At 41.0% G+C, this 245,041-nt stretch overlaps 10 protein-coding genes and 2 long non-coding RNA genes across 43 annotated transcripts; 7 read left to right on the top strand and 5 right to left on the bottom strand.

Moving 5' to 3' along the window:
• The first annotated feature begins 10,279 nt into the window (after positions 1-10,279).
• Positions 10,280-29,573, top strand: lcorl (ligand dependent nuclear receptor corepressor-like). Of its 5 annotated transcripts, none has more exons than XM_054779780.1 (8): positions 10,280-10,393; positions 10,955-11,020; positions 12,439-12,527; positions 12,718-12,844; positions 15,027-15,251; positions 16,568-16,649; positions 22,735-27,335; positions 28,257-29,573. In XM_054779780.1, exons 1-8 carry the CDS (start codon positions 10,300-10,302, stop codon positions 28,265-28,267), a joined length of 5,295 nt encoding a protein of 1,764 aa, XP_054635755.1. In that variant the 5' UTR covers positions 10,280-10,299; the 3' UTR covers positions 28,268-29,573. The 5 variants fall into 5 exon arrangements, with proteins under 5 accessions (XP_054635755.1, XP_054635756.1, XP_054635752.1 ...); XM_054779781.1 differs by having other exon boundaries at positions 28,253-29,572; XM_054779777.1 differs by lacking the exon at positions 28,257-29,573 and having other exon boundaries at positions 22,735-28,242.
• Positions 29,574-29,914: 341 nt separating this feature from the next.
• ncapg (non-SMC condensin I complex, subunit G) lies at positions 29,915-57,228 on the bottom strand. 5 transcript variants are annotated; one of them, XM_054779053.1, is made up of 24 exons: positions 56,365-57,228; positions 54,252-54,349; positions 41,928-42,044; positions 41,617-41,844; positions 41,053-41,281; positions 40,658-40,803; positions 40,494-40,578; positions 40,207-40,399; positions 39,981-40,130; positions 39,452-39,592; positions 39,259-39,382; positions 38,751-38,840; positions 38,169-38,345; positions 34,947-35,057; positions 34,489-34,608; positions 34,207-34,413; positions 33,953-34,134; positions 33,716-33,881; positions 33,412-33,438; positions 31,982-32,149; positions 31,264-31,387; positions 31,108-31,155; positions 30,937-31,006; positions 29,915-30,143 (listed from the first exon to the last, which is right to left on the bottom strand). In XM_054779053.1, the coding sequence occupies exons 3-24, from the start codon at positions 42,033-42,035 to the stop codon at positions 30,017-30,019; spliced, it is 3,021 nt and encodes a 1,006-aa protein (XP_054635028.1). In that variant the 5' UTR covers positions 42,036-42,044; positions 54,252-54,349; positions 56,365-57,228; the 3' UTR covers positions 29,915-30,016. The 5 variants fall into 5 exon arrangements, with proteins under 5 accessions (XP_054635028.1, XP_054635030.1, XP_054635031.1 ...); XM_054779055.1 differs by lacking the exons at positions 54,252-54,349; positions 56,365-57,228 and adding an exon at positions 43,975-44,006; XM_054779056.1 differs by lacking the exons at positions 54,252-54,349; positions 56,365-57,228 and adding an exon at positions 42,317-42,377 and having other exon boundaries at positions 40,207-40,396.
• fam184b (family with sequence similarity 184 member B) lies at positions 44,110-72,086 on the top strand. Of its 6 annotated transcripts, none has more exons than XR_008570675.1 (18): positions 44,110-44,699; positions 53,088-53,276; positions 54,906-55,550; positions 56,421-56,556; positions 60,611-60,759; positions 61,034-61,579; positions 63,764-63,871; positions 64,285-64,583; positions 64,784-64,928; positions 65,892-66,231; positions 66,455-66,585; positions 66,680-66,795; positions 67,765-68,172; positions 68,257-68,371; positions 68,892-68,999; positions 69,604-69,959; positions 71,287-71,564; positions 71,652-72,086. XR_008570675.1 is itself a non-coding variant. In XM_054779047.1 (18 exons), the coding sequence occupies exons 1-18, from the start codon at positions 44,550-44,552 to the stop codon at positions 71,357-71,359; spliced, it is 3,927 nt and encodes a 1,308-aa protein (XP_054635022.1). In that variant the 5' UTR covers positions 44,110-44,549; the 3' UTR covers positions 71,360-72,086. The 6 variants fall into 6 exon arrangements, 5 of the variants coding, with proteins under 5 accessions (XP_054635022.1, XP_054635024.1, XP_054635023.1 ...); XM_054779047.1 differs by having other exon boundaries at positions 65,892-66,011; positions 66,099-66,231; positions 71,287-72,086; XM_054779049.1 differs by having other exon boundaries at positions 65,892-66,011; positions 66,099-66,231; positions 67,795-68,172; positions 71,287-72,086.
• LOC129182662 (uncharacterized) lies at positions 59,994-63,306 on the bottom strand. Its single transcript, XR_008570676.1, has 3 exons — positions 63,146-63,306; positions 61,013-61,165; positions 59,994-60,684 (listed from the first exon to the last, which is right to left on the bottom strand). It is a non-coding gene; the product is annotated as an uncharacterized LOC129182662 (long non-coding RNA).
• A 1,215-nt stretch (positions 72,087-73,301) lies between the features above and the next one.
• On the bottom strand, positions 73,302-85,677 carry haspin (histone H3 associated protein kinase). Its single transcript, XM_054779051.1, has 15 exons — positions 85,229-85,677; positions 84,131-84,265; positions 83,467-83,607; positions 80,557-82,234; positions 79,366-79,495; positions 79,239-79,291; positions 78,110-78,295; positions 77,677-77,762; positions 77,492-77,554; positions 76,174-76,265; positions 75,169-75,248; positions 74,935-75,023; positions 74,083-74,225; positions 73,885-73,987; positions 73,302-73,803 (listed from the first exon to the last, which is right to left on the bottom strand). The coding sequence occupies exons 1-15, from the start codon at positions 85,405-85,407 to the stop codon at positions 73,602-73,604; spliced, it is 3,360 nt and encodes a 1,119-aa protein (XP_054635026.1). The 5' UTR covers positions 85,408-85,677; the 3' UTR covers positions 73,302-73,601.
• Positions 85,678-89,995: 4,318 nt separating this feature from the next.
• Positions 89,996-153,682, top strand: apbb2b (amyloid beta (A4) precursor protein-binding, family B, member 2b). Of its 4 annotated transcripts, XM_054778839.1 has the most exons (18): positions 89,996-90,138; positions 112,901-112,980; positions 114,132-114,199; positions 116,340-117,294; positions 128,691-128,938; positions 129,498-129,623; positions 131,577-131,648; positions 131,945-131,995; positions 134,495-134,580; positions 134,864-134,924; positions 135,930-136,076; positions 138,528-138,655; positions 146,543-146,657; positions 147,858-147,945; positions 148,960-149,040; positions 149,146-149,261; positions 149,496-149,675; positions 150,613-153,682. In XM_054778839.1, the coding sequence occupies exons 4-18, from the start codon at positions 116,361-116,363 to the stop codon at positions 150,781-150,783; spliced, it is 2,604 nt and encodes an 867-aa protein (XP_054634814.1). In that variant the 5' UTR covers positions 89,996-90,138; positions 112,901-112,980; positions 114,132-114,199; positions 116,340-116,360; the 3' UTR covers positions 150,784-153,682. The 4 variants fall into 4 exon arrangements, with proteins under 4 accessions (XP_054634814.1, XP_054634816.1, XP_054634817.1 ...); XM_054778841.1 differs by lacking the exon at positions 131,945-131,995; XM_054778842.1 differs by lacking the exons at positions 89,996-90,138; positions 112,901-112,980; positions 114,132-114,199; positions 116,340-117,294 and adding an exon at positions 121,641-121,847.
• Positions 153,683-154,749: 1,067 nt separating this feature from the next.
• Positions 154,750-167,353, bottom strand: LOC129182381 (putative methyltransferase NSUN7). Its single transcript, XM_054778416.1, has 13 exons — positions 167,290-167,353; positions 164,308-164,398; positions 163,689-163,892; positions 162,265-162,323; positions 160,606-160,742; positions 160,381-160,533; positions 160,126-160,309; positions 159,739-159,952; positions 159,532-159,675; positions 157,727-157,828; positions 157,463-157,580; positions 157,213-157,321; positions 154,750-155,464 (listed from the first exon to the last, which is right to left on the bottom strand). Exons 2-13 carry the CDS (start codon positions 164,396-164,398, stop codon positions 154,811-154,813), a joined length of 2,169 nt encoding a protein of 722 aa, XP_054634391.1. The 5' UTR covers positions 167,290-167,353; the 3' UTR covers positions 154,750-154,810.
• Positions 159,140-166,594, top strand: LOC129182385 (uncharacterized). Its single transcript, XR_008570635.1, has 3 exons — positions 159,140-159,682; positions 159,761-159,970; positions 164,395-166,594. It is a non-coding gene; the product is annotated as an uncharacterized LOC129182385 (long non-coding RNA).
• Positions 167,354-172,347: 4,994 nt separating the features above from the next.
• rbm47 (RNA binding motif protein 47) lies at positions 172,348-216,058 on the top strand. Of its 16 annotated transcripts, XM_054778418.1 has the most exons (10): positions 172,381-172,516; positions 174,658-174,771; positions 175,343-175,478; positions 191,830-191,954; positions 201,709-202,576; positions 202,667-202,994; positions 203,248-203,271; positions 203,629-203,838; positions 209,650-209,855; positions 212,435-216,058. In XM_054778418.1, the coding sequence occupies exons 5-10, from the start codon at positions 201,740-201,742 to the stop codon at positions 212,690-212,692; spliced, it is 1,863 nt and encodes a 620-aa protein (XP_054634393.1). In that variant the 5' UTR covers positions 172,381-172,516; positions 174,658-174,771; positions 175,343-175,478; positions 191,830-191,954; positions 201,709-201,739; the 3' UTR covers positions 212,693-216,058. The 16 variants fall into 16 exon arrangements, with proteins under 16 accessions (XP_054634392.1, XP_054634393.1, XP_054634397.1 ...); XM_054778417.1 differs by lacking the exon at positions 191,830-191,954 and having other exon boundaries at positions 172,348-172,516; XM_054778422.1 differs by lacking the exon at positions 191,830-191,954 and having other exon boundaries at positions 174,658-174,794; positions 175,339-175,478.
• Positions 216,059-217,571: 1,513 nt separating this feature from the next.
• LOC129182384 (E3 ubiquitin-protein ligase ZFP91-like) lies at positions 217,572-223,775 on the top strand. Its single transcript, XM_054778434.1, has 6 exons — positions 217,572-218,240; positions 218,350-218,397; positions 219,307-219,385; positions 220,091-220,205; positions 221,828-221,927; positions 222,013-223,775. The coding sequence occupies exons 1-6, from the start codon at positions 218,140-218,142 to the stop codon at positions 222,563-222,565; spliced, it is 996 nt and encodes a 331-aa protein (XP_054634409.1). The 5' UTR covers positions 217,572-218,139; the 3' UTR covers positions 222,566-223,775.
• Positions 223,776-225,481: 1,706 nt separating this feature from the next.
• LOC129183325 (E3 ubiquitin-protein ligase ZFP91-like) lies at positions 225,482-234,021 on the top strand. Its single transcript, XM_054780433.1, has 12 exons — positions 225,482-226,265; positions 226,483-226,523; positions 226,650-226,751; positions 226,908-226,947; positions 227,202-227,309; positions 227,381-227,479; positions 227,556-227,741; positions 227,826-227,876; positions 230,140-230,218; positions 232,082-232,196; positions 232,277-232,376; positions 232,449-234,021. Exons 1-12 carry the CDS (start codon positions 225,865-225,867, stop codon positions 233,341-233,343), a joined length of 2,217 nt encoding a protein of 738 aa, XP_054636408.1. The 5' UTR covers positions 225,482-225,864; the 3' UTR covers positions 233,344-234,021.
• On the bottom strand, positions 233,860-235,030 carry si:ch211-113e8.11 (uncharacterized). The gene is made up of 2 exons (XM_054780434.1): positions 234,795-235,030; positions 233,860-234,663 (listed from the first exon to the last, which is right to left on the bottom strand). The coding sequence occupies exons 1-2, from the start codon at positions 234,869-234,871 to the stop codon at positions 234,030-234,032; spliced, it is 711 nt and encodes a 236-aa protein (XP_054636409.1). The 5' UTR covers positions 234,872-235,030; the 3' UTR covers positions 233,860-234,029.
• Positions 235,031-245,041: the final 10,011 nt, after the last annotated feature.

Consider the following 245,041-nt stretch of genomic DNA (forward strand, 5'->3'; position numbering starts at 1 on the left):
CTCCTCATAGCATTCATAGAACAAGCACTTTGACAAAGGAGGCATGGAAAAACTCCCTCTCAGAGAGAACGCATGAACATAATCCAGGTCTTGCATAGTCAAGTTCCGACTAGAAAGGCTACAGTTGTCTCTCCTGTGGCATGTACACAATTTTCACATGCCCTGTGGAACAACGATACACCCCCTTACGTCACAGGTGCTTTACGGTCTTGTCACACGCAAGGTCACCCAGCATTACTGTAGGTTTAGTCAGTATTAATCTCTGCAGCATTGCTACCACATTTATCAACATTCTTTCACCATCTCGGTGCATTATCTGAAGACCATATTCCCTCAAGCGGCGCCATTAGCCTTCTTTCCCCGCAAGCTGCTGAGGGTTGCCAAGTCTTTATTGGATGCAGACTTCTATTAAAGGTGGCACCAATTATTTTATTTTTCCCCTCCATTTTATATGAATAAGTTCTCATGTTCTCAAGCCACCTTTTTTTTTTTTTTATCCCGTGCCATCTTTTAGGTGCCAAGGACAAGTGGAATGTTGGCACATAGAGCAATGACAAAGTGAGAGCAGAGTGAAGTCATGGTGGCACAATGTAGTAAATCCGCATTACACTTTTACGTCCACTAGAGAGGGTATGTTTATGTCTTTGTTAGCTGCAGGATTAAGCAAAAACACATTTGTTGATTGTTTGTTGTTTTTGAGATATGGGGCGAAGGGAAAATCATGACATTTTGGTGTGAATCCAGGGAAAAATTTGAAAATAGCAACAACTCTCGGCTTACTTTCTCAGTGACTAATGTATGCATCCTAATGAAAATTCTGGCATGTACGGGATGTGGGTACCCAAGAAGGTGGATAACATATTGACCTGAATATAAGATGCTATTTCTTCCCTGGAAAAGTAGAAAAAAAAAAAAAAAAGACAGGTTGTCTCATAATCGAGGTCTATATTCAGCTCTGCTATACACACTACTGGTCAAAAGTTTTGGAGGAAAAAGCTACATTTTGAAATGTTAAGATGGTCCGTCTTTCTTCCATTGTAAATTCCCTTTTTTCTTGCCATTTTTGGGGCAACAAATGACTTTCTCCAGTACAATGCTGTTCAACTGATGTTCATGAGGGTATAGTACCACAGTGGGTTCCAAACACTGGTTTTATGCAGACAGAGGAGGTAATAAGTACTCCAGAACGTACATGATAGCGATCTAATTTATTTTATTTATTATGTACTATATAAAACTTAGATAGGAACGACATCAAGCGTCGAATGAACTGGTACTGGTACTTGGCCACCCTGATGCACGTGAATGCCAGACAGACATGAGTGACTAATCTGTTAGGATTTTGACAGGTAAGGATCCCAGACGAAGAGCAACAAAACCATGCACTGTCTCCAAGGCCAAAAATGATGAGCATCAACAAACTGAGAAAGACGGTGCAGAACAGGATAGCAAAAAAGGAAAACCACACCGTAAGTGGTTCGTAGCTGATCAAAAAAATACTGAGACTACAAATAAAAATAGGAGCCAAAAGAAAAGTTCAACATGACAAAGACGGTGTCACGAAGCGATAGGAGGACGGGAGACAGGTCTACAAAATACAAAACCAGAGCAGGAGCAACAATAACCAACTAGGTAGAAGAAAAATGATGCTGAGGGAACTCTACTGTTTCCAGTGGCATGCCGATAAGGCAGTACAATGCCACATCCTCCTCCTGCAGCCAGGTGGCTAAATACCCCTGGCCAAGTGGCTACAGGTGCGCCTCGTGGCACCGCCCTCTTTGGAAATCACAGTATCTAAGGGGAACAAAAAAAAGGAAAAAAGGTCACCAGGGTAACACAGAGGCAACACAACAGAACCTAACACAATCATCTTATTCGGGCCGAGCAAGGGACTGAGCCAGGGACATACAGCAGCTTCATGTGCCACAAGTTGGAGGGTTGATTAGATTCAAAGATGAGGTCATTTTCGTCTTGTATTTGTATAAATCCAAATGGCAATTTGGGCGTTTTTAAAAAAGGAGTAAGTTTGACTCCTAACAACAACCTTGTATTGGCTACTGAGTGCACTTGACCTTGCATGTGTTTTCAGTTTGGCTATTTCCTCTCGCCTCCCACCCCCACTCTGTGCGCCCTCGTTTGGAATAACCCATGCCTTCTCTGCCTCCCGGCATGTTACATATGTGTGTATGTGTGTGTGTGTTTTGATTGTCAAGTGCATTATTGTGTGTAGAATTAACAATAATCCTCCATAGTCCTCCTGTATGCCTCATAAGCCCACCCCAGCTCCTTTTCACCATTAGTGTCCAGAACACAAGTCAGCCTGAACCCCCTTGGCTTACCTTCAGAAAGTCCAGATTCACAAAAGACAGAGAGCTTTGAGAGGGAGAGAGAAGGGGCTCAGTGGAAAGCAGCTTGATGCAGCTGACGTTATGAAAGACTTATTGAGATGGACAGCAGGTCGGTGTGTTCCACCACGGCAGAATGTTCATGCTCTCGTACAAATGTATATTTTTTTCTCACTTTGCTGTGTTTGTTTGTTCTTCTGCTCCAATTTTGCAACACGAGTAGCTTATTTAATAGAGAAAAGTGACTTAGTTGCAAAATGAATGTGCGTACTAATAGTGGCCCCAATTGTAACTAACTTGGTGCCTCAATTCATAGCAGATACATGCCTCACCTCTAATAAACACTGCAATGCTATGACATCTGATATCACAAGTGCACTGGTAGGCGTACCTTTTGCAGAATATTATTGACAAAAGTGCATTTACAGGAATAAATGCCTTATCTTTAATAAACACCTGGTGTATCGTGCAGCTGTGCGAATAAACATTACTGTATTTATACAGGACATATATAAATATGAAATATGTTTTTGAGGAGGTTGCCAAGATACTCGCATAGCATAGTGCGCAGTACTGGCATGTGACATTTGATTTCTAACATCACAAGTGGAAAAATAAGCAACTCTGCTGATATACATCGTTGCACCTGCAATTTTATTTAGGTGTTTTATTGTGTTTTTGTGGTTAATTGGGGGAAATGGAAGGGAAAAGCACAGTAAGGATGACAACAGTAGTTTTCCTGGTACCTAGGTAATTGGTGCCCAACCAATTATTTCTAACTGCCAGCCCGCAGGCCAGGGTCTTTTCTGCTTACATTCACCAGAAAAAATGCAAAATTCCACAAAGGTAAAAAAGAAAAATCAGTAAATTGCTCTTTTTATACAGACAATCTTTGGCTGTCTCCTCTGTTTAACACGACAGGATCATTTAAGTAAAGCATCTTCCTCCTCAAAACAATATGCGTTCAAAGGTGTAATACATTTACATCACAAAACCGTTTTCCACGAAAAAGTCAGACATCATAAGGAGGAGGGACAGAGAAGTGCTGAAGCTGGACCCACAGCTGTATATGTGAGTAGACTATACCTATATTCACTTTTTTTCCACGTTATTTTGGCTGATTTCCAAATGACACTGGACATCTACATCAGTTTTTTTAGGAACTCACATACAGCTAACATATATTGTAACTGGAAGCATAAAAACGTGGAGACGATCCACACTTGCACGTAGCCAACAATAATAATAATCACTGTAATCATTAAGGGTGCTCCAATCAATCGACCACCGATCAGTATCGTCTGATTTCCATGAAAAATCACGTGATCGGCATATGCCGATAAATGCCTTTCAACGCCGATCACAAAAGTCGATCACCTGTGGCTAGCACTATTGATCCCTTCGTCAAGTGTAGTGTCTTGCCCTAACTAGCGTCTTTGGCAGAGTCGTCCTCCCACTTTCCTTCAAAACAAATCGCAAATATGGCAAGAAGCCAAAGTTGTCTAACAACAATATCCGTGACAGGAAAACGATGGACCATATAGGGCGATTCAGACTCATTATTGTTGTTACAGCCCAAAGATATTTCCTTTTGTGATAATACCACTCTAGCCTGGCTCTCACTTTAACTCTCTCCGCGCATGTATACACTGTGGAACACATACGCGGGCGGCAGGGCGCAGTGAAATGAACAGAGAGAAAATAACGCTGATTGATTGTTAGATCTGGCTTTTTCGTGGAAAACTGTTTTGTGATGCTAATGTATTACTCTGTTAAATGCATACTGTTTTGAGAAGCAAAAGACTCCACTTAAGTGACCCCACCAATTAGCCAAAATTGCTTTCCTCAACACTGAAAAGAATTTGGCTCACGGGAGGAAGTGGGGGAGAAAATCACTCTTGATGCACTACACTGCTGATGGGGATGTCATACAAGTTAATTTTTAAAAATCCGAACTATCCCTATAATCCGTTCCAGAAGGTCAGACTCAAACCAAAACAGACTCTAACCAAAGCAAATTTTCTCACGGAAAATAATGTAAATGTAATTATTCGTTCCGGACACCAAAAAATGTTAACACAAAACACACTTTATAGAAAATAATTCGAATTTTATATGCAGAAAATGATTCAAAATGAAGTACAAATGACAAATGAACATGTAACATCACTACCTAGTTTTGTTGAAAAAAACCCACAAAACCATCAATTAAAAAAATAACACAAAATGACCACATTATTCTGCTGCAACCACAATTTGCAAAAATGTAAAAAAATATATCAAACTAAATATCAACATTCTATAACCAATAAACATGTACCTTGCCGTTTAATATAGAAAGTAGAAAGGTTGAGATCTTAGACTTCTCAATGCACTGACTGAGGTTTGAAGGGCTTATTTTGATTCACTGGATGTATGAATGATTAAACACACTGGTTCCACTTATTAGCACCAATAGCATACAAAATCCATCAAACGTGATCAACACCTTTTAAAAAACAGCCAGACCCCCTTCACGCTGTAATCCTTAGCTGTCATTTTACTGCCTTATTTTTAATGATGTATTATTTTAATAATCATTTTAAATTGATCTTTCTGCTTCTGATTAAACATGATCCCTTCTACTTTGTTCACATTACATTTAAATTAATTTTGGTTTTAGGCATAGAGGGGGTACATTGGCAAGGGGCAGGGAGTCCAAACTATATGAAAGCAGAATAAAACACATGGAAACAGCCACAGTCACTTTCAAAGTGAAAGTAGACACTAAAACCCTACTAATGCCACTAAATCCTGTTCAGATTAAATGTGTTGAGGTGTTTCTTTTATGCTATATGGAGACCTGGTTGTAATCATCTTAAACACCAGTGGAATGCACCTGTAAATTGAACTAAATTAAAAGCCCTCCTTGCAGGCATTAGCCAGCAGGCGTGTTAAAGGCCTGGGGGGACTGGTGAAAAGTGGTGACAAGCAGGGATTTGCCAGGCTTAATAATGGATGTGTTGCTCACTTGGTTGTTTATTTTGAGACGTTTAGTCCGTTTTAATAGCTGATGGTTAGAATCCAATAGAACCTCAAAGTTTGAGCAACGAAAAGGCCAAAATATGCCTCAAATGTTCAAAAAACGTAGAACTGTCATTTGTGACACACTTCATGCGAGACACACCCCACTGGACTTCACCAAATCCCATGAAACATATAAAGGATTAACTCCGCAAGTGTGTTTTGCTTTTCCTTTTTTTTTTTTCTGTGTTTTTGTGATGTCAGTGATGGCAAAAAAATGTGATGAAAACCATAGAACCAAAAACGTCATCACCTGTCTGTCCTGCCGTCTCAGTACATTCAAAATGGTGGTGATGACTACATGTTTTTTTTAAGTTTTAATATACAACGATTCACTTCTTTTTCTTGTGTAAGAGTGTCGCCCATGAACGCACGTATGTGCAGGACATCAGAAAGTCTTACGAGACTTCGTCAAATTCTGTGAACCTCGCACCTCAGTGAGCATATAAAGCACTTGTGTCAAACTCGTGCCGTGGAGGGCCGAGACGCTGCATGTTTTCTCTCCAACAGGTTTCTCCAGCAGGTGATTTAATTGATGAGCTCCTTCTCTCAAATTGAAGGTGTTGCTCATTAACATCACCTGCTTTAGTGACCGGCTGGAAAGAAAACCTGCATTGTCTTGGCCCTCCATGGCACGAGTTTGTCACCCCTGATATAAAGGATAAACTCACCAAGCGCTTTTATTTTTATTTGGCTCTTTGGTGTGCGTGTGTGTGTGCTTTTGCGATGACAGCAGAGAAGAGTAACAGTGATGGCAAAGAGGAAAAGTATGATGAAAACCATTGGACCACAAACTTGTTGTGAGAACCCCTTCGGTGGACTTACCATTAGGCAAACACAGGCAATTGCCTGGGGCCCCAAAATTTCCAGGGGCCCCCAAATGTCTCATAAAAACTGATTATTGATATATTTTTTTAAACTACTGTTTTAGTCTTAATTCACATGCTTAAAACTATACCAAAATGTGGAATCTTTCATCAGCATTTTGAGCGCAGCCCCTCCCTTCTCATGCAATGAACTATTCCATGTCACTGCACCTGTGCAGAGTGATACCGGAAGACGGGAGCGAAACAAACTTGTTGGCACGGAGTAACCCCAGTGGAGCAGGAAGAGGAGAAGGCGAGTGGAAAACAAATAGTTTTTATCAAAACTAAGACACCTAAGACTCACCAAGTATATATTGCGTGGGACTCTAACACATTATAGCTTCAAGCTTCTTTGTTTCTCTGGGTGATTAGTTGAATTCATTCCAGTGATGATGATGATGATGATGATGATGATGATGATTTAGGCAATAGTCTATCAAATGTATTAACAACGCCATTACTGAAATAAATGTTGCATTTTGTAAGTACTTTCAGTTAATTATCCATATAAGTATTACTATTTTGTATGTTGATTGTTAAGCGTTGATAACACTGTAAGGAAAGAAAAATGTCAAATAAAGGAGGAAAAGGTTTCTTTCATACTGCTGCTCAGGTTTTTATTGACATCTACATGTAGGTCATATTTCTGCCGTACAACGGATTTTTACACATTTATATATAACATATATGTATTCATTGTGTTCAGTAAATAACATTCATCCGTTTCATCAAAGTGTACGCACAGCGTATAACTTTATTTTATTCTCAGCTCAGAGCTAGTGTATACAGGTGCCATTAGTATTGAGTGGGATTCCAACCACAGTCCCCTGTGCCAAGTGCCGACATTGTTACCCACTGAGCCAAACAGCTGCTTAAAAAAAGGAACTTCTCGCATTATACATCAGTGCCAGGTAGTATATGTAAGTTCCTCATTGGCTGAAGTGCCACATTAATAGTCCCAGCTTGTAGTTGAACAATGCCAGCTCACTGTTTTCTTATCTACTTGACTTTGTCTATTTACGTCAGGGCTGTCCAGCTGTCCTTTGATATTTATTACTTTTTTAAAAAAACAAGGTTGTACATATATAGACAAATATTTGTGTTTTTATTAGTTTGTAGTATTAAACTTATTTAGCTTTATCTAGTTACATTATGCCTTTTTGTATTTCTGTATTTTTCCACTTTTGCCTTCTTGGTTCTGCTTGGACATTAACACAGCAGCAGCTGTTGAACTCCGATGGAAAAAACAGCCACACGTTACGTGCGAGTGACTCTGAGAACACTGAAGTAGTTTGGATTGCAAGGTTTATAGTGTGCGTAAAGCCCTTAATGTGTGGTTCCAATCCAGCCTCGTGCACTGCCACTTCCATACTACGTGTATTATCATTCACAGTAGCGATGCCATAGTTCACAGTCTGATTGGCCTCTGCCTGCCCTGTTCTCGCAAGAGAGCTTTTCTCCAAACAAGAAATATTGTCACACTTTATTTAATCTCACGAGATCTCGTGACATTAGATCTGGTGACACCCCTATTGTTAAGTTTTAATATAGCTCGGTTAACTTCTTTTTACACCTGAATGGCAGTTAAGAATGCTGAGCTACTATTTTCATGGACAGATGTCGAGCAAAACGAACGACTCTCAAGAGACCTCACGAGATTTTCAGCTCAGTGAGCATGTAAGGGATTTACTCCGTATCTGCGCTTTGTTTTTTTGATTTATAAGAGGAAAAGTGTGATGATAACTAAAAGACGACTAAATGCTGCTGTCCTGGCTGCTCTGTACAATATGATAAAAGGGATAGTAATAAGTACACATTTTATTATGTTTTGATATACTTCTTTTTACACTTGTGTGACAGTTAAGAATTGTCAAATATGACTTAAAACGTGTACAGTTAAAAAAAGACTTTGTGATGGTGACAGTTTGTTTGACCTTTAGGGTTCTTCGACTGTATTTATAGGGGTAGTTGGTCTGCCTTGACAAGCTAGTGAAAATGAGAGGAATTCAAATGTGCTGCTACTGTGCCCCCCACCTTTAAACTACATAACAAGATCCAGGTGTGCATATAACACACACACACACACACACACAAACACACACTGCTGATAGTCCCTGGTGGACTTGCAGTGAGTTATGGTGGCCAAGGTGTTAAATGTTCCTCTGGGCTCTAGCAGATGCAGTAGATGGACCACCACCTTGACGCTGTATAGCTGTTCTGTTTTGTCACTTTTAAGTATATGAGCACTTTCTGCTGATGTGAGCCCCCCCAACCCGTCTCTATTTTCGCTTACAACTATGTTCTACATGTTCTCCAATTGTCCATGAACATACTTTACCCTTACCCTTGATGTTGTCTACCTGGGTGGTGTTGGCCAAACATGTGTTCCAAGCCTGACTGAAACCTCAACCCTTCTCATTCAGATGTACAGGTACATAGGATGTAGGCTACCCGGGAAACTCCAAAGTCAATCATTTGTGATGCTTTTCCTTGCTCTATGGTTAACATCACACTTTTCCATCAATCAGAATAAACACAAAAAAGCCAATAAAAATGGATAGCAAGTCGAGAGTGAATTTTATTTGTATTTATTATTTTAAAGGTTTATGTTGAAAATTGTATTTTGAAAGGCGTTTTTTTTTTTAATGTGTTTATCTTTATTTTTCTCGAGCTGCTGCACCTCCCTGGAGGCCTTCTGGTGTCTCCCATGGACACTTTGTAAATGGTGATATACCGGTACTGTAGAAGATCTTTTGACAAGTGTTTTTGCAGCAGCTCGATAAAAACAGCAGAACGCTCCTGTCAAATAGAGGATCGTTGACTACTGTACACATATTGCTTCTTTTTTAATTTAGGACTTAATGTATGACTATATTAGCAGACATGAAGTTAGCTTTGTGAAAAACAATTTAGTTGAATAGCCCGGCACTATAATAAACTGCGGCTGTATTTAATGAATGAGTTAGTTTGATATTGTTGAAACAAGGTAAACTCAGGGGTGCTGGCTGATTATGGAAATGAAACCTCAGTACACTTGAAGTGCTGTGCTGCCTCCAGGTGGATGCATAAGTGGGGAAAAGTAGGCAGGCTAAATGAATACAAGTAGTTGTTCAACTACTATTTTTGTGATGCTACACTCCTGAACAAATGTTAAGACCGGGAGAAAATGATTTAATTATTAGTATTTTTCCACCCACAGTACAAACACATTCACTGGCTGTCATGCATTCACCTCCGTTCATCAATATAGTGAGATATTAGATGTACAATGATGTGCACATTATCTTTAAAATCAGTGCACATAGGAAACATCATGAATGTTTTTTTTTTTATCAACCGTGCGTATTATAAGACGCACACATCCGCTTCTACCGCTGCACGAAATGAAACCATCCAACCTACGTTTGCATGTTCGTTGAGAGGCCAAAAAGAGAAAGGACAGACATGACAGGGAAAGAAAGCTAAAAGAAGGCAGTCAAATTCTTACTTTTTTTTTTTTCAAAGAAAGGTTAGTTGTGAAATTTGTAAATGATGTGTATCGTTTATAGATGCGTTATATATGCAGAGTTGTAACATTGTAACCTGCTTTTCTTAATAAAGTAGTAAAATATGACTGACTGGTGTGTCTTTGTATTATTATACAGTAGCCTTAGCAGTTTTTTTAAGTAACCTGGAGGACGAAATTATAACTACTACTACTTTCACATTAATAGGCCTGCTTTTTTGATGTCCGTTACTGTGAGATCAAAATTTAAAACAATACAATTCACAAACCATAGAAGAACAACGTACGGATAGACTACAGGGCGTTTGGGTATGGGAGCTTCAGGAGGCATATGTAAAGGGGACACCATATTTCGTGCTGCTCCTGTCCGCATTCGTGTGGCAATGGCCTTTGGCCTTGACGACCTACAACAAATAGTTTGTGTCTGTCGCCTCCAAGTGGCTATATGAAATAATGCAGCAGAGAGAAGCCACCTACCTCCCCTGTAAACCATAGAGAGAGAGAGGGGGAAGGACGCAGAATGGCGGCCGTGCCGTGCTCCAAATGCACGGCAGAAAGAAAGGGCTTTCGGCGGGAACTTGACTCATGGCGATACAAGCTGATCCACTGCGTTGGTATGCTCCAAGCTGTATCTTCTAAATTCCTCCTTGGTGGTTTACTGCACTTGGATTTAAAGGTTTCTGTTATGTAGTCACTGGCTGGCTAGCTAGCTATAACAAGCTAGCTGCAACTCTATAGGTGAGCTGCATTGAAGTGACAGGCGAGGATGTACCAGCTGGCTACTTGACATGTTTTTGTTTTTGTCAAGCCAACAACACCCTTAAAATGGATTGTTTTCCACCTCAGAGTACATTATACATGTAGCATTAAGGTGCGCCATACGATATGTCATAAAGGGGTACTTCTGGTGTTAGCATTGTGTACATATTATTAGCAGTGTGCTAATAATAAGGTAGTTTGGGGGAGGGGATTATAGCGGAACTAAAGCAGCTAGTGTAATATGACAATACATTTCTGTTTTTGCCTTTTTTAATAATGTTTACAGCAGTTGAGATTTTGTGCAGATATGTTTTGCATGGAGTTGAAAACCACAGAAGCAGTTGTTCAGGCAATGTGCCTCAATGAAAACATAGTTCATATAAAGTGTTATTTGTGTTTTTTTTCTTATCTTGCAGGGTTTGAAAGCATCATAGAGGGAATTTGTGGCGCAATGTTGACAAGAGACCTCAAATTATTTGATGGTGCGTGACCATGAATATCACTTCTGCCTTATCCATCGATTAAATTCCAAGCCGCTTGGTCTCATTAGGGCAGTGGTTCTCGAACCCACACACACACACACACACACACACACACACAGGGGGACAGAAATGTTTTCGCACGCCACCACCTGCCCCTTTTGAAATATTATTGAGAATATGTACTGTGCAGACTGAACTCAAACTGAAACCAGCTAAATGCAAACAACATGGAGAGCAGTGAAGCTTACAAGTGCATTCAAGTTGCATGCTGAGTACTATAAATTCATTCATGTTGGCAGGTCTGCACTAATATTGAAAGTCCTCCCTGCCCCTCACACCCCGCATGATTTGAGAAGCACGGGTGAGCTGGCTTTGTCCCAGCTGACTTTGGGTGCTGTCAATCACAGGGCACATACACACATACAGTACAACCACTGACACCCAATTTAGAGTCTAACCTAATGTGGGAGATAGCCATAGTAAACCCATGCAAGCACAGGGAAAAGATGGAGATGTTTCAACATAAATTTAAACCTGGATATCCAGACTGTGGGACTGATGTGCTAGCCTTTAGGCCACCGTGCTGCCCTTCTGTAATTCCTGATTCATAGGGCTGCGGTTCAATTTGATTAGTGATTAACACTGCCTATTCTAACTGTATGATATTAAAATAATACAATTACAAATGTGTATGCCTATAGCACGAGTAGAATCCTTGTAATGCTGTAAATTAAGGAAACTGAAAATATTTTGAATCAGTACCGTAAAACGCTGTTATTAATCATAATTGACACATATAAAGTGAGAGTTATTTTGTATTTTATTATTGTATTGCATCCATCCATTAATTTTTTTTATGCCGCTTATCCTCACTAGGGTCGCGGGGGTATGCTGGAGTCTGTCCCAGCTGACTTTGGGAGAGGCGGGGTGCACCCTGGGCTGGTTGCCAGCCAATCGCAGGATTATTGTATTGAATTTAAATGACATTCTTACACCTCAACTCTGTAAGAGATACAATAAAAGCACCATTGGTTGCTATGCTCACAGACATCCTGCCTTTGTTATTGTGGGAGTAGTACAACATGTTCATCAACATGTTCATCTTTTCTTACGGCATGAAACTCGCGCTAGTGATCCCACGCCTACTATTAACATTGTGTGCCACTTTTTTTGCTGTCCACTTCTTTTTTTGAAAAAGGCAAAACACACTGATGGAGTTAAATCCTTAGGTTCTCACTGAGCTAAAATCTTGACGTATTGCGTGACGTTTTTGTTTAACTTTATATGTCCCCCCTCATGTCTCAGTTGGTTTACTAATTGTACAACCTTAGGGGCGTTCATTGAGTACACATACTGTTAAAGCAGCTTTTGGTCTTTTGTTACTTTCTGGTCAATTTGTTATTTGTATTACTTTTCAGACTGTGAACCCAAAGAAGTGGATGACTGGTCTCCAGAGACAAACTGCTCTCACTGCTCATTCTGCAACCTTCCCCTGGACAAAGTCAGTGTAAGAACTGGATTGGAGCTGTTGCTAATCACCATAAAGAGCCTGTGAATGAGCTAAATACTTCTCTCTCATACACTGTTACGCCAAATGGTTGAGCCTTAAAACTACAGTTAATAACTTACAAGATACAAATATATTTTTAATTGTTTTTTTCCACAATTCAGGAAGAAACTTTCTCTTTTTCCCCTAGGATCAAACACCCGCAACCGCGTCACCCCTGTCATCCCCCTCTGATTACTCTCCATGTCAAGCTACGACCATCTCTGAGAGCAGCCAAACAGCTCAAAGGTTCCTCCAGGCTGTGTTCCACAAGAAAGGTAAATCTGTAAGTCCCTACATGTGGAGGTGCCTGCGAAACAGTTCTCAGAATGGAAGAGATTATTTTCAAGCTTTGTTTAGGAAAAGAAAATACCAAGAATAAAGCTACAAACATTACAATTGCCTAAGGTGAGAGGTGGGATGGCATTGTCTTGCTTTGAAGATTATTATAAAGCTGCAGAACTGCGCTCCATAGTGTGTTGATGTGATCCTAACACTGAAGAAAAATGGCAAGAACTAGCGCAAACTCAAAAAAGCTATACTAATTTCACTTATTCTAGAGGACAAGTCTAGATTAACCTGCTAATTGGAGTGTTGCTTCCCTAAACATGTGGTATAAAAAAAATGGAGAGAAAATTTGAAAAATCAGCAAAAATATTACGCTGGGTTGCTCATGAAATGGATCGGCGGTTCAAGCAAAGGATGAACAGAGGGATTACTTCTTACTGCACCATTTCTACCCGCGGGGGGCCGAATACCTTAGTTGAATAACAGCTTACAGAAATTCATAGTTTAGAAAAACAAGAGTTTTACAGCTACATACAGCTAAGAACTGATTTTGAAAAACATTAAAAATACAGAGGAAGTGGTAGCATGTCTCAAGTTTTTGTTGATATTATTAATGAACACTGACCTTAACTGAAGCAAGTGAGGCTTGCAGTTCTTTGGATGTTGTTGTGAGGTCTTTTGTGACCTCTTGGATGAGTTATCACTGCGTTCTTGGCATAATTATGGTTGGCCGGCCACTCCTGGGAACAATTTTTCACACCACTGTATGTATATAAATGTACAGTATGTATGGTAGGGGTGGGAATCTCTGGCCACCTCACGATTTGATGCGATTACAATTCAGTGGTCTACAATGGTAAAACGATTATCGATGCATCTCTTTTGTTGTGATCAGTAGTTTCAGTTTTTTCATGCATCATTTTTTTCTATATATTTCTTTTTACTCATTGTATACTACCAAAACAAAGCATATTTGTAATGATCCATCCATCCATCCATCCATTTTCTATACCGCTTCTTCCTCTTTAGGGTCGCGGGATTTGTAATGATCCACAATTAAAATAAATATGAAACAGTTTAATTTAGTTCCATTATCTTTTAATAATTGGAAGGTTACATCTACCAACATATCTACCATTGCACAGAACCAGCAGGAAAACAAACTTCAGCCTATTCTGAGTAACCAACAAACAAAATCTGTCATTATTCACAAATAAATAATAGATCCTGAGCATAGAATCTCTGACAAAATAGTATTTTTGCTGTTTCGCAAAGTCAGAAACAGCTTTCATACAAAATATAGATTTCTGTACCAGGGGCTCTCATACAAGAATAATGCTTACAGACGTCAGTATATTATGAATAACCAAAAAACTAGGCTGTCCTTATTCACAATTGCAGTGTCAGTGAAAGAACGTTGTGGTGGAACGTTCTATCTAGGATCCAAAGTGCGCAACAAAGCACGAAAGCCCTTCTTCTCACCAATCGAATAAAAGTTGCGATTGACTTGGTGATTCGCTGCGCCTTTTCCGAGTTGGGTGGAAGATTAGTTATCACCTGCTCGATGGTTCTCCGGTTGCCAGCAACTTCAGCTGGCTGATTTTCCTCCTGGTTCGGGTGCAAACGTGCTATGTGGTTTCTCATATTTGTCGTGTTCCCAAAATATTTTACGCTTTTATGACAAAGCTTGCATATTGTTTGGCTCTCGTCCAGTTCATTTTTACCTTCAGCTATGTGAAAGCCAAAGTGCGTCCAGACGCTCATTTTAAATCTAGCTGGTGCATTTCGGAGTTTACGCTCAGTCATTTTGGTAGCGTTCTACGCTTAGATGCACCACCATAAACTGTCCATGCGGCACTTTGTTTTGCTCCTTTTTGTTCGGTCAGCATCGATTATTGACATTTATAAATCGATTAATAATCGTCAAAGTCCACATCGCGGTGCATCTAAGAATATGTTATTGTAAAGATCTTGTGCAGAAGTCACACAAGATACGGTACAGTATGTTGTAATTTCGCAGGATATGCCTGATGACAGTTTGTGTTTGGAGTTTTGTGCAAATGCATTGGCATATTTCAAAATTGCTGTTATTGATTGTAAAAATTTGAGAAATGTTACAGTACATTTAAAGTACAGATATTGAAGGCTATGCATTCCCATTGTCTTTGTTAGATGTGTCCCTGGGCTGTGATTCCAACATTCCTCAAATTGCAGAGGAGCTGATGAAAAAGATGATACACCAGTTCGCCATGGAGTATGCATCGAAGTGCCTACTCCACACCACACCCATGGATGTTGCAACAAGGACCTCCTCGCCTTTTTTCGAAACGCCAGATGCCCCGTTGGACCTGACTGTGAGCCGACCTCTGGGTGAAAAAGAAAGGGAATCTAATACTGGTGGGTGGGATATATACTGTAGCATGTATAACTTTTTTTTACTCAAATCAGGCTTGTGATTCCTTGTGTCATGTTCTGATTTGGAATTCTTTTCCTTATTACACAACCACTGCAGACCTGCCAACATGTACGCATTTTTTGTACACGGCATGCATTTTGACCCTTAAATACGCTTGTACGCTTTACTGCTGTCAGGTTTGCATTTTGTTGCGCTCCGCTTTCAGTTTCTTTGGTGAGTCTTTTTAAGCTGCGACAACGCTGACCATTAAAGCTGTGATTGGTTGACTTGTACTCTCTGCGACTCCAACCACACCACCGCGCGCCCTCATTTGATTTGTGAAGTTGGGGCGGAAGTACTCGTAAAATTTCTTTCAGGTTGGCAGTCTGCCACTGTTAGACCTCACTGCTCTGTATAAGCTATTCCTTCGCTGTTATTACTGCCAAAAATATATATTTTTGTGTTTTGTAGTATTTATTAATTGATTGATGGGCTAATTTGGAGGAATCAAGTCGTGGGAACAAATCAAGTTAAAAGGAAAAGTGCGCGTTTTTGGAATTTCACCCACAATCCTTATGTGACACATGAACACACGTCTTTCTTTTGTGTGTTCTAAAGATATTAAAATAGATAAAAAAGACCTCTCATTACTGCAAGTAATGGGAAACACATATTCTTCCTATAAAGCCTTCTGAAAAACACTGCATTTACATATGTGACGTGCGTATTAACCAAGCTACAGTGACATTGTTACTATTATTATTAAACTTGTCACGCCAATCAAACTATGTTGTTACTGGCACATTGACCCTTCGCCACACCACAAACCAGCAAACACACCTAGCCGGCAAACGACTAGCTTCACCACACACTCGCCCGCAGCGCCGTGCTCATAATGCCTCAGACCACTACCAAAAGCTACATATTGGATCTGCCGCCACTGGTGCTGTGATTTTATTTTTGAGTTTGGAAAAGTTACCGCTAGGTGTAGCATTTGTTTCAGTGTTGCTATGTGAAATCAATGCGCCCAGGAAGGAAGTTCTGGTAATGCTTAAAAGGACCAAAATGAGCTGTCTTATGTGTTTTCACATCCTTAGAATGCACAGAAAAAAGAAAGACGTGCTCATGTCTCACATCAGTATTTTTGATGATGGGCAAAATTTGAAAAACGTGCAGTTTGATTTGCCAGGTTCTTTGACTCTTTTTCAACGAGTGACACCCCAACAATGCCAGAAGAAGAGGCTTGGTTTCTACATTTAGTCTACCAGAGCCCAGTAATGCACAAATCTAATCACTTAAATAAATCTTCCTGCAACAGATGGTGTGCTTGACCTCTCCAAAAACAACGGTGCCGGTTCAACAACTTCAACATCATCAACATCTAACGCAAAAGCCTCAGGGTAAGAATCAGACTCTCTTTCTACTAAACTAGTGGCACTGTGATTTATGGTAGAAGGCTGGAGGAGAAAGCTGCACTATTATGGTTACATGAATATAAATGTACAGATTTAACATGGTAATGGTATTTTGTTTATCAAAACCAGCATGATTATTGTGGTTGTGTTCCATGGCCAAGTCAGAATGTTTAGGATCAGTATATTATTCAATAGTATGCATCTTTGTTTGGCTGTACCATGGGTCATCTCATTTTTAGTAGTTTATTTGATTTTGGTTCAGTGGGTTTGACTCTTTTATCTCTTGAGCGGTAACGTCACAGCATAGGCATCATATTTTAAGAAATGCCAAGAGCTCAGGATTAAAAGCTGACAACAACATTGCAGTCTTCTATATCTATGAATTTATTTTCTTTTTGACCCAGTGATAAATATGATTATTCAACCTACAGTATATGTACGTATATACAGCTGGCACTGAAGGATAACACAGAATTGCAGGGGTTGTTGCAAGTAACCATAGCCATTCACAAGACTGTCCCACCTGGACGTGAAACGGCTTTGTCTGTCACAACACTGTATGTGTGTAAGACACACACAACATTGTGTGTGAGCGTCCAGTCAGAGGCTGAATACAGGCATGCAATAACAGGCAGTGATGTTACCAACACAAGGCATAAAAGGAGTGGAACCCTCGCTCTACACCCAATTCTCCCCTATGCCCAAATCACACACCCTCCATCACCTCCATCCTGACCCTGCTGTTTGGTCCTCCCATCCCTAGGAGGCAGCTCAAGCGGAAGGAGTACACTGAGAGAAGCTTGGAGCTGTCTGAGGGGCTGCTGTCCAAGGCCTTGAAGGATATACGCTCAGGAAGGTTGCAAGAGCAGCGCGCTGCATTGCTTTATGGAATACCCCTTCACACCCTGAGGCACGGCCTGGAAGGCTGTTCTGAACAAAAGTTGGGTTTGGTGCACCAAGTTGGAACAGGAAGCAAAGATTTCAGGGAGGAAACAACATTGTACAACTTGATGTCATCCATGCTTGGTGGTGAAGCCCGTTTAGTTCTGCAGAAGGTTTCAGCATGGGCGGAGCAGGCCGAAATTGGAGGAGCTACAGAGGAGAATGGAGAGCTCACTTTTCCTCTGTCCTCTCTTACCTTTTATCAGCCAAGTGGTCTGCTTAAGACACTCCCCCACTCTTTTCTTCAGCTCAGGGATGCCCTCCAACCCCCTCCAAGCCCCACTCCCAGTCTGGACACCCCGACGCCCCTTCGTATCCCTCAGGTCCGATCCATGTCCAATCATAGTAGGTTAGCCCAAGCAGAGAATCACATTGCGACTGAAAACCTCCGTACCTCACCAACAGACAGTGCTGCCAATTTGTCAACCACTGCCAGACCTTCAGCTCTCTTCAAAATCAGACCTCCTTTCCTGGCACTTGGCTGTGCTGGAAGTGCCAACCAGTCACCTCATCGCCTGGTACATCGCAGCTCCTCATTGGATGATTTTGAGGAGGGGGCAGACCGCCGCGATAAAGACAAACAACCCAGAAAGAAACGTGGACGATACCGGCAGTATGACCACGAGCTGATGGAGGAAGCCATCACAATGGTGATGGCGGGCCGCATGAGCGTATCTAAGGCCCAGGGTGTTTACGGGGTACCCCACAGCACTCTAGAATACAAAGTAAAAGAGCGCACTGGAACACTGAAAAATCCACCCAAGAAGAAACCTGCCAACATATGCTTGTCCGTTTCCAACTTGTCTGGTTCTGGTACCACCACCGGTTCTGCTAACTCAGGGACTTTTTCCTCAACTGCTGCTGCAAAGAGGTTCTAGACAAAGAAACACCTCCAGAACGCCTCAACACTTGAACCCAACACCTCTTACAAGAGTAATGTTTTCTGGGGAAACTTGTTAAAACACAACACATGCCTTTATAAATGTATGGTTATACTATTCAGGTTTACTGTGAGTCTCTATCTGATAGTCATACTTTCTGCTGTGTTTGACCTATTTGGTCCTGGGCTTGAACCAGCAATGAGATGGAGCACTCGTCAAGAGGCAGGGACTGTTCAGGACAATCTAAGGATTTCATTATTTTATCATATTACAGTAAATACGATAGCCTAAACCAATTCTCAAAGGCCATTTTTGTCGTAGTTTTTATGAAATACTGGTGGAATAGATTACTGTTTTGATCATACTACTGGACATTTTTATCACCTGGAAATCTTGCACAGTTACTCCAAACTGCTCCTACTGAAATGCTGACTGGATGGTCTTCTTCGGTTAAGTAGTAGTAGTCCTGAAGCACCAACATGAGACAAGCTCTCCCAGGATCACATACGTGAAACACAGTGACAGTAAAAGTTAAAGATGACTCCAGTGTTGGCTAGCTGTTAGGAAACTAAGTTATTCAGGTTTGACTGAATTCTTAAAATCTCTTTGTTAATGAAGCATTGATGATTGTCATTTGCAGTTTCAATTCTTCTGACCAAGGCCATTGAAGTGACTTAGAGCCATTTTATCAATTAAATCACATTGTAATTATTGCTGTACACCTCTACAAACAGGAAGATTGTATATTGGTACCTGCTGTGATAACTACCTTCATGTGAGTTTATGTTGAAGAGATTAGCGTAAAAAAAGCCATGTTTGTCATTTAGTGTCTCCCACAGGACTGTAATCTATTTGTGGCGGTGGTGGGTTGGGGGGGGAGGGGTGACGTAATTGTTGAATTTGCATAATTGGCAATGATGCATTTGCAAAAAGTGAGTAAAAATATGAAACAAATATGTTTAGAACTACCGATGAACTATCCTCTATCACTTCTTTTTGTAGTTTTTTTCAACGTCAACAACAAAACAGAGAAGCCTGTGAGTGCTTTTAGGTGGGGGAGGGTCCCACAGCAGCACACGCTGCTCATTGAGAACAGCAATATGTGCTTTCATTTCAGAGTCGACAAAAGTCTCACTAAACTGGTGGCTTTTTTGAAAGAGTATCTAGAAGGGTCTGATTACTCGCTAAATACAGTGACAAAGTTGTGGTAGGCCACCACAAATAAATGAATGTATGGGAAACACTGTACTTTTTCTTTTTTTTTGTACAGGTCTCTATTGAGTGTACTGGGAATGCAACTGTGCAGCATGTTTGCAAATGTGCACTGATAAGCTTGGGTACTATGTTATTGTGTATGTGTATTGATCAAGATGTTTTATTACCACAGATATTTACCAATTTTGCTCCTGTAGCTGTATTACTGTGCAACCTCATATATGACTGCTGCTTTAAAAAAAATTACAGGACCATTTTCCTTGTACAAAGTTCTAGATAAAACCGTGCAGTTAAATTCAACGTAGATGATTTTGAGATGGCGTGTAAACTGAGGGCTTTGTAGTCTCAGTGGCATCAGTAATCTTAGTGGTTGATTATGGCAGCTGGAGACTTTGTTAGATTTTGGTGACAGTGGCTTTACTCTTTTGCCTCAGTCTGGGAAGCTGTTAGTTCGTCAAATATCTTCTCTATCTGGACTACGTAGTCTCCAAAAACCATATCTATAACAGTGCAAATACCAAAGCAGCAGTTCAGGGTTACCAACAACAGGCTGTTTCTATTTGTCTTGCTGTGATGATGTCAGCATGCCCTTCTCTCTTTCTAACCTCATTGCCACATATACCTCTGAACTTAATTTGCCTATAACCCAGTGTCAGGCCTTACGCCAAGGTCTCTGTATCAATGATTATATACTTGTTCTTTTGAGTTTCAAGGAACAAGCTGTACATTTTTTGCCGTCCGTGACACTTGGGCACATTGGCAGAGCTGCCTTTGTTTATTTTTATTTTTTTGGTAGGTTTGCATTCTTGTTCAGATTTGTATGTACTTACAGCTTAAAGGCCTGATCACATTGTTAGCCTCTGATACTGATTATGTCCATTCCTGAATGTCCTTGTTTGCGCAGTTCCACAGTGACTGTCTCTGAAGTTACAAGATGCCTCTCTTCTGTGATTTACATGCATACACCTGAAAAATAGAAACATTTTAATAGCATAAATTCACACATATTTACAAACTTACCAGCTGAATTGTTTTCTCCCCCAACACCGGCTGGTCAATCTTTTAATTATAACAAAATCTGCTATTTATGCATTAATGTAATTGCACTACGAGTTAAAAACCTATTTTGTGTGCTGCATACTGTATTAATTTGACTGTGTTTCATACAAAGTTTTACTAGTTGGGTTGTTGTACTAATTGATTTGTTATGGAGCACTTAAATGCAAAATGTAATGTGTTTTGCTATACCCGCATGAATGCTTTTAAATGTTAACACCACTATATTTCAGTTAATCCTAAAATGACACCTGTGAATGTTGTGCTTGTTTAATGTTGACTTAAATATTTAAGTACTGTACATTTGTTGTTTAAAAAAAAAAAAAAAAATCTACAACACTACAGAATGTAACATCCCTGCCCTGAATAGACCTCATCTGCATGTGCTCAGTTTTTGAAGAACTGAAGCTGCTACCATGTTGCTCAGTGTTTAGTTCTTTAGTAGTCACTGATGTGATTTACAAAGGTGGAAATTACGTAGACTGCTTTAAGACTAGCACTAGTTTGTGTATTTATGTGTATCCATGAGGAATATCTGGGGAAAATACTGGCAACGTAACAATGGCATTGCACCTCATACAGGTGCTGGACTGTATGACGACCAGCTCCACACTGACAATCTTTGGACACAACCTAAGATTTTGGAAACGTCATCACATTTCTAACGTGTTATTGTCCTTTTAAAAAGAGTGACTTTTGTTTTTTGTGGAGTCTGTCATGACCTGATTTAAAAACTGCTGAGTTGAACATTGGTTTATTGATCTGTAAAGATAGTTGGTGAAAGAGCTGTTATTTAAAGAAAAGACGTATGAGCATTTCTACAATCATTCCTGCTGCTTTGAGCAGAATGTTATTTTGCCTTCAGCAACTCAATAAATCTTGTAACATAAATTGCCTTGGAGTCTTGCCTTGTAGTTTTGGTGTGGACCCATTTGCAGATAATTGTTGAAGATCAACTTGCATTGGTTATCAACATTTTTATTATGAGCACAGTTGGGTAAACGTGGCAAATGCAGTTTTATGTTAGAATTTTTATGTCAGTACAATTTTTGCATCTGGATCAATCCATTATTAATATTATTCGGTCACCTTAGTCAGGGGGTTTCAAAGTGTGAAGCACCAAAAGATTTGAGAATAATAAAGACCACACTTAGCCCTTGTTTATAGTGGTTAATTGGTTCTGGACCCAACTTTGATATCAATTTCCGCAAAGTAGGATTCCTTCTTTATGAATTGAATATTTTTGTAGTTAGAGCATAGAAAACCTGTTTACGACCTTGTAAATACGGGGTTTTAACCTTATTAGAACCCTGTAGACATTAAATAACATCTATATGCCTTATTTGTATTTTACTTCATTTAGCTATTTTTATGCTTAATTTAGACAAAAAATATTTAACTAGGAAACAGGATGATTTATTCATAAATATATATTTTTTAAATCGTGATAGTGAAGCCGCCAAAATTTGAGCCATGATGTGGCGAGGGACGAATACATCTTTTTCAAGCCTGCTAAGCTAACTTCAATTATGTCAAAGGCAAAATGAATAGATTTTTAGTATGTACAGTAAGAGAGTGAACAGGTATGGGACGAGCAGCAAACTTCAATAAATATATATTCATGTAGTATGGGTGGCCCCAACAATATTTACTGTATGTTCTCTGAGGGAAGGCTCACAGTGCCACTTTGAAAACCCCTGGCCTAAGGAACACAGTATACAGTATGAAGGCAACAAATTTGTATTAGTTTTAACAAGGCCTAATTTTTATTTTTATTTTTTTGCATATAACTGGTATTTCAGAACTCTCTTATGGCTGATTTGAAAACATTAAAGTAGTTGTTTAATAGAAACCTTATATAATTGGTATTTATTCCGACTTTATTGATACTGTGTGCAATACTTTCTTTTGTATTCTAACTTGACTCAGCCAGGAGTTAAGCCTACTAACTCAAGATGTTTGTGTTTTCCCTTTAGCTACCTACTGCCTTCAGATGAAGAAGCATCGGAAGATACACAGCCGAGAAAGTGTCATCAGGAATCAGCACTGGCTGTTGTGCTTAGCTCTCTCTGCCCAGCACACCGTTCCTTACTGTACCAGATGCTGAAGTTGGCACACAAGGAAAGATTGCTCTCGTCCCCTGATCGTGTTCTAGCGGAAGCTCACTGCTGTCATGGCGGAGTAAAGAGCAGCGCATTCCACCTTTTGTCCGATTGTGGTCATCGAGGCTGCAGAAGCACAATGTTCCATCCCAGACACACAATGCCCAATCATGGCATTCCTAAATTCCCTTTAAAAGACTATCGAAGTGTGGCTCCTTCGGGTCCACACAACTGCCGTATGCAAAGGTGCAGAATGGACACCTACACTGTGGTTTGCCACAAGAGTCTGCACTGTATTTGCTGTCAAGGTCTGACTGTAGATCCCATTAACAACATTGTGTGTTCCTTTGATCCTTGCACTCCAGTCTGCTGTAAGCATCACAATTGCCCCCCTTGTGTATGTGTTCCAAACCACACCCATTTGACACAGCTGAAGAACACATCAGACATAGGAGGGGATGGAGATCCACCTTGTCCTGTCCTGAATAGAGAGCAGAGCCCTTTTCCTCCTCCGCTTTCTCCAATCCCTTTAGATATCGATATGATTACAGATGAAATGCCACCTTCCCTATGTCACCATACACTAGAAGAAGAGGCCCTAATTACAGATACAGCAATACCCGAGGAGATAGAGTGCAGGAAGAACCAAAGTGGAACTTTACTGAAAGATGTGTTCAATCGCTTCAGTGAGAAACTTGACACTATCAGACCTGCAGAGAAGGACCTAGCTCTGGTCTACCCAGCCATCCATGTGACAGAAAAGGAGCAGCTAGAATCCTCTTCCACCAGTCAAAACTTGCAAGATGCCCATCTAACTGAAATCATTACCACTGTTCTTCACACACGCAGCGGCAGTGACTATAACCTTACCGATCTGGTCAGTCGCCACCAAAGCCAAGAGCCTAGGTCGCCAAACACGCGCTTGCGGCGCCGTCAGGAAGTCCAGGCAGCTATGGCGACACCAGCTGACAGTACTATGACCCGAAGGCAAAGCTTGCAAATTAAACGAGAGCTTGCAGTGTATGACAGTAGGAGAACATACAATAGGAGAAAGGTCGTGCAAGCAAGGAGATCACAAATAAAAGACGGTAATGTTGCAGTAAATACAGCTAGCACTTTGTTGGACTCGAATGTCATTCAAGAAGAAACAGAAACTGAGTTGAATATAGATGATCCAAGAGTTCAGGAGGTACCACTGAATATTGTCTCTGCTCAAAGAGACTTAAATGGCATCAAAGATATGATACAAACGGGGGAAATATCCGCAGATGAAAAACACGCAACCTCAGCTGACCGACAGAACAAAATTTGCAACCAGTGCTCACAAGATGACAATGAGCAGTCACAGGTGATGACTTCGTGTAACAAGATTAGTGATGCCATGATTTTTGAAAATGCCTCATTTGCCCAAGGCGGTGCTACTAATAAATGTGACCATAGACCAGATAGAAGCCATAATCCTACTGAAGACAGTCCAGGTCAAAGATCCCCACCGAAAGAGTCTAGGAGATCAAAGAGAAACATAGTCCCTCCGCAACGATTCTCCTCTTACGTCACAGAACCCAGGAAAATGTTCTTTGTCGCATGTTTTTCTGAAAGCATCTTCAGCCAGAGAATAGACAATGCCAAGGTTTTCACATCAACCACCTCTGATGCCTTATTGAAAAATGTGCATGTTAAGGATGCTTCGATGAAGTCCTCAGAAAAGGACTCTCCCCTCTGCTCATGTGATCTCCCAGAGGCCTTGGAATTTATCAATAGCGAATGGCACAGTCCATGTCATGCAGAATCAAACGAGCAATCCCAAACTGTAGCACAAACATCTCCAAAAAGATCAGGCTCCAAAACTGCATCAAGAAGGCTCCAGTATCCAAATGTGGGTGTAACTACCAGGTCTGCAGCCTGCACTAAGACTCCTTGCAACACTCCAGTCCAGTACATAAGCCCAATTAAGTTAATGTTTGTAACACCGTTAAAAGACAAACAAGGCATCAAATATCGGCTTAAATCAGTAAGGTCTGGATCAAATGCACAAGCAGAGGAACCCTTTGACCCGTGCAAAGAGTCCTCCTGGGCCGGGACAACGGAGAAGAAGCAAAACACAACATTACATCAGTCATCTACCTCACCGGGTAAAACTGCATTCCCATTGACAAAGTCAGGTTCTACACCAGCCAAGTCCCCTTCCGCATCACTTAAGTCCGCTTCACCTCTCAAATCAGGCTCGGGAGCAGGCAAGTCTCTTTCTTCACCAAATGTGCCTCTTTCCTCATTACGTCGGTCTACATCTTCCCCACCAAAGTCAGCTTCCGCTCCACTAAAGTCAAATTCTAAGTCACCCTCCCCGTCACCCAAGTCTTCATCAGCATCTGGCAAACCTACTGCTTCACCTAAGTTGGTGTCTTCTTCCCCTAAATTATGCTCCAGGAGATTAGGTGAATGTACTTCACCTGAGAGCCAACGATCACCAGGTGACTTGCAGTCTTTCCATGAAACCACTTCCCCAAAAAGACGTCCGGGTCGGCCAAAGAAACTGGGGCCGCACCTGGAGCAAAAAGTAAAAAGACCAATCGGTCGACCGCGAAAGCAGAAGCCTGAAGACACAGCACCGGGGGCAAAAGGAGCAAAACTGCCTGATGTAGAGGAGAATGTCAACAAGAACCTCAAAATAACAGTAGTGTACGGCCGATCAAGAAGAAACAAACGAATGGTTTCAGAGAGCTTTGATAAACTTCAAACTGAATTCCAAGATGCCTGGCGAGCAGCAAGTCTGAAAAAACGATTGGGTGTGTTAACACGCAAGTCTGAGATCAATTTAGATAATTCCAAAATCGGTTCAGCAAATTTCGGCCCTATGAAAGACCCTAGCAGTTACTTTAAATGCCAGAAAAGCGCTAAAACCTTACCCTCAAGAAAACCTGGCAGACCTGCAAAAGTTAAGATCTCTGGAATCTCGGTCACTGTTACCACAGTTTCACCAAAACAACGAAAGATTTTGATTGAGCGATCTCCTGACAGACAAATTAACAAGAAAACACTCCTGCCAGAATTCCAAAGTGTCAAAGAGCCCAGGACAATTGGCAAGCACTTGCAAGCAGAGGAACAAAGAGAATCCCAGAGCGTAAGTTGGCCTAATCAGCCTGTAGCTGTCCGTCAGTCAAAGAGAGTGAGCAAGCCATCCATCTGTTTCTTGCACGCCGTTGCCACCTCCACAACTAGATCCTACAGTCACAGTAACGCTCTCTTACGCCGCTCTAAAAAACTTTTGCTCAACAAGGCCAGCCATAAAAGGAAACAAGAGGAGAAGCAGAGTAGAGTAGAACGTTCTGGAATGAAAAGGCAACACTGCGATCTGGAGAGGAAGAACATCTCTAAGGAACTTACCCGAGTGGCAGGTGTTTCTGTGGATTCAATCTTTGCTCCAAAGGAAGCATTCCGCTGGTGGCCGGCGTCGGCTGAGGAACAGGCTTTGAAGCAGGAGCTTGCCAGACGTATACGCCTTATCTCCGACACCTGGGTCTCGGACACTGTGGAGAACCATCAAGTAGACATTAAAGTCAAAGTAGACACAGATGAAAGCAAGTCGTCTGTGGTTCAAACACTGTTCAACTGCCCCCCAAATAAACCCAGATCCTGTAGTATGCCACAGCTCTGCTCCTGGTTCATGCAGACCACAGAAACACAGTCCTTGGCCATTGTCAAGAAGGCAAGCTCTCGCAATCCTTACGAAGTCATGCACTTCCCTCGCTTGCTTAACAAGCACGGCGTTCATCGCCAAAGTCCTCAGGCAGAACGGCTCCGCAGACATCTCAAGAAGTTTGCCAAGACTTTGCCAAAAAGCCCTGTCCAGCTTAAACAGGCTGAAAGAAGGTTGAAGAGAATGAGGGCGCCTCTGTTCATCCGAAACATTAAGCGACGACTTTTCATTACCAGGATGGTGAGCCAAGGACGCTCTAGCCAATACCAAGCCACACTACTTAGGGCAAGGACGCGATTCTTGACCCCACAACAAAGAAAGAGGTGGGCAAAAAAGCTGATAAACTTTCAAGAGCCTTCATGTAGGCTAAAACTGAAGGCATCAAACACAGCAGCAAAAGAAGTCCAATCTCAGCAAGACCCAAACATCTCCTCTAACGCCTGGAATGCTCAGTCACTGAAGGAATGTCGAGTGTTTTTGAGAAAAATCAACGAATCAGAGGACTGGGACTCTTGCCCCTTGACACTGGATGATAAGTCCGCCTCTGTGTACATAAACAAAGAGCTGCAACGAGTTGTTCAAGCTGTGAAAAGAAGAAAGACGAGCACCAATGGCAGAGGTGCGGAGCCCGTACCTGAAACGCCAACGGGGAGGCAGAAGGAAGGCACATGTCCTCACGATGTGTCTGCTGAAGCACCACAGCCACCACCTGCGAAAAGGGTGCGACAGTCGCGGTTGAAGGGCTTAAGTGGGCCAAGGTGGTGCGATTTTGTCTTTGGTAATTACCTTCCTTCATTCCTTTTACATTATTGACCCAAATATAAGACAACCTTTCTTCAAGTTTTGGAAATACAAAGAGAAAATTTATTTTTCCAATCATGTTTTCAGCAATTGGCAATTGTTTTCAGCATTGCAGTAAAGAAGAGTAGAATATTTCTTTGCAGGTCGACCATTGTTTGTAGTGGGGATCTACTGTATCTTGAAAACAGCATCATAACTCCTCTGTTGTTTGCTACATTTTTCTGTGTAGCCAAGTCACTGTTGTTTGTGTGAGTGACAAGCAGAAATGCTGACTCACTCGAGGAGTCGTTTGGCATCAACTGCATGTACTGTATTTTTAGACCTTGAATATAAGACCTGACATCTCTTTCAGGCTTTACAAGGGGGTGGGGGGGTGACCCAAAAACAGTACAGTCATCCTTCACTATATTGCGGTTTGAACATCGCTCCCTCGCGGTTTTAAAAAATATTGTAAATATTAGTAAAAAAATATAGAAAGATGATTAATATGTACTATTCTGGTCACTATGCATCATTAATGTTACAGTCTCTTATGTCCCTGCAGTGATCCTGTAGCCTGCACTTCAGTGTTGCCCAATGTAGTGTAAACAAACACTAAATGTAGTGTAAAGGTGAATATAGGGGTGTTATTTAATGTCTACAGGGCTCTAATAATGGTAAACCAGTATATACAGTATTTAGAATGTCAAACAGTTTTTTTATGCTCCTCCATTCCATTTATTAATAATGAATTCTATTTCAAAACCACTTATTGCCGTCGAGTCTTGAACCAATTAACCGCGATAAACGAGACACGACTATTATGTTGGAGTCACTACAGTACTCGATCAGCTGTAATCCTGTCCCACTTTGACACTAAATGCTGTACATCTAATTGTCTTTCCTCTTTGGCAGGAAGCTAGCTGGTGAGGCCTCCTTCCGTCCCTTCTGGACTGTATTTTTCTTTTTTTTTTTTTTGTCGTGCCTTTGGACACTGAGATGACCTCCATGTGGGCAGACCATTCCACTGCAGTTCAGTCTACCTTATGTAAGGAAAACTAGCTTGATGTTGCACTATTGTTATATGTACCGGATCCTTTTTAATGGCCTTTCCTTAAATAAAACTAGTCTAGTCTGAAGACAGAACTGCTTAAGGCCCAGGGAGACCTTTTCATCGAGACTGCCACTTCCCCTTAGAGTAATAATTGTCACAAGAGCTTAAACTTTTCACATATTTAAGTTTAGTTACCAACATTAGCACTACTGAAATGAAAATTCTTTAATTGTATGTTATTTTCACACAACCTGAGCCTATTTTGCTATGTACTTTGAGTGATGAAGGCCAACCACAATGTGCACATCTTAGCAACAACTGAAGCAGTTTTTCTTTACTCATGTTACATTGAAATTAGATTCTTGTCGTTTTCGCCCAAAGCATTTACAGCCTTGCACTATTTTGCTATTCAGATTCCTTTCCCAATATTTTTGCACACCCACTGTCCTTCTACTAACACCTACTGTAAATGGAGTCACTATGGAGTCATATGTGGTGCAATGGCTTAATTTAGTAATTTTATTGCTGACGGATAGTCTCAATAGCCATAGTGTGACTCCGAATAAGCATTGTACTACATTTACTTGATACTTAAAATGGGATGGGGAATAAACAAGTGTTGTATTTAGCAGAATAGTAGCCAGATATGCATGGATGGAGCTCAACTCCCTGTAGCTAATTTTGTGCTGTTCTTATTGAGACCACAAACTAGTTAACTGAACCAACAGCACCTCTGCTGATTGCAGTCCACTAGTGCACTTCATCTTGCAATTGCCCAGCCCGCAACTGTACAATATTTTTAGGTTCCAGAATAATCAGAAAATATTTTTACTATAGCATTAAATGTTTCTGTTGTAGCATTATGTCCTGTTTAAATGCAGTTGGGAGATTACCTTCATTTTAGCAACACAAGTTCCACTTTGAGACTAATGTGGGCGACTGTTGCTGTGTGATGGATGAGTCAACACTAATGTGTCTCTTGTATGTGTAAATGTGTAGTGTGTATGTATTTATGCCACTGTAAGGGTGGCGGCCAAATTTTGGGGACAAGTGAACTGCTTGATGAAGTTGGTGCTAAACTTCTGTTTTGTTTTTCATGTGTTTTTTTTTATACTGATGGATGTGTGATGGCGATGTTTGGACAAATAAAGATGTTTTTTCCCTAAATACCATGTGAGCAGCTTGATTTTAACAGCAGAAAATAAAATAAATGGTTCTCAGACATTTTACACCAAGTACCACGCCAACAATATTCAGCTTTGCAAGTATCACCGTTTTTAACCTTCACGGTTTTGTTTCAAAATGTGTCTTGTCCACGCAAGGAATTGGCTTGTGAGTTGAGTTCAACCATATTTCAGTAAAGAGAACTTGAAGTGAATCTTTGGTTAATTTGTACATACTGTTTTTTTGGGTTTTTTTTAAACTAGTGTTTATGACTATCACTCAGTGGAGTCTGCGTACCACAGGTGTACCAATATCAGTATGAGACGTGGAATAAGGCATCTAGATTTCTTGCATGCACCTTTATTTTTGTTCAACTTACCATATACAAGTAATCGTAGATATCTTACTGGAAAAAATGTATGACCTACTGTGCGTAAATGTATTTTGTACATATTTTTTTTCTAAGAAACATTGGCCTCCTGGTTGATGAGGGGATTGAGATCCAGTTTGGTCTTCTCCAGGGCTGCAGTCTTGGCTCTACGTGAAGGTCGCACCGCAGGGACCGAGTCAGGAACATTTTCTCCGTCGCTGTTTGGAATACGAAAAAATATACTACAATCCTTTAACTTTGACATAAATACAGAAATCCCTCGTTTACCGCGGATAAATGGTTCCAAACCCGACTGTAATGAGTGAATTTCCACAAAGTAGGATTCCTTCTTTATAAATTATAAATATTTTCATAGTCAAGAGCATAGAAAATCTGTTTACAACCTTCTAAACGCGTGTTTTAACATTATTAGATCCCTCTGGACATGAAATAGCACCTATAATCACCTTTATACTCCTATTAGCCAATATAGTAGATCTAATCAGAGAAAATGAGCCATTTAAGACAAATAAAACTGCTCCTGTGTGGCAATAAATGTGTTCCAGATGTATGAACAGGAAGTGACGTCAGGGATTCAGAGTTGCGTTTTAGTTGGATTACGGCTGCAACAGTAGCCCGTGTTATTGTGATTATGTTATTGTGCCTGTTGTGAGATAATTCAAACCTGCAATAAAAGCCTGTTCCAGGGATCAAGTGTGTTTCATCTACTAGTGACTAGAGCAGAATACTGCACATCACAATTTGAATGAGTCATGTCTTTTATTTGCATTTAGTTGTACTTCAAAATGCTTAATTTAGGAAGAAAAAAAAGATGTAAAATGTGCTGAAATATTCACTTTTTACAAAACAGGCCGTATTCAATCACAAAACAGCATAATGATTTATTAATAATACATTTTCTGAAAACCGTGATAGAGTGAAGCTGCAAAATTCGAACTGCAATGTGGCGAGGGACAACTGTAGTACAAAAACCAAACTGACAAGTTTTACCTCTCCTCTGATGACTCTGCTCTCTTGCTTGCTTTTCTGCCTCCTTTGGCTGCACAGACCTTCCTTTGACCTGCACACACATAATACTCAGCTTACCTCACAATGCTGAGTCAATACAAAAGGAAGTCTTTATAAATAAATAAACAAACAAAAAAAGCAAGCATGTAGTACCTCTTTTGTCTTTTTTGGCTGATTTAGATGGACATTCCATGGCAGTTTCTGTGGCAAGAACATTGTTATTTCTTGTGGTCGTGGTTTGTCGCAATGTAGAAATGCACTGCATGATACGCAGCTTCGCTCCTTTTATACGAGTGATTGTCTGCATACCATCAGCGTTGACGTCCAGCGGCTGCAGTGCAGTGGCGTTGAGGAGCTCAGCTTGCTGTTTGGAATCCACCAGGTAAGAAATCATCTTTTCCAGAGCTCGGAGGCAGACGCGGTCCTTCACCACCTGAGGGACAACATGAAGCATTAAACGTAAGTGGACATAAAAGACTACTAGTCGCCAGGTGCGGGATCTAAAAAAGCTAATTAGCACTGTGACAGAAAACATTGGCCAAATCTGTTGGCTGACTCACTCCACGCGATGGCAGTACGTAGTTATATTTGATATATCATAAGTGGTCACCATCTAGCAGCTTTATCTACCTCTGCATGTCCTTTAAAATACTGGCTGCACCACTCAGATGTTAGCGTGAAACTCGTGTGTTACACTTGCTGTAGTGTTGCTTACAATCAACTCATCAGCAGTATTAATGCTGGCCGAGCAATGTTCTTTGCTGCTATTACAACACTGGTTGTGTTGCTGCTGTGTTGTGCAATATACTTGTCAATAAATGACCATGTGGCCAAAGAGAGCAGTCTTCCTTTTCACTTTCTCATGCACTCCAAATCATTATTAAAGTTGAAAAAACGTGTTCTATAGTGGGTTTTCATATTTCTCTCTTCAATTATTACCTGCTTCCAATTAATCTAAGGTACCGTAAGTAAACATAATTACAGCATTTACAGTAGTTGTGTTTTTGTACGATGCAGGAGGACATACCTGGACAAGCTGCTGCATAAGTGACAGCAGATCTTTTTTGACCGTCTCGTCTCTGCTGAGCTCAAGGTGGTTGAGAGTCTTGGCGTAGAGACGCACCTCGGGGGCAGTGGGGTCCTTCAGCATCTCCCCGCATATGCGCACTGCCAAGTAGTCATGGACGCACACTTCCTGAAGCCACACAAACATTGCACGCGCGCGCACGCACACACACAGGTAAATTCTGTCATGGTCTCAGTGGACTTGCAATGATTTGCTTTTTCTTTGGCTTGTGTGTGAAGAAGTTCTACTAGTAGTGGCATGAGCAAACACGTGACGATGACCACAGAATAGGAAATTAAACTTACTAATATCCTGCAGGGTTCCTACAGATTTCTGAATTCCATACTTGTTCCAGACTCAGTAAATTGATGTATCATTAGAGCAGCAACAATTAATCAATGATTACCAGGTAATCAATTATCCAATTAATCAATAACTATTTTGGTCGATGAATCGTTTTGATTTAAAAATGTAAATATACTCCAATTTCAGTCTCTCAAATGTGAATATTTTTTAGTTTCCTTAGTCAGCCATGAAAGCAGACCTACAGTAATACCTCGCTTATCGCGGTTAAATGGTTCCAGACCACCGCTGACGTGAATTTCCGCGAAGTAGGATTCCTTCTTTATAAAAGCAATATTTTCATAGTTAAGAGCATAGAAAACCTGTTTACGAACTTCTAAACACGGTTTTTAACATTAGAGCACCATTATAGTCATGTTTACACTCGTATTACCCAATTCAGTAAATAAGTAGTAAATAAGCCATTTTAGACCTAAATAAAACTTATGCCACGAAATTCAAACCACAAAGTGGCGAGGGACGACTGTATTATCTTTGTGTTTTAGACAAAACAAGATATTCACACACACATCAGTTTTTCCTTTTGATATTTTGCGAACCCAAGCACTAACTGGTTGGGTTTGGTTCATATTGATTTGGTCCATCTAGGGCCTAACCGATTAATCTATTAATCGAAACAAGCTTGAGATTAATCGACTAAGAAAATCGTTAGTTGCAGGTAGCCCTCGTATCATGTAAATAAATTATGGAATTAATTGTTTGTTTTCATTATTCTGGATATGTACAGTATGACATTGTGTCACCATTTAATTTCCAAGGGATTATAGTTAGGTAAAGTAGCTCATACAAAAAGCTGGAGGAGGATAAGAGGAGTCTTGGAAACATGACTATTGTTCTATACTTGAGTTTCCATACTTTTTCCAGACCTGGAAATTTATCAAATCAAATTCCATACTTTTGCATACTTGCGTAGGAACCCCAATCCTGGCTGCTCAGTACAATATGTAATAAATGACAATATGTCAACAATTAAATACAAAGAATGGAATGTACACCACAAGGTAAGCTGTTAATGTAAAGAGACTCACCTCACTGGCACATGCAGTAATCGCCCTCTGCAGATTTTAATATTCAAACAGGACAGGGCTATTTAACTAAATTGTTCAGGGGGCCACACTTTGGAGGTTAACTTATTGTTATACTTGTATGATGGTTAATAATGTTAAAAGATTGTCTGTAAAGTAAATAGGTGATTTTATGATTTGGCCGTAGAACAGACAATTTTTATTTACTTCATTTACTACTGGAAAGTTTTAAAATAGGAACAAATGCGAGAAGGATGGAGTGTGCACGAATGTTGTACAGCTGCCTAAACTAGTGGGTGTTTCTTACCTCTGTGTTAGTTGAGGGCTTCATGAGTGCACTCGGACGGGTCAGTTCCACCAGCAGCTCAACCACGTTGTTCACATCCACCTCAGCGAGAGGAGAAGTGGCAGGAGCATTCAACAGAGTGTGTACAGTCGGAAGGAAACTCTCCTCGACAACTTCCTGGTGCGCCCTAAGACAGACAGTCTCATCAAATGTCAGCACATTTTTAAAGGTAAAAAACAAATAGTTATCATTGGGTACCTGCTCTCGCGGGAGTAGAGTTGGAAAAAGACACCCAGGCAGTGTCGGAGGCGGATGTCGTCTTCTGTGACTGGGTTGTACCACAGCAGAATCAAACGAGAGAGCATCTTGGCGCTGGACATGCGGCCAGTGTACATCAGTTTGGCCAGGCCCTCTGCTGCCTCTGTACGCAGTTCCGACACCTGCATGGCACATTTTGAGACATGTATTAGTATCCCTACCCTAACCATATTAACATCTTACATTACGCAGACCTCATTATCCAGTAACTCTGACAGCATCACCACGATGCTCTGAGCCGTGTCCTCAGCCACGTCTCCCTCCTCGTCTTCCTCCATCCTCTCTGCTGACTTCTGATCAGAACCAGGTTCCGAGAGCAACTGGAAGCCAAACAGCAGCAGCAGATCGACGATGGCTCGCAGGGCACTGATACGAATCTTGACGTCGTCGAGCTGTGCAATCTGAAAAAAATACACATGCATGTTTTCCAACTGACAACTCGTGGAGTTTTACAGACCTTTGCTTGTTAACATTACCTGCAGCAGAAGGACCATGTGGGTCTTGGCAAAGTCCTTGCAGTGCAGAGCACATGTACCTAGACAGACCACCGCCATACTACGGACAGTGGGGTGAGCACTGGCAATGCTGGGCAGGATCTGACAGGAAAAATATCGATTCATCTCACTTTGAATTAAGCTGACTGCAATGCATTGTTATGTTGACAGTGTGAGCTTTGTGGAAATATGTCCTTTTACCTTGCAGCACATTGTTACAAGCTGAAAGGACCACAAATGACTAAAATATCAGTTTGTCACAGAGACCCATTACATCAGAAGGACTGATTATGTTCTTCTCAAAATAACAAAACATGAATAATTCTGTACATGTACAACATACGTTTCAGGTGTCTAATAGCAGTTTGGATTGTGTTTGTATGAACTAGTTTGCTGGAAAACAGCTCAAAGATGAGGTTGTGGGTGCAGCAGCGTTATACCAGTGAGGACATCAATGCGCTTATTGTCGGACTGATTCTATTCTTGATGTTCATCTGCTTCAGCAGCTCAGCGCACATCATCAGACATCTCAGCAGCGTCTCTGGGTCGTTCTAAACAGACAACAAAAAACACTTTTGTTCTGCACTTAGCATAATTATTCTATTAGTGGCCTCTAGTGATGTCCCGATCCGATCTTCAGGATCGGGATCGGCTGCCAATCTGCTGTATTTTGAAGATCGGATAATATCGGCTTACGCCATGAGATCGGGCCAATCTAGTTGCCGTATCATGTTCGTAACTCTGAGTCACACTCCAACATAGCAGGTGCAGTAATGTAGGTGGTGCAGTAATGTTGGTCTCAAAGCCGGTTGCCACTTGACTCCCACCACCCACAAGAAAAAGAAAACGCAACACCACCATGCAGGCATGTTCGCAGTGTACCGTGGTGAAGTTAGCTTCACGTTGGACGTCGGATATTCGGCTCCGTATACGAAGAACTACCAAACAACTGAACAGTAGTCCCCCCTCACTGTGCCCGGACTGCTGTGCCATTGTGCGGGGAGCTCACACACAGTGGCGGAGATAAGAGGTGGCCAATGGTGGCCGTGGTCACCCCACTGGCCATCTAGACATTTCAGTATCAATTTATTGCCACCTCAATGTGAGTAAGGTATTTATAATACCTCACCTTGGCCACCCCAAAGAAAAAGTTCTGGCTCCGCCACTGCTCGCACAAGTCGTGCTGTTCTAACCGCTGGTTGTTTATACTAGGGACAGTCAATAAATTACTATTACGCTAAAGCGAGTTTGTTGAAGATCATATATTCTAAATCACACCACAAATTAATCTAGAACCATGTCAAATGATTAGTCCTATCCTAAAAGTATTTTTCCACTTTAATCCTTTATTGAATGGATCTTTTAATGGATTAGGGACCTGACTCAGAGAGATTTGTTACAAAAGCCAAACAATATTGTCGGTCATGCTGTGTAACAAAGTAAATTCAGCAATATTTTAGTTGCATTATTTTTAATGCTTTGAAGAGCTATTTTCATAAACATATTCAATTCCGCAAATTCATGTTTGTAACAAAAGCTTTTTTAAAAAAAAAAAAAAAAAAGATTGGACCGGCACGACTATTAAAAAAAATCAGATCAGATCGGGTGGATTGGGACATCCCTAGTGGCTTCTGCTGTTATAGATGCCATGAGCCCATTTCAAATAAAACAATATGGCTTATTACAATACTTACTTTGTTCTTTAGAATCTTTAGAAAGGCTCCCCTTAAACATTTAAATAATGCCTACACTTTTTCAAAACACACTTTTAGATAACATTTTTCAGACAAAATTAATCTTGGTTTTACATCACGTTTGTTTTCAATATCAGTGAAATTATGGCAAAAAGAGCTCAGACTTGGAAAGAAGTCGTTTAGCACCACTTGCTACTTTGCATGCAAAAGTTTTTTGCAGCTCATAAAGGTATTGGAATATATATAATAAGGTAGGCCTGGGCGATAAACCGAAAATTTACAGTTAACGAAATGTATTACAATAACCGACGTCATTTTGCCCATGTTGATGACTTCTGTTTTAATAAAAAAGAAAAGTCTGTTTTTGTCTGTTTTGACTGTGTGTGCTGGTAAGCTGTGTTCATTCCCCATCCAGCCTGAACAAGAGGGGAAACAGACAATGAGGGAACAGCTGATGGTTCAAAAGAAGCGTCTACAGTGCCAGCATTTCACTCACTGCGCGCTTGGAAATAGACTGCGAGTAGAAAAAATAAAAAAGGGAGCACACGTGCGACGTTTTTCAACCCTTTCATTCGCATTTTGCTCCTGAAATAAGTCTATACAAAGTGTATCAAATTATCTGTATATAAATCTACGAGTCTCCTACAACTTTTCTTGGTTCACATCCGCAACTTGCATTGACGCGCGATGACGGCTCAGCTGTACAAGCTGCACTCGCTGACGAAGCTAACTAGCTATGTTATCAGTTGGATACTGGAGCGCTGTGGGAAAGATGATTGCTCTCTGTGACGTGCTATAGTGCTTTCCCAATCATGCGCTAAAAGCACTTTTCTTCTGTTTGTATGCATCGTAACGCCGCTCTGGATGATACTAAAATGTAATAAATACTTGACTTTAAATATAGGGATTTTTAAAGCCTTTCAAAAACGAAAAACATGTACATCATGGCCAATTATTTGGCAATTCAAATAAAGAACATGAAAATAAAAACATTATACATCTCTATAGGAAACCATGATTAGTTTGCTGTTGGTAGCAGTTTTTAAGGATTCCATTCTTTATTTGATGTCACTAATAGATGGTCACATGGCTACAAGAACATGTGAAATTCTCTTTTCATTGTGTAAAGGATCATTATGATGATGGTTATCTATCTAGTTTCTAAAGCCAACATGGCACACACATACAGGCAAATAACATGACAATGGAATGTCTGGAATTGAATAGAATTGTTAGAAAAACGACAGTCACTATATTTATAAATGGCATTATTATTATTATTATTATTGTAGGAAAATATTACCTGACATGGTTGTGGTAGGTTGGACTGATATCAACGCCGTTCTTCTTGTGCAGTGTGATAAGTGGCCATGAGTAATGTAATTGCATGAGACGTGATGTCAGTCATGTGGCTTTATGTGTAGCTTAGTACGTGTGTGCAGGATGTAATATGCCAGGGTCGTATCGTATGTATGATACATTCATATTTGTGGACCACAGTCCCAGGGAGATTTATTTTGGGTTCCACAAAGATGATGTTGAGCAAAACAACACGAAATGCAAAGTTAGTATAACAACTATCGTAACTACCCAAAGCACATTATGTAAATGGAGCGTTGTTGGCGCTTTTTGGTGTTTTTTTCATAAGGCTTTATAGGCGGAATAGGTGCGTCACATTACGTGCATTATATTTCAATGAAAGTAATGTGTGCCAGTTGGTCAATAAATCAACGAAAAGCAGCTAATTTGCATTTCCTGCAATTATTTTCAGATGGCAAAAATATATAGCGGTCGGGGTTTTATCGTGCTTTTATTATTATCGAGGTAAAACTGCACAATTTATCGGGATATTGATTTGAGGTCATATCGCCCAGCCCTATAATAAGGTAAAAATCCATGCCCACTGTATGAGGAAATACGGTGCATGCACACATTGACAGAGGTGGGGCTTCTTGTGTCATGAAGTACCTTCTCAGTGCGGATCTCATTGTCGTCCGGCCGAGCACTCTCCTGGATGATCTTGTGCTCCTTCTCCAGCTCTGTGATGGACTCCTTCAGCTCGGCAGCACGGTTGAAATCCTGTCCTGCAATGAACTCCTCCAAGGCTTGTTTGGCCTCCAAGATCCGCACCTTCACCTCTGCTAGCTGAATGGAGGAGCGAGTGGATGGGGTTATTCGTTCAGCTGAAAGCACTCCGGCGGATTCTTGAAAGGAGCCAAACGACATGCATCAACAACAAAAACAACAACAGCCGTCTGGAGACTGCAGTCCCTGAAGAAGGGATCAAGGGAAGGGGGAGGTCACAGGTGCATGCAGTGAGCAAGACTTGAACATCTGAGCTGAGGATGCTTGTTGAGATTAAGATGCAAGGAACAAATATTAATCCTGAGACCGTCTTGCTGAGGCAAAACTAGGGAAATTTAAAAGAGGGAAGCTCAGCATACAAAGACAAATCCAACTTTAATCAGTCAGACATACTTTGCCTGGTAAAATATGAATAACCATCTGCTAGAATGAACAGCTGGAGGGAATTGCCATGATATTCCCCACCTGAACCTGCTGGCGACGGCTCGCATTCTCATCCAGTGGCTGACTCGCTTCCGTGATTGGCGCCCGCAGATCAGAGATGATTTCTGCTACCTGTGAGAATTAAAAACATGTGACAATCCCCATATTGCATGTTTATGACAGTGATAAGACTGTAAGACGCTGGGTGATAACTTAATATAAACAATGCACTTTACCAGTCAGCCATTTTGACATATACGTCATATCTCATATCAGTTTGTCATATCTGGCAAACTTCCGATTTAGCAACATAGCGACGAGCAAAAAAATCAAGTAACTTTTTCTGGTCTTACTGGACACTTTTGGAAACTTACATGAACAAACCTATGTTCTGTTGTTAAATAAGCAAACATGACATAATGACGGCATGGCCAATTATGCAAATTAAACAATAGTGTGTGCCCCCCTCGCCCCTCTAATGCTACAGATAGACTGCAGTCCATGGAAAACACTGGATTATGCAGGTATGAGAGAGAGAAATGGATCTCACAATCTGAATGCGTCTGTGATCGTCAGACATGAGTGTGAGGAGCTTCTCTGTGAGCAAGAAGACCAGCGAGGAGGGTGTCTGTGGCATGGCCAACATATCCTGCAGCACAGCCAAAACACGCTTCCTGCAATGACAGAAGCATATCAGACTGGAAACTATGAGGATCCCACTGAGGTGTCTTTCACTTTCTTACCTGCCACCCTCCTCGTTGGTATCCAGGCAGCTGATTAGATGGATGAGCTGTTGTGAGATGAACTTCTTGGTCATCACCAACTCCAGCTGGTTCAAGTCGGCCCTCTGCTCCTCCGACAGCACTGGTACCGTCTGCAAATACCTGTAAGCAGGTCAGAACAGTTACAGAACAGTAAAGGCTGCTACCCAGGCATGGCCTGGTTGCATTGGTACACCTTAGACTACATAAGTTGCATATTTCAAGTCAACATCAACATATAGTCACAGCAAATAGCAAGCAGAGGATAATGAAACATATTTTGTTTTATTTAGATTGTGGCGGTGAACCTAATGAAGTGTCCAGTCAGTGATTTTCAGTACCAAGTGCAAATTCACAACTATTACAAATCAGAACTTTTTGGAACTGTTTTGGTATTAATAATGGCCCACAGCTAACTTAAACATTAATTGTTACTTCTGTAATGGAAATACACAAGGAGATACACACTTCTTTTTGAGGCAGAAATTTAGATCTGATGTATTTCCCATACCCGTAGAGATAGTCTGGGTACGTAGCAGCGTCTGGTAACACTTGCTCCAACATTTCATCACCATCATCTCCTTTTCCCTTGATGAATTCGCACAGACCTCGCCAGTAAAGCACATTCTCACATGTCAGAGAGTCCATCGGGATCAGCTTCCTGTTTACACACAGATTCAACCTTTGTTTGAAGCCGAAAAAAAGGCAACATTTCAACTCTACAAGTGCAAGTGTACCTGTTGTCCAGCTGCATTCTGTTCTGCAGCAACTCATCAGCGGCCATGCCTTTGAATATGGCCTTCAGCATGTATAGAGCTGTTTGGGCACAATTCTCCACATCGAGCCTATGGAGAAGCTCCACCACATTTCCATCCAGACGGAGCAACCAGGCAGGCAGCAGACGGGCGCAAACCACCTCCTTCACGGCTTCTATGACACAGAGCCAGTTGAGCAAGATCATTTTAATTTTATACAGAACAGCAACAAAAAAGCTGCCCGTAAAAGAGCAAGGCATAAATTTTACCTGATGTGTCATGGAGTCCGTGCTCCAGCAGACTCACTCTCTGTGCAATGGTCAGAGCTTTAACATGAACTTTATCAGCCAGGACCTTTAAAACAAAAGACAAGTTAATATATGGTTCCATCAGAACAAATGTATCTAACACACAATACGGCACATGTGGCAACCTGGTAGGCTAACTTGCGGACGTTCTCTTTGACATCGCGGGTGCGTTTTAGTACTTTGGGCAGGGTGCGAGGCGACATGGCAATGCAGGAGAGGACGGCCCGTCTCACCTCAGCATTGGTGTCATTCTCCAGGATCAACATGAAGGCTGAAGAGAGGAGACAGAAGACAAGTGCAATATACCAAATATATTATCTACAATTTTACTATGTCAAAGTCAGTAATACTGTGAAAAAGACCATTGACAACAAAAGAAGACAACAACGCAAGATGGGTCCTAATACGTTTGCACAGTACTCGAAAACATAAACCTATCCCACAAATGGCCTCCTTTAACAATATTGTAACCCTTATTTTAGTAAAAAAGTAATAGATGACCCGATCTACCATTACACACCATTGATGGTGGGACAGTCAGGATCACTTGGCTGCTGCAGTCGGGTCATGGCCAAGGCGGCCTGTATGCGCACGTTTGGAAACTTGTCCGTGACACGCACAAGCATGGCTTGATGGATGCGATCGAAGAGGTCGTCGTCGATCTGAGCATTCTCAGCCATGCTGCCCAGCAGTTTGTTGATCAGTTGGCACACACGGAAGCGCACCGCATGACTGCTGGCCTTGTGAGACTGAACAGTTGTAAAGCAGACATGGCAGGGAAAGACAACAGAAAGAAGAAAAAGGGATAAATACGCAGATGAATAAAGTCAATTCTGGGATTCAGTGCTTGCAAGTTATTCATCTATCCATTGGTTGACTGTTCGGCAGTCAGAGGGCACATATAGACAAACCACAGTTCAAACTCACTCAGTTAGCGCAACGTGCACGTTTTGGAATGATTTTGGGAGAGAATCGGCATGGGGAGAACATGGAAACTCCACATAGATCATATTAACAGTTTGCTATGATTATTAGAAAGCAATTGTAAGAGTGTGTGCATACAATTAATGTATACTGTACATACCTCAAGCAGAAAGTTGAAAATGAAACTCAAGAAAGGATGATCCTCCTCTTCTTCTTCCTCCTCGCCTTTTTCTTCTTCTTCCTCAGCTTTAGAAGGAGCTTGGAAACTTGTGGCAAACCTCGCAGCGAATTCGATGACATTTTCCACCGTGGGTTCACGCTTGTAGACAATCATGGCATGTTTCAGGCAGCTGACAAAATCCTCGTGGAATGAAGTCTTGTCTTCGAGCTAATCAAGAGAAATAATGAACATGTATTGATAGAATAATTTAAAAGAAATAACCTGAATTCTAACATCTCTCTGGTACTCACCTTGTTGTAGCGGCTTTTCAGGCTAGCCACCAGCTTCGCCTTGTTGTTGTGGCTTTTCTGGGCGCGCTGAAAAGCCTCCTTGACGTCTATTTCGTTGTCTACAGCCATGTTTCCTCTCTATAAAGCCAAAACCAAACGTTAAATAACTGTGCGCTGTTTTCACTTAATGAGTTGTGTTGTCAGCAGCTCCGTTTCTTGTGTATAATTAGCTAAAATCCCCTCCAGCTTGTTAAAACCTTTGAGAATACAACGTAACGTGTAAATGTCCATTTAAAGCTCCAAAGAGACGTCTCGTAAAAGTTATATTTTTAAACAAACAACATTTTATATCGCGACGATAAACTTTAAAAAATAAGTTGTTCGTTTTTTAGTAGTACAACTACAACTACCTTTTCAACTTGTTTGCTAGCGCTGCAGAACACTACCGCCTGTTTTCAAATTCAACAACCGTTGCAGTCTCGCGAGAACCGGAAATAGACGAAATTTGCAATTCTCACAGTATACCCTCAGTTTAGTCTTGTAGGCGTAAATTAGGACCTTTAAAAACACAACAAAAACAGAGCGTTTAATACACTTTTTAGTATCTCATTAAAAATTCAAAATCTAATTTAACATTCTTAAAAAACAACCGTATGGTATCATCCACACAGCAGTTGTAATGCATTATGGTTATAATTTTATAATTTTATATTTATTTTCTTGTAACACAACTTATTTCAGTTTTACACTCTACTAAATCAATATTTTCTAATAGCGTTCTCCCCTCTCAGCAAAGCTCATAATGGACGATACCCCCAGTCACCGTGGCCCTGTTCTGTCTCAATCAATAATGAGCGCCTTCATTTTAGTTACATTCAAGTCCAGAAATGTATCATCACACCAGGAACACAAAGTATGTCAGGACATTACTATGGTCTGACTCTGAGCCACAGAGAAGTGTAGCACAGTGTCATCAGAAAATTGAACTAAGTAACTGTTGCCTTGTGTACTTCTGCATTTATCTGTGGATAGCTTGAATACTAAAGGTGAAAAGATACACCTTTGAACCCATGGACACTGCAGCTGGATTAGAAAAACAGCCGTTTATTTAAAAAAAAATTAAAAAGAGATGTTTGGAATAGGGATAATTTCCATATTTATATATTATGAGATTTGCTTGTTTTCAAGGGACATTTGAAAAATATAATGTAGAATATCACTAAGCTGCTCTGCAAAGAACAAAAGAGTGTGTGCCCACAGATGTGGTCAGCACGATATACTAATAACGATAACTAAAATCACCTTCTAGTTGTACCGCTTTTTCACTTTTCTTATTTCAGACTTTGCCACCTTATTGATTTCCTTCTTTTCCAATCCTGGCTCTTCCCTGTGAAAAAATACTCTGTTTCTTATTCAATACATTTTTCAATTATTTTTGTTTCTTGTTTGCACAATGGTGTGTTTGCTAGACCTGCAAGTGTCTGGGAAGTATCAAGTAGGTGAATGATCAGATTGAAATGAATGCTGATAAGTTAGTTCACAAAATAATTTCTGGTTTTGGGAATCTGCTGCAAAAAAAACTATCAAAGATCTTTAAATGACAGGAGGGCTCAGCTGTTTTTAAGGACCTACTGCAAAAACGCTAGTCAAAGCTCCCAACAACATGAATGCTGTGCTATTTTTAAGGACCTACTGTAAAAACACTAGTCAAACATCCTGTATATGGCAGAAGCAGTCTGCCATTTTAATGACCTACTACAGAAACTGTATAGTTAGAAATCCTCTGTATGACAGGAATGCTTTGCTGTTTTTAGGACTCTGCTGCAAAAACACCAGTCACTGTCAAGTTTGGAACTGAACTTGCTGGTTGGTATGGGCTGGGATCAATAAAGTATTTCTATCAATCTATGACATAATGCAGGTGTGCTTAATGAAGTGTCCATCCATCACCTTTAACCTCTCCAAAATCAGGTATCTGACTTTTTGTATAATTTCAGTAAAACCAAAGTGAGGTATAGTTTTGTCCAAAAAAAGCACTGAAATAAAAATGTGTCGTGTTTGTATTTACTGCATGCTGATGGAGAAAGACAAGATCCCCCTACACTCCTCCTCCTCTTTCTCCGGGTGATGGAGAGTGATACAGCAGCGCCGGTAGGGGCGGGGCTGCACTGCAGCAGTGCGCCTCGCTTGGTTCTGTCTCCGGTAATGTTCGGCGGGTTACACACGCCCCTCACCGCCCCTGCTTGGAGACAGGTGGTTGGCGTCCATGCCACCATCCTCCCTCGCCTAGTGTAACAAATACCTTCTGGCACCCAGGCAAGGCTCGCTCGCAGCGTCAGCGAGCGCGTCCCCGATGGACTTCCAGCGTATAACCTCCGCGATCACCGGCCGGAGGGCAGCTGGAGTAGGGGGCCGCAACCGGAACGCTCCAGTAGGGGAGCCCCGCCGATCTACTCCCCGAATGCTTTCCACCCAATCCCTCCAGCAGCCGTTCATGGGAGGGGGCCTACCGACGGAGGAATGAGATGCACGAGTGAAAAGTTGACACGATTTAGGCGGGGTTCTGCGTGTGACAGGCGGCATCATTTGTGATTATCCACCGGTGCTCGGAAGTTGTTCACTGGAGGGGAGGCGGGTGTCAAAATGGCTTCGGGTGCCGGGAAGGCTGTACAGACCCCGGGGCAGGGCTCCGCCGTCAATGGGAATGCGGCAGAGTACCAGAACGTCGAGCAGGAGCAGCACGACTTCCAGATGCACAACAAAATGTGCAAGAAGATTGCTCAGCTCACTAAGGTAGGTAGGACGTGACTGGATGACGCTGAAGGCAGAAACGCCTCTGGAACATTGCACTGAGGTGGAGCTGTCAACACCCTACCTACAATCTAGTATCGTGCACAGAAATTAATGCAGTGTAAATTACACCATAAATGACAAACAGCAGGGCAATCAATCAGAGCTTATGTAGTAGTGACATCCATTGATTCTGTTGCAATTAAAGTACCATTTAAAGGCATGTGTTTTGTATTTTACACTGAGCACATTCGTCGTCCTATAGACCAAATTATTCACCTAATATGAAGACTTTATAAGCACCAAACATAAATGTCTAGCTGTACACCCACCTGGACACTTCATTAGGTACATCTGTACTATCAAATGCAAGAGCTGTATTAAATATTCTATATTAAATATTCTGCTGTCACAAAGATAATAATGACAATATTTCATAGATCAAAGACAATACAGTATGTTCATAGATGCAAATCTCCCATTGGATCTCTTTAGATACGGTTGTTCAGTGACATTGTCCCGAGAGCTGCATTTTCAGAAAAGTAAGGACCGAGGGTTGGACTTCTCCATTCAGTATTATTGTTTTTATGTATATAATCTGAATTAAAAGCTCTGTCAAATCTTAAAATGTTAACTTCACCGCAGTCATAAAGTAATAAAGTCCTAAATTAAACCAATCAAACCTCTTTGTGACAGGAGCACTCAGCTGTTTGGACCTGCTGTACTGCAAAAACACATGTTAAATGAAAGGAATGCGCTGCTGTTTTTAGCAGTCTGCTGCAAAAATGTTAGTCGCTGCCAGGTTCTGAACAAAACTTGCGGGCCAGTCTGATGTCCTTCATGGGTTGGGTTTGGCCATGGGCCACCAGTTGGATAGCTCTTCTGTAGATGGCCCAGGCATACCTAATAAACTGTCCAGCGAGGGGTTAAACGAAACATCTTCTACTTCAGTGGAGTCTATTACTGTCTAGTTACACTGTGCAGGGTGCATCCTGTGCATGAAGGTCTTCTTGCATGCAGCAGCAGCAGTCATTGTCAGTGCGTGCACAGGGACTTATGTGTGCTCTTCACAATAGTGCTTAGAGAAGCAGGGCATGACCTACCGCTTGTTGAGTGTGTGTGGGTGTGTGTGTGTGTGTGTCTAGGAGCATTGGCTCAGCAGCGGCATATGCAGCTGAAGATGTCCTTGCATGTGCACAAATGATGACACAGAGGACTCAGCTCTTGTGTCTGTGCTCGTCGAGAGCTTTTGACTGTCGTGCCATATCTGTACCATCCTTTTGTTTCTGTTCTTTTATGATGACAGCATGTACATTATGTGGACTCCATTATTTGTACATAAGGCCATTACACATAGAGGAGTGTGTTCACTCATGCAGAAGAGCATCTGTGAGGTCAGGGTTAATTGATGTTGGCTCTAGTTCATCCCAGAAGGTGTTTATTGGGGTTGAGGTCAGGGTTCTCAAGTTTATCCACACCTAGCTCATTAAGCATGTATTTATGGACCTTGCTTTGTGTACTTGGGACAGAACATGTTCTTTCCCAAACTGTTCCCACAAAGTTGGAAACATAGAATTGTCACTCACAAGGTACTTTATACTGTACTTTTTATGCAAGGATAGGACACAGCTAATGAATGCACCCATGGAGAGTCCTCAAAATGTCTGTTTTTGATACTCTAAATCCTATAATAATCCTCTCACTGTCCTAAAACACACTTTAAACACACAATATACATGTACTTAGTAGGGATTCGACCCACACGGGACAATCCGCCCTTATGGACCACGGTTATTCAATACATTTTGCACTGTGTGCATGCATGCCTGTCCAGGCTGGCAAAAATCTCTCCTCATGACATAATGTCCAATTTCCCACACTGTTCATTTCAACTGAGAGGGACAGTCTGCCTAAAAGCGAACGAAAAGATGAGGCATTCGGTGACAGCCTATAGGACAAAGACAACGGCCGTGTGGCCTCACCCGTCTGTGTTAACGATGCGCAAAGGCGACTGGGACCCAACGGATTGCCTCAGCTACATGCCCGACAGGCAACCCGCCTCCTGGCACCGACGTTGAGGTGTGGTGCACCTATTTTTGAACACTTCACCTCAAGATGAGTGCATAAGAACACAGCTGCGTGCTGCCATTGTTCAGTAGAGACGAGAACGGTTTTGTACACAGCAACTATTATCTCTGCACTTCAGGTAAGGAACTTTACTAAAAAAAAAAAAAAATCAGCACTCTGTTCAAATGCCGATCCACGAACAGGTGGGGATCTACTATATCCTATACACTACTGTGTATTTGCTTATGGGCTCTAAAGGAACAGGAAATGGGGTCAGCGGTACTACTAGTAGTAACCTTTTATCTTTAATAATGCACTTGCGCTCCACCAGTTACAGATTCACACTTACCCTTGCCTTACATGCATCCCCTCCCCCCACCCACCTTCCCTGTTCATCCTCAGCCTGCTCTGGTGCTTCCCTGGTTGAATGGGTGCTGCTAAAGATAAACCCAGAGTGTTTATGTGGGGGAACAAGCCAACGGGAAGAAAGTGCAAGTTGAGAGCCAGCTGTTGTGAATGTACGCAGTAGCAGTTTCTTGTAAAAGTAGTTACTTTGGAAGATTAATATGAATAGATGCACATTTGAGTGTGTGTTCCTAGCATAACAACCTGATCGATAGATCAAATTTTGTCTGTGTGATATTCGGTACTTATTCAGCTTATGTTGTCACAGTGCAACCTGCTTAGTAATTAAGCTCACTTATTCATATGAGTGGAGGTGTGTGTGTGTGTTGGGTGGGGGGTTGGTTTGTGTGTGCAAGTGGGAGGTGAGCTGATGCAAGAGTCTTTTTGTGTAACCTATCTCCTTTTTTTTTTTGCACCAGCATTTCACTCAGCGGGGCTGCTTTACACTACACACAGAATATTAATTGAATGCTTTGCTGACTATGGAGTTGATGTGAGGAAGTACAATCTCTGCTGCCCTGTGAGGCTCCATGAATAACATTATCCACATCAGGATCAATATGGAACTATACTTGCAAAAGACGTCCTTTCACACTCGGACCACGCAAACCTCTTTGCCGTTCAAACATTTGTTGAACTTCTCATTTCTACACAATATTACCCGCATACTTGACTCTTGACTTTTTCACTACACTGCACCCACTTGGCACCAGATGGTTCTATTTGCCATTGATGATTTTCCACTGGCAAAAGCAGGTACTACCACGATATCATACAAGTGATGTAAACCACTGCTGGACTGCTGGGTGCAGTCTGATGCAAGGTGTTTGTGTTAACTGCAGCCAAAGCTCATTATCGATACACCATTCAAATGACTTCCATTAGGAATGGGCGGTAATCCATCATTGTGAAAATGTATGATAAAATGACTATCATCCAAAAATACTACAATGACATTATTATACCTCACAGAGGAGACATTGTATTCATGGTACTGTGCAGATCACATGTCACAAATGTATTTGTGTCAAAGTCTAATTTTGTGTGCTTGTAACAGTACATAAGATCTCAACGAGGGCCAAAAAACAAAACTGGTATCTCTTTCTTAAATTTGGATGCAATTTTTCCTGATAGATTCAACATCCTTAAAAAACTGTTCAAAAACATCACCGTTTCAAACATTTGAGCTGCCCTTCTTATTGGCACCTGATTGTCGTATGGCACAGTCACATATATAGCATCAAAATAATTGGAGGATGCCCGATGGGATACATGAAGGGCATCTGCGAGAAAATACTGTTACTTCAGCCAATTGATACATGAGAGGGCAGCCTCGTGACAGTCACTTTGACACACGAGGTTATCTTTGTTTCCCTTTTTTATCCATTCATTCACAACAAGGCTTATGTTCTTCACGGTCACATAGAAGCTGGAGCCTATCCCATTCATCCATCCATCTTCTACCTGCCTATCCCAAACAAAAATTTAGGGTGACAGGTTGGACTGATCACAGTGAATTACTGGGCTCACAGCTGTTTACAGTAACACCTACAGTACCGAGTACCTACATCAGTGACAGGCGGTGCATTTGGTATCTAGGCCTCCAGTGTGGACTTCATCAGACAGTTTTGGCAGACACCATGAGGGCCAGTATTGTTAGAAAAAAACAATAATAGTGTACAGTATATTGCTGTACATTGCCATTCACAACGCCAGCCTTAGTATCCACGGCACCATCCAGCCGTTTACAAAAACACACAAACTCTAACACTTTAGATAACTGCCAGGTCGCTACAATACCATTATTAATAAAGAGAGACACAAGAGAGGAGTTCTTTTCCTCAACCACTGCCAAAGTTGCGTGTCGCCTGGCCTGCCGGTCCCCGTCAGCTGCTTTAGGAGCCCCACAAACAGCACAAGCATTCATTAAATTAAGTTACTTTTAATTGATTAATACAAAATCATGCAACAAGAAACAAAGAAAGCTTTGCTGGCCCTGACTGCACACCACTGGTATACATACATTTTTGGACTGTGGGAGGTAGCCGGGGTACCCAGTGAGAACCCATACAAGCAACAGCCCTAACCTCCTATCCTCTCTCAAACAACCCAATAACTGTCCTGTCTCCAGCCTTTTCTCCTGCTGCATTTTCTTTCACTCATTGGTTTCACTTACAAAAAAAAGCACAGCACAAACTCTGCCCTCTCGCTCTCTCTCTGTCCCTTATGAGCCTGCCCTCAATACAGACCCCTTCATGCCTCTCGGCCCAAATCACAGTACACGAGCCAAAGTTCTTACGCTGTGATATGATTGGATATAAGTGTCCAGCCAACAGGAACGTGAGAAGGGAGCTTTGCCACATGTCATATCCGTCAGTAATATCACAGGCTAATAGCAATGCACTGTGTATCGATGGAGATTGATGTGTGTGCGTGCGTGCGTTCATATTGACACACATGAGGGAATGTACTGCAACATTGTGTGCCAGCTGTGTGCCTGCAGACAGAGAGGCGTCTGGGTAAAATATGAGCCCCCCCTGCACACACCCATACACACACACTCACCTCCGAGAGTGTGTGTGTGTGTGTGTGTGTGTGTGTGTGTGTGTAAGTGAGACGTCAGGGTCATCAGACGATGACACTGTAAAGTGAATATGAAACAGGTCATATTTCATGGGTTAGTCACAGTCTATATGGGGAAGAGCGAGATGGACAGAGACAGTTCATACACTCATGTGAATGGGCAAGAGGACCGCTCCATTTTATATGGAGGACAGCACTAGTACAGTATTAGTACTAGTACTAGTACTACTAAAATAATGCTGTAGGTTGCCTCAGACTTCTTTGCCGCTTTAACAGCTTTAAACTGAGTGTGTCTGTTGGAATTTACATCCATTCATCCAGAGGAACATTTATGAGGACAGAAGTCACAGATGTTGGACCTGAGAGAGGGTCTGCTAGCCCAAAGGTGTTTGATGTCTCAGGTTCTTCCTCACCAAATGAATTCAAGCATGCTTTTATGCACCATGGTTTGTGCACTGGGAAGAGAAAAGGTCCTTCCCTAAAGTTGGAAGAATACAAAGCGTCTTGTTAAGATAAAGAATTAAGATTTAGGGGGAAATAAGCTGTCTATCTCCTAGGTTCTCAAAGTGGGGTACACAGATTGCCGTAGGAGGTACGTGAGTAAAAATTAAAAACGCCTTGACTACATTAGCGCCGAACACTGGGATTTAAATCATGCGCTCAAACGCCTCATGTGAACAACCGCAGCAGACAGTAACAGTGCAGAAGAAAGGTGACAGCATTAAGTCGTTCATTGTTCTGTGTGCGCTAGATGAACAAATAAGTAAATCTGATGATGATATTGTCCATTAACAGTGTTTCATCTCGAAGATTTTTCAAGATCATTGATATTGTGTGCTAAATGAGAGCTGGTCGTCTTACATGGTGATGGGACTAATGAGTGTGTTTTCTGTGCTGTATGAGTTGCCTGGATGCACTGGCTATGTTAGAAAACCACAATATTGCACACGTAAGTACATTTGTGATTTCACGAATAATGTGTCTTCTTCGGGTGTTGCGGACATGTTGTTCGGCGGTCCTTGAACACCCCATGTGTGACGCAGATTGAGATTTATGTGTATGACTTTCTCTGACGCTGCACAGACAGACGTGTATTTTCTATTCTTCCTTTCACCTCGTTGTTCACCCTTGCTCACAACTGTTAATGCTGTGCAAAAATGCACAGAGGTGAGGTTTAATAATGTTAGCTCTGTGCTGCTGTACATTTTAGCTTGGTGCTCATTTGGCTCAGTAATAAGCCTCGTTTCTTTATTGATTTCTGTACGTCATCTGCCTTTGTTGTCATAATTATTTATAATGATTACATTTACGTGTAATATTAGTTGCATTGTTTGCATTGCAGACCAAAGCACAGCAAAAAGGCATAAAGATCACAGTTCACCACACCTTACAACAGCTTGTCAGCACTTGTTAGAAATAAATTCACCAAACAGAAGGCAAACTGCCAGATATCTTACCCCACTAAAACCCTCTCCATTTCAGTTAGTAGTCTATGCCTGCAGTTAAAAAATAAGACACATGATATTTGAATATAATGTCATACTATATAATATATTTAATAATATATCAAGGATGTTTCATTGTGTGTTTTATGTTTATTAAGGGTACAGGAGTATGGGGTACATGACTTCCAGTCAGATGTCTGAAGGGGTACACAACTATGAAAAGATTGGGAACTACTGGTCTAGCTCAACCCTGCGTTTATTAATGAGTTGATTCAGAGGGGTGTCCTAAGACTTGACTGTCCATATGATCAGATTTCATCATTTTAACTGCAAAAGCCAGAAAGTTAAGCATAACATACCAAAAGTCTTAGGCCACCGTTAGATACATTATGTATACTGTATAGCAATGCTACAATGAAAGTATATAGTATATATTCTAACTAGAGGGCCACTCAGTAGACCTCTGTTAAGGCCAAGCTGTTAACAAATGTAGGTAAAACAAAAAGGGCATAAGGTGCCAAATTTATGTTTTTGTTTCACAGTCAACAATAAAACTAGTGGTGGCTCAATACTATAGCTAATTGTCTCTGTCATTATGTGAAGTCGTCCACTGTCGATTAAAGTAAGCTGTTTGACTTTCAGTTTTTCTTGAATTGTATTTAGTTTCCCCCATAAGCAAAACAATGTAAACAGAATAAATTAGTTCCAGGGGTCCACGTAATGTTAATGAATACATATATGACCATTAAGACAGTTAATGAGTTAGTGTATCACATTTGTGAAATGATATAAACCAGGGGTGTCCAAAGTGCCCGCAGCACAGTCTAAAAATCAAATTTAACAGGGAAACTTAATAAAAAAAAACAACAGCAGCAGCAAAAAATGGGAAAATCAATCAAAAATCAAAATTAAATTGGGAGAAGTGTTGTCATCTAGCAAGGGAAAAAAAGCCATCATTTCACAAGAATAAAGTCATAGTATGAGGGAAAATGTCATTTTAGTAGCATGAAGTTGAAATATTCAAGAAAAAAAGTTGTATTGTCAAAAACAATGAATAAAGTGTAATTTTTGGAAACTTTGGTTGGGGGAAAATGTATAACATGTTAAAATATTAAGAGAAGAAAATATAAAAGAAAGTTGAAATATTTGGAAGATTATTTTTAAAAATCAACAGCAGAAATTTTACCACAGTAAAGTCAAAATAAGACAAAAAATAGTTTTCTAATGAGAAAAAAAGCTGAGAATAAAGTATGTGAATAAAGTATGAGAAAAATATCATTTTAGTAACAATGTTGAAATAAAGAAAAAATGCATTGTTTTAAAAGATAAAAAATATTCAGGGAATAAAGTTCTAATTACAAGAAGAAAATTTACAAGAGGAAAGACAAAATGAAAAAAAACACTAGAAATGTAAAAAACAGGCTGTAAATGTACGGGCATGAAGTTTTTTCTTGCACTACGTATACTGTAGCTTCTTAGCACATCTACCTTGCTTTACAAAATATCCAAGTGGCCCTTGCATCCTTTCATTTTTCAGTATGTGGCCCTCGCTGACACCTCTGATATAAACAAACAACATTCTGATTCTGGTGGACGGTTGCTTTCACTGAAGCCACTGCGATTCAGAAAGTGTAAATAAATTCCTGCATGTACACCCTTATCCAGATCCTCACCAAAAATGTATGGGCTCTTCCTTATCCCATGCACCACCTCACTAAAATTTGTTTGGTCTGTTTTGCATAATCCTGCTAACTGTATCTGCCCTACTCTTTTACCCCGTCGTAAGAGTCAATTTAGTAGTGTATAAACTTATCCTAGTCGCTACAATCCAATATGACATATTAAATTCAATAACTGCTAAACTGAATTGTCACCAACCGATGCTCTGCAGGTGATTTATTCCCTCAACATGAAGAATGAGGAGCAGGAGGCGGCCCTGCAGGCCTTGAACCACGCCCATGACGAGGAGCTACACCGCATCCTGATGGAGACATGTCACGAGGGGGAAGGGTCGGCGCTGAGGACACGACTCCTCCAGCTGCAGGAGTCTCTGGATGAGCAGCAGAGGGTTGGAGCGCAGGTATGAGTATGTGTGTCTAAGTCCTTGAGCATTTGTCTGTGTGTGTGTGTGTGTGCGTGTGTGTAATGAGCACACACCACTCCCATCATAATGAGTCAACCTCTTCCAAGGCTGTGCTGTATTTGCTGTAAATTTAATGTGAGCTGCAAATAAAATCCGTATCTAATGTGCGCCACAGTAATCAACCCAATGCAGCGGATGAAGCACTTAGCCCATTCTTCATGTGTGGTTTGCATAATGTGCCTCAATAAAACATACACATGAATCATATATAACTGCATTACTCTAGAATGAGCTGCAGTGAAATGGATGGAGAACATTTTTTACACATAAAAATCATAACCCGGGGGAAGAAAAGCCTATGCATTTCTGCAACGTAGTCTCACTTCATTAGGCACAACTGCACAGTCTAATAAAAGGATAACTACAGTAGAAAAACAAGTTCAAAGCTCATTAGAGGTCATTAGTACAAGTGTACCCAAAAGTTTATTCACAGTACCCATCACTTGACTATATATGAACTATATGTAGAATTACAATATAACCCTGTCTCATCTTGATGTGCTGGCAGGTGAGGTAGAAAAAATTAATAATGGTAAAATAAATATAAATACTTGCCTATTGAACTGTATTGTAAATGTATTTTCTCTATGATTTCAATAATTATTTTGAAGTAAAAAAATCGCTGAATTTGCGCATTTCCTGATCAAATACAGGGCAGAAACCGAAGATGAGGCTGCCGTGAGCGTTTCCTTTCCTTAGTGCGCAAGCTTAGCCTACCATTGTAGTGCACTCAGTCAGTGCACTGAGTTGGATCATGGCGCTTGCCAGTTTCTGTTTGTCATCATGTCGCCATTAATGTAATGTTGCAGAAACATTTATCACACACAAAGACTTTCTGTGTAATGTATTTCATGTAAGTGTGACATCATTATTCTTGGTAATAGGACAATAAAGTAAAGAGAAAGGTCATACGTGGAGGCGCCGCAGTACTCCACCTCATCCTGACGGGGCGGAGGCATGCGTGAGCTGAATAGTGTTTGTCACTGCCGTCCTTCCATAGAGAGGAAAAGCTGAAAAAGAAAGAAAGAAAAAGATGGAGGATTATATATCCAAGCTCACCAGAAGGTGAGCAGACTATTACAACTGGAGAAGGATGGGGCGGATGTATTTCATATACAGTGGAACGTTGGTTAGTGTCATTCATCCGTTCCAGAGGGTCCGACTCAAGCCGAAACATACCCTAACTGGATCAATTTTTCCCATAAGAAATAATGTAAATCCAATTAATCCACTCCAGCGAGGTCAACAGGGACACCATGTTTGTGTTTAGCCTCGGGTCTTGTTCACATCAGGAACACAGTTGGTTGTACGTAGTTTATTAATAATATGACAAGACTGTAAAATGTATGCAAACCAAGGCAAAATTTTGCCATACATTTTTTAGCTTATCCAAAAAGACCACCAATAATGTTCACTTAATTAAGAACATTTTAAAAATGGGGCTAAGAAGTGTTTGTTGTCCTTAATGAGCAACCTGTATGAACATTTAAAAAACTCTAAGTCAGTGCCTCACCAGCCATAAGCCTCATCACACATCACTGATCGTATCCCTGGCTGTGCCTCCAGGTACAAGCAGACTTTGAGTGCTTCCGCATGCAGTCAGAAGAGAGAGAGCGTGAAACTGAAGCTGAGCTGAGACGAGATTTTGAAGAGAGGCTCCAGGCTGCCGAGGAGGACCTCCAGGAGGCCAGGTCCCACATCAGCACCACTCAGGAGGAGAACCAGCGACTGAGCAAAGAACTGGAAGCGGCCGGGGAGAGCATCCAAGAGTTGAGTAATAAATGTGAGGTGCTGCAGAGATCTGCCAAGAAAGAAAGTGAAGAGGAGGAGGAGGAGGAGGAGGAGGAGGTGAGAAGAACGAAAAATGAGGTGTCCCAGAGGGTGAAGGGACTCTTGGAGGAAGTGAACATGCTGAAAGAGGAAAGGCATCAAAGGGAGGAGGAGAGCAGGAGAGCAGTGGAAGAAGAAAAGGAACAATGGGAGCAAAAGATGAAGCAGCTGGAAGAGGAGAAGGAGACCATGAGGAAGAAGATGGAGGCTGAATGGCGGGAGGAGCAGCGCAAGTGGGAAGAGAGGGAGGAAGAGGAGAAGAAAGGAATGCACAGCGCTTTAAGAGAAAGAGTAAAGAGGGCCGAGGCAGAAGTGGAGAGCCACCTGGAGAGGTTGGCGGAGAGCACACGGAACACTGTAAAACTGCAGGAGCGCATACAGGTACTGTTTCATCATACATTTACAGTATCTCACAAAAGTGAGTACACTTCTCACATTTCAGCAAGTCTTTTATTATAGTTTCTTAAGGGACTTATAGACATGTAGAAATGAAACTTGGACATACTATTTCGACAATACTGGCGTGTGTGTTGAGGCATTTTCAGTGGATAGTAAATACTGCGATATAAGCTGTACACTGACTACACCAAAGTTCATCCAATTTTCTATAGTATCGTCTCTTGAGAAGATATACTGTGATAAAAAATGATTGCAGATATGTGAGATGTGTACCCACTTCTGTGAAAAATGTCAAATGTAATAATAGTCAATTGAATTAGTTTACAGGTGTGGACTGAATGCAAAGTGAGGCCCGGAGGCTAGAAGCTCACCCCTGGATGACAGCATACTGTACTGGGCAAAATTGTAACAGTTTCTGAATCTGGAGTTGCACAGCTGCTGTCTAATAATGTTTACGTTACAGCCTCCTGTCTCTGATGTTCCCAGCTAATGACCATTGCTTGATGTCTCGGGCTGACAGAGAAAGGAGATCTTGCTTGTCTAACCACAGGCTGTGCTCGCTGAGTGCTGTTTCCACTGTCAGCTAAATGAGAAGTTTGCACAAGACAGAATCGCTGCACTACCACCCCCATAGCCGAGCGTTTAAACACCCTCCCAAAGCCAGTAGGCACACATCTGACATAATTCCTCATGGCAGCACCATTAAAGCCTTGCAGCTTGGCTTGAAAGCTAGAAATGTTCACTTGCTTGCTCTCGCGCTCTTTCACTCCGTCCTCATTATCCGTGTCAAACTTACTGTCGTCTTGTGTTTTTCTCTTCTGTGCCCACATGCCACCATCCCTACCCACACAGAACCTGGAGGAAGAGCTGGAACTGGATCGGAAGCGAGTGTCTGAGGCTGAGGGTGTGGCTAAACGGGCGGAGGAGGAGCTTGCTGTGGCCAAAGAGAGGCTACTGCTGCAAGAAGACGAGCTGCAGACAAGAGCAGGTAGTTGAACACCCCATAGTGTAGTATTTTTCAACTGTTTTAAATAAGACACAGACATCCCACAATAGTGTATTCGAAGTGTTTTGGCCAAAATTTTGCCTTGATGCTGTAATTTAGACCTTTTTTTTTTTTCAATTTAGCTTTAATGCTACGAGATGTATTTGTCCATGCCTGTCTCCAACAGAGTGTGTGGCCCCAACTTTCTTCTCTCAAAAGTGGCGCAAACAAGTGAGAGAGATGACAGATTTTTATCATGTTTGGTGGTCATAAACAGGCTCTCAGGACAACTGTTATAACAGCATTAAAAAGTAAATACTGGATAATTGGCAGCCATTAACATGAGGCTACCAATACATTTGTTTGTTCAGCAGACAGTGACAAACCACCAAAGTCATACTGTTTTATCTAATCTGACAAAAGCATGAGAATTATTCCACCATTGTGGCGCTAAGGGGATGATGTAGCTCCATTGGTCAAATTTAAGCTTGAGGTGGTTTGCTGACATTTAAGCATGAATGTCTTTAATATGCTTAAGATATGTGCCCCTCAATGTGTTTGTAAGAAGGAAGAAGAAGGGGATCACATGGTTGAGATAAGGCTACAGTTTGAACAACTGTTTTTAGTTCTACAGTATTCTCATGGTGGAAGATTTTGATACTTTTGTTATGTTTGTTTCTATCATCAACATAATGACACTTCTCCAGTGAAAGTATTTACTAATGCCAGTCGAGTAGTGATGTGCGGATCGATCCTGAAATATTGATACATGCTCTAATCAAATCAAACTTTACATTACTTTAATGTCTTGTATTCTTTATGCTATGAGTTGCATGTTGCTATGAGTTTTTTGCATGTTTGTCACACTTAAATGTTTCAGATCATGAAACAAATTTAAATATTAGTCAAAGACAACACAACTGAACACAAAGTGCAGTTTTTAAACGAAGCTTTTTATTATTAAGGGAGCAAAAAATCCAAACCTACATGGCCCTGTGTGGAAAAAGTGATTGCCCCCTAAACCTAATAACTGGTTGTGCCACCCTTAGCAGCAACAACTGCAATCAAGCGTTTGCGATAACTTGCAATGAGTCTCTTACAGCGCGGTGGAGGAATTTTGGCCCACTCATCTTTGCAGAATTGTTATCATTCAGCCACATTGGAGGGTTTTCCAGCATGAAGCTCCTTTTTAAGGTCATGCCACAGCATCTCAGGATTCAGGTCAGGACTTTGACTAGGCCATTCCAAAGTCTTTCTTCAGCTGTTCAGAGGTGGACTTGCTGGTGTGTTACGGATCACTGTCCTGCTGCAGAACCCATTATCCTTCAGGATTTTTTGGTAGAGAGCAGAATTCATGGTTCCATTTATCACAGCAAGTCTTCCAGGTCCCGAAGCAGGAAAACAGCCCCAGACCATCACACTATCACCGCCATATTTTACTGTTGGTATGATGATCTTTTCTGAAATGCGGGACACACACCTTCCAGAAAGTTAAACTTTTGTCTCACCAGACCACAGAGTATTTTCCCAAAGGTCTTGGGGATCATCAAGATGTTGTCGGGCAAAATTGAGACGAGCCTGAATGTTCTTTTTGTTAAGCAATGGTTTTTGTCTTGGAACTCTGCCATGCAGGCTGTTTTTGCCCGGTGTCTTTCTAGTTTCAAGCTTATTAGTCATATCAACAGTATAGGTATACAGTTGCTAGGAATGTATTTGGTGTGCTCACAGTTTGACAATACAATCACGACAATACAACTCGAGAAACAAAACTAAGGGGGGGTCAAAAACAGCACATAGAAGACAGGAATGACAGCGTACGAACATTGAAAAAGTGCATTGGTAAAAGTGCATGGTTGTACAGGGCTGCTGGAGTAACAGCGTGCAAAATAAGCAGAAGAGGTAGTAGGTCGGTAGTGGAGTCCAGTAAGTGTTAGCGCATATTCAAGTGGCAGATGGCTTGTGGGTAGGTGCTGTCTCTAGAACGTGTGCTTTTGCATGTGATGCCCCGGTACCTTCTACCTGATGGTAGGAGTGTGAATAGATGGTGTGCTGGGTGAGTGGGGTCGGAGGTGATGTTCTTGGCTTTCCTGGCAATTCTGGTGTTGTAGTGTGAGGCTAATGTGGGAAGATTGTGGCCAATGATTTTAGAGGCCCCGCGTACCACCCTCTCCAGCTGTTGCTTATCTTGGCTGGTGGTAGTGCCATACCAGACCAGGATGGAGACGGTGAGCACGCTTTCTATTGTGGCGCGGTAGAAATGGATCATGCCTGTTTGACTGACCCCAAATTTCCTCAGCTGTCGGAAGAAGTGTAATCTTTGGTGAGCTTTTGAAATGATGAGACTGGTGTTAAGGTTCCATGACAGGGACTGATGGATGGTGATGCCTAAAAAGCGAAAGGAGTCAACTCGCTCCACTACCTGATCATTAATGCAGATGTGGATGTGCTGGCCTGCCTTTTTCCTGAAGTCCACTATAAGTTCTTTGGTTTTTGATATGTTGAGTGTAAGATTGCTGACTGCACACCACTGTACTGTGTGTTTGACCTCGTCGTGTATGAGGACTATAACTGTGGTGTCGTCTGCGAATTTAATGAGTTTGACAGACGGAGAATTGGATATGCAGTTGTTGGTGTATAGGGAGAATAACAGAGGTGATAACACACAACCTTGTGGCACGCCGGTGTTCAGGACCTTGGTTGATGAAATGTTTTGGATTTTAACACACAGTGTTCTGTTAGACAGGAAGTTGAACAGCCAGTTACAGAGTGGGGGTTGACACCCATGGACAGGAGAGTATTATACAGTCTGATAGGCAGGATGGTGTTAAAGGCTGAGCTAAAATCAATGAATAGGACATGGGCATAGGTGGACTTACAGTCAAGGTGTTGCGGAATGAAGTGAGTACAGAGTGAAACAGCGTCATCAACTCCCCTGTTTGCCCTGTAGGCAAATTGGTGAGGGTCTAATGTGATGTGTGACAGGAGCCTGCAGACTAGACGTTGAAATACTTTCATGACAACGGAGGTGAGAGCAACAGGCCTAAAGTCGTTGAGACAGGTGATGTTTCTTATGGTAGAGTCATGAACACTGACCTTTACAGAGGCAAGTGAGGCCTGCAGTTCCTTGGATGTTGTTGTGAGGTCTTTTGTGACCTCTTCGATGAGTCGTCGCTGCACTCTCGGGATAACTTTGGTTGGCTGGCCACTCCTGGGAAGGTTCACCACTGTTCCATGTTTTTGCCGTTTGTGGATAATGGCTGTCACTGTGGTTCGATGGAGTCCCAAAGCTTTAGAAATGGCTTTATAACATTTTTCAGATTGATAGATCTCAATTAATCTTAGGGGGCAATCCATTTTCCACACAGGGCCATGTACAGTAGGTTTGGATTTTTTTTCTCCCTTAATAATTAAAAGTTTGATTTAAAAACTGCATTTTGTGTTCAGTTGTGTTGTCATTGACTATTATTAAAATTTTTTGATGATCTGAAACATTTAAGTGTGACAAACATGCAAACAAATCTCATAGCTCTTGTTTTGCCATCTGGGTTATGTCGTTGTGTGCCAATTTTGCACCATCTCTGGGTGAAAGAGGCTTTTGTTTCTTTTTTTCACAAAAATAATAAACAAGCTTCTGAAAACTGTAACTTTTTATGTGCTTTAGTTAAAACAGTCCAGTGGAAACGGACGCTCATTCTCCATCATTATTTGCGAGTGTGTGTCTTTGACTGATGCTGAGGAGGAGGAGCAGTGTAGTGGAAACGTGGTTAAAATTACTGGTAATAGGCCTAGGAGTGACGCCTGAGGTGCACCGTCAGATATAGCGCTGCAGTAAGAATCCATTATTGTCCCTCAAGGTAAAATCTGCACGGTACTATTGGGCTCTCTATTGGACTGTACCACCACAAGGGCCAGTATGTTTTGTCAAGGGTACAATAGCAGTACTTTTGAAGGTACCCCCTCAGTCAAAAAGACATCATTAAAGGTTTAATGAGACACTAAAACAACACTGTTAATCCGGACGGGGTGGCCGGGGTGCATGTGCGTGTGTGTGTTTCAGAGGAGCTGCTGAATGTGGGCTGCAAGGTGTGTGTGTGCGCTGATGTGGAGGAGCTCAAGAGCCAGCTGAGTCGTCTGCAGAGTAGAAACAGAGAGTTGGAGCTGCAGAGCAGCGGCAGGAACAATGACCACGCCCGACAGATGCGCCAGGTAACACACACACAATTTTCCATGTTAAATTGATTTCATGCTATAGTTTACTTCATTAAAATATTGAATATTGGATTTAGATACATAATTTTAAAAAATAGTATACTGATATTATTGGTAGTTACATGTTTTAATGAATATTTAAGTAATATTTGTCACCATATCATTTCAACAAAGTAAAATGGGAGCAGAACTATATTTTTTCTTGGATAAAGCTCTTGCATCGGATGTCAAGAAATATGCGCAGGTGTACCTAATGAAGCATCTTTTTCAGCACGCCGAGGCCCTGTCCACGTTGCGTTCAGAGATGGTGAGAGCTCAGACCGAAGAGCTTCGCCGCATCCAAAAGCACGCAGATGATGAGCGAGACAAACTGCAACGGGAGATGGACAAAGAGAGAGAGAACCTGCAGAAGGAACGAGAACAAGAAAAAAGTCACTTGGAAAAGGAGAGGAACCGACTGCGCCGAGAGAAAGATGAGGAGAAGGATGCACTGCTAAAAGAGGCAGAGGAGGTCAGAGAACATCTGAGGAGGGAAAAAGAGGAGGAGGTGGAGCTTCTACGAAAGGAACTCAACGTGGAGCGGGTCAGAGTCCGCTCCCAGTTGGACAAGCGCTTGGAGCAGGTGGAGGTGCAAAGAGCCGGCCTGCAGCAGAAGCTGGAGGAGGAAAAAAAGAGGTTGGTGGAGAAGGCAGACGAGGACAGGAAGCGGCTGAAGGAGCAGGTGCGCAAGGCCATCGAGGAGGTGATGAGGAGACATGCGGCTGAAGTGAACAACGTCCAAGAAGCTCTGAGCTCTGAGAAGAAGACCAACCAAGAGGTCAGACTTCCATTATTATCTCAGAATGAAAATCACAGAATGTTTTGTTTCGTTTTTAAGAGAAACTGCAAATAGACATTTTAAATGAATGAAATAGTTCCACTTGGGCAGTCAATGTCATTTCATTTCAAATTAAAAACAAAGAACGGCTTCTCCATGAGGAATACCTGAGTAGTTTATTTTCCCGCTTCTAGTTTTCTTTGTACAATAATCCCTCAATTTTGTTAACTGGTTCCAGACCCGACCGTGATAAATGAATGATTCCTTGAAGTAGGAGTTCTTGTTTATAATTGCAATGGTATCATAGTTAGAGCATACAAAACCAGTGTTATGACCTTACAGTTTTAACATTATAAGAGCCCTCTAGACATGAACACCCCTATAGCCACTTTTGCACTTGTATTACCCAATAGAATAGACATGAGTAAATGAGCCATTTAAGACATAAATAAGACTCCTGCTTGTGTGTGTTGCTGTACTGTAAATGTGTTGCCTAGGGAAGTTGAGTGGCGGGCAGACAGGAAGTGATGTTGAGGGTTCAGAGTTGAGTTTCAGCTTGGCATGGGTTATGGCCGCAACAGGAGCCTGTGTTTTTATTAAGGATTTTTATTAGGGACTATTGTGCCTGTTGCGAGAAAATTCTGTCATTCCGGTGATCACATCTGGTGCTTGTGTCTCACTGAACATTACAGAAACATTACTGAAACCTAGTGACCAGTGTAGAATACTACATACCATCAGTACATCTTTCAATGCATCTTCTGAATTCCCTATATTTGTATTTTAGGTCATTTAATCATTTTTATGCTTGAAAATGATACATTTTTGCCAAACATATGCAACAGTTGCGTTAATATGCAAAGTTTTTCCACTAATAATAGGTCGAGTTTAACCATGAAACAGCATGAGTTAATACATTTTTTAAAAAAACGTGATAGAGTGAAGCCGCGAATTTAAACCGTGAAGGGGCGAGGGATTACTGTATCTACATAAGGGATCGTCATTTTTTACTTTTCTACACCCCGAACCGCTGTAGACAAAAGGATACAAATTTGTCAAAACATGCACCCCTATGGTGTTGCCGGTTGTATTTTTTCTGACAAATTTGCCACATGGTGGCGTACTTTGACCCCATATGTCGGATTGACTTTAAATTTGTCACACCGTTCAATGCGTTCTACAAAACACCCTATGTGACGTTAGGGTGTTTAGGCGAATCACCACGAAATTTGGGACACACCGTTAAGGGACTGACAAGTACGTGTGAGTATTTGAGCGATATTGTTTGATTATGCATTATGCAGGGGCATGGGCAGGATTTAGCAACTAATTTCCCATAAGTCATTGACAGTTTGTCTGATGATAACACGTTGAGGACACTTACGTATATTACATGTACTGTATGCAAGCATGTCCTACAAAGCATTTTGAGCACAACCCATAGTACAGTTGGATCACAAGATGCCGAGAGACACTCGCGCAGTAACAAAAAATGTTTTTAATACAAAAAGCGCTCCACGCAGGAGGAAAACAATACACGTAACTGAAAACCTAGCGTGTACTAACCTTAGCGAGAGGTAACAAGAACCACTGCAGGAGAGGCACGCAGGGAAAATACAGTACAAAAGCACAAAAACGACCAGAGAGCACGGATGGCGGTCGGTGAGCAGGTGAGAGCAAGGAACAATATGGCGCTGAACAGCTACCTTCCACACCAGTTTAAGAAGGCGCCAGTAATTGCCACCAGGTGTGTGCTGCCAGCTCCGCCTCTGCAGAACAGCGTGCACTACAACACAGAGTAGACGGCCGGCAGCAGGGCGACCACACAGAGCATGACATATGTAACTATGGAGTACAAATTGTAAGTTAGAAAACTAGTTAGCTAGCTAGTTACATAGATTTGTTGATTTGATAAAAAAAAAAAAGAAAAGAAAAATACAGCCACTAATATAGTTTTAGATTTTTGTGGGCGATTAAAAATAATAAGCAATATCTTATGATTCAGCAATTGGTTGAAAGCTATGCAGTGAGGTAAATTATACAGTACAACAACAAGCCAAATATCCTTAATACTCTGTATGTATGTACAGTATGTTTGTGATGTCTAGTAGATGGTGGGGTCACTTTCCAGTGCTTAAAAATGACATTAAAATAGAAGAATTGATCGTGGATTGTTGTTGAAAGGTGTGTGCGCATCTTGAAGAGGAGAGAAGAAGAACCGGGGAGCTTCATGACATGCTGGAGAGGGAGAGAGACGAACACGGGGCGAAGATTAAAGATGCCAACAATGAGGTAAAGTTCACATTTACTGTGTGGTTTTTTTCTACTACTACTACTACTGTTACAGCGGAACCTCTAAAAATGGTCATAAAAACACTGAATAAGAGTAAGACTGTTTCGGGGGGAAAATATGCCTCCTAAACTGATGACATCACCTGCAAAACCTCAGTCCAGCCCCTTCCACATTGCATGTAGAAGCTTTTTCCACATTCTTTTAACCATGTTGTTGCTTTTTTGTATAAATGGCACCTACATGGATATTTTTATTCTTGTATGAATGTTATTTAAGAATGTTAAAACATTTCTTTAAATGTTTTTCTAATGGTTTCGCTCCACTGATTCATGTGTTTTTGCACTTCCTGTTTATTGCATTCAAGCCATTCCAAAAGTCACAAATGTTCCTCAAAGCCAGCTTTACGTTACAGATCTTTCGTCTGAAGACTGTCATCCAACAACAAGAAGAGAAAGACAAAGTCGCATCGGGGGCGGCGCCCCCATGTGGACCGCGGTGCTCACGCTTGCAGGACGATCTGCAGCACAGCCAAAGTCGTTTGACTGCGATGCAGGAGGAAGCGGAGAAGCAGCGGGAAAAACAGCAAAGAGAGATCGCCTCCCTCAAGTCAGACAAACACCGGCTAGAGGAGAAAGTTCTAGAACAGAGCCGACTGACCGCGGAGAGGAATATTTTAGAGCAGAGTCAGCGGAACACAGAGGACCGCATCAGGTAGCTGAACTGAACCAAGGCCCACCCCATATTGACTCCAATTGATTTGTATTTAATTAACTGTATTGCTTGCATTGTGCTAAGCAGCCAGATTCTTTCTTATGTCCGGCTCTATGGTTATCATCACAAAAAGTCAAGTACAAATGTATTTACTGTATAGCTTTCTTTGCCTTACTTGCTGTTTTGCCGTACGACTCCAGGGCCGAGTGTGAAGATCGCCTCAGAGCGGAGTTCCGCATCGAGATGAACGCTGCCGTGGCTGAGAGCGAGCAGAGATGGCAGAACCAGGAGCAGGATATGCATAGTCAGATTGCTGATCTGCAGAGTCAGCTGGATGAGATGCAGGTCAGCCATCCTCATTCACCTCCACACACCTTCTCTTTCACCACAACGCTGTGTCAAAGAAGGAGCCTGAAGCCGGCAGATGTGTTCTACCGTGAATTCTAATTGGGCTTGGAGTCTTTCTCATTTTGATCCAGCCTGCACACACTCTCACAGTGTTAATTCAGTCCACAATCACCTCCGCAGTAGTTACTTGTAGGTAGTATCTCCACAATTATTACTGCTGCAACTGATCAATTTCTTGTTAATCACTTTTACATTATACTGTACATGTATGACATGTCATTAATTTGAATACACTTTTTTCATGTTTAGTACATGTGACTATAAAACGTATATAGCAAAAAGAGAACCCCTTAACCTGGAATGAAGATATCTTGCTGCTATACTTGGACATTCAAATTACATTCGATTTTGTTTTGTTTCTCCAAAAGTGGTTTTATTTTCAAGTATGCAGTATCGCTATATCATAATAATATGTTTGACTATTTTGAATATATATTTTAAATATATATTTTCTTTCAATATCATGATGATTTTGTAGCGAAGTGACTGGAAAAAAAAAAGCGACTACTGCTTCATGGCGAGACATTTATTATTCCTAAAGGGCAACAGAAACAATATACGGTATTTCACTAAATCTCAACGGTTGTTGATGTGGATTTCTGTTCATATTAAAAGCAAAGCACACTGTGCTTTTAAGTGCATCTCAGGGTGATTTATTTATGAATGTAAATGCAATGCCTAATTATTTTAATTAGAGTTTCACATTATTTATAGTGGGATGGACTTACATTCCACAAATTATGATCAGTGGACTGGTGACACTCGAGCTCATCAGTATTATACACTCTTAGGAAGACTCAATATGTGAATATAAAACTCTATATTTTCTTACATTCTCACTTCCCAAAGATGTAAGCTCTGTGTCCCAATACTTTTGTCTATATTTTCTGGCTCCTGCAGACAGAGAAAAAGAAAGAGAGCCCCGAAAACGATTCCCGCGGTAACCCTGAGGTCGACAAGCTGAGGAAAGAGGTCCAGGAGACCAAGGAGCTCAACAAGAAGCTGAGGGAACGGCTGCAGGTACTCACACACGAACGAGGTCTTATCACTGTGACATACAATTCTTGCAATACTTGTAAGAAAATAACAAACATTTGTGCGTTGGAGGAACCTCAGAGTCAGTCATTAGTTGAGGAGCGACAGAGTCACGCCGTGCAACTGCAAGCCTTGGAGAGACAAGCCAAAGAGGATGTTCTGTCTGAGAGGAACCGACTACAGACCATGCACCACCTGGAGTTAGGTAACACATGCACACACACATATAGTGCATGAGCAATAACATGCTCCAGTATACACGAGCAAGCGCACACACCACCAGTAGACATAGCAGTGATTATATATTCAACAGTGAAGTTGAACAGTTCTTATTGCCATGGATACATTTCACCATGGCAACAAGCAGAAGGGTACCTGTAGTAGTCAGCTGAATGGTTCCTTCTGTGTGTGCACGTTTGTGACATAAGATAAGCAGCGAGCAGAGCTGACCCAGCAGCACACAGAGTGGAGCAGACAGATGACCCAGAGACATATGCAGCAGATTGAAGACCTTCAGGCACAGCTCCAGGCACACACGCAGATGATGGCGCTGCAACAGGTAAAAACACACATGGCTATTGTACTGTACGTGTGTATTTAAACAGCCATCCTTTTGTTTATTGACCTAAACATGTGTGTATGTGTGTGTTAAGGACCTGAAGCAGCAGAACCAGAACCAAGTGTTTGAGAGGCAGCTGGATGAGAGTCGCTGCGCCATGCTGGAGCTTCAGAGAGAGAATGCAACGCTCAAGAAGCAATTACAGGAGAAGTAAGAGTAAACATATGAAAAAAAACATCTTTCAGACCCCCATTTTATCCCATGCAAGGAATGATGAGATTTTACTGAAAAATTACTGAATAAAAAAAACAACTAAGCATAGCAAATAAGAACCTTGTTAATATTTACGAATGAGTTGAGCATACTGCCCTGCGATTGGCTGGCGACCAGTCCAGGGTGTACCCCGCCTCTCGCCCAAAGTCAGCTGGGATAGACCCGAGTGAGGACAAGCGGCATGGATGGATGGAGTTGAGCATACTTCCTCTCTTCATGCTGATGTAATACAGTTGTACAACATAGCAATAATAAGAACTTAACACTATTATCATTGGAGTTCATTGGAACTCACTAGATTATGCAGGTGTACCCAATGTTGCGGCCAGTGAGTGTATACCGTAAATGCTCACTTAAAGCCTATATTTAATTCACCACTGAGTCTCCAACAAGGTTAAATAAATGCGGTGGGCTCTAATTTGTAGCAGGTAAAAAAAAAAGCATTAAGAGCTGTGGCTGTAGGCAACTTCTTGATGTATTTTTTTGGTATTAACTCTACAAGATAGCACTTGCTACATTTGAAGTACAGTATCATGAGTAGTCAGCTTCCAGCAGCTTTGTCTACCTCTGCATGCGCTTTAAAATGTTGGTTGCGGTACTCAGCTTTTGTTGTGAAACACAAGCATGTTATACTGTTGCTGCTGTGTTGTACAGTGTACTTGTTCATAAATGACTATGTAGTTTTAAAAAATAGCTCATTTTTCCTTTCCACTTTCTCATGCACTCTAAATCATGATTAAGTTAAAAACTGAAGTTGTTGAGATAACTGCTTCCAATTAACACGGCGTTCATTTTATGGTCCCGGCAAATAAATGCCCTGGCTATGTAATTAGAGCATTTACAATGTACTGTATATATTTTTCCTTTTTTGATTGACACTCACTTTAATGCAGAATATATTTGCAGGGGTATTTCCATCCATCCTTCTTTTTACAGATCCATTCAAGCCAACCCCAAAGTCGAAGAGAAAGAAGAAGACAACTTGGAATTGCAAAAGACCAGAGACGCCCGCCTGGAAGAAGAAGCGCAGCGTCTGAAAGAGGAAGTGGAGAAGCTGAGGGTGGAAATGGAGAAGCTGGAGGAGTCACAGAAACTGTGGGAGGAAAGGAAAGAGGAGGATGATAAAGAGGAGGAAGGGGAGCAGGAGAAAAAGAAGAAACCACCACATGAGGGGGAGGGAGAGGAGGCTGAGAGCAGGAGGAAAGAGCTAGAGGAGATCAGGAAGGAGCACAAGAAAGAGATTCAGAATTTGGTGTGTGAATACAACAGTGCTCAGATGCACCTCCAGGCTCGTATCGTCGCTCTGGAGAACGAGTAAGCACAAACATACCTGTCCTGTACACGTCTGTGAGTACAAAACATGTTATGATATGTGAAAATACTGATTTACCTCAACAGGTTGCGTGAGCGGGAGGAGCGATGTAGGAGGCGAGAACCTCGATGTGATGACCTCCAGCTGGGGAAACTTCAGGAAAGATTGGCAGAAAGAGATCAGCTCATTAAACGATTAGTGGTGGGACAACACACACACACACACACACACACACAGGCACACACGCAATAAAAAAGAAACTATTTTACATCAAACTAATTATTAAAACACATACAGCCCATTAGATACACCTGCACATCCTATACTCCTATGCAAATAATCCTAAATAGTTCCCCGCTATTCACAGGGATTACATTCCAAGACTCCCCACGAATGTCGACTAGCAGGATAGCTTCACCCATCCACTAAATAAATACAATAACGTAGACTTGTTAAAGTTGCATGCACTGAGGATACGAGCAAACAAGGCTGTCTAGTTTGACCTCTTGTACTAGTGTATGCGTATGCTTGGTCAGGAGGAGATTGAATCCTAGATAAGTGGCATGGACATACCAAATAAAATGCTCTTTAAAGTTGGAACTGCTTGAGTCGAGACATATTTAAAAAAAATAAGAATCTTTTTGCCAAGTGAGGAAACACATCAACCTTCCAGATACATCAACAACAAGGTCCTTCTTCATCCTTCCCTCCCTCCTCCCAGGAAGAACGGCATCAGCTGCAGCTCCACCACCCTGTTGTTGGGGACAACAGCAGCCCCAGGCTCCGGGACAGCAAGCCCTGCCCCGGGAGCACCATGCCAACAATGAGGGTAAGTGTGTGTGTGTCTGTGTGTGTATGTGTGCGTGTGTGCGCTGTGTGTGCTCATGCAAATAATGAGTTCATTAAAGTGTTTGTTGGACTCAAGCCTAGTTTTCTTTTGGGAGCATGACGGAGTGAAGTAGCCAATCTGGACCCCTTAATAAAGCTGTGTCGCCTGTGAGTGTATGTGTGTACGTACTGCATAAACTTTACCGAGTAAACATCTTTATTATTAAGAAAGAGACAGCAAGTGAGTGTGAATCATAGATTCTGCAGATGTACCTAATGTTGTGGCCAGTGAGTGTGTCTGCACATGTGGTTCTATTTGTTGGGGGACTATCCATCCTCACTCGCGCTGCGGGGTATCCTGGAGCCTTTCCTTTTTTTTTTCAAGCAAGAGTAGTGGTACACCCTGGACATTCACATTCAATGACTACCCCAGAGCAGCTGTGTCTACGGATGTAGGTTACCACCAGTGTGTGACTGAGGTTTGAATGAATAATGGGTTCACTTCATTGTAAAGCGCTTTGGGTGCCTTGAAAAGCGCTATATAAAAATCGAATCCATTATTATTATTAAAAAATGTAATGATTGTTAATTATTTGTGACCACAGACGAAGCATACGGCGTCCCCTCCTCGTGGAAGCACCATCTCCTGCTCGGGTGCTTACGACCGCCTCCCTCCCTACTCATCGTCGTCTTCCACCCTGCCTCACCAGTCCACCACCCACGCTCACACCTCTCCCCACTACTCCACCTCGTCTCTTCCACACAAGCACACCTCCCTCTCCCTGAGCCGACATTCCTCCCCCTCCCTGCCCCGCTCCCCGAGATCCCGGACCTCCTGCGTCCCCCCCACGCCGGCACCCACCGCACCGCTGCCTGTCTGCCCCTCTCCACAGACAGGCATTCGCTACGTGTCGCCCTCCTGCCAGGAGCCATACGCGTATCTGCAGGCGCAATCTATCAGGTAGGATTTGAAAAGATTTAAAAATATGTTTTTGTGTGAAGCCATCTGACAGCATCAGTGGCTTTTTTCTTCTTCCGCTTCCTAATATAACATTTTGTGCTGACTATTAAATGGTGCATTATTTATAACCTCACTTTCTAGCAGTCGTCTCTGTTCCATGCCCACTTTATATAAAAGGACCTTTATTTAGTGACAGCTGCTCACTTTGAAAAATAGAGGCCCTTTATTCTCGTGCGCTAAATAAAGACACTAGAGAATGCAAAAAATAGGTCAAACATGTACTTGAGTGAGTACAGGGCGCAATCATCTCCACCTTTCTTCACTTAAAGAGCCCATTCTAACTACAACTGAGTAGAATATCATACAAAACGGAATGCATTGTAAGGGTTTGGTTAATGCAGCAGGTCTACCATTACTGTGGGGTGCGTTTTGGAATGATTCACCCTTTAATTGTAGTGCATACAGAGCTTGTGAAACTCATATTGTTTGAAAATTCAGCCTGACCTCGGAGGCTGAGCAGACTGTACAGTAATTCCTTGCCATTTTGTGCTTGTGCTATCTCTATATACATGTATCTCTATATATATAATATTATTATTCCAAAAATTGTATATATTTTATGCCTAAATTATGCATTTCCAAGCATAAAATTGGCTACATGAACTAAAATACAAATATTTAGTATTCTACACTGGTCACTGGGTGTCAGTAATGTTACTGTAATGTTCGGTGAGACGCGCAAGCACCACACTTGATCGCCAAAACAACAGGCTTTTATTGCAGGTTTCATTGATCTTACAACAGGCAGAGTAATTTCTAATGTGGGCTACTGTTGCGGCCATAACTCAAATCCAGCTAAAACTCAACTCAGAACCCCAGACGTCACTTCCTGTCCACCCCTCACTCAGTTCCCCTAGCACCAGAATACATTTGTAGCTGTCTGTCTTAAATGGCTTATTTCCTGTTATGTCAACTATATCGGGTATACGACTGTAAAGGTGACTATAGGGATGTTATTTAATGTCTTAACTTGTCTTTAACTTGCTTCTATTTTAAATGTCGCCCCCAGAGCAATTGAGTGAAATAACCGTGCTTTAGATTCTCACCGAGCTGAAGTGTCACATTACATTACAGACATTTTGAAGTGAAGCTTTGTCCAACTTCCACGGCATATTTTTTGCTGAAAAAGAACCGGTAGAATCCCATATTTTACCATTTCAGGGGCATTCAAAGTTCAATATTTGTTGTGTAGAAGTAAGCCTGATGTAAATCATTTCATCCCACTGACATTCCATTTGATTTTGTGTTTTTTGTGTGTGTTTTCCAGGGGGCCTTATGTGGAGCAGAGAGGGACTGAGGCGCTAAAACAGGAGTGGTTTACCAAATACTTCTCCTTCTGAGCACAACTCAACAGTTCATTGCTTCTGCGACGTGTGTGTGTGTGTGTGTGTGTGTGTGTGTGTGTGTGTGTGTGTGCTCTTCACAACACCCATCTGGGAACTCCACCGATTTTACACATGGACAAAGACGAATCAAAATGGATTGCGGGGATGGGAAGGAACAACACAATGCTGAAAGCAAAGAGACGCTCCAGTTGCATCGTTGGTATGTAGTACTTTGATACAATTTATATACTGTATGTATACTGGTTTTGCGGCATTGATTTTGAATCTGATACGGGGAGCATCGCAGGAGATACTACTAAATCGGTGGAGTACTCTCAGAACAGACCCATGGGCTCATCACCAGCAAGGCCATCTCCAACATTGCCTCAAAGCTCAACCAAAAAGTGCTTCTCAACAAAAAAAAAAAAAGAAAAAAAAATGCCTGACCTCTTCTGGGCCTCCTGGATCTTGTTTGTGTAGTTTGAAATGCCTCCATCTGTTTGTTTTTTTGTAAAGCAGTCTTCCTTTTTTAAAATTGGCTTCAATGTTATCACACGGTCATTGAAGGCAAATCTGTCCATGTTGCCATGCCTTCTACTATGGAGGCATTCCACGTATCCAATCAAGATCCGCATTAATACCACACACACATACGTCTCACCATACCAAAATGAAGCTTGTTTTGATGCAAAAATGTATGATAGTCTTAATGAACAAATTGAATAAATATTTTGTTTTTCTACTTGATGCTTCTTTATGTACTGCTCAGTCCAAAAGGAGCATGCCATCTATGAACGGTCCTTAATAAGCACTCTTAACACCCAGAAACCCGACATGTGCTACCGAAACAGGGGGCATGTTTGGAGTGCTTCTGTTGCACAACTAAACTGCAGGATATTTTTGTGGAAATGTGCTCTTTTTGCCTGTTCCTGGTGCCCCTTCCACCTGTTCCTCAGTACCTCATGGTTAGCAGCTTGGAGCACAGGTAGTGGAGCCACAGCACATTGGAATGAGGCTGGTAGCTGTTCCAGTCGTTACTGTGATGGACAAAAACATCAAATCATCATTAAAACGTCACATAATAAAATTAAGTGACTAGTTTGAGATGTTATCAATGACCGACCCATTCTCCTCTCTCAGTAACGTATATATATCAAATTGGTAATTTCCTTGGCTCCTCGTCCTTTGAGATGTCACAGGATACTGTGAGACCATCTGGAGAGGGCGAGATAAGCATACAGTTCAGTCATTTTAACTCACAATCCAACATATAATACAACTTAAAAGATGACACTCGAGGAACTCAACTGACCAATTTCCAGTCTGGAGAGAGAGTAGACAATGATGCGCACAAGCACCCCTTTTGTTTCCACAGAGTGGGCTGTTCTGTTCAGGAGGTAGCGACCAGTCTTCTCTGTCACAGGTTGACAGAGCCTCTAAAAGAATGCTTAACATATTTCCTTTACTGTACTTGCTGGAGAAAAATACACATATTGAGAAAGAGGTGTGTTTTCATGTTTTAAATATACAGTAATCCTTTGCCACGTCACGGTTCGAATTTCACAGCTTCATTCTACAGTTTTTCCAAAATATATTAATTGATAAATCATGTTTTGCGGCTCCGTTAGGGCAACTCTGTCTGGAGTTTGCATGTTCTCCCCGTGCGTGCGTGGGTTTCCTCCCACATTCCAATAAATATGCATATTTGGTTAATTGGAGACACTAAATTGTACGTATGTATGAATGTGAGTGTGAATGGTTTTATATATATACATATATATATATATATATATATATATACACACACACACACACAGTATACAGTATATGTGCCCTGCAATTAGCTGGCAACCAGTCCAGGGTGTACCCCGCCTCTCGCCCAAAGTCAGCTGGGATAGGCTCCAGCACACCCCCGCGACTCTCGTGAGGATAGGCGGCATAGAAAATGGATGGATGTTTCATGATTGGATACAGCCTATTATTAAATAAATATGCATACTGTATTAAAGCAAGTTATCTATTTTTTGCCCAAATTAAGCATTTTCAAGCATCAAATGGCTAAATGAACTAAAACACAAATATAAAAGGCATTCAAAGACAAATGCAGTATTTGACACTAGTCACGAAGTGGTCAGTAATGTTACTGTAATGTTTGAGGAGACACACAAGCACCAGACTTGACTGTCAAAACAACAGGCTTTTATTGCAGGTCTGATCTATCTCAAAACAGGCAAATGATCCCTAATTAAAACACGTGCTATCGAAACAGGGTGCATTTTTGGAGTGCTTCTGTTGCACAACTGAACTGCAGGATGTCTTTGTGGAAATGTGTCAGCTTCTTTTGCGTGATCTTGGTGCCCCTTCCACCTGTTCCACGGTACCTCATGGTTAGCAGCTTGGAGCACAGATAGTGGAGCCACAGCACATTGGAATGAGGCTGGTAGCTGTTCCAGTCGTTACTGTGATGGACAAAAACATCAAATCATCATTAAAATGTCACGTAATACAAGTGACTGTCTGAGATGTTATCAGTGACCGACCCGTTCTCCTCTCTCATTAACCGATATATATCAAACTGGTAATCTCCTTGGCCCATGAAGAGCTCCTCGTCCTTTGATATGTCACAGGATACTGTGAGACCATCTGGAGAGGGCGAGATAAGCATACAATGCAGTCATTTTAACTCACAATCCAACATATAAATCAACTTAAAATGACACCTGAGGAACTCAACTGACCAATTTCCAGTCTGGAGAGAGAGTAGTCAATGATGCGCACAAGCACCCCTTTTGTTTCCACAGAGTGGGCTGTTCCATTCAGGAGGTAGTGACCAGTCTTCTCTTTAGTTGGTTTAACCAGGACGTTGCCCCAGTGGAGATCCCTTCACAAAGAAAGCACAGGCTGACAGAGGTGTTGGATTGTGATATTGCCTTTTCTGTGCAAAATGTGCTAACAGCCAACTGTGCGTTTTCATGTTTTAAATATACAGTGCCGGTAATCCCTCGCCATTTCGCGGTTTGAATTTCACGCCTTCATTCTATCCGTTTTTAAAAAAAATATTAATTGATAAATCATGTTTCGTGGCTCCATTTGGGCATCTCTGTGTGGAGCTTGCATGTTCTCCCCGTGCGTGCATGGGTTATCTCCAAGTACTCCGGTTTCTTCCCACATTCCAAAAAATATGCATATTAGGCTAATTGGAGACACTAAATTGTCCATAGGTGATATGAATGTGAGTGTGAATAGTTGTTTATCAATATGTGCCCTGTGATTGGCAGGTGACCAGTCCAGGGTGTACACCGCCTGTCGCCCAAAGTCAGATAATGGTGTTAAAGTCAGAGGACAAGCGGCATAGAAAATAGATGGATGGATGTTTACTTTCTTTTTTCCTTTATTTTGTAGCTGCCTGTCCCGACCATTTTTCATTTTTAGAAAAAGAAAGATGGTCTTCATAGTCTTATATTTGAGTCGATATGATAATCTTGCCAACTAACCAACCAACTTTGCATTTGGCAGAGGTAAAGTACTTGACAAAAGTCAACATGGATCAAGTGTCAAGTTACTAATGTAACTTGTGAACAGGAGTGTACCTATGTTCAAAGTGCAGCTGCTGCTCAGCCACAGCCAAGGCAGCCGTCACCTGATGAAGGATACTCTTTGCCACGCCCAGCGACGACAGCTTGAAAACACAAGAGATTGTTGGCATGTTGAGCACAAAGCAGTCTCTTACAACAATATGTTATTCACTCGTTGCAACACATAACTAGCATGCTCAACATTGTTACAATACACAACCAAAAAATGTTGTTCTGATGTGTGTATACCATTCCATTGCTGTTCTCTAGGTCGACGCCGCCAAACTCAAACTCCAGGATGATAAATAACTGGTCCTTTTGGAAGAAATCTAAACAATACAAGAGGAAGTCTGTGAATATTCTCATTCATCCAGGTCACTGTATTCTCAGGGCATTGAATCGGTCCCAACTGGACTCTTTGGGTTGTCATAGAAGACATTTCAACTCTCATCCGATCAGGCTTCATCGGTTCATGCTCATGACTAGATAGGCCAACTCTAGTATGAGGAGATGGTGCAGGATTCACAGTATTTATTCCCTAAAGTAGAGACAGACCGCAAACAAGAATGCTTTCACTCTCGTGGTGCAAAACGACAGTCGTTAAGATACAGTGGAGTGAGGCCTCTGCCAGGCAACAACATTCGTTTGGGTGGAATCAAACTCTTAATTATTCCATTCAGTTGTAACAATGGTCATGGACGCACCTTAAATCAAAAGTGTCGTGTTATTCGTTAGAGGCTAAATATTGAATTGGTCCGCGTTGCTGTAGCTCAAGGATCTTTTTGGAGGTGTACGTCACACTACATGTAGAGGCTACACAAACAAACTGAAAACGGCAAAATGCAAAACGTGGACCAATACTAGCCACGATTTTTAACTTCCTGTCATTAGTTTTGTCTCTATGGTAAGTCCTTAACAGGGTCTGAAATGTCGCAAAAATCTAGCAATTAAGTCATTTTGAAGCACTGGTTTACAGAATCGCACTATGTGGAAAGGCAAATTTGACTGGCTGGTATCGTCATATGGGCCGCTGTCCCTTCATGTTGCCCAGAAGATAATGTGACAACAGACATGCTCGTACATAACTTTTAAATCATTTGTATTCGCTCACAAGGCAGGAGGAGGATAAATTATTTTCCAGCATAACTTAACCGTTTCTAGAACCTTGGGCCTTGTTTCCCCTCATTTTCCATTACTGCAAAATTGGTCAATCATTTTCCAGGTTTTCCTGGACGTGTGAGAACCCTGAAATACCTGGTCTGTCGTTATCAGATCCCTTTTCCTGATCGAATATGTCCCAAGCCTTGAGGAACTCTGAAGGGTAACAGCCTCGGACACAGTGAAGACTACAAGGGAAATAAGACTACAGTCAAAAAAAAAAAACAAAAAAAAAAAACAAAGAGACAAGGCAGGATTGATTGTGGCGCACCGCCCCAGCAAAAGAAAAGCTGCCATACCTTTAAAAAAAAAAAAAAAAAAAGGAAGTTTTGTTTTGTTTTTTTAAACTTGAAAACAACGTTAAGTTATATATTGCATAAATGAATTTACAGTATATGCAAAGTGGTGTGAAAAAGTGTTTGCCGCCTTTCTGATTTCTTAATTTTTTGCATGTTTGTCACACTTTCAGATCAAACAAATGTAAATATTAGTCAGTGACAACACAACTGAACACAAAATGCAGTTTTTAAATGAAACTTATTATTAAGGGAGAAAAAAATCCAAACCTACACTTGTCCTCAAAATTATTCATACTCTTGTTCATATTTGAGATGTTTTATTTGTGCATTTTGTCAAGTTTGTTTATGATTTATATTTGACCAACAAGTGAAAGAATAATACACAATTTAAGAAATTCTTAATTTTAGGGGTATTTTATTCGTTCATTTTTTTTAATGTCATGTTCAAAATGATTCATACCCTAGGTTAACTGAGTCCCATGTCTTTCTTTAATAGTCAATAGCATAGCCTTTGTTTATGCAGTTTATGATTGGATCGGCCAATCGCATAAAACACAAATAGCTCACCTCTCCTTTGTTTTTGTCAAAGTAGCTTTAATAGTGCTGCAAGCTGGATACACCTGCGCTACCATAACCCTGGACTCTGAATTTATACTGTTTATACAGGACAGATTTCTGTGAATTGTGTTATTTTGAAATAAATATTATTGAACAATTCATTTCCCATGTATTGGTATTACTGTAAAACAGGCATCAAACTAAATACAGGCTTGTGTCAAATGGTACATTTTTTTTTCTCTGTTGTACTACTAGTCACATAGTACTATTGGACTAAATAGGTCAGGTGAAAAAAGAAGGCTCGACATTTTAGACTCTCACTTTAAGTGCTCTCAGCAAATTTGATATTAAATTAACAGTTTTGCAATGTTCTCAGCTCATGTTCTGCTGTTTTGTTAAAGTTAAATAAGTAAGTCATTGTTATTTAATTGTTATACAAATTGTAAAATGCAGATGCAGCAACAGCAGTCTGCCCTCCCATGCAGCCCACCACCGCAGTTTCAAAATATCCTAGGGAAAAACCTGCATGGCTCAGCAAATGGACGAACAAGACTTACTCATTGAGTCCAATAAAGCTGCTAGTCTGGTTCTGCTGTTGGTCCTTCAGGCTGCTCAGCTCCCTGCAACAATGCAATATTGTTTGCAAGCTCTTTGACATCAGGATTTCAATAAAACTGCAGTGTGAGCAAGTCATCATGCACACTGTAAAAAAAAATGGTGCTATGTTAATGTGACGAATTACTTGGAGATGATAATCTCATGGAGAATCTCCCCTAATGTCTTCTGGTCTTCTCCATTCACCTTCTCATTGCCCTCCACTGGAATGACCTATTAGGACAAAAAAAAAAAAAACAGTCTTCATGAGTGTTTAAAGAAAAATTGTAAGTGATTTCATGCGGCATTAAATTACTTAGTATGCATACTTACAGTACATGTATATATCACTTAATCCCATTAAGCTATTGCTATAAACAATCTATGGAACAACAGATTTACAACTGCAAGCACATTTCACTTCATTTACAGTAAATGTTCTTATAATAGCATCTTTAGCCTTGAAAACAATGATGCAGCACATCCAGTGCAAATGAGCTGGTGACAGTCCATGCGACTAATACATACTTGATAAAATACAGTACATACATACATACAGTATGTGATGTGTGCACACGTACTTTGAGTGCAACCTTCTCTCCTGAGGCGTTGCTGGAGGAGAACACCTCACCGAATGTTCCCTCCCCAATCTTGACACACTGTTTCATGCGTTGAGGGGAAAAGCACTCCCTCCAAGACAGCGGGCCGTGCTGGCCACACTCTGCATACACTTTCTCCGCATCGGACATCTCTGCGTCGTACATGAGCTGGAGTGCGAGAAGCGTGCATTTCGTTAACACTGGACAGCAGGGCTGCACAATTCTGGAATAAATCTGAATCGTGATTTTCTTAAAATTCTCAGGAATGATTTTGTCATGTTTACGTTTTAAAGAAATCACACTTTTTTTTTTAATATTATTAGACTCATCATTGTCTTGTTCTGCTTTAAAAGAACCTTCCAATGGTCTTTATGCCATTTTTTATGGGAGGTAGAAGGACAGTTGAAGGACTTTAAAAATGTTTATTTTAAGAAGTGAATAAAAACAGTGAAAATAACCCAAGTCAAAACCATGGTATGTTCACTCAGTCAGCAGTACATTCATGAATGTATGTACAGACCTGCCATCTTAGAATATATTTTATAAGCAACTGTACTCCCCCCCCCCCCCCCCCCCGCCAATTTTGTAAGAAGGCCAAAAAAAACATGACACAGTACATATTTAAACACTTTCTGTCAATCGTTATTAATATCAACATTTCTGATTTTTCTTATTACATTATGCCCTTTTCTCCATTAGTTCCCATGTTTGCGGGGGTTTTTTTTGTTTAATTTTCCACAATGTGCCAATGGCCAATAACAAACAAGCCATGGTCACACTTTGGACACCCTGCTTTTATTGCTCTTCGTCAGGGTTTGAACGCGCGACGTGACCTTCGGCGACTATGTTGTCCGCCCTCTGAAGGGTAAAAATGCGCGCTGTGTATGAGAAATTTGTACATGTTGGCATGTCTGCACGTAATAAAGAGAAATTATACACGGCCACGCCACCAGCGGGTACAATCAGGGCAGCGTAGCAAACTTATCCTAGCCAGCAAGGCTCTCTGGGGAATGGGGAGAGGAAAGAGGACATGTCGGCCATCACACGACAGGATTTAGATCTACTGTATGTTGACTGGCTCTGTGGTGCCAAAGTACTGCATCATTCCTACCTGGCTGATGTCTGCTGGCACCGGCCTTTTGCAAGACTGTGGCGTGAGCAGCACTGAAAGAGAAGGGCAGTTTGAAACATGCATGAGGCCACAGCTCGCTGAGCAGCGAGCACATACGAGAATGCACCTTTGCGGTGAATGGAGAGCGAGGATTTGAGACGATTCCAATACTGTGTGTGCGGCGTGAAGTCAGTCGAGAGGTTGAGTGAAAATGTTCTCACTGGGGTTGAGAAATTACTTGTATGCCCGAAAAGCTCCTGCAGAGAAGGGCATATGACCAAGTTAGTCACTGAGTAAAAAGCAACATCTCTTTATGCTTTGAACATCTTCCAGAAGATCTGCTGTTCCAACAGTGGTAAAGTTAAGACAATGGCACACAGGGTTACAAAGATTTGGCTATTTTCAAAGTTGAGTACGTATATACACCAGCAAAACTGCATGGAAAGCTCTGTGAAGAAACTTGACAACTGCAAAAATGAAGGACAGTCTAATACAGAATGTGTTTAAGGAAAGAAAATCATAGAGGACTCACAAGATGTATAGTATCTCACAGAAGTGAATATAACGCCACCATTTTTATGACTGAAATTACTCAAGAAATGAAATTTGGATATATTTTAGAGAGTAGTCAGTATAGAGTTTGTGTAGCAGTATAGATTTGCTATCTACAATTCACTTTAAAAAACAACAACAAAAAAAAGTGAGTGCCAAGGTAATAAAGTTCTTGCATACTGTCAAGCATGATGATGGTAGTGTCATGGTCTGGGGCTGCATGACAGCTCCCAGCACTGAGGAGCTATGGTTGATTGAGGAAAACAAAAACGCCAACATACTGTGACATTGTGAAGCAGAGCATGATTCCCTCCCTTGGAAAACTGGGCTGCAGAACTGCTTTCCAACATAACGAGCCCAAACACACCTCCAAGATGACATGTGCCTTGCTGAGGAAGATGAAGGTGATGGTGTGGCCACGTACATCCCCAGACCTGAACCCTCAAGCATGACGTCACCTTGGTGGCGTAGAAGAGGATTCCAGTAACAACCTGTGTAGGTCTGTTGAATTCTATGCCCAGGATTAAGGCAGTGCTAGATAATGGGGCTCACATTAAATACACACTTTGGACATGTCCGCTGTGTGGTGTGGTCACTTGTGTTGCCAGCTAATTAGACAATAATAGCTGTGCTATTTTCAATAGATAGTAATCTATACTGCTGTACAAGATGTACACAGACTACTCTAAAGCACATGCAAGTTTCATTTCTACAGTATTGGTGCAAAAACTGCGTGCTGAAGTGTAAGCTACTGTTGGGCACTCACCTGCAGTTCTTTGGGTTGGGATGACACCAGATTGTCGATGGTGCAGTCGGCAGCCATCCATGCACCCCTCTTCTTGAGCTTGTGCGCCGTTTGAAACCTACTGTCGTTCTTCCATCGACTCACGCTAAGACCGCTGACGCACGCCTTCCGGGTCGTGCCTGGCCGGCCAGTTAAGAGGCTCTTCCTCTTTTTCTTCTTTTTGGCGAGCTTGTTGAAATCTTTTTGGAGATTTTTGGAGACCGCTCTGTCTGATGCTACAATGTTGCCAGATCTAGATGACACTTGATTGGGATGAGTGTCTTTCTTCATCAGGACCTCACTGGTGAAATCTGATTTACACTTTGTGACTTTCCACTGCAGCTCCTTCAATTGTGCTGAAGTCTGTCTCTGTATTCTTACTGCCAGCTTGTCGGTTCGACACTTTTGAATCAATGCCATCTCGAGGCTCTGTGATTGCATGTCCACTGCGTCTTCGTCATTTCGTAATCGTCCTATAGACGTCTTTCTCTGGACCAGTGCGGTTTTAAATTGGGATGAACCCAAACTTTTAACACAATCTTTGCTTTTGTTTCCTAGAAACAAATTTTCTGCATCCTGCTCCTCTGTTGACCTTTGTAGAGGACTGCTGGCTGTCAACTGTGCACAAGTGAATTTGTCAAAGCTGCTGTTGGTGTGTAGAGGAGATTCAACATTGCGCGCTAATGCCGACCGCTTTATGAATTCACCTTCTGCTGAAAGCGGTGAGGATGGCAGTGATAGATTGATAGGACTATATGACAGTTCTGACTCAGGGCTGTTGCTTGTGGATGACTGGTCGCTGCTTCCTGCAGACAAACTGGCATCGAAAGAAGGTCCTGGGGATGACAACAGGTCAGCGCAAACTGGTTGCTGCTCGGCTGTTTGTCTTGTAAGACTAGAGCTAAGATGATCCAAGCAGGAGGAGAAGCCAATCTGCCTGCAAAGTTGATCCACGGTGAGGTGATCGAATCTCTCCACCCTCACAGTGCAGTGCTGCGTCAAACACTTTTGCTTTAGAGCTTCAGTGGGTGACACCAAGTTGCTCACGGCTGACACAAAGCAACTGCTAATTTCACTGTCTGAAGTCAGTACAGGTACGCTTCCTGATAGCACATTTGTCTTGGGGTGTCTATCTGTCTTGATCACACTCTTTGGGTGTGAAAGGTCATATGAGTGTCCTTCATGAAAAGGCTGGCCTGCTTGATTCTTCTGCTGCTTCATCTTCTCAAAGGGTGGGGCAGAACATGGCTGCCTTGGTGAGTGCAGGTCTTCTGGGAATGTGCTTACACTTATGCAGCTGACAGATAAGGACGAGGGGTTGAGGGACTGATCCATGATGGGGTCAGATACAATGTCGAGCAGTTTGCTGGTCGGGCACACGGAGGGCGTCGAGCTAAAGATGGGCTTCATGGACCCAACGCTGTGATGTGCCGACTCATTGAGGAGCGTCGCTCGCAAGGGATTGGTAGACAAGCTGCTGCTGGAACTCTCCATGCTTGAATCCAGCCTTTTCCTTTTGGGAGAGAGGAGGATTAGACTATCCTCCCCAGAAGTAAAGTCTTCCATAGAGTCAAGGGCAAATGCTTTTGAGAGTGTGGGTTTGGTAGCGACCGAGCGCTGGCGGCAGGTCACAAAGCGGGCCAAAGAAGGATGAGGAATACTGCAGGGGGGAAAAAAAAATGAAAAAAAGAGAGGAATCAGAAATGACCCAAGAAATTTCTCAATACTGTCTACTACCATACAGTGCTTAAGACCAGGGGAGAACGGGCCTTTTCTGTAATCGGCCCCAAGCTGTGGAACACTGTCCCCATGTAAAAACACACGTAAAAACGCTTTAAAACCCACTTTTATTTTCTGACTTTTAAATCTGCATGAGTTGTGTGGTCCTCTGTGTCTTTTTTTTTTTTTTTTTTTTTTTAGTTTTAACTGGTTTTACTTATCCTAGTTTTTATTTTTACCTATTTCTTGTATTTATTGCCTTTATTGTTTTACTTCTTGTTTTAAATATTGTAATGTTTTACATGCTTTTGTTTTTATTTGCTTTATTAGTTTTTACTGTTGTAATTTGTACTTTTATTTCTTATTATTGCTTTTCTTATATATGCTTTTACTAGCCTGTGCAGCACTTTGGAAACAGTGTTTATAAAATTTACTATATTAATAAAGTGGATTGGATTGGATTGATACAGTGCCTGACAAAAGCATTGTCGCTTATCCAAGTTGTAGGAATAGTAAATAATAACTTCACTTTCAGTTGCTCAATTGGATTCAAAAATAGCTTAAATGAAAGGCGAAAGCCTCTAGATTATCCTTATGATAGCAAAATAAATTATTTTGGTATCATCCATTGAGTTTTATCATTTAATTAGGACAGAAAGGTCAGTTTGTACAAGTCTTATCGCTTACCAAAATAATGTACGGTAGAAATTCTATTTTCCATTGCAAACTCAACCATGCTACAAAAACATCTGAACATAAAGTCAGGGTGCCTTGCTAAGAAGAATTAATACTGTGTATGACTCCCATGAGCTTGGAGGACCCCATCCATATGTCTCAGCAATGACTCAAAGAACTACCGGTAATTGATCAAATCATGGAATGGCAAAGATAGCAGTCTCGCACGACTCCCAGACTTCATCAAGATTCTTTGGTTTCATCTTCCAAGCCTCCTCCTTCAACACCAGACATGCTCAATAATGTTCATGTCTGGTGTCTGGGCTGGCCAATCCTGGAGCATCTTGGCCTTCTTCACTATCAGGATCTTTGATATCAAGGCTGAAGTATGAGAAGGAACGCAATCCTACTGACGAAACTGCCCTCTCTTGTAACTTGGAAAAGTGACAAGACTTTTGTCAGGCGCTGTACAGTATACCAGTACTAAAAAGTACTTACTTTGAACTTGTGTTAACCTGAAGTGGATTTGGACAGCGTTTTGTTGAAAACACCATGTCATCTTCACTCTCACTGGTCATGGATAAATGCTTCCCTTTCTTTCTCACTGGGACAGCTGCCACAGAGACAGGTTTTCTTTTTCTGCAACAACAAAGGTCAGGACAGATTAGAGCAGAGTTCTCAAACTCAATTTACTTACTCAAAATAAGGGTTTCAAGGACTGGGCAACGACTCGCACAACAACTCGGCAAAAAAGTGCGTGTGAGGAAAAATGTGCGGGCCACACTAACACCTTTGATGTCAAGTAGGGTGCCATAAAATACCATTGCAAATTTGAGACCCCTGATTTAGCTAGAAAGCCTATGCAAATTAACTATGCTGTATGATCGTCACCCAAAGATACAAAACTAGTAAATACATAATTATTATTGTTGTTTTTTTTTTAATTCAAGCTTATTTTGTTTTTCTTCTTTGGACATCCCTGTGTATAATTAGACTCATGCTCAGTGGACAAATCTTGCGTTATTCAAATATAAACTTCATTAGCTTGCTAGACCAGGTCAAGCCAACTCATGTGCTAGACAAGAGAACCGACATACCTCCTGCAAACACACATAAAAACACAAACAGGAGTTGAATAATTAGATCTTCTTCATGCACAGACCTGATGCTCTTGCCCTGTGGAGCAGGTTGATGAAAAGAAGGGAGGGGAACGCTGAGAATCTCGGTAGTGATATTCTCTTTTGCTTTCCTCCTTGTAGGGCGGACTGCCTTTCCTTTGGAATTAGCTTTCTTCTGTCTGAAAATGTGAAAACACATGAATATGCAGGATATATATTGCAGGATTAACATCAGAACAGGCCAGAAAGGCATTAAAAGGCATCAAGACAAGTTTCTGATTTGAATCATAAATTAAGTTAGACAGTGGTTCCCAAACTTTTTTACAGTCGCGTACTCCTTCAGACATTTGACCTGAAGCCATGTAGCCCCTACTCCTGCATACTTAAAAAGCATATACCTTTTTATCTTTATTAACTTGAAATACTGAAAAGAATTAATTGGGTAATTCATTTTATAGTAATTCTGGGTCAAAATGTTGCATAGTTACATTTTGTTAAACTTTCATATGAGCACTGATAAATAAATAAGTAATCATCCTACATATCTTATTCCGGTCTGATGTTGGCATCCTTCTGCTTGAATGGGTTGAATTTGAGCATCACTTTTTTTGTTCACTCAAGATGGTACAGTGTATGGTATAAATCTGCATATTAATTTAATACCAAATTGAAGAGGAAAGCTTAATAATCACGATAAAGCAGTATCTGAGGTACAAAAATACATACAACCAATGATAAAACCTCATTAAATGGGCCAATCCCCACTCACGGCGACATGTTTTCGCCGTGCGGGAATTGGAACACCAATATAAATGAATTCTTTAAGATTTAACACTCTTAATGTTCAGTATAAGCGTCAAACCAACTTATATGTTCATATGATGCCCACAGAGCAATTACCAACTTAGTGCTGTGTCTCCTTTCGCCTTGAGGCGTTCAGGCACACTCGTCATTGGTAGCTGGTAATTGTTTTTAATTTTTATTTACGTACCCAATTGGTTGTTCATCAACGTACCTCACTTTGAGAACCTAGGAATTACGAAAACTAAAATCATAAACACAAGCGGCACAGTACACAGTGTATGGTGTACTTGTGGTTTCTTGTGTTGTGCAGAATATTATGTATCTAAATGTATTTGTACCTGATTCTGGTGGGTTTAGCAGGTTCAAACACAGAGTCGTCCCCGTCTGTAGCCTGGGTGTTGTCGAAGGCCCGCTTATGGTCCTCCGGTGATAGCCAGGGCGTCAGCTTTCGCATTTGCTTCCCGTAAGTTTTCAGGAATAACGGCTTGGGTATTTCTTGTAGCTTCATTTTGGACATTAAGGACTTAAGAGTAAAAAACCGTACGTACGTACTACTTATGAGATAAGTAAACACAGTCGTCGCACGTATTTTCCTACAGCGACGGTGTCCGTGTTGGAAACTGTGACCTCGGCTAAAGTAAAAACGGTCAAACTGTGCCGACAATTAAAAAACAATCATGGACCAAAATTAAATAAAACGATTTCCATATTTGTAATCATTGCGATCCTTCTGTTGTGGTTATTTTTGTCATCGTCAACTACGAATTGATACCCGCTCTTTATTCAAACGGTCGCACCCGAATGATTGGTCGACGACGGTGTCAGCTGTGTGGCTATTATCGCAGCGCCCTCTGGTGTATTGGAGAATTGGCAACTTTATCACAAGAATATCGGATACATCAAATTTATTTTGTGAATTAAATTATTTATTTACCACCAGAATTAAGAAAATATTACCTTAAAACATTTATGAATATCACAGATTGTGCAAAAATATATATATTAAATGTTTGTCGAACTTGAAGTAACAAATGCAACCCCTAGATGTCAACAAGACCATACTGATTCGTTGTGCACGCATACTGTGTTGTAACTGTACAATAGTTGGAATTTTTAGTTCGGTGTTAAGATTAAAGATTCTCGGAAATATATTCTAAATATGTTTTAAATTCAATTGATCACTCTGTGACACACGGACGAGGAGTCGGACTCTCCTTTCACACAACTTTATTTACGTCAACTGACGCAATCTCATGCCAGCACGGGACAGCGCTTTATGGCATACATGACACTGCCGGTCTTGTACTCCTCCACAACCCCACCCACAACATACCAAGGCGGCTTTTAGAAACTACAGATCAAGGACACTGCCGACTCAGCATCACATTGCGTAGTATGCTCTGCGCGAGTTTGGCCGCCATGACGGTGAGCAGAATGCAGATACATTGCATTGTAAACATGTCGTCAGCACAATGCTCAGCCATTAATTGCTCTAAAAGACGGTCCAAAAGACCAGATTTGTCATTTTTCAAGTTCCCCCAAAACAAAGACAGGTATGTGTCATAATAAAATGTTGTTGATAGATTTATAACACTGGTGGTTGTAAATAAACAGTGCACTGGACAAGACGCATATTGTGTGGAATATACACACAATATAGCTTTGTTTCTAATTTCTTTCTCTGGGTGATTAGTTGAATTCATGACAAGTCAGTGATGTTAATGATTTTGACTATAGTTTATCAAATGTTTTAACAATACCATTAGTGGAATAAATGTTGCATTGTGTAAATACGTACAATTAATTATCCATATAATATAAGTATTATTCTTTTGTATGCTGATTATTAACCGTAAGGAAGAAAAAAAAAGTCAAATAAAGAAGGAAAAAGTTTCTCTCATACTGCTGCTCGGGTTTTTGTTGACATCTACAAGACCATAAATGCACAAATTATATGCAGTACTCAGTTTGTAACTCTATATTGCGAAAGGACTTAAACTTTCCTTTTACTGTCTACCTCCCGTCCGCCTTGTTTTTGGTTTTTGTTCTCTTTTTCTCTTATTATTGCCTTTTATTTCTGTGATATGGTTGCTCCACCGTAATATTGGATTGGAATATTGGAAGCTCTTGTTAAAACTACTCTGTCTGTACTCTGTTGTCGGTATTAAACTGTGTAAAGTAACATGCCTTTTATTGACGCATCTTGATTTCACTCAAAAATAGCTTTTGCTTTCTATCCAAAGTCGACTATAAGCTACACTACCGATCAAAAGTTTTAGAACACCCCAGTTTTTCCAGTTATTTGTTGAAATTCAAGTCGTTCATGTCCAATGAATAGCTTGAAACGATACAAAGGTAAGTAGTGCCAGAGATTAAAAAAAAGATAAGGTTAACTAAAACTGGAAAATAATGTGTATTTCAGAATTATATAAAAAGGCCTGTTTCAGGGACCACAAAAAGGGTAAATAATTTTAAGCTGTTCTGCAGAAATGGAGGTTGATCAAGCCTTGGCAGTTGGTGCAACTAATTCCTACAGGTGTTCCAAGTTCTGGAGTGTTTGCTACCTCCTCTGTCTGCATAAAAATAGTGATCGGAACACTGTGGTACCATACCCTCATGAATGTCGGTTGAACAACATTGTACTGGAGAAAGTCATTTGTTGCTACAAAAATGGCAAGAAAAAGGGAATTAACAATGGAAGAGAGACAGACCATCTTAACACTTCAAAATTTCGGTTTTTCCTCCAGAGAAATTGGAGTGTTCGAAAACTTTTGAACGGTAGTGTACAAACAGATACGTTTTTCTCTGTTTTTCTCAAGCTGCTTTTGCTCACCCTGGTTTAAACAGTAATTGCTTTGTGGTTTGGGGAACACCGGGATGCATTTCAGTTTTGCCAGTTATTTTTGAAGCAGATGCACGGAATTCGGTTTGTTTAATTGCATTTAATCATTTTCCAGTTATCATTTGCTCCTTCATCACTTGCACAGACTTGATCATCTTGCATGCAAATTATACAAATGAGTTACACAACATGTGTGTTCTGCATCGACACAATGGTACCTGAGAATTACGTTAATTTCTATCGTATGTAATGTGTGACAAACATAACACATAACATGCACTTGATGTAACTGAAACAATTTTGTTTTATACAGTTTGGTTTTATATGCTCTTTCTCTCTATGGCATTATCTGTTGTATACTGTATATCTATATACAGTATACTGAGTAGTAGTACAACATTTTAAGACCAGCTGAAAAATTACAAGAATTTACACTTTGCACTGTTGGTTATTACGAGGTTCTAAGTAGAGCTTTAATATGCAAAAAGAAGGAGTGAAACAGAACATCTTTTGAGTAAACAATTTATTGCAAACAACCATTAAACTGAAATAGGCTGTTCATTAGCTGATCAAAAGTTTAAGTTTGGAGTTTAAGTTTAATGTTTTTTTTACCATAGCTGCTTAAAAGAAAAAAAGAAGAAATAACATTTTCAAAAAAGGGCTCAGCAATGAGTAGATGTGCCATTCTTGTTAATGACCTCAAAAATGGATTTAAATATGCTTGATGCTAGTGTTTCCAGGAGGCTAGCGGGAATGTTGCTCCAGGTGGTGAAGATGGCTTCACAGAGAGCATGCACTCTCTGGAACTGATGTCCATTTTTGTAAACTTCCCTTGACATCCATCCCCAAATCTTCTCAATTGGATTTAGATCAGGGGAACATGCAGGATGGTCCAAAAGAGTGGGGTTATTCCTCTGGCAGAAGTCCTTTGTGACATTGTGAACTGCAGTGTTGTCCTTTTGAAAAAGCCAGTCATTACCACAGAGACGAGGACCTTCAGTCATGAGGGAAGCCTTCTGTAACATTTCCACTTTGCCAGCTGTCGTTTGACGCCCCTGCACAACCTGAAGCTCCATTGTTCCATTGAAGGAAAAAGCCACCCCCGATCATGTTGGCGCCTCCTCCAATGTGTCGTGTGGAAAACATGTCAGGTGGAATCTCCTTGTCATGCCAGTAACGTTGGAAGCCAACAGGACCGTCAAAGGTTACATGTGTTCTCATCAGAGAATAAAACTTTCTTCCATCTTTCAGTGTCCCATGTTTGGTGCACTTGTGCATATTCCAAACAGGCGCTATTTTGTGGCATTGAAGAAGATGAGGCCTTTGAAGATGTTTTTTCTTTGTAAAACCCTTCTCTCGCAGATGCCGTCTGATGGTTATTGGATTGCACTTGGCACCAGTAACAACCTACATTTGGGCCGAGGATCGTCCGGGTCTTGATGGACAGCCAGTTGGATCCTCCGGCTCAGGGCCGGTGACATTTTTTGGGGTCTAACACTTGACTTTTTTGTTCCATAACCCTCAGTATCTTTTAAGAAGTTTAAAATGGCTGTCTTACTGTGCCCAACCTCAGCAGCAATGGTGCGCTGCGAGAGGCCTTGCTTATGCAGATCAACAATTTGACCGTGTTCAAAGAGAGGAAGCTTTTTTGCTTTTGCGATCAAGAGATCATGAAAGTGTGCATACCTGACAGAAAATTACATTAAACCACATTTTTGCCAAGATTTTGGCTTTTAACGGCGGTGGTCTTAAACTTTTGATCAGCTGGTGAACAACCAATTTTAGTTGAATAGTTGTTTGCAATAAATTGCTTACCCCCAAAATGTATTGTCTCACTCCCATTTCTTATTTTTTGCATTTTGAAGCACTATAACCTCCTTCAGATCCAACAGTGCACAATGTAAACTGTGGTATTAAAATTTAGATGAAGAGTGTAAATTTAAAGTTTATATATCATATGTTTAGGTGTGGTTAGTGGAGTTGCATGCTACACCGTACATTTTCTGTATGCTTATATTTGCTGTGATTGTTGTTTTGATTAATTTGTAATATATTCGTTGAATAATTCTACTATTGCTACTACTACTACTACTATTATTAATATAATGTTTAAAATTAAACTTTATACATGTATTCTGTTTTTTAACTGTCAAAATACTTTTCTGTATACTTTTAGCAATACAAATATAAGCTGAATGTATGGGAGTTAAAGGGAGAGTGGAAAAAAAAAAACAATCTCAGGATTGTTTGCTTCCGGAGCAGTGTCCCCTGGTTCCCTCTACCGGGGAAGAGCGACATCTGGGTGGGCTGGAGGAAAAGAGGAAGACGCGGAAAGGAAGCGGAGGGGAGGAGACCTCTATCCGGACAGACTAGCAGCGAGGAGGACGTGAACGCATCGCAGAGGAGGTGAGTGATGAATTGTCGCCTTAATGGCGGGTAGCCGGTGTTGTTACGGGGCTCGTTTGAAGACATTTTGGCTTGGAAAAGTCTAGAAACCGAGAGGGGATAGTCGCTCTTGTTCGTCGGTTGTGCTTCGCCTCGAAGGGGCCCGTCGTATTGCTGACGGGTCGCAGGGAAGCTGGAGCCTCAAATGGGGCGTTCACGGAACCCCAGCGTGTGTTTTGTCTCATTGTTGTGACTGTGATTGAGTTTTTTCTTGCTGAAAACAAACCATAAATACAATTAAAACTCTCACGTTGTTTAAGATGGCACCATGACTTAACATTAAGCACTTAATATCGTTGTGGTTATGGCATTGCTAGCTTAACCATGAATCTTAGTTTCAGGCATAGTTCAATTCACTGCTAGTAAATGCTAATGTCAGTGGATGTTAATTCACAGCTAAAGTGTTATAATTCCACTTTATTATAGGCATACCTCTTAGAACACTCACTCATTCAAAATAATGTTTGTCAAGAACTTTGCTGCACAGGAAAAAAACCCAATTGGGCTCAATGTGGGGTGGCCATCTGCCTCAAGCATAAGGCAAGGTATGATGATAACCACAGAACTACACGTGGTGGCCGATTGGTTAGCATGTTGGCCACACAGTGAGGAGATTAGGACCTGGGTTCGAATCTCCGCTTGTGTGGAGTTTCCGTGCGTGCTTGGGTTTTCTCCGGGTACTCGGGTTTCCTCCCACATTCCAAAAACATGCATGTTAGGTTAATTGGCGACTCTAAATTGTCCATAGGTATGAATGTGAGTGTGAATTATTGTTTGTCTATATGTGCCCTGCGATTGGCTGGCAACCAGTTTAGGCTGTACCCCGCCTCTCGCCCGAAGTCAGCTAGGATAGCTGGACCCTAGTGAGGATAAGCGGCATAGAAAATGGATAGATAGATGTGAAGTAGCCTTTTTAGCGTGTTTTTGTCCTGCCTGCTGAATACAATATGGCTAAAGGGTCAATAAGTCTCTCGTCCATTGTGATGGTTTTCACCCACATGCTCCTGATGGGTGCGGGAACTAACCAAAATGTTTGGGAAGGATATGCCTCAAGTGACACAAATACTTCTGTCATTGTGAATGATGCCATGCCATGTGACGGGGCGGCGGTGGTGCCATTACAGAAGGAAAAGTGTGACAATGACCATAGAACAGAAAATAGAAGTACAGTAGATCCCCACACATTCGCAATTCAGCATTCACGGTCCTGCAGATATGCAGCAGAACATGAACGGAGAACATTGTGAAACTGTTAATTTCATGGCAAAGTTGCTGAGAGCACTTAAAGTAGCAATCTAAAATGTTGAGCCTCCTTTTGTTACCTGACCTATTTAGTCCAATAGTACTATGCGACTATAAGTACAAAAGTACAACATTTTGTACTATTTGTCACAAACCTGTATTTAATTTAATGCCTCTTTTAGATTAATACGAATACACGGGTAATTACTTGTTCAATAATGTATTTTTATTTCAAAATACCACAATTAACAAAATAACAATTCAAATATTTTTTGTCATAGAAATCTGTCCTGTATAAATACAGAGTCCAGGGTTATGATAGCACAGGTGTATCCAACCTGCAGCACTATTAATGCTACTTTGACAAAAAGAAAGGAGAGGTGAGCTATTTGTGTTTTATGTGGCTGCCAACATTTAAATTGTACTTCATTTATAAAGCACATCTCCACTCAATGTGCTCATTTTTAATTAAATACAGTCATGTTTGAATAGAAAACTTATCAAAATTAGGACTGTCAAATGATTCCAAATCTTAATCAGATTAATCACAGTTTTAAAATTAATTAATTATGATCAATCACCATTAGCACCTATGTCTGAAACATGCTCATTTTTACTGTATTTAATGAACAAAAAGATAAATGACAGGGTTACTGTATATACAGTATATCTGTATGTACTGTATTAACAGCTCCAAATGAACTGTATATGTCAATCAAGCTAAAAGATACCACGCAATTCTAAAAATGTATTTGTCTAACACTAGTCTCTTAAATAGTAGCAGAACATTTGAGTCACACTTTAAAACTTGTTCCGTGAGCAATGAGGTGTCGCGTTCAAAGACATCACGTATTTTAAGGTAAATGTACTTGTTTTCCGTGTATTTTCCAGCATACTTAAATGTAGCAAATTGTACATCTGAATTAAGAGTTACGAAGTGAGTGAAGAATACCCGGTTCATGTTTTTCTTTATCGTCCTGTTTATTTACACACACACACACACACACACACACATTATAAAGCTGTTTTTGTGATGTTGGGAGTGTCCCTGAATGCCGCCATTAACGTGTTATTTTTGACAGCCCTAATAAAAATACCAAGAGGTGAAGCAATTATTCTTTGGTGAGCTACTTCTAGCATACGAGCCACCCGTTGAAGACCCCTCTGATAGCGTCACAATCGTAACGCTGGACACACTACGTGTTTATATCGAACAACTTGGACACACAGCTCGTGTTTTGAAGGCATTATAATGATAACGAGAGAGCAAGATTGTCAAGTGAGGCTTTTTAAAAAGTAAGTTGTGATGACGATCGATGATTGATGTATCCCATGAACGTGATAGCCACTTGTAGCTCGCTTGTGGGACAAAAACGACCTAGCTGGCTGCCGCCAGCCTGGCAAAATGTACAAACAAAAATGCCAGAAAGCCGTATGAGATTGAAACGTGAGCGATTACACACGCTGGCATTGATTATCTTAGCCTGCGACAAGCTGTCGTCAATAGACTACACATTTTACAGGCTGTTTTTCATTCTCGATAATAATCTATATAGCATATACAGTATATCCATTCATACAATATATTACTTTATAATGTTTTGAAGTAAAAAAAACCCTCATTTTTAAAGTGTGGCGGCTTTTATTTTGCAGTGGCGGTGAGCCATGATCCGTTACATGTAGCGGAAACGCTGGTCTGTGAACGCATCATGATAAGGCTAACACGTCAAAACATCTGGTGGCTGTCCTACAGAGACTGTGCAGTTATTGCCTCTCTTGTCCCACGTACGTCTCTCGCGTGGATGCAAAGAAGGTCATTGTGAAGAAAACTCACAAAGTGAGACATTCCCTTGACTTTGCACACATTGTGTGTGTGTGCGCTTGTGTATGCACTCGGGGGTTGGGCAATAATTGTTCCTAGTAATTCTTCCTCGGCAATCTTGCTTTTTGAGATAACGCAGATTTATAAATGTTTGTTTTGTCCAAACATGCAGCTGCCATTTGGTTGTTTGTGTTACAAATGAGGAATTTAGGCATGGATTATATAGGCATGTGTGACATTGTTGCCAATAACAAGAATTACTAGAGGACCTGTCTGGTACTGTTTTTGGAGCATTCCGCTGAGGTTTTCTCCCAACCTTTCTCTCTTGGTGACATCATTCCCATGTGTTTGTTTTGCATTTCACTCTCACATGCAAATGTTTTCCATTAGGCTGGCTGTTTAATGTGTAGTAAATGGGCTGAGCTAAGGCTAGCATTGGTTTTGGCCCAAACAAATGAATGTGTCACTGTAGTTGTAATGGTGCACTGTCATCCCATCTGCTTTGCCTTGCACGAACTTCCCCCCCCCAACACACACACACACACACACACACACACACACACACACTCCCGCCGGTACATCCCTCCACATTGCCCTCACTGGCATGCTCCAAACCTTTCTGCCGTGTGTATCTGTGGGTATGGAACCATTATGTCATCACTACTTGTAATAGTTTAGGGTTGTCTTTGCAGGGATGCAAGAGATGCTGACATCATTGAGGGGCAACAAACTGCCTCTTGCATGTAAGGGCCACCTTTTGGGTTTAAATTCAGACAGCTCTTTGCTGTAGTCTGATAAAAGGGTATTTGTTTAATACTCTCTACTAATTTGTCATAGCGCCTACATTGTCTTCTACTCTGCACATAGCAAAAATAGCAGTTTAGCTCATGTAAGCATGTCTGTGTTTGGCTGTAATTATGTTGGCAAGGCTTTAAATGTGCACCACTTTGTGTGTGGTCGGGCTCATGCACGACAGCTGACGATAAAGGATGGTCAGTGTGTTTTTCTTTGCATGTGTGTGTGAGCAATCAGATAAAGAGCAGGGAGATCTTTTATCTCCACCCTGCTTCCCTTGTGAAACAATACAGCCTGCTTGCCCTTGACCAAACAAGTGCATATGTATGCATGTGTGTGTGTGACGACTGACCAGACTGGACAGATGAATGATGAATTAAAGACAGCAGAGAGTAGATTGATCCCGGGCTGACAACTTGGCAAAATGACCACACTGCACCAACAAACTGCAGTGATTGACTCTGAATAGGCTTATTGCGTTAGCCGCTGTTAGCCAAGCTGCAATATGTGTGTCCGCTTTGTTGTTGCAGGAAGCAGACAGCCGTGAGGTGTGTTTGAACAGAGAAGGAGCACAGAGGCCCACCCTTTCTTCATCCTGCAGGGTGGGACACTAAATGACAGGGGACCCCCCATTTTTGGCTTTTCAGTGCATAACGTTCTCATCCATTTTGACAGTTTTCAAAACATGCTTCTCATGGGATGTTGGACTGTCACTGTGTGTGATGCCATGTGAGACGTCAGCAAACCTTACATGAATTCAGCTCAGTGAGCATCTCAAGGATAACAGTGTGTTTTGCTTTTTGAGTGATGCCACTACAGAAGGGTACCATCGATGGCAAAAAGGAAAAGGGTGATGATGACCATAAAGTAGCAAATGTAGAACGTAGTGGTAGTGTAGCGGCAAAAGTGGTGCACATTTCTATGTTCCTAGCTGCTCAGTACAGTATCTATAAATAGCTAATAGGTAAACAAAAATACAGTGGAACCTCGGTTAGTGTGTGCCCTGGTGTTTTTCGATTTAAAGTAAAAAATCTACGTGAAAATTTAGCGCGCATATCAAATAGGACGCGCATCTTGTCGTGTTATTAACACTATATTTCTCACAAAACGTCGTATTAGCATTCTTAGCTTGCTGACAAAATGACAACCGGAACCGGATGTCAGCTACGTCCATGATGTCATCAGTGGTTGACTCTCAACAATGTTAACACAAAACACGTTTTTGTAGTTTTATATACATAAAACAATTCTAAATGCATATAAATACATATAAATGATGAATGAAAGGGATAAATTAACATTTAAGCTTACTTTTTCGTTCAATGAAAACGTGATTCTTGTTGTGACGGTTCCCAAAGACGCAATCTGGCAGCAAGACACCACACAGACACCATCTTCCTGTTTGGCCATGAGTTATTTAACATTTCAAAAGTTTATTTCAAGTTTAAAGTTATAACACCTACAGTAATTGAAGATACCATACCACATTCATTTGCTGAGGAATTTGCATAATGTCCCTCATTGGGTGCAAAGTGCAGGTTTGGACTGCACTGTTTAAAGTAAATAATTAATCATGGCAAGCGATACCAGCCTCTGTTCATCCTGATTTTGTATTGCATTTTTAACTAATTATTTGTACGCACACATGCACACACACTTTCCTACTCTTTTGTTTATATGTTTTTGTTTCTGACGTTTTCACTTGGCTGCACATGTACCCCCCTCCATCACTTTGGTTCAGCAGCATGTTTTTGTTTTCTTTGTGGCCTTCCTCTCGCTCTCCGTCTGTCTGTCTGTCTGTCTGCCTGTCTGTCTGTGTGTCTGTCTGTGTGCACACGCGCACGCATCATCCTACCACATGTAAGCCAGAAAGTGATGAAAGAATGTGCAAAGGCCTCAGGTTCCTCTGCATCCATGTTACTTGAGTTCTCCTGCTGGCTGCACTCTCAAGGAACATTTGAGCTGACTGGCAAATGTTCAGCTATTAATGGGTGCCTCTAATGCATACAGAATCAGCATGACTGTGGAAATAGAGCCTGTCAAGTGATTTTCAGTACCCTGCTAATTAGAAAGCAGGCAGGAGGCTATTTACTGTAAGGATTAGTGTATGGCATTTTGGCCTCCGGCGGGCATCTGCTGTTGCTGTGTAGATGTTGTTTTGGTAAGCCCTGCATTGAATTGGAGTAGGAGCGAAGAGCTCATAAAATGATTAAGTCAGCTCGTAAGTTTTGACCACTCAGAAGTAGAAACAGTACTGTTCATTTTTGTTTAGGCTTTAAGAATGCATGAACAGACTTTTTCCCTCCCTGAAATCACAGCAAAGAGGGCAAGGAATTTCTTTGACACCGAAATTGAAGTCTAGAAGTAAGACAAGTAGAAAGAAACCAAAGAATACTGTTTGAAACACTTAACGCAGTTGTGACCAACGAAAGACAAAAATCGTCTCTGGAGAATTTCATGGCTGCAGTTAATTATGTTGGATCAGAGGAAAGAGCAGTCTCAGAAATAAAAATGATATGCTTTGACATCAAAGTCAATGTGAAAACATGTGTCATGACCCGCGGACACGAATGTCTCTAACGAGGAGGACAACAACAAATAACAAACTGGGCTGAGGTATTTGATAAACATCGATTAGACTGTTTCATTGGTGGCAGTTAAAATAAACATGACAATAATTCTTTCAATAACTTGAAAACTGAAACCAGTCGCTCAGGAGGTGTAAGCAGTGGAGGAACTGACCCATCCCGGAGGGGTCGGGGGGGATCAACTGGCAAACATCACAAACCCTCTACTGCAAAGTCACAAGCTGCATGCGTATCACAAATAAATAAATAAGAAATAACAAATAAATAAACTTGAGGGGCAGGCTTTGCATTTGGCATCGGCTCGTCTGCTCTGGGTGTGGGGGGGGTTGCCTTCTCTGATCACGTCGTCAAGTTGTGAAGCACATAGCAAGATGATATTACCTGGGCTGGACAGTCAGTCATCGCTATTTGTAGTTTCACTGTTCTACCACTAGGTTTTGTATGTACGCATGGTAAGAGTTGTGCTGAAAATGTACGCATGCTCCTACGCACAAGTATAAGTTGATAAGTTGACTGTGGGAATGTTCTTAGGCATGCTTGACGCACACATCTGTGCATAAGCACTCTTGATAAATGAGGCCCCTGGAATCTTTGACTTGCTTGGCTCGAAGTCGTTCACAAATATGAGTGTATCAAACATACCCTGGCATACTACATCCTGTACACACATGTGCTAAGGTACACATACAGCCACATTACATGACTGACATCACATCTCATGCAATTACATTACTAATGGCCACTTATCACACTGCACAAGAAGATATCAACCCGACCTACCACAACCATGTCAGGTAATATTTTCCAATAATAATAATACTATTTATAAATATAATGACTTTCTCGTTTTTCTAACAATTCTATTCAATTCTAGACATTCCATCGTTTATTTTCTTTTTTTATTAAAACACAGAATTTACCGACATGGGCAAAATGACATCGGTTATCGTGGTAAATTTTCGGTTTATCGCACAGACCTATGTCAAGCCAGATCCTAATCAAGAGCATCAAGGAATCAATTCCGAGCATGTGTTTTGGCTTTTTTTTTTTGCAACACTCTCCAAAAAGAGGATCATCATGTGTGTTCCACTGTGCAGTTTTGCCTTAATATTAACAATAGTACACTTCTTTTTCTTCTTGTATGGCAGTTGCTTAAAATATTGCCTGTGTACTTACTAAAAAATGACCCAGGAATTGATTATTTCTAAAAGCAGAATACTGGATTATGTTCCATTTTAGAGATTCCACTTCATCGTTTAAAGTAGCTTATTTAGTCTCCTTCTCATTCCCTCGACCAACCAAAAGACGAAACAGTTTGTCAGTACCCACTCTTTAGTTACCAGACTCTACCACATGAGTAGGACAAAAGAAAGCTGCTAAAATGGCGCAGTACAGATAGCCACTTTGGACACTGCAAAAAAATAGTTGGCGGTAACTATAACAAATTTTTTACCTTCATTTCAAAATTAGGCACAGATATTGGCTGATACCGCTATCAATCTGATGTCAGCACTCAATGAAGGATTTCAACCTAACATTTATCGCTCTCTTCTCTTACATACAATGACTTTTTGCTGTCCCGTTTCAGTTTCTCACACTTTGCAAATGTTTCAAACGGAGGTGAATTTCAGAAAGCAGCGGTGTTGCGACAATCCTTCTTCAAAATGCGCAATGAGATTGGTCGTATTAAAGTTCCCCGGTTCTGGGCCACCAAGGGAAACTTGTGCATGGCAAGTCTTGCACTCAGTTGCAACGCCTTTTTCGGACATTAACAAAAAACACAGTCACACGGCTGACATCACTCCTACTCCTTCCTAAAAATGCTAGCACACGGTAGCACACGCTGTTGTTGTGATCACGTGGGTGTCATTATGCAACCCGTACCGGAAACGCAATCAGTTCTGCGCGTGCGTGATAGCTACGTCACTTTCTCTTTTAGCAAACTTTTACGACAGCGCTTTTGCAACGTCACGTGCTGTGGTAGTTATTTTTTAAATGTATGAGCATACGGTCAGTAATCATACTTTATATATGCAATATTTTGGGGGTTTATTTTAATAGTGGCTGAGACTAGTGCTACTCTTTATTGACCAAGTTTACGCAATTTATTGACCAAGATGTAAAAACTTACGCATGGCACATAGCGTAGATGTAAGCACCATATCCGGTTACATTTAACATACATGAAAAATACAGTAAAACAACACATAAAATGCAGTGATATTTGAATATAAACAACCATAAGCAGAGTGCAATGATGGATTAATCTAGAGCATTCAGCTAGAGTTTTTTTTTTTTTTCTTAAAGGAGAAATACAGTGTTCACCTTTTGCAGATTTGCTCTTTCGCAGATTTTTTGTTAAAGTGCAATTTTACACTTTTAACAGCGTATGAATGCACATTGTGTTCTGTGTCCTTGTGTTGTATTGGAGTGATCTATCGGTGCTCTGTTACATGTTGTCTGTTATTATTTACTACTACTACCAGTGGAGGGTCTTGTAGACTCATGTGAGAGTTGAAGACGATTCCGGTTCGTCTCAGTAAATATAGAGCCACAGCAGTGGTTTCTCCCTGGCGAAGGGAGAAACCACCCATTGTGTTCTGCTTTCTGATTGGCTGTTGAGCATTATCAATCAATCTCCTTCGTGAAAGACTGCCTGTTTCTTGTTGTACGCGGCTGTAGGGCGCCTGGAATACTGTAAATTAATCTTCGGTTCATGGAGGACGACGAGGAGGAATATGTTTTTAACAAGGATACAAAGGCGCTACAGCCTAACGGCGCCAGGACAAGCCACGATCCTTGTGTCCAATCTCGTAAGTTGATCATTAAAATTCAAACGAAATTTGAACTTTGAGAGTGTTTAAACAAAGAGAAAAATGTGATAAAATGTTAATGCCTGTCTGAGAAAAGTGTATAAAGTATATGTTGAGGGGGGTTTGGAGTCTGGAATGGACTGCTTGTATCGGAGTGCCAATATCAGAGAGCTTAGATGCAGGCCGATATAATGTTTTTTTTTGGCTGATATTAGACCGATATCTGGTGTCAATATTGGGACACCCCTAGTGGTCACCGGTGCCATCATGGTACCAAGTTTTGGTACACATCTCTAATAATAAATTACCTTTTCCCTCTCATGTTGTAACAGACAAAGGTCTTCAGCTAAAAACACCATCCCCATTTCTGATGTAAGCATGAATCCTGAGTGAGTGCACATTCTTGGTGGGTGAATACACATGATGCGAATGTGAAACCACGTTCGTGGTCATTCGTAGGCTTCTAACTACATTCGTTTCTAGCCTTGTCATCATATCCTGTGGGGGTTGAAGTACAGTAAGTAGAAGTTGCCTGTGCCAATGTGTCCTTGCAGTTTGTCAGATTAATCCGAAAAAATTGCCATGAAACTTTAGTCCCTTACACACTGTCCATGTTTTTCTCTGCGTCACTGCCCGGTGTGAACGGCATAGACCTGGAATTATGGGTTGAATGGCATGCCATCTGTTTGAAAAGAGAATCATGGAAATCCCTGTTGCGCTAAGAGCAATTGCCTCTGCCTGGCATTGACGTGGTCTGATCGTGTTGCGGTGTGAAGGCGCACACAAACGAACAAAATATGAGAATGTGGTTTCTTCTGTTAAGGCCCTGATGTGCCAATTTTTTGGCATCTTTGTGCAAAAGAGGTTTTTGCAGATGGCAGGGTCATACAAAAAAAGAGGCCATGTGAATTTGGTACAGATCCAGGATATTTTTCCCCCTTTTTCAATGATTTTCAGTGAAAAATGCACTAATCTTTACGACATAATTCAAGAATATACAGGAGGTAACTCACTATATTGTTGTTGAGTCAAAGCAATATTGTTTGCTTTAATGACAGTGCATAACTTTGTGTGAAATCATTTGAGAAGTGAGACTGTTATTAACATCACATTGTTGTACTTTCCACTGACTGGGCAACAAAGATGGAAAAGGACTCTTTGCTAGCAGTGATAAGTTCTTTTTAAGTTCTTTCGGAGAAAAAAAGAGTCAGCGGTGGAAAGATGAAAAGTAGAGAGGGGACTGGATGATTGAAAGCATTTGAAATGAGGGGGCGACCGTTGCAGCAGTGTCTGTGGCTGCTCTGGCAGCGACGGGGCATTCCTTTTCTGATGAGTCACTCTAGCGCTCTGATCCACTTTCTTCTCTCCTCACGTCTCTTGTTTTCTTTTTTAACTGTGGTACCCATTTTGAAGTATAGCGAGCGTAACTTCCTTTGCCTTTTGTTGACGGTTGTTTTCACGCCACGGCCAATCAGACAAGACAAGGCTGCGGTAACGACAAAACCTTGTGACATTTTGCAATTTTGTGGGGAGAGCACAAGGCCACATTTGGGAGACACAAACACACACTTTTTTTTTCACGATCTGTGTTGTTCGTGCCCAGACTTCCTTCTCTCTCGGATGTCCTGTGACATATCAGCTATATATAGGATATGACTATTCTTTGCCCTGCATCCTACCTCGCCTCGGCTCTGACTGCACTGTTAGGCATGTACATGCCGGACTACCTGTCTGTTTGTGTGTTTTTGTTTGTTTCATTACAATCCAGGTGTGTGTGTGTGTTTGTAATGAAATGTAATGCTATTTATGTGTTGTTATTAAAACACAATATATAACCGAGGGTCTTATTAAGATGACCACTGAAGCTGTGAAAGCTTAACATGAAGGAGAACGATGACCAACAGCATTAAAACGCTGCGCATTTCGTCTTGTCTGACTTCACTGAACAAAAGTCTCAAAAAAGTTGTTCCAACATCAAATTAAACGCACAAAATGAATACTGACTCACCATTGGTACGAGCCTGCAGTTTGTTTTCCAGGGAAACGATTATCACATCATTTTTTCATGTGTGGATAACAGCAAGTGTGATAGCATAAATTAACTTGACATTTAATAAATACGAACACTAGTGCGCAATTATAGGGGCTGTCTTCGACTAGGGATTTTCGTAGTCGAATCAGGAGCGAAACCGAAACCAAGTCGCAGAAACCCAGAAACGATCCGCTGTTGGTTGTTGTTGTGTCATATGTAAGAAGCTGCTGACGCAAGTTGCATTTCACTTTCTGGAGTCATCTTTAAACTATTTCAAAATACTTCCACACTTTGGATGATTTTTTTAGTAGCCATTATGAGCCAATAAGTCGGTTGATGTTGACGGCCTTCCAAGCATTCAAAGCTAGCACTCACCTCAGCTCCTCCGGATTGTGCCACTGAAGTGGGTAATTTTTATAAATGCATGGTACGTATAGGTCTTCTATTAAACGCACACGTCATTTTTAATTCTTTATGAACACACATTAGACTGTTTTATCAAAATAGGGCATTTATAACAAAAACAAAGGCATTCTTTGCAAAAATTACCAAAGTTGCAAAAATGTGTGCGCAGCAGTGGCCATGGGCACCCCCGATGTAGTCAGTATGGTGTAATCTTGATCACATGACATTTTTATATGATTCGACGGCGAGATTAATAGTCGAATCAGACTAATCTGAATCGAGTAGTCGACTATTCTAAGAAACCATGTAACACACATAACAATATCATCAAACCTCAGCTTGGTGCATTCACACCCAGCACCAGCATTTGGGAACAATGATGAGGTGAATGAGGAATAGGGAAAAGCAGTCGATTTGTGGCAACATCGGAGAAACTTTCCCTTTGTCTCAGCACACACAACTGTGGTGCGTTCAAGGCCCGCTGGAAAAAAATGCTCCGTGAAACCTCATCATTTATTATCGTGTGCCCTAACTTTTTCACATGACTGTGTGTCTTAGCCCTGACCTCAACCCCATCAAAGACATTTAGGTTGAAGTACAACAGAACAAACTCCAGCATCTTTGAGAAAGTCTTTCCAGAAGAGTGAAAGCTGAGTTTGATTTTTCCTTTTTTGGCCACCAGAAAAAAAGTCATTACAAACTATACTTTTTGGTAAAAAAAAAAAAAAAATTAAAATTGACGTTTGTGTGTTGACTATAATTTGCCAGGAGCTCAGAACAAGCAAAACTAATGTAGCAAACTGTACTGTTCCTCCACAAACTAGACTGGTGATCAAATCCTAAAGTGACTTTTTGTCCCATGGCTTTTTGCTCGACTTCTCTCTCAGTTTTTAATGCCGCGTTCCATAAAAGGGGGTGGTTTTAAAGAGCCAAAGTGGAACTTCCTTTGTAGCTGTTTATTTAGTTGTAATATTTTTTCCTCCAGCTCCCCTCACCCTCCGGAAAGAGGGGCTGAAGCAGGGATTGCAGGCCTGGGAAGGGGTAGTGGGGGTTGTTTGGGAACAGAGGGTGGGATTACAGCATGCTCTCCTCTTCTCACTTGCTCCCAAGGTTCCAGAAAGCAGGAAACTGTATTGAAAGTCTGCATATACAGTATATTAGTGCAGGAGCTTTCAGGGCCCCTGTCGGTCACTTTTTATCAGGATCTGCACCACAGTAGCCCAACAACTTCCTGTATCACAGTCGTGGAACTGTTGAGACGACTGATGTTATTCAAGCCAACACATCATCATTAACTGATACTTGCATGCTCAGGGTTAAACACTCACAAATGCCCCACCCTCACCACAAATTTCCTGGCCAGTATGTTAAACAATTATTTTCCTGCCCCCTAGTCCTCCAGAAAAAAAGACATGCCTAAGATTCTTTGGCACGCCTCAAAATTCCTACTTTTCGTTTTTTTCTACAGCCTTCCCGCCCACAGAGAAACCACGCCAGTGGAAGTGTAATGTATATAGCGCACACACGTACAATTGTACACGCGTTACCTTGAAGCTTGATTATACAAGTCAAGTTATTTCTGTATTTCCTTTGCACGTCATATACCACAATGTATAGCCGAGGGCACACTTTGAACTTGTGTGTGTGCGTGTGTTGTTTTTTATTTACTCAAGTTTGCTTGTTTAGGCTCAAGGCTCGGGGTCATATTGCTATTTTGAAACTTCATGGACACACACACACAGATTGTGTTTTTTTTCCCCAATAAGTAGACAAGTGTTTCTATGCCTGAGTTTGTCCTGGGTATGGATTTTGTGTATTTTTAATTGATGTTCATGAGGAATATTACGATATTAATAAATTAATAATTTGTTGCTATTTTGCATATATTATCGATATAGTCTTCACATTCCGTATGCAATATTTTAGTTTGATTATCCCTATTTAATTGTTTCTTATAGTTTTAAATGATTGCAATGGTTTATTTCATTGTTCTTTTCTTTTCTTCTTGAAATGGGCAGAGAGAAACAGCATTTCGATTCTCCTCCATGTCCTGCATGTATATTGAGTTGACAATTCAAATCTTGAATAATCCATATGTAATTTCTAACAGTAAACAATGGGAAGCGGTTATAGTCTTTTGGGATGCAGTGGGAGCTGGAATGACCAGAAACTTTCAGAGGGAAGGGCAGGAAGAAAGACAGCGGATTGGCAGCCGATCCCGATCCTGAAGATTGGATTGGGGCATCCCTAGTATAAAGTGTATGGTGAGGGGTTTTACACCCTTTAAACATATATAATAATTGTAAAAAAAAATGAACTAGGCTTCTTCACGGATTTCACTTATTGCGGACTATTTTGGGAACCTATCCCCCGTGATAAACGAGGGAACACTGTACTCTTGCATGTTACAAAATGGCGATGCAGTTCGTGTTTTATACAGACACGAAGAAAATATTAAACCCTGTTTATTAAATGCGTTTGCAGTATATTTTTATATGTTATAGTTTGAAATCACTGTAGCTTATACATCATGCCCCTCGAAGTGACGGCACCCTCACTGCTACCCCTTTCAGGAGACTGACCCATATGCGGACCAGAAGGTACCGCCAAATGCCTTCTCCCCAAGCGAGTCAGAGCTTTCCTTCCTGCCACTCACACGCACTACAGACCCGGAGATATTCAACCATGACGCAAAGCTCTGCTGGAAAAAGTGTCTCAAAGGTTGTTAGCAAGCTGGCAAACAACAAAGGCGGCATTATGATGCTAATTTTAAGATAAAGGTGATCCACGAAGCGAGCAACTTTCTTGAAAGCAAGACATTTTTCCAGTAGTTATTTCTCTGATATCAAATTTTTTTTAAATTTTGTCTTATAATATTAATTAAATAAATAATATGATTTATTTATTTATTATTAAATAATTTAAATAATTTATTAATAAATAATATTAATTAAAATATTTTCCATAAATGGATCTAGGAAAAGTGAGGTTGTTTTATATTCGGGACCGCCTTATAATCGGGTCAATAATCTTATTTATTTAAGCAAGCAAAGGGGGAGGATCATGGTGGCTCTGAAGTAAAAAATAGGCAAAGAAATCCTTTGTTATTACAAAAGAGTAGAAAGTCAGTGATTCTTCAATCGCTATTTATGATCATTTGAACTTAAAATCCATTGAAACAACAGCATTGTTGGAGCCTTCAATGCAAAAATTGCAAAATTCAAATACATTCTAAACTACTGGTCTGTAAAAACAGAGGAAAATACACAAATCATATTGTTTGTTCACATATCCCATTTATAGACAAAGGGTATTGTCTATTTTTGTGTGTTTGGTACACGTGCGTTGTGCTTCATCGCCAACTACTGAAAGGGCATGCATACTACAGTGTCGTATTTGGAATTCTGTTTCAGTCTGGATTGTGAAGTATGATAAGGACAGAATGACTTGCAAACCAAAAAGGATGATTCACCTTTTATCTAACTGCCTTACCCTGTAGAGGAAGCAGTGCCCATCTAAATGTAGAGGGTCCTGCCTTTGCAGCCAATAAATACAGAAAGCCAAGAGAGATCTGGCAAGGTTGAACGCTGTTGTGTAATTGGCTTTACATTTTCACATCCTAACCCAAAAGTTCGAAAAACACCCCAATCTTATACCTTGTTGTACTCTGCATGGCTCTCCTGCGGACACAAATCCTTCAATTTGGCTGTCCTGGCCCTCTTATTGCCACATATTTGTTTTCTTGCCCATCTTTTTGGTAGCAGATGGGCTTTGTCATGAGTTGTGGGGGGTGACTGGCAGAAGCAAGGCTCTAAATCAAGGCTGTAGAAAGAAAAGGGTGTTGTTGTTTTTTATGAGAGTTTACAAATCTTCTTCACTTTTAATGAGAAAGCAAAGCAATTCAGTTTGAGACAATGGGAAGTGGTTATAGTCTTTTGGGATGCAGTGGGAGCTGGAATGACGAGAAACTTTCAGAGGGAAGGGCAGGAAGGAAGGATGGATGGATGAGGGGCCTATCAAACTGCTGGCAGGAATTCACAAGTCTTTGAATGTAAAAGCTGCCTCGCTCAATCCACCGTCTGGTAAATGTCAGCCGTTACACTCTGCGCATATGTAAAATGAAGCAAGAGGGGGGTCGAGTTGCAGCTGTTCCCTTCATTCTTGCCCCAGCCGGACCCCCCAACTTACCACCGACATTTGCACACGCACAAACAACAGCAGACACTTGCAGGCTTTGCGGTTGGGTCAGAAGTCACCAGCTTTGCTGCAACACATCCTAGATCTTGTTACCACCCCCTTCCCCCACGCTGCCCTGTTTCAGCTTTTTAACTGTTTACAAGCGAGTCCATGCGGATACTTCACTCTCATGTTTGTAACGCTTGTTTGTGTTTGAGTGCCAGTGGTTCCCTGCCCACAGCAAGGCCCTGTAATTACACCTAGAGCCCCTTATCCACAGAAGAGACTACTACGAAGGGTACTCAAAGCTACAGTTAGTGCATTAATGCTGTTCTGCTGATGCGCCACTGTCGCTCCACCCGGTTGTGGAGACCTCTTATTGGATTTTTTTCCCCATTTTGGTCTGTTTTTAAAAGCTGGAGTCATGATGTGGAAAACACAGAGGAATCTGTAAGTGTTTAGTTGGTTTCACTTCACCTCACAGCACTCCGGATTTGGATTTCCACCACAAAGTACAAACTTTCAGCCTTAAATTTAAAGTGTTTACTCTTATTGGTTGAACTTAAGTCTTTTTTTTATACACAGCTTCGAATTAGAATAAACTGTCACATAAAGATATCAGTTTGCATTTCTGCAAGGAAGCATTATAAATTAAGCTACAGCTTTTTAAAGTAACAAAATCTTGCTTGTTTAGGATAAAATGCCAGGCATCCCGAGTCATGCCGTCACTAGTGGGCAGCCAATTATTTATCCATCAATTCATTGGTTGTTGAAGGTGCTGTCACTCATTAGCTCCAAACTACACTTTTTTTTTTTAAACCAAAAAATACAAGGACACTAAGACAAATTGCATTCATTGTGTGGTTATGACTTTGTTCAATGATGGCTAACGTTAGTAACTAAACTTTGTCAAATCTGTATTATTACCTGACAATAAACAATGCAAAACTCATGCATGTGAGTGTGTATTACGTGGGGCGTGGCTTGCAATGTCAGAACAGGAAGAGGACGCAATATACACATTCAAAAGCTAGTGACCCCCATGCAGTACCTAACCAAGGCAGACAGCACCTTTTTGTAGTTTTGTAGCATTGCATTGATTTTTGAAGATCCGTAAAGACATTTAAAGTTGTTTTCATAGTTTATTATCTGTGAGTGATAGACCAGCAAACCCAAGCCACTGAACCATATATCTCTCCAACAAGCTTCATGGTGCATGTGTCGGTGCACAACTCAAGCAAACGCACCTCGACATGCTACAGCGTCACCAATATTCTTACATGAGAATGATGTAGTAAAAACAACCTTTTTGTCAAAATTCACACTTGCCCAGAGATGCAAAAAGTGGCAGAGGAACCCACTAGATCCAGCAGATGGAGTTGTGCTGACAAAAGCTTGTTGCTTCTCTGCTATAGGAATGCAGTGGAAATGTTCATCACATTATTTTTTCCACTCTCAGTTTGCAAAGATTTAGGCTCATCTACATTCCCTCACAATATGTGAGTCCAGCATTCACATCTCAACAATCTTTTTTTTTTTATTTAAAAGTATCTTCCCATGGGACGTTACGATAGAAATTAAACATGGATATTAAGGGTGTCACGGGATCTTGCGAGATTAAAACGTGACGATATTTCTCTTTTGGAGAAAAGCTGTCTCGTGAGAACAGGGCTGCCAGATCAGATTGTGAACTATGGCATCGCTGTTATGAATGACAATACAGTCGTCCCTCGTTTATTCTAGTTAATTGGTACCATTTGCTTAAATATACACGTTTGACAATTTTTTTTGACAAATTTTAACTTGTTATGGGCTGTGGCAGCAACAGCAACCGGTGTTGCTATTATGATTATTATGTTATTATTATTATTGTGATTGTTGTGAGATAATTTAAAACTGCAATAAAATCCGCTTTGGTGTTTCGGTGGTGGTCTCACCGAAGAATTACTGACACCTAGGTGACCAATGTAGAATACTACATTCACAGTGGTCACTGTGGTCTTAATGGCTTATACTTTTGAATAATAATAGGCTGTAGTCAACCACGAAACAGGTATCATTTATTAATTAATGTTTGAAAAACCGCAATAGAGTGAGGGAGCGATGTTTGAACCGCGATGTAGCAAGGGAGAACTGTATTTTGTTGTCCGAGTAGCAAGAATAATGATTTCACACTTACATTAAAGACATTGCACGGGAAGTAGAAAGTCATGGTGTATAATACCGTAAATTCTTATACGGGTGTATAAGGGGCTACTTTTTTCTTAAACTTTGAACCCTGCAGCTTATACAAACTCGTATTGGTACATGTTTGTATATTTATTATGTATAGCTTTTGAGTGTTAAGTTGCTGTGTGATGAGTTTAATGTTGTTTGTAAGATGACACCATGAGTCAGATCGTTATATTGAGTAATGACCTCCTACACTTTCCAATGTGTTGACAAGCTCGCTGTGAGGTTTTTCATAGCTCATGATTGGCTCCTGTCAAATAAAGAGCTGCTTGGTCCTCACGGACTCGTGCGCACCACAATATGCCATTTTAGGACGTGGACACGTGCCGCTTATACACCGGAATTTACGGTAAATGCTTCTGCAACATTATATTATTGCCGACATGCTGGCAAACAGACACTGACAAAAACAAACTGGCAGGCGCCATTATCCAACTTAGTGACAGTAGGCAGGCACATTTGCGGCAGGATCAGGAAATGAAACAATTTAGTGATTTTTACTTAAGAAAATGTTTAAAAAATACATTTACAATACCGTTCAATGAACAAATATTAATGTTTGTTTTATGTTATTCTTTTTTTTTCCATCATGACTGGTGAGGCTTTGCCTCCCTGCCTCACCTAACTGATGGCAACGTATGACAATTGTTTCTTATTCTCATTATTTTTTAAATGTTCAATTTTTTAAATGAAAAATTCTGGCTGGTCAAGTCCCCACTGAAGGCCCAGGTAGGTTCTTGTGAATCCATTATCTTGTATCGTCTCATCTTGTGAGCTGAGTGTTTGGCGACAGTATTAAGGAACATACTTTAGAGTAGTAAGTGTACAGCGTGTGTAGTAGTATAGATTTACTATCCATTGCAAATTTGACACACTGTCTAAATAGCTGGCAAGATATTGGCAAGATAATTGCGTCTTGGCAATAGTCAAGCATGGTGGTGGTAGCATCATGGTCTGTGGCTGCATGAGTGCTGTCGGCATTGAGGAGCTGCACTATATTGAGGGAAGCATGAATTCCAACATGTACCATGTCACTGTGAAGCAGAGAGCCCTCTCTTGGGAAACTGGGTCACTTGGCAGTTCGTCAACATGTTAACCAGCCCAAGCGCACCTCCAAGTCGACAATTGCCTCGCTGAGGAAACTAAAGGTGATGGAGTGGTCGAGTATGTTTCCTCTAGACCTCAAGCGGAAGGTGGAGGGAAGGTGACTTCGTCCTGGTGGAGTCGAACAGGATTCCAGTAACATGTGTAGCTCTGGCCCATGCCCAAGAGGATTAGGCAGCGCTAAATAACAGTGGTTCTCACACTAAATGTTGACGCATTTTGACACAGCTTGGACATGAGTTGTACTCACTGGTGGCTGTGGGTGTTGACTCGTTTTCAGTGGATATTAAATGTATACTGCCATACAAGCTATTCGCTGAATTCTGTTTACAAAACTCACGCAAGTTTGCACTGTTTTGATTCCCTCCTTTTAGTTTCTCGCGACAGGAAATACATGTCCGCCTCCTGTCCTGTATAAAGGGATGAAAAAGAATCAGATCACAGCTTTCAGGTTTTAATGGTTTTTGTTGTGTAGACCTCCATATAAATCGTAATGTATGTTTTCACACACTTGGGTATGCAGACATGTTGCAGCAGGATCCAGGGGAACTCGCATGCCTTGTAATTTTAATGCCAGAATGCAATATTAGCTTTTTACTGAAATATGTCAACCATGTGTACTTTTTATACACTTTTAGGTTTCAACACTAATTGGATACAGCATTACAAGTGCACAGTATAACGAGATCCAATACAATAGCTGTACCTGTCGTGTTGTGGCCATGATTGAGCATGTACTCCGGATGCATCCAGATCTTTCCTCCTTAACTGTACATTAAAGTCTATACTGAGTATTAAAGTATATTACATTATTTTGCTGACTATCTGTTTTCATCTGTATAAAACAAAACAAAGCAGATGTCGCTTGCTTGTTGTGTCACTAAAAAGTGTGACGGGCTCTAGTGCCATAGTAGTAAGAACCCTTCCATGTCTTTTAAAACTGTTACATAATCCTGAAAAGTCATCATTAAGTCACTCAGTTTTAATGGCCACATCTGGGAAGTTTGAAACTCTTGTCGCATTGGAATTTGTGGTCTGCTCGTGTTTTCTCTCAGTGGCTCAACATGAAAAGTCAAAGCTAAAGTTGTATGTGATCGTGCTCTATTGTGCTTGTATGACGTGCAGCCAAATAACCTTCTTCCTGGAAAAGAATGGTGTACAAATACAAAGTAGAACTGTGCCAAAACATTTGACACAAATGCATGCATTGTGAGTTTTACATAGGATGTCCTCATTTTTTCTCACATGACTGCATGTATTTGTTTGTATAAGCTAACTCTTCGATTTTTAACAGCTTTGCACACAAAAGGTGAAAATCTGGCAAAACATGCACTCCGGCTGTGTTGTCTGTGCTATTATTACAAATACACCATATAGTGGCGCTATCATTAAAACCCAAAGTTAGGTTGTAACTTTGGGGATGTCACATGGGTATGGTATGGTAGCATGTCTTTAAAAGCAAGTTGAGCATCACCCATAGGGGGCACCACAAATATCATTTACAATGTCATTTTACAACATTTTACATGATATCCATTAGGGATTGGCGTTTTCATTCCATTCAATTTTTCCTTTCCATTGTCCTCTGTTTATCCGGGTTCGGGTCGTGGTGTCAGCAGTCTCAGTAGGGAAGTCCAGACTTCCCAGCCCCCGGCGACCTCTTCCAGTTCCACCGGGAGGACCCCAAGGTGTTCCCAGGCCAACCGTGACACATAATCCCTCCAGCGTGTCCTATACATTTTTAAAGAGATGGTAGAGTCTCTCTATCTGAGTATTCCCAACACCTGTGTCCAGTGTTGTTATTGAGCAGAATAGTACTACATGACGGAATCAACAGAGCTTCTGCCGGTTGTAGCCAAGCAGTGCACTCCATTTTGCTTCCGTTGTTTCAAGACCTGATTAATCAACAATCAGTTCCGCACAAATTATTAACAAGTTTCTGCATTTTATCAAATGGAATATTTATTGTCAAACTTTTGTACAAGTGCCGCTGGTGTTACACATATTCTATCTAGTGGTACTCAGGAACAGAGATTTTGAAAAATAAAAATGTAATTATATTAGCAAGATGTACATATGAAACAATTGTACATGTAGAAATGTATTGAATTATATTGAATATGTAAAATTTTTCCGACCAGTCTAGGGTGTACCCCGCCTGTTGCCCGAAGTCAGCTGGGATAGGCTCCAGCATACCCCCGCGACCCTAATAATTCCTTTGCTGAAATACACTTATCCCTCGTTCATCGTGGTTAAGTGGTTCCTGACCTGACTGCGATAAGTGAATTTCTGGGAAGTAGGGTTCAATATTAACAAATAGAACATTTTTGTTCTGTTTATGACTTTCTAAATACCATCTTTACTGTTATTAGAGCCCCGTAGACATGACATAGCATCCCTATAGTCACCTTTACACTTCTATTATTCTTCGTTTACACCACATTGCTCAACTGTATTGCGCAGGCTACAGGAATACTGCACGGACACAAGAGGCGGCCATGGCTTTAACCTTAGCAAGCCAGTGAGCTAACTCCAATTTATTTACTGTATTCTAACCTTAAGAGAGGATTTAAAATGAAGTGGAGAAGAAGGACAAAGCCGAAAACGTACTATTTACTATCACACAGTATGGGAGGAGAACTTCTATTCACTATTCACTATTCTATTCATGTCAAACATGCCACGGCTGACTGCATGCAGTGTGACGGTAATCTAATGTCATATCTCAAAAATGGAACATTACTGATGCCAGAATACTACATATAACTTTGTCTTTCAATATTTTTTGACTAATAATACGACATAGTCAACCAGGGAACAGCGATCGTTAATTTTAATCATTAATTAAATAATTAATTTTTGAAAAAACGCATGAGAGCGATTATCAAACTGCGATATTGCCAGGGACAACTGTATTAATGTTTAATTCTCCTCACATGCCACAAGCCAGTTGGCTGTTTTTCATTCAATGGAAGTTTTACTAGAATTTTAAAGAATTCACTCAACTCGGATCACATGATACAGAGTAGAAAAGATGATGTAATAGCAACATCTTTATGCTGGGAGCTTGGTAATGTGCATTTTGTTTTGTAGGAGACTGAACTTTCTGTAGTCATGAGGTGGAAAGACACATGAGCTTTCTACATGTGAACATGAGCCCGCCTTGTTAGAAGTGTACTCTGCATTATGCAGTGCATTGCAGGGTAGAAGTGGTGGTGGGAGGGGCTGAGTTCACAAGCCTCCTGTGACATCAAGTTTATGATAGTTCCAGTCAGTGAAGGCTCTGCACCAAAAAAATACACACCAGCCTTATGAGCCTTGTTGATTTGCCTTCACGCAGCCACACGCAAACACACACATATTAATGTTTGATTGAGGCTGTGAATAATTGATGCATCTTTATTTGTCCCTCCGGTGTCCTGCAGTCCTCTCTGTCTCTTTCTCTCTGTCAACCCAACCTCCCTCCTCTTTTCATTCTAGCTCATAAATCTTTTTATGTTTGTCCCTCCCTCAGGACACCACTGCCTCGCTTAAGCCCTTGCGATTGGACGAAGGACGGAACACAGACCGGCGGCATGTATAATGCTTGGTCTGGTAAGTAACAAGTGTAAAAAAGATCTTTTTGGCTGGAATATGTTTAACAGACATGCAGTTTACATTACATCACCATGGACAAACTGCAGGCTTGTTGTTATTAAGATAAACCCATGTTATGTTCAAGGTAAGCACTTCCTGACCTGGACCTAATGACAAAACAGTGGTAATTTCACGTTAAAATAACAGCTTCAAAACCATTTTCACAAAACTCTACTGTAGCTTGTAATAAGGAGCATAGCATTCCCCTGGTCATCAAATGCAGTAGCTACTACCGGGCACGAACAGGTATTATTTCTCGTACCTGTGAAATAAAACCATTGCTGGTTGCTCGTTGGTCGGGCAGATTTGTCAACATTGTAAATTTTGCTAAAAATTGAAAAACTCCACTTGTGCAAAACTTAGCTTAATGTGTCGCTGCAGTATTATACTCCACAGTCTCCACTTTGCTGCAGTGGTCCGTTTTATTACTGCTCTGAGTCTTCTCTTGAATACAACAGAATAGTTTACACTGAAAATATTAGTTTTAAAACCATTTTGATGGCACACATAGCTTTTAACAATAAAAACAGCATTTATATCATATTGGTGGACCTGATGTACTATTACTTGACAGTCGGGGTTCTAAGTGTGCCGAGCTGATACCAGAGGGGTGACGTATTGTGGTCCCATTATAGCCGGGGTGTTTATTGACCTAAACTGCAGACAAGGTGTTAATTGTAACCTGCTGATAATTAACACTATTATTTCCATAATTATAAGAATTTTTTTGCTGTAATCATTTGGAGTGCCTGTGAAAGTGGCAAGGAAAACAGAGCTCTCTTTGACCACATGGTCATTTGTTAACAACTATATTGCACAACACACGAGCAAGAACCAATGTTGTAATAGCGGCAAGGAGCAAACTGCTCATCCAGCATTAATACTACTGTTGAGTTAATTGTAAACAACAGTAACACACCAATAGCTGACTATCAGCATCCAACATTTTAAAGCGCATGCAGAGAGGATGCTGAGCACTCATGATATTTCAAATACAGCAGGGCACCGCAAGACTTAGGAAGACCCTTCACGTTCTGCTGCTAATCATCTGTTCTTTGCTTTTTGCTTTTATCCCACCCACCACCACCACCCCCGTCGATGGTGTTTAGATGTGCAGCTGAGTGTGCTGAATCTTTGAACCGTAACCAGCGCTGCTCTATGACTGACCTCCTGTCAGGTACACACACACACACACACACACACACACACACACAGACAGATGCATGCTGGTGCACATGGTTTCATACATGCTGTGTTTGTGTTCAGGGTTTATGTGAAATGAAAAACTCCAGGCTCGCACTTCCCCCAGCTCAATGCTTAAGTATACAGACAACTATTCATTTCTAGAGTCAAGGGTGACAGTACGTCATGATACTTATAGAGAAAACAACCTAACTTTAATTTCTCTTGATGGACAACACTGGTTATGTTGTCGAGGTTTGTTAACGATTTATGGTTTTAAAACAGCTACTGTTGTACTTTGACTGCACTCGTCCCAGCAGGTTTACAAACTTACAGACGCCTTAAATTTGATCGTCAACGCCGATTGCAAGCAATTTCTACACTATTCCCTGCAGTATAGTTTGCACTCTGTTGGATTTATTACTTCTGCCAAGAATGTTATGTTTCTATCAGTGTTATTTGTTAGTGTGCCACTTCCTCTCAACTTTTTGATATATCAACTTGGATTTTTTAAATGAGGGATACAATATCTCGCAAAAGTGAGTACACCCCTCATATTTCAGCATTTTGAATTTTTTTTTATCTTCTCAAGGGACAGTACTGTAGGAAAATTGCTATGCGGCCCAGTTTCCAGACAGAGAGGCTTCACCATGTCGCAGTAAATGTTAGGATTCATGTTTTCCTCAATGAACAGAAGCACCCCATTTAGGGCTGCAGTCTAACTTTTTTTTAACTGAAAGTTAATTGTTTAATTTTATATATATATATATATATATATATATATATATATATATATATATATATACACCTGTGTTTTCATAAATCTGGACACTATATATATATATATATATAGTGTCCAGATTTATGAAAACACAGGTGTATCCAACTTCCAGTACTATTAAAGCTACTTTGACTAAATGAAAGTAGAGGTGAGCCATTTGTATTTTATGTGATGCCAACATTTACATTGTACTTTATTTACAAAGCACATCTCCACTCAAACTGGGTGCTCGTTGTCTTTATGGTATTCTGTGGTCATTTATTATTATTAGATACAGGCATCATGACTGAATTGAACAGTCATAATAAATACTAAGACTTTAAGCAAATATTCTTTGGTGAGCTCCTCAACTCACCAGACGGCAAACTACTGGTAGCTACCTGTGAAGGTCCCGTGATAGCATCACTGTTTTAAAGCTGGAGACACTGCATGTTTATGTTGAACAACTTAAACACACAATTAGTCTTTTGAAGAAAAGAAAAGCGAGGTTGTTAAGTTTGCACGTACCCCATGAACATGACAGCCTTCGTAGCTTCCCTGTGGGACAAAAACAAGCTCTGAACAAACCGCATTGAGGGAAAAAAAAAGAGTCACATTTGGGGTCCGTGGGCAGAGGCGAGGCTAGCTAGCTAACTGCCACCAGAGAGCGCATGGATCCAGGCAAAATGTGTAAACAAAGTAGAATAGTCAAACTGCAATGCGAGTCAAACGTGAGCAATCGCACACGCTTGGCATCAATAGGCTTTGCCTGTGATAAGATGTCGTCAATTGACTCCACATTTCACAGACCATTTTTCATTCTCATGGTAATACAGGACGTCCCTGATCAACTCAATATGAGATACATACTTTTATCTGGTCGCACATACACGAGTAGATGAAAAAGTCCCACGCAATGTCACATATTTTAGTCGCAAAATCCGACCATTTAGTCGCAGTCTGGAGCCCTGCCATTACTGTCTGCACTCATGCAGCCCCAGAACATGACACAGCTAAAACCATGCTTGACCGTTTGCAAGGCAGAATTATTTTGCTGCTTACTTGTGTTGCCAGACCTCACAATCGCTCGGCATTGCTTTCTCTCCTTTCGTATCACAGCGTGCTGTTGCCTGTCCATTGTGTTCCACAGTGTTTACATGCGCGGATGACTCTTCGGAGTGCATATTGTTTTGAGAAGCCAAACTCTTTACTTAAGTGACCCCACCAAATAACCGTAACTACATCTCTCATCACCGAAATCCGACCAGAACTCGGCTCACGGGATGAAGTGGGGAGTGAGTCGCTGTTGATGCACTGCACTGCTGATGGGATGTCACACAACCGTTGTTGACTTTTTGGGTCTCTTCTCTTTCAGTGGATCTGTCTGACTGCCACGATGATGTCAGTAGACGTGACCAATCGTAATGGCCCCTCTGCCAAGCCTCCCACTTCACTCAGCTTGCGTTCCTCCCACAACCAGCTCCTCAGCGGTGATGTCATCAAACAGGGCTCCTCCACGCCCCCCAAGTGCCGCAAAAAGTATGCGCTCACGAGTATCCAGACCGCCATGGGCCTGGGGGAAGCGTTGTCGCCTTCGTCATCACCCACCACGTCTCCCCCGTCCCAACTGTCAACCCCCAACAATCCTAAACTTGCCAAGAACGGGATGAACCAGCTTCGTAAAGCCGGGCAGGATCACAATAAAAACTCGACAGACCCCGATATTAGTGATGATGAGTGTAATTCTGAAAGTGTAACAGATGATGCCAGTGTTAACACACCTGAGGAGCCTGAAGCACACACAGAGGATTATGTGGAGCTGAACCCAAACGGCAACACTGACCTTGAGTCAGAATCGAAAAGCAGCATCAACACAGATGTGGATCTCAAACTCAACGGCAACTCTGACATGAACATTGATGTGGAGCAAAGTGATGATATCAGCATCCTCTCTGAGAAGGAAATCATGTCCGTGATGAAGGCTGACGATGATGTCGACGATGAGGACCCCCAAGACGAGGAGAAGAAACCATTACTTTTGATTGAGAATGAGTCTACATCTTCAACTGTTGAGCACCAAACTTTGAGCAAAGACTCCCAAGTGCCCTCTCCGCCTTTCCCACCCAGGCAGGCCAGCCCAGATGACACAGCCCTGCTCTCTGTGGCCTCCTGTTCTTCCTCTTCCTCCTCGTCTCCAGAGACAAAGAAAGACAGACGGACTGGTCCAAAGACAGACTGCGCTCTCAACCGTATCCAAAATTTGAACCCGAGCGATGAAGAGTTGAGTTGGACCACTTTGTCCCAGGAGAGCAACTCCCCAGAGGAAACAGGTACGCACACATCCAATGTGGTCTGCTTCCATTTATGGTGACTGTGTGTTTGTGCCCAGCTTAGAACATTGCTGCAACAGAATAACAAACACCCAACAAATAATAAACAACACACTCCATCCTCCAGCAAATTCCCGGAATCCCTCTGGGACAGGAAGTTCTTCCATCGCCTCATGGGTAGTTTGATTGTCTGCCTCCTGTTTCCAGCTCTGTCCTGCTCACGTATGTGTGTGTGTGTGTGTGTGTGTGTGTGTGTGTGTGTGTGTGTGTGTGCACGTGTGTGGGAACTTGGAGGCCAGTCATGAGTTAAATGCGGAGCAGCCTTAATATGCCTTTATCCACAATTGCCACAAGCTTTTTTTGTCGCACTCCCCAGAGAGAGAGAGAGAGAGACTATTTTGGCTCCTGATAATCCTCATGCCAACCCTATTTCTTTGCAGTTAATTTTTCATTTGTGGTCGTTTTTTTAATTAGAATGAAATAACAAAAATGCCAGGCAAAAGAGTTGCTGTTGACTCCATGTACACCAGTTTTATCCCATTCTGGACTGTTGTCTCCTGCCCATCTTGACAGGCTCTATTGGGGTTTTCCCATAGTTTTTGTGTGCTGAGTTCCTGTTTAGTTTGGCAAAAAATACAGCCGGACAGTGCAGCACAGTTTACATTTGAATATAGTGAACTGGATTTCACCGCAGGCCTCATATCCATATCTAGTTCAGTGATTGTTCAATATAATTAGATAATTCACTTTTTTTTGGCTTTCTGACCCAAGATATGTTGGCGTACTTAAGGTCACAGTCGAACTGCTATATGCATCTTTCCTGCTGGCTCGATTTCAAGATGTCCCCTCAAAGATCATGGTGAACAAAGACCGCAGTGACATTAAACCCAGCTTACTTTGAATGACAGTTAATAGTAATGTACTGTATGATGGCTGAGGTAGCTCAGGTCAAACATCTGATTGCTACATACTTGCTCATTGTCTGCTCTCCACTGGTAGCCCCTTTCACACAGCCTCTTAAACGAGACATATTATGCATTTTTTCACAGATTAAAACAGTTGCTGGGTGTCTTCACATGTCTACTCCAAGGATCAACAATTACAGCACACTTAAAACCTCCTCTTAACAGCGCTGTTGAGAGCAGCTGGTTATGGGGGGTATCCTAATCACGTTGACACCCTCTACTGCGGGGCACGCCAATGCATGTAGGCTTTGCATTACCATGACGACCGGGGACCACAGTCTCGAACCCCAACAGGAGCGGCTGACAATCATAAATAAAATGAATCCACTTTGCTCTGATGTCCTTTGTGGCTGAGAGGTGATGTTATGATGTATGATTAACCGTGCATCCAACAACACTAGTTGTTCCGACTTTCGCTGTTCCATGGTTACGTACGCACCCCCATAAATTAATTAATTACTTAATTTTGGTCCATAAACACTGGACTAGCTTCTTTTAGCACATGCAGCGGACGAATACGTGCTGCACGCTACAAAGATGCGCCTTGTGCGAAGCGGATGGATACTGTATAGTCTAGGGGTGCACTGCTTACAATTTTTGATCTTTAAAAAGCCTGATCTACTGATTTAGATTTGGTCAAATACCGATTTTTTTTTTAATAACTAAGAGCATACACCTTCATTGTTCCGATCTTATTTTGTTAAAAAAGTCTTTCTTTTTTTACTTTTTTATTACTGTTTCTTTTCATTCTTGTATTTAACCTTTTTATGAGTACACAAGCAATTAAAAAGTCAGTTTTCCATAATATGTCCCCCTTATGCCCCACAATGAATGTCCCAGCCACGGTCAAGATGTGGATGTAGCTCAACTTCCTACAGATGACGTCATGGTGTTCTTGTCTGGACTTTTGTGACGAACTATCAGTGCCTCTGCTAGTTGCGGCCAAGCAGTGGTCTCTCTTCAGTGTATCTAAAAATGTCTGTTTCATGTGTACTGTTTGTTCTTTGATCACTTTCCCCTGCAAAAGGTCAGTCCAGTCGTGTGTGTCACCTTTATGTAAAAAATCTCAATGACATTCCCTTCAACTGGGCTTTAAAAAGTCTCTTATTGTTACGAGGCACATCCATCTCCTTCTGAGTGGTAGCTCTGACCTCTGACACGAGCGCAGCTTTCAGCCTGTCTGAGTTATGCGGCCAAATAGCTGCTTAATTTCTCCCTGAATGTTTCTCTAGTTGCCCTCTCGTGTGTTTAGTGGTTCTTTGTATATCTAAGGCAGTGCTTCTCAAATACTGTAGTGGAGCGGGCCCCCCTGGGAGGTGGGAGGGCGCCGTGAACTGTCAGGGGGACGTGAGAGGCAGGGAGGACTTTCACTATTTTTGCAGACCTACCAACATGTATGAATTTGTTGTACTCAGCACTCTTGAAAAAGCTTGTAAGCTTCACTGTTCTCCATTTTGTTGCATTTTACTGGTTTCAGTTTCGAGTTCAGTCTGTACAGTACAGATAAATAAATACTGTAATTTCCGGTATATAAGCCGCTACTTTTTTCTTAAACTTTGAACCCTGCGGCTTATACAGCCGTGTGACAAATGTATGGCTAAATTCTAATCTGGTGACATCTCCTTTACTTCACATGTACTACTTATTGTTTAAATACTGTGGCACTCGATATACTGTAACAGTCTGACTCACGGTGTCATCTTACAAAGAACACAAAACTCATCACACAGCAACTTAACACTCAAAAGGCGTACCTAAGAATTATACAAACAAGTACCAATACAAGTTTAAAATGAAAAAAATTTAAGTTTCCCATAATGCATTGCATCTGAGCAAAGTACTCATTGGTGCCTGCCGGGGCACTGCAATGATGTCAGCCTCCCTCTGGGCTCCTCTGGCTCCCTCTGGTGGACAGAGGCAGCATTGCAACTCAATCCATCCATCCATTTTTGATGCTACTTGTCCTCCAATTAAATGTTTTGCTCAGACACAATGCATTATGTGAAAACTTTAAAATAGTTTTTTTTTTCATTTTAAACTTATTTTGTATTAAACATATTTGGTACTTGTTTGTATATATTTTTTGTATATATTTCTGTCCCTCAGTAGGGGCATAACAGAAAATAATTGAAGAACTGATCTAAGGGAACCACACAAATCTGATAAACGTCCTTGCATGTGCTCATTAAGGCCCTGTCCACACAGGAACGTTCTTGGAATTATTATTTTTTGTCGTAGCCACACTAGGGTTGAGAACGATAAATTGATGCGGCTGGATATCCGGTTTGAGAAGGAACAATTCCAATGCATCCGTGTGGATGCGATGCTGAAACAATAAAATTATTTGCTGTTTTGACCTGAAAACGTTTCCGTGTAGACAGCCTCTAAAGACAATATTGTGAATTTTATCACTTAACCTTTTAACACCTCCAGCCCCCTGTACTGGGGGCAAGCTGGGTTCTGTTTTTGTTGCTATGAAAGAACATTTTGATGGAATTGTGGCTTCTGTATTTCATGACAAGGAGACATCTGCATATAATGTGCTTCAAGTATGAGCACCATCAACTTCATTTGTTTCCTCTACATTGTTTGTGAAACCAACTAAAATACATTTCCAGATTTTTGTTTCAGTGACATTCCAAAATGATGATTGCTTCTTTTAAGAGATTTATTGTCATATGCACAGCAGTGGACACCGCAATTATATTCCTTCTTTGCTAGCTCAGAATAGAATGGTTGCAAATGTGCTGTTCATGAGTGAACGAGATTATCCGTTTTTCATTCGATCCATACGTGTAATACTGATGGAAGGGAAAGCAAAAGGAAACATATGTCCCATCCATGATTTATTGTGCTCTGGAGGCTTTGCTATAGAATGTTTTGCCATTTTTTAAACTTTATACAGTGGAAATTTAACACACAGTTGTCCATACTTGCTGTCTTCAGCCCACTCTCACGCTGACAAAGCTATGTTGTCTTCCCAGCTGTGTGTCAGATTCCTCTCGGGATGTTGCGGCTTCGAGGGTCGGTATGACAGCGCTTTCGCACTGGCGAGCCAAAACACACAAGCGAGCAAGCGCTAACATGCACGCACACATGCACTTATGCAAAGGTGTGCAAGAGGTCTGAAGACATGGACTGTAACACTCACAAGAGAAATGAAGAGCAGTTGGCACATCGAGCCACTTTTCTGCCCCTGTTTATCACGATTGTCCGACTTTAAACAGCAGCGTTTCACGGCTTCATCACGGTTCTTCCTTCCCTTCAAAATCATGAAAGATGACCTAAGCGTTGCTAGGCTAACCACGTTAGATGTCGAGAGGCAAACAGAACCACCATCTTTTGCCGTCTCTCTCCCCCTTCGTCGTGTTCTCCCTCCCTCGCCTCTCTAGTCTCCTGTCTTGCAATGCATCCCCCCTCTACCACCACCACCACCACACTCCTCCCGTCCTCTCTCCTCTCTGTCTGGGGTTGTGTGTTTGGCATCAGCTCTGTTTTTTTTTTTTTGCCGTATGAGGTAGCTGGCAAACTACAGAATGATGCTGGGGAAAGACTACATGCTGGCTATTGTCATTGTCAATTACGAGGGTAGGTGTGTGTGCATATGTGGTATGACATGTGGGCTACTTTGAACTGTGCATGTGTGTGTTCGTGTAAGTTTTATTGCCAAGGCTATTTGTGCATTTCTGTGCATGCAGTTAGTGTAAGTGTGTATTGATCTGACCCGTGTGGTAGGACTGCGTGTCTTTCCACAAGCATAATGTGTATGTATTTATTTTTTATTTCATTTTTGCGACAGAAGCTCTCCCCTCCCCCTTATACTCAACTCGGAGCACAGAGCTGCATGCTAACTGTAGCTACTCTGGCTAAATACAGTGGAACACATATTACAATGGTTATACATGCAAGTTGATAGCCTAATGTTATGACCCATATGCTCTGCACCTGGCAGAAGGTGACGGTGCAAACTTTGAATCACGATGCAGCCCTCAACCGAAGGCTGCTGGTACTCTCTGTCTGTCTCCCTCTCTCCTGAGTGTTAATGTGCCTTAACCCACATCCACTTGTCTGCTCATCTCACACCAGAACCCTTTCTGCAGACACTTGTAGTTTCGAGATGCTTTGACCTAGTTTAGCATGAGATAGACTGCAACACCCAGAAGGCTTTCCTCAGGGCATGCTCACTTTTCACTAATCCAATTGCATTTCATTGCAATGCATTGTTGGGACAGTTTCATTGATAAAGTCATTATTCACTGGTGCCTAATTCTGATTTAATGCCCCTCATGACCTCACAAAAGTGAGTGCAGCCCTCACATTTCCGCAACCATTATTATCTTCCCAAGGGTCAATACCAGAGAAAGTAAACTTGTATATACAGTACCTTAGAGTCAGACATGTACAGCTTGTATGGTAGTAAAATGTACTATGCACTGAAAATAATGCAGCACACAAACATTATTGCCTAATAGCTGGCAACACAAGTTACTACCATCGTGTCGTGTGTACAGTCAAGCACGGTGGTGGTAGCATCATGGGTTTGGCATTCCATTAGTGCTCTTGGCACTGGGTAGCTACGGTTCATTGGCATAAATTCCAACATGTACTGTGACGCTGTGAAGCAGTTCAGGATCCCCTTCCTTGAGAAACTGGGCCACATGGCAATTTTCTAACGTAACGAACTAGCGATGTCCCGATCCGCATTTTTTGGCTTCCTGTTCGATTTTTTTTTTTTTTAGCATTTTGCTAATCCGATCCGAGCCAGTGCTGATTCTTTTTTTTTTTTTTTTTTTTTAAATAATAATAAGCTTTTGTAACAAACATGAATTTGTGGAATTGAATATGGTTATTAGCTCTTCAAAGCATTAGAAATAATGCAACGAAAGTAATCTTGAGTTTACTTTTTTATTACACAGCATGACCAACCATACTGTTTGGCTTTTTTAAAACACCTCTATGTGTCAGGACACTAATCCCAATAAAAGATCCAATAAAGATAAAATTGGAAAAAAATGGCCGTGCAAAATACTTTTAGGGTAGGATTAATCATTTGACATGATTATAGATCAGTTTGTGGTGTGATTGAGAATATTAAATATTAAATCAGTTTTATTTTTCCCCAAATTCCATTTTTTACCTTCTCCACTTATTTTACCAGCATGGAGTGTGTGCTGTTTGGGTTAGTGAATAAAATGTCCATGAATGAAATGCAAAAATCCTTACATTTATTGATGCAATACATCATTGGCCCATTTTGTCCAGTAATTGAGAAATGGATGTAGCTTAGCGAACTTTTCTAATGGGATGTCAGCCTCAGCACATATTGCTACAAAATCTTCAACAAACTGTAATGTCCGTTCTTGTGATTTAAGGAAGATGTAGTCACAGATGTAATTCCAATCACGTTATTAATGAAGATATTAACACCCTTATTTTGTTTACAAATTGGACAAATGTGAGTGCTGTTATTTTGAAGGCCGGAAATGTGACGTTGATACAAGCTGGGTGCAAGAATAAGCATGCTCCTCGTCTTTTTTCACTCAGAACCTGCATGTCAACAGTGGGCAGTGTAAAATGGTCGTTACATTAAAGAAAAGTAAAAGAAAAGTAAAACTCAACACTGTGAAAATATACTCATCCAGCCTGAGTCGTGCACACATACGCACACACACACACAGCTGCACTAACCCTGGTAGCTTCCTGTCACTCTTCGTAAGAGAGGCGCGACAGCGGCGAATATCCAACGTTCAAAGTGACATTAACTTCACCGCGGGACACCGCGGACATGTCTGCACTGTGGTGTTGTGTTTTCTTCTTATTACGGGTGGCTGGAGTTGAGTGGCAACCAGCTTTGACGTTGGAGTGTGGCAGTTACGAACGTTATATGGCAACCGGATCGGCCCGATCTTGTGGCGGAAGCCGATATTATCCCATCTTCAAAATAGAGCGGAGAAATGCAAGGTGTCAAACACCCATCAGTGATGTCATCAAGGAGGAGTAGAAGAGGATTCAAGTAACAACCAAGTGCACCTCATATGAATTCCACGCCCAAGAGGATCAAGGCAGTGGTAGATAACAATGGTGCTCACACTAAATATTGACACTTTGGCCACAATGTAATGTGCATGTTCATAATGTACATGTTAACTGTGAGGTGAACTCACTTCTGGTGCCAGCTATTTGGAAAATAGTGGCTTAGTGTTTTCAGTGGATAGTAAATCTATAATGCGATGAAAGTTGTACACTGACAACTTAAAAGTATATCCAAGTGTACTTCCTACATTGTCCCTTGAGAACATATAATAAAATGCTTGCTGAAATGTGAGGGGTGGACTCTGTGAGATACCGTAAGTGTGTGCGTGTGTGCGTGCGCGCATAATCACACATCATCTGAGCGTCATTAGTTTCCATTAAGGTCATCCTTGTAATAGTCTGCAAGAGCATTGGAATAGACTTTTAGAGGAACTTCTTGCTCGAAAGCAGAGCGTGAGTAATTTAATATGACAGGCATTTCGAGGTCTTCCCTGTCATAAGTCATGGTTGTCCTTCATTTTATGAGGCAATACTCAGTACACCTGAGGGTTTTACTTCAACTGCATAATAAAGGCATGCATGGATGAGTTTGGTGCAGATGAAGCCTCCCAAACAACTTTGGGGTCAACTCAAATACAAATGATGAGCCAGCTGGATAAATGGACACAATTTTCCACGGACACACTCAAACATGTTGTTGAAAGTCATCCGAGAAGAGTAGAAGCTGTTATAGCTGTGAAAGGTGTTATGACTCCTTTCTTCTAACATTTATTGCTGTATTGACGAGAACATAAGATTGTAATTTTTTCCCTAGTAATAGATTGGATTGTTTGACTACAGATTTGTGCATGAACACCAGCAGGTTGGGCCAAAGCTTTTCTTCCTGTCACTCACACGGCAGTGACCCGGAGGGGAAAAAGTGTCTGAAAGGTCGGGCAAGTTGGCAAACAACTTATGAAGTTGATTTTAAGGTAATGATGAAACAGAGTTATCAATAAGGGTTGAGCATCGACTCTCGAGTATCAATGGGAACCGGGACTAACATTCCGATTCTCCTGGAATCGTTCAAATGTTTTTATTTCGACTCTTGGTTTCAATGCCCACTTCGCCGACCGGAAAAAACAGCCACAAACACCAACCAAGAAAAAACTGTCTTATGTGTTTATTTGTTATTTATTTGTTTATTTGTAAAAGCTGTCAATGTAAGATATCAGGAAGCTGGCAGATGTGGATGTTTGGTGTAAATAAAGGAAGGGAGCTACGGCGAGGCAAGTTTATTCATTTGCACAGTACGTCTTTGTTAGCAACAGTCAAGGGACCTTCTCAACTCACACGACACAATTCCGGCCATCAAAATAAGAGAGCGCTTTGGGCTATATCCTGTTTAATTGTGTGAACAAAGTCAGGGTGTCTTACACCGACAGGCAGCAAACAAACCTTTCAAAAGTAAACGTCTTTAGTGAAAGTGTACTCCCGTAAAAAGAAACTGCATAACATTTATATTCAAGTTGAATGGTTTGATATTTGTATACTCCCTTATTGTTTGTTGTCTGCTCTGTTGTCTACAAGTTGCAGACATTCGCCATGTATGTTTTGGAAAAAGTGCTTACCAATCAGAAAATTTTGTTTATGTTCCAACGCATTGCACGTAGTTTACGCTCTCTTTCATGGGGGAACTGTTGAGCATGACCTATAGCGGTTATGTTTGTTGGTGAGAGATTATCATCACGTTGACATCTCTGTCAGTGTCAACACAGAAGTGAGGACGTGGGTGTCCTCATAAATATTTATATACTACAGTATATCACCCAGAAGGCTTTGCGCTGTAGATGGGAACCGGAAGAGGGAGTATTGTTGTCTGAGCTGCGAGGGAGTACAAGAGTTGTGACGTTCGAGCAATAAAGAGTTGAGCTATTGTTACATGTTGCTGTTCCTGCTTTGTCTACACAAGATACAAACATAACAGTGCGTGGGGCCTGCTGGGTCACATTTGATTGGTTAGACAGTGTGAGTGTGTGTTTTGAGTGGTGCCCAGGGCCGAATTTGATTGGCGAAAATGACGATGGGCCAAAATTTAAACATAGTTGTGAGGCTGTGCATAATTTACGGGGATGGTCGAATTTGCATTAATTGTCACGATTGCAACATCACCAAATCCTGAGAGGCTTTTTATTGCAGTCTACCAGTTCTTATTTCATTAAATAAAATACAAATGTTGGCTCTGATTTTGATTTAAAAAGGGGTCTTGAAAAAGAGTGGCCATCTTATAAATAAGGCCATCTTATTTTTAGGTCAATACGGGTACCTTCATTCAAACCAACCTGACTGTGCCATGTTCCATTCTGGTTCAGCTGGGCTATACAAGATGGCTTTGAACGCAGCCTAATGTACAATCTTCACCACACGTGTCAAGAACACGTGCACCTTTTATTCAGCCTTCTAAGTGATTTCTCATGCTTTAAGAACACTAACTTAAGCGAACACACCAGTTTGTGTGCATGAGCATGTGTCTACATTTCATCGGAGCCTAGACTGACAGGGCCATCACGATGACATATCACCTGCTGTCGTGACGACGGCCCCTCTGGCTGCGTTTCATCAGCACGGTCAGCACATTAAAGACTCCCCTTGCTCTCACATGCACTCTCTCTCTCTCTCTCTCTCTCCCCAGCTTAACTTGACAGTTTACATCCACCAGTCACAACAATAGGTACACCCGCAAAATTGAATGACATCCATCAGTGTAGAAGTGCCCTGCATCATTCTGTGAGGTGTTTCTAATATTTTCATTTGCTTATTTGGCAGCATGAGAGGGACAAAAATGTTTTTAAAAAAAACAACAACACTACGGCAAATTACAACCACGGTAATCAACATACTGGTACAGTAGAACCTTGGTTAGCGTCATTAATCCATTCCCGAAGGTCCGACTCTAGCCGAAACGAGAAATAGTATAAATCCAATTAATCTGTTCCAGAAAGCCAAAAATGTTAACACAAAACAGGTTTTTTATAGTTTTACATGCAAAAAACAATTTGAAATGTATATAAACACATATAAATAATGAATGAAAAAGATAATTGAACATTTAAGGTTACGTTACCTTCATTGAAGTCGTGATTATTGACTTGACAGTTCCCAAACACATTATGTGGCAGCGAGAGCAACACGGACACCACCGTCCTATTTTGCCAAGAGTTATTTATTGAATTCAGTCGTGTTTCTCATGTCAATAACCCAAAAAAGAGCCAAAGAAAGTTGCAAGTGCCAACATTTTCACAAAGAAGGTGAGAAACTATTAAATTCAAGAAGTAACTCATGGGAAAACACGAAGGTGGTGTAGTTGATCTCGCTGCCACATTGTGTTTTTGGGAAGAGTCACTACTTCACTGAAGGTAAAAGTAACCTTAAACATGTTTTGTGTGAACATTTTAGAAAGTCAACCACTGATGATATCATGTATGTTTCGGTTCCTGTTTTCATCCAAAAAGATGCTAACAATATGGCAAGACGTGTGCCATATTGTATGCTAACTGGAAAATGTTCACAAAATTGTGACGTAAATTTTTGATGTTCACCGAAAAACACGTTAACCGAGGTTCCACAGTATTGTAAAATGAATACCTCTCTCACAGGGTCAATACTGTACTGCAGGATTTTACCGTCTTCTCAACCACTCGCATTAAGATGCTATAAAAGCAGCGATGAGTGTGTAAATGTTGTTTGCTACTTTCAGGAGGAGAAGACAAGTGAGAGCAGTAATATTGATTTAAAGTTTGCATTTCATCTCCACACCGCATATGTGTGTTTGTCATCTTGGTATACCTGATGTTTTTCCTACAAATGTGTTGCCGTCCAATAAATTAAATCAACCATCTGCTGCGTGTTGTTGCTGTGCTGTCTTTATGCTATTGGGATCTTTAAATCTCAGTGTAAATTCAGAGCCAGTACTGTCATCTGCGATGAATCAAGACAACTTTTTGGCCATCAAAAAAAACCAAAAACCAAACAACAACCAAAAAAAAAAGCAGATGGTCTTAGCTACATAGGCTGAAATGATGTCATTTCACTTTCGCTTATTTTGGCAGGTTTTACAAATGGAAAGAAATGCAGCGCTTATTACACAAGAAAGTTACAGCGCAAAGATTTTCCAGCAGTAATCTTGCTTATGTTTCCTTTCTTCTCTTATTAGCAGCACATACTGTATGAAGGACTTTTGGGAGATGTGAGGCTCCACTGTAATAAAAATAAACCAAAGTCTTGTCTCCTTTACATTGACGATTTTTTTTAACAATATGTGCTAAAGTGGGGCTTATTTGATTATTGATTTTGAAAAGTACACTGATTCACTTGCATGCACAAATTGCTTTTAACAAACGTCTTCCCCTTTCATTCCAGATATCTGGAATGAACAATCATTCCAAACGGACCCCGACCTGCCTCCTGGATGGAAGAAGATCACAGACATGGCCGGTATCTACTACTGGCACATTCCCACAGGCGCTACCCAGTGGGAGAGGCCTGCCACCCACCCTGCAGCCCCCGGAGAGACAAAGCTCCAGGCGCTGGGTGACCACACATGCGCTCAACCACCACGTAAACAGTCGCTGGGTTCTCTCAGCCCTTCCCCCACTCCTGACCAAGAGGTGAGAGACACAAACATATTATGGTTTTGCTGATGCTGTGCTGATGATAATTTTTACACATGAGTTTGTGCAACTCTACTGCCCCTGGACGCTCCGGGTGAAAATATTGCAAGACATGCACCCATACTGTCTTGCCTGTGCTGTTATTTTTCGGACAATGCTCAAAGCGCTCTATAAAACAACCGGTGTAACTTTTGGGTAATTTGGTACAGACCTTTAGAGTCTTTAGAGTGATAAGCACATGTCTGTAAAATTTGAGCAAGATTGGTAATTTGTGTAATGATTGTAAAATGTTAAGGATATCGATATTACACTGAATTTATGCTACCATGTCTTCCAAAACATTTTGGTCAAAACTCATAGGGGGCACCACAAATGTCAGTTACAGTGATGTGACAAAATTAGGACACCCGCACAGCCACAATAGTAAACATATTGTCAAACTTATACCTCTCTGACAATGTCCATCGTAATTATTTTAATGTTGTGGTCAGTAAGTGTTGATAAATAACCAGCCACTCCACTAACTGACATCTTACAGCTGTATTTGTGTGGATAGTCATGTCAGGCTGAGGTCTTCTTCAGAGGCTCCACTCGCTCAGGCAGCACTACCTCTGACAGCTCTGTGGAGCCTCTCCATGAACACACCCTGCCCACATGTGGATTTGTCAACAGCTGCTACTTTGTAAGTAACCACACACACCCCTTTTTTGCTTGTTTTCAGAGAGAAAGCATGAATGAACAGAGCATGAGAATTTGTCTTAATGACATGTGATGCGATCCATATTCCTGACAAAAAGGAACGTCCTAACAAGACAGGCGAGCAGTGAGCGAGGCAGAGAGATCTGTCAATAATCCTGTGGAGTCGTAGAGGAAGAGTGAGGTGATCAATCAATCAGTCATGCAGAATGATGGATAGACACAAAGAGGAAAGTAGATTGATGTAGAGGTGCGGCCTGTAGATAAAACACTGACGTAGATACAAAGAGTGATGTTGGCAGACAGATGGGCCAACCGTAGCCATCTGGCTTGCTTCTCAATGCTTCATCCTTGCCATTCGCGTTATCATACATTCGAAACATTTTTTGAAGCAATAAAGTATATTGACCCGAATCTAAGACGAGATGTCTGTTTCTTTAGGGAAACAATACCATCATAAAGGGATAGTTCGGATATTTTTTACATGAAGTTGTATGACATCCCCATCAGCAGTGTAGTGCATTAACTTCGTCCCATGAGCAGAGTTCTGATTGGATTTCGGTGATGAGGAGCGTAGTTCCAGTTAGTTGGTGGGGCCACTTAAGTAAAAAATTTGGCTTCTCAAAACAATATGCGTTCAAACGAGTAATACATTTGCGTCACAAAAATGCTTCCTTGAAAAAAATCACAATCGCTCGGCGTTTCTTTATCTCCCGTTGTATCACTGCGCGTCCATTGATGTGTATGTGTTCCACAGTGTTTACATCCACGTGTTTACCGGTCTTCATTCTCTGTGTACTCGTGTCATCTTAGATAGAAGGCTAAAGTCATCACACAGCAACTTAACACTCTAAAGAAAGCTAAGAAATATAAAATAATATCCCAAATATGCAATATACAAAAATAGCCCATGATGCATTTCTTCTCAGCAGAGAAGTTCATTGGCCAATGGCTTCCATGGCAGCTTATGAGCTCCCTCTGGAGCTGAGCTCATGAGCTCCCTCTGGTGGCCTGGCAGCCATGGCCATTGGCCAATGAACTGCTCTGCCGGGAAGAAATGCATTATGGGATATTATTGTTTGTATTATTGTATATTTTGGGATATTATTGTATATTTCTTAGCTACTCTTTGAGTGTTAAGTTGTTGTGTGATGATTTAAGCATTCTAAGATGTCAGACTTATATTGAGTACCAGTATATTGAGTAGTATGATGACGCCGTGAGTTCCCTCGTGATTAGCTCATGCCAAAGAAAGAGCTACCGTTTCCTCACTATCTCGCGAGCAGCACAGTGTTTAAACATTTACTAGTAGTTCGGTAGTAAAGGAGATGTCACGAGATTAGAACATAGTCATAAATTCGACGCGCCGCTGTATAAGACTATCAACATCAAAGATCATTTTACATTTTATTTGGCAGTTTTTTGCCCAGTTTTTCTCACTTTTGCATTCTGATTATTACAGCTTATACTCTATTAAGCTGCGTTATAGGGACATGATTGTCAGTGGTGTAGCGAGGGTAGTCGACTTATAGCTGCACCATTTCTTTATTGAGCCTTTTTACCCATTTGGACACAATAGTTCTTGCTATGTCCTGCAACGTAAGCATGAACAAGACAAGACTGACGGTTTGGTGTAACAAGGCACATAACGTTTGTTTGTGGAGTCACGCATCACTTTGTCACTCTGCCCCTCCCCAATGGGTATGATAGGGGAGAGCAAGGAAGCAAATGCCCCCACACCAAAAACATCCAAGCGAAAGGGGCCTTTCCCAAACGTTTCCACAAAGAAGCATAGAATTTTCTAAAATGACTGGCAATTATTACGGTATTTAGAAGGAAGTCAGGCATCTGTCACAACATGTGATTGATAGATTGATTAAATAAGGCTCGTCCCTCCTCATTTGTATGTTTGTTATTGCCTGTATTTGTCCTTGTCCAGCCTCGATCCACATCGTTACAGGGAATGTCTGATCAAGAGTGTACCCCCCAGTATCAAGACGACAAAGACAAGGTGAGTTCCTCTCCTTATTTCTCCTTTGGATCTTTAGAAATTACCAATCAAATCATCACCGACCCAAAAGTCATTGCTGATTGCCAAGTATATTTTACTAATCAAGAATCTGCAGATTCTTAACGGGAAGGTGACTGTTCAATAGGAGCAAGAAATATTTTGCAGCTAGATTTATTTTATTCTTGAGTTGCTCCTCATTGTAACAAACACCAGTGTGCAGTGAGCTAGCTGGCTAACCTTGTTCTGTCTCTCTCCCCTCGACCCGCTATATGTGCACTTTTAAACGACATTCATAGAGACAGATGTGGAGTGATTTTGGCGGAAAGATTGATAGTGAGGTGTGGAAGGCAAGTATGATGATGCATCCAGCCAGCCTATCGCCATCCCAAACTGTCAATGTGTGCAGTAATTATGCATTACATGCTACCGATTAACTGCAAAAAGCATGTTTGGCCGATGCTTTAACATCAACCAGTGCAGCATTGTGTCGTAAGCTTGTTGCACAGCATCTCATGGCTACAGCAACCCACTTAACTTGTGTCTTTCTTGTTGGTTCACTCACACTTCCTGCTGCATAGACCTGAATTTACAGTATGTGTGCACATACTACATGTGAACTTTCTTTGCTTGATGACTGAGCATGTCCTGTTGCACATAACGCACCGATGCCATTGCTCCATCCATCCAGGGCACTGTGTTAGGCACTTGGGATGAGTGTTTAATGGTTTGTGACAGCTTTGTGTCCTTTCAGCTCCTCTCCCACATGCATACATCCATGTCCGTTTTGAAGAGGGAATTACATTAAAGTGGCTCAGAGCCTAGTTAGCTTAACTGAAAAACAAGTGCAAAAAAGTTTATTTTAGTGGACACCATGGTCCAATTAATCAATGGGTGTACCATCCACTGAAACAAATAAAGGCCCTTTCAAAATCATTATACCAGTGTGTAACTTGACAAGATGAAAAACACAGAGTGCAAGAATCACAAATGTATTTAAGTCATCTTTCCTTCAGAATTCACAGCAATTTTTAAACAGTGCTTTTGTTTTCATCTCTCGTGTTGTCACCAAGTAGTACATGAAGGAGGAACTTTTGGTCAAAATCTGGGCTTTATTCGTTAGTCCCGGGGTTCTTAACTCGAGACACACATTTTCCCATGGTCATTCAGTCATGACCCACTTTTATTGAAGTCAAACTAAGTCTTTTTTTTGTGCAAAAGTGCATTGTGGAGCACATTAATAAAGAAATTATAAACATGACAATGGCATGCATGAAAATAATGCATAAAGTCAAATTAAATATTATAAGATACATATAATAATACTGTATATAAGTCATGATAAAATTTTATTTCACTTATATCTGTGCATTTAGTATATACTATACAGAGACACAAATGCCTAAAATAACAAGTCAGACATCAGCTGTATATTAATTATTTGATGCAATTGTTGATATCTGTCCATGGCCCACTCAGAACGGGTTCAGAACACACTTTTAGGTCCCAAACCACCAGTTGAGACTGACATTAACCAACCCATGAGGACTGGATTGAACAGTTTAGAGAAAAGCTGTCTCGGGAGAACAGGGCAGCCAGAAGCCAATCAGACTGAACTACAGTATGTCATCCTACTGTGAATGATGATACATGTAATATGCAAGTGTCAGTGCACGAGGCAGGATTGGAACCGCACATTAAGTGCTTTATGCACACTAGAAACCTTGCAATGCTACCTACCTTGGTGTTTCCAGCGTCAGTGATCTGTCGCTGTTTTTTTCCATCGGAGTTGAACAGCTGCCGCCGTATTAATGTCCAAGCAGAACCTGTAGTAAGATTTGTCCAATCAATAAACGTAGATGTTCAGACTTGTCTATATCCTTAATCACAGAGCACCTCTATTTACACTCTTTACTTTGGTTAAGTGGGTGTCTCGCGTCATCAATAATGGTAGTGCGGCGACCAACTCCACTTCATAACGCCTCTCATACGCAAAGGAGGTCAGTGTTTTGATATTTAGCGAGTAGGAGTGCACATTAAAAGTAAAAAACAACAAGTGTATAACTATCAAAGGACAGCTGGACAGCCCTGACGTAAATAGACAAAAACAAGTAGATAAGACAAAAACAGCGAGCCGGCATTGCTCAACTACAAGCTGGAACTATTAGTAGTGGGTAATGACATTGGCACTCTGCACAGGGGACTGTGGTTTGAATCCTAGTCAGGGTAAATGGCAACTTATGTTAATATATGTTATTATCATTTTTTTTTTTCAACAATACTGGCCCTCAGTGTCTGCCAAGAAAAATTCTGGCTGGTCAAGTCCCCACTGAAGCCCAGGTACCAAATGCACCGCCTGCCACTGTTGCGCTGTGCGTGTGATGAATTTGCTCTGTTTTTTATTGCACATGACCATAGAAACAAAAACACTTCATTTTATTTCCAGACAAGATTCAAAAGTAATTATATTCTCTGTGTTCTCTTTATTTGTAAGCTGCAATGTTGTGCAATACATCAAATGATTGATTTATTTTTTGTAAAAAAAAAAAAAAACAAAGGCTTGGTTGTCCTCTATTTATTTTAAAGAGATACATTCTAATAAAAAATATGCTCCCTTTGTCTAATGTTACATAGCCCGACGAACATAAAAATCCGCAAACAGTAGGTGCTAACTTCATCTCCTAGTCTATGCGGTCGATGTGTGCAGTTGTTCTAATTAAGCATACTGATGGAAGCCACTGACCTTGCCACACAATATTAGAGGTTCCATGTGTGAAAGGGGCTTTAAGGTCTTAAGTGTGTTGGTTGTTTTCCTGCATTCTGACTACTATATTGCTTACATGCACCAGGACTTGCAGGCTGCCACGGTGAACCCTGACCCCAGTTTAAAGGAGTTTGAGGGTGCAACACTGCGCTACGCGTCACTGAAGTTAAGGTAAAATAACATATGACTGTCATAGTTTCTGTAGCTCTTCCTACTTAATTACCTGACGCTCTATCTGCCTGTGTTTAGTTTTTCCAATCTGATGTTTAATCAATGGTAAATAACTTCCGACAATGCAGGAAATTTGCTCTCCCAATCAGGAAATGGTTGTCTGTTAGTGTAATGACTGCTCTGGCAGAATGCAGCTAATGGTTGCAACAGCAATACCTCACTGCTAATCTCGTAACAGCGTTGTTACTGTGTATTCCACATCTGTTTTTAATGTGCATTTCAGAAACCGTCCGGCTTTGGAAGAAGATGACTCCAGCAGTGCCAATAGTGATCCACAGTCAAAGGTAAACCTAATCTAATGAATACCTCAAAATGTGGCTTTTTTAAAAAAAAAATAATAATAATAATTTGAAAATAAGGTGCCTGCAGCTGTCTGCAGTTGAGGAATCAGAGAGTTATGCAACAGCACCCCTCAGCGATAAGAAGGAGCAGTGCAGCTACTTGCACCTTAAGATTCAGTTTACAATTGGTGTGTTTTTGTTTAAGTTCCTTTTTCTCTATAATAATGTTATAAACTACACATATAACAAGTAGTACATGATTCAATATAAACAACGTAGAGCAACACAATTATCAAATGTTTTCATTTTTGATGTTAGGGCTGCCACTTGTTTCCGGGTGGATTTGATAGGGGTCAGTCATAGCTACACCAGACATAGACCACTGAAATATTGACTACACTATGACATTAAAGTCTGCAGCATCAGAAAACCATCCAGAAACACAGTAAGGGAGTTAGTTCAATAATAAGCACTATAAAGATTACGAAAGTACAAACCTGTATAACCAACAATGCATACTCAAAATAAAGAAAAACACTACCTGTTGATTATGGTGCAACACTGCCTCACTTACCCCTCATGCAGAGTGAGTGAACACTGAGTGTGCTGTATTACAGCTCAGGCATTATTATCTTATCTAAAGTAGTTAAGGTAGCTGTTGTTTCCATGGACTGTGGATGTGCATTTCAAGCCGATATGCACATATTGTGTGTGTGTGCGTGTGCGTGCGTGTGTGTGTGTGTGTGTTATGTGTGAGTGATGTGATGAACACTCAACAGACTTAACCTCACAGAGGTGACAAACATCCATGCATAGAAAATGTGGAGAGCACCATGCGTTCCAAAAATAACACACATTGCTCTACTTTTTAAACTGGGTCAACCACAGTGCTTACTTGCGCGCAGTTCATATGCTACATCTGTTACTTTTGCCTTCTTATTATGTACTCAACGCAATATTGGTCAGTAATTGCTTAGATGAAGTTTTTTGCCCTTGTGTGTCTTTCAGTGTTTTGCAGTGCGCTCTCTGGGATGGGTGGAGATGGCCGAGGAAGACTTGGCACCGGGGAAAAGCAGTGTGGCTGTAAACAACTGCATCCGGCAGCTGTCCTACTGCAAGAACGACATTCGAGACACAGTCGGCATCTGGGGCGAGGTGAGAGAGCACCAATAGTTGATTTGTGGAAGCGGAAACAGCTTTTAAATTCTCTGACTTTAGCTGCAGTATCGCTTAATTTGAAGTCGTGCCTTACTCGTGTCCAATCAAGGTAATCCACTCCAAGTCCATGCTAAGTTTAATAAAAACTAAGATTTTTTATTCCACAGTGTCACAAAATCCACAAATAGTTGACGAGACAATACACGAGATTGGGTCTACGAGAACGAGACAAGAGTTTGACATTACTTTTAAGAAAAGTACAATGAAATATCTAAAAAAAATATGCCAATATATTGCAATTTACTAATTTAATTTCTACTATGTTACACTTTTCTGTACTATGTATGATAGCCGTCGCCTCCACCCATCGATACATAGGGACTGTAGGACTGACAAAAGGGATCACTCCATTCATGCCGTTGTTCTATGCACACGCGCAACAAGGTGCTGGAACCAATGGACAGAGTGAATCCTCTTCCTGCCTTTTTGGAGGCGGGAGACGAGGAAAACAGTCGTGCAGGCACATATATATTATATATTATATATTATATATTAAGGCCGGCAAAATTATCCAGTTCATTTTCATTTACTGTAGGATTAATTCATGAATGAATTATCGTCCCAGCCATTTTTTGTCTTAACAAGAAATCTTGTCATGTTTTAATCTTGTGACACCCCTATTTGTCACCCCTATTTTATTATTTTTTTATTTTGTGATCATTTATTTAGTGTATTCCCACACAAGTAATGGAACACCTGTCTAGTACATTTAACAACACAAGCTACAAACTTCTTATATTCAGAACAAGAAGCCGACTAATTGACTGGTTACTAATCCAGCAAGGTCAACGTTCTTGCCATATTGACCCAAATATAAGTTGTTGTTTTTTTGTTGTTGTGTTGTCTTATATTCAGGGTCTAGAGCAGGGGTGTCCAAAGTGCGGCGAGGGGGCCATTTGAGACCTGTATCTGTTTTTTCATTGGCCTGCGGCACATTCTAAAAATATAATTTAACAAGAAAACTGAAAAAAACAGCAAAAATTTGATAATCTGCAGTAACTTTACTCGAATAAAATCTAAATATTAGAAAAAAAGTATGTACTCTAACGAGAAAAAGTCGTAATTTTACAAGAATAACGTTGTAATATTATGAGAAGAAATAACGTCATTTTTGTAGCATAGGGTTGAAATATGAAAGAAAAAACTATATATTTTTTTAAAGTTGGAATACTATGAGAAACAAACAAAACAAATCAATTTTGTAATTTTTGGAAAATTTGTTTGGGAAAAAAGTTATAGGAATAAGGTCAAAATATTATGGTAATAAAGTCATAATATTACAAGAACAAAATTTACACGAAGGAAGTTGAAATATTTGTAAAAATAAAAACAAACAACAAAAATGTGAAAAAAAAGAGCAGAGTTATGTAAGTTGATAATAATATGCGTTTTCACAAAGCTGAGATGCTTTTCCCAACAAATTAGACATCATTTTAAGAGCAATTATTTTGTCTACCTCAATGAAATTGAACAGTTTAGGCGTTGAACATTATAAGTTTATTATGGGACTGATTTCATAAGTGTTCAATATGTGCACCGCCTGGGACACGGCTGCACAGTCTTGGGGTGCAATCATATCCCAAGACGCAAAATGACTTCTCTTTGGGAGTGAACGGCATGGCTCAACCTGAAAATAAAACAATAAATGTTGATCTGGTTCTTTACATTCTGTGAAAATTTGAGTTTATTTCAACAAGAATTGCCAAAATGATTGGCCTGCGAAATGATGTCAAATTTTTTGGGACACCCTGCATATAACTTCTTGCTTTACAAAATATAATACAATAGTGGCCCTTGGATCCTTGCATTTTTCACTATGTGGCCCTTGTTGGAAAAAGTTTGGACACCCCTGGTGCCACCTGTGGTGCCACCAAAGACTTCTCCCCAAGTGAGTCAGAGCTTTTCTCTCTGTCACTGAGACCTACACACCAGTGTGAGCTACACTGTAGGTGCAATACAGAGACCCACTGGAAAAAACTGGCTCAAAGGTTGGGCAAGGTAGCAAACAGCAGAGGAGGAGTGATGGTACTTTTTAAGATAGTAGATCCCCCACGATTCTACTAATAACAACAAAAAAAAAACACGACTAATGGACGCGCCTATAAAAATGCCTATTTTTTTGACACTCTAAGCCTCATACTGTGCCTCACACACTTACTAAGCATATTTTAAATTGTAACTGTACAGGGACTCACCACTAACGAATGACAAGGAAAGATGATTGATAGAAGATATGCTAGGAGTCACGGCCTACCCTTTAGCCTGGTTGTCAGGCTACTATGACAATTGCGCTGTATGTGCAGTATATCCAATCCATATTTATATTTTGAATTTATATCTACATAAATGCTCTGTATACTTACTAAATGTGTGTATTCATGTGTTTAGGGTAAGGACATGTACCTGTTGCTGGAGAACAATATGTTAAACCTGGTGGACCCAATGGACCGCAGCGTTCTTCACTCTCAGCCAATTGCCAGTATCCGGGTCTGGGGTGTTGGCCGAGACAATGGCAGGTTGGTTATAGTGTCAATGTTTTCACCATAACGTAATATCGAACATCAAATTTTGGGTGTAATTTACTTTTTAGTATTTAAAGCAAGGGTTCCCAACCCATCGATTGTGAGCTACTACTCGATCTTTGGGACTTTGCCCGTCGACTGGCCGACTCGCTAGCAAAAAGGTCGAGCGAGAGAGGAAGGGGGTGACAGAGCGCTTCAGCGAGGTGCAGTAATTATTGCACGTTAATAGGGCTCAAAGTCTGCCTTCGCTACCTCAAAGTTAAGGCACAAATGTAACTCCATAGACGTGCACCTTCAAAAAAATCTTTCAGCTGCAATGACGCGACTCGTTAAGGGCTGACTGTTGTAGCGCATTGACCAGCCCCTCTCTCCTCAATCTGCATCGCTCGTCCACTACACTGAGCCAACAAGCCAAATAGTTGTGGTTTGCTCATGAAGCGGATGCCACAAGCCCAAACCCGACCAAGAGCCTCAAAAGTAGGAGTGTAGGGGTTCCCTGATCAATGATGCAGCTCCTACACATACACACAAGCTAAAAGGTCACGGTTGAGGCAAATGATATGTCAACAGGCAGAGACTTGGAGAGCGTTTAATAAATGACAGAGGGATTCTAATAGAAGATTCATTCTTTTTAGTTACCAAGAAACACTCCACAGACCAGTTGCCCTTGACTCATCTCTGCTTTGTTCATCACTGTGTGGATGATCAAAGATCTCCTTAATGTAGGAAGGTGAAGGAGAATCTCACAGCAAACTAACCTTGCAGTCAATTCTGGATACGCCGTCCACCTGACACTTTAGTGATGAGTAGCATGACCAGTAGAGGGTGCTGTGTGCCACAGAGAGAGACTGCATACTGTGCATACTGTACCATGTTTCCACATAGCAGCACAGTACAGTTCAGTTCAGTCAGTCTGCCAATTAATTTAACAAGAAGAATGTGATGATGGAAACAAAGGAAAACAATGGAAAACATGGACACATGCAACGTTTTGTGTTATTTCTTATTGACTTCTGGCTGTTTATAACAAGCAATGAAATGAAAACGCACTGTACATTACATCTATTAATTAATTAGAATATATAATAATATTTGTAAATCTGTCTGAGTGTTCTGTACTCCTGGTTCAATGCCATTGAAGTCGTTTGCTTGGATGTAGTTCAACTTCCCTTTGTTGACGTCTTTTGACAACAAATTAGATTGAGACCTACTGAAGAGCGTCTCTGGTGGTTGCAGCACGGAGTGCACTCCATTTTGCCTCAATTGCTTCAAGAAGGGTTAGTTGACTCACACAGGAAAAACAGCGGCGTGGAAGTACACAGAATGGCTTAAAATACGGAATACTATTTGAATGTAATTTTGACAACAGGCAACATGGTGGCCTAGTGGTTCGCGTGTTGGCCTCAGAATCAGGAGATTGAGGGTTAGAATCGTGGGTTCTCCGTCCTCCTACATCCCAAAAACATGCACGTTAGGTTCAGTGGCGTTAGTTTCATTTAAAAGCCCTTATTTGAGTTTTGATGCGTTGTCATGGCAACATACGCAATACTGCAGACTATAGCTACGTCATGCATCTCTCTGTTTCTCTCTTTTAAAATGCATTATGAGTGAGAGTCCCCTTATGAGACAAATCAACCTTGTGCTCCTTGAGTACACTCAGTCTGAGCATTTGAAAGGTACCCACATCTCACTCTTGCATTAGAGGGAGGAAGAGGAGGCAGGGAGGAGATTGTTAGCATAGGAGGAGGAGGGGGATGCGGCTGAAGCAGGGGAGAGAGAGGGGGATGGAGGTGGATAAAAGGGAAGCTCTGCTTTCTCACTGGATTTTTAGCAGGCAGGTTGAGGAGTGTCTCAAGGATTGAACCCCAGTGTGAGTATTTGGATTTGCTTTGTTTTTTTGTTAAGGTTATAACGATCAGTGATCATATTCTATGAGCGTGTAGTTTTTGCAGTATACTTTTTAAAGTAACTCATGCAGGATGTAGAATACTGTTTATATGTAAAGGAAAAAATATAATTTCTACAAGATTATGATATAGTAATGCTTTAAACACCAGCTCACAACATGCAGGGTTTTTTGGCTTGGGTCTATGAGTGCAGGAACAGCACATGTGTGACTCCATGCCTCTCATGCACTGCGAAACTCATTACGGCTTATAGAAATGACTGATTTTCTGAAGCATTGAGGCATGAGATGATGAGATTTTGGTGGAAATGAGATATCACCTCTCTCTTGTTATTTCTTCTCTTCTAACTTTAATCCTTGCTGCTTATCTAGTCAGTTCAAGTTGCGATAGACTTTTTGTTTTTCTCCAAACTTTTTTCGCTTTGTGGTGTATGTACGTAAGTCCAGTATTTCAGCATAAGTTTAGCATTTACAATAACATCTTTTTTCTTGTAATTTTATTTTACTTTTGGTGTACCTTTTAGTGTAATTTTAATTTTAGAATATGCCACGTGCCAATAAAAAAAAAGTTGGGGGCCACAAGTAGCTGTTCGGTCAAATTTGGCTTATTTGAAAATATATTGGTTAATATTAGGGCTGTTCCGATCAGGGTTTTATACGGCCGATTCCGATACTTATCACCCTTGAGTGCAATTGGGCGATACCGATCACATGGATGAACTGTATCTAATTTTTCAATTTATTTACAATGAGTGTTATTGGCCAAGTGTTTTTTTTTTTTTATGGGGCCCAGAATTCCTGGCTGCACCCCTACTATTGGCTATATGATATGAAAAAAGGAACCATAAAGTCACCTTAATTCAGACAAATATATTTACTTACTTTTTCAAGAGAACATATATCACTTGTGAAACTTACAGAGGATGAGACAGCTTCTTTAAGGAGACTTTGGATGTGAGAGTTCATTGTCTGGTGGAGCTCTAGCAGGACTTCCAGGTAGCACACGGCCGGGCTCCAAGTGGAAGAGCAGTCGGTGAACCCGGTGTCTTCCACCACTGAGAAAGGCTGCTCAACTAGTCCTATTAATTCAATTATTTTTTGGCTTATTTGCTTAGCCTTCTGACTGTCACACACACATACGGACGGGCGAGTGTTCAGCCTTGACTGCGTGAGCTGCCGTTTGACTGATGCTGCACCGCGAGCCTCGCAAACTCACCATACTCTGTCAAGTGTTTGTTCTTCAAATGCCGTATTAAATTAAAGCTTTTTAACGTGCCACCCCTGCGAGATATTTTTCGTGGCGTGTTTTTCATTTTATATCACTCTCACAAATGACAGGTAAGTTCCCCATAGCAGACATGTTTGTTTTGGCTTAGGCATGCCTGCGCAATGTGAAGGGAAGTGCCGCAGCAGGCTTCTCCAAGACGTAAGAGCAAGACACTATACTGCACACAGGCATCGCGAAAGGCTGCAGGCTACAGTTATACTAGCCAGAGGTGATCTGCTTTTGTGATTGGCATTGAAAGGCATTTATTGGCATATGCCGATCACGTGTTTTTCCACGGAAATCAGCCTATGTTGTTCGGTGGCTTATCGATCAGACGATCCCTCGTAAATATAAACATTATATGACTGTACTAGTATTCATCAATGAGTATGAGAATTCTTATGCCAATTATGATGCTAAAAATGCACGTCTTTCAAATCTTTGATACAAATATGATAAAAAATTGACCATTGGTATGTAACAACTATTGTTGCTTCCACGATACAACGGTGTTTAGTCTGTGTAGTCATTTGATATAATTCCTCGTTGATTCAAAGGTTATCAACCTAACATGACAAGCTCCTGTGAATGGTTGAAGTGTGAAATAAAACGCAAGAAATCTACTGGTTGGGAGTTGATAAAGCTTCCCCTTCGATCTTCTCAGCCTTTTCAAGTGCAGGCTGGCTTCAGTCCAAAAGAACTGAAGCCCCGGGGCCGAACTTTTTGACACCCCTGCTCTACATCATTAAACAGGGTGATTGAATAGTAACTTCTTATTTTAAAATACTTACAAATTATTTATTTATTGTCACTTTATGCTTTATTTTCTTGTTTGTTCTTTAATAACCTTTAATGGCCAGTTGTCACTGCTTGGGAGGAATTTGAATAGCGGTACTTGAGTTTCCCCACTTCCCTGTGAGAAGGATGGGTCGTTGTGGTCAGCCAGGAGTCCCACCTTCAAGGTGCTGTTGTGTGCCTTGGGTAGGTACTGCTTGGGTGGTGATCATTTTTGAATGTTATAAACCCGTCCTCTTCCTGCTCTGCCATTGCAAACCACGCCCCATGTAAAACACATGCACTTTTATGTTTGTTGACAGCTAATAATAGCAATTTGGCAAAGTTTAGCTTTAGCTAAGAAGAAGAAGAAGAAGAAGAAGAAGAGTTATACAGTATATTATTGAATGTATAGACTATTATAACCACACAACTCCAAATTATTCGTCGCTTCTCAGACTGTACAATTGTGACAATATAGACATTTATTTGTTCAATCTGTTCTTTTAAACCACTATTGGTAACATCTGCTAGTCGGTGGTTGTGTTCTTATATTTTTTGGTTTTAAAAAGTGTAGTTTGGAGATGAAGAGGGACTGCACCTTTAATGCCCTGTGACTTATTTCTTTGGGGTTGGTTAACGGAGCAAGTCTACTGCACCAAAGCAAAGACTTTGGAAGAACTCCAAAGGCGAATACAAGAAGTTGCGTCTTCCCACAAGAGTTCCTGGTGAAGTCAGTGATTCCTGGGCGACTTGAGAAGCTGGTAGCGAATTCTGGTGCCCACGTTGAATTTCATAAAAACCTCACACTAAACACTTTCCTCTCATATCCAATTTGTGTAATAATTATAGTTAATGATTCAATTGGAAATATTTTAAAATAGGGTGTTACTGTACTTTTCACGCTGGTTCAGTACTTGCTTTCACTTTATCTTGATATTCGTTTCCTATTTTCTTCTCATATAAAACCACATGGTCATCAATATTATTACCTCTTTGACTAATCTTCTTTGCTGTTTTTAACTTTTTTAACAAATCTTTTCAAGAGGGATTGTTTATGTGTTGCCAGTCAATTGCTCCTTCAGGAAGAATGTTGTTTTCATAGGGAATGGATGCTGTTCATTATGTTGTATCCTTTTTTTTTCAACCTGAATTATGTTCATGATAGGTAGTTATTTTTACTAGGATGCAGCTATTAAATTGTGTGAGAGACATCATATAAAAAACAGCTACATTTTATTGTTGCCTTTAAAAAATGTATGCTGTTTGAGTAACTGCTATATATGGCTTATACAGTATTGAAAGCTGTAATATCAAACAATTTTAAATCAGCATTTGGCAGAAATGTAAATTTACTTTGAGAATCCCATTTTAACTTGTTCAGATATGTATGCCTCTGTCTTGTAACCATATGGGTTAAACTTGGTCTGCTTTTAGATATTCACTAACGCAAATGTTTTTTCAGTTCAAGCCCCAAACGTATTAATGAATAGATAATAGGGGTGTTGCGAGATTAAAACGTGATGAGATTTCTCGTTTGGAGAAAAGCTGTATCACGACAACAGGGCGGCCAGAAGCCAATCAGAATGATAATATAGTAATATGGAAGTAGCAGTGTGCAAGGCATTATTGGAAGCGTACATTGAGTGCTTTATGCACACCTTGCAATCCAACCTCTTTGTTTGCAGCATCAGCCGAGTGACGTGTGGCTGTTTTTTTCCATTGGAGTTGAACAGCTACTTGCTACTTGTTGATGTCCAAGCCGAAGCTGTAGTGACTCTACATTTGATCAATTTTACTTGAGGTTTGTCAGATCAACCCACATAGACCCACCCTTAATCACAGAGCAGTTCTAATGACACACATTGCATTTGGCGAAGCGCCAACTTTCAAGCACCGCTGATCGTCTGTTTCATAACAGACTGTTTCATAATGCTGACAATTTAGAGACATGGTCGGTATGTTTAGCAAGTAAGGGTGCGCATGTAAGTGTTTCTTGTGTCATGCATTTATTTGGTAATTAATTACACGCCATCAACAAAGGTGAAGCATCCCCTGAGCAGGCGAGCGGGAGTAGGCTTCACCTCCGAAACGTCGCGCGACGCACGTCTAAAAGCTGTAAAAACCCCTCCACAATGCAACCCAGCCCTTGAACAGTGGCAAGAAGGCAGAGCTTGGACACACTCGCCTTCCTGGCAAAACACGTACAAGTGACCAAAGTGAGGCCATCTTTGGAACGTGGCTCATTGCAGCAATATAATAAACAGAAAAACACAGCAAAAGTGGGGAAAAAAAAGACCAAAAAGGCATAATTTAACTAGAAAAATGTAAAATTTTGATGCTAGAAATATATGTATATAATGTTTTTTTTTTAATACAAATTGTTTTCTTTTTTTATTATTACTATCATAGGACACCTGGACAGCCCTGATGTTAATAGACAAAGACAAGTAGACAAGAGAAAAACAGTAAACTGTTATATTATTGTTATTATTATATACTATTATTGTGTATTATTGTGTATTATGTTATTATTATATACTATTATAACAGTGGTATATTTGATATTAAAAACTGTTGACAATAATATCTTTGAGCGTCAATTTGTCGGGCAATAAACATTTCAAAACGCATCTGCAGTGTTTTTTGACTCGGTTAAATAAAGAAGTGTGTTTGTCCAGTCATATTTTTTCATTGTACTTTTCATAAAAGTAATGTTATAATCTCGTCTTGTCTCGTTCTCGCGGACCCAATCCCTTGCATCGTCTGGTCTTGGGAGTTGGGTGTCTCGTGACACCCCAATAGATAATGTATTGCCATACATTAATAGACAAACTGAAGGACTGATTCCCCATGTAACAAATCTTTAAGCCTTGGCAGGTCTTTGAGGGTTTTTGTTATTGTTGTTGTCTTCTACTAACCTTCTCACTCCTTCCCTTCTTGCTCTCATGGACGCAGAGAGAGGTAAACACATTCCTCTCCTCTTCAGCATCCCCACATCGTCTCAGTCATTTCTTGTTGTTTCATTTCCTCCTTGTGTTCTTTTCTACCCTCTTCAAAGTCACACATTGTAGACATGTAGGAAATGAAGGCGACCTCCTCTATCCTTTTCTGTCTACGATATGCACACACACACGCACACACATATATATAGAGTGAGGAATGCAATGAGGAGAGCACCCCAGAGGAGCTAGACAAGGAATGCTTGTTAACAGGCAGATCTGTGTTCCCTTTTACGTCAAGTGTGTACTGAAGCACACAGCTCTGAGGCAGTGTGCATGTATGTGCTGGAATGTGTTTGTTTCCCATCCGTGGTCCATCCTGTATGCTTGTCATCCTTTATTCCCTCTTTTTGGTGCTGTTAAATTGCCTTCAGCTCCCCTGCTGTCACTCTGTTCATCTCCTACTTGCATCACGCTGAGCTATCGATCTCTCGGGTCCATCGACTTGTGCCTGTGTTCGCGTGTGTGTGTCTGTATTTATCAGACAGATAAAGGTCAGCTAATCTCTCATCTGTCTTCAAGTGCTGTCAGTGCCACCACAAGTTGAAAATCCTTTTAACATGTTAATGTGTTACTTCATGCATGTGGACAAAGGTATTTTAATCAGTCAGTGGAGGATTGGGGTGACTGTCCCTTAAGATGAATTATTTATCTTAAGACATTTTGTAGAATTCCGTGCTTCCAGCTTCTGCGGAAGGCTGTTTTCTGTTCCCCAGTGCACAAAACAAAGGTCAATAAAGGCATTCTTAGATGATTTTGGTGTGGAGGAATTTTGCACAGACCTCTGACCTCAACCCAGAACAGAGATTATGAACAGTAGTTGCATAACTGCATATTTTCTTACATTTTTACTCCCTGTTGCTCTAGTGCCCTATGTTCCAAATTTCCGCTCAATGATGAGTTAACAATGGTATTCTCATTTCTCCTTGCAGAGATTTTGCATACGTCGCGCGGGATAAAAACACACGGATCCTAAAATGTCACGTCTTCCGCTGTGACACGCCAGCGAAAGCCATCGCCACCAGCCTTCATGAGATCTGCTCCCGGGTAAGTCATGAACAGAAAACATTCTGTCTAATCCATCCAATATAATCCTAATAATTATCCAAATGATGTGTTACAGTATCTCAGAAAATTCAATACACCTCTCACATGTCAAGAAGCTTTTCAAGAGACTACACAGCAGTAGTCAGTGTACAGCTTATATAACAGTATAGATAGAGTAAAAATGACTCCACACACTGCAATTATTGTCTAAAGAGCTGGCAACGGAAGTGAGTAGCAAGATAATTATGTCTTGCGTACATTTAAGCCTGGTGGTGATAGCATCATGGCCCGCGGCTGCACGAATGCTAGTGAGAGTGGGGAGCTGCGGTTCATTGACGGGGAATCTTCCATCTTGGGAAATTGGGCTGCATAGCTTTTTTTCAGTGGATAGTAATCTCTACAATCATCCCTCGCAATATCGCGGTTTGACTATCACTCTCTTGCTATATTGCGGGTTTTCAGAAATTAACAAATGATCGCTGTTTTGTAGTTGACTATGGTCTATTATTAATCAAAACCTATAAAAATACAATTTATATGTAGTATTCTGGTCACTAGGTGACAGTAATGACACCAAACATTGATAAGACATTCGCCTTACATTACATTACCTTAAATCTGCATGACGTCATGACGTCATGGCATGTCCGACATGATAGAGTGAAAAAAGTTATCTTCCCTTTTCGTGTGGAAGTGGTAAGAAATAAACTCAAGGCTAACCAGATAGCTTGCTAGCTGGAGTCCCTGCAGCATACAAGTTGCACAGTGTTTTATAAACAATGATTAATAGGAGTGTAAAAGTGACTATAGATAGGTGTGTTATTTCATGTCTACGAGGCTCTTATAATGTTAAAAAACATATTTAGAAAGTAATAAACAGGTTTTCTGTGCTCTAACTACTAATATTCCATTTATTAACATTGAACCCTATATTGCAAAATTAATTTATTGTGGTCGGGTCTGGAACCAATTAACCACTATAAATGAGGGAGGACTGGACTGCTATACAAGCTGTACACTGATTACTCAAAGTTATATAGTGAGTGATGAAATGAGTGCGGGTGTATGTACTCTTTTATGAGACACATATATACACATGTATAAATATGGTAAGACCTAAAGATGGTGCTAAAATGTCATTTGTGCTTCCTTGTTCCTTCCTTTTCTCCCTTTCACTTGCATCCCTCTTTCCTCTTTCAGATTATGACGGAACGAAAGAATGCCAAAGCACTGGCAGGAGGCTCTCTCCAGGACAGAATGCAGGCAGGACTAGACCTCCCTTTGCAAGGTATCTTCTTTATTCATCCTCACTCAGCAGCACCCCTTGGTGCAGCATATATTTAAAAAAATTAATCAAAACCAGCATAAAGTTATAAGATAACCCTGGGTTTTGGTTACCTGGGGCAGGGTCATTAATGCAGTTTTACAAAAGTAATAAAATAGAGCTGATTCGGTGTGGTTAAATGTACTGCACAGTAATCCCCTGTTTATCGCTTTTAATTGGTTCCAGAACCGACTGTGATAAGTGAACTGCTGCAAAGTAGAATTCCTTATTTATAAATGGAATATTTTCATAGTTAGAGCATAGAAAACTTTTTCAATGTTTTTTTTTATATTAGTAGAGGCCTCTAGACATGAAGTAGCACCCCTGTAATCACACTCGTATAACCCAATATAATAGACATAATCATAGAAAATAATCCATTTAAGACGTAAATAAAACTTATGCTCGTGTGTTTTGCAGTAAATGTGTTCCGGATGTGTGGAGGACACTGATGATGCGATGTCAGAGGTTCAGAGTTTTAACTTGCCGTGGGTTACCGTCGCAACAGTAACCCGTGTTATGATGATGATAATGATGATGATTATAATTATAATTATTATTATTATTATTGTTATGCCTTTTGTGAGATAACTCAAACCTGCAATAAAAGCCTGGTCTTTCGGCGATCAAGTCTGGCACTTGAATGTTTCACTGAACTTTACTATAACATTACTGACACCTTGTGGCCAGTGTACAATACTACTATCATAATTTGAATGCATCTGCTTAATGGCTTATATTTATATTTTAGTTCATTTCGCTATTTTTATAAGTGAAAATTATTAATTTAGGCACAATTTATGCAACATTTGCTTAATTATGCATATTTTTTTACTAAAAATAGGCCGTATTCAACCACGAAATAGCATTATTTAGTCACATATTTTTGAAAAAGCATTGATTGGAAATTGGAACCATGATGTGGCAATGGACGACTGTATGTTCATTTTTAATGAAGTTGAATTGTTGTATTGGCAGAATTCCCCACACCAAAGACGGAGTTGGTTCAGAAGTTTCAGGTACTCTACCTCGGAATGATGCCTGTGGCCAGACCTATTGGTATATGACTCAATAACACACACACACACACACACACACACACACACACACACACACACACACAAAACACACGATTGTATGTCATGGATATCCCTCCCATTGCAGGCATGGACATACTGAATGGAGCCATAGACAGTTTAGTTAGTTCTTCCATCAGAGAAGACTGGACTCCAGTGGCCCTCAATGTGGCTGATGCCACCGTCACCATCAGCAAGGACAAGGTCAGTCACACATCTGTCATATACTGTTCATTTTGTCCCTTTCAAGGAGTTTGATTTAATGCAGTTCTACACCACTGCAAAACACAATAATCATCATATTGTAGAAGTCCTGAACATTGTGGATTACGGATTTAAGCTTTAGCACCCACAAGCTCATCTGCTCCAGTGATCCGATTTATTAGGACGCTGCAATTTTGCCTACAACTTAATGTATGCATACTGTCATCACACCAGGATGAAGAGGAAGTGCTGGTGGAGTGCCGCGTGCGTTTCCTGTCTTTCATGGGCGTGGGACACGACGTGCGTACGTTCGCCTTCGTCATGGACGCCGGCGGCCATCGTTTTGACTGTCACGTATTCTGGTGCGAGCCCAATGCTGGAAGTGTATCCGAGGCTGTGCAGGCAGCTTGTATGGTGAGTTGTTGCAAGAACACATTGCGTGAAAGGTGACATACTGTCGAAAACAATTGTTTCACAGATTAAACACATTCCGAGATGTCTTATTAAGATCTCTGTGATGTGCGTCATTCAAAATAGCTTTTCTCCAAATCTCGCCCCGTTTTAATCTTGCGACACCCCTGTTATCTATTTATTCATACGTTTGAACTCAAAAAAGTTAGCATCAGTGAATATCTAAAAGCAGATCAAGTTTAATCCCTAAACCAAATCACAAGACTGAGACATACTGTACATGCCTGAACAAGTTAACATGGAATTCTCAATGTTAAACTTACATTTCTGCCAAATGCTCACCCCTATATATAACCACTATATATACACAGTATATACCACCAATATACAGTATATGTAGGGGCTATATATCGAAGTATGTGTATATATATATATATATATATATACACACACACACAGTATACAGCATACACTATATACACTATATATATATATTAGAGCTGTTAAAAATAGCATGGTAATTTATTTCATTAATTACGTACATTTTTGGGGGCGTAATTAACGCAAACACACACATCAAGGCAAGCCATGGCTCTCTGCTATGTTGACAGACGGCGGCACAGTGGCTCTCCCCACAGAGTCACACAAAGTCTGACGCTCTTTCACAACTTTATTCAGACTTGAACACATCAAGAGCAGTACAATTCCAACACCACATATGTATCTCCAACTCCAAACAAACACGTCTCTAGTCCATTCGTCATTGCAGAGACAATGCTGACAATGTGTATATGTATCAGTATGTATACTCACATATCTATACACACACACGTACTGTATATATTGTAAACTGCCAGCACACACACACACACACACACACACACACACTGGGCTGTCATTTTCATTCCATTTAGTTCTCCCCCTAAATCCTTCCCCTCAGTTGCGGTACCAGAAATGCTTGGTGGCACGGCCGCTCTCCCAGAAGGCCTGTGGCTCATCACCACCGGGCGACTCCGTGTCCCGCCGAGTCTCGACCAGTGTCAAGCGAGGCGTCCTGTCCCTCATCGACACCCTCAAACAGAAGCGGCCCGTCACAGAGTCACCACAGTGACCGCCAAGCTCAAAAGCACTACCGACCCCCACCAACTCCCCACCTCCACACAATCGCCATGGTAACTACCCGCATCGCTGCCGCCACGACCACGGACTCCTGTAAACATGCAAACATACTCCAGAGTCTGGGGAAGCCTATGACTTTCAGCTTTTGTCACAAGAGTTAATCAAGCTGGTGAGTGTCTTTTTGAGGGGGGGGGACGGTGTACATACCCATCTCATATCCAGGGTGGGCTGCTCAATGGAGCAGCTGCGTGCGTCACCGCTCTTATTGCACGTGCTGCAGCATGAAGGCGCACATTTTGGCCATGCCCTCTTTCACCCTCCTACTCCCACACGTTAATTAGCAGGCCGTAAAATGACGCAGGGAAGCAAGGGTGACGCTTGTGGGGAACGAGAAAGGGATCAATACAAATGTGTCTCGCTCACATCATCCTGCATGAAACTTTTCTAAACAAATGACACACTAATAGAGGCAATATCAGTACACCGCTGCTGCTTTTAGATTCCATATCATCAAGCTTTGGCCTGGATGGAATCTTTCCTGGCTCACGTAGTCGCCGTTTTTGTCAGCGTTTGGATGATGACAGATGATAGCCATAATGGAGGAGGGCTACACACCAGACTGGGCAGGGTGACATTTTGCTCCCCCTCCCTCCTGCTGCTTCAACGCCCTGGAGACATCAGCATGCTGCTACTGCTGCTGCAGCTGTGTGATCCTCATGCTGGAGGAAGTGCTTCTCAATGGCAGGCCCTCACAGTGTGCTCTTACACTTTTTGTTCCAAGAAGAAGGCGTTCACTGTTTTTCAGTGGAATACTATGTACAGTATGTTGACTGATGCTATGTCCACATGAACACTCGTATTTTTTCTTTGAAAATTGACCCGAATATAAAACGGTATTTATTCCCTAGAAAAAAAGTCTGAAAAAGACGTAGAAGGTTCGGTGTCCTTTTTAACTTGCAATCTACCGGTAGGAGCCATACATTGATTTTGTTTTGTATTTATCTTTTCTACACTGTTGCGTGACTTCACCGGTGTGTGTGGTTGGCACCTGAGTGTGTGGTGTTTACAAGGGCATGTGTAGATAGGGCTTGGATTATGGCGGGATGAGCTTGAGAGGAGAACATTTTTGTTGATAGCTGCCACTGTCACTAACGTGTTTGGGTTATCTGATGCACTTTGGATGACCCGTTGCACACCTTAGGACTTGCAACAAATGAAGCAAATGCTGGATTCTTATGAAAGTTTATGACGTGGAGCAATGAAGTGATTTCATGTGCAATGTGTGGTGTGCAGTGCGTCGTTCAATGTGGACCTCATGACTTAGCCCGCCGTGGCATTTGGATGGATTTTAGACGTTTTTGCCATAATGCTACCAGTTATTTCACTGCTATCGGAAACTTGATTTTAAAAAAACAAGGTCTTTTTTGCCTTAAAAACAGGTCATCTTATATTTGAGTCAGTAAAGTATATATTTTTCTATGCATATTTACTCATATATGTCCCCATGCAAATCAAATTTTTCAAAAAGAGAGTTAGTCTTTATTGCCTACCATTGCCTACTTTTTTTAAAAATTGTTTTTCTACACAAAAAAATTAAACAGGGACTTTACTGAGTATTTTTTTATGGCAAATTATGTTCATTTTGGACCAATTGTGTGGAACATGTTGACATGAAAGCATTGGAATACATTTTTCGATGTAATTTTTTAATTTAATTTTACATTTCTTTAGCGCAACACTTTATTAGAAATTATTCTCCTTTTCCTCACTTGCTGTGCCTTTTCCAGAAATGACGTACTTCACGCTTCTGATTGGCTACAGTGACCTCAGTTATGGTTTATAGCGCCAGTGGCGTCTTTGCACGGCAGCCTGCAAATTGACTTGTATGTACAGTAAACATGCAGGCAGTCATTGTTTTTATTTTTGGACCCGCCAAAGACATTTTTTGATTTTCAAAAATGCTTGCGTACATGTGGACATTGCCTCAAGCTAACAGTAAGGTTTTCGAGGCTGCTATGGAGGTGTGTCCAGGGTTCTCTTCACTTGTCTTGTGTGGAATACACGCTTCTTGATTTCATATTTCTGTGCTTTATTTCTCACAAGAATCCTAATCTAGCTCTTCTAGCTCATTTTTTTATATTCATTTTGTGACATGGGATGTACCTGGAGTCCGAGTGAGATTCTGCAGAGACAGTTCACCCCATCCGTCTGTCCGGATCATATTGAAATGTGAACACAAACGTGTGTGTAGTCTGCTTGTAAATAAGGTAACATTTGCCAATTATCTTTGTCATAAGCTATCTGTTTCATTTTAAATGTTGTCTTTTAATTGAAATGCCTTTTTTTTTAGAACTCACCAAATGGCCAAAGTGTAACATATAACTTGCTGTAGATAATACAATAGGAAAGCAAATAATGAAATATGTTTCACATTTAAGTTGATACCGAATGAGCGATTTACCTATGCATTTTTTTTATGGCAAGAGTGGTTAAAAGACCTTGCATGCCCGGAGATGTTTGAAAAGGACTATGTATTGAACAGAAATATTTTTATTTTATTTATTCTATTTTATAATGGTATATACTGGTTTTATTCATCAAGGTTGGTCAAGTCTCTGGTTTTTGTGTCATTGTTTTGGCCTTCACAGCGCTTCAACAGGCTCTGCTTGGCAGACAAAAAGGCAACAAAAACAAAAAAACAAAACAAAACACTGGGAGTTCTCTGCTGGAGGAGGAAGAGGACAGCAGAGGACTTCCAGTGTTTCATAAACAATAACAACAACACACTCCATTTACCGCCAATGGATGTGTAGGCTCCTGTTTGCTGCTCACAGATTTGTACACGTTATTAATGTAACCAATTGTGAGAATAAACAGCATCTTAAAACTGACCACTTTTGTCTGCAACTAATATTTACCCCATACTTGTCTTACTTCACTGCAAGTTGTATCTGTTGTTAGGTCCAGAAGTATTTGGATATTAGACTTTTATCTTCAGTAAGTAAAGCAAGTCTTGTAGTATTGAACCGAATGAAAGACCCCATTAAAATGTTGTCTTACATCAGGGGGGTCTAGAGATTTATATTTGCAAACCAACAGGTCGCACCAAATGACTTCCCTCCCAGGGAGTCAGAGTTTTTCTTCCGGTCATTCAGAAAAGGTCTTAAAGGTTGAGCAAGCTGGCAACAACAGAGGAGTTATGGTGCCAATTTTAAGAAGATGCTGATCATTGAAGCAACTGTCAAGCAGGTAAATGTCTTTTTTTCATGGCCCTGTCCAAGTTATTTCACAGATATTGAAAACATGATTTTTATCCATCCATTTTCTATGCCACTTGTCCTCATTAGGGTCGCGGGGGTATGCTGGAGCCTATCCCGACTGACTTGGAGCAAGAGGCGGGGTACACCCTGGACTGGTCGCCAGCCAATCGCAGAGCACATATAGACAAACAGTCATTCACACTCACATTCATACCTATGGACAATTTAGAGTCGCCGATTACCGGTAACCTAACGTGCATGTTTTTGGAATGTGGGAGGAAACCAGAGTACCCATAGAAAACCCACGCACGCACGGGGAGAGCATGCAAACTCCACACAGAGATGCCCAAACGGCGATCCTCTCAGCTAACTGCTAACAGGTTAACATGCTTTTTAGTTGACCTTTATTTTTGACTCATTTTGTCTTTGATGTTTAAATCTTTTTTCAAAATCATGACTTGAAAAAGAAGGGCCATCTTATCGGGGCAGTGCATTTTTAACTAATCGTGGTTAGATTTACAAGTATGTCGCTTACAAATACATTTGAGCCCTGAAAATTGAGGTATTTTTTTGTAAAACCTCTTCAATAAAAGATGAAAGTCTACACTTCAATCACGCTGACTGACAAAACTAATACACCAGCTGATGTGAAACAACAAAAAACTGAAATTTCTCTAAAAATATATATTTTTGGTCATGTTAATGATTTATTTTTGTCCATCATTAGGTGACATGCTGCAGCTGTACTTATTTAATATGCTATTTACTCTGAGCATGATGCGGAGATGTGGTGGTTGAGGTCTGTTTGAGGGACATCCCACTGTCACTGCTCAGAGAGCTGCAAGCTTGAGGTGAGATGAGCACATCTTCAGATTGTAACGCTTCCATGGCGGCCATCACCTCCATGTAGCTCCTCACTGGGCCGCCTGGTTTGCTTGCAGTTGTCGGTGTTTTGGTTGCAGGACGGATGGCAGGGGAGGGCTGTTTTTTAGCAGAGGCAGTGGGACTCTCCGTCTTGCCTGCTGCTGAAAACACGTTGGTGAAGGGTTTGGTGGACGATATGAGTGTGAGCGTAAGGCGAGGGATCTTTCGTGCTTTGTTCTTGACTGTTCGCTTCCTGTAATGTGTCTTCTTCTTATGACTTGTTGAATGATGCTTGGGGACCGTCTTGCTTTGCTTGATCTTGCGTTTGCGTCTTTTCTTCCTCTTGCGTTGTCCTCCCTTTTCTTCTTCCCCTTCCCCCTTGACCTCTTCTTCACTTTGATCCTTCCCCTGTTCCGAATCACCCTCAGGATTCTTCTTGCTTTTCCCTTTCTTCTCCTTCGGTTGTTCTGGGAAGAGTCCATCCAGGAGGCCTTTGGCTGCCGCTCTTGCGAGCACTTCCTGGACTGTTTCTACCTTAGTGGGATCTGCCTAGAAGAGCCAGTTGAGGATTTGATGTGAAGATACAACACAACACCCAGGAAGATGTATACCAGCACACATGACACTCAACAAATGAGGCAGGGCAATAAGAGAGACTAAGGGAAGTAATCTAGTCAGCATCTTAAACCTGCACAGTAAACAGGAAATAACGTAAATACGTCGTAATCCCTCATTCCAGACCCAACTGTGATAAGTGAATTTCTACAAAGTCGGATTCACTATTTGTAAATGTCTAATTGTAATGTTTTCATAGTTAGAGCATATAAAAACTGTTTAGGACCTTCCAAATATGGGTTTTAACATTATTAGAGCCCTCTAGACGTGAAATAACACCCATATAGTCACCTGTACAGTAGATTTAATCAGCGAAAATAAGGCACTTAAGACATAAATAAGACACGTACTCGTGTGTTGCAATATATGTGTTCCGTATGTGTGGACAGGACGTGACGGTGCGGATTTAGAGTTGAGTTTTCGCTGGATTACAGCCACAACAGTAGCCCATGTTATTACATGATTATTATTATTTGCCGATTGTGAGAGAATTCAAACCTGCAATAAAAGTCGGTTGTCCCAGGTGGGGTGTGTATTATTAGTGACATCTAGTGACCAGTGTAGAATACTACATTTACGTCTTTGGCGCCTTTGTATTTGTATTTTTGTTCATTTTTATGCTTGAAAATGCTTAATTTAGGCCAAGAGTACATCCAATTTGTTTAAATATGCACATTTTTGACTAATAATAGGCTGAAGTCAACCACAAAACGGCAATCATTTATTAAATAATAATTATTTTTTAAACGCAAGAGAGTAAAGTTGCAAAATTTGAAACACGATGGAGCGAGGGACGACTGTAGTCTGAAAAAGTTGAGTCTTGTATTTGGGTTCGAGAGATTTATATATGAAAACCACCAGATGGCGCCAAACGACTTCCCCCCCAGATGAGACAGAGCTTTTCTTCCACTCAAACACACCATTGACCTGGGGACATGCTGCCATGACACATAGAAATGTCTTTAATTTAGTCTTTTTTCCAAAAACATGTCTCGGAAAAATGTTGTTATATATTCAGGGTAAGAACTGAACACACGCCATGTTGTTACATTTTAAAGAAATCAGGACTGGACTTTTTTTTTTTTTTTTTTTAAATAGAAATGGATAGAAAGACAGAAAATAATCCAGCGAGGAAAAGCACGCTCGCTCACCCAAAGGTACATTAATTTATACGTAATAAAAACAAATAAAAAATGCGTTCCCTCCTCGCGCAAGCTGATGCATGATAGCCAGTGAGCCTCGCGAGCCAGGGCAGTTAGGCCAACTCGCGCTGGTCGGCGAGGGACGCTGGGGGGTGGGAGAGGAGGTGTCGGCCATCATGGTAACGTGAGCGCAGTGTGAGTCTTTGGGTAAAATGGCAGCATTTGTTTGTGATGCAGCTCGTAACGTAAAATAAAAAAAAGTCATTTAGAAATTACATCACATGTTAGAGTGAATCGAGACCACTATATTTTTTTGGGCAGCCCTAATTCTGGGCTAATCTGGCTCAAATTTGCAGCATTTTTGGAACACATAGCTGCCATGTGTATGTTTCTATTGAACTGAAATGTTTGTTGTATTCACGTTTGAATTGTGTTTTTGATCAGGAGCTTAAGGAGGCTTTGTGTGCGTGAAGATATGTATAGTACAGCCAAACAACCATCCAGCACCTTTTCCTCATCTCATTCTAATCCGCTATTTACCTGTCGAGACAAGCGGGCCACAAAGCAGCCGTTGGTGACCTGCGAGGATTCTAGCCTGAAGAAAATAGAGGCTTTTGTTGTGTCATCGGGGAAAATGGGTCCCTTCAGCCTGAGGGAGCATCACAGCAACAAGCAGGCACACAACAGGTACATTTGTCAATGTAACCCAAAAATGGACCAAACAAAACTTTGATTTGCTGTTCACAGTTGAGGTTTTTATATACCATATCGCTGCTGTTTGTGTGTTTACCTGAATGGCAGTAGTTTGGAGGGTGCGTGTGTTTTTTCCAACACTCTATTCACCAGCTGCTCATTCTCCTCCTTGTACACCGAGCGTGTGCAGTAGAGCACAGTCTCCACCTGTGGGACTTAAGTACAAACAAAACCCAGTAAAATTAGTCGACAGAAACGTACCACACAAATAATAACAAATCAAATCATGAAAAGAACTCAAATTAAGGTGCAAACAATTGTTACCTTTTGCGAAAGTGTGTGTGTGTTTATGTACACTCACAGGTTAAGGCATAGGCCAGTAGCCGTGCTTGCTGTGTTGTCAGTTTGTGCAAGCTGCTCTGGGACACCGTCCCACGAGACAAGTCTTGAAGCAGATCCCAGTCTGTCAAGAAGAAAAAGTTAGTTTTTGTTTGTTTTTGGGTACAATTTCCAATTCTCTTTTCAAAGAAGGTGCAATGTTCTCTATCAGACAATGCAATAACATGAAAATGCCAAGGGACGTCTAGTCTTTTTATATCTTTTACTGTGTGGTGCAATAATAATTTAAAAAAAAACACTTAAAAAAAAAACAAATGTGTAAGTAACTACATCAAATTGTATGTAGATGCATATCAATTCTGGAAATATGGGCCATTATTTTAATTAGAAAATAATATACAGTTGGAAATCCCACAGTTTTTTTCATGTTTATGTTGTTTTGTTTCACTGGTGTTTCGGAGAGGGGCGACCCACCCCATTTTGTTTGACGGTCCTTGAACGCACCATAGTTGTGTGCATGTGCTAACTTTCTCCCACACTGCACAGACAGATTGCTATACTGTATTTTTTTCCTTTTTTCTTTCAACTGATATTTGGTCCCACTATGTGGGAATGCATAAAGGTAAGGTTTGATGACATTATTCAGTGCTAATGTGCATATTTGTTTGGCGCACAACTTCAAGTTAATTCACACATATCAAACAGCAACGTTATAATCGGCTCTCTGAAAAAGAAACTCCAGGCTCGTACCGGTGGATGGTGGGTCCGTATTCATTTTGTAGTTTTAATTTGACACTGTCTTAGTTGTACACAATACATAATAAATGCGATAAATTGGACCACTAGTACTTCTCCGAGGAAAAAAAGGCTGCAAAAATACAAATTCCAATTCGGAAAAGGAAAATATGTGGCTGGAAAGAGTGCACAATAATGTCTACAAAGCGCACTGTGCTGTTTGCCAGTGAAGTTTTTCTTCTTAGACTGTTCATTTTGTTCTTGCACTGAAAAAAGTAACCATTGGTCAAATAATGAACAATTTGTTTCTCATGTATCGTTTTAATCCAAAACATGCATCTAATTGACTTCAGGTTAGATTCAAACAGCATGTATTCGTTTCATAGAAATAAAGGCAAAAAAATTAATAAATAAAATGTGTAGGAGTGAGGCCAATTGGGGCTCCCTTATTTTTTCTTCAAGAAGTTGACAGCTCTAGTCTCATTGCAGGGACTCGAAGCTCACATTAGCTATTATGTGCTTAGTGTTTAGATATTCATTAAATGTAAAATGTTGTATAGTTTATCTTACTCTGGCATATTGTAGCTAGACTGGGATCAGGAGCGAAATTAGGAGTTGTACCTTTTTGAACCTCAAAGGCCGCCGTAGTCATGTGTTAGGGTACCGCCGGGGTTATCACGTAACCAAACTAGCTTGGTAGCGACCTGGCGATACAATTAAGAGAAGAAATATATATGCTAATATTTTTTTGAAATATTTAAAAACTACAGCACTCATTTGTTTAATAGGATTGCCACTTAAAATTTCTTCAAACTATCTGCAGGAGCACTAACGAAACTACTACCAACTGAGGACAACGCAGCTACCACAGGGCATCCTGGGACTTGTAGTATCACAGTATAATGCATTATTATTATTATTATTATTACTGAAAAAAAAGGTCTTTGTTATTCGCTTTTAGTTAATTTGGCCAATATTATCTCTGCTCAGCTAATATCCCATTTGCTTATCTTAGCTGATCTTTTGCATGGGTTGCTTCAATGTTTATCTCCAGTTTTCATCACCCTCTTTAATGAGAAGTGTCACACACACCTCCATTTTCACAGTGAATGGTATCCACTGGGTCACTGAGGCCAGAAGTCGAGCACTGAGGAAGCACCATGATGACCTTTAAACGCTCAATGGTGGCGTCCCGCTCGCCCAGACTGAAGAAGGCCCCAGACAGGACACGCACATCTATAGGGTTCAAGCCTTAAAACATCAACATCTCTTAACTTTATATATACATTTAGCACTTACTTTTTATATCCATTTCCTTCAGGAGCTCGTGCATGTCCTCCAGCTGTGAGGAAGTGTGATCAGCCCCACACACCAGAACGCTGCCTGAGCAGGCAGCCGCCATGATGGCCACGTGGGCCACAGTCAGGGCTGAGAAAGAGCCCGCCACCAGGACATCGGCTTTCTCGAATAAGAGGGGGCATAAGGCACTCACCGACACGCATAAGCTCCTGTCCTGTCACATAACAATGATGTAAGTACTAAAACACAGCCCGCTTTCATTGATTTGTATTTCATTCTCTTTGCACCATGGCAAACTGTACATTACATATCATGGATTGCCCTTCTGTAGAATCCAGTGAGTGCAGTAACATAATATTCTCAGTCACACATACCCTGCTACTATACCTGAATGATAAGTTTGTGTGTAGCAGTGAGCCGGCTATGCTTCAGCTGTGCATGAAGCTTTCGGGAGAAGATGAGCGTGTCGCGACAGAGGGGGTCTCTGCTGAATGTGCATTCGCTGACATCAGCAATGTTGTCCACCTCGGACACCCCGCTGAGCTCTAACTCCTTACACACTTCCTCCACGCTATCAAGACAGACATCTTCAAACTAATGTTGATGGAGTGCGCTTGTAGCCATGTGTATTTTAAGTTACACCTGCTCCTGAGAGTGTTGACCCATGCATAGAGAGGCAGTAGTCTCGCTCTGTGCTGTTTGCTCCTCACAGGTTCTGATAGGATGCGGGAAACACTCTGCAGGCCGTGTTTTACCCTGCTGCGTGCAAGAGAGGCTGCGAGCTTGGTCTTACAACTGCAACACACACACACACACACTTACTCACTGACTATTTCTGATACATTTGCGTTCCTCCTGCACACATACTTATGAAGCTTGTTCTCCAGATCTCTCACTTCCCGTTGGGGCTTCTCTCCTTCCTTTGCTAAACGCTGGCATGGCAAAAACTTTCGCTCCTGGAAGTTGCACAGCATCACCATCGCTAGTGGCAGCAGGTCACTGGGCTGAAAACATGATCACTTTTATTTAAAAAGTCTCCCGTCACGCAACATTTATTTTTTGATGGATCTATAACACTAATATATGCTTATGAGCACCAAACTTGAGAAAAATCTATCATCTCCCTCTCTTTTTTGTTCCACTTTTGTAAAAAGAGGCACTCAAATAGTTGCTTCAGAAGTTCCGGTTTTCATGATGTCATGTTACGCATGACAGTCTGGATTTTGGAGTAGGTTTCTCGATGTTTCCCACCTTCATTTCCTGTTTGGTGCTCTCATTTTTGAATTTCCGTCTCCTGTGTTGGCACCGTATGCTGTGCCTTTACTTTGATTGAGCGTGCGTTGAGCACAGCTGAGGCTGATGAGCAATCAGCGTAATTATGTAGTTCATCTTGGAGCTTCAGCTAGTTGCCAGATCGTTGCCTGTCTTTGCATTTCTTCACTCTATGTGCAAAGTAGGACTTGGTTCTGGTTCATTGGATTTATGCTCTTTGCATCCTGCTGCATTCCACCATTTTCCTAGTATCTGTAGTTATTTTTCCTTCTGGGTGCATTACCTTTTTCCCCACCTTTACGTAGCCCTTCCTGTTACAGCCTTAAGTTGATTTTGTTTTGACTTTTTTGACTACGCCAGCCGTCATGTCTCTGCATCGTGGGATACCGCCTCTGATCCACCCCTAACTAGATGAACCCGCCCCATGTACTGTATACACCTACTACTTCTTGGAAAACAACAGCTTTGGAAAAAAAAAAAAGGCTTTGCTACACGTCTTAAATTAAAGCCTGGAGCTTTGGACACTACACACTGGACACAGTACTGTAATTGATTACTTTATGTAGCTCCCGATGAGGGGAAAATATTAGAAAAGCTTTTTGAATGACACGTACAAAGCATCAATCTGAAAGCTTATTGCTTTTGTAAAGGCAGAATATTTGGTCCAGGTCTTGTATTGGATCTAGGTGCAGGTGTGCCTAGTGTTGGAGTGTTTAATGGCTATATCCACCATGGCACAAACAATGTCTCCTTTCTAAAATTTTTTTTCTTTCAACGAGAAATCTCCATTTTCTTCGTTCTTTCCCTTGGCATGCTTTGTTGCCACTTTAACTGTCTCACTATTGTCTCACATTGTCTCACACTAATAACCTGTCGGCTTGTTAGCGATGTTTCACTCATTTCTCAAAGCAGTCATTTAACACATCCACACATGATCAAGTTTGTTTCTTTGTCCGTGTATGTCATCCCACCATGTTTTATTGTCTCATTTCCTGACTTCCAGTCAGCTCTCTTCCCTATGCATCATTTGCCAACTATAATCAGGCCGACTCTAAGCACAGCTCTGAATACAAATGGCCTCTTATCGCCACCCTTCTCTCTGTACAATTCCACAATTTTCTGATGTTGCAGAAGCATATGGCAGAGAACGACGACATACACCTACTTTAGGAGGCAGTCGAGGGTCAGTAAGTGTGTCGTTAAAAGTAGTGTTTGGATTCAGACTGGATTTTTGTCACATGGGGTGGGACTCACAATATGCTCCGATGTGAGGAAGCGGCTGTCCGTCATCATTTCCTCCAATAAATCTTGGTCTGGTAGGAAAACAACATTGGAAAACTTTCAATTCCAATACAACAAAAATAATAAAAAATATGGTGATCAAACATACACTGGTGTGAAAAAGTGTCCCCTTCCTGATTTCTTTTTTTTTTGCATGTTTGTCACACTTAAATGTTTCAGATCATCAAACAAATTTAGATATTAGTCAACGACAAACCAACTGACCAAAAAAATGCAGTTTTTAAATGAAACTTTTTATTATTAAGGGAGAAAAAAAAATCCAAACCTACATGGCCCTGTGTGGAAAAGTGATTGGCCCCTACACTGATTGGGCCACCCTTAGCAGCAACAACCGCAATAAAGTGTTTGCGATAACTTGCAATGAGTCTCTTACAGCGCTGTGGAGGAATTTTGGCCCACTCATCTTTGCAGAATTGTTGTAATTCAGCCACATTGGAGGGTTTTCCAGCATGAAGCACCCTTTTAAGGTCATGCCACAGCATCTCAGGATTCAGGTGGACTTGCTGATGTGTTTTCGATCATTGTCTTGCTGCAGAACCCAAGTTGGTTTCAGCTAGAGGTCACAGATGGCCGGACATTCTCCTTCAGGATTTTTTGGGAGACAGCAGAATTCTTGGTTCCATTTATCACAGAAATTCTTCCAGGTCCTGAAGCAGCAAAACAGCCCCAGACCATCACACTGCCACCACCACATTTTACTGTTGGTATGATGTTCTTTTTCTGAAATGCGGCGTTACTTTTATGCCAGATGTAATGGGACACACACCTTCCAGAAAGTTAAACTTTTGTCTCGTCAGACCACAGAGTATTTTCCCAAAGGTCTTGGTGATCATGAAGGTGTTTTCTGGCAAAATTGAGACGAGCCTTAATGTTCTCTGTGTTCAGCAGTGGTTTTCGTCTTGGAATTCTGCCATGCAGGCTGTTTTTGCCAAGTGTCTTTCTTATGGTGGATTCACGAACACTGACCTTAACTGAGACAAGTGAGGCCTGCAGTTCTTTGGATGTTGTTGTGGGGTCTATTGTAACCTCTTGAATAAGTTGTCGCTGCATTCTTGGGGTCATTTTGATTGGCCAGCCATTCCTGGGAAGGTTCACCACTGTTCCATGTTTTCGCCATAATGGCTCTCACTGTGGTTTGCTGGTGTCCCAAAGCTTTAGAAATGGCTTTATAACCTTTACCAGACCGATAGATCTCACTTAAGTTCTGTTTTAACACTTTTTCACACAGGGCAATGTCGGTTTGGATTTTTTTTCTTCCTTAATAATAAAAAGATTCATTTAAGTACAGCATTTTGCGTTCGAGTTCCAATACGGCTGGTCCAGACTGCAACCAGATGTGACGTCACGTGCAACTCAGCAACACCAAATCGGCGTACATTTGAGAGTGCTGAAGGCCAGTTGTAAGGCACGTTGCGTGGTCGTCTTGTCTCCGCTCTCCGGCAGCGACAGCTTGTCTGTCTTCTTCCCATAATGCATCAACTGATGTTTGAGTGGTTTGTCCGTACGTAGATATTGAAAGATGGCCGCTGCTTGCAGGTAGGCTAGGTCTGATGGAGGCGGGGCGTCAGGGATATGGATGGCTAGGGAAACGATAGGGGAGAAATGACATGATAAAATAAGAGATGTCATGGGATACCGTCAAATATGAAGCAATAAAACTACTTTTTGCATATTACTGTATGTATTGTAGAAATTGTAATTTGTTGTTGAAATGGTCTTTCCAGGAAAAACTTGTTGGTCATTTCAGCTGGGGGTCTTTTAAATCATCAGGCAAAGTGTCTTACAATAAATCATATCTCTAAGTAAAATTCTAGGACCATTCTTTGTGCAATTTACACACATGTTCAGTGTTTACATTAGGTACACCTACACAATGTAATAACACCCAACACCAGAGCTGGATCAAAAAGCATTCTGCCTTTACAAATAATATCATATCCTGCAAAGTACTGTTCCTTGGGTATTTATTAGACACAATTCTGAGCTGGATCTTACCAGGGGGAAGAATTAGAGAGGTGAAGGTCTCCTGGTCCTCCATAAACTGCTGTGAGATTAATATTCTTGTACTTCTCATTGCTGCAGGCATCTAGAAGACAAAGTGTCACGTCTGGGTACGGAGCAATGAGGGTGGATCCCAAAATGCAGAGACAAGACCAGCTCGAAGTACTGTAAGTAAAGTCTTGAATCATGCAAAAAAAATGGAACAGGGAATACGTGGAACAAAAAGTACAGTCCAGTACAAATATGGTAAGTCAATGAAGCACCACGACAACATGTAAAACTAGAAAGAGAAGAGAAACTGAAAAATACACTGAAAAATACTTGTCAGTTGGGCTACTGGACAAGCAAGAAAGTGGGAAAAAGGAGAACAAAAATAGTACATGAAGCTAACAAGATAGCTAACTAGGAGCCTTTGAAGGAGCACAACATCTGCAAGAGACAAAAAACGAAAGAGGAGTGGGAAGCTTGAAAAAACAAAAGACTGAGAAACTATACATTATAAAACAACAACAACTATGACAAAAACCAAATAGGTGTCACAGCACAGCGTGACAGTTTCACCTCCCCGCCCGAAATCAACTCAACGGACGCCACCTGGCGAACTACCAGGCTTGTCGGGGAACTTGCAGTAGAAATCAGAAAGAAGGGAGGCGTCGAGGATGAGCGACCGAGAGACCCAAGAGCGGTCCTTGGGACCATAACCCTCCCAGTCGGTAAGATACTGCACACCTCTGCCCCGCCTCCTGGCGTCCAAGATGGTCTTAGCTGTAAAGGCAGAGTTTCCGTCAACCAAGCAAGGAGGGTGAGGAAGCACTGACGGAGGACTGAGGTCACAGGATGCGACCGGCTTAAAGCGGGACACATGAAACACTGGGTAGGTATTGAGAGATTAGGAAGCTTGAGTCTGGCAGACAAGGTTACCCATCCGCTCCACCTCGAATGGTCCAGGGTACCTGGGAGCCAGCTGACAGAAGCCCCCAAGGAGAAATCCTTCCTGGTAGGTGAGAAGAACTGGGGACCTCTGTCCGACACAACATTGACACGTATGCCATGGAGCCGAGCCATGTGCTTGACCAGGAGCTTGGCAGTCTCTAGGGAAGAAGAAAGTTCGCAGAGGCCACCTGTGAGATGAGAAAGGCCGTGCATCTGGCTCTGGGATGGCAGGCTATCCTGGAACCCTGGGCTCAGGTCAAGACTTTAGGATGCAGGACACGAGGGACGAATAGTTGACTCTGAGGACAATCCGCAGGGGATGGTGTGTCCTTAATAGCCTCAGTCATATACTTCTCCACCTCCCACTGGAGGCCACCGAGGATGCGGGACTTGGGGTGGATGTTCTCCCGGGAAGAGAGCGGGTGTAGGAAAGGTTTCTGTGGTCCATATTCAATTTCATGGTCCGAATGACGAAAGGATGAGCCGATACCTCCAACCAGTGCCTCCACTCCTGCAGTGCGAGGACCACCGCCAACAGCTCACGATTGTCATCATCATCATTGTGATGCCTGGAGAAAAAGGTGCAAGAGTGCTGCCTCTGCTCGAAACTGGAGCGCTGGGAGAGTACACATCACCGACCCCAGTGTCGGACGAATCAACCTCGACATAAAAGGAAAAAAGCAATTAGGGTAGATCAGAACAGGTGCAGAGGTGAAAAAAACTTGAGACACCGAAAGGCCAGATCGGCCCCAGTCGACCAAGCGAAAGGAACCTTAAGCTTTTTCAGCAGCTTGACTACTGTCCTAAAACCTTGAATAAAGTGGAAGTTGGCAAAACCAAGGGACCTCTGTAAAAGCTTCCTATATGTAGGAGTGGGTCAATCAACCGCGGCCTGTATCTTAGCAGGGTCAGGTTTCCACAGTAAACCCTAGGAAAGACACAGAAGATGAGTGAAAGGTACATTTTTTTGGCTTGACAAACAACCTGTTTTCCAAAAGTCTCTGGAGGACGAGAAGGACGTGTTGTTTGGAAGAGGAATAAAAAATAAGAATGTCGTCCAAGTAAGCAAAAACAAAATGACCAATCATGTCACAGAGGACATCATTGATCAAAAACTGGAAGACTGCAGGGGCGTTTGTAAGTCAAAGGGCACGATGTAATATACTGTATGCCCCAAGGGGGTGTTAAAGACAGTCTTCCATTTGTCCCCTTTACAGATACAAATAAGGTAAGGTAAGCATTGCGAGCTCTGCCTGACTCAAGGAGGGCCAACGTCTACAAGAGACCAAAGCAGTGGGAAGCTCAAAACAACAAAAGAATGAGAAACAAGAAAAAACATCATGACAAAAACCACCAGACTATTAAAATAAAGTATTAATAACTCACCTGTGGCTACCATTGCCACTGCAACAAACCTACAATGTGTCAAGCCCTTTTGTTGGATGTTGTTTCACTTTTAGTCCCCCTGGACTCATTGACCCAACTGAGCAGTTAGAAGTATTGTTGGTTAAGTGAGCGAAACCTGGGGATACAGATCATCCTTGTCCAAATAATCCACCTTTGGTTGTTTGTGAGTGTGAGGCATTCAGGCTGCAGGCTGCTGGAAGTAATTGGGCTCTTACTGGTGCCCTCTTGCACACAGCAGCATTAATAACTAATGGGCCCACAAAGGTCCACCTCTTTTTGTGACCTGGGCCACACACACACACACACACACACACACGCCCGCACATGTTCAAGTGACATGACTTGACATAATGATTAAATTCCCTCAAACCCCTGATTAAAGTGGATTAATAACAGCCAAAGACAATCAGCTTTTATAGCAGCCATAAATGTTTTAGCACACCGTCTGACTGCACTGTAAATGTGTCCAATGAGGCCATGCATGTGCAGATAGGATGAATAAATTAGAGTTTTAATGAGTCTTTCAAAATCCTGCAGGAGAAACTCTTAGTCTGGAAAAATGGTTTTACAGGAGATTAATGTAATCTGCATAAGGGATGATGGAGTCTTTAAAGTGGCATAGCAAGCTTTTCTTACCTTTGTTACTCACATTCTTTGATAGCTCAGCTCACATCCTTCCTCTTTTCTGCAGATATACTAGTGGTCTGTGTAAAAGTAGTTCTTCTTATGTGCTATCCTGTTTCATTCACTCCCCTCCTCTTGCCTCGCATAGTCATGCATGGTTGAGTTGTGGAACCTGAGTTTGTAACGCTATGGCAACAATATTGTAATGAGGAGGCCTATCAAAGCTCTGATAGAGAAATTGTGGACTAGAGTCTATCAGACAACTTCAGTCCTTGTTAAATTAAGTAGATGATGATGCTTGAACTCTCTGATTAAGTTAGTCAACACTGATTTAGTTAACACAGAAGAAAGAAAACAGAATGAACATTCCGACTGTGGAAATATAAATATTTTTGTAGTTGAACTTTGCTTTTTCACTCTTAAATGAAGAATTTTGGAGCATTCTCCCTTGGGGAGTTGGGGGGGCTGTAGAAAGGAGACAGATGTAGAGAGTAGATGTGCTGTCACCTCCTGGCCACAACTGCACATTACATGACAGATGACTAGAAAAACTCTTATTTATTACCATGACTTTTTATTTTACACACGTTACACAGATTTGACTTGTGCAGTCACAGCTTTCTGCACATCTGTTAAGCACAATACCGTATAAACAAACAAACCTCAACATTACCTTACACAAGGGGACATTCATTTGCAGCCTGGGTAATTGGTTTTTTGTGCCTTGCTCAAAGACACCTTGGGTCCCTGGTCTCCAACAACCAGTCCCAGCTTCCATATTTTGGTCCATAGCAGTTCACAAACCAAGAGTAAGCCACACCACAAGCCGACACCATTATTGTATGTACTTTATTTATCCCACAGCGGGGAAATTTACTTGTTACAGCAGCAAGACAAGTAAAGAGAACAGTGTAAAGAAAGCATAGTGTCTACAACATGGTTCAGGTGGTGCAGGTGTTGTAGAGCCTGACAGCGGTCGGTATGAAGGACCTGCGGAACCTCTCCTTCTTACACCGTGGGTGTAACAGTCTGGTGCTGAAGGAGCTGCTCAGGGAAACAACAGTGTCATGTAGCGGGTGAGAGGTGTTGTTCATGATGGATGTCAGCTTAGCCAACATCCTTCTCTCCCCCACTTCCTCCACGGAGTCCAGAGGACCGTCCAGGCATTATCCACGGCAACATACAATATAATCTTTTTAGATGTTTTCTAAGTGCATCTGAACTGTGACTGTCTATGGAATAGGAAGCAATAACATCTCCTGTAATTATAGAACACATTTCTTGATCGGTATGTGCTAGGGGGTTACACGCTCATTTTCTCCTCATTAGGGTCGCGGGGGCATGCTGGAGCCTATCCCAGCTGACAGGCGGGGTACACCCTGGACTGGTCGCCAGCCAATCGCAGGGCACATATAGACAAACAACCATTCACACTCGCATTTATACCTATGGACAATCTAGAGTTGGACAATTAACCTAACATGCATGTTTTTGGAATGTGGGAGGAAACCGGAGTATCGGGGAGAACATGCAAACTCCACACAGAAATGCCCAAGGGAGAATCGAACACGAACCATTAGACCACCGTGCGGCCCCGGCTCATTGTAAAAACTAAAAAGCTATTAATTTTGCTTTTGACTGAACTAAAGTTGCCCAAGCAAGTTCGAAAAACGTTTTTCTTTATTTTTCTCAAGCTACTGTGTCTCACCTGAAGTCTTTCCAAGGGAATGCCCGCCTCAGAGTCTGTGTTGAATAGAAACCTCCATAAACTATGTTAGGTGCTGCACAAAATAATTTTCTGGGTGAGGAGGGGAGGTCCCAACAGTATTATATTGTCTAAGGGGACGCTCAATGTGCCAGTTTTAGAACCTTTTCTTGTATGATTTTTTTTTTTTACATTTTTATTGAGCAACTGAATATACAAATCCAACATCCTCGACAAATTCCAGGATGAGCAATTTACATGTCATCAACATAAAATAACACAACTTACATAAATACAGGACCAGATAAAGGATACGCCTCACTTTAAAACTACTATGCAATGTTTTCAATTGAAACTGTTGCTCTTCTCCCATGAAACCAACAGAGGGAGCTATACCAGCATTTCTGTACGACCTCATATGAGGTCCTCATATAGGACTTCATATAGCTCATATACTATGTATGACCTACAGCACCTTGGAATACATGAGAAGTGAACCACTAAGGTTGCATTAGCCTGCCCTTCTCTTTTTTTTTTACACTTTGTAAATGGACAACGGAAATGTTTGTGTTTTAAAAAAAGTACATTTTCTTGTTTAAAAGAGGAATCAGTATGTGGAAAAAACACAGTGTGGTTCTGTTCCAAATGAGCCTCACTTGACCACGGGTGGGAGTCCAGCTGGAGAGATTATCCTGTCCAACACGCGTCATCAGTGTCGCCTCACAACAGGACTCCGCTTGCTTTGTATGTGTTGTATTTGTGTGAGTCTGCAGTTGTGTGTGTGCATGTAATGCCGTATTCAATAATGGGCCCTGTTGGAGACGTTGGGTCGCATGGCCTTAAGCCGAGCAGGAATTTCTCAATAAAGGTCTAATCTTTACAGGAAGCTGTACAATGCTTCTTTAACTCCTTCTAGCTTTGCTCAGTTTTCCTCTACACCAAACTTGTATGCCTTAAGACACTCATTTATTGGGTCAAGGTGAGTTGTGTTGGAGTCGTGCACACAATCTAATATGTACTTGCTGAACATAAGAAATGTGCTGCTGAAAGGGCATTTTGTTTTTCTACAAGGTGCATGAGAATATAAAACCTGTCTTGTCTGTTAGCTTTTGCTCCATTTTCACATTTTCAGTTGACAAGGGCAAACCGAGAGTGTGCGAGAGAGAGAAGTGTGTGTTAGCAATGATAATCAGGTTGGATTTGATCTGTCTCACTCATCAAAAGCTAATTACAATCTTTGGGAGACACCATACTAACACACACACACACAAGTAGTGTCCTTCACTTGACTTTACACTGACAGTACTGGTTGCTTGTGTGCAAAAGTACCAAATCAGACCTTTATTGCTTATTGCTTGGTTCTTATCGTCTTATATTATTCTATATTATCGACAGTAGTGTATGATGTAGCAGAACAAAGTTCAAGCAAACATTGTAGAGACACACCCAACATAAGACATTAATTGTATTGGTCTTAACCCTTCATCTAAGACTGATTGGTTGTGTCCACTTGTTCCAGGTATTCGCCGCATGGCCCGTCTCTTTGTGTGTCATTGTCAGGAATTTAGAGAATCAGTCTTGGGAATCTTTGTTGTCTGTCTCAGGTCTCGCGCTGCTCTTTTGTGTTGCAATGGGGACGAGGTCACATGCTAAAGATTGCGCTTTGCAACCTCTAAAAGGCTGTGTGTGCGTGTGTGTTTGTCTGGATGTGTGTTTATTTTGCCGTCATTCATTTTTAAGGGAAGTCAGAGGCACATCTTATAACAGCTATAGCTATAGCAGAGCTGATTCTGCTCTGCCCGTCAGTAGTAAGACCAATGCGCTGCTTAGTTTTTACTGTTGCTTTGATAGGAGCAGATCCTTTAACATGCTAAAGGATACGATCCTTATTCGTAATGATGGTCACGACAGTCGAACGGCTAAGACCAAAAGTGCAGCCAGTATTGGTGGGTGTTTCTCCTATGGTGTTCATTTTTACTTCCATGGTTTCTTTTCCTTGCTGCATTTCCACCAGAAGAGCCTGCCTTACTCTTGGGAGACATAATGAAGTGCAAAAAGTTAATAAGCCATGTTATTCACTCCGTGTAACTGCAAATGAGACACACAGTGTATTCATCCGTAACTCGTTTTTGAGGGTGTCGAGTGTTTACAGACCAAAATAAAATTTTTAATTAATTTATGGGCGTGCGTTTGTAATCCCAAAACACCATAATGCAGAACATCGTAACCCAAAGACCACCTGTAATTGTGCCTTGGCTACAGTCAAGCATGGTGGTGGTAGCATCATGGTCTGGGCCTGCATGAGTGCTACAGGGGAGCTGCGGTTAACTGAGGGAAACATGAATTCCAACAAGTACTGTGACTTTCTGAAGCAGCACATGATGTCCTCACTTTGGAAACTGGACAGTAAATCTATACTGCTGTACAAGATGTAAACTATACTCTATACTCACTGTACTAAGTTACTAACGTACATAAGGTATTGGGTTTGATTACTAGTTATTGTGTATATATACACACCTTTGCTCATGAGTGTCTACAAGGTCTGAGAGATGTTATTATATTATTTTATTTTATTTTATTTATTTATTTATTTTTATTTAATTAAATTTTATTTTTTATTTATTTATTTTTATTTTTATTTTTTTTATAATTTTCTTTGTTGTGTTAAAAAAAAAAGAAGGAAAGGAAAAAAAAGAAAGGAAAAAAAAAAGAAAAAGCTTTGTTCTTATTTATTTATTTATTTAGTATTGTCATCATTATTATCATTATTATGAATGTTCTTACTTTTTTTGGGGGGAGGGCTATCTCACCGTTATCTATTATGTGTTATCCTGACTATCACTGAAAACATGACATGGAATCCAGGAAGTGAACTACATGTACTGTACTAGATGTAGAATGGATGGGGGGTAGGATTAAATAAGCTTTGCTTCTTCCTACTCCTTTTGGACATGTGGAACTGTCAAAGAATGATTCACGAGATGTATTCCATTGTAACCTTCATGTTCAAATAAACTAAACCAAACCAAACCAAACTGTACTAAGTTACTAACGTACATAAGGTATTGGGTTTGATTACTAGTTATTGTGTATATATACACACCTTTGCTCATGAGTGTCTACAAGGTCTGAGAGATGTTTTAAGCATAAGTATTAAGTAAGCATTTGTGCATTGAGCAACACATTCAACGGCCTCGGCCTCCTCCCAGCACAGAGTTCAGCCACTCTGTTGAAACGTTACTTCTCTCTGTGTGAGCACGTCTGACTCAATCTCAGTTTCCTATTCACACAAGTTCCCTACTGTGGGTATGTGTGTGTGTGTGTGTGTGTGTGTGTGTGTGTGTGCGTTAACCTATGCATGTGCACGTGAATCCAGCCTCCTCTCCTGTCCTCAGCTTTGTCATTCGCCTTAGTGGTTGGAGGTGCTCTCCCTGGCTTGGTCTTCATGACGACAAGAGGTTGTGAGGAGCTCGGGAGCAGGAAGAAGGAAGTGCTTGGCCCCGCCTACTTTGATTTCTACGACAGCCTCAGGTAAGTAAACACACACACACACGTACGCACAGTTGAATGAGAGGGGAATGCTGGGAGTGTAGTGTGTGTCGAAACTGCTCTGCATGATCAAACAAGCACTATGATGAGGGAGATTAAATGGTGGGTGGAAAGCGGAAAAAGAAAAGACTTATGAAGGTCGAACATGGTGGAAAATAACTTACTAGTTGGCGTTCAGTGCATAATATTACACTAGAACTCATAGGTAGCCATTATCTGCAGAAGTGAACATGGAATAAAATATAGCAGCTTCCACTCTTCTATGAAGACATTTGGGAGTATTTATGGGATTTATTGTATATTCTTCTTGTCTAAGTTCATCCCAAATGTGTTTGATGGACCTGAGGTCAGGGCTCTCACCTTCTCCAAACTGGTCTCACAAATTTGGAAGCATACAATTGTCCAAAATGTTTAAAGGGATAGTTTGGATTTTTTGACATGAAGTTGTATGACATCCCCACCAGCAGTGTAGTCCATTAACAGTGACCTGCCCCCCCCCCAATTGATCCCGTGAGTCCAGTTCTGGTCGCAGATGCGTGACGAGGAACGTAGTTCCGCTTTAGTTGCAGGAGCCATTTAAGTAAAGAGTTTGGCCTCTCAAAACAATATGCGTCTAAAAGAGTAATACATTTGCATCACAAAAATGCCTCCTCAAAAAAATCAGACCCCACAAAACGCCTCTGCATTATATTTGTCTCCCGCCGTGTCCCTGCACACTGTTGTCTGTGCACTCATGTGTATGTGATGAAGACGCACGCGGTAATGCCACTCTTCTCCCGCGAAGGAGCGCCGCAACCATCTTGTTTACGTACACTATGTGTTCCACAGCAGGAGAAGATGCGCGCAATAAAAACTTGTTGCTCCGGTGATCAAGTCTGGGGCTTTTAATGTTCTATCGAACATTATAGTAACATTACTGACACCTACAGTACACTGTAGTGACACCTAGCAGTGTAGAACACTACATATTACAATTTGAATGCGTCTTCTTGATGCTTTATATTTGTTTTTTAGTTCATTTAGCCATTTTTATGCTTGAAAATGCTTAACTTCGACAAAAAATATGTAAATATATTTGTAATATTTTAATGTTTTTTTTTTTTTACTAATGATACGCCGTATTCAACCACAAAACAGCACGATTTATTAATTAATACGTTTTTCAAAAACCATGATAGAATAAAGCCGTGAAATTCGAACCGCAATGTGTCAAGGTACGACTGTACACGATAAAGCAAATAGTTTGGAATTGTTTTGATGGGGCGCCATATTCAATTTCATGTTTAGAATATGTCCCGGGCCAATAAAAAGCTATGGCCGCATGCACCTGCAGTAAGGCAACCAACCAAACATCCACTCCACACCTTTTTTGAAAGCTGAAAAGCAAGCAAAGTTGGAAGCATAGACTTGTCCAAATGGTATTAGCAATTATCATTCAATGTAACTGAATAATAATTCACAATCATAATCATTAAATAATTAAAAGGTGGGTCCTGAGACTTTTTTGGGCGGGATCGTCACCATTTTACTTTCAGTTCCAAATCTGAAGAAACCTTCAAGAGGAAAGAGAAACTGCCCATGTGAGGCCTGTTTCTTCCCATTCCATTCCCCGACAGTTGTCGGCTGCCATCCTCATCCTGGGATCACAACAGGCGGAAAGTAATCTGAGAGTGTGTGAGTTATTCCTGAAAGTTGTCGTTACAGCAGGGATCTACGTCAAGGTAGGGAACTCTATAGCATGAAGACAGCGTGTGATGGCAACCTCTTTGAGGTGAAGCTCACCTGTCTGTGTGTGAGCATTAATTGTGGTGGATGTGATCATTAGTGAGGGCTTGTACTAAGGCGTGCAGCCCTTATGTGGAATGTTGCTCTGGCAGCTATAATTCAGGTTTTTGCCGTTTAGCACACACGCTAGGACAAAGATTGGCCAGAGCGCGCACACACACAGGCGCGCGCACACACACACACACACACACACAACACACACACACACACAAGGATAGCATTTCCCATTCGGAGTGATAGCAGAGAGGGGAGGGAGGGAGCTGTGTTGGGGGTTTGGGCACCACACATTCTGGTTTGGTGAGTTTTGTTGAAACAGCCAGTGTGTACACCATACACAGGTGCAAGAGAGAAAGAGAAAGGAAGACCGAGAACAGAGAGACAGAAGAGCGATGGACAGAAGACGGCGTGTCTGACATCCTGCACCTGAACTCTGGTGTCAACCATGTTGTGCTGTAAGGAAGATTTTCTCCTCTCTGTGAGTGCCGGTGGTGCTGGTGGTGGTGGTGAGGGTATGTGTGGAAGGAAGGTTTCTCTGATGGGTTCATTAAGTGTGTTGCACCCCCCCCCCCCCACCCCACCCCCCACACACCCCCTTTCTTCACCCCCTCCTCAGTACTAAGGAATGTGGAGCTTATGTCAGTGAGAGTCAGGTACAGACTCACTAATTACTGCTAGCCTTTTCTCCATCCCTCCATCCCTCCCTCCTGCACCTTCTGCACTTCCCCTTTCTACTCTGCTTGAAGACCTTGTGGGCTGTAGTGACTCCCCCCTCCACCACCCCACAACGCAAAACCTCTGTTCTTGTCTCCTGCTGTTGCGTCTACAAATGCTTTTGTGACTAGAGCAGAGTCAAACAGAGGATCTGAGTCAGAATCAGAAAAAACACCAAAAGGGGAACAGAAACGTGTCCTCTTTTTTTTTTTTTTTTTTTTAAAGTGTATGTACTTTGTTTGTTAGAGGTGTCAGAGAACATATCTGATTGTGCTCTTGGTGGGTGGGTGGGGGACCTGTCATTGAAGACAGGAGGCTGACAGAGAACCTGACAGACAGCACCGAGGCGGAGAAGACACGGAAGGGAGGATGAGAAAGTGACATCGCTCTGGATTGTTGCTGCAAAAGTTTTGAATAACTTCTGACTACACACCCCATCATTCTCCAGGTTAGTTTTTTAGTTTAATATATATACAAGCTGTGATGGGTCTGTTTTCTCACCTGCACACACACACAGTGGGAAGAGCTTTTCTTCAGCTGGTCCAGTGTTCACACTGACCCAGATGACTGCTCTAACCTTGACTACAAGGTTATGCGACTGTGTTTATTTGCGCAGACGCGCGTGTGTGTGTGTGTGTGTGTGTGTGATTCATTGTGGTCTTGTCTAGTCATCTTGTGGATATGTTTTTCCAAACTGGTTAAGCAAGGCGCCAGGTTAGCCTTGAATGTCTTGTGTGTTGATGTACAAACCAGATTAGGTCATATGTACTGTATGTGAATGCGAAGCTGTGTATTTTGTATATTTCTGTGGTTCAGAGGAACATTGGTTGTACAAGGTAACAAAATAAAATTGACTTTGTGCAACTTGAAGATTTATAAATATCTAGCGTACACTATACATACAGCAAAGCCCAAAATGATTCATATTCTGGCCAAATTGTGATGCTTTTGTTGAACTGGAAGTGGTGTTTGAGATATTGAGAGGTAAAAATGTTTTTTTTTCTTTTTTAAGTCATTCATTTGCATCACTTGCATATTGTAGAGCAGGGGTGTCCAGACTTTTTCCACTGAGGGTCTAGAAGAATGTGGGATCTACTTTGATATTGTTTAGTTATGTCATAAATATGCAAAAATCAATCCAGTTTAGATCAAGATATTCTAAGCAGTTTAGTATATAAAGAACAGTCACGTGCTGCATATGGCACCTGGGACAGACTTTAGACACCCCTGATGTAAAACATTATAAACAACGATGCATTTTGGGCATGCTGTAAAAACATACATGAATAATTAAAAAAAAACCTTTTTGTCAAAATGTAAAAAAATAATGATAATATTTGTAATATTTTTAACACATATTTCTAACACAATGTCTTCCAGTCTTTCACCATGTTATTGTGTCATTTCCAGCTAAACGATTTACCTAATAAAAATGCCTCAACATTTGGCCTGGGTATGAATCTTTGCGGGCTAAACTGTAATGTATATACTGTATACAAATGATATTTACACAAACAGAAGTAAATATATGCATGAAGTGCACTAATGCAGGAATATAGATCTCTGTAATGTGTTTCAGTGAGCCAACTAAGCAGCGAAAAGCACAAGGAAGCATATCCTTCCTAAATCTAACAGCCAAGCACAAGTTGTAAGACAACACAATTGTCGTTTCAGCTGTTTGTAAGCTAAATACTCATTGTGAATTTCTGGTTCTTGACAAACAAACAAAAGAGTACAAAAAATGGATGACACTCCTCTTTGTGTGTTTGTATGCATCCTCCATCCCAAAAGATGGCCAGCTTCCTTGTGAATACTGTAAATAGTTCCACAAGTTCAAGGTGTGCGTGTGTGAGGTGTGTCGGCCGTGTTGAAGTACTGGTCAGACCTGAAGACAGTTTGACAGATAAAACAGAAAATAAACATGCTTATGTTTACACTCCTTGAATGGCAGGAAGTAGTCTAAATGTGCTGGCATTATATTAGACAGTGTTGCAGATTTATTAATAATTGTGGAAGAAAGGTCAGCAGGTGAGGTGCATACTTTTTTGCCATTTTTGTAACTGGATCGCGTTACTCCACTGCAAAAGGGACACAGTCATTCAAGACAGGAATTCATAACTATACTTTTTTTTTCCAAGCATGCTATCAGCAATTGCCTTGGAGCCAGATCAAATATCAGGGGAGAAAAAAAGAGTGGTCGCTTTTAAAAGAGAAACTGCATAGCATCTATATGTCACATGACTGTCACATGACCATCTCATGTTCATGATGGGAGCTAAGTCGAGTGCATGTGTGTGTGTGTTCCAATGCTATAAGCCTAATCCACCCAAGAGTGCAGAAGAAGTCGCTCAGTAAAGTGTGGCTGCGAGGAAGGAACCTGTTGGTACTATTGTGTTCTTGTGTATGAAATCGCTGTAAGAAGATCTCATTTCACCTCTGCTCCGCTCTCTCTGTTTGTGACAAACACACACATACCTGAAAAGCACAATGGCGGCATTCTTTCCCTCTATCGCCAATCCCTCTGCCTGCCTCCGGAGGTCCTCTAACGTGCCACCAATCACTGGACACCAGTGCATTGAGGCTAAAAACATAGTGTAATCGATTTAATAACAACAAAAATAATTCCTATAGAAAATAATACGGATTGAATAATGTGTTCTAGGGTCAAACTGTTTTCATCCTTAAACCTTTTAACTCTCCAGGCAAAAGCAATGCAATGCAACAGGCCATCAGCCATAAACAACATTACAACTAAGACCAGCATGCTCTATTTCCTCTACTGGAAGTCTTTATTTCTGTCACTAGGAAAACAATGAGACAACATTGCGAAAACGAAAAAGAATCTACCTTATACAAATTTGCTTGTCAAAAGTAAGACAGTAATCCCTCGTTTTCTGCTGTTAATGGGGACCAGAACCCCCCGCGAAAGGTGAAAAACCGCAAAGTAGGATTTGTGGAATTTTTGTGTATGTGTATATGGGTACCAGAATGTTTAAAATATGTAAACAGTATTTGTACATTACATATTTGAGACAAAGACTACAACAGTACACGTATTTACTTAAATCTTTAACCATAAAACCTTATACAGTAATTAACATTCATCAACATTGCCTTCAGAGAGAGGCGAACAGGCTTGTGTTGGTGGCGGAGGAGAGGCTCTCACTTCACTCGTAGACGCTTTAGGTTCACTCGGAGACTCGTCCTCGAGGAGGCGAATCACTCCTGGCAGCGCTAGTACTGGCTTGATGTTTGTCAGGTTCGTCAGCATCTTCTTCAGCCTCTTCGTTGTCGTCATCGGGCAAGATTTGGTGGTAGAGAGCTTTCGCCTTTGTCCTGATCATATTAGTGTCCAAACTCGCTGTCTTTTTCTTGCAATCAGCAATCCACAATGCCAATGCAGCTTCCATTTTCACAATTCTCTTATTACGCGGAGTTACCACATGCTTCCGTATTGAAGGTCGTTCCTCTTTCTTGATGTACTGCACTGTAGATTAATTCACGCCATAATGGCGAGCCACAGATGCATAACTTCTGCCGTCTTTGATCATATGTAAAAGTTTCACTTTTTTGCTGATGGTCATTATGGTCTTCTTCCTCTTGGGCGCCCCAGAGGAAGCTTTCGGCATTGTAAGGGCTTAACTCATCAAAAAAAGTTAGTGCGAACACAACACCAACATACAGTATGCTAAACAGTCAACAGCGTGGATGAGACTGACGAGACACAACAAGGGAAGATGCTGGGTGATGCTGCGATGATGCGCAGCCAATCAGCTTACCGGATGAATCCACTCGTGCTCTCATTGGTCAATCATGGGTGCCCTGGCATGTACAGTACAGTACAGGCATGTACAAAGCCTCTGAGTCAACTCATCTCTTAGTTTGGCATGCAGGGAAACCTTCTCTCTCGCGCATCAACATTAAACAACGCGTTTTTCCGCAATATGGCTGCCGATATGGCTGTATTTTTTCATTTTTATTTTTTGATGAATATTTTGGAAAACCCCGCAAAGCACTGAAGCCGCAAAATGTGAAGCGCGAAGTGGCGAGGTAACACTGTATGCACTAAAATCTGAAGTATACTTCTTCAAGGAAGCAAAATTTGACTTGCCAAAACATTGTATTGTTTTACAATTTTTTGTCCTGTTGGCAGATTATTTAGCTCGTTTTGAAAGATTTTGGCACATACACCTAAAGGGACCATTTGCAACCAATAGACGGCTGCCTAGAGGGCCGCTAAATTTCAACAGTGCTGCAAGCAGCATATCCTGCCCTCTTCCTGTTCCGAGCATGCAAGCCACACAGCATGCAACACACACACACGCACACCAGCCGTGTTTGTTGTCAGCTAGATAGCGATTTGGCAAAGTTTAGCTCCTAATGTTAGCTATCATTGCGCGTATAGCCTATTGTAACAACAGCATGGCTGCAAATTGTTCGCTTTGCTGACTTTTACGTTTCTGAAAAACAACCATTTTTTGTGAGGATCAGACCAATGAAAATTAAAGCCGCAAAGTTATTGAAGCACGAAATTGAATTCACTCATTGTCAGTTTCTGAGCATTATATGTGTGCTTCACTTTTTGTATGATTTTGTAAGAAAATTCTGCTGATAAGCTGGGCTATTGCACAAACTCTGTCTTCTCTGGACGATGCAGTTTGAGGAGTGTGTAAACAGGTGGCATCCACCCATTGTGAAGACTGCAACAACAGTCCCTCTCCCCGCGTTCCCCCTGCCTTGCATCGTCTCACCTTTGACCCCCATGTAACCCAGGCCACCCCCTGTGTGGTGACACAGCTGAACTCTCCTGGTCACCCCCGCCTTCCAAACTCTAACTCTGTTATCATGCTTCATTTCACTGTGTGTTTCTTCCTCCTTCTCCTCTTGCCTCCTTTTGATGGTGCAGGGGTTGTTTTTTGAGATCAAGAGAAGACATATTAGCTTGCTTTCTCATGCACACACACAGGGACGACGCACCCGATTGACCGATCTCTTTGCCGCATACCTATTGCAACACACAATGGGGTAGTTGTCTGAATAGCAGGTGTGGGAATGTGTCTTTGTGTGTGATTGTAAAGCTACTGCATGCTGCATTTCCTGATATAGCTTACTATGTGCTTGCGATGAACTACCAATAACTTAGACCAACCTAATTAAAAAGACTCAAGCCTTTACAGTGTGACTTCTACGCAAATGTGCATCACCATGATGAATAACAAACATTCATTGGGAGATTTAGTTAAGTCATTGAAATCCTTTGTGAGTCAAAATATCATGAGCTCCATGACGCATTGTGATGTTTTTTTCCCAAGTGTGTACGGAGGACTCCTGAGACAGTATTTCTGTATTAGGTTACAGTATAGTCTTGAATAGCAAAGTTATGTTACGGTTCACGATTGTTATCCACGGTCATTTAGGTTGCTAGGAAACAGAGGTGTGCTCTGTGACGCAAAGTTAAGGCTGGAAGCAGTTGTTGGAAGCAGTCATGTAGACTCGATTGTCTTGTTCAGCAACTCAAGTTTGGTCTTTCAAAGGATAAGACAGGGATTTCCAAAGTGCGGCCGGGAGCCATTTATGACCCACAACGTTCTAAAAATACAATTTAACAAGAAATCTAAAAATAGGATCAGTAAAAGTTGAAATGGTAACAGTAATAAAAGGGCCCCTGAATCTTTTGATTGTTCAGCTTGCAGCCCTCAGTGGAAAAAGTTTGGACGTTTAAGTTTACCTGTAAAAGCTCTCCTTTTATGCAAAAGTGATTTTTAACAGCAAAAAAAAAGAAAAGAAAAAGAAGGCTTTGCTACACATCTTAAAATAAAGCCTGGCGCTCTGCAAACTATCTGTCAGCAGTCAGTTACAGAAGTGGGAGCTTGTTCAAGTTTGAGCATTTTGTTTTTCTTGAGCAAATAGCCCAGCATAGTGCTTCTCAATTATTTTCTGTCATGCCCCCCCCCCCCGATTTAAAAAACTTTTGAGAACCTGTAGTTGTTTTATGTATCTGTACAAACCACTCTCTGAGCTGCTGGCACCAGCATTGTTCAAGAATGAATAAAGACACTAACAGAGCTGCCAACCTTGAAGAAATTTTATGAGTATAGTCCACCTTGCCTCTTACGCCCCCCCGACACCTTACCGTGCTGCCCATGAGGGACCAGCCCCACTATATGAGAGCCACCGGCCTAGCATGATGTTGATGTTAAATGTGACTGTAATGTTAGCACTGTAGCTCACATAGCTATGCTAGTGTTCTTTCTCGTCAAACCAGAGAGATATACCAGCTGAGAGTCCTCTCGAGTCGACAGCAATGAAATTAAAACAGGACGTAAAAACCTGCCAAAATAAAACTCATAACAGTTCTAAACGATTTGAACTTTGGAGAATATTTTAGGTCAAACCTCAAATTGTTAAACTTTTTTGGACGTCCAAACATCATCGTATTTTTTGTTAATTGAAGTGGAGGGCGGTGCATTTGGTACCTGGGCCGCCGGTCGAGACTTAAGCAACCCAATCCCCCTCTTAGTACCGCCACGATCACAAACCATCAATATTAGGGATGCTCCGATCGATGGGCTACCGATCAGTGTCGGCCGCTTTCCGTGGAAAAGTATGTGGTCGGCATATGCCTTTCAATGGCGATCACAAAAAACGATCACCTGTGGCTACGGTGCCAAAAGATGTACGTCATCTTTATGGCCGACTTTGTCAAGCTTGAGCTGGAGGTTTAGGAGATCAAGTCAAAGACATCAACATTTTGTCCATCTGACACACAGCTGCAGATAGCTGCTGGAGAAGAGTGCGTCATAAAGACAGAGACAGCATCACACCGCAAGCAGTCCCTTTTAAATATAAGATATAGGAGGAGTTGAAAAATGTCCGCAATTTTGGTCGGAGATTGTTATTGAGGGGTGATGGTGGGTCCCGCAGGCAAACCAGTTGAGAACCACTGGACTTTCTCAGTGGTGGAAGACACTTCTGTCGGCTCCTCCCTCACTTAGAGCTACACTACTGTACGTGCTACCTGAAAGGGAATATTTCACAGATGCAGCCTTGCCAGAGCTCCATCAAAACAACTCCATTGCTAATAATGTTGTAAAAGTGACATGGGCCAGCACTTTTGATTCTGAAGGCCTTGGGCAGATTTACACGGGTAACACATAGAAGCTGAAATCTGATTGGACCAAAAAATCTGACATACACATACATGCATTAAAAGCAGTGCAGATGAAGATACAAAATAAACATAATAGACTGTTGGGAATAAATTAATACAATTTCGTGAAACAAATACCATAATTTAAATTGTAAATGTAGGTCAGCGTCTCTGATAGTGTTTTGGCCAGCAGAGAAGGACTTGCTTTTCTTGTTTTTTGGAATAGTTTCAGTCCATCCTTCACGTGTGGTGGAGAGCAGGTGTAACGCTTGGCACACTTTTTCCTACTTGTCATGAAATCCCTATTTCGTGACACTGCTCAGCAGCTTAGCCATTGTGTGTTTAGGAATCTGTATTTAGAGGGTGTTATCGAGGTTGGTCTCTGCAATCCCACCGGCTTTCATTCATCCTTCTCACTTTGTCAGTGTGTGTGCGTGCGTGTGTGCGTGCGTGATAGAGAGAGCGAAAGAGAGATATAAAGAGAGAACAGAACAATTAATCTGACAAATAAAAGATAAGAGATTGTAGGTGTAACCCACAAAAGATCATGGGGACATTTTGTGCCATTCAGTTTTTTGGCTTCAGGACAGTGGCACCTGTAATATTGAATGAATATTGGTGAAATTCAATAGAGGATTCAATTAGCCTAAAAAAAAAACAACAACCCTACACAAAAAAGTGACACATTTGTTCTTTGTGGCAAAAAAAAATGCCGCATTGAAAAGTACTGAAAATGTCATTTTTGATTCCATTGGTAACCATAAACTAATGCAATCTTTAATGTTAAGATTTCAATTTGAAATACTGGCCTAGTTATACATTTGTGGATGTCCACCAAATGGCGCTACCTCTTCCCATTCAAAGCATGCAGCCTTTAAATGGATGTTTATTTCAGGCAGACACAGCTTTAAATGATTGACTCATTTAAAGTGGGAAAGGGAAGCTCACATATTTTGTCGTCCGGCCTTCAAGTGTGAGGTTTTCTGTCTTGTTTTTTATCACTCCGTCACTGTAGAAAAAATAACAATGCATGAAAATCACACTGCACACTTAAAAGGTTGTCTCCATGTTACACAACGTCCTCCAGTATGTTGGAGGATATTGTGCAAACAATGACGCTGCTAGATCACAGTTAGGTTTGTAAAAATACGGTTGTAATAACGGCCATCTTAGCTGTCACGTGACACTTTCGTGACGGTCCTTATTTTGATGCTTCGGTGGTTACTGCTTGGTGTCAAATGTATGTATGCTATTTCATGCTTTGTCTGAGTCATTTAGCTTGCTCAACTTGTTTTTTTTTCTCTCATCCTTCCTTGTCCTTGACCTTGGCAATGATTGTGCCTGCTCAGTTATTGGGTAGTGACAAGCCACATGACTGCAGTGTCAGCTGACCAGATTCTGGGCAAAAGGGGATTTGACTTTCATCAGGACGGAGGAAAAAATTGTTAGATCTTGTGGCTAGGGCAGAAAGGTGCCGTGATTGTGCTGAGTCCTCTTTGTGAATGATAAGCGGTGCTCTGTGATTGGCTTTTTCAGGATGTGAGGTGAAACCTTTCAATGAGGAAGTGTTACAACGGAACACACGTTTCTCTTTTGGGAAGTGTTGATTTGCTGCCAAAGGGTTTTTTAGCATGAGCAGCATTTTTGTTCTCTATCTCACTGTGCACTAATCAGGCTTTTACTTTGACATACTGTAGTTTTTTGTTTGTCAGTGCCATTTCACTTGCATTTAATTCAGGAGCTTCTGTAAAAGAAACAGTACATTTTTAGAGTTAGGACATGTACATTGTGTACATTGTGTACACTGTGTATATACCATTCGTACACAAGGTAATTCAAAGTGCTTTCCAGAAAAAAAGGGTAAAATGACTTCATTAAAGCATTCCATAAAATAATTCTCCATAAAACAAAAAAAAATAAAAAACGAAGAGGGCAAATAAAATCATTTTAGTTATCAAATGCACAGTTGAATAGAAGTGTTTTCAGCCTGGATTTGAACATCGCCAAAGTTGAGGATTGTCGCACATCTTCTGGATGTTCCAGATTTTGGCAGCATAAAACTGAAACACAGCCTCACCGTGTTTAGTCCTGACTCTGGGTACTGTTGTATTTGACCCTTTGGAATGTGTGCTAGTGTCTTGTGCTATTAATTACACTCAACAAAAATATAAACGCAACACTCCCATTTGCTCCCATTTTTCACGAGCTGAACTCAAAGGTCTAAAACTTTTTGCATGTACACAAAAGGCCTCTCTCTCTAAAATATTGTTCACAAATCTGTCTAATTCTGTGTTAGTGAGCATTCATCATTCATGATTCGTCAACTACCCACCTCACAGGTGTGGCATATCAAGACGCTGATGAGACAGCATGATTGTTGCAAAGTCCACTCCAAAATGTGCAGTTTAACTGTATTGGGGGTGGTCCATGGGGAGACCCAAACCGGATCTGGTGTGACCACCATTTGCCCGATCCAGAGCATCCCAAACATGCTGACTATCTTACCATGGGCCACGCCAACCACAACACAGGTTAATTTGACTGTATTGATGACATTTTGAATGCATAGAGACACTGTGATGAGAGCCTGAGGCCCATTGTTGTGTCATTCATCCACAAGCACCACCTCATTTTGCAGCATGATAATGCACAGCCCCATGTTGCAAGTATTTGTACGCAATTCCTGGAAGCATACTCACCCGACATGTCACCCATTGAGCATGTTTAGAATGCTCTGGATAAACATATACAATATTTGAGGCAAATGATGGTCACAATAGCTACTGACTGGTTTTTCGACCCCTCCGGACCACCCTAATATGGTTAAACTACATTTTGGAACGGCCTTTTATTGTGGCCAACCTAAGGCACACCTGTGCAATAATCATGCTGTCTCATCAGCATTTTTATGTGCCACAACTGTGAGGTGGATAATTATGAATGCTCACTAACACAGATTTCGACAGATTTGTGAACAATATTTGAGAGAGAGAGGCCTTTTGTGTACATAGAAAATGTTTTAGATATTTGTGTTCAGCTCATGAAAAATGGGACCAAAAACATAAGCATTGCTTGTTTACTCGGCCATCTTGGATCACACACCCAACACCAAATCTTGAAATACTTAGTTTACATAATTCTACAGAAGGCTGTGAGGCTCATTCTTATGGCAAACTTAAATGAGTGATACACAACCTAGTCCTTAATCCGCATCAACAATAAGTTCTGTCTTGGCATTATTTTGTTTTATATAAAATGTATTTTTGCTTAATATTTGGGGTGTCTTTGGGTGTAGGAAAGGATTAATTGGATTTACATGATTTCTTATGGATTTGGATATGGATTTCTTTTTGGTTTCTTACGTTTCAGTTTTTGTCTGGAAAAAAAAACAAAACTGTAGTCTACAAAGTCAACTGGAACCTCGGTTAGCGTCCGCCGCGGTTAGCGCGTTTAACCCTAACCCTTTACGTAGAAAATTTACGGCACAATTTTGCCTCAGTTTGCGTGCATTCTCTGGTTAGCGTACAATATGGCAGGTGTCTTGTCGTGCTAGTAACACACTGCGTGAGTCCAACTGTGTTTAATATATTTTTTTATCACAAAATGTCCTTCCTTGTTAGCATTCTATTAGCTGGCTAATGGCAACTGGAACCAGAGGTTCCGTCACCTGTCTATGATGTCATTGGCGGTTGACTCAAAAATATTAACACAAAACACGTTTTTAATTATAGTTTTACATGCATAAAACAATTAAAAATGCATATACATGAGGAATAAAAGGGATAAATTAACATTTGAGGTTACTTTTACCTTTTTTGAAGGCTGTCCCAAAGACGAACTGTGGCAATGACATGAGTCACCACCACCTTCCTGTTTTCAGTCGCATTAAGAATAACGTCTTCAATTAAGATAAAAATGTTCATTAAATGTTCATTATCCCTGTCATTTATTATTAATATGTATTTATATGCATTTCAAATTGTTTTCTGCATGTCAAACTATAATTGTAAAACTATAAAAATGTGTTTTGTGTCAACATTTTTGGCTTTCTGGAACAGAAAAATTGCATCTACATTCTTTATGGGAAAAATTTATTCAGTTAACATCTGTTTCGGTGAGAGTCCAGGGGTAGAAATTGCCTAAATCCAGTGGAAGCAATTTGTTGCTTGTAGATTTTAACTTTACAAGCAAATTGCTCATCTAAGAAGCAATTTTCAGGCAAAAAAAATCATGCACGTCATGATCATTGATGTATACTGTACACCTATTGCCTGTGATCGAATCCCCTGGTAATCAATCATGGTATGTTGTATTCGTGTAATATGCTGTCAAGAATAATTTGTCCATTTTTTCCAATGTTTTTTCATCAGCCCTTTTAAAGCCGTCTTCAATTGGAGTTGGTTTCTTGTTTGCTTCCAAATATTTGGCGTGCCTGGTTGCTAACGACCGTTGGTGGAGTGTTGATTTAATGTGTTGCTGTATTGCCTCCTTTTTCACCCTGTTGCTACCAGTCACAAGCGCCGACCCACGATCTGAACCAGTACCATGTTCCTTGCACACCTCACACCAAATTTCATAAACACAATCGTCGTCCTTGACTTTATAACCAATGTCCGTGTTCAGTTCTTTCATCCACTTCCGAACTGTTTTTAACGAGCTGGTTATGGCGACATGAGATGCACCAGGTCTCGGTGGCAGCTGTCGTCTATCACTCACCGTCGGCGTCCAGGAACTGTCACTGGCGCCTGTGGAGGGGCTTGCTGAGGTTGAGGCCAACTGAGAACCCGCGGGCTTATCCAAGTCATCGGCCGTTGTTTTTTGTTTTTTCGGAGGGTTGTTATTGTTGTGCCGCTCCGAGTGACATGAGTCCGCCTTGGCAAAATACTTAATAATCATCGTGTTCAGTCTGCAGATCGCCAGCTAAAACAGCAGCAGGACCACCATATTTGTTTCCAACAGCAAATGACGATCTGATGCAACACAGATCGTGATTGGATGGGAATATGTCTCACGACCAATCGGAGATCTACTTTCATACGCACCATGGCCGTAATACCGTAATACCGTGCTTCCCAGCACAATTTGGTTTTCGCAAATTATATTGCGCCCTTATTCCCGTGACCAAACTGACCCGATGAAACGCAAAATAATTCGTCTTAGATGGAAAATCTGCACGATTTTGACAGTTTTTGCACGCATTTAGCGTCTTGCGTCAGGTTAATTTCGGTCCCTGGAGTCGGACCTTCTTAATTGTCACATGAGTGTAAAAAGAAGTTCACTGTAGAATTTTAAATGAAGTGAATGATTGCTTCCCTATAATCTTCTTCTCTCCTCTTGTTCTTGTACTGTTAACATCCCTTGCTGGTGCTGCTCCTTCTTTTTGAATAAATGTTCCAAAAAAACAACAAAGAAACTGCAGAGTTCAAACTTGTGGTCTTGTGTGACATCATCCATGATGACGGTTCGAGCTTAAAATTTTCATGCGATTTCAGTGATGTATTTTACCTAAAATTTTGCTGAAATGTAGTTACTACAACATTCAGGTGCTTTCCACCTAACATACAGTAATGCAATATCCTACTCTGCACTTAGCATTTGGCAGAGGTCATTAAGAATATAATAAGGCGACAAAATCACACCCGTCTAGAAAAATGCATACGATTAAAGTCAATACACAGAAGGTGTGGAAATCCCTGGCCACCGGAGAAAGCCCTGGTTCTCAACAACAGAATATGACCACAAATCCTTCGCAATAAAAGCTGCAATTGACTTTGTGATTCGCGTCCCCTTTTCCCAGTTGGGTGAAAAATGTAGTTATCACGTGCTCGATGGTTCTGCGGTTGGCAGCAACTTCAGATGGCTGTTTTTCCTCCTGGTTCAGGTGGAAACGTGCTGTGTGGTTCCTTATATTTGTTGTGTTCCCAAAACATTTAAATCTTGTATGACAACGCTTGCATATTGTCTGGCTCTTGTCCAGGTCATTTTTACCTTCAACTACCTGAAAGCCAAAGTGCTTTCAGATGCTTGCTTTAAATCCAGTAGGCGCGGGTCGGAGTTTACGCTTAGCCATTCTGGTAGCGTCTTACACTTAGGTGCACCGCCATGAACTGTCCGGGCGGCACTTCCGCGTTCCGCCTTTTTGTTCCGTCAATCAATTATTGACATTTATGAACTGATTAATAATCGTCAATGTTTGCATCGCGACGCATCTAAGAATCTACAGCATTATTTCCCCACATTAGCTCTATTTGCTGCCACTGAAACAGAAATCTGCCAATTGTCATGCCATGCTAAAAATAACTGGTTGTCAACATCTTTGAGACCTTGTATCAGTCTATACACATGAGCTCATCTTGGCGAGACATGTGTTTGTGTCTCCTCCACCTCTGTGGCCGTCTTTATGGCTGTGCTTGTTTGGCCTTCGTTCCTGATTGCACCTTGTTGACTACAAATGTGTCCGTCTGCAAACTTTGTACTGTCTATCTGTGCGTGTGCGTGTGTGTGTATGTGTGTCTACCAAAAAGCAGTGCAGAATCAGTGATTGCCTTTCCTTCATTAACAGAGCCACTGGTTAATGTGTCACTTGTACAATGGTAATTGCAGCCCCGTGAGATAACAGCATCAAGCCTGTGCACTTAAACAATTGTTTAAGGTGGTGTTGACACTTCCACACATTCCCAGTCTTTAACGAAACATGAGTAGAATGTGATGTCTTTAGTTTGTTGGTTTTTCTTTGTGAGTATCAGTGTGGCAAAAATCATGTTATAACTAACAGGGACAACATGTTAGAGCTTAAAGGGATAGTTCGGATTTTTTGACATGAAGTTGTATGATATCCCCATCAGCATTGCAGGCCAATAACAGCAACTTACCCCCCACCTGGTCTCCTAAGTTATTTTCAAGCATAAAATGGCTCAGTGAAGTAAAATACAAATACAAGGCATTAAGAAGATGCATTCAAATTGTGAATGTATACTACACTGGTCACTAGGTGTCGGTAATGTTAGTTTAATGTTCAGTGAGACCACCAGATGAATAACTGGCCTTTATTGCAGGTTTCAATTGCAGTATCTCATAAGAGGCACAATATATTAGAGCATAATGTAACCAATGCCAAGCTAAAGCTCAAGTCTGGAGCCGCCAACGATGGTTGATGGTTAACTCTAGATGTGAAAATGTACAAGTCTATACTGCTGGGCAAGTGTAAATGAACCTGTTTTTTCAGGGAGTTATAGTGGGAGAAGAATGATACTTGTATTGTTGTACGGCGCGGCTAAGTGTTAGCTTTTAAACGGTGCCAATTTTGCCGCATTAGTCTATGGTTATTTGAAATTTTTCATGACAAATTTGCTTGATTTACATTGGCCAGTTTAAGTGCTTTTCATTTGAATTGTCATTTGATTTCCTAAAATCGGTTTTGGTGTCGTAAGTTTTAATTAATTTTCACTATTCACTGTGTAAGCTAAAGGCTTCATTATGACACACCGTAGTTACTACGCCAGCCCTTCTCATGGTGTCTTGATCCTGCTGTAGCTCAATGGCAGAGGCTGAGCGAGTGACTTGCAGTTCTCAGCCAAAATGCTCGGGGCAGTGTTATCCTGACAGTGAGCAACCACAACCGTCATTCACCAGCCATTTAGCTTACTGTGTAATAGCAGTGAACCATGACGACTGAAGCAACATCCAGATTGCTGCTGGAGGTGGAACTAATCGATGAGGAACATCACTTTTATTGTACATGTTGCTCCGAAACCGTTTTATTTTGGAGGATTTAAAAATGGTGCTTCAACAGAAGGGAAAAACAGGAAAGGCGACACACCGGAAATGACTAAAATGTACTAAAAAAGCCAGCAGGTCACAGTACTGTGGTCCGCATTGCTGTTGACGCAAGGTTAGATTTTTTTGGAGGTGCACATCAAACTCTGCGGGGATTTGGAGGAGGAGGAGCGAGCCAGTGTGGCACTGTAGCATAATGAAGCCTTAACTCTTGTATTCATGAGCCACTGCACACCAAAGGTAGAAAATGTAGTTGGATTGACTTCAAATTTCGAACACAGCAATGCGCTTAACAAAACACCCGCTGTAACTTTCGGGTGTTTAGCCGAATCACCACTACATTTAGTGGACAGCTTTATGGGATCCATAAGCATATGTGAGTACAATTGACCAAGTTTGGTTAAAAAGCATGACCACCATCAAGCAAAATAGCTTGGCAGAGGCATTGGTGGGACTTGGCAACTAATTGCTCATAAGTCAATGGCCATTAGTCTAATGATTATAAATCTTTGAGGATGTCAATTAGGGTTGTGGTTTGACAAGCAAGAGATACAGCTGTGTCGGTGGCAGCCCCCTTGATCTATAAGAATCAGCCATAAGTCGTTAGATTAATCCATTGTACAGACAGGCGCCAGGTATCGCGAGGCTAGCAATTGGTTGACAATGCGTCTGTAAAACAACGCAAGAGCCTCGTGCATGATCTGTAGCTTACCATGACTGCAGACAAAAATGGATGCAAATAGTAGCAGCGCGCTATCTAGTCACAGTAAAAGATTTTCAACACATCAGCAAAACAAACAAAGTTTGGAACGTCTTTGGATTTTACAAGGAGGATGGAAAACTCAAGAAAAGCCATGCAATTTGTGAGATATGCAAAGCAGCTCTAAGCACACTGGTAGCACAAGAAATCTTGACCAGCGAGACCAGCTGGTGTGTGGGCTACCAGTATGGTAATCTTTTTTCTAGGGCTGCTTATTGCATTTTTGGTTTGTAACTTCCTTACTTTTAAATGTTGCACCTTTATTGCTCGGACATTATAGCGATCTAATTTATCTTATCTCTGGAGTTAAAAGGCAGTGTGCTAGCATGAATTAACTTGAGACAAATGTGCACATTAGCACTCAATAAGTCATCAAAACTTACCTTTATGCATTCCCACATAGTATCAGCATTTGAGACCAAATATGAAGTGAAAGAAAAATGCTAAAAATACAGTATAGTAGTCTATCTGTGCGGCGAGAGAAAGTTAGCACACGCACAATGGACATGCGTCAAGTGAGACGGAAGTAACAGAGAGAATCCGGCCACTTTTCAAAATAAAACATCATGGAAATTACTTTTTCTTTCTGTGCGGCCCGGTACCAAATGACCTGGGGGTTGGAGATCACTGTGCTAGACTGTCCAGAAAATGATTAACTTTTACAGCAAGGGCTCCACGAGGTGTTTATTAGCTCTCTTTCACTTATTGCCTGGTTTCTTTACAAAGTAACATGGCCACAGGCTTGGTGTGCATATTACAGTGTCTGTACATTTCCATGTGAATGGGGGATGTTCTGACAAAGTTTGCATCACGTTAACAAGATCAGGGTGGTGAGAGGACATGTGTGTGAGTGAACACATTACACCCCCCCACCCCCCCCTGATTGCTTCCAGTCATCATGTCTTGTCACACCCCCTGCCCTTTTATACCTCACCCTCCCTTCTGTCTTATTGCTTATCATCTGAGAGAGAGGTTAAAAAAACATGGTGGTGCTCATTTGTGTATGTGTAGGGAGGCGGGGCGGGGGGTTTACCTGCACTAAGCGGCCCCACCTCTCCATTTAGGCCCATTGAGAATGAGTAAACACAAAACCACCTTTGCTCACCTCCTCAGACTGTGCCACAAGCAGGGAAAGCAGGCAGGCTGCATCTGTTCATCAATCTATCAAGAACTCCTAACTCAGAGGCTGCGTCTTCTTCACATCTTTGACATCTGTGCCCTCTCGGTGTGGCCCACAGGTACTTTCACCCTAGAGTCTGCTGTATTTCTTTACATTATTGTCTGGGATCACAATGTATAGAGTGACAAATGCCCACTGTCAGTGAGCAAATTTGTTAACTTGGGTTGATTATACATTGCATTATGTGTTAGGATTGTTCATCATCACACTTCCTCATTGTGCTAGTCAGTCAGCATGCAATAGAGACCCTTAAAGCAATCAGTTTGGACTGGAGGTCCTTTATGAAACCAGTGGAACCAGAGGAGTGGCACGAGACTGTATTGTGTGTGTGCGTGTGTGTGTGTGTGTTTAAGGTGGGGGGGGGGTGAAAAAAAATACAATCACCCATAGTTTTCCAGGTTGTTCATCATAAAGTGTGGACTTTTACCCCTCTAAAGAGAGCTGTTTGTTGTGTGCATGTGTGTATACCACGGGGAGGGGGCTGTGTGTTTCAAATTTAATTCACATGCCACAAAAACAACACTTTTGTTTCCGTCAGTTAAAAAAGAAACACCGTGTTGAGTAGAATCCATTTGTTTCGCTACGGTTGGCGTTTTACACGTGTTTGTTGAACGGGCGGGCCAATGTTTGAACATCAAGGTGGAGGAGGAGTAATTTTGGGGGACACAAATATTGAGGCATTTCATTGTGAAATGTTAAATCAGTGTTTCTTCATCACTGTGTGTGACGTTGTCGCCATCGGCTGTCATATTTGTCTCAGAAGTTGGTGTCCTGGCTTTGCACAGGCAAGCTGATTAGACTGAGGAATGTGTTTGGGCCAAGAAGCCAAAGCTCCTTATGTTTTGTGTTTGTAGGGGGGTGAATGTGACCTGTTGAGCTCAAAACTTTTATTAAAGGTCCCCTTTTATGCAAAAGTGACTTTTTGATGATGTTCTAACAGTAATATGTGTCTTTAGCGCCTGTTTATGGTTGCTTTTGAAGTTATGGCGTCAGGAAGGAAATGATACTGCCGCTAGCTCGATGAGCCCGCCCTGTGTATACTCACACCACTTCATGGAGGATAGCGTCGTAAAAGTAGGCTTTGCCACACATCGCCCAATGTATACGCACACCACTTCATGGAGGATAGCTTCGTAAATGTAGGCTTTGCCACACATCTTAAAATAAAGCCTGTAGCTCCGCCAAATGTCAACTACAGACATGGGAGCTGTTATTTTATCATTTAGTCACATTTAAAATGTGACTAATATTAGCAGCGGAGCTCACGTACCGATGCTAGTGTTAATGTTTGTGTCCTCCTGTCCCGCTCGTTACGTTGTTTTACGTTGTGCATCGGACAAGTGCAGCGTTACAGTATATATGCAAAAATAAGAAAAAGTGCACAATAGCCTTTGACGCAAGGAGAAACACTGCTCATTAGCATTATAGCTACATGGCGTGTTCCTTGCAGGGTTTACTAAAAGCACTTTGACCCTTTTAAACTATTTTGGCAATACATTATGGGACCTCTGAGACACTTGAAATTGTTGAAAAATAGTATATAATATGGGACATTTAAGTTTTGAGTCATATTGTTTTGAAAGTTCTACTGCAGTACTTTTGAGTGCACTCACGTTCTACTGCAGTACTTTTGAGTGCACTCAGGTGAAGGCTCCTAAAGGCACCAGAGGCTCTTAAGGTAAATTAACTGTAATCATACCTCCGTGGTGAAGCAGTCTGCAGTCACACACACACACGCACGCACGCACACACACACCATCTAGCATGACATTCTTCAGGCCAGTTTCACTTTGAAGGGCTTTCTAGCTCGAAGGGAGGCCCTGAAGAGATCGCCAAGAGGGAACATTTAGTCCCCCTCATTGCTCTGGTCATTCATCTCCCTTGTTCTTCGCCACCTGGTACTCTACTCCTTATCGTCATGCATCGTTGCAGTTCTGCTCACACTGTTACTTTGTGAGTTCGAGTGAGCCAGAGGAATGATGTTGACAGCTTCATGAATGAAAGACACCACAGTATAATAATGTACGATTTTGATGGACACTTGTCAGGTTATGACTTAATAGCCCCTCTCATGGCAACCTAACACCTAATGCAGGACGGTTCCCATCGACTGCGAACTCCAAACACAGTAGTAACATGTTAATTAATGCCTGTCCTAACAGTGTCAATCAAAACTGAGCATTATCTTTATAATTTATTTCACACAGGTCTTTTGGTGGATCTCTTACAATTGTGCAGTTGCACTTATGTGAAGTGTGTGGATCACAGTCAGTATGTTGATTTACCACTCATTTAGTAAGAAAATAGCTTAAAATTAACCCAAAATGATGTCAATTAATTTTCTTTGTGTTTATTACATTTTGTTAATAGTACAGATACATTTATGCAATGGTAACTTTTTTTGGTCAGCTGAATGGTTACGGTTGATACCGTGAGTGGGGGGGAAAAAAACAATACATGCAGTTTAATGTTGCAGAAGAGTTCTCTGCGTGTGAATTTGTAATATATTATTTCATTTGATTTTACTTTAATTTGTTCAAGCACTGTATAGGGCTGTCTGTGTAAAAGCCCCAAATCACTATTTCTCCCCCCACTGAATGCAATGCTGGTCAAAAGCCAATCATATGACTAAAGCAGTAGTGTGACTCCAGTTTTGGTCTATCTCCTGGATTGTGGGTAGCCAGCCACGTGTTGACAGATGTGAACCGCCGATGTGTGCGGACATCTTGTGTCCTGAGAGGGTCAGCCACAGTTTTCACTTCTTCAAGTTCATTGTTTCACTTGCTTAGATTAGGAACAAGAGACAGTAAATGTGCTCTGGTGCGCAGCTTATCACCACCTCTCACTAATAAATCCATGCTCTGTTCTCAAGAAGATGGGTTTTGTCAGCTGTTGGAAAATCAAAACAGGAACTTTTTTTTTTTGTTATGTGTTAAAGCTGTTTGTCGGTGTCTGCACATGACTGGGAGGAAGTGCTTCCTGGAAAGTCCAGCGTGAGTCTAAACACTGCACTCCTACAGGTCATGTCGCTCTGCACGACCTCTTCACTTGTGACACGCTACTTATTTACTTTTATGGATGACTTGCAGAACCATCGTGGCTCACAAGCCAAGATACTGATTACCAGCAGTCTTTTATTGCTGACTTTATTCCTGCTTTTTTGTCTGTTTGGCAGATTCTTGTGTGTGTGTGTGTGTGTGTCCCTGGCCTCCATAGAGAACAAATACAGTGACAACTTGGCTCAACCTTCTACGTGTGTTTCTCGTAAAGAGATATAGCCAAAATTAGTCTGAAATTTGTATTTCACTGTAGATATTTGTACAGCCTTTAGCCTTAACAAAAAAAATCTCAAAAAACACAAACTCTGAGACATAAAACTAGGTTTTTTTTAAGCTTATCCCAAAAGACTCTGGACTCAAAAGAAATAGCAACAAAATGTTTAAAAGACAGGTTTACCCAATGGTGCTTACTGTTTTTAATGTCACATATATACACACATAAAACAGTTATTTATTAACTATTTTGGTTATTTTTTTGAAAAGATGAAAACATTACAAATTACAAAAAACATTAAATTAAAATACAATTCTACCACAAGGGGGATATTTTGTGTCAGTGTTGTACTTACATAACAAATACAGTACATAGCTGCACACACTCACTGTATTGGGATGATAAATGTCATTTTTATTTTATTTTGGTGTTTTTTGTTTAATTTTTGTTTACTTGAGGACTTTTTGTTGAGCAGGCCCATTATTTAGACAAGGCATATTCATTTTTTTTTATTTCTTAGGGTTTCTGACATGATTCATCACCTTTGCTTAAATGTGTTTTGATTGTCCGATTTTTGAAAGCCAACGGTAAATTCACAAAAATGACATTTATAATTCATGGTGCCAGCCATGGCAAGGTAGCCCTCGCTGTTCAGTCTCATTCCCGGAAGTGACGTCTCTCAGCTAAAGCAGAGTAAACAAACACTTCTCAAGGTAGATCGTTGACTTGGTTCAGTATATTTTTCATGAAAATAGTAGTCATGCCAAAATGTGTTACTGCTGGATGTTCATCGTATCTGAGTGGTACTGTTAAGTTTTCTTTTCCAAAACAGTGAGGTTTAAGAGGAAAAATGGACAAAGCAAGTGCAGAGAACGAGAGACAGACGGACGCCCACCCCGTGTTCTTTTCTTTTTTCAGTGTTCATTTCACTGACTGCTTTGACTGCTTTGAAGGAACGCCTTTACAAGAAGCATTTGGCTTGAAAGTACGGCATAAACGCATTTTGAAAAATATAAAATACAGGAAATAAAAATCACAATAAGAAGGACCACGGTGTCAAAGTTGCCACAGAACAGCGTAAGTCATGTCTTGTTTGCATAATGTATTCTAAAGACTATTCCACCATAGCGTCAAGGCTGCAAAGTATTGTACATGTTATATCAACATCTTTTCACAGCGATGTGTTGACGGTGGCGGGCAGGGGTGGCGACGAAGTATGAAAAATAAATCCGACTATAAAGACCCCTTTACGCTCACCAATAAGCCCATTTAAAATAATAATTGAAGGATAAGCAACCATTCTGTGTTTTGAAGGCAACCAATCTTCATCTCCATGTCTTAATGCTTAAGTCCATCTTAAGTTCTTATTTCATCTCCAAATGTTTCTCCCTTCTTTTATCCTTGAAGACTATTGACACATCGCTCAAATCTTTGCTATAAACACTGTACACATCCTCTGCCTCGTACACCGCTATGTTTGTGTTACTTCGATCGAGTCACTTCCGGAAATGAGACTGAACAGCGGGAGGCGCCGTCATGGGTGGCGCCATAAACTATGTTATTTTTGAAAATGTACCCTTCGCTTTCAAAAACCGAACAATGTAGAACATAATTACAAACAATACAGTATATAACATAGTTAAGCAAAGTTGATAAATCATGTTAGGGACCCTTTAATATTCAGTGAGGACATTTCAGTGCTGCCATTGGCTGGCGACCACTCCAGTATGTCCAGTCCAGCATGTACCCAACTCTTGCTCAAAGTCAGTTGGGATAAGCGCCATCATTCCCCCGCAACACTAGTGAGGACAAGTGGTATAGTGAAGGAATGGACGTTTCAATGACTGAGTGTGTGGTAAATGTTTTTCTGCTAAGGTTTTAACCAGTTAAACATTGATGGTTCTGCTTATTCTACGACACCCCAGAACACTTGATGCATGTCTGGCTTCTCATTGGCTTTAACTGTCTTAGTTCATTTATGATGTCCTTTGACCCCGTATCCACACGCGCAAAAGAACATTGACAGTGTTGTTCATAATTAAGGCAATGAAAAGAATCCCAAAGAAGACCCATCTCTTTTTTCAGATGTTTCCTCTGTGCTCTTGATGCTGTTTAGACTTCCTTATCTGTTGTTTTCGCGGTCGTTAAGGAGTGGAGCCAGTTTCAATAGCAACACTTTTGACCACACACTGTGACTTTAATCTCTCTTGATTTCACCCCATTTTGCTTTTTGTCCTTCACTCCCGCTTTTTCCTGCAAGGTTTTTAGACAGAAACTACAAGAGCAAGTCCTCTCATGTGTCCCCTTTCTCTCTCGTATCTGCTCTCTTAGCTGCCCAGGAAGGTGTGTGGTGTTTACTTAAGTTAAGCCGGGGAAAGAAAGACAAAAACATGCATGCCCAAAGACGCTGACATCTTGCGCAGACAGGACAGAAAGCAGCAGTTTCCTCTTCGTTTGAACGACTGCATTTCCCATCAGCCACCTCTCCTCCCCCCTCACACACACACACACACACACACACACACTTGTACCTGTTCAAGCTCCACCTTCATCGGCTCTCATGCTTGGAGTGGCCGGCCTGTGTTTGCTCAGTGCCCCACTGTACCTGTTTGTCATGGAGGTGGACCAGCACTCCTCAGAGCAGTTGTCGAGCAACATTGGTAGCTATCCTTCCTTCTTCCTCCTCCCTCCTCTCTTTCCATCCATCCATCCATCCTTCACTCTTGCTTGAGTTTGATTGAAATTTTTATAGCATTTGTTGTTACATATTGTGTTTGTGAACCTTTTAAGTGATGGTACTGAGAGTGAGTCACCTCTTCTCATACACGTGTATGTGCATAACATGGCGGCTTTGACGGTTTGATATATTGGAGCAGTCACTCTGGGAAAAAAATGACATATGCATTGTTTTTTTTAACTGTATGCATACAAACTTTACATGATTTTTATCATGTTTAGGCAGTTTTATCAAGACTTTTTGAGACCTAATTTGCTCAACTATCATAACCCTCAGAATTAGAGTCATTCTAATGATAAATAGATCCATCTTGCTATCACTGTCAAGCCTTGTGTAAAGTGTCATTCATGTTTATGGCTAAGTTCGGACAATGCTTGTAAAAGCCTTGTGCCTGCTTATAAAGCAATCAAGTCCCTTACACGTTGTTAATACACAGGGAAATCAGGTGCATCTGTCCATTATAAACTGAGCTGTGACTCTTTAACCAGGCAAGATTAGCCAGTTTGCTTCATTCATAACCTTTAACCATGTGAGCTGTTTCCTTGAGCCATTTAAATGACTCTGTGGCTCGTCTTCAAGGTTTCGGTCAGGTTAGGAGAGAAACACTGGCAAGTGTGCTGGGGTGTGTGTGTGTGTGTGTGTTCTTAACTTCCTTGTTATGGCTCACTCTGCCATTTGAAATCTTGTTTCAAAGCTAAAGCTACAAATTGTGTCAGTTGGTTAATCATCTGCCTGTTGCCCACACCCACACAGTCATGATTGAATTAGACTCATGTCAAAGGTCGAGGCCCTCTGAGAGGTGTTTGGCAGTTTTGTTTCCTGCTGTTTATTCTCATTAGACATATATAAGGGTGATTCTGCTGAAAGGGGTCCCGGAGAGGGTGCCATCACTTCGAGGGACACGACGCACAGACAGTGATTTGAAGCTACAGCGATATAAAAATATACTGCAAACAAAGTGAATAAACGGGGGAAATAGTTTTGAATACTTTCTTCGTGTCTGTTTTGTATAAAACACAATCTGATGTCCATTTCAGCCCGTTTGCGCATCGCCATTTTGTGACATGATGATGAAATAAATCATACAAATGCTGTGATTTCTGAACACCTCATTGTGCAGAATCGAGAACATGTATTTTGACCAAAGGTGGAGTGTGTTACTCTTGTACTAACTAACAATACTTTGAAGAACACAGTGTTGCGTCTCACACGGACTTTGAAACAGGGTCTATCCACTAGCTCTGTCTTACGTGCAAGAAACGTCTCTATTACGTAACATCCTGGTCAGCCCGCCAACACCAAAATGATCAGATGTGGAAAATAACTTCACAGAAAAAGCCTCACCATCACAAAATGTAACAAATAGAGTGCACAGCATCGTTTTTCCGTTACTGTTTATCCGTATGCACAGAAAAACCAAAGAAACAGTGAGGCTCTGGTTAATCACACTGAAACACAATTTTTTTTTTTTTTCTTAATCGTTGACTTAAAAATCATTTACTCATTCATAAAACGTGCAAATCAACCATTTATCAAAAAATAAGAACTTTTTAATGTAAATTTTACAATTGAGATTTCAATAAACAGTGCCCTGCTGCCATGAAATATATCAAAATGTGATATTTTCTTGCAAGTTTTTCTTCATAATTTGAAACTGAACAAGTGATACTTTATTTTAAAATGCAAATTGGTTACAAGATAATTTAAATTTATGCTTGCTATGTCATGCTTTTGGCACCCCTTTCACGAGATTGACTCATTACACTTAACATTCTGGGTTTTTTTTCAAACCATTTAAGCTGTGTTAATGAATATATATATATATAGAGAGAGAGAGAGAGAGAAAGAGAGAGAGAGAGAGAGGTTTTTATTAAATTGTCATTTCTGGCAAAACTACACATAGAGAGACACATTTGTTGACAGAAATGAAATTATAAATGCCCTTTTTGATCCCACATGTATCTTATCCCAAACTAATGATTATGTTAAGTTTTCTATTTGACGACTGACTTCAGATTGTTTGTTTCCACCAGATGGCACTACTTTTTAAAGCATGTAGCAACACTTTATCTGTCTAAAAAGTGTGTGTTGCTATTCATGTTGGATAATGATGTGTATGTAAAAAAAATAAATACATTTTTGTTTATTTTATTTGAGTTGTTTGGCATAAAAACAGCAGAGCTACATTCCCCTCCAAAAGTTGTATGTGTATGTAAGTGTATGTAAATATACTAGATTTTAAAGGGTTAAAACCCCCAAAATATAATTAGTACTTGATATGTATAGTTCAGGCTGATGTAGTTTTAAAAGACGGACTCTTTTGAAAATGGAAAAAGTACACATATAAATGTTACATATTTACAGTAGTTTTTGGGGGCACTTTTGTTTAAAATCTGGCTGTCGAAAAGGGCCAACTAATAATAAAAAGAAATACTTGAAATGTATTTTATGGAAATTATTTTATTTATGGAACTTATTTTAGCTTTCTGTTTTTCTTTGTGGAGATTATAATTTGATTTTATAGGACTAACGTAAATGTCTGGATTTTGCCCTCAGAAAGAGACAAAAACTATTTGATATTCTAATATGTCATCTTGGCTGTGTCAGCTGATGTCTGGATGTACTCTCGGATCCTATTAGTTTTTGTTAATGTGATGTAACCTACTTTTTATGTTATAACCTATTTCTATGTTATTACTTTGACATTTGCATCATTTCCAATATAGTTTGCTGGTAATTCTTAGCCATGGCGAGGTAACTACTGAACAGGTGTGTGTGTGTTTGTTGTGTTGGTGGGTGTTATAGGCTATTGGGTCAGGTCAAATGAAAAAGTGTTGCCATGGTTGCCTGCTTTGTGGAGTTGGACCTCTGTTGACTGCCTCGCTTTCGCCATCAAAGATCCAAACAATCTTAAGTGACATACACACAGAGTCAGAGATGATTGGTTGCGTGATTATGGATTTAGCACTGTGGAGTTTTCCTCTCTGAAAGCCACCAGTGTTTTCAGAAATAAGAGGTTTACGCTTAGGAGGCTGATTGTTCCTTGTTCTTTTTATGGCGGTATGGCCTTATAAAGGTAAATGCACACACACACGCTAGTGTACTCATATTGAGCACAAGATTGAACAACACCCTCTTGCAGCTGCAGTGAGCTAAGAGTCCATATTGTGTCTTCATCTCCTTGATATGAAGTTACTCATTATTTGGGCAGGCAATGGTCAGGACAGAATTTGCAATAACGATAGAAATGAAAGGGGGTAACTTCAACGAACACTAACCATAGCCGTGGTGTCAGACAAAGATTAAAGAGATAAGCACTATATAGCAAACACCAACAGATAATCAGATACACACAGAGCAACTACAAATACTACATGAAACAACTTCCATAACATCAATTTTGAACATAACATTTACAAAGCAGTCCAGCAAAGCATGCTGGGAAGCAGGAAGTATTCCCAGCAAAGCATGCTGGAAAGCTGGAAGTGCTATGAACATGTGACCAAATTGAACTCCTTGAACCTTGAACTAAAGTTTAAGGGTTTATGACTCTCCCAATCTCTTTGATAGGAGTGAAAGGTCAGCTGCTAGGAACTCAACAAAACAAGCCTGTAAAAGCTACTGATAAGTGGTAGGCAGCATGAGGATTTATGGATCATAGTCATATAAAGCCTCTTTGTTAACCTGTTTGTGTAATCTTGTATGCTAAATTGCTAATCATCTTGTGTTTCATGCAGGAGTTTCATCCAGGATAGTTCAAAGTATATTACAATAACAAAAAAACAATTTTCCGTTTTTTTAGGCCACAGATCTGATTGGATGGTTTTGTCAGAATGACAGCCGAAGACTCTGCTTCCTCTTCAGCCATGAGCAACAATACCGCCCCCTCCAAAGCCTCCAAATCCGCCGGTGCTTCCCACCACTCTCTTCTTGCACAGATCCCCATTCCCGAGGGTGTAGCAGGGACCCCCAATGAGGCTGCACTGGTGGCCTTGATGGAGCGCACTGGTTACAGTATGGTCCAGGAAAATGGGCAACGTAAATATGGACCCCCACCTGGTTGGAATGGCCCATCTCCACAGAGGGGATGTGAGATTTTTGTGGGCAAGATACCAAGAGATGTTTATGAGAATGAGCTTGTCCCAGTGTTCGAGTCTGTGGGACGCATCTACGAGATGCGCCTGATGATGGACTTTGACGGGAAGAACCGAGGCTATGCATTTGTGATGTATACTGAGAAACACGAGGCCAAACGGGCTGTGCGAGAGCTCAACAACTACGAGATACGGCCCGGGCGGCTCCTGGGCGTCTGCTCCTCTGTGGACAACTGCCGTCTTTTCATTGGCGGTATCCCCAAGACCAAAAAGCGTGAGGAGATCCTGGAGGAGGTCTCCAAGGTGACGGAAGGCGTGCTAGATGTGATTGTTTATGCCAGCGCCGCAGACAAGATGAAGAATCGTGGCTTTGCCTTTGTAGAGTATGAGTCGCACCGTGCTGCCGCCATGGCCCGTAGGAAACTGATGCCCGGGCGCATTCAGCTATGGGGCCATCAGATTGCCGTGGACTGGGCGGAGCCAGAAATTGATGTGGATGAAGATGTTATGGAGACAGTGAAGATCCTTTATGTCAGGAATCTTATGATGGAGACCAGCGAGGAAACGATCAAACAGGTTGGGATACTCGTAGTTCAGAATAATGACATAACATCGAATTTGCTTTCATCGATAACAAACCACACCCACATGTCTCTTGTTAACCAGGTGTTTAGCCAATGGAACCCAGGTTGCGTAGAACGAGTGAAGAAAATCCGTGACTACGCCTTTGTTCACTTCACCTTCCGGGACGACGCGGTGCTAGCCATGGACCAACTCAACGGAACAGAGGTTGAGGGTTCCTGCATTGAGGTCACACTCGCCAAGCCGGTCGACAAAGAGCAATACTCTCGCCAGAAGGCATCAAAGGGGGTTTCTGCTGCTCCAGAAGCCACACAGCAGAACTACGTCTACCAGTGTGACCCTTACACGTTGGCCTACTACGGTTATCCCTACAACACCCTCATTGGACCGAACAGGGACTACTTTGTTAAAGGTTAGACCTCTTGCTTTTTTTCACAAAAGTGACTGGAAAGACTGGATTGCACTGATAACAAAAAAAACATGTAATTCATGACAATGAACTGTGACTTGGTTTAAAGGAAAATTAATCTCAGTCTATATAAAGGTGACATGGTGATGACCTCATGAATGCTAATCTCATTAACTTTGATGATTGGAATATGGTGGAAGTAGGAAAATCTGTCTGACTTTTCCACAATCATTTTGTTTTGGTTTTCTCTCCAAAGGCTCGTCAATGATACAGAACAATGGTAATCGCTCACATCCTCATTCCTACTCATTCTTTTCATGAAAAATGAGCCTTCTTGCTATATGAAAAACTATACATTTTCTAACACCATCCCTTTCCTGCTACGCTGTCACCTTTCGCCATATCAGGACGGAATATACACATCACAGAGCCCAAAATACAATTTAGGAATCCCAGAAATAGCCCTTAGCATCACTGTAAATACGTGGTGTACACTAATGTAACCTTGTATGCATGTTCGAAATGAATCGAACCATTAACATTACCATTGCCATACATTGCAATTAAACATGTCAAATGTTAATAGAAAGTCGCAACTCATTACACTCCTGTAATCCTATTACCCGTTGTATTTAAGCAGGTACTGTGCGAGGTCGTGGTCGTGCCGCCACAGGTAACCGCACCCCTGGTCCCCGGGGGTCGTACCTGGGGGGTTACTCTGCCGGTCGTGGCATCTACAGCCGCTACCACGAGGGTAAGACCAAGCAGCCCGAAAAGCCTTATGAACTGATGCCCAGTCTGGAGCTGGCTGCCTCCGTCAACCCAGTTGCCATCAAAGCAGGCACAAGTCAGTGAGATAGACGTAGCCATCCCTACCCTCACCCATCTCAAAAGCCTTTACTAAAAACCTTTTACGTCCATCTCTTCTTGCACTCTTCTCACGGAAAATACCAAAAATGTACAAAATATATCCTTCAGTTCTTGAGGCTTCATTATTTGGTCATTTCATGTGTTTCTGTGAGAACAGTTTCTTTCATCTAGCCTGCCTGTGTGGTTTGAATGACCTTTGTCTAAATCTAAATAATAGTTGTTGCTGGATGGACATGCGCAAAACTGCTCCCAAGAATCCGTCCTGTCTAACATGACCAGATAGTAACTACTATTTATTATTAACCTGTCCTCGCTTTACATGTCAACATTTCAAAATGATGTTCAGACTGACAATAGCAAGCATAATTAATCAAATAAAGTATGTGCTTTTGCAAAACTACATACAAGCTGATAAGATTTTGGATGTCGTAACTAATCAGCTGTGGTATTTGCCCCAACAACAGTGGATCTAGTTTCTGTTTGAATAGCTAAACGGGGAGATATGTGACTGTTGACTGTAAACAGCAACAAAGAGATTAGCATCGATGCTACCATACCGGCATTCTAATCATAACCGCCATTGTTTTGGCAGCCATTTTATTTTTAGGCTTAAGTCTTTTGGACAAAAATGATTCTTGTTTTAGTCAGTTCTATATGGCACTTGGCTGTCATCCACACAGTACTGAAGCCTTCTGACTTTTCTTTCGAGAGCAATGACCAAAATTATAATGTATCTGTACTGATAAGTTTGTTTTGCGTGTCCTAACTTTATTGTAAGCGCACCACTAATGCCACAGGTCATGGTTAGCTTATGGCCCAAAGTTAGCACTCTCTCCATATGATAACAAAGCATATAAAGTCCTCATGTTTAACATATCGCAATGTGCTGACAGAACATAAACACGCTAAGACACGCTATATTTCCCTCCACATCCATGTTTCAACATTAACACTTGCTGTCCGGTCAAAAATCCCTGCATGTTGTATTATAACGTAACAGTAACACACACGTAAGCTAATGAATTGATGTTGGCACAACAAAGCTAACTTTAGCTTGCACTAAGTTTGCGCCAGGACTTACGTGCTGTGAAATTTATCGCAAGCCAATCGTGAAGCAACATTGCTGAGTTCTGTGGGACTTTCACCAGCCTGAACTTGAAAAGGCCGAGAAGATCGCAGAGGATGCTTTATCAACTCAACTCCAGTAGACTTTCTTGAGTTTTATTTCACACTTCAGCTATTTACGGGAGCACGGGTTAGGTTGATAACCTTCGAATCAGGAGGAATAGCATCGAATTACTACTTATTACTACACAGTTTGTAATTTAGGAACAATTATAGTTGCTACATACCAGTGGTCTCGCAGGTCTTCTCTTGTTACAATCATTCAAATAGTCATCCTGGTACTTTGTTTTCGACTCAATTTACCAATGATTTTTACTTGGTACAACCACCTAGTATCCAATAATGCGTTATGTCACTTGGGTATTAAACAAGCCATTATAATTGCCATCATAATTGGTATCAGGGATTTGAAAGACACACAGATTTAGCATCATAAAGAATCGTCGTAGGAATCGTCATACTCTTTGATGACATGTGACACTTATTTTTTAACAAAAAAGCCAAATTTGACCGAACAAAGACTGTATGTACATGATATGTTAACACTTAACTTGTTGTGAGTAACCTTCCAAAGAATATGAGCGTGATGAGCCTTCAGTTGCTTGAGATTGCAGCCCCGGTTACCGCCATCTCTCAATGCACAATGCATTCAGTTTTTCAGTACATCTACAAATCAGGTCATTGTTTCCCACCAAAATTGCTCCTGTTGTCCCACGTCACTGGCCAACGGCGTGTTGAGCAGGAACGGCGCTGCATGCTCAGTTAGGATGCATTGCTACGTTTTAGTTTACGTTACACACACAATCGGCAGAAATAGCATGCAAAACATCTGATAGATCACCCACTTACATTTTCATCCAGTCTCGTCTTGTCAATGAAAACTCATCCACGACTCCTCACGTTTTAGTCAGCAAAGAGCCACGTTTAGCTCGTCACCGTCTTGTTTTTGTCATGAAAAAAAGCTTTGTGGACAAAATAATTTGAGGATTGCCACCGTTGACGAAACAACACTGATCATAACTGGTTAGGCGATGTAGGTTTGACCCCAATGTTTTGACAGCATTTCTTAAAGGGCCCCTGTGATGCAAAATACTTTTTACAGAATTTCTACCAGTCATATGTGTCACCTTGAGCCTAATTATGAGTACAAAATGTCCAATCTATCACGTCCCTCACTTGTTTGCTCCACTTTTGAGAGAAGAGGCACTCAAACGGTCACTGTGAAGTTTTCATGACATCATGAAGGAAAAACCTCCTTCCTCATGATGTTGCTGTTAAAATGTAAGCGCTATATTAGCACTGTAGCTTACATAGTGCAAGTGTAGCAAAGCGTGTCTTGCTGTCCCACTCCTTAATGTTACGTTGTTGTATGTGTTATACGGCATCTCTTACGATGGATAAGCGCAGAGTTACAGTGTACATGTACAAAGTGCACAGTAGCGCTTCTTGGAACCACAAACGCAGTGCGTTAACATTAAAGCTACCAACACACAAAACAATGTGTTCCCAGTGTGGCTTCCTAAAAGCACTTTTAAACTGGCTAAATTCCAGCATCAAGGCAACATTTTGGCCACCACACTATACCTGACCTCTGAGATGTAAAACTGTTGAAATTCCAGCTTCATTCAGTTATCCATTTCTAGTTTACTAATCTTGTTGATCTGGTTGGCCCATAATGGATTTGACAGCTAGAACCGTTAGCTAGTATCTTGCCATTTTCCAAACAAACTATTATTATCATCTCTTTCCCACATGGATTTATGAAACAAACTCTTTTGTAAAACCGGCCATCTGGCATGTCAGGTTACCACAGTATGTCAATGGCTCACGAGGTGACTGTACTGTGATTTAAGATGATCCGGGACGCCCTCAGTGAATAAACTACCCGGAACCCAAGCATTGTAATTTCAATTTAACATTGAAATACTTTAGGAAGGTGGATAGGAGCTTTTTTGATGAAGTTCTTTTCTTCAATCCTTCAATGCTATCAAAAAAAAAGTCCAAAAAATGTGCATTGAGATCTGTGCGTCTGTGCGTCCCTATCAAGACTTTGAATTGAGTCGAATCAGGCTCTGAAAACAATTTGATTATTGCTCAAATTTGTGATGTTATATAAATTGTTCCGCAAATTTCACACAGGAGTATCGGTCAAAGACCGGAATCCAAATTCTAACCCCTAATTGATCACTAATATTTCCACTCTACACCAGCGTACCAGTTTTATTACATGTACTTTACATGTACTTGATGTCTATGTCATCTTTTTTTCTAAAAAGAAATCAACATTATATAACATTATTGGGCATATGTCAATAACGGCAGTGAAGTGTTACATTATGACCGATGACACCCGGAACAACATCAAGTACACGGCCATGTACCGCATTTCCTCAAAACAGTGGCCGAGGGCATTTAATTACTCAAGAAGATCAGTCAAACATACAATAGTAAGTGTTACAATGGCAATGGAATTTGCAACTGCTCTTAGTTTTCTGTTCTGTTCTGTTCTGTTCTGTGTGCTTTTATTCTTGGTTCCCATTAGTAATGCAGTGCAGTTGGAGGCAGAACTAATTGTTCCCTTCTAATTTTTTGGCACGTCACTTATGATAGACACACATGGCTGAGCAGTACAGCTGAAGCAGACAAGTCTATTTAAGTTAGTTAGTAAGTGTATTTTCTTTATTGTATGTTTTATTTACAGTATCAAAGGATTTCTTTTCAACCCACTTGTGCCAAAATTAAACAAATACAAATACGATAAAAGATACATAAAATATCAATATCAATTGATGAAAACATTACTGGTTAATTAAAATGCGAATACTGGAACTATGTATTCATTATTTATGTCATGACCAAGATATTTATTTATATATTTAAGTTCCTTTTTTAAAAACATACCAGAACATTTGTTCTATATTTATTTATTGGTATTTTTATTCGTCAAATCTTTAATCGGGGACTTTGACAGATTCACTGATTTATATTCATGTTGCATTACATGTTGCATTAGTGTTTTACAAGACACTTTGGCGTGCGTCTTATATTACTTAACAAGTAATTACATGAGGGGAGGCATTTATCTGTCACACCCAGCCATTAATTGAGACCCGGTGTCTACGTATTACAGCGGTGGCAACTATGTGAGGATATATGGCATATATGAGTGGATCGTCAGCAGTAAACAGTGAAAGAAATCTATATTTGTTTCTCAATTAAATGACTTCACCCACCACGTCACTCATTTATTGTCTTACACTGATATTATTAGCTGTGCATATTTATTAATTGGAAGCTTTGACTTTTCGCCTTCTGGAATAATTTTTCATCTTTTAATCTAATCTGGTTTGGAATCACAGGATCAGCTTCAAATTGAAAAGACTGGAACACTGATGTTGTTTTCCTTCTGGGAGTGTGTATATATATGTGTGTGTGTGTGTGTGTGCATGTGCGTGTGTGTGAGAGAGCGAGACAGCCACCATCCTAATTCTAATCACATTCAAGCTACCCGATGTATATCAGAAATTCTGGTGCATAAACCGCTACTTTTTTCTTAAACTTGGAACTACTACTAATTGTTTAAATACTGTGTTGCTCATGTCAGTGAGGAAACGGTAGCTCTTTCTTTGGCTGGAGCCAGTCACGAGCTATCAGTGCGCTCACAACAAGCTTGTCAACCCACTACAAATTGTAGAAGGTCATTATATGCAACAACGTAACAGTCTGACTCACTCTTGTCATCTTACTGAGAACAACACTAAATTCATCACCTCGCAACTTAACACTCCAAATGTATTCCCCAGAAATATACAAACATGTACCAATACAAGTTTAAAATGAAAAAAAACAACATTTTTAAGTTTTCCCATAAGGCATTGTGTCTGAGTGACGCATTCGTTGGGGTGCTGCAGTGATATCAGCCTCCCTCTGTGCTCCGGGCTTCTCTGGCTCCCTTTGGTGGACAGATGCAGCATAGCAGCACTATCTATCTATCTTCCTTGTACTCCAATGAACTGCTCTTCTGGCAGTAATGCATTATGTGTAGATGTTAAAATACGTAGCTGCTGTTTGTTATTTTAAACTCATATTGGTACATGTAATGTATATTTCCTTGGTACATTTTGAGTGTTAAGTTGCTGTGTGATGAGTTTAATGTTGTTTGTAAGATGACACAGTGAGTCACTGTTATATTGAGTAATGACCTACTGAAATTTCCAATGGGTTGGCAAGCTTGTTGTGAATTTTTTCATAGCTCATAATTGACTCCTGACAACTAAATAGCTGCCTGATCCTCACGGACTCGTGCGCCACAATATATAATTTTATGACGTGGACAAGTGCGGCTTATACACCGGTGCGCCTTATATGTGGACAAATCTGTTTTTTCCTCTAAATTTAGTGGGTGCGGCTTATACACCGGAATTTGCGGTACTTGATTATTCTCTTTGAACGTGCATTCTGTCCTTCATTGTTTTCTCTGTTGTGTCATTTCACTAACATTGTATGTTTTTTCATCTGAAGTGTGTTTTTTGAGCATGGGTGGATGTACTGTATGTGCTAGTCTTCTGCTGTTAGTGTGTACATACAGTACTGTATGTAGAGAACCGTATCTTTCTAGACCCTGATCCAGGCCGTCACTCACGTCTCACCTGTTTGTTTGCAGTGGCACTGCCAACTCTAGCCGGGCAGTACCCGGTGTTCAGTGCGGCGCCTGCTGCCAAGCTGATGGAGGACGGCAAGGTGCACACAATGGAGCACCTTATTAACCCTCTGGCCATGCAGCACCCTGAACACACCACGGCTTCTACTGCTGCTGCCGCCGCCGCCGCCGCCACTGTGCTGCCGGTCTCTACGCCTCCACCTTTTCAGGTGAGCATGTGTGACATGATGAGTACCGTACCACAGTACCGTATTGAAATGAATATAAGATGACCCTGAATAGAAGCTGACACCTATTTTTCCACATCCACTAAAATTCTATTCTAATTGTTTCTTATGGGAGATACATAGTAGTTCTGACGTCAAACCAAATCGGAGCAGGTAAAGACCTATACTGGCCTATAATGGAAACATTACCTATACTATAATGTAGTGCAAATTCAATGTGCGTGTCAGTGTGAGAGAGTGTTGGTGGTTTTTGGTGTCCACACAGTGTTTAGTGTATAATGTAAATGCACAACACCTTGAATTAACCATCGAATAATCTATAGGCGCTGCATGTGTGGTCTACAAAAGCAAATAACCGCCGGGGTGTCTAAAACACTGGCGTTACCAGCCGAGGCTATAGGCAAACTCCTGTTGTAGTTTGCCCACAAGATGGCAGTCGCTACATTTGAAGTATCGGCAGTGGCCAGCATCCAGCAGGTTTATCTACCTCTGCATGCGCGTTAAAATGTTGCTCAGCTGGACAATGAACTCATAAGCAATATTAACGGTGTGTTGTGCAATATACTTGTTGATAAATGAACATGGGCTGAATGGTGGTCTCGTGGTTAGCACGTTGGCCACACAGTCAGGAGATCGGGAAGATCTAGGTTCGAATCTCTGTTTAGGCACCTCTGTGTGGAGTTTGCATGTTCTCTTTCTCCGGGTACTCTGGTTTCCTCCCGCATTCCAAAAATATGCATGCGGGGTTAATTGGAGTCTCTAAATTGTCCTTAGGTATGAATGTGAGCGTGAAAGGTTGTTATTTATTGGTTGTCTATACGTGCCCAGCGATTGGCTGGCGACCAGAGCAGTGTGTACCCCGCCTCTCGCCCGAAGTCAGCTGGGATAGGCCCCAGCATACCTGCGACTATCGTGAGGATAAGCGGCATAGAAGGTGAATGGATACATAAATGAACATGTGGTCAAAGGGAGCTAAGTTTTTCTTTCCACTTTCTCATGCACTTAGAATTACTATTAAAGTTCTAGAATTAAGTTGTGTATCATGAATTTTCACATTTTAGGAATAACAGCCTCTCTGTAGTTATCACCTGCTTCCAAGTTTGCGGGAAAAAAAAGCAACGGCCGACAAAAATATTGGGACGTTTCGCTCTTCTCACCGACGACCCAGTCTTGTTTGTGACATTTAAAAAAAAACGACAAAAAGAATTAAGTTAATTTGTAGTTGGAAATATATTTCTTTTGTTTTGTTTCTTTTGTTGTTTTTTACTCAATTTTTGTCTCAATAACAATGTTATTCTTTTTTACAGCGTCCATTTCATTCCATGCACATACGTCATAGCCAATTATGCAAATTAGGCAATGACGTCATTTTGCAGCATACATGCATACATACATTGATTGATTGAAGAGTTTTATTGTCATATGCACAGTAAAACAGGTAGTTCTGCTATGCAATGAAATTCTTGTTCTGTTCATTCTCCCAGCAGAAAGAAAGAAAGAAAAACACAAGAAAATGAATAAGAACAGAAGAAACATTAATAACAATAAAGACATTAGCTTTTTCAAAATGGGGACTTGGAAGAGCCTTCAAAGCACCTTTTATGTTGCTGTAGACTTGGTCCAGGATGCTATTTGCCCTCGTGGGAAAGCCTACATGCTGGTAACATTCAGGGAGAACATGTATACATACATGCATACATACATACATACATACATACATACATACATACATACATGCATACATGCATGCATACATGCATGCATACATACATACATACATGCAAACATACATACATACATACATACATACATACATACATACATACATACATACATACATACATACATACATACATACATACATACATACATACATACATACATACATACATGCATACATACATACATACATGCATACATACATACATACATGCATGCATGCATACATACATGCATACATGCATACATACATGCATACATACATACATACATGCATACATACATACATACATACAGGTACATACATACATACATGCATACATACATGCATACATGCATGCATACATGCATGCATACATACATACATACATACATACATACATACATACATGCAAACATTCATACATACATTCATACATGCATACATACATACATACATACATTCATACATGCATACATACATACATACATACATACATACATGCATACATACATGCATGCATACATGCATGCATACATTCATACATATATACATACATGCATACATGCATACATACATGCATACATACATGCATACATACATACATACAGGTACATACATACATGCATACATACATACATACATACAGGTACATACATACATACATGCATACATACATACATACATGCATGCATGCATGCATACATACATACATACATACAGGTACATACATACATACATGCATACACATACACCTGCAACCCACCACCACAAATAGATTGCAGTGCCGTGGAAAACTGAACTCCGCAAGCATTTTTGCCATGCTGACCAAATAAGTGCCTTCCCGCTGTCCTTCATTCAGGGTCGTCCCATCACTCCCATCTACGCCATGGCCCACAACATGCCTCGCATCCCAGCAGCAGCAGCAGCCGGCGGCCTGTACGGTGCGGGATACGTCCCCATCACAAACTACGCGGCCAACACAGCAGCTCTGGCCGCTCTGCAGAAGAATGCGGCGGTGGCAGCCGCGGCGTACGGAGGCTACGCTGGCTACACCGTGCCACAGGCTTTCCCCACTGCAGCCTTCCAGATGCCCATCCACGACATCTACCAGTACTGATGTGTCGTGACCCCGTGAGCGATCTTATTCTGCCTGTGACTGATCCGCATTGAAAGAAAACATCTTTTGGACTTCACTTGAAGAAGCACACATGGTGAAACAACACACCTCCATTTGCCCATGTAATAACGCAAAATTAGACATAGGTGGTCTACTTACCTCTGTGTGTGTGGGGGGAGCAGCCTTGTCCCAAATGTGAGCAAAACTAACTAACAAACACATCTCTGATCTCCCCCCAGCAGTAGTTTGCTATGGCAACAACACCCTGAAGGTACATTGAAGTATTTATGAAGAGAAGACTTATATTTAACATTCTATTATTTGTAGGCTTAGCTTTGTATTTTAGGGGATAGCGTTTTCAAGTAAAAAGTGGGGGAAGAAGCTACTGACGAGAGGATACCACTAAAGTTTTGCATTTTACTAATGTTTATTTTCTCCACTAGTATACAGGTGCATGTCAATAAATCAGAGTATCGTGCAAAAGTCATTTGATTCCAGGAGTTCAATTCATGCTTTGAGAACGATTAAAGGCTCAGGAGGTTTTTGCAGTTCATTTGCTGATGCTAAATTTGGGAATTTTGTGAGTTGTAAGCTACAATTGTTATTAACAATTTAAGAAATGCATTTTTGAAATATCTATTATTGAATCTGAATAACTGAATCTATAGAATACAGTCATCCCTCGCCACGTTGCAGCTTCACTCATCACACGTTTCAAAATATATTAAGTAATAAATCGGTGCTGTTTTGTGGCTGAATACGGCCGATTATTCATTTAAAAAAAAAACGCATATTTAAAAAAATGTTAGCATGCATTTTCAAACATAAAGACGGCTAAATTAACTAAAATACAAATATCAGGCATTCAGAACACTCATTCAAATACATGTTTTTGATATGTAGTACTCTACTAAGTGGGAGTAATGTTACATTGATGAGACAATAGCCACTGCAGGACCTTATTTCTTATGCAGGTCTTAAATGGATTATTTTATGTCTATTATGTGGGTAACACCAGTGTAAAGGCGACTGTAGTGGTATTATTTCATGTCTAGAGGGTTCTAATAATGTTAAAACCGTATTTAGAAGATCGTAAACAGTTTTTTTTCTGCTCTAACTACGAAAATATTTAGTTCTGTATAAATAAGAAATCCTACTCACTCATCATGGTCTGATCTGGAACCAGGTAACAGCAATAAAGGAGGGACGACTGTACGAGGGTTTCACTGCTTAAAATGAACTACTGAAATAAATGAACCTTTCAAAGATATTCAGATTTATTGAGATGCACACGTGTTTAGTATTCTTGTCCGTCCATGCTGAAAGAATGTTTATTGGTACTTTATTTGGCTCAATTATTTGTGTTGCTGTGCTTCTTTTCAAATGAAGGTTAGTTAGCTTGTTTCCTTATCGCTGCTTTCGCTTTTTCAAAGCCACTTTTCTTGGTTTATTTGAAGAAATGTCCCCAGTTGAATATGTTTTTGGGTTTGTTTTTTTTGGACACATCCCTTGTGGAATGAATTAGAAGCATGTTTGAGCCTGACAAATGGTGGTGATAATACAGTACATTTATTTAGATGGAGACGTGTTCGACACTGGGGACTAAGACTGAACCTTTCTCATTTATATTGTCTTTTTTTTAATTTGTCTTATTCTTTTTTATTCTTATTATTTGAAGGTGAACAAATATACATTTGTCAAAGCTTACATACACTCCAGTCTGAGGACATTAAAGCAGACAAAAGTGCCTTAAAGATACATTTGAAATCTTCCACTGTGCCTCAGGTGACAAGTGGACAGCAGATTGGATGCTTCCGGACTTGTGGTGACTCTGGAGTCCAGTGTGGGGGTGGCAAGGCAGTAACGCTCCATACGTTCTCCTGAACTGTGCTTAAACATATCGATGAAGACAGGCTACTTGGCAGTCTTTGTGACCAAAAGCGGGGGTGTCCAAAATCCGGCACAAGGGCCATTTGTGGCCCGCGGCTTTTTTTTTTTAGGCATATTCCTATTACACGTCTTTTTTCTTTTCTTTTACTATTAAAAAGTGGCACCTGTTGTACACAGGAAGTGAACAAAATAAGTAATTTCTGTAACATGGATTGAATAAGCTCTGCGTCTTCTTACTCCTATTCGGACATGTTGAATTGTGTAACCGAAAACAAGGTATATACTTCAATGCAACCGTGTATGCATGTTCAAAACAAACTGAAGCATTTCCAAAATAAAATTAAAGCACCCGCATCGGAACATGAACCCGACGAAAGAAAAAAAAAAAAAGTTAAAAGATAATAAGCGAGTAACTATTGTCTTTGTCATGGGACAAATAGTCAATGACTTACAATTAGTTGCTAAGTCCCACCTGTTGTTCTTAATGGCTGCTATGTTTTTCAACCAACCTTTCTCAAACCGTGTGGGGTATTTCTCATGAAAGTAATTGCAGTAGTGTTAGTTGTTGTGTGAAGCCGTTCAGGAGTCGAAGAAAAATACATAGTCATACCATATTGACTGTTAAGCATATCTTGACCACTGTGAATTGGTTTTAGTGCGGAAAAAACGTTTTTGGACACCCCTGCTCTGAAGGAAATACCGACTTCCAACAGCTCGGCTAAAATATACACTGCATAGCCATAATATCGACATACACTGTAAGCAAACTGTTTACCCAGAGTTTCGGATACCTTGCGTCAAAGCGAGTTTGCGCCATCTCACCATTTTAAAACACAACTGCTTTTATTCTTTTTTTCTTGTATCAGGATATATATTTAATTAATATATGCCTTACATATTTTGTGTATGAGGTAAGAAGAAAAGGTCTAATATATTCTAAAACTTTTCTTTATTAACATTGTTTAGGGATTGTTTTTTTTTTCTTGCCAAAAGTGTCCAGCAGTTCTAAGCATTCAAAGTTATGATGTGTGATGTACTTTTTTTGTGCTATTGTGAACTGGATGCGGCGGTGTGAGCGGGGCTTTTCTTTCAGCTTGATGTTATTACTTAGGAGTAGCCAAGACAAAAACATGCCAGTGTTCTTTGACTATTGGCGTTCAGTCATTTAAACATTTGCTTGTAGCTTTACTAGTTCTGCCTCTCGCTCAAAATTGCTGCTTTTCTTTCTTATTGGCTTCATTTTACCCACATAACAACAACAACAAAACATGTGTGGAGCTCCATAGAAGTTGAATTATATATGTGTTACCATTTAAAACTCTTACTAGTTTGTGCCTTATTGCCAACATGTGCTTTACCTTGGTAGACCTATGAAGACTGACTTCTATCTGAGGGTTTGTATTATAAAACAAAACAAAAAAAAGTCTTGTTATATTTATAGTAAGAAATAGATAAATAAAGCATTTTCAAAAGTCATTGTTTTGTGTCTTCTGATCACTAAAAAAGAACACATTTTTCCCACAGGAAATAATGGAAATGGCATCTTTAACTGTCATACAAGCGTAAAAATAAGTTAACCACTTTCTATACTCCCCCACAAGCAAAGAAAAATCACTCCCAGCAGTTGTTGGGAGACAAATCCCCACATTAAGACTAAACCCACCCAGCCTTTCTTCTGTCATTGACATATTGTCTTTTGATACTTTTTTAAATGAATACTTAAAAAAAAATACAAGAACACAATCGATTCCGTTTCACAAGTGTAAAAATAAGTTAAGCACTTTCATTACTCACCCATAAGCAGAGAGACGTCACTCCCGGTAGTTGTTGGGAGGCAAGTCTCTTCACATAAAGGCAAAAAAAAAAATGCTTACTTTGCACACTGTCCTTCTAGTGTTGAATTATTGTTCTATGGCTGTCATTACATGTTTCCTCTTTCTTTGCTTTGGACAACAAAAAGTAAAAAAAAAAAAAAAGCAAAACACAACCTACGGAGTGATCATTTTGATGTGTGAGATTTGAGCAAGCATAATGTATTTTGCCTGAAATATTTTACAGTGAATTGTACGACTTTTGGTCATTCGTTCTGCTGTATTGTATTCTTAAATTATGGCTGCTGGAAACCGAGGAAAACGTAATTGTGATAGTTGGGCATAGTTTCAAATTTAACACCATCACAGTGGAAAAAGACGTAAATAAATGTCTTCCAAGGCAAGGGACTTGGACTCCAACCTTGGTGAATGGAAACTGGCTTTATATGTCATCTATTATCAAGTTTCATAAACTTATGAAGGGTCAACTTTGCTCTAGAAACATGCTGTACTGTGCCCCCACCAAAGAGTTCAAGGTGGTGGAAGATTTAAGCTCAGAAAGATCAAGTTGTGCAAAACAAAAGGGACAAGAGCGCATGCAGTTCATTAACAATGCCTCCACCTGGCAGCTGATGCTACATTTTTGCATTAACGGTTGCATTGACAGTTTTTCAACTTACAAATTCAGCCACTAATGTTGCATGAATCATTTAAACCTGGTCGTAGACGGCTTTGTATTATTTTTTTTATATTAGAAACAATAACGCCGTCTAGTGGTCATCACCGTCAATCGCCATTGTCAGCCATTTTCTTATTGTAAAGGTGAGCTAAACATAATATACCGTATAAGAGTTTAGTATGGTCATTTATATATTTATTTCTGAAAGAACACCAGCACTACATAATGACTATTTCCGGTAAGCCCAAAGTTAGCACTGATAATTGTTGTTGACGAGGTAAATATATTCAATTATTCAAATATAATCTAAGCAGTAAAAGAGAAGACATCATTAATACAAAGATATTAAAATAATGTGGGTTGAGTTGTGACAATTGGACTACAGCTCCCATAATACTCTATTACAACCACGCAGTGCTTTTCGCAAGTATACAAGATGTGCAAACGGACAGTGAAGGTACTCCTAACACGGCAACTGGGGGCTCCAGATGGTATGTGAATCTGCTAAATTGTGTTGGCGCTCCTTGAACGTTACACTCAGTGTGTTTGACTTAAAGGAGACGCAACAAAGCTCACAAGATGGCTGCGCTCCCGGCTGATCCAATAAGTAGATTTCCTATCGCTTTAAGAGAGCAAAAAACGGTTGTGTTTTCTGTGATGTTCTTTCGGTTTATTTAGGAAACGTATGTAATTACAAAACCTGTGTGTGTAGAACTTGGCGCGTTAACGGAAAACACCCTACTGTTGATGTAAAGGCCTCCTGCCATCACAGTGTATTTATACTACTACAGTAGATGTGGGTTTTTCCTCGTTTGTCAAGTAAGCCTTCTTGACTTTATGCGGAGTTATAGACGGGCTAAATTGCCTTCCCTGCGATGGAATGGCGACCAAAGTGAGGATGTAAATAAAGACAGAGCTGGTGGAATATAAGGCCGCGAATCAGTCCTCGGCCCCCAGTGCACCTGTCACCCCAAGAACGAGACTAAAGGAGCGGGGAGCCATTTGCACGAGAGGCACCTTGCCTTCACAAGCACGCGGCTCCTGTGGCATTTTAAGGTAGACAGAAGATGGAGGCGATAAAGACTGAAAGTTCAGATCATTTTGAGAGTGTTGAGGAGGAAGTGAAGGTGGACGAATTAGTGGTGGAAGAACCTGGTGGTCCAGCGAAGTAAGTTTCATTCAACCAGAGGATATGATACACATAAATTATCTTATTTAACAGTATTTGTTCGAGCTTCTTGTTACGGGTGTAGTCTTATTTATTTTTCCTGTATTAGGAGAGGGCGCCGGAAAAAAGATAAAACCCCAAGGATGCCAACAAAAAGGTACAGTTGTTTGCATGAACCATAGACTCTACAGCAGGGGTCACCAACGTTTTTCCTTGTGAGAGCTACTTTTACAAAATGAAAATGGCCAAGAGCTACTCATTTTTGTAACATTTATTTTCAGAGCTTATTTTAAACCCAAACAAAGCGAATATGCTTGTTTTACCAGAACATTAACAAAATGCTCGTGTCCACAACTTACATTTTGTATTTCAGAATGCATTTCTTTCTACTGTTCTTTCATTATTAACTGAAAACCTGAATGAAAAGCAGGCTTGTGGGCACCTCATGTGGTCGTGGGGGCTACCTGGTGCCCACGGGCACCACGTTGGTGACGCCTGCCCTACAGTATATGCACATTGGTCCTGGTTTGCAGGTGAACATGAAGGGATCTTCCTGCTAGCCCTTCATGGTCCTAAACACGTTTAAGCAATCAGAATTGGCATTATTATCCTCTATTTGCTTATTTTCGTATGCACTGTAAGTCCCCTCAGCCACCTGATGGAAAAACATGCATGTCATATTCATCGGTAACTCTAAATTGTCCATCGGTGTCAATGGTTGTTTTGGCACCAAGTCCAGGGTTTATGCTGTACGCATACCTAAAGTCAGCTGGGACAGACTCCATTTCACATGTGAACGTGAACAGGATAAACGGTAGAGAATGAATGAAGTCCCCTTCTGAGGCACCTTCTCATTGGTTTTGACTCTTTTTATAAATATAAGTTTAGAACCTGAAATAGACCGGTCCAGGGTGTACCCCGACTCTTCCCTGAAGTCAGCTGGGATAGGCTCCAGCATACCCCCGCAACTCTAATGAGCATAAGCAGCATAGAAAATGGATGGATTGATAACCTGAAATAGATTGTAATACCATGGCAATGATGGTAGAGCTTTTTGCCCACACAGAAAGAAGCCCCCAGTGCAGTATGTTCGCTGTGAAATAGAAGGCTGCGGCACCGTTCTGGCTAGCCCTCGCTACTTGAAGGTGAAGACAAGTTATTATTTTCATTACTGGTTGATTTCTTTATCATGTGACTGTGTTTCAGAATTAGGACAAAAGTACTGTGATAATTGGCCAATACACATACATTATTGAACAAGAGTGACTACACCCCTTACATTCCGGTCAGTGTACAGCTTGGAAAGCAGTATATTAACATGCTGGAAAACTGCCACGTTTCCAAAGGAGGGGACTCTGCTCTGCTTCAGGCATATTGGAATTAATGTTTGGCTCAGTGAACTGCAACTCCCCAGTGCCGGCAGCACTCATGCAACCTCAAACCATGATGCTACCAGCACCACCATGTTACTCACTTGTGTTGCCAGCTATTTAGGCAGTAATGACTGTGTGCTGGGTCATTTTCAGGAGAAAGTACATTTATACTGCTATACAAGCTGTACACGGACAAGTGTTACGTATATTCAAGTTTAATTTATATAGTATTGTCCCTTGAAGACATACTGTAATAAATATGTGAGGGGTGTACACACGTTTGTGTAGTACATAATCTGAAAATTGATTAAAGGAAATCTAAGTGGTCCAACCCAACCACTAATTGATTCCCAGTATTCCCAATTTGTCCATATAGCATATGTAAAACACTTTCAGTAGGTATGTTAATTTGTAAATAGATTGTGACCTTCCAAAAGTTCCTAATGTTGTGTCATTCTTTTCTGTTTTGCGCACCAGCATCACATCAAATACCAGCACTTGCTGAAAAAGAAGTATGTGTGCCCTCATCCTAATTGTGGAACGCTGTTCCGCCTACAGAAGCAGCTACTTCGTCATGCAAAACACCATACAGGTACTCATTTGGACGTAAGACCTACTCTGAGGGCTTGATTAGTTAACGGTGTGCTCAGACAACACCTTTCGTACCATGCATGGGCACACTTCACAACTAAAGTCTGGTGCTCCTCACTAATTCTTGATGATAACAAACACAATTCAAAGCAGAAATAAGTAGAAAGACTCAAAATAATCCAGAAGTCAAAACCTACTGCACGCTTGCTCACCCACAACAGCATTCGTGTGTAATAAAGACGTGTCATTTAATTAATGCAGTCTCTGCTCTTGCAAGTAATAACTGACAGCCGGCACCTTCCACAATAGAAATAATCAAAACAGCTAAAAATAACACTGGAAGTAATCCACAAAGTCAAATAAACTGCTGTATGTACAGGGTTTCCCCTAGGATATTTTGAAGCTGTAGTGGTGGGCTGCATGGGAGGGCGGACTGCTGCCGCTGTGTCGTGCCGCTGTTGCGTTTTTTAATTACTTATTTATTATTTATTTAACTTTTTTAACAACTCGCCGAACATGAACCGAGCACATTGCAAAACCATTAATTTAATGGCAAAGTTGTTGAGGGCACTGCCAACATTTAAATGGCACTTTATTTACAAAGCACATCTTCACTAAGTGTGCTCATTTGTCATTAAATACAGGCGTCATGCTTGTATAGAACAGTTATAAAATTATTAAGAGGTGAAGCAAATATTCTTTGGTGAACTACTCAACATCATCTGGTGAGCTACTGCTAATTTACATGCTACCTGTTGGAGACCCCTGTGATAGCGTCACTGTCTAAAGCTGTACACACTACGCGTTTCAGGTGTGCAACTTAGACAGACAACTAGTGTTTTGAAAATAAGCCATAAGTATTATAACGATAACAAGAGAGCAAGACGGTTAAGTGACACTTGAAAAAAGTAAGTTGTGACAATAATCGATGATTGATGTATCCCATGAACGTAAGAGCCACTTGTAGCTCCGACAAAGCTAGGCACCGCCAGCCAGGCATGTAAACAAAAATGCCAGAAAGTGTAATGATATTGAAACGTGAGCGATCACACACGCTGGCATAAATAGGCTTAGCATGTGACAAGCTGTCGTCAAGTGAGTACATTGATAAAAAGAAGATAAGATTAATATGATAATAAGAAAGAAAATAAAGGTCAACACAAGACGTGTCGCATATCTCGTCACTGGTCAAGTGCCAGCAAGGCAGACAGGCAATTCCGGTGCATGCTTATCAAAATAAAGCCCAGTGAAGCATTTTTATGATATTTTAAATCGTTTTCAAACTAATTGCGGTCAATATGTGTGTAAATAATAATCTATATATATATCAATATCCATATATTTATACACATTCATACAATATATTAATAAAAAATGTGTACAAGTTTAAAAAAACTTATTTTTAAGGTGCTGCGGCTTTTATTTTATAGTGGCGCAGCGCCACGGTCAGTTACATGTAGCGGAAACCCTGGTGTACCAGTGATGGGACAAACAAACTGGGTAAAGCACAAATGCACAGTCCAGCTTGATACAAATAACCTAGTGTGAGTACCTATGTTTTTGATTTTTTAAAAATGTTTTTAAGTATATTTTTTTTACCAAAGTCTCTACTGTTTTTTTCAGACCAGGGAGATTACGTCTGTGAGTTCTGTGCTCGTGCCTTCAAGAGCTCCCATAATTTAGCTGTGCATCGGATGATCCACACAGGAGAGAAGCCCCTCCAGTTAGTGCCATTCAATTACAACAACAAAAACCAAAACACCTGGTTATTACAATGTGTTAATTTTAACCATTTCTTGTGCTAACAGATGTGAGATCTGTGGCTTCACCTGTCGCCAGAAGGCCTCCCTCAACTGGCACATGAAGAAGCACGATGCTGATGCCACCTATCAGTTCTCCTGCTCCATTTGTGGCAAGAAGTTCGAGAAGAAGGATTGCGTGGCAGCTCATAAAGCCAAGAGTCACGCGGTGATGCTCATAGCTGAAGCGCTCGCAGACAACGCAGGCACCCTTATTACAAATCCTGCGTCCTTGCTGGAGCTACCCAAAGAACCAGTGCAGGCAGAGGTGTTCAGCATGGAAATGAACAATGTGGGTCAAGAGGACCAAGTGCAACAAGTAGTGATCAAGGAAGAACACGTTGAACAGCAAGTGGCTCAGGTTTCCCAGGTTAGTTATATACCCCAACAAGATCACCAGGTAGTTCTGGTGGGACAAGACCAGACTCTCCATACCAAGCAGGTGCCAGCGACCCCTCATGTGCGGACAAGCAGCAGCAGCAGTGTCGCCTTCAGCTCCAGATTCCCATCCAGTTCATTGAGCAGCCCTAACAACTTACCCTCCACCCCCCCTCAGTGGTGACCCAGCACCAAGCCCTGCCTCGTTTGTCCCACGACACCTTGAAGGTACACTAACAAGTATTTATGACGAGAATACATTTATTGTTCTATTATTTGGAGGCATAGCTGTCTATTTAAGGGGATAACGTTTTCATGTAAAATGGGGAAAGAAGCTGTTGACAAGAGAGCATACCCCTGAAGCCATCTGCTTTGTATATTACTAATGTTTTAGTACATCAAGTATTCTCGTCTGTAGCTAGTAGAATATATATTGGTACTTATTTGGCTCACTTATCTGTGTTGTGCTTCCTTTTAAATAAAGGTTGGCCCAGGAATTAGCTTGTTTCAGTGTCAGTGCTTTCACTCGTTGAACCTCACTTTTATTGGTATATTTGAAGAAATGTTTTATTTATATTAGGGCTGTCATAAATAGCACATTAACAGCGGTAACTAATTTATTTCATTAATTACATCAACATTTTTTACCGTCATTAACGCATGCGCACCATGTCAAACAACATCTTTCTGTTATGATGGCAGACGGAGCCACAATAGCTCCAAAAATCACAACACCCTCTTTATTATGCGTGTATGTGAGGTCTAAATAAACAGAAAAACAAAGAAAAACAGTTAAGTGGATATTCTTATCTCTCACGAACGTAACTCTTACTGCAGAAGTACAATTTGCTGCATTTAAGTATACTCGGAAGAAAACACATTTACACTCAAAATGTGAATTCAACTTAAGTTACGTGGTGTCTTTAAACAACCCTTCATGGGTCATAACGAGGCGATTTGAAGTGTGATTGTGCTACTATTAAAGAGTCTAGCGTTGGGCAAATACATTTTCAGATGTGTGGTATCTTTTAGCTTGGTGTGAACTTTCAGTTCACATGGAGTTGTTAATACAAACATATACTGTATAATTGTTTCCTGTCATTTACCTTTCTCTTCATAAAATACAGCAAAAATGGACACATTTTGAACACTGGCAAATGGTGATTAATTATGATTAATTTCAAAACTATATATATGTATATACACACACACACTCATACAGTGCATATAAAATTGTATTTTATTTTTTTTACAGGCCGTTGGGGAACAAAGCATGTTGGGAGGCTAGTCTCTTCACATAAAGACTGAACACATCTTACTTTACAATGTGTATTCTGTTCTTCTGTTATTGCTCGTGCTGTTTCTGTAGCAGTTTTGTTGTGTTACAATGTCCGTAAAAGAATGTTAAGACACAATACTTTTGTTATGGAACTTTTTTTTTGTTTACTTGGGGTGATTACTCTTGTGTCACTACTTGAAATTTAGGGTTTCATTAAACTATCCCATCTTAGACTTCCTTTACATTTTAACTGTATAATTGTGCAAAGTTCTAAAAAAACAACAACCAAAAACGGGACCACAAATAGCTTACATTTAGCTATTATTAGGCGCTTGGGAAAAGGTTTCATAAACATCTGTTGTGGCTCAACTTTGCTCCAGAAACATTCTCTACCCCCCACCATAGGGTTCGGGGGGAGGATTTAAGAAGAGAAACAGCATATTATGCAAAACAATATCGCCACCTGTCAGCTGATGCTACATTCTTGCATTATACATTCACCGACTTTGTTGCATTTGAGTAATTTAAATTTGCTTACGTGTATACAGAGTAAAGCTGCCAACCGTCCCTTAAAAAACGGAATCATCTCGTATTTACAGGCGGAAAAAGGGACATGAACACACATCTTTCTCTTTTCTGTGTGTTCTAAAGATATAAAACAGATCAAAGGAGGCAGGTAATTAATACATGTAATGGGACACACCTATTCCTCCTAGAAAGCCCGCTATTAAAACACTTCCAACAACGTTTTATATACATGCTGTGACCATGTAGTAACAGGCACTTCCATGATAACATGTACACTATTTTGCCGTATTTTGGTCATTTTAAGCATTTCTGGAACTTCCCTCCTGGGTGCATTGATTTTACATAGCAACATAGATACGAACGCTACACCTAGCGTTAACTTTTCCAAACTCAAAAACGTATAGCAGCAGTGGCGTCAGCTCCGATATGTAGTGCTACCTTTCGGTATTGGCCTGAGGCATTCTGAACGAGGCGCTGCGGGCGCATGTGTGATGATGCTAGTCACTAGCCGGCTAGTAGCTAGCCAGTGTGGTGTGGCAAGGTGTCACTACGCCAGTAATGGAGTTCTTTGGTGTAACAATGTTAATAACAATGTCGCTGTAGCTTGGTTATATGCAGGTCACATTATGTAAAAGGAGCGTTGTTGGCATTTTTTTCAGAAGGCTTTATAGGCGGAATAGGTGCGTCCCATTACGTGCATGCTTAGCTGCCTCTTTTTAGCTGTTTTTATATGTTTAGAAAGCACAGAAAAGAGAAAGATGTGTGTTCTTGTCTCACATAAGGATGGTGGATGATGTTTGATCAGGAGTGTATATACACAGTCAAGGAAATGAAAGTTATTTTTTTATTAAATTAAAAAAGACATGTACTGTAGTTGTATAGTACAGACTGTCATTGTCAGTCATTTTGGCTCCACATACATTAGTGAAGAGGGAAACATGTTTCTCATTTTAAATGTATATTTAACACTATAAATCATTGTATTGTAATATATGTATATTAATTTCCCTAAAGCAACAGGCATACTATAGAAATAGCTATTTCCACTAAACTCTGCGTTGCGTAAGTATTGGTGACACACTATTGTAGACATGGGACGCAAAAGCCAAAATTAGTATACATGTAAAGGTATTGACATGTCGGGAAGGTGTCAGTTGAACTACATATCCCATGATTCCTTATTACCACACGAAGAGGTTTTCACAGATTTACAAGCAATACAAACGGACAGTGAGCTACTGCTAACACGGCAAACAAGGACGCGGATGATTTGTGAATCTGCTCAAATGCGTAAACTCTCCTGAACGTTACCCTCAGTTTATGTTTGGCTTAAAGGAGACGCAACAAAGCTCGCAAAATGGCTGCGCCCCGGGGCCGCTCCAGTAAGTAGGTTTACTATAGCTTTAAGAACGCTAAAAACGGTGGCTGCTTCTTTAAGATTATATCGCTTTATTGCTGAATAGACAATTAAGAAAAGTTTTAATTGTATAATCAATAAATCTATGTGTGTAGTTTGCGACGAACCAGGCGCATTAACCGAAAATGTCCCACTGTTGGATAAAGGCCTCCTGCCATCAAAATGTCTTTATACTAGATGTGCGTTATTCGTCGTTTTTCCAAGTAAGCCGTCTTGACTTTCTGTGGAATTAAAGACGGGTTAAAGTGTCTTCTCTGCAATGGAACCGACTGGCGACCAAAATGAGGATATAAATAAAGGCGAAGAGCTCGTGGATCTCAAGGCCCCAGAGCAGACCTCGGCCCCCATTGGACCTGTCACCCCGAGAAGGAGGCTAAGGGAGCGGGGAGCCATTCGCACGAGATCCGGCGTCTCCGCGTCACAAACTGATGTTAACGGGGCCACTACTCAGGTCACCGGGAGAGTTTTAAGGGACCGTTCAACCAGGGCTGTACCGGCATGGCTTAAGGACAGCAAAAGCGAAGAGGATGAAGACGAGCAGAGCGCTGACACCGGAGCCAGCAAGCGTAGGAAAGTTTCCAACTCTCGGCGGAGGAGAAACTGCGAATATTCGGTGGAGGCTGGTGATGGCGTCGCAGGGGACAGCATCCAATACGTTGAGTAAGTTTTAGCAGCACCAATAATGACAACTTTAACTAATTGCTACCAAGTGTTTAATCACTTGTGTGTGTTTCCGTCAAAAACACGCCTTCTGCATGCACACTGTCTCATCTCCTCTGCATGGGGAGGGTGGGGCGGAACTTACCTGGCATGTTGGGAGTCTTGATTATAAACACCCTAATTATTTAGATTAATGCGTCTTCTCTGCTCTGTGTAGCCCTGCAGAGGAACTCAAGAAATCATCTACTAATGCTGGCGGTAAGGACCGTATCTGTAACTATAATGATCTTTGCATTCCAAACAATTTTTCATCTTTGATTTGTATGTCAAACTGTGACATGACATGTATAATAAGGTGTAATGGTCTCCGATCCATCACTCCAGTTCTTCCCACAAGGCGCTCTCCAGCCCAGAGTCGAGCCAAGCCTCCATCTGGCAGGGCCAAGTCAGCGTGCAAGACTGAGCCTGGGGCAGAGACTCTAGCTGGTGAGTCCTCAAACTAGCACAGGAGCACTGGAAGCTGTCTGCTGCTCCTAATATGACAGTTAACAGCAAAAACAGTTATTCCATCCATCACTTCATCTTCTACCGCAAGGGTGAAGTTGTATTTACTGCTACTTTTTTTCTTGTATCTTTGTTAAGCTGCTGCAGAAGAGTTGAACAATAAAGAAAAGGATGACATGTGAGTATTATTTATTTTGATGGTGTTCCTGTGGTTGTAAATGGTTCTTTGGAAACGGCTTTAGTTCATCTCGCGCTTGTGGAGCTAATTTAATAATTAGAAACGCCTCGAAAGAGGGATTCAGTGCAGTTCTACCTAAATTAATATGAGGCAGCATACTATGCCATATTATACTTTGTGCTGCATGTTGTCAAAGTGTAACAATGGTGGAGCTTGGTGCTCTCTTTGGTGACTTTGTTTTTTCCCCATCTTAGTGAAAAGAAAGAGAAGAGTGATGGTGTTGTTAGTCCAGTTCTGGATAAGGAGGACCCTCAATTACAGGGTGATATAAATGACTTCAACTATCAATCACAGCCTCAGAGGTAAACTCAAATGAATCACCTTATGCTGAATGTATATGACTCACAATAATTATACTTGTCTTCATTTTTAGTGGAGCAGATGAGGAAGAGGCTCCCAGCAGTGATGAAGACGTTCCTTTTCGAGACGATTTAAATGATCAGAGCTACAACCCCAAGGATGAGAGATTTGTGTATGTGTTGGAATATGCAACACTTGTATGTTCATCTGCATATCTGTATAAATGTCTTGTTTGGTGTTGTTTTCAGGGATGTCCCCAAGCCAAAGCGTAGGGTTCCTCCTAGGCAGAAGGACAAGAAAGAAAAAGAGAAACTCCCCAAGAAAGAGAAGGAGATGGAGGAGATAAAGACAGAAGGGTCAGACAATTTGGAGAGTGTGGAGGAGGACGTGAAGCTTGAAGAAGAAGCAGAGGAGGACCCTGACGGTCCAAGGAAGTAAGTTTCCTTCAACCAGAGGATATGATGTGTTTGTTCCTCATTACTGTCAGGTGTGTAGTCAATTCTTTGTTCTTCAACTAGGAAAGGACGCCGGAAAAAAGATGATAAATCTCCACGGCTGCCGAAAAGAAGGTAAGCTTGTTTGCATGAACCACAGCCTGAGGCCCCGTCCACACGGGAACATTCTTGGGATTTTTTTTTTTTTTAGTTTATTTGGTGGGTTGAAAAAAGGTCACATCCACACTGTGGCAGATTAGTAAATAGTTGCATCCAGACGGAACAGATGACCGAGTGAAAACTATGTAATACACAAGGCACACCTATGTGTGGCGCTGTGAACACACACGCGGACGGAACACACCAAACTATAGAAGAAAGAACGCATGCTCATAAGTTCGTCGTCTTCCGCACGACTCATGACACTCGAAATAGTCAGATATTATGTTGGCTTGTCGTCAAACCTCACTGCTGGTCACGTGACGTCATCGTTTTAAAAAATGAGCGGATTGCTAGTCCATACAGAAACGACGAGCCGTCGTTTTCAGATTTTCCCACTCTGGAAGCCAGTTTTAAAAAATACAGTTTGAGGGCACCCAGAACGCCTTTTCTGTGTGGATGAGAGGCTGAAACGATAAAATACTTTGCTGTTTTGACCTGAAAACGTTTCCGTGTGGATAGCCCCTATATTTGCAGTTTTGGTGGACATGTAAGGAGTTTCATCTTCCTGATCAGCCCTCCATGGTCATAAACTGTTTGTACTGTAAAGCAGTTATCATTAGCTTTGTAAATTAACTTGTAAATAGTACTGGGGGATTCCCCAAATTTTCTTACTGATGCTATACAAAGGGTGCGCTCACACTTGCCAGCGAACTCCAGTTCAGAGTGAGGCAAGTGTAAACGCTGGCCGCACCAAAGGACCAAAACGGATATGACCAAATGTGACCGTAACCAGACAAAGCATAGCAACACCTAACAGAACGGTGAGTGAAAATGATCAAGAATAAGCGTTAAATGTAAGCCCAGAAGTGTTAAAACAGTAGTTAAACATACCTGGCATGAAAGGCTTGTGTGCTCATTACAGTTCGGTGAAATCATCAGAAACGCTCTCTCCTTGCATTATTATAAAACCTGTCTACGACCTTAGACATAGACATAATAGACATAGACATAACAAGAGTAAATAAGTCATTTAAGACACAAATAACATATGTGCTCATATGTGTTGCCATAAATGTGTGGTGGGCAGAAAGGTAGTGACATTGAGTTTTAGCTTGGCCGAGTTTTAGCTTTAGCTTTACATTTCAAGCTTTTCAGATTACAGCTCGTGTTTCTTTTAGGGATTATTGTGCCTGTTGTGAGATCATTCAAACCTGCAATAAAAGTCTGTTGTTCTGGCGATCAAGTCTGGTGTGTGAGTGTCTCAACATTACAGTAACATTACAGCCACCTTGTGCTCACTTAATAGACGTACAGCGTCTTTGAATGCGTCTTCTGTATTTTTGTTCATTTTGTAATGTTTATGCTTGAAAATGATTAATTTTGGCAAAGAAATTCCTATGTAAAAATTGCTTCAACGTGCATATTTGTAACTAATAATAGGCGCTATTCAACCACGAAACTGAATGATTTATTAATTACTAGGCCTGTCACGAGACACTCGGTTCACCAGACGGGACGACACGAGAACGAGATGAGATTTTAACATTACTTAAATCTATATAACAATATATTGCAATCTACTAATTTCTGCCGTTAAACTCTTCTGCACTCTGTATGGTACCGGCCCTGTCTCCACCCACCAAGACAAACTGTATGACTGACAACAGGCTCCACTCCATTCATGCCATTGTTCTATGGAACAAACATGCCAAGGTGCTGAAAGCAATGCAGAGTGAACGCTCTTCCTGCTTGTTTGGAGGCGAGGGATGAGGAAAACAGACACTCGTGCACATGGCAATATGTTGAGGCCAGCAAAATTAAGTTCATTTTCATTAGTTCATTCTTTTTATGATCGTCCCAGGCCTAGTGCCCACAAGACATTTTTTGCTGTCACGTTTTAATCTCGCGAGATCTTATGACACCCCCAATTAATTACTGTACATTAATGTTTTGGAAAAAGCCGCGAAATTCAAACATGCGAAGTACGACTGTAATAAACTACCAGTTTAAGTTGTCAAATCAAAGTCAATAACAATTACTTTATATTAGTCAATGTTTATAGATTTTTGGGCTAATTAAGTATGGATAAACACAAACGTACACGCTTGTCACAGTATTTTTATATATTTCCCATAATACGTATTAATAGGATTACTTTCCGCTCTTCATAAATATCAGTTAAAACTCTTGAGGGAGCTTTTAGGTCCACACTAACAGCAGAGCTTTGTCCACACAGGAAGAAGCCCCCGGTGCAGTATGTTCGCTGTGAAATAGAAGGATGCGGCACTGTTCTGGCTCACCCTCGCTACCTGCAGGTGAGGGCAATTTACTGGAGCTGTTTCCATTCGATATTGTTTTCATTACTACTGGATTTGTTAATCATGTACTGTAACTGCTTTTTTAATGAAATGTGTGGTACAACGGATGGAAATTGGTGTCTGTAAAATATATTTATTGGACAAAAGGACTGAGATGAAATTGAGCTTCACTTAATGAAATGTCCCCCAGAACACCCCATACATGCACACTGTAGTCTGTTTTTAAGTTGTTTTGTGATGGTCCTCACATTAATGAATATCAAAAGGCAGGCCTATTAATGACCCACAAAGTAGATAATAACACACTATTATCATTTATTTCCTACTGGTCACTACTGCTTAAAAAATGTAAGGCTACTGAACAATAATATACAACCACACAAGATTTACTAGTCAGATTTTACTTTCAAAAGTTTCAATGTTACAACTCTGCATGATAATGCATCTGTAAACTACTTACAAAAACACAACATGACTTAATAGTTATGAAAAGTCAAAGTTTGCTTTTGAGTCCTACCAGGTGGAATGAGACATTTTTGCAAGGTGGGTGTAAGTAGTCTCAGACAGTCTTAATTTGATTCGAGAGCAACCTTATTATTGAACTTTCACAGCTAAATTCATTTAATCTTACCATTTATGACGTCAGGGATGCCCCCAAGCCCAGGTGCATGGTTCCTCCAAGACAGAAGGCCAAAAGAGAAAAATAGCACAAAATAATACAAATGAGATCTCGGATCATATTGGTATTTGTTTTTCTGCCGATAACGGTATTGGTGCGCAAGTGAGACCTCATCGAGCTGCATGGTGCTCCACAGAGCAACAAGCTCAGTATTCAAGATTCAAGAGATTCAAGATTCAAGAGTTTTTATTGTCATATGCACAGTCAAACAGGTAGTTCTGCTATGCAATGAAATTCTTGTTCTGTTCATTCTCCCAAAAAAAGAAAGAAAAACACAAGAAAATCAATAAGAACATCAGAAACATAAATACCAATAAATTAAGCAACAACAACAGAAGAGACATTAATACAAACAAACAAACAAACAAACAAACAAACAAACAAACAAACAAATAAATAAATAGTGCTATGAGTGTGTGTGTGTGTGTTGTGTATGCCCACAGTCTGGGATTATTTCCAAGTTTTACATTCAGATTGTAAATGTGCAATTTGTAATAACTGAAGCGTTTCATTTTGCTCTTTAAATGTAATACGGCTCCACCTAAATAGTAGCGCTGATTACTAATGCGAAACGGGTACCGCTGAATTCAGACAGAAAACCAAAATAAGAGCACAAAACAGGAAATGACATGAAAAGTAAGGAAAACCAAAACTAAACTCCAACCTGTCATGTGGAACATGACATAAAGCCCTGTTTTTGCGTGGGCTTCTTCCATCTAATATCACGCCTCAGGAAGAATAACTCTGCATGACACGCAGTGTTTTGGCACTTGTTCTGTTACTTGCATATTGTAGCATTTGTCTTATTTTGCACAAGCAGTGTGTATTTGTGAAATGCATCAATTGGAGGAAGCACAATGTGTTCATTACACGACATTAGTTTGAGGAAAGTGCTGCTGTTGATATCGGCAATGAAGTGCTGGACAATATCTTAGACAACCAATATCGAGCATTTGTAAACTATACTGTACTGCTGTATAAGCTGTACATTGACTACTCAAAGTTTAATTTCTATATATACCGGTGTGTACTGTCATAAAAATGCTTGCTGGGGTGTACTCACTTGTGAGATGTTCATAGCGTGCAAATCCTATTTAGTCTTACCTTACGTACCTTCCAGCAATTTCTAATGCTTTGTCATATATTTGTTTTATTTGTTATTTGTTTTTTTTGCACACCAGCATCACATCAAATACCAGCACATGCTCAAAAAGAAGTATGTGTGCCCTCATCCTAATTGTGGAAGGCTTTTCCGCCTACAGAAGCAGCTACTTCGTCATGCCAAACACCATACAGGTACTCGTTTGGACATTAAAAAAAAAAACAAAAAAAACACTGTTGTGGGGTTGTTTTTGTTTTACTACTGTGATTTTCAGACCAGAGAGACTACATCTGTGAGTTCTGTGCTCGTGCCTTCAAGAGCTCCCACAATTTGGCCGTGCATCGCATGATTCATACAGGAGAGAAGCCCCTCCAGTTAGTACCTTCATAAAATAAACTTCCCTGGTTATTAAAATGTGTAGATTTTAACCATTTCTTTTGTTGAAGGTGTGAGATCTGTGGCTTTACCTGTCGCCAGAAGGCCTCTCTCAACTGGCACATGAAGAAGCACGATGCTGATGCAACCTATCAGTTCTCCTGCTCCATTTGTGGCAAGAAGTTTGAGAAGAAAGACTGCGTGGTGGCCCATAAAGCCAAAAGTCACCCTGAGGTGCTCATAGCTGAAGCGCTCGCAGCTAATGCTGGCGCCCTTATCACAACCCCAGCATCATTGCTGGAGCTGTCGGACAAACCGGTGCAAGTGGAGGTGGCCAGCATGGAAGTGGGTCAAGAGGGCCAAGTGCAGCAGGTGTTGCTCCAAGATCAACATGTTGGACAGCAAGTGGCTCAGGTATCCCAAATGGGTCATGTGCCCCAGCAAGTCAATCACCAGGTGGTTCTGGTGGGACAAGACCAGACCCTCCATACCATGCAGGTGCCAGTGACAATTGCCCTCTCCCCCATAGACCCCCCGTCGCCTGCTGACAACCAACAGCAGTCTCACCTTCAGCTCCAGATGCCCGTCCAGTTCGTTCAGCAGCCCCAACAACTTACCCTCCAATCCCCCTCAGTGGTGACCCAGCACCAAGCACAGCCTCTTCAGTCCTACCCTTCCCAGCAGCAGAGCCAAGGCCAAGCCCAAATCCTACAAATGACCTTCCAGCAGGTCGGCCAGTCCCAGACTCCCATCCAGCAGATACCAATCCTAGCCACCTCTCAGCAGCTTCCCAGCCTGCACACAGCCACCTCACACTCACAGGAGACATCCTCCGCCAACAAGGAAAGCTTCATTCCAGACAATCCTGTGCTGGTTCCCTCCTCTCCACCGGGTGGCGCCGCCTGGGAGCAAACCGAACGAGGGGACGGCATGTCTGAAGACATTGTGCAGCTGACTCTGATGTGAATTCATAACTGAACAGCCACAATACGTCAACTACCATATTGTTCATATTGTGTTGCAACATTTGACGTCAATGTAGGATCGCAACATACTGTTGGCTCATAGTCGTAATTGTTAGCTTTTTAGAGAATCAGGGAAATGTGTGTGTGCTTAAAACCTGTTGCCTTTGTACATAATATATCTGTCACTGGCTTTTTATGTTTGTTGATTGTTGTAAAGCTTTTGCTCTGATGCACTATGACAGCTCATCATATAATGTCCAGTGTGTGTCCTCGTATACAAACTTTATGTATTGAATTTACAAACAGTAGGAATCTAGCAACTTCATAAGTCTTAAGCCAAGTGTTTAAGTCTATAGTATGTCCAATGTTTGACAATAGGGCTGCCACTAACATTTACTTGTGTTTATCTTCTCAGTAATGTCAAAACTGTCCACTGTCAAGATTAAAAGCAGAATATTCCTATTTATATAACTTGAAATTGGACTGTTCTACTCAACTGATTACTATATCAATATTTATAGAGAAACAGATGGTGGGTGTTAGTAATAGTTAACCTGTATATGTATTTTTTGCAGTTCGGTGTTTCAGAAGGAACAGCAGTGTGATTCAGAATGCTAGAGCAGAACTTTTCATTTATGAGCTGTAAATAAATGTGTTAACACATTAGTATTTATTGGTGACAAAACATCAGTACATATTGAGCTTTTCTTTGCCCCTCAGCATGTTGTACTGCTTCATGGCTTGTTTCGGAGGGATCAACGTGTCACTCACTCCAACCCTCCTCTTCTTCACTCGCCGCCCTTCCGACCCTTCCTGCTCGGCCTCTTTCGGAGGGTTGTGGGAGCTGCTTGCCTGTGATCCAACCTGAGACCCATCACTCGGCACCGTGGGAGGGTAGTCATTGGGAATAACTCCAGTCTGAAGGTCACTATCATGTGCAAACTTACACTTGATCCCAAATCTGCATCTCCCATCTTTCCTGTAAGAGGCACATATCCTCTTTCCTCCTATCTGTGAAGGCTTGGCCTGCATTGTGAGGGGGACATGTTTCTGTAAGGCACTGAGCTTCTGTTCTGCCTGAGCCTTGAAGGGATTGGCGAACACGCTGCTTTCTGTGCAGTCTTGTAGTCTAGGTGGGGGCAATTTATAAGTGATGGTCGTGGAAGCAGGCCTGGGTTGCTTTGTAGATGGATCTTGTTTGGATGGCGGCTGTTGTGTACCTTCATGTTCTGACTGATCAGACTCACTAGAAGCAGACTCCAGCAAAAAGTTCCGCGTCTTTATGTGAGGTGCTGCCCCATCAATCACATCAGTCTTGGCGCTTAATGGAAGTTCAGAGAAGACAAGCATCATTAGAAGCTGAGATACCAGAGCCACAACCAATGACGTTTAAAGTGCCAACAAAATACCTTGCATATAAAGTATTACTAGTACTGTAATGACGGAACTTACCCTCCACGGTCAGTCTCAAATGACTCCCCATCGCTGTCTGACTCCGACGACCCGCTGTATCCGACCAGAGCGTCCATGTCTACAGGTATGTTAGCTGATAAATATATATACTAATAGCTAACAATGTTACAGAACATAATGCAACATTTCAAACCGATAAGCTTTAACCGTCGCTAATTCCTTAATAAACGGGGCATGCTATCACATTAGCTGCTACCTTCCTCTTCTACTGTTTACGCTCCACTTGGCGCATTCAGTGACATCTACTGTACGGGAGTGGTATTGCACGCTTATGGCACTATTTTTGGCTCTTACATACAAAAAATGTAAATGGACATTTTATAAATCTTCCAAAAACTTTTTTTTTTAATTTTTTTACTAAACATTTATATTTTTGTTTATTTGACAAATAAACTGGCTCAGCTAAATTGACCTTTTTTACACACAATAACCATAATGGCCTTGACAACAGCTTGCAAAACTTTTTTTTTGTTCAGCAATTCAATAGCAATAATTTGATATTGAATTTAATAAAGACATAATCATGTCCTTTACTGTTTTTTTCTATTTTACTTAAAAATGTGAATTTGAAAATTCAAAGAAAACAAACAATTATACTTTGTTCCTTTAATTGATACCTGCTTCTCATGTCTGCTTTGGGGTCCGCGCGACTGTTTAGAATATCAACTAGAAAAGCTGCAGTCAGTAAACAGGTCAAGGTGTCATCTTCATTATATGCACCAATTATTTAACCTTTCATGTTACTTGGTGAGTCAACAATGGCTCCCCCACATCTTATGGGACATCTGAAATCCTTTTTATCATCACCCATCTGTCTGGTATCCATGATTTTTATTTGGTCAAAGTCGCTAGGAGGAGTTCACCAAACTACGCTGCCAGGTTTTCACTCACAATATCCGCTCCAAACCAAAATGGACGACTTTGTTTACAAACATGGGTTTGTGTCATGAAAGACGCTCCACCAAATTTCAGGATCCGTGAAACTGGTGACAGGGGCTAATTTATTGTAAACTTAAAGGGAGCACTACTGAGTGAAATCATAGTCTTAATTATACTATCTTTTTTAATTGTTTTATTTTATTTTTGGTCCAGACCAGAGTATGGAACCACAAGTCTGAAAGCAGCCTCAGCAAAAAACAGAAGAGTTATGATTTTATTTTTTAAGTTACTGGTGATCAATGAAGCAGTCATCAAACAACTGTTGAGCAGCTAAGAAATAAGATTAATAAAATAGGATTTAACTGATCTTTAAATAAGACTATTTTTTCTCAAATTTGTCCAAAAAAAAAAACCTTTCCAAAAACCGTTCTTGAAAAAGAGCTGTCTTCTTGTATTGGGGTGAATTACCGTATTTGTACAACAGGGGGCAACACAGATGCTGAGCTACATGTTAGCAACAGGTAGCGGAGTGAGGTTCTCGGCGGTTGAGGCACTGGCAGTGTCTTGACTACCCCAGATACCTCAGCCACGGTTAACGGTTCGCTTTCGTGATTTAGAAGGGCCTGAAATCATTCCTTCCACCGCCCGACTACATCCTCAGTCGAGGTCAGAAGGCATCCGTTCCCGGTGTAAACAGTATGGACCGGGTACTGCTTCCCCTTTCAGAGGTATCGGATGGTCCGAAAATCGTGCTCCATGGCCTCACCAAACTCCTCCCACACCCGAGTTTTGCCTCGACCACCGTATGTATGGCTTGGGCTACCGGTACAGCCACTTCAGGAGCCCTACAAGCTATAATTATATAATATACATACATACATACAGCTATATACAAGTTATTCGTTTTTGTATTTTTTTATCATGACAGGTACCGCTTCACATGACCCCCTGGAAGCACGTCACTGTTGCGGATCTATTTAAAATGGTGAACAAATCGTATTGACTGCCATTATTGCTCTCTGGACTTTTAAGTATTATAGAGTCAAAAAACGACGAATAATCACTAACATGATGGACAAACTCCTCCTGGTAACACCACGCGTTTATTTAGCTCTCTTAGGCTTTCCCACAAGCGATAAATCAGCTGAAAGTTGTAAATCAAAAGTTGTCGTGTCTTGCCATCTTAGTCCCGCCACTCTCCGCCCCCGCTTGTCGTTATGAATTCCTCCGTGCTGGCATCAGATTCCTGGAGGAATTGGGCGGAGAGTTGGCCGTAAATGCTGCAACATAACGCGAACAACTTGGAAGCGTGTTCATTCCCTTAAAAACAGGATGAAATGGGGCTTTAATTGGGAATGTTTATAAGTGGATCGAGCTGACTGGATGTCCGATGGCAGACCGGCGGACTAGCGGCGTGACAGGGTCGGAGCCTGGCAGGACGATGGCGGCCAGAGCGACTGCTATAGCGGAGCTGCTGCAACGAGAAAGCTCCAGTCTCCTGGAACTTTATGTGAGTAGAAGACATGACGTTGTTCTACTAGTTTCCACTGAGTGCATACCTGACAAGGGAGCACCGTTATATGGGCTATGCTGAACGTGTGTGTGAGCCAAGACGACACGGAAACATTAACATTATTAGAATTTCCATGAGTGAGTGTTTAAGTATTAGGAAAATACATTTGTATCATTTAGTCTTATCAATAAATATGTGTAGACTTTCATATTTAATTTGACAAAATTATGGCATCGCTATTAACAATTAGAAATTTATGTGCGCCACCTCCATTTTCAGGCATTTTCTCAAAACCTATCGACCTAATTGCGTCTTACATCTCGTGATTTTCCATTAATGCCATCACAGCATAGAACACAGCGGTATGGGACAAGGTGGGTGTTTAAGCACATGTCTGTACATCTCATGGGGTGTCTTTTCCACATTTCATTGTGGCAGTCCATAATACTGATACCCTCAGTGTTTTATAACCATTGGTCAATGATGTATGGGAAATTGGTGGCTAAGTCCTGCCCACCCTTTGCTTGATAGCGACCACGTTTTTCGACCAATCTTGTTCAAATTTTTGCACGTGCTTGTCAGTCCCTTAAAGGTGTGTACCAATTTAGGTTACAGTGGGTGTTTTGAAGGGAACATTGAGCTGCGTGACATACCGTATTTAAAGTCAGTACGACCCATTGAGTCAAACTTAGGGGTTTAATAACAGCGCCACCGTGCGGTGTATTTGTCAGAAAAATAATACCACAGGCAACACAGTCGGGGTGCAGGTTTTAACAAATCTTCACCGTTTTGTGCGCAGCAGTTGGGGAGTAGAAAAGATGGCGTACGCAACAAATAGACTGTGCTGGGGTGCTGCTAGGGATTTAAGGCCCCATGAAAAATATTGTTTTGAGCCTTACCAAAAAAGATTAATATTTTATTATATTTTCAAGGGTCCCTTTCAGACGTAGGCCCCTCACTTTTCCCCTCACAGCACCCCCGATGCCACTCTTAGGGAATCAAACCTAGGACCCTTTGATCACAGGCCACATTCCTTGCCACTCATCCACAGGTGCTGCCTATTTTAGTCATCTTGCATTGACACATATGCCAGAAATACTGTAGGCAAATGCCCAATCAAGCCCTGGAGTGGCTTATGTTGAGTTCAAGGGCACCTCTGAATGTTGTTGTTCTTGAACCTTTCTCGCAACGTTGTCTGTTTCCATGCTTTGTTTGGTGCATTCTTTTTAGCCTGGATTGGCCCTAAACCAGTTCTTTAGAGCTATGGTTCAAGTAGAGAGCTTTGCAAGGATGCATGCTGTGCAGCGATAAGAGTTAGAGGGTATGTGTGTTTTTTTTCCTCTTCCTGTTACAAGCTCATCAATGCCTGGGCATGAAGCATTCATCTACTGTACCTTCCAGCACATCCTTTCTTTTTTAAGTGTGATGACTTCTCTTAAATAAAAAAAAAAAATGTTGGTTTCCTGCCAGTATTGCCTCATCCCTCCAACTCACGCATAGTCACGCTTGGAGCAAGGGAGCGGTCTGGCATGTATCCTTGTCCACCTCATTCCTATAGGATCTGAAGTTTATTCACTGCATCCTTTCATTTGGAAGCAATTTACCAATAGGAAATAAGAGGAATAGAAATAATCTGTTCCAGGGTCAAACTGTTGCTATTAACGTTACAATGTTTAAGTAACATTGATTCAAATGTTGCCATACAAGTGTAAAAAGAAGTTACTCATAGGGCCTGTCCACACAGGAGTGTTTTCAGGTCGAAACCGTAAAGTATTTTAGCCTTTCGACATTTCATCCAAACGGCAATGGCGCGAAACTGAAATGAATGGGAAACACCGATAATGCCGCCTTGTCGCTGCAGTGTGGACAAGCAAAAGACTACTTTCTGAAAACAATGACGTTGCCGTCACGTGACCAGAAGTGAAAATCCAACATAATACCTGAATATTTCGACTGGCATAACTCCCAATCCACATTCTCCTTATATATATTTTTTTGTCTACTGTGTACTCGAAAATGATTCACAGAAGTAATTCCACGTTGTCGTCAGTCTAGACCAGGGGTCGGCAACCTTTAGCATCAAAAGAGCTATTTGGGCCTGTTTCCACCAAATGAAAACCCATTTGGAGAAATGAAACCTATTTTGACCACAAAATTGAAGGTACTGCTGTATATATAGTGTCCTTAAAAGTATTGTTCTGTTCCTTTTCTGTCTTCCTGGCGGGGTGATGAGCCACATCTGTGGCCAACTTGACAATTATGCATGTTTCTTAAGCCTTTTCTTAAGCCTTCTCTACCGATTTTGGATCAGAATTCACAATAAACGTGTTGTAACACATCGATTAGTTCCAGTTCCAGTACCACTCTCCATGTTGCGTTAGTTGCCATCGTTCATTAGCGACAAAGGAAGCAAAATAGTTGACCAACATCATGGTTTAGCACCGAGTTGACTGAGAGTTGCACGGCACATGCTCAACTCTGACGCAGAACTTGAAAGCCTCATGATAGCGTCAGAAGAGACGGCGCAGTGACTACACACAGAAGCATAAACCAGAGGGTAAAAGAGCCGCATGGAGCTCCGGAGCCATGGGTGGCAGACAAGCCGGAGAAGCGGAGTACGACAATCCTTGTGCGCATGCATTCTTTCTTCTTTTATAGTTTTAGTGTGTCACGTGGTTCTGCCTGTGTGTTTGTTTAATGTGAGTGTGTCTTATGTGTGTCGTTTTCATCCAGTGATCCGTTCCCATCTGAGCATGACGATTTACTGATCTGACGCTGTGTGGATGCATTTTTTTTTCCAACTCGCCATAAACAAATCCCCAGGACCGTTCCTGTGCAGACAGGGCCTTACTGTTGATATGAATACAGAAAAACACTCATCTTGCTTCAAAATTCTTAAATGTTATGCAAGTGTGAAGTTAAACAAGTTAAACCGTTATTAATAGCAAAACATCTGGTCACGCTGGAGTTTTACTGCTTTGAATGAGTTTACTTCACTGTTCGCCCTCGCTTATAAATGCATTAAAACGCACCTGGTTTGCCAGAGAATAAGAGGACGAAGCAGGAGGGATCAGTGTTGCCAACTTAGCGACTTTGTCGTTATATTTAGCGAGTAATCAGAGCCCTGCGGATACTCTTTTTCAGAAGCACCTAGAGACTAGAGCATGTATCGTCAACGAGCGGCGAGTGCTGCTGTGGGCCCCTCCAGCATCTAAAAGCCTCACAGGCGGCTCGGTTTTGTTTGTGACATTAAAAACGACATAAAAAAATCACAGAAGAAAGTTTATTTGTAGTTCAAAGTATATTGGTTTTTGCTTTTCAGATTTTTAACCCCCTTTTGCAAATGGGTCATAGTCGACCCACCACTGCCGCAGATAGATTACAGTCCTGTGGGGAAACACTGCATGCAGAGGATGTTTGAGTAGTGTTTTTTCGGTAGGTACTTAAAAACCCTCCTGTCATATTGGGGATCTTTGAATATTTTTATTGCAGTAGGTCCTTAAAAACAGCAGCGCTCTCCCGTTTTATAGAATATCTTCAACGAGCATAAACATTCTGTTTAAATTCATGACTTTTAAGACCTTATTTATGACTATTTTAGTTTTCTGTTGCGGTCAATGTTTTCAGATATGGCAGTTGACGTTATGTACTGTACACGTTAAAGTATAATAATGAAGACTTATTATAGGTAAGGTATGGAGTTTTGCTGAGGTATAGAACTGAACTGCATGCTGAAAAGTGTTTATGTGTCAGTCACATGGTTTATCCCAACAAATAGGGCAAAATGTTAGAAATACTTTCCGACATGCTGATTCTAACAAACTACAATCAACAACCACAATGACAAACATGTCACTATCATTTCATCTAATTCTTGGCTGTGTTTCTTCCCCATTGAAGAGAAAGAAGGAGGCCCTTCCTGCTGATGTCATAGCAGGGGACAGCCATCTGGTGTCCGTCCCCGCTCCCTCCTCCCAGCTGGACACCCGGGACAAGCTGTGGAGCATCCACGTGGCCCTGCTACAGTGCCGAAGCCTGATGGAGAGAGCCATCGCCAAAGAGGACGAGGAGCTGGGCAATGGTATGGGGGAGTACGAGAGCCTGAGGAAGATGGTGAAGGAGAGGCTCTCGCATCTCATTGTCTGTGTCGGAGAACTCGTCAAAGCTGCGGACAGCCCGGCTGCGGTGACGCCCAGCTTGAGTGACAGCTTGCAGGTAAGCCAACACGTACACTATGCCACCAAAGTGGGAGCACCACTCACATTTCAGCAACCATAGAAATCTAACTTTGATATACTTAAGAGTAGTCATTGTACAGCTTTGTATATCAGTATAGATTCAGACTCAACTGAAAATGACCAGAGGGGTTCACGATGTTGAGACGAGATGATACAACTTTTATGAAAACTACAGTGACAAAATATAGAACTGGAAAAACAGACTTTTTATTTAACTTCTTCTTTATTTAGTCACAAATGTAGGTACATTTGGAAATGTTTTATAAGTTTGCGTGCATGGCCTAAACTTGACGCTTTTAACTGTTGAACTTCTTTCCACAAATTGAAACAAAAACTAAAAAATAATAAAAGTTAATGACGCCAATTGTAGCTGCTACTACTAATCATTTATGTTGATGTGTAGTTATGTAAAGACACATGGAAAATAGATTGCAGTTGATTAGATTTATGTTTACGCGAAAAGAACTACAGTTCCCATGGTTCTTAGCTTACAGTCCGTACCAGGAAGTAGTTCCAAAATAGATGTTACTATCACATGTTTTGATTGAAGTCATATGCAGGGATCGTGTTTTGATATGACAAATCTAAAGTAAGTTAGATAATGTAGCATTACTACAGCTTCTGCTTCTGCTGACATTCATACGGCGGCAGCTGTTGAACGCAAATGAAAAAAAACAGCCGCACGCCGTGAGCAAGTGACACCGGGAACACGAATTGCAAGACGGACTGCAAGGTTTATAGTGTGTGTAAAGCACTTGATGTGTGGTTCCAATCCTTGCCTCGCATACTGCCACACCCATATCACGTGTATTATCGTTCAGAGCAGCAATGCCATAGTTCACAGTCTGATGCTGCTCCGTTCCCGCGAGACAGCATTTCTCTAAACGAGAAATGTCGTCACGGTTACACCTCAAGACCTTGCGACACCCCATTATTGTCTAAATCGCTGGCAACACAAGTGAGTAGCAAGATAATTGTGTCTTACCTACAGTCAAGTATGGCGGTGGTAGCGTCATGGTGTGTGGCTGCATGAGTGCCGTGGGTACTGAGGAGCTGCGATTCATTGAGAATAAAATGCTTGCTGAAATGTCAAGGGGCCGTACTCACTTTTGGGAGATACTCTACAATGAAGAGTTGAATAGATTATGAAGATGGTGATGTGGCGTCTTCTATCCCTTAGCTCGACAACCCGAGTCTTTTTGAGCTGAAGCTGTGGGTGCTCCGCGTATTCAAAGAGGTGGACTACTGGGCCAAGACGGCCGTCGCCATCTTGCATACTCTGCCCAAGGAGCGAGCGAGGAACACACGCTTTAGGAGCAGCAGGAGCACAAGGAGATGAAGTGGAGTCATGGTGAGAAGAGTGGTTACAGGGTGAACAAGTTGGTAAGCCTCGCTTCCACCAAGCAGCACGATTCAGTGTGCGTTTTATTGTGGGTTTTTTTTATTGTAAGAGATCCTAAGAAATACTGTTATCTAGTGATAACGTACTGCTTGGTGGAAACATGGCTTTACTAAATCATACGTTGAAGCACGTTTAAATATAATAGTGTCTAGCAATGAGATGCAAAGATCAATTTCATTCTTTAGTCCCACCTATATTTCTTGTAGCAGCACGAGACTCGTTTTGAAAAGATTTACTCCGAGCTATGATTGCGCTGTATTGCTCATAAAGTGTAGAACACTGGCTGTATAAATCATTCCAAAGACATGATCATCTGGGGAGTGCTTATGGGGGAGTAACAGCACTCTCTGGTGTTGACATGAGGGTATTACTGTCTTTGAATTGTTCACGTGGTCGCTTTCAATAAGATGGGGACTGAATTATGATGTAGAGCAGTGGCAAAATCAACTCTGTTTGACAGCCTGATCAATATTTGGATGTTTATTATTGATTCAGCTTATTTTCATAAGATTTAACACAACATTTGTACTTTTCTATCAAGAGGTCTTTATTTACTTACTTACAGGTCTTGTATGTCGCCTGTTGGTCTGAATGTACACAAGTTTTAAAAGTTATTTCACGTTTAATTCATTCATGTTGTGGTACTTGGATGCAGTGCGGGATGTGCAGTCTCACACTTCAAATACCGGCACGGCCATGCTGTTAATGTGTGCCAGTCGCCTCTTATTGTAGCCGTCTGCTCTACTGACTTAACAAATAATGACTTTTCTTGATTTCTTGGTGCACAATTACTGCTGTGTGTTTACTTGCTGAATGTAGTTTTGCGACCTGTCCTTGTGGTTTGGAAAGCATTGCCACACCATTAGGTGCACACTTGCACAATCATTCAATAACATTGTGTTTTTTTTATATATTTTGTTTATTGGATGAAAAAAATGATAAAAACCTGCATATACACCTGATGTAGTGCAGGCATACATTACTACAAACTACAATAATAACAATATTGGTAGATGAATATGTGTATGAATATGTATGAAATTTCAAAGCACAAAGTGAGGGTTTAGGTCGTAGTCGCATCGTAAAGACTGTGTGTGATCAACCCCTCCACTTGTCATAATTGGTTTGATTTACCCTTTTTTTAGCCACAACGGTTGCATGAATGAGGACATTATTTATAAAGGTGTCCTATTTTGGAGAATTTCATGTGATAAAAGTGATAAAACATGAAAGACACCAAATTGAGATAGTGCTTATATGTGAATTACGGATGGGCATTATAATAAAAATGATATTGTGTATTAAACAGTTGTTTTCTGCCTTGGTTTGGTATTGCATGGGGGGGTGCTGACTCTCGAAAACTGTATATTTCGCCCACTTCCTGTTCAACTCTGCAAACCACACCCCATGTAACACGCGCACGCACATTATGGATATGTTTGTTATCTGATAACAAAAGCAATTTGGCAAAGTTTTGCTGTTAATGTTAGCTATCTTTGAATGTATAGCCTATCATAACCTCACAATGGCAAACTTTTCGGTCTCTTCTCTGAGACTGCTGTTGGGTATGCGTGCGTGCCACTGACATTTACGTGAACACCAGACAGTGGCGTGTGAAAGCAATGCACGCCAATCCTTTTATTCGAGTCAAACAAATATTTAACAAAGTTTAACTTCAAATTGTGATTGTGAATATAGACGTTTATTTGTTCTATCTGTTCTTTTAAACCACTTTTGGTAACATCTGCAAGCTCAGGGGTTGGGAACCTTTTTGGCTAAGAGAGCCATGAAAGCCACATATTTTAAAATGTATTTCTGTGGGAGCCATATCATATTTTTTTTAACATTGAAGACAACTAAATGCATGCGGTTTTAAGCAAGACCAACAATTTTAGAATATCATAAGTCTCTGAATTTACTCTTTCTAATAACGTTGTCATCCTGAAGCTAACCAATACTAAACAAAATACTTCTTACCATTAACGCAACTTCTGGTGCTGCATGGTTTTGCACCGTACTCTGTATATTTTCACATCTTCTTCGTCCAAAAGGTTTGCTCTGCTGAATTAGCAAGCTGACTATTTGATTCAAGGAGGGAAGTTTACTTCTTGACATCTCAATGACACGGGTAGGCTACCGCATTATCCAGTAATAATCGACTTTTGGTGTTTGACCCGGAAAATATAGGAAAGAC

The sequence above is a fragment of the Dunckerocampus dactyliophorus genome, chromosome 6 (assembly GCF_027744805.1).
Source record: "Dunckerocampus dactyliophorus isolate RoL2022-P2 chromosome 6, RoL_Ddac_1.1, whole genome shotgun sequence".
Taxonomy (NCBI): domain Eukaryota; kingdom Metazoa; phylum Chordata; class Actinopteri; order Syngnathiformes; family Syngnathidae; genus Dunckerocampus; species Dunckerocampus dactyliophorus.

Bases quoted from the DNA above. Each gene is read 5' to 3' on its own strand.
- LOC129182381 (XM_054778416.1), bottom strand. From the start codon at position 164,398: ATGCCTGCAGCAATGAGAAGTACAAGAATATTAATCTCACAGCAGTTT. The intron at 163,893-164,307 runs GTAAGATCCAGC...TCGTTTCCCTAG, and splicing joins CTCTCTAATTCTTCCCCCTG to CCATCCATATCCCTGACGCC. The intron at 155,465-157,212 runs GTAAATAGCGGA...TGGCTCTTCTAG, and splicing joins TGGCCCGCTTGTCTCGACAG to GCAGATCCCACTAAGGTAGA.
- fam184b (XM_054779046.1), top strand. From the start codon at position 44,550: ATGGCTTCGGGTGCCGGGAAGGCTGTACAGACCCCGGGGCAGGGCTCC. The intron at 63,872-64,284 runs GTAAAGTTCACA...TTTACGTTACAG, and splicing joins TTAAAGATGCCAACAATGAG to ATCTTTCGTCTGAAGACTGT. The intron at 64,584-64,783 runs GTAGCTGAACTG...GTACGACTCCAG, and splicing joins AACACAGAGGACCGCATCAG to GGCCGAGTGTGAAGATCGCC.
- LOC129183325 (XM_054780433.1), top strand. From the start codon at position 225,865: ATGGAACCGACTGGCGACCAAAATGAGGATATAAATAAAGGCGAAGAG. The intron at 226,752-226,907 runs GTGAGTCCTCAA...ATCTTTGTTAAG, and splicing joins TGGGGCAGAGACTCTAGCTG to CTGCTGCAGAAGAGTTGAAC. The intron at 230,219-232,081 runs GTGAGGGCAATT...TTTGCACACCAG, and splicing joins CTCACCCTCGCTACCTGCAG to CATCACATCAAATACCAGCA.
- apbb2b (XM_054778839.1), top strand. From the start codon at position 116,361: ATGATGTCAGTAGACGTGACCAATCGTAATGGCCCCTCTGCCAAGCCT. The intron at 131,996-134,494 runs GCAAGTATGATG...TACATGCACCAG, and splicing joins TTGATAGTGAGGTGTGGAAG to GACTTGCAGGCTGCCACGGT. The intron at 136,077-138,527 runs GTGAGAGAGCAC...TCATGTGTTTAG, and splicing joins CAGTCGGCATCTGGGGCGAG to GGTAAGGACATGTACCTGTT.
- si:ch211-113e8.11 (XM_054780434.1), bottom strand. From the start codon at position 234,871: ATGGACGCTCTGGTCGGATACAGCGGGTCGTCGGAGTCAGACAGCGAT. The intron at 234,664-234,794 runs GTAAGTTCCGTC...ACTTCCATTAAG, and splicing joins TTTGAGACTGACCGTGGAGG to CGCCAAGACTGATGTGATTG.
- rbm47 (XM_054778417.1), top strand. From the start codon at position 201,740: ATGACAGCCGAAGACTCTGCTTCCTCTTCAGCCATGAGCAACAATACC. The intron at 202,995-203,247 runs GTTAGACCTCTT...TTCTCTCCAAAG, and splicing joins CAGGGACTACTTTGTTAAAG to GCTCGTCAATGATACAGAAC. The intron at 209,856-212,434 runs GTGAGCATGTGT...TCCTTCATTCAG, and splicing joins CTACGCCTCCACCTTTTCAG to GGTCGTCCCATCACTCCCAT.
- haspin (XM_054779051.1), bottom strand. From the start codon at position 85,407: ATGTCCAAAATGAAGCTACAAGAAATACCCAAGCCGTTATTCCTGAAA. The intron at 77,555-77,676 runs GTAATTCGTCAC...GCATTGTTGCAG, and splicing joins CATGAGATTATCATCTCCAA to GGAGCTGAGCAGCCTGAAGG. The intron at 74,226-74,934 runs GTACACTCCTGT...TTCTTTGTGAAG, and splicing joins CAGCTGCACTTTGAACATAG to GGATCTCCACTGGGGCAACG.
- lcorl (XM_054779777.1), top strand. From the start codon at position 10,300: ATGGCGGCCGTGCCGTGCTCCAAATGCACGGCAGAAAGAAAGGGCTTT. The intron at 11,021-12,438 runs GTGCGTGACCAT...ATTACTTTTCAG, and splicing joins AGACCTCAAATTATTTGATG to ACTGTGAACCCAAAGAAGTG. The intron at 12,528-12,717 runs GTAAGAACTGGA...TTTTTCCCCTAG, and splicing joins TTCCCCTGGACAAAGTCAGT to GATCAAACACCCGCAACCGC.
- ncapg (XM_054779053.1), bottom strand. From the start codon at position 42,035: ATGGCTGTAGACAACGAAATAGACGTCAAGGAGGCTTTTCAGCGCGCC. The intron at 34,414-34,488 runs GTAATGTTAACA...TATTTTTTTCAG, and splicing joins ACATGGTCCTTCTGCTGCAG to ATTGCACAGCTCGACGACGT. The intron at 31,007-31,107 runs GTACTACATGCT...ATGTGTGTGCAG, and splicing joins AGCCAAAAAAGACAAAAGAG to GTCAAAGGAAGGTCTGTGCA.
- LOC129182384 (XM_054778434.1), top strand. From the start codon at position 218,140: ATGGAGGCGATAAAGACTGAAAGTTCAGATCATTTTGAGAGTGTTGAG. The intron at 218,241-218,349 runs GTAAGTTTCATT...TTCCTGTATTAG, and splicing joins GAACCTGGTGGTCCAGCGAA to GAGAGGGCGCCGGAAAAAAG. The intron at 218,398-219,306 runs GTACAGTTGTTT...TTGCCCACACAG, and splicing joins CCAAGGATGCCAACAAAAAG to AAAGAAGCCCCCAGTGCAGT.